This window comes from Emys orbicularis, chromosome 11 (genome assembly GCF_028017835.1).
Source record: "Emys orbicularis isolate rEmyOrb1 chromosome 11, rEmyOrb1.hap1, whole genome shotgun sequence".
Taxonomy (NCBI): Eukaryota; Metazoa; Chordata; order Testudines; family Emydidae; genus Emys; species Emys orbicularis.
In genome coordinates this window covers 8815646-9104003 of record NC_088693.1, presented here as the reverse complement: position 1 = coordinate 9104003, position 288358 = coordinate 8815646, and the positions used below count along the sequence as shown (strand labels likewise).

Below are 288358 nucleotides of genomic sequence, written 5' to 3'. Positions count from 1 at the left end.
ATACAACAGCAATACTTCAGTGGAGACACAATGGGTAAAATTGTCAAAAGCGCCTACGTGACTTAGGGTGTCTACAATCGTGGAGTGGGACAGCAGCTCAGGTAGACATACCTGAGCTCGCTTTAATCTAGCTAGCCCACAGGTTCACTCATGGAGATCTGATTGCAGGATCTGGGCCCTTGATAGTAGCTTCCCCTCACCATTTTGCAAGATTTCCATTTGATGAAGGGCCAGTTCTAGTCTCCAGCAAGGAGTAATATGGCCCTTCTGGGTGGCTGAAATGGAAGTCTTCTGCTGAGATAGCCCTAGAGTAGGGCTGATTAAAAAACTTCAATGACATTTTTGGTTTTCTGAAATGTTTTGTTACTAAATGGTGGGATTTCCCCTCCTCCCCTCTCCTCCCCACACACAGTTTGACTATTTTCCAACTTTAGCCAGCTGGAAAACAGAAACAGAGAATGACTGAAAAAGTTACAAAATCCAGGGGGATTTGAAAATCTGACTCGGTCCCTGTCTGCATTCATAGCCTAAAAAACTGGTCTTTCTGTGCCTCACTTTCTCACCTGTAAAATGGGGAGAAGAGCACTTCCCTACCTCGTAGGGAGGATTGGGGGGTGCCCGGATGTTAGGGTAATGAGGGCAATAGTAGTACTTTGGGTAGATGGGGAGATTTGTCCACAGGCCAGAGACCACAGACTCCTTTCACATGGACCAATGAACCAGCCTAGGTCAGATGCTAAAGGGTGAGACATGGTATCCAGTCGTCCAGCCTCCAATAACTGACAATTTTCTTTTTCTTTCTTTTCCACCAAAAGTTTCTGAGCTTTTGGAGTGACTTTTCTCTCCCCTGTTTATTATCAGCTGCCTTGTTGTGCATCAGAAGAGCCTCTCCTGTTACAGCTGCCTGCTTCTCATGCTGCATGCAGCCCTCGCCTGCTTACAAGCAGCCACTAGAGGTTGCTGTAGAGCAGTATAGGCAATATAGCAGTCTGTGTAAGGGTCCCAGCCTCTGCCAACTCAAGGATTTTGAGGCCTAAAATCTTTTCTAGTCCTAAAGCACCTGTCAACTGTGCCAAAGGCTAAGCCCCAGTCCTAATCCTGCAATAACTTGGAAAGTAAAAAAATCATCAAACAGTTTAGCAATTCCAGGCATGTGGGAGTTATCTTCCATGCAATCCAGCATTAAAATCACAATATGTGCCGTTTGCCACTTGTTTCATCTACTGAACCGCTAATACCAGACAAGAGGGGGGTTGGGAGGAAAAGGCCTGCAGTACTTACAGTTCCCTTGTTCTTGGCACTCTGACACGTTCCCCCGACTCATTTTGTGGCTGCATTCTGACTCATCCCACTGTTTCACTACTGTTCTGGTCATCAATAAATTGCCTAGGGAGGTTGTGGAATCTCCATCTCTGGAGATATTTAAGAGAGGGTTAGATAAATGTCTATCAGGGATGGTCTAGACAGTATTTTGGTCCTGCCATGCGGGCAAGGGACTGGACTCGATGACCTCTCGAGGTCCCTTCCAGTCCTAGAATCTATGAATCTATAATCCTGTAAATACCCCCTAGTGACTTGTACCCGATTAACTTTGGGTTAATCCCTACTGCTGTGTAAGCATCATTTTGGAAGGCCTGGAAGTAAGTTCACCTCTGTTGAAAGACCATGATGTCTGACTCTATTCTTATTCACACCTACTTTACCCTGCTGTAGCTCCATTGACCCCCCGTGGTGTCAGTACGGATTGACACTGGTGTAAGTGAGAGAACTAAGGCCCAAACCCTCACAGGTACTGAGGTGGTGCTCTGGTCAGCGTTGCCACATTAACCCCAAAGTGGCTTGCTGGCTCCTGGAAACCTCAGCCCTGAGCTGGGTGCTTAGGCTCCCCATAATGCCTGGAGAGAGTTAGGTGCCTAAGAAGGGGATCTTTAGAAGCCAGCAAGCTGAACAAGGAGCTGCCTAAGTCAGCCAGGAGTGAAATGCTGAGGAGAGGGGCAGGGTAGGGTAGGCTCCTAACCGGCTGTACATGTGCCTCTGGGTGATGGGCCAGAGCTAGGTGCCTCCCTCTTCTTGGGATCCTCAGTTGCGCCCCTTCTCCTGGAGTCAGGCTTAGGCCAGGTCACTGCTTAGGTAGCCTATGCCCTAGCAGCTGAAAACATGTCTCCTGCTCCCAACGGATACCTCTCTCATGCCCTGAGCTGTCCCTCTGCTTTGAGCTGCCGTGCTGTCCCCTTGCCACGTACCAGTGACCTGCACCCAGCCCTCCTGCTGCAGGGCCTGACAGGTATTGGGGCTTAGGCATACTCAGAGCAGGCCGACAGGATCAGGGCCCACTGGCAAGACAGGCATTGCCCTGCCTAGTTTGAGACTCCTGCGTTGCTGGGGCTTCAGCTTGAGCTGATGGTCCAAGCTGTTTGTTAGCTGTGGGTCGGCTTAGACGGCTTTGTGAATGCTGAAGGTGCGAGGGTATTTAGAGGCCTGTGAGTTAGGTGGCAGCCGAGTGGCAGTTTTGACTATGGCAGTGGTGCCCAAATGGTGCACTTAGGCACCTAAAGAGGTAGATAGGAGCCTAAACACTTTGGAAGTAGGTTTGCCACCATTCTAATTGCCGATAACTGGACCCCTGAGGCTCTGAGGGTTGCCAGGTGTCTGGTTTCCGACTGGAACACCTGCTCAAAAAGGGACCCTGGTGGCTCTGGTCAGCACTGCTGACCTGGCCGTTAAAAGTCCAGTTGGCAGCGCAGACAGGCTCCCTACCTGGCTCTGCATGGCTCCTGGGCAGGGCCGGCTCCAGCATTTCTGCCGCCCCAAGCAAAAAAAAAAAAAGAAGCCACGATCGGCAGCGGCAGTTCAGCCATGGAGAAGGGGCAGGGGCAGGGGCAGGACAAGGGTGTTGGGTTTTCTGCTATTAGAAAGTTGGCAACCCTAGGCCCCACCCCTGCTCTGCCTCTTCCCACTAAGGCCTGGCCCCCCTCACGCGCTCCTCTTCCCCCACCCTTCCCCTGTCACTTGCTGGATCGTCTCGAGTAGCCTGCCTGCAGGTAGGAGGTGGCCCTGGATGAGTAGGGTCTGGCCCGGGTTAATGACCCGGCGCCTTCCGCTGCCCTGTGATAATCAGACTTTTGGTTCGGGTGCCATTTAGGGTTGCCAGGTCTCCCAAAACCGGGCACCTGGCAACCCTAAATGGCACCCGGACACAGAAGCCAAAAACCAGACTGTCTGCGTAAAAACCAGAAGGGTGGCAACCCTATTTGGACGATCTGGGTCTAAGTCCCTAGAACTCCAACCAGGTTATTTCCCTGTTCAGGAAGGGATATATGGAATAGGTTTCCAAGGGAGGTTGGGGAATCCCATCATTGGAGGTTTTTAAGACTGGGTTGGACAAACAGCTATCAAGGATGGTCTAGGTTTAGTTGGTCCTGCCTCAGTGCAGGGGGGTGGACTTGATGACATCACGAAGTCCCTTCCAGCCCTCTATTTCTATGATTCTTTTTGACATGGAAGTAATCAAAATATTCTTTCCTATACAACAGTTCCATCTGGTAATACACCTTTTATAGTGATGAATGGTCTCCGATAGCAAACCTGATAACCCCAGAATGTTTCTTGCCCACTTCACTTCTCAGCTATTCTTCCATGTCTGTGTTAAATCTGAGAAATATATGTTCCTGCTCAGGCAGTGGAGCTAGCAAAAGCTAATTTAAAGGTCCAGGACCTCTCTGATGCATGTGAGCACCACTCAAAAGAGGAAATGTTTAGGTCAACCCAAGGGAGGAAGGCTGGTCTGTGGCTTAATTCTCAGCTCTGGCACAAGTCACGTAGGCCCAGATTTTTAAAGTATTTAGGTATTGCTGAGCTGAATGATGCAACACCTAATTGAATTAAGAGCCTAAATCTCATTTTCAAAAGGGATTTTGGAATGTAGAGATTTTATTTAGGGATAAGTTAGAGCAGTCCTGAGGCTACTGGAAGCCCTGTTGCTTAAATTATTTAAAAATGGATTATACAAATCTCAGGGTGGAGAATATACCGTATGTGCTTACAAGGAGATAAACTAGGAAAAATACTTGGCAGTTAAATAGCTTTTGTCAGCTGAGCATTTGAAAGTGCTTCACAAAAGTGAATCCCATTTTACAGATGGGGAAACTGAGTCTCACAGGGTAAGGGACTTGCCCAAGGTCACATGGGAAGCCAGTAGCAGAGTTCTGAATAGATATTAGGAATATAATCACCAGATAACACTGCCTCCAGGATGATTTTAGACACAAAGTGCAACACTGTACTTGCCATCAGAATGATGTTTATTTTAGATTAAAAGAAACAACAAAACAAGAAAGAACAAACGTAAAGTCTCCATGAGAGACTGAGAGAGAAATCATGTCTACATACATCTTGTTTGTAACACAATCTATCAACTGCCTCCCAGAATGGTAGTTGCCCAAGCAAACTTGCAGAAATTGAAAGGTACAGTATACAGAAAACAAAAATCATAACAGTTACGTAGCCACATACATTATGTTCCCTTTGTTCAGTACAAATATTTTTAATCAAATCCATGAAAGCTTTGGAACCATTATTGGCATAGTCAATGGGCAATGTATAACCAAATCCTACTACAGTTAGATTTGCTTCTGTCATTTAACTCATTACATCAGTGCTCTCTTCAGGAAAAAATAATCCTTATATAGAGATTTATCCTGCTTCTACTGACTGCATTGGGAGCTATGTGTGATCAGCTCCAAAGCTAGAATATGGCTCATAGTCCTTATTAAAACTGCTTTGTACTTGTAGATCAAAAGGCAACTACTGTGTAAGACAGAGGAATAGGAACACAATGATAGGGATGTATTATACAGGAACACAAGGACCGGGATATGCTGTATAGAACAGAGATGGGTCTAAGCTGAAAAGTTTGGTTCTGGGTTGGATCCAAACTCTGCCAGAGATAGAGGGTACTTGGATCCAGGGTTCTGGTTTAGGATCATCTTCAGTACAGAAAGCTGAAAGATGCAAACAAGAGCTTGTCAATCCATGTGTGTTCACAATCCACACATTTCACTATGAATTTGGCACAATTCTGATGTAACGTCAGCCCACGTTCAGCAGCCTCAGCGAGCCTTTCGGCAAACCAGGCACAACTTGGGAGCCTGAAGTGTAACCAGAAAGCAGGGAGGTTTCCATGGTTTCAGGTGTCTTTGAGAACATTTTGCACAGCTCTAGTGTCAACTAGAGGAGGCCTCACAATGGACACTGGGTCCAGAAACCTCTGAAATTAGGGGAATTCTGGAGTCAGATTCTAATTCTGAGCTAATCTTCATCAATCAGGCCTATCTCTGGCATCAGATAATGTGATCAAAAGCACGCTCAGTGTCCGTCATAACCACCGTATCCCAGTGGTCCCATCCTTGTAACACAGACAGTGAGTGTGATTGATTTTTGAAGATATCTGTTAAGTGCTTAAACGCTGCAAATCTAGATGAAAGCTTGCCTGTTTCAAATAAGTTGTGTATCTGTGAAAATGCTTTTGAAATGTCCCATGGAGCCTTTCAGCAAAGCCCAGGTTTGCTGGCCTCACACCTCCGGCAAGTCCTGAGTGCTTTGTGTCAAGAAATGACGTGATTAATGAAGTCAAACCTAGGCAGAAATCTGTTTGAATCCAGCTTTCCTGTTGGCAAATGTCTCCAAAGGCCACAGAAAGGAGCTGAATTTTAGTAGCTGGAAAAAGGAACATATGTCCTGACATGTGTGGAAGGGATGACATAATGGGTATGATTCTCTTCTCCCCTGTGTTTTTACAGCAGGGTAACACCATCAACTTCACCAGAACCACTCCTGATTGATGCCCTAGTGTAAGCAAGGGGAAAATCAGACCCAGTAGTGCAGATGACACAAATGGTGCAGGATAATTTTGTGTGACGACACAAGGCTAGATTTATCCAAGCTAGAGCAGGGAGGTATAAATTACACCACCCCAATAAAGGGTTCTTCCTGAGTGGTGAGGAGGCAGTCAGTACCGCTGCCACCTTCCCCCCTGCTGGGCTTTCTGCTGGATGAGAGTGAGGGGCGTTTTCCCATTCGCCTCACTCTAATCCCCTTACATGGGAGGGGCTGACCTTGGCCACTAGGATGCATAATAATGCTGTGGAATTGTTTATCAAAGGAAATGGTGGATGTGACATCCTTTGGGAATTTTAAAGCTAGCCTATCCAGAGCATCAGGAAATGTATTGTAGAGATAAATGCTGCCGTGGCAGGGAGGTGGGCTGGATGATCCACTCTATTTTTTCCATCTCTGGCTTCTGTCATTCTAAGATCATAAATTAAAAGACTGTTTTCCGGGCTTTCTGGGTCAGCATGGACCCTTGCATGCTAGCCTTGCCAGGAGACCCAGGGCTGCAGAATGCAGGTGTGTTGAGCACAGGCCAGCAGATCCGTGTTTTCTGTTCATGCAGCACATCTTTGGGATGCTCTACTTGTGAAACTAGGTCACCTGCTGCATTAACAAAACAGACACAAGGCACAAATGGGGGCTGTACCTGTGGGGGAGGGGAAAAAATCACCTTTTATTCATTTTTCATTCCATACTTCATCTCCTATGCTCCAACATACTCAGCATCCTGACTGCACATAGCAATCTATTAAGCACTTACCCCAAAGGCTGTTGATGTTGTTACACTCATTACATGGTGAACATTCTGCATTAAGGCATTATTATTTATTCTGTTTTATTGTAACAAGGCAGATGGCCATATTGACTTGATTTACTGTAAACAGAACTAGCAGTCATTAGAGAAAACAAACTCTCTTGGAAATAAGCTGCACATCAGCTATCATAATTACTCAGATGTAATTGATTTTTAATTTATAAGGGCCTGATCCAACGCCCATTAACTTTGGTGGACTTTGGCTCTGCTTCAAAATGCACTGGATTTTTCAGGTTTCTGGAGCACGTGATCTTGATTCTCGGCTCTGTTACACTAGTGTGACTTTACTGACTTTGATGGAGTTACCCTGGCAGAAAACAGCGGTAACGGAGCACAGAATGAGGCCCAGGGCTAGCTATTTCATAAAAAGATGCACTTTTGATTAGGTTCAGCATAAAGCAGAGAACACCTTTTCCTCAAATAAACTCACCAGCTCCTATTCCGCTTCTTAGCTGCAAATAGCAAAACATGGACTTTCGGTCTGGAGGGCTTTTATTTCCAATTGAAGGCAAATAACAAAGAAAGAAAAAATGTATATGTCACCATGCAAGACAGGCACAGATAGTACAGTGTGGTGTTCACGCTGTAGTAGCTATCGTGAATTGCTATTAATGGTTGTGCAAGTTAGGCTAGATTCCAGCACCTGATCTGTCCCATTCATGCCATCCAAATGGTGCAAAGGGGATGGAAAGCTTAAAGAGCCAATTGGGATTCCCCTTGCATAGGGGGATCTCTTATTGATGTAAAGCTGATGTAACAGCTATGGTATCTTCTCCTGACTCCCTTTCCCCCCAGTGCAGTAGGTGCACCAGGGACTGGAATGGGTGTGGCCAGAGCATGCTGAACTCCAGCAATCTTGGCTTGTCAAAATAGAAGGCTGTTCTAGCTGGGATAAGTTAGAGCAGTCCTGAGGCTGCTCTAACTTGCATGGGGGACCAAAGCAGCCCCTGGCTGCCATCAGATATGGAGAGGTGGAAAGCTACCTATGCCATGCTGCCCCCTCCACCCATGATTTGCTGAGCAGAACTCAGCCTCACCTGACGATCTGGTGTCTCCTAAGGAGCTCTTCTTTCGCAACCCACCCCTAGCCATTTTGTGTGACGTGAGGAATGTGCTGTCAGCTTTCTTGCAAGAAATGGCTTAGGAGAAGGCTCCTGTCTGTGGACCCCAAAGGTAGATAGGTAGCTCCCTCCAGCCCAGAATTAGGTGCCTAAGTCCCTGAGAAGGGCAGGGTTTAGGACAGAATCCTCTCCTCAGCATTTCCTATTGGCTAGCTTAGGCAGCTACCTGCTCATCATGCTGGCTTTTGTGAATCCCGTTCTTAGGTGCCTAACCCTCCCTATGTATTGTATAGGGAGCCTGAGAGCCTAACTCAGGGCAGTGAGCACCTCTAGACAGCAGGGAGCCTAAAAATTAGTCAATGCAATGCTCAGCTTTGCAATGCCTCAGTCTGCTTTGTGAATCTAGTCCATAAAAGTTACTTTACTATCTGTAGGATCCTCTTATACTCCCCTTTACATACTATAGGAAATTGCTTGACTATTGCAAATAATGAGGTGATCTAGCGGCAACTCTTTGCTTATTTATTTAAGGCAATTGGCAGTTTTAAAAGGGTTACCATGGCTTATGAGTGATGCTGGTCTGAATCGTTTAACAATGCATTCAACAGATTTCACACACATTTGAGAACTTTACTGATTTACTAAAGGACTCCATCTTGGACACAGGATCCAATTACGTTGTTATGCCATATACATGCCTTGCATAATTACCTTAGCCCCAACATAATTTTAATTATGTTAGAATTAGTGCAAAGAATTTTATCTGCGACTGGTCTAAATATTTAGAGTTCTCAATACTTTGATGTTCCTGGAAAGAAATTAAGGTTTGCTTTAATAATTAGGCTACTGCATGAGGCCAAAAATTCATTATAAACGCAGTTAATTAAGTTGTCAACAAAGCTGTGGTCTCTGGAGGGGTGTGTGTGAGAATAACATAGTTATATTGTTTGGCATGAGCGGGGATTGTAATTTTACTGCTATCAACCGCGGCTTAGGGGCACAAGTCATAAAGGCATTTTTCAGGAGAACACACATGGTTTTTGCACAGCATCATGCTTATGATGCCACCTGGAGAATTAGCACAAAGAAAGGAAATCTCAAACATCCATCTAACTTCTGGTGTTATAGTATTGGGCCAAATTTTGCTCTCATTTCCCCGTGCTACCCCACTGACCACAGAGAAGATGCACAGATTACTGTCATTAACTAGGAATATCATTATTATTGGTGTTATGGAAGCATACAGAGGCCCCAACCAAGATCAGGGCCCCACTGTGCTGCATAACACAGAGCAAGAGACTTCAAAGAAATTATCATTCAAAGAGACCTGTTTTATAGCAAGGAAGCTGAGACACAGAAAGATGAAGTGACTTGCCCAAGGTCATATCAGGAAGTTTGTGACAGAGCTGAGAACTGACCTTAGGTCTCCTGAGACACCTTCCAGTGTGTTAAGCACAAGTCCATCCTTCTTGCACAAGTACAACTGAGAGCACAATTAATCTATGATTGTGAAGTCAGTTGAACAAGAGATTGAGGAGAGAAGCAGTTATGGGAAATATCATTTTCTATGCACACTAGTCACCTCAACACTCCAAGAAAAATCACCTGATTTTGGGATTGACACACAGAAGCCTATGTGTGGTTCACTACTCCATGGAGCCAGTTCTTGTCAGGCCTGACGTACTCAGCCATTAGAAAGCGTATTTTTACTTTTGTTTGTTCATAACCCTTTCTAACTTTATTCCTTCTACGTGGTATCATTAACCAATGTTCTTTGTTAATAAAGTTGTTTTATTTTTACAATAAACCATCTCAGTGCTGCACTTGAAGGGAAGAGTGCATTTACCCCAGGTATGTTAATAAGCTACAATGTGCTTTTTGTCTCTTTAAAGGAGCAAAATAACCTTGATTACTTCTCTGAGTGTTCCAGGAGAGGGCTGGACACTTCCAGGCAGATGGGTTGGGGGAAATTCAGGACTGGGGTGTGTTGGGGTCACTTGGCTAGTAGTAACCAAGGATGGTGGAGACCAGAGTGTGGCTGTGGTGTAACACACAGGCTGCTGGAGTCAGTTGCTGAACCATAAGTGCTTAATACGCAGACACTCAGTGCGTGCTTATATGCTGGCTAGCAGCATCCGGACAGGGAGCTACAGTAGCAGAGCATTTTAAGGCACTTAGGGTTACAGGAGAAACGATGACGCCACCTCTCACTGGTCTGGATTGCAGCCCAAAAGGTGATGGGTGTGTTACAAAAGCCAAACCTCAGACACGGGTGGATTAGCGACTGGGCCACTGTGCCCACAGGCCCTGGCCAATTTGGGGGGCCCTGGAAAAATTGGCACTCCCGTGCCCCCCGGCTCTGCCCGCCCAGTGCTCCTGATGGAGAGTGGGGTTGGGATGTGGGGGCTTGCCCCACTCCCCCCACCCGCCTGGCACCCTTGATGGGGAGCGGGGGAAGCCCCTGCACCCCGCCCCTGCCCCCCACTGGAGCGCGGGGGGTGGCAGGGGGGACTGCAGGTGGAAGGGGTGTGGAGGGGACCCCACTTACTCTGGCCTAGGGCCCCACAAACCTGTAATCTGCCTTTGCTCAGACATTGCACATTGAGAGGTTTACAAACCCCTCCAGTGAATAATTTGGAGCCAAAATCACATGCAGTGTTTGACTCTGCATAATTTTAGTGAGGCCGATGTGCAACTTGGCCGTTGTAGTAGAGTTTTTGTTCTGAGTCAACTTGGACTCAAATGAAGAGCAGTGGGTCTGAGCCCACTCCAACTCTGAGAAAGGTTGAATTGGAACCCTGAACCCAATTTCTCAGTGTAGAGCCATCTGCTGAAGTGCCATGTTCTTTAGCTGGAGCATTTTCATCCTCTGTTTAGTACAACAGCCTTCAAAAAACCCTGAGCTCCCACACTGATACAGCAATAATTCTTAAACTTACCTCTGCCTGGGTATTTCTCATGTTCCAAAGGTACCTTGTTCTCTAGAGTTAAAGCTGACATGAATCATCTCTATGGCGTTTTCAAGGATTTTCCATCTGAAAAAATTAACTCACTTTTTAACCTTCAGATTTACAGAAACTTAATCATCTGCCACCACAACCCCTTTGTTTTGGCTGACAGATTGCTCTGATCCCTGACGTAGTGTAAAATAGCCTCTCTCCGATACCTTCACAAGGTCCTTTTCTAGCAGCCCAGGGATTGCAGTTTCTCTGCAAATTGTAACCATTTATGAAAGTCCATCACCCTCCAAGTCCAAGCCCTAGCCATCATGTAACAATTCGAGGTGGGCCTGAAACAAAACCCAGATCTGAACATGCCAGATCTTAAGGGCTCAGACTCCAGATCTGGACTTTGCAGTTGGCCCTCTCTAAATTACATGTAAACAACCTCCTCTGGTCCAAAGATCCCACGTGTTTGAAATCTGGCTGTGAAGATACGTTTTTTCTCTTTTAAAAATGCTCATATTAGGGAGACTACACTCCACAGCTACAAGAAAAGGCCAATCAATTATTAGCATTTATTACCTTTAGTATTGTGGCAGACAGAGGCCAAGACCCCACCATGCTAGGCACTGTACAAACACAGAACAAAAAGATGGCCCCTGCCCCAGGGAATCTGCAGCTGTAAGGAAAGGTTCTTTAATTTAGTGTAAAATAAGCAGCCGTAGTCACCTGTAAGGCCAATAACTTGTCCCGCCAGCCAACCAGCACCTACTGCGTTTTGGCTGCATGTGGTTTGGCTGTTATGAGCTGAAGAACAGTAAATCGGCAAGAACAAAACTTGCCTCACTTTGTTGAAGGTGAATTCATCAATATCCCAAATCCAGCAATGGAGACAACAATGAAGATTGCCCCGAACAGCGAACTAACCACACAGAGCCTCCATAGCTTCCCCAGACCTGGCTGTTACATCCTCCGGTAGGCATCTCCTACCAGCTTAGGACGAGAGAGCCTCTGAGAAACTTGTCTTCAATTTGTTAGGTGAATGTTAGTCTTCTTGAAAGAGACATGACTGGCAAGCAAAGAATTAGATCCAAACCTCTCTATTCATTCACAGGCCAGATAGTTTGTAGATGGTCATAGCTTAAAATCCCCCCTCCAATGACTGTAATTGAAAGACTAATGGCACTGGAGGTATTTAGTGTCTGATCTGGGTTGATCCTGGGGTCATCACAGAGAAGGATGGGCCAAACTCTTCTGTGCTTTAGGAAGTCAATATACATATATCAGGAAAGAAATTAAACCTATGAGTCAATCAGATGCTGTGTTAAAATGTACAATACAGAAGGATTTGGTGACATGCAGAGAATGTTAATGAGCTGAGACTGCTGGCATACGCACATCCTGATGGACAACTACATACCAAGGGAGACAGAGTGCGGTCCACTGGATTGGGATGCAGGAGCTGTACTACTGACCTGTTTGTCTTGGGAAAGTCATTGCCTCTGTGCCCCTCCCGCACCTTGTCAATAGAGACTGTAAAGCTCTTCAAAGCAGAGCCTCTCTCTTACTATGTATATGTACAGTGCCTAGCACAACAGGGCTCCAATCTCTAGGAGCTACAATCATGATGATAGAACTCAAGACCTTTTGCTCCAAAATCATGGGGCCTCTGCCACTGGAGCTAAAGGAGGAGGAGTGAGGCTTTTATATCCCCATTGCCAGACCCCCTACCGGAAGGCGACTTAATCAGGAACACTCAGACTGAACTGACAGTCAATAGAAGATGGCTCTGGCTCTTACCCACCCATCCTGTACACATGAAAGTTCGCACCATCACTCTGTATCTGCCTCCAGCGATAGGCTGTTCTTGAACAAGGGGGTGAGGGTCTTTATCCATTAAGATGCCAGGTTATGTATGAATATGCTCTAGTCCAGGCTTGTACGTTATGCGGTATCCAGGCATCTCAGTTGATGCCGTGTGTTTCCTTTAAAAACCCACCAGATTATTTCCCACCCCCCTCTCTATTTGACAGCCTCTCGCTATTTTACTTTTGGTTCAAAATAGATTACAGTCCCAGGGAGTGCTGGGATCTTGAATATCATTTAAGGACCAAACAAGAAGTACCTCCAGTGACTGGTTTACATTTCAAAGAGCCCGTTTGTTTTATCTGGCAATTAGTATACATCCTCTGCAGAAAATGAGTCCATTAGAAAGACTGCGCTCCAAGCCAATCTCCCCTTTTAAATATGTTTTAAGTGCATGATTAATACACTTTTTCAGCTCCTGTCTGCGACTGCAGAGGGAGGTCAGGGAGCAGGTAAATGAAAGAAAATGGCTTCACTTGGCATTGACTGGGCTATTAATCACTGCCCATTTTCTATAAATCATGGCAGATGGCAGGAACTCATGGGAAATGACACACTCTGTGCATGATGGGAATCACGGATAGCAGCAGACACCGGGAAGGGAAAAGGTCACTCTTCCATACACCATACCCAGTGGAGGAATGCCACTTCTACTGCACCTGTTTTTCAGCTCCACATGACAGTTATCTTCCCATAAAACAGGCCTGTAAAAGTTTGCAGGAGCCCTGGAAAATTCCCTGCATTCCATCTGTTACGGTGATCTGCCCATCCAGCGATGGCTCTGTTTCTCATCAGCTCACAAAGGCAAGGCCTAGTAATGCTTGCAGCATGTGCTCAGAGTGTCTTCCACCAGAGAGAGGGTGCATCAGGTAGCTCAGGCTGCAAAGTTATAGCCACACTTAACACGCTGGGTCAAAATTGTTAGCGATACATTTAATCAGATAGATAATTTGCATTTGCTGTATAATAAAAGACAGTGGTGACACCTCTCGACACCAATTGTTACATCACTTGAGCAGAAAGGCAAACACAGATGATGAATGGAATATAGAAACCTGCATAGCTAGAGGCAGAAAGCACTTACAGTGTTCTAACATTTTGACATTTCCTTCAAATGGGCCCTAAAGTGTGTTACAAGCTGTACTACCTCATCATTATTAATTATGTAGAGCATTCTTTTGCCCACCACTGAAATGCAGCCACCTTTGGGGTGGGGTTGGGGGGGGAGACAATATTTTAATAGCTCACTGCAACATTCCACAGCAGTTTAGGACTGGAAGTGACTGAAAAAAGCATACCATACCCAGTTTGAAACTACCGGGCAAATGTAAGGAGGCAGAATGCAATTTCTGGCTGTCGAATGTGGATCCAAGCAAAAGACAATGAAATGCCAAAGGTGGGACCAAAGACTTTCACAGAGAGTTTATTTACACTGCTTAGGCTCTACTTGTCTCCTGGAGGACACCAGTCAGTCCCAGTGAAATGAATGGGAGTGACTGGTGTTGTGTTGGTGCAGTGTTTGGTCTGGCTTTTCCCTGAAAACAAATGAATAAATTGCAAAAGTTTTCCCATTGGAAATAGCACGTCCTCACTTCCCTGTCTTTGCGCTGGAGGATGAGACAGCAAAGACAGCTTGTGTTAAGCAGATAAGGTTTATTATTCCTAAGTTCACCTAGCGGCCCACAAACCAGAGCTGCAGCTGACAGCCCTCTGCGCTGCACTGCTGGACAAAGGGTGTCCTTTTGAACTCTCCAGCACTCAGCACCATTACTAAACAGTTACAGCAGCTCCACATACTGGCAAAACAGTTGGAGCAACCAAATGGGCCTGTGACATGTGGCTATAACCTGAACTGTGGCTTTCCATTCCATGAGGAAGGGAGAAGAGGATGCTGGTTCTTAGACTGTCACAGGCCCTGCCATAGGAAAGGTAGTGTTGGTCAGAAAGACTTACACTGCAATCCCCCTCATTACACAGGCAAAGCTGGAGTAAAGGAGCTGCAAAGCAGCCATAAGGACCTCCAGAAAATAACCCCCACAACTGGAAGCCTCCCTTGAAGGTGTCACCTTGGCACACAGGGTGTGCTGAGGGCATGTTAGGGCAAGCCAGGGAAGGGAAGAGGTATGACTGGGAATTGCTACATAGTGGCTATTCTGCACTGGTGCAATGCCCTGTAGGGCCACTGAAGCCAGGGCATAGGTTAGGGTAGCCTTCAAGGCTGCTCTAGTCTGTGCCAGGTGATAAATCAACCCCCAGTTGCTCCAAGGGATGGTAAATGGAGGAATGAACTGGGGCCTATGGGCTGAGGTCTCCATTCCCCTGCCCACAGTCAGTGTAGAATGCATTTCCCACCCACTTCACCCAGGTGTCGGCTGTAACACCTGACTGACAAGCAGACCACTGCCAAGATAAACGCTTTATTATGAACAGAAGTATTTACAGAAATGAGGTAACAAAACTGCCCACAGCGCTCTGGCTGCAGCCTGTCACTGCTCCGTACAGGGCTTCTTTTGTTTCCAATCCCCAGCCATCTGCACAAGGGGCAGGGTGGGGGGAAAACCAAGCCCAACGAACAGAATACTCTTGGCCTTAGGAGGACTGGAGAAGAAAAGCCACGGTCCAGGCTACTGCCTTGGTGCGTGACATCCCTCTCCAGCTAAGCAAAATCAGGACCTGATCTGTCACTCATTAAAAAATGGGCAGATTGTCTGAAAGTGTCTGAGGCCATGGAACAGTGAAGGGTGCATGCAAACATTGGTCTGTGCTTCATAGCCCTTACAATGGCATGCAGCATAGCTAATTCAAAACACAAGCCATTCAGAGAGGCAGTGTGATAGTGGATGAGGATGCTAGTCTTTCGGTCAGGAGATCTGGCCTCTATTTCCTGGCTCTGCTATGTGACCTTGGGCAAATCTTGTCACTTTTCTGTGCCTGTTTCCCCTCCTACCCTTTGTTTATTCAGGTTTTACGTAATTTGAGCAGGTACTTTCTCTCCGCATGTGTTTGGAGAGTATCTAGCACAACAGGGGCCCCAATCTTGGTTGGCACCTCTGGGTGCTACCTTAAAACAAACATGATAATAATAATAGTAGTAGTATTCAGATGGGTATAATGATTTTGGAGAGAAAATTTCATAAACAAACTGAAGCCTCTGGAGGTTTAAGATTTTTATGAAACATTGTCCCCCTATTCATCTAAGTAGAAGTGGGTTGATAGTTCACTCCCTATCCAACTAACTACAGAGGCTGGATTGAGTGGTGCCATAAGCATCAGAGGATATATAAGGAGCATAATTATGAAGGGCCTGGCCAAGCTGATGATGGCAAGGTCTCCATGACAGGGAGCGTATCTGGGGCATAAGAGAATGAGAGGGATCCCTAGAACGGTGACCCTGTATAAGGGGGAGACACAGAGCGTGTGGGGAAGAGGAGCCAGGCATATAAGAGAGAGAAAGGAATTGGACCTGCTGAGGAAGGAAATGCCCAACGAGAGAAGAAAGAGGGACCGAGAGCAGTCCTGGAGGAAGGACTAACACATGACTGGAAAGCAGGCCTGACCGTAGAGCACAAAGTGGAGAGGGCCTCGTAGCTGAAGGAATGAGAGGGGGAGCTTGATGGAGGCCTTAAAATACAGTTGGCCAGCCCTGACCAAAGCTGCCAAGGTCTGCTTAGCCGAGGCTGGCTGGGGAACTGCAGCAGCAGCAAGTGTAACCACTTGAGCATGTTGATCCCTAGTGAGATCTGTGGACAAAACAAGGAGCAGTGTTGACAGTTTCCAGAGACAACTGCACACACCTTTCACCACAGGCCAAGGGCGCCATGAGGTAGGTTGGAGGGTGTAGGAGGAAAAGACAAATAGGGGGCGAGCTTCCTGGAGGACATGAGGAAAGGTTCCTGCTGGGGGGAGGAGTTGAAACGAGAGGAGTCGGTAGCAAGGTCTCCCCCCACCAGCTCAGCTCTCACACTGTTGAAGGCCGCTTCATGCAGGCCCTTCCTTCCAGTCAATATACATTTGTATTTAATCAAGATGGTTGCCACATAACTCCTGTTAAGGGCAATGGAGGCTGAGCAGCTACATCCTCCCAGCATGCTTTGAATCTGCCTCCTGTGTATGAGAGACTCCTCGGGTACTTTGCATTATTGTTGCTTTCATTGTAGCTGCTCTGGAAAATCTGACACGATTGTTCGGGGGAAGATTGGTTCCATGAGCCCTTCCTGACTCCTTCCTCGGGCCTCAGAAGGGCCTAATAGTTGTGTGTGTGTGTGTGTGTGTGTTTTAACACAGCATCTGGTCTTCATTACACACAGGCTTTTCACATCCATAATTATACCATGAGGGGAGTTCCTGTCAAAGCCATAAAGAAAATTCTATTCCCAGCTCCCCCCGCTCCCTCCCTCTCACCAGCCCTCCCCATAAAACTGGCAACAGTCACTTTACAGACATACCAAGTTTGCAAAGAGAACACCTTGCATTTGGGTCATTAACCCTTTGTGTGCTGAGCTGAAGCATTCGCTGGGCTGACAGTCTGGAAAAGACTTGCTTTCTAATGGCGAAGGTTGCTCTGTGTTGCTCAGTGTTGCCCAGACTTTGGTCAGATGTGTGAGATGCTGGAAGCTTACCTGGAAACTGAAGGGTGTACCCAAGCTGCATAATATGGAGCAGAGAAATAAATTAATATTCTATTTTATACCCGTCCCGTCCCCCCGCCCCTCTTGTGCACTGTATAAACTACACAGAGTATAATTTACTTCCACCCATCACTGAAATACAACCCCCTCTGGGGTAGTGCATGGCAGCTGTTTAACAACACACAGCAACACTACCTTACAGTTTAGGACAGGAAATTAAGGCGGCAATATCTGCAGGGGGAATTTAAGTAAGCAGAATATAATTACGTGAGTTGGAATTTGGCCATAACACTACTCCTCGGAACCATGCCATGGGAACGTTAACAACCACAAGTGGCTGCTACGCAGATGAAGAGGGAGTGTTACTCTCTGCAGGCTCCATCTTGAAGCTACAAGCCATGCTGCATAACTCTGGGGCTCACATGTGTTTTCCAGGCCAGGCCTGTAGGAGGCAGGAAGGCACTGGGGGATTTTATCCAGATGCACAGTGGCGGACTTGGCATTTTTGCTGCTGAATAGCAAGAATTATGGAATTCAGATTAACCTCTGCTTTGCTCTGCCATTTATCAAACCCAAAGCCAGGACAGGAAGCAAACAAACAAACAAAAAAGGAACCATTTAGAAGCAAATCACCACACCTCAAAACAGAGGGTGCAATTTTTTTCCTCCTTTGACCACCCTCCTCAATAAGCATATGTAATTCCTGTTAAGAGAATTTACAGGGTGGGGGTGGGGGTCAGGAATAGACACCTTGAACGGGGTACAGTTTGAGGGCTACGGAGGGAATGGGAGAATTAAGTCAATGTGGAGTAATACAATGAAATACCCTGTAGATAAAGCTCAGTGTTGATTTCCATGAACAGCGAATGTACTTCTTTTTTCAAGAGTAACACAAGCAGCAGGGGGTGATAAAGTTTAATGCAGATTTAGGAGAGGATAAGAAATTCTTTCCTTCCACTAGGTGGCATGTAGGAGCTTGTTTGAAGATCATTTCCCCCGTTAATAATACTTTACACAATTGAGAAAGGAAAAAATCATATACAGCCCTTCCTGCCTTAGCATTTGTTTTTGCAGAGATGTCAGCAGAACCAAATAAACTACACATGCTACTTCAAATCATTTAAGTGAATCAGGAAAATGCAGAGTGAAATAATCCTCCAGTCTCATTGCAGTGAGCAGGGTGGGAGCAAAGCTGTTGATGAGGGCAAAGGATGAAATGTGTAAGAGACAAGAGTGCTGAGCTGTCACTCTAGTGGTGGGCACCAGCTCCCAGCGCTGCCATTAAAGATGCTCATTTGTTTTGTCAGTTGCAAGTATTTTATGATCCTTTACTGATTGGTCTTCGGAAATACGGTATGAAACGGACGGTGCCTATTAAATTATAAAAGAAAAAAAACCCACCCATACACTGATTGCGAGATGGACTTGCATCTCCATAAGTTGTTTCCAAAGCGGTGAGCCCAGAACTACATAATGGCATTTCATCCAAATCGCCTGTTTAACATGCTTGAGTGCATTTATAATTCTCACGTAAATTAACTCCTCTTTCCTCGCTTTGCCCCCTCTCCACTGCTCAAACCAATTTGCATTGTTTATTATTTTCATCATTTGTTTATGGGAATGCAGACTTGAAAATGGAACCCTGTCACCCTGATGAGCTGACACTCACTGTCGAGGGACCACTCCCACTTTGCTCGTATGCCCCATACCAGCTACAGGGCACATTGGCTTCCTACCTGAAGGTGTGCTCTGGGGTCCTTTCTGCTCCTCGACTCTCACCAGGCCACTCAGCTTGATAAGGGAAGCAAAGGGACACAAGGAGAAATCTACGGCCAGCAGAGTTAAGGATAATAAGAAATTTTTAAAATATATTAGGAACAAAAAAAATACTGATAATGGCATTAGTCCATTGCTAGATGTAACTGGTATAATTATCAATAATAATGCATCAAAGGCAGAAGAAGTCAATAAATATTGCTGTTCTGAATTTGGGGGAAAACAGATGATATATGATGATAATACTTGGAAGGTGTTAAACCATAGGTACTAAAGTCAGACATTTTAAAATTAGCTAAATTGAAGCCAAGCGTTTTAAAAGAGCTGGCCGAGTAGCTTGCTGGACCATTAATATTGATTTTCAATACATTTTGGAACACTGGGAAAGTCCCAGAAGACTGGAAGAAAGCTAAACTTGTGCCAAAAAGGGCAAACGGGATGAAGCAAGGTGATCATAGGCCTGTCAGTCTGACCTCAGTCCTAGGCAAGATAATGCCGTAGCCCGATATGGGACTCAATTACTAAAAAATTAAAGGAGGGTAATGTAATTAAATGCAAATCAACATGGGTTTTTTGCAAATAGACCCTTACACCACCACAAAGTAAGTAAAAAATGCTACTAGTCTTAGTTAGAGGCTCTTTGCACTGACATAAATGAGTGCAGAAGGTGCAGCATAATGGGGATTTGCCTCTCCCCGACATCTGCAAGGTCTGTATTTACGCGGCATTGCATTTCCATTTTTACTGCTGGCGTAGGGATTTCATCAAAGGATTCAAATCCAGGCCTCATCAGGCTTACTTACAGCAAATGCAAAAATCATAGTGAAGTGACTTTGCGGCATATTCTCCATTTGTCCTGCTAGAAACCAAAGCAGCAGCAGTTCTGATGGGACATGTGTGTGCAGCATAACTGCAGTTACAGTTTTACACGCAGCCAGTGTGCTGACTTGGCTTTCCAGACGGTTACCAATGCACTGAGCTCTCCCTTTTGGAGTCTGATGCAGCAAAGCCATTTCTGAATACACGGAACTTCCCTATGAGTTGCCATGCAAAGTTGTTTGTGGGCCCTGCATGATTACTGGGGGTGGGTGAATCCCCAAAGGCTCCAAGTTTGGCTAAGCATTAGACCTCCAACAACATGGGGCTAGAAGTCTTGGAAGGAAAGGCCGTCTCATGAGATTCCTGATGCTTCCACTCCCAGACAGCAATACCACCAGAACAGCCTCTCTTGGGGCGATCCCAGCTGCAATCAGGAAATGCAAAGTTGGGTGAGAATGAGCGAAATCCATATGTAACTGTTATCTGGTTTCTCTCCAGGAAACTGTGTGCTTCTGTGTGGCGTGTAGCTGTCAGGAGACCAGCTCCCTTCTCTAGCACAGCTAACCTGTTTATTCCCCCTCTCCCCTCCCCCAGCAGAGACAGAGCCATTCTGCAGAGTTGCATGGGGGAGGTGTGGGTAGGGCAGAAAAAGAGTGGAAATTCTCTGCAAACTAGTTGTGAATCAGTTCTAATTATTGCTTTTTTAAAATAAAAAACCCTGACATTTAAGGGCCCAGTTCTGCTCATGCTGAGTTCAGTGAGAGTTTTGGCAAATGGTTAGACAATTCACAGGATCATAGAATATCAGGGTTGGAAGAGACCTCAGGAGGTCATCTAGTCCAACCCCTTGCTCAAAGCAGGACCAACCCCAACTAAATCATCCCAGCCAGGGCTTTGTCAAGCCGGGCCTTAAAAACCTCTAAGGATGGAGATTCCACCACCTCTGTAGGTAACCCATTCCAGTGCTTCACCTCCCTCCTAGTGAAATAGTTTTTCCTAATATCCAACCTAGACCTCCCCCCATTGCAACTTGAGACCATTGCTTCTTGTTCTGTCATCTGCCACCACTGAGAACAGCCAAGCTCCATCCTCTTTGGCACCCCCATTCAGGTAGTTGAAGGCTGCTATCAAATCCCCCCTCACTCTTCTCTTCTGCAGACTAAATAAGCCCAGTTCCCTCAGCCTCTCCTCATGTGCCCCAGCCCCTAATCATTTTCTTTGCCCTCTGCTGTGTAAGAAGCATCTGGTCTTCATTACACACAGGCTTTTCACATCCATAATTATACCATGAGGGGAGTTCCTGTCAAAGCCATAAAGAAAATTCTATTCCCAGCTCCCCCCGCTCCCTCCCTCTCACCAGCCCTCCCCATAAAACTGGCAACAGTCACTTTACAGACATACCAAGTTTGCAAAGAGAACACCTTGCATTTGGGTCATTAACCCTTTGTGTGCTGAGCTGAAGCATTCGCTGGGCTGACAGTCTGGAAAAGACTTGCTTTCTAATGGCGAAGGTTGCTCTGTGTTGCTCAGTGTTGCCCAGACTTTGGTCAGATGTGTGAGATGCTGGAAGCTTACCTGGAAACTGAAGGGTGTACCCAAGCTGCATAATATGGAGCAGAGAAATAAATTAATATTCTATTTTATACCCGTCCCGTCCCCCCGCCCCTCTTGTGCACTGTATAAACTACACAGAGTATAATTTACTTCCACCCATCACTGAAATACAACCCCCTCTGGGGTAGTGCATGGCAGCTGTTTAACAACACACAGCAACACTACCTTACAGTTTAGGACAGGAAATTAAGGCGGCAATATCTGCAGGGGGAATTTAAGTAAGCAGAATATAATTACGTGAGTTGGAATTTGGCCATAACACTACTCCTCGGAACCATGCCATGGGAACGTTAACAACCACAAGTGGCTGCTACGCAGATGAAGAGGGAGTGTTACTCTCTGCAGGCTCCATCTTGAAGCTACAAGCCATGCTGCATAACTCTGGGGCTCACATGTGTTTTCCAGGCCAGGCCTGTAGGAGGCAGGAAGGCACTGGGGGATTTTATCCAGATGCACAGTGGCGGACTTGGCATTTTTGCTGCTGAATAGCAAGAATTATGGAATTCAGATTAACCTCTGCTTTGCTCTGCCATTTATCAAACCCAAAGCCAGGACAGGAAGCAAACAAACAAACAAAAAAGGAACCATTTAGAAGCAAATCACCACACCTCAAAACAGAGGGTGCAATTTTTTTCCTCCTTTGACCACCCTCCTCAATAAGCATATGTAATTCCTGTTAAGAGAATTTACAGGGTGGGGGTGGGGGTCAGGAATAGACACCTTGAACGGGGTACAGTTTGAGGGCTACGGAGGGAATGGGAGAATTAAGTCAATGTGGAGTAATACAATGAAATACCCTGTAGATAAAGCTCAGTGTTGATTTCCATGAACAGCGAATGTACTTCTTTTTTCAAGAGTAACACAAGCAGCAGGGGGTGATAAAGTTTAATGCAGATTTAGGAGAGGATAAGAAATTCTTTCCTTCCACTAGGTGGCATGTAGGAGCTTGTTTGAAGATCATTTCCCCCGTTAATAATACTTTACACAATTGAGAAAGGAAAAAATCATATACAGCCCTTCCTGCCTTAGCATTTGTTTTTGCAGAGATGTCAGCAGAACCAAATAAACTACACATGCTACTTCAAATCATTTAAGTGAATCAGGAAAATGCAGAGTGAAATAATCCTCCAGTCTCATTGCAGTGAGCAGGGTGGGAGCAAAGCTGTTGATGAGGGCAAAGGATGAAATGTGTAAGAGACAAGAGTGCTGAGCTGTCACTCTAGTGGTGGGCACCAGCTCCCAGCGCTGCCATTAAAGATGCTCATTTGTTTTGTCAGTTGCAAGTATTTTATGATCCTTTACTGATTGGTCTTCGGAAATACGGTATGAAACGGACGGTGCCTATTAAATTATAAAAGAAAAAAAACCCACCCATACACTGATTGCGAGATGGACTTGCATCTCCATAAGTTGTTTCCAAAGCGGTGAGCCCAGAACTACATAATGGCATTTCATCCAAATCGCCTGTTTAACATGCTTGAGTGCATTTATAATTCTCACGTAAATTAACTCCTCTTTCCTCGCTTTGCCCCCTCTCCACTGCTCAAACCAATTTGCATTGTTTATTATTTTCATCATTTGTTTATGGGAATGCAGACTTGAAAATGGAACCCTGTCACCCTGATGAGCTGACACTCACTGTCGAGGGACCACTCCCACTTTGCTCGTATGCCCCATACCAGCTACAGGGCACATTGGCTTCCTACCTGAAGGTGTGCTCTGGGGTCCTTTCTGCTCCTCGACTCTCACCAGGCCACTCAGCTTGATAAGGGAAGCAAAGGGACACAAGGAGAAATCTACGGCCAGCAGAGTTAAGGATAATAAGAAATTTTTAAAATATATTAGGAACAAAAAAAATACTGATAATGGCATTAGTCCATTGCTAGATGTAACTGGTATAATTATCAATAATAATGCATCAAAGGCAGAAGAAGTCAATAAATATTGCTGTTCTGAATTTGGGGGAAAACAGATGATATATGATGATAATACTTGGAAGGTGTTAAACCATAGGTACTAAAGTCAGACATTTTAAAATTAGCTAAATTGAAGCCAAGCGTTTTAAAAGAGCTGGCCGAGTAGCTTGCTGGACCATTAATATTGATTTTCAATACATTTTGGAACACTGGGAAAGTCCCAGAAGACTGGAAGAAAGCTAAACTTGTGCCAAAAAGGGCAAACGGGATGAAGCAAGGTGATCATAGGCCTGTCAGTCTGACCTCAGTCCTAGGCAAGATAATGCCGTAGCCCGATATGGGACTCAATTACTAAAAAATTAAAGGAGGGTAATGTAATTAAATGCAAATCAACATGGGTTTTTTGCAAATAGACCCTTACACCACCACAAAGTAAGTAAAAAATGCTACTAGTCTTAGTTAGAGGCTCTTTGCACTGACATAAATGAGTGCAGAAGGTGCAGCATAATGGGGATTTGCCTCTCCCCGACATCTGCAAGGTCTGTATTTACGCGGCATTGCATTTCCATTTTTACTGCTGGCGTAGGGATTTCATCAAAGGATTCAAATCCAGGCCTCATCAGGCTTACTTACAGCAAATGCAAAAATCATAGTGAAGTGACTTTGCGGCATATTCTCCATTTGTCCTGCTAGAAACCAAAGCAGCAGCAGTTCTGATGGGACATGTGTGTGCAGCATAACTGCAGTTACAGTTTTACACGCAGCCAGTGTGCTGACTTGGCTTTCCAGACGGTTACCAATGCACTGAGCTCTCCCTTTTGGAGTCTGATGCAGCAAAGCCATTTCTGAATACACGGAACTTCCCTATGAGTTGCCATGCAAAGTTGTTTGTGGGCCCTGCATGATTACTGGGGGTGGGTGAATCCCCAAAGGCTCCAAGTTTGGCTAAGCATTAGACCTCCAACAACATGGGGCTAGAAGTCTTGGAAGGAAAGGCCGTCTCATGAGATTCCTGATGCTTCCACTCCCAGACAGCAATACCACCAGAACAGCCTCTCTTGGGGCGATCCCAGCTGCAATCAGGAAATGCAAAGTTGGGTGAGAATGAGCGAAATCCATATGTAACTGTTATCTGGTTTCTCTCCAGGAAACTGTGTGCTTCTGTGTGGCGTGTAGCTGTCAGGAGACCAGCTCCCTTCTCTAGCACAGCTAACCTGTTTATTCCCCCTCTCCCCTCCCCCAGCAGAGACAGAGCCATTCTGCAGAGTTGCATGGGGGAGGTGTGGGTAGGGCAGAAAAAGAGTGGAAATTCTCTGCAAACTAGTTGTGAATCAGTTCTAATTATTGCTTTTTTAAAATAAAAAACCCTGACATTTAAGGGCCCAGTTCTGCTCATGCTGAGTTCAGTGAGAGTTTTGGCAAATGGTTAGACAATTCACAGGATCATAGAATATCAGGGTTGGAAGAGACCTCAGGAGGTCATCTAGTCCAACCCCTTGCTCAAAGCAGGACCAACCCCAACTAAATCATCCCAGCCAGGGCTTTGTCAAGCCGGGCCTTAAAAACCTCTAAGGATGGAGATTCCACCACCTCTGTAGGTAACCCATTCCAGTGCTTCACCTCCCTCCTAGTGAAATAGTTTTTCCTAATATCCAACCTAGACCTCCCCCCATTGCAACTTGAGACCATTGCTTCTTGTTCTGTCATCTGCCACCACTGAGAACAGCCAAGCTCCATCCTCTTTGGCACCCCCATTCAGGTAGTTGAAGGCTGCTATCAAATCCCCCCTCACTCTTCTCTTCTGCAGACTAAATAAGCCCAGTTCCCTCAGCCTCTCCTCATGTGCCCCAGCCCCTAATCATTTTCTTTGCCCTCTGCTGGTCTCTCTCCAATTTGTCCACATCCTTTCTATAGCGAGGGGCCCAAAACTGGACGCAATACTCCAGATGTGGCCTCACCAGTGCCGAATAGAGGGGAATAATCACTTCCCTCGCTCTGCGGCAGTGCTCCTACTAATGTTGCCCAATATGCCGTTAGCCTTCTTGGCAACAAGGGCACACTGTTGACTCATATCCAGCTTCTCATCCACTGTAATCCCCAGGTTCTTTTCTGCAGAACTGCCGCTTAATCAGTCAGTCCCCAGCCTGTAGCAGTGCATGGGATTCTTCCGTCCTAAGTGCAGGACTCTGCACTTGTCCATGTTGAACCTCATCAGATTTATTTTGGCCCAATCCTCCAATTAGGAGGTCACTCTGGACCCTATCCCTACCCTCCAGCGTATTTACCTCTCCCCCCAGCTCAGTGTAATCTGCAAACATGCTGAAGGTGCAATCCATCCCATCATCCAGATCATTAATGAAGATGTTGAACAAAACCGGCCCCAGGACCGACCCTTGGGGCACTCCGCTTGATACCGGCTGCCAACTAGACATCGAGTCATTGATCACTACCTGTTGAGCCCAATGATCTAACTAGCTTTCTATCTATCGTGTAGTTCATTCATCCAATCCATACTTTTTTAACTTGCTGACAAGAATTCCCCATATCCACAGAGCCAGTTAGCTCATCATAGAAGGAATTAGGTTGGTCAGGCACGACTTGCCCTGGGTGAATCCATGTTGACTGTTCCTGATCACCTTCCTCTCCTCCAAGTGCTTCAAAATGGATTCCTTGAGGACCAGCTCTATGATTTTTCCAGGGACTGAGGTGAGGCTGACCAGTCTGTAGTTCCCCGGATTCTCCTTCTTCCCTTTTTTAAAGATGGGCACTACATTTGCCTTTTTCCGATCGTCCAGGGCCTCCCCCGATCGCCACAAGTTTTCAGAGATAATGGCCAATGGCTCTGCAATTACATCAGCCATTGCAGTTCAATGGCTGCAAGACTTGGCCCTGGATTTCTATCCTTCTGTTAAGTAAGCAACGTTACTTGAAGTCATTTGAAGACAGATGAGTGGTTAAATGTTTGTGTTTTGTGGCCCAAGTGATTTCTCCACCTTTCCTTAAAAGAAAATCCATACATTAACTTCATATTTCTCAAATGCAGGACAATTGCATTGCCTTTAAGGGTGGTGACCAAAGAATGGCCATATTGAGTCAGACCAATGGTCCATCTAGCCCAGTAGCCTGTCTTCTCCCGGTGGCCAGAGTCAGATGCTTCAGAGGGAATGAACAAAACAGGCAATAATCAAGTGATCCATCCCCTGTCATCCAGTTCCAGCTTCTGGCCATCAGAGATTTACAGACACCCAGCGCATGGAGTTGTGTCCCTGAGCATCTTGACTAATAGCCATAGGTGGACCTATCCTCCATGAACGTGGAGGCACCTCTATGGTGTCTTGCTATAAATCAGATATAACACTGGAAAATGTGCATTTTAGTTTAGTACGGTGGGGGGAAAAAATCAGTTTCTTTTGCCTTTGAAAAACCAACAGTCTCTCTGTGTCCCAACCACATGCAGGGTAAGAGATGAGTTTGCTGTATTACTGAAGCAGAATTGCGACTGTTGCAGAGTCTCCTAAAAAGGTAATGAAAACCTGCTGCGTAACCAGCCGAATGCATATGCATAGAGGCCCCACCGTTAGCAGGGACTGAACAGCTTCACCACCAAGCGTTCAGTTCTGAAAAGCAGTGGGCACCTTCAATTCCCCTGACCTTCAATGGAAGCGGAGGGTGCAGAGCACCTGGCAGGATCGAGCCAGAGAGGCACAAGGCCCCACCACTGGAGTGAAGGCCCAGTGGTGACCCTTGGAGTGCACTCTTTAAACTCTTGTGCTTGCTATCTTTATTCCAGGTGTCCGTGTGGAGCAGGTGTGGGGGGAAAACAGTGACTGCTGGGCAGTGGCTCTCCTTCCTGTACAGCTGGGCAGGAGGTGGGCTGGGGGCATACAGTGACTTTCAGTCATGTTTCAGGCTCTGCTCTGATTCTGAGGCAGCACAGCTGCATGCTGTTTCTTACTTGGTGGATTGTACGATTGCAAACTAACCTTTATCTGGGAGTAGCTGGCAGGTTGTTATAGTGAGGACAGATAAGGTCTTTCAAGAATATTACTGGAAATTGCCCTGTTGTATTAAGTTTATGTATTATTGTGGGCCGGCATTGTACATAACCTCTCTGTGGGGGATGTGACAGATGTGAGACCTGGGAGTTTAAATGTATTGAAAATGTGCCAGACAAATGTGGACTTTTGGGACAATAAGTGTTAAGTGGGTTTCCTGGGAAATCCCTAGGGAGAAGTTAGTGAAAATCCCCCCACTCTGGTTATGCAAAACCGCAGCCTTTTGAAGCTCTGCTCTGAGAAGAGAGTGATTGTCTGCTGGTTACCTGTTACAGAAAGCCAAGATCAAAGGCCCCAGCTGTGTAGAGAAATGGTTGATCTGCCCAGCTGGTACTGTACTGGTTCTGGATGAACTCATAAGGCCTGGGAAAACCCAGTTATGAATTTGGAAGGACCGACAGCTACCAGAGCCCTAGACTGGAGTGGGGGGTGACCTATGGTAAGCTTTTTAGCAGGCATGCAGGTTCTTTTATTGTCTTAATATGTTTTCTTTGTAATGCTTTTCCCTTAAGATTAAATGTGCTTGCTGAGAAGGAGCTGTTTGGTAACTTGTAACTGCTGGCAACTACATTGGTCGCAGCCTTCAGAGAGAAAGAAAAGTGCAAGGACTGGCCTATTTGGGCAATCTGGCTTGCTGGAGATGTCAGAGTGGAATCCAGGGAGCTGTTCACCCTTAAAACCCCACTGTCAGGAAGGAGTGAGACGAGGGTCTCTGCCCAAGAGAGGTGACCCTGGGAGCCAGAAATCTTTTAGTGGGTGTCCTCGAGGGACCCGGGAGGGGGAGAACAAGTGCAGTTACTTGTAAACTGTGACAATAGTCACTAGTCAGTGTCTTGCTCACACTCACGTACACACTAGGCATCTGTGATAATAAGAACAAAGAAACTAAACTGATTTTCCTGATTTTCTTTGCACAACCGAGTAAATTACATTTTATTGTAACTGCATCTAATGTAGCTCGGACCATTGGGCAATGTAAGAATGGTTTGCAAAGTTTTATTATGCATTTAATTTTGTTTTCCTCCAGAATTGCTGGCTGGAGTCAAAGCTCAGTCTCCCTGCAGCCTGTGCTGCAAGTTACTAAACTAGCTAGAAATCAGTTTAATACAGTCGTAGATTGTGATACTGTTTTAGATACTGTTTAAAAATTATCTGAAAAAAATCAAGCCCTGTATTCTTGTATTAAGTTTGCCAGATCACCTGCATGACTTGAGTTTAGAGGATCCTGGAGCACATGGTGAGCTGGGAAGTTGCAATCCCAGAAAGACTAACTCCAGTCAAATGTTATTCAGAACCATTATGAAACCAGAGAGCCACTAGCAGGACTGAAAGATGCCATGTGAGACTGCTCCAGATGGATATGCAGAACAGGGAGCTTTGTATTTACCTTTAAACCAAAGGAACTCTTCCATCTCACAATCATAGAATCATAGAATATCAGGGTTGGAAGGGACCTCAGGAGGTCATCTAGTCCAACCCCCTGCTCAAAGCAGGACCAATTCCCAACTAAATCATCCCAGCCAGGGCTTTGTCAAGCCGGGCCTTAAAAACCTCCAAAGAAGGAGACTCCACCACCTCCCTAGGTAACGCATTCCAGTGCTTCACCACCCTCCTAGTGAAAAAGTTTTTCCTAATATCCAACCTAGTCCTCCCCCACTGCAACTTGAGACCATTGCTCCTTGTTCTGTCATCTGCCACCACTGAGAACAGCCGAGCTCCATCCTCTTTGGAACCCCCCCTCAGGTAGTTGAAAGCAGCTATCAAATCCCCCCTCATTCTTCTCTTCTGGAGACTAAACAATCCCAGTTCCCTCAGCCTCTCCTCATAAGTCATGTGCTCCAGACCCCTAATCATTTTTGTTGCCCTCCGCTGGACTCTTTCCAATTTTTCCACATCCTTCTTGTAGTGTGGGGCCCAAAACTGGACACAGTATTCCAGATGAGGCCTCACCAATGTCGAATAAAGGGGAACGATCAAGTTCCTCGATCTGCTGGCAATGCCCCTACTTATACAGCCCAAAATGCCGTTAGCCTTCTTGGCAACAAGAGTACACTGTTGACTCATATCCAGCTTCTCGTCCACTGTGACCCCTAGGTCCTTTTCTGCAGAACTGCTACCCAGCCATTCGGTCCCTAGTCTGTAGCAGTGCATGGGATTCTTCCGTCCTAAGTGCAGGACTCTGCACTTGTCCTTGTTGAACCTCATCAGGGTTTTTTTGGCCCAATCCTCTAATTTGTCTAGGTCCCTCTGTATCCGATCCCTACCCTCTAGTGTATCTACCACGCCTCCCAGTTTAGTGTCATCTGCAAACTTGCTGAGAGTGCAGTCCACACCATCCTCCAGATCATTAATAAAGATATTAAACAAATCCGGCCCCAGGACCGACCCTTGAGGCACTCCGCTTGAAACCGGCTGCCAACTAGACATGGAGCCATTGATCACTACCCATTGAGCCCGACGATCTAGCCAGCTTTCTATCCACCTTACAGTCCATTCATCCAGCCCATACTTCTTTAACTTGGCGGCAAGAATACTGTGGGAGACAATGGCTTTGGGAAAGTTCTGTGCAGCGAGGGGTACAGGCTGCAGCAAAATTGCAGAGTGCTGTAACCTGTGATTGCATAGCACTGTGTGTTATGGGAAATAAATTGCTAGACAAGCTACATCTCATTTAAAGGGTAGAGGCCTGTGTACATTCGGTGGGGTTTTTTTGGCAGCGATGTAATTACACCAATGGAACTGCACCATTGCAAACGCCTAGAGTAGATGCCTCTGGACCAGAATACAAAGGGCCTTGGAGACAAGGTAGGCTTCAGTGGTGGAAAGGACATTTTACACTGGTACTGCGCATCTGTGCTAGGGAGTGTGCATCGGTGTAACTACCATGTGCAACACCCCCTCCCCCAGCACAGAACGGGCCATGGGGTTTGCAGCCCAGTAACATAGTTCCCTTTGTAGCCATGACCCCTGCCCTAAAAGTGATGCCAATTTACCTGCACTCCTCTGCAGAGGGCCTGCATGGAGCCGATGTCCTATTTAGGCCCTGGCCTTGCCCTTCTCCCAGACACTAACTTGCCTTATTTCCCACTCGTGGCAGGCCTATCCCTGCCTCGAAGCATCGCCGAGTGGGACAGAACCAGCACAGTGCCAAGCAGCAGCTGTACGCAGAGCGGCTGGGAAGCAAGCGGCTCCCTGCCCACAGAGGAAAGGGCAGACAAGGGTTCTGGGGGCGAGCAAGGGAGGCAGGATACACTTCTGGTTCAGGGCCAGCCGGAGAGGGGATGGAGCAGAAAGGAGAGGAGGCAGGGAGAGGAGATGGAAGATTTAACTGGGCTTCCATCCCTCACTTTAGAACCTGAAGAGTGGGAACATTGCGATTCTAAGGGCTAACCTTCCCTGAACCCTGATAACCCATCTAGGGACACCCAGCACTGGGTTCCACACCGAACAAGTACGGTCGGGCTCATGTTCGGCCGGCCCAAATGCCCAGGGAAGATCCACAGCAGGGGCCTGATCCAGAACCCATTCAACTCAATGGGAGTCTTTCCATTGACTAAAACAGGCTTTGGACCACGCCTAAGCTAGTAAAGTGAAATGTATCCCAGTACGAAGGCCCCTATTTTTATGCATCATTTGTATTCAGTAGCACCGCGTTCAGAACATGCTAGGTGCTGTCCAAAGCAAGATGGGGACCCAAGCCCTTCCCTGAAGAATTTATCATCTAAGAATTGAGGTGTCATCACCATAGAAAAGGAATTCAAAACAATGAGACAAAAGAGAAAGCGTGTGTATGTGTGTGCATGCCAAAAAAGGGTGGCTGCAGCAAGGTATGAAATGTTTTACATTGCCAGGTCTTTTTCAAAACTTTGCATTTACCTTTAAACTCACAATCATTAATTTCACACACACAAAAATTGCCATTCTTATGTTCAGGTGGGAGAGTAAATATCCATATGTTGTTTGGCAGCTCACATTTCTAATGAAAAATAATAGCAATAATAATTACAAACCCAAACCTGCTGGCCCTAACCTTTCTTCCCCCCTTCAGTGAATGTATCCAGCTGGCCCTGAACCAGAAGTGCTATTCCCCCAAAGAGTCTTTCCACCATTTATTCATAATGTACAGCACCGACAAGTGCCTCCAATTCTCCCGTTACTTACGCACTAACGAACATCTGCTAATGTTTCTTGCAAGTTCAAGGACTTTATGGGCAGACTGTAGACTAGGGATTTAATTTCTCTGTGTGCCTGAAAAATGAAAAGTGTGTGTGTGTGTGTGTGTGTGTATACTATATATATATATATATATATATATATATATATATAAATAAAACTGGACTCAATCAGCCATAGTGGCCCTGTTCTTACAGTGGTCCAAGAAACAATTGCATTCAGTTGGAGACCCCCTTACAAGAGAGGGATTCAAACGTCTAGAGCAATCAGCTGAAACGCCATAGGAACAGTGGTGAAGCATTTAGTGCTACTGTAAAGCAGTGGTCACCATTGAAATCAGTGGATTTACAAAGGAGCGGATGTTGGCTCAGCAGTTACAATGTTTCTCTGGGTATGTACATATATATATATAAGGGGGTCTCCAACTGAATCCAAATGTTTCTTGGACCACTGTAAGAACAGGGCCACTATGGCTGATGGAGTCCAGTTTTTAACATGCAGGTCAGGGTGTGCTCAGCAGAGAGCCCGTGGCTGTGGAGTTTGCTAGTACTGGAGATTTTGAAATCTTCAGATCACAGGGCAAGATCCTGCCTTCCTGGCAGGCATTCCCATCAACAGCTAAACTGCACCTCACAAATTTTTTTTAACACATTTATCCGCACAACACTCCTGGCAGTGTTGTTATCCCCATTTTACAGATGGGGAACTGAGGCGGAGAGAGGCTAAGTGACTTATCCAGGAAGTCTGTAGAAGAGCACAGAATTGAACCTTGGTCTCCTAAGGCTAGTGCATTAATTGCTGGACCATCCGTCCAAAAACAATAGTTAGTGAGAGGGAACTTCTGTTATCTCAGCTTTGCCCTGGTAGTCTTGTATTCCTGGAAATGCTTTGTAGATAGAGGGCCAAATTCAACCCTGACATAAGTCAATGGAATTGCACCAGGTGAAAATTAGGGAAGAATTTTGCCCAATCTCCAAACAAGCAATGAATACATTTTTGAAGGATTGTTTGTTTGTTTACATTGGCACCTTAATTATGCGATTGCACTCAACCTATAGCATTATCACTTGAGCTGTGTTTTCATCAGATCCAATAAACTGAGCAAGGCCTGGGGGCATGAAGGGATATAACAAATCCATGGCTGCATGTGTACAGACATCTTAAATGAACACACATAGCATTGGGGATAGAATCCATAACTGCAACAAAACCTTACAGTCATAGAAAAGATTTTTAAAATGTATACATGGGATCTCCTTTAAGAGGTTAGGATTAGTAAGGCTCTTTTTCTTTGATTCCCATCGGTCAGCTCAACAGTGATGATGGGGCTGAATGAAGTCTTTCCATCAATTTCTATCTTGTACCAGCTTCATGGCTTTGTTCATCTTTAAACTTTTTTGTTCTGTGTCATTCTCCGTGTCTGTCCAATACATTTTCAGTTTTCCTCTATTTCTAGTTCCTTGCGCTCCGGTATGCGTCGCCTTGTATGGTATCCTTTCCAGTTCCATTGTTGATACGTGTTCAAACCATCGCACTTGTCCTTGAATCTTCTGTAACAGCGTTATTTCTTGCCCTAGCCATTTTCTTCTCTCTTCATTTTTTATTTCCGGCAGTCTTGAAACTCTCAGTGTTCCCCTCCACTAGCTAATTTCTGCAGTCAAAATCATTTGTTCATTGCCTCTCCTCATATGCCAGCATTTCAACCCATACAGCAGTATCAGCATGACTATTGTCTCATACACACTGATTTTTGTTTTTATCGAACTGTCTTTAGTCTTCCAGATCTTGCAGTTTTCCAAGTCAGGACTCTGGTGAAGTCTCCTCTCTGTGAGCAGACTGTCTTCAGGGCAAGGAGCTCACACGGCTTCCACCTTCCTGGGTCTGACCTTTGGAGCATTCAGCATCCTCTGCCCCTCCGTGCGCTTCCCACAGCAAGTCCGCCCTGGCGGGATCCTGGGGAAGCCACAGGGTCCTGCACCCCCACTTCGCAGTCAGACGTGACTCTCAGCCAGCCAGTAAAACAGAGGTTATTAGATGACAGGAACATGGTCTAAAACAGAGCTTGTAGGTACAGAGAACAGGACCCCTCAGCCGGGTCCATCCTCGGGGGGCAGCGAGCCAGACACCCACGTCTGCACTTCACTCCTCGTCCCCAGCTAGCTCAAAACTAACTAACTCACCCTCCAGCCCCTCCTCCTCTGGGCTTCATTCCTTTTCTGGGCCAGGAGGTCACCTGATCTCTTTGTTCTCCAGCACCTTTAGCTATCTCCTTAGAGGGGGGAAGGGCCCCGGCCATTAGTTGCCAGGAGATAGAGTGTCCGCCATTTATGTGCACTGGCCCTTTGCTCTGCAACAATCTCACCCCCTAGAGACTTAAGAAATGCATAGGGAAAACGGAGGCACCCACACAGTATTCAAAGGAAACATTAAGAACAGTCCCACTTCGTCACAATAGCTTATGGATTTCCTCACCTGCTTGCAGCACTCTGGGGTTATGTTATCTCTTCCTGGTGCCTTTTTCTTCTTCAAACATTCTATTTAGATCTATTTTCTTCTTCTTCTTCGAACTCCAGCATCTGCCCTCCCTTGTTTGTGCTGGGAAACTTCTCCAGGACCATTTCATCTACTGTGTTCTGCATGTTCTACAGCTCCTCAGATATAATTTCTATCACTTATTCTTTGCTTGTTTACCCTCAATTATTTGTCCACACTTGTCTTTCATCACCAATATCTTCCACTCACATGTCCCACTTTCTTATCTTGCAGTATGACCTGTGCTGCATTTCTCTTCACATATTCTTCTGCTTCTTTCATGTTGTTCACTTATCCAGTTGTTTCCGTCTCTCTTCACTTTCTGTTTTATCTCTCTGGTCAACCTGCAGTACTCAGCTCTTCGGCTTACGGCCTCCTTTTTATTCTCTTGCAGCTTCTGACCTGGCCATTCAACTGTAGCACTTGATCCGTTATCCATCTTAGTTTTGGCCTTGTATCCTAACACTTGTTCAGCTGCTTGTAATCCCATATTTTGCACTGTTCCATGTCCCTTCAACATTCATTTCTTCTTTCACCAGAGACGTGACATTTTCCTTTGTATTCTTTCCTGATATCTGACTCTTTCAATTTGTCCACATCATAGATCTTAGTTCATGGCACTTTTTTGATTGCTCTCAGCCTCAACCTCATTGATGCCAGCACTAACTTATGATCTGATCCAATATCAACTGCAAATGATATCCACAACACCACACTGGATTTCCATCTGTGATTCACAAGTACAAAGTCGATCACGTTCTTCCTTTGCCCATCAGGTGATATCTATGTACACTTCATCTGCGGCTTTCTTTGTTATTACTGGGTTGTTGGCTTAGGCAGAAATTTTGTAGCCTTTACTATTGTAACTGCACTGGACTTTATTCTGAATCTTGCCTTCAATGTACAAGGAGATATTGGGTTAAATGTCATAAGCGCCTGGCTTGCCTTCAACTTTAACATCAATGCAACTCTGATCTGGTGCCCACCATCTTCTCTTCCCAATGTCAGTATCCTTTGTTCATCACAGTAGAATTCTCCTTTGCCTTCCCATCTTGTTTTGTGTAGACCGATGATTTCCCACTATATCTTTTTAACTTGTGCATCATTACTATAAGTTCTCCAGCCTGGTACAATGTTCTTATGTTCATGTACCAAAAAAAGTCTTATCTTTCCAGTTCCCCATGTAATTCCCAGTTCTCTGTGTTGTTATGTTTGGGTTTGTTCCAATCACATCCTTTTTCGCCCATCTTGGTTTCTGAGTGGTGAACACAGCCCTTGTTTGTCTGGGCGATGACCAACCTGGCATACTTTTTTTCTCTCTTTCCATTTGTCATTTGTTTTTTATAATCCAACATTTGCCAAGCATTTGGCCATGACTTCTTGGCTTTGTGGTTGACCAGTGTATCGTAATCCATCTGCAACACTGCTCTTTGCGAGCCACTAGCTTGCTCTATCGCTGTTTTTGCCAATGTTATACTTTGAAAGTTGTTTTGCCAGCTTTGTGATAGGAGACTGTGCATTTGGAGAGCCAGACATACCCTTCACTAGTGGTTATTGCTGCTAACTACCGTCACTAGATTTACCATGCCAGCCAAGGCAAGCTCCCAGGGTGTAGTGCTGTGGTGCACACCCAGCAACTTGGCGTGACTAGTGAGAGCTGAGTGAGTCACTAAGGCCAACTGCAAGCAAACCACCCCTTGTGGATATGGCTGTCTACTACGCTCAGCTACTTTTGAGCTCACCACATACCTCGCAGTGTAAGTAGGGCATTCCTTTCCTCTAGGGCACTTACCATTGGTACATCTATAGACTAGCCAGCACACTACAGGGATCCAGGTACTGCTGGGAAGTAGTGTTGGTAAAAACTGCTGTTTGGTGCAAATCATTTGTGATTAACAATAGATATTTGAAAAAAATTCTGCAGGAAACGGCGCGCACAAATCATGCACAAATGACCAATAAACGGCTTTGTGTCTATCCTAAACTATGATTTAGCTACCAAGAGACTCAGGCTATGTCAACAGTGCCGGCGCTATAGCAGCATATATGTAGTGTAGACACCTGCTACAGTGACGGAAGGGTTTTTTCGGTCACTGTAATAAATCCACCCTCTCAGGAGACAGTAGCTAGGTCGACGGAAGAATTCTTGCATCGACGTACCGGTGTCTATACCGGACTTAGGCTGGCTTAAATCCCCCCCCCCCCCCCCAAGTGATGTAGCTAGGTTGACCTAAGTTTTAGGTGTAGCCCTGGCCTTATTAAAGAAATATTATTAATGGTTATCCTGCTGTTTGAGGGATTTTTAATCATTGTGGGGCCACACTGGTTAATTGGCTGCATTTTGAAATTGTCAAATGACCCAATCCTTCCCTCCCCCAATAGCTGGAGTTCGGAACAGCGTGGACACCAGATCCTCAGCTGGTGCAAAAGTGGTATCACTCTATTGATTTAAACAGAGCTATGCTGATTTACACCAACTAAGGCTCTGCCCCAAGTTCTTTAGGTTCAGATCCTGCTCAGGCAACAGCCCACTGAAGTGTCACTCCAGGGATGGCTCAATGTGCGTGAATAGATGAACCTTCCAGGTGGTATTACTACCTGTACAACAGCACAGCTTAGAACTGGAAGTGACGTCTCCGGTTAAAGTATGGGCCCAAAGGAAATGTAGGGGAATCAGACTGTAACCTCCCACACTGGAACCTTTGTCTGGACTCAGCCATCACCTAAAATTATTTCTCTTGATTTGTTTCACAGTGTAATAATACAACAGAGACCACTATTCCCAGCAGGGGCAGCTCCACGTGCAAAGCAGGGAGGCAGCTAAAAGAGAAAGGAACACTATTTATTGCCCCAAGAGAAAAGGGTGTGATGGGGGTGCATTGGGCTGACAGCATAACCCTTTCTCCCTGGGGTTGCACCAGGGATGAATTTGACCCCTAGCATTTGGGGTCTGGTTCTTCTGGATTTAAGGGACCAGATACAAAAGATGTATCATTAGTTTCCCATGTAACTAGCTATTTTAGGTACCTCCACAGCCCCCATCTGAGCAAATCACAATTTTTAAAGTATTTAGCCTCACTCTCTGTGTGTGTGGGGCGGGGGGAGGAAAGGGGAGATGACCTCAGTTCAAGCAGAGGGTGCTTGCACCTTTCTTTGAACCTGGGAGTTTGGTTTAAACTAGAACGGCACAATTTGCAGGAAAAAATGTACCCCCGACCTCCTCCTCCTCCTCCTCCTCACTGCCTCCAAAACGCCAGGAAAGTTTAGCATGACTAGCAAGCAAATAGGAAAGTAAACGACCCTGCCCTTGCTCCCCTGGCTCACCCAGAGTAGCGCGGGGAAGCTGGCTGTCTGCTTTGGCACCCAAAACAAACAAGCCAGGCGTTTTCTGTGCAAATACCACACATTTTTCCTGTCACTTTAAGTGTGTTTTCATCCCGGAGAAATCCACTTGCCATCAAAGTGGGGCAAGGAAACAGAGTGGTGCTTATGAGCCGTCTGCTTTGATAGGGCTGGACCAGGCGGGATCGTTTCTACCACCGGAAAGTGCAAAGGGTATGCGGCTTGTAAAATAAAGGCTAGGCCAAGAGGCATGTGCAGGGGACCAGCCACCTCAAGTGCCTCTCTACTTTGGCAGGACAGGTGCAAGCCTTCCGGCACAGGAGCGAGAAATAGACACACACCGCTCCTGTCACCTCATTGCTTCTCCCTTTCTCCCCTGCTGGCTTCCCTGCCCCCTTGTTTCTGCCACTTGTTGCTCGTCAGCCTCCACTCACTTTTACACCTTCCCACAGAGGATCCGCTATCCCCAGTTGCTGCTGCCCTCCTCCCATCCTTATTCTCTGAGTGCTGTTGCCTGTCATCTCCCTTAGACCTTGCTGCTGCTCATTCCAGTGCATGGTTGCTCCTTCACGTACCAGAGGGCCTGTTACCCTGGGGTGAGGCGGAGGCAATTGTGGCTCTCAGAAGGTGCAGTATGTGGATGCAGGCAGAGCAGGATGTTCAAGAGAGATATCTCCTCTGTGCATTGCCAGCCCCCAAGCCTCAGCTCCAGCAAGGGAGTGCTCCTGGAATCAGGACACCACATCTTGGGCCCGGCAACTCACCTAGACCCACCTTGATGTCTTGGAATGTACCCAGTGACCACGACAGAACTGTAGGCAACTGGAAATAGGGACAAATAATACTTTGCTGAAAAGACAGTGGCCAGATATAAGCGGATGCCTTGACTGTAAGAGACTGTGTTGCAGCCCTCCCCCTCACTTGACTCTGTGCCGGCTACCCACATCACTGGCCCTGCGTGGAAGGAGGGAGGGCAGCAGGCATTGCTAGGATGCAACTCCCCCTCCCATGCAGGTGAGGCGTGGGCAGAGCCTTGACTCCACAGCTCCAGCACATTGGCTCTGCACCAGATCCCAAGGGAAGACCTGCACAAGCAAAGGGCGAATATATCTCACCTCCTTCCTGCACAAGTGAGAAGCAGGGCCCAGACTGTGAGGCTCAGAGTCATTTTTCCTGCCCTTCTCCTGGGGCAGCCCGGCAACCTTACAATCCAGCCCACAGAGACCAGCAGGCCGGACTCTGCTCTCAGTTACACCAATCAAAACTCCACCAAAATCCACAAAACCGAGATAAGAATCTGGCCCTCATGTCTCTCTAGTGCAGCACTGAAGGAGCATAATAAATATAATCTGTCTTCCATGAAAGCAGGGAAGGACTGTTTTATCTCCTATGGAAAATGGGGGCTATGGAGGCAAAAATCCATATTTAGCTCTTACACGGGTGTAAACCACAGGTAACTGCATGGAGGTCAATGGTGTTACGTACCTATGGTCTCAGTACAGAACATCTGGAACTGGACTCATTAGGGCTCCCATCAAATCCTTCTTTGCTTTGCTCTTCTACTGGGATTGTAGCTGTGCGGCAAAGTATAACACGTCTAAAAATAACCAGTAGAACCCACTGCACCTTCAGAGCTAATACAACTTTAATGAGAGCGGTAACAAACAAGCAAAAAGAGCCACAGTTTTGAGGGATGCATCAAAGAGTCTCGCAAATCCCACTAGGTACCTCAAGCCTCTCTGCACACTCGGAAGTACTGTGCCTTCGGCGCACAAAGGCCTGGGACTAGAAGGAAAGTCAAAGATCCTGGAGTGATACAGGTTACCTCTATATGGGACTTTGTTTGCCAGCTGTTGCTTTTTTCTTTATGATCTTTTTAGGATGCTGTTTCTTTTGTGACTGTTGCATAAGTGTAAGGCACAAATTGGAGGGGGGGGGTAGGGAAATGAGTCCATGAAATTAGGAGTAAATGTTCTCTGGGTGGTGGGTCTTGCTTACCTGTTCAGAATCAAACTGATCACCATATTTGGGGTTGGGAAGGAATTTCCCCTCGGTCAGATTGGCAGAGACCCTGGGGGAGCGGGATTCGCCTTCCTTTGCAGCATGGGGCATGGGTCACTTGCAGGTATAAACTAGTGCAAATAGTGGATTCTCTCTAATTTTCAGTCTTTAAATTGTGATTTTAGGACTTCAGGAACTCAGCCAGAAGTTATGGATCTATGACAGGAGTGGGTGGGTGAGGTTCTGTGGCCTGCAATGTGCAGGAGGTCAGACTAGATGATCATGATGGGCCCTTCTGACCTTAAAGTCTATGAGTCTATAATTCTCGCAATTTTATCACAAGACTCATGATATTTGATGTTTTTCATGAAGCCCCAGCTCCTGGAGTCATGTGGTTACAGGAAAATCTCAGCTTTCATTTTTTTAAAAAGTAAGTTTCTAGCCCTTGTAGTTGTAGAGAAAAGCTCAAAAACACCCCAATGCACCCTAAAAGGCTCAAACTGAGAATCTAAAAGTGCAGTATTAAAAAAAAAGTCATGATTTTAAAGCTAATCTTCTCAATTTTCAAAAAAAGAACAGGAGTACTTGTGGCACCTTAGAGACTAACAAATTTATTTGAGCATAAGCTTTCGTGGGCTACAGCCCACTTCATCAGATGCATAGAATGGAACATATAGTATGCATATATATATATCTCCTTACTATATATTCCATTCTATGCATCCGATTAAATGGGCTGTAGCCCACAAAAGCTTATGCTCAAATAAATTTGTTAGTCTCTAAGGTGCCACAAGTACTCCTGTTCTTTTTGCAGATACAGACTAACACAGCTGCTACTCTGAAACTTCTCAATTGTGGGAGCTGGTCTCATTATTCTGCAATGCTTGGGGCTGGCAATTTTGTCCCCTGCTGTTATGATATCTGGATCTCACTTACTTTGTCCAACAATGGGATCCTGCAGTTTTCTTTGCCGTGTGTGACAGGAGGAAGGCGACTAGATCTGATCTGTCTCGGTCTTCAGGCAGTTTGGTCAGCATAGCGCAGCATAATCTGCCCTGGATGATGAACAGATTATTCCACATCCTCTTTGACCACAGTCTAGGAAAATGTCCCTAGCTGGTAACAGGGCTAATTCTGCTCGTTCCTGGTGCAGCTTGGCAATAGGTACAGTAAAGGGGCCTGCAAAGGGGGTAAGTGGGAGTCTAGCTAACCCTCAGTGGAAAAGGGGTTACCAGCAACTCAGCTTCCTCATCCTCCATTGGCACAGGGAAGAGCTATAATTTGGCTGCTTGGTAGATAGAGGGGGGGAAGGCACCATTGGGAAGATCGGGTCCCACATCTGAGATGATGGGATTGGACTCAATCACAAGCTGGGGAACTTGTATTTCTGTTCATTCTTTTTGACTTGTGTTAATTTATTAGGATTTCTTGTTAGCAAGGAAAAGGCCTTACTGATTGCAACTGCATTAGCTTTTTCTGTCGAATCATTCCCTTCATTTTACAGTAGATTTAACTCTTCTTTTGGAAATATTTGGGGTAGAGTTCCATAGCCTAGCCAAGCCATTCACTCCGTTGCGCAGCTGCTCCCCAAGGTAATGGGAACATGCCAGCTGCCTGGCAGAATACATCCTATACAGTTCTAACAAGCAGGCCATTTTCTCATTACCCTAGTGCCAAATTGTCTCCCATTGGTCTTATCATGTGAGTAAGGCCATTGCAATTTGGCTGCAAGCCGCTAGACGGCAATACGTTACAGTAACAACAGGAACAGAGATATTGGGTGCAAATAAGAACCAATGAAATGAATTAATGTTACTCAAGGAGACTGTTGTTTATAAACCAGTACAATTCTAACAAAACTCCAAACAATAAATACATTCATGTGCCTTATGTTCCCTGTATGGAGATCATTAATCTCTCTACATCAGGATTCTGTGTAGCAGCATCACCATACTATCTAACCCTTAAGACATTGACCAGTCATGTGTCTTTGTTGTCAAAAATGTCATATCTGACTGTTATCCAAGTCCCCTCTGCTAAGCCCCGCTCCTTTGTTCCCAGCTTCCAAACCTCCAAAGACTTTGTGTTATGACACTGCCACAGCATATCATTGCACTGACAGCTTTGCTGACTGATGAACAGACTTCAGGACTGTCCTAAGGATGGAAACAGCCACATAGCATTTAGCAATTAACCCCATCTATTCCTTATTAAACTGAGATACCTACAGTGTGGATAGCAAGCAAGAGGGCCTGGGATGCTTTCTGGACTGCTGGCCATCAGTAGGTAAATAGATTTAATACATTTACTGTAGGTTAGTAACATGCTAAAAGCTCGATGTGAAGAAAAGACAAAATCATTAATAACTGCAGTATTTCAATATGTCATATTGTATGTGTGTATACACATATACAGAGAGCCATTTTAATCCACATGCTTGCATTATAGCATTTAATGGTGTAAATAAGGGAAGGAACAGTGGGCAGATTACACAGCTTGTTGGTTTTGTTTTGAGGTACTCCGTGTGCCCATAGTCTTGCCAGAGCGTGGCAGGGTGACTCTGCTGGATGAGCCAGAATCATCCAGAAATTGGGTGTGACAGGCACTGGGCATGCTCATTAGATGTTTGAAGCTACTTAGGCAATTTCCATTGTAGGCAAGTAAGCTGGCAAGACATATCCAGAGTCACTCTGTGAGAGTGGCACCACCGGGAACTCAGGGAAGGGGGAGGAGTTTATAAATAGAAGGAATGGGAGCCAGACTGAAAAACTCAAACATGGTGTGTGTAATATTGTCGGATTTTGTATCGTCTTGCAGCTTTAACAAGTTGTAAAGTTGCCTAATCGCATAATTTTATTGTCTATCCTGCATAATGTGCTGTATTTGGTAATGTACACAAGCTGTAAGACATTTACCTTTTTGTATTTTTGTTGTTTGTTTCTTTATGAACATTTATAGCAAATTCATCACAAAAATGTCGTTATTGACAATAGTCACAATTGTTTCAAGGGTTATAGGTATTCAGAGAGAGAGAAATTTTAGAGATTTTGTGTCACTCCCCTTCTATTAGGGACTTAACTCTCTCTCTCTCTCTCTCTCTCTCTAAATATATATGTAGCAACAGTCACTTATTGTGGGTCCTGAGATGAGCCCAAAGACCAATTTCAGGCCTGCAGCCCTGTCCACAGGTGTCACAGGTGAAGACAATTGTAGATAAACGTGTGCTGCTTTTAGCTTTATGCCTTGCATGTCTCTACTTGATTGCAGCAGTCCATGAGCTCTCAACATTTAATTCCCATTATTCGCTGTAGACACCAGAGGTGGAATTGGTCCAAGTGTTTTCTGTGGCACTGATAAGTAGCCCACAGTCACAGTAGAGGAGTCAGGTGATGACGATGGCGTGATAACCATCAAATTCTGTTTGTGATCTGACACCATGTTCCCTTCAGAGATTCAGAGATTATACCACAGTAGAAAGGAAAGATGAGGTTCAGGAAGGGGCAAGAAATATTATACCTGACATAAGCGTATTGCCTTTCCCAAACCTGTTACACATAGAGATAAGTAGAACTGTTGTAAAATTCTTCAACAAAACATTTTTCTATCAGAAAACGACAATTTGTTGAAATCGACATGTTCTACAGAAGGTGTTGATTTCAGTAAAATTTTGTTTAGAAAAAACTGAAACAAAGCATGTCAATAAAGTCCTTACTGGAACAGAACATTTCTATTTTTGATTTCAAAATCTTATATTGTAAACTATAATATAAAAAATACAAAAATATAATTTTTACAAGACAAAATAAAAATGAAATATTTTGACTGAACCATTTGGAATCAGAATAAAAAGGCATCATTTCGTTATTTGATAATTTCATAATAATGAAATGGTGGGGTTTTGTTCTGTTTCAAAACAATTTTTTTAAAAAAATGTTTGAATTTTCTGCAGAATGTCCATTCCAGTTCCTGATCAGTTCTACGTATACCAACCATACATATAAATATAAATACACGTGTATTTCTCACTCCTCCTGCTCTACTTTTCTGCACATTTGGTCAAGGCTTAATTTACATTAAAACACTCTGCCCCAAAGGGGGGGGGGCGCAATATGATGAGCCTTCGTTGCAATTTGTATCCTTATTGCCCCAAAGTAATAACAACAACTAGCCAGCCGTGAAACAGCAGGGGGTGGTCTCAACACATCAGACAAGAATGGGGGAGGGGGAGCTGCAGAGGAGCATGGCTTACCCAAGACAGGGAATAAAGGGGCGCTTTCCCTGTGCTTTTAGCAGAGAAACGGGGAGTGTTCTCACCAGCCTCCCTTATTTTAACCTCTGCCAATAACTAAGGCTCCAATCCTGTAAAGATTTATACATGTGCATAAATTTATGCACATGAGCTGCCCCATTTAAGTATATGCGAATGCTCCCATGCATAGAGTTATGCATATGCTTATCTCTTTGCAGGATCAGGTCCTAATAATTTAGCAGCTTTCATCCCAAAGCATGTCAGCATTGCATAACCTCCTGGGAGGGGAGACGTGCAACCTCTCATAGGCCCATGGTAGAACCATGCAGGAGGGAAGAGGAGACATAGGCCAAATACATCAGACAAATCCTGCTCTCACAAACAGTGCCATGGGATCCATGCAGATCAGACAGAACTTCTGAGTGGATCCAAATTTCTTTCCCTATAATTGTAGGGGATGCTAGGACCCGAGCGTGTCCCTATGAGCCCCTCAATACAAACTGAAAAGGGGGTTACAAGAATAGCCCGATCCTTGTATGTACATTCTGGTTCATCAAAGATCATCATCTGAGGTCTTAAATGAAAGCCAGGGTCCCACTGGTCATTACATTCATAGTGAAATGTATGTATGGTTACTATGTAAGGAGTTATGTATGTATACTGAAAATTTGTTCCTAAAGTCTGTATCAAGGCAGAATTGGCAAAGAGGTTTTTCTGCCAGACAAAAGACATTTAGTCACCTTTCTCTTGCTCAGCATGTAAATTAAGCATTGTAAACCAACACAACGGAAGCCCAATTTATGTACAAAGTCAACAGGGGCATGTGAAATCAACAAGGAGGCAGCTTACCGAAAAATAAGCTATGAAGAGTTATCCTGACTCGAGGGACAGACAATGAACTTTGGGGGTTCTAAGGAGAAGGCAAACAAGACACCTCTTTATCATGCAGCTAGGAAGTAACTGGACAGTGCAATTAGTCATTAAATAACTTTGGCTGAAATGCTGCAAAGGACATTTGGGTGAGATATAGTTCTTTAGATAGAAAGTTGGCCTATCAAGTTAAGTTTAGTCTCTAGAAATCGTGTTATGATTTTGTTTTATAGACAGCCCTTTTGTTTCCATTATCCTTACTCACTATCCATCTTTAATAATAAAATTTTCATTGTTTTCACTATAAATATCTCTTAGTGCTGTGGTATTATACAAGGATCTGACCTGGAGTGGAATCATACTAGCTGGGGTGTACACCGTTCCCGTGGAGACAGCAGACCTGGTGTTACTGTGAGTGTTCAGTGGATAAGGGGATGGACTAGAGGGGAAAATTTGAAAGGGGCTCGGGGACTGAGGTGCACCTATTGTTAACCTGCAAGGCAAAGCAAGGGCAGGCACAGCCCAGAGGAGATTGCTTGGGTCGCTCACAGGCGGGTGGTGAAAGGGACACCCAATTAAGCACAAGCAAGACTACCTCTTGCTGGAGGCAGGGGGTAACAAGGTGACTCATAGTCCTGGGTACCCAGAGAACTGTCACATCGCTTTCACTGTCTCTCATTATAGACATGGCCCACCTATGAAATCCAGATCAGGGAACAAACAGTGCCTACGCTCAGCAGTTCCAGCCCATCTATGGGTTTCAAGGTCTCTCAGTGTATGGAACTCAATTTATTTGCCTCCTTCAGATGGACCCCTGCCAGAAGCTGAGCCTATAATTCTAGAGCGTGAAGCTATTTCAAATGGGATGCTTAGAACTCTCCAATCACTAGCCAGAACTTTAGAGAGACAGGTTCTGAAGTAAAACAGTCTGTTTGATTTTGCAGCCTGAATAAGTATCTTTCCTAGAGGAAAATGATTCAGTTCTCGGATGCCCATATGTGCAAATTGAACCGAAAGAAAATACAACATAATCTGCATAGAAATGCAGTTATAAATGTCATGGGACCTCCTGTCTTGAAACTACGTTCACATGCAGTCCATACACTCACACACAATACGCTTGTCGTTAGATTACCCAACACTGCATGCACCAGAATTTGGATTTCATGCATAAAAGGTATGGCCAAGCTCAGGAGGTGTAATTGCAGCTTGTGGAGCCATACCGGAGCTAGCTTTGATCTAGCTACATTAAAGCTAGCTCAAGTAACAATAGCAGCATAGCGACAACAGGAGGGGCAGTGGCACGGGTTAGCCTCTGAAGTACAATCCCACCAAGGATCCTGGGTATATACTTGAACAACTAGCTCATGCTGCCATCCATGCTGCTAGGGCCACACTGCTGTTGTTACTTGAGCTAGCTTTCATCTAGCTAGATCAAAGTTAGCTCAGGTATGTCTACATATGCTGCAATCACAGCTCCCAGTTGCAGTGGAGACATACCCACCATGAGCCAGCATTGGAAACCAGGTCCTCTGCCTCTCCATCCCACGTCTAATCAATTCTCTGATACTCATTAAATGTCACACTGACTCTACATATGGATTATGGCCACCAAATGAGCCAAAGCAACCACTGACAATTCATTATTACCATTCCCCCATTAAACTCTTGCATATCAATTAAAGCTAAGACATAAAAATCAATCCTCACAGGCATCCTGCATATTATTAACAGTCTGCCAAAGTTTCAGTTGGATGCTAAAATTTCCTTTTATCCAAAACCAAACCGCTGCTATTGCAGCACAATAAATGGTGCCTACTTGAAATTGCATATAACATGTGTCAATAATATTGATGACAGCAGCTTGACTCTCACGCAGCTTTACCATCTGTAGACACACAGTGTAGTACAATGAGTGGAACTGGAGTAAGAGCATCAGGTTTCAGGAGGGACCTTGTTTGATGTGACACCAAGTGGTTCAGGAATCCAAGCTGCTGTCTCAGGCTCCAGTGCCTCAGCATGTAATACTGGCCATCAGAATACATAATATCGAGCTCTTTCCTACAACATTACTTATTACTAATGACACACACAACATGACTGCAATGCAGCCACTTCTGAGGCATCTAAGCAGCACACAACATGCTGCCCAGCACTTGAGGGGAATTTTGGCCAAGGATACCAGCGCAAAGCTCTACTACACTATTTAGCAATCCAACAAAGCAAACAGTACCTCACTTTTTAAGGTCTTCCCTACATAATAAACAACATGGGATCTCACTTTATCTGCCTCACCGGACTGAAGGGTTGAATCAACGGACTGAGCCTTGAACCTGGGACTCTTGGAATTCACTCTCTCTAGGTCTACAGCCAGCGCTTTGGAACAAGCACATCAAATAATTTCAGCACCGAAAGCACTGACCTATGAGCAATGCCTCATTAAAAAAAAAAAGTTCCACTTGCATTGTGAAATTTCCAGCCTTCAGGCTGCTCACTGCAGTCGCACAAGCGCCAGAAATTAGTGCTCACATCCCCTCAGATCTCCAACCAAGACTATGGAACAACTGAAGATGGCTGCTCTCCTCCCCCAGGCCTCTGGAGAATCCAGCCCATGAGCCCCAGAGCATGCTAGCATATTACTTTCAGAGTTTGCTCATGTAGGGGAAAATTCATCTTTTATTTTGAGAGCATAAATGAGATTGAAGTGCTGCATTGACTTTGTGCTGGCCTCTAACACATGCGTGACTTTTACCTGCATTGCAGCCATGATCAGTAAGTTTATCTCATTGATTTTCTTCAGTATCAGTAATGTGGGGCATAACAATCACATGAATGAGCCACCTGGCTTCTCCTCAGTTTAACTGTGTAACTTTCCTATACACCTCTGGAGGAAGGGGAAGTTTTACTGTCTACCTGAGATGGGGAAACATCGCTTTACTATAAATGAACACAAGGAGCAGTAGCCAAAAGCTGCATCCAGAAATGACCCCCTCCCCCTGCACCGCTGCATTCCCACAGGTCAAGGGCAGGGTGTCTATTTGAAGGTGGATGTTTCCTAATGCACAGTCATTGGAAACCTAAAGTAGCTTTAAGACAGAGCTAAGAACAGGCATTAATGCAATAGACTGGTAATTCAATCACTTTATAGAAGCTGATCTGTCCTTTTTATTACAATTATTGTCAGCCCGGGTGTTTCATTCCATCACTGAAAATAAACATCATTTATCATACTTGTAAAGATTAGCCCGTGACAGCTCTGGCTCTGCTTTGCATAAATGTGTATTAATGATGACTCTGTCTGAAGTGGCGAGAGAAGTCTATATTTCACAAGAATGATTAGACAGTGTCACCGCTGCTTTAAGTAATGTCTTATCATGACAGATAATCAAACTGTGAAACAACAACCAAAAAAAAAAGCAATTTATTGCAAATGCATTTTTTTTGTTTTATTAGGATGAGAAACAGTGACAGTATTGCTGCCACGGAGGGTGTTTTATACCCCAGATTTCTTAATGCCCAGTGCCTTTATTATTAATGTTGTGTGTATTGTAAATATAGCTGGTAGCGGCACCTCTAGTTAAGGTTGCCTGACACTTCCCTGTTTTCAGTTACCTATAACTTTGCCAAACTTTTTAGGCTAAAATTTTCCATGCTGTGTGTCTGCCTTTGGGTGAATTTTATTTGGAAGTTTTCAACTAAAATTGTTCGGCCGTTTCCCAGAATGAGATTAGGGAAAATTATTGTTACTCCCCCCCCTTTTGATCTAAACAGTTCCCAAATAATTTGGGATCGTGCAGGTTGTTCCAGATAGGAGGAGAAACTGATGATGGCATCAGGTTGGCAATCCTGTTGATTTACAAAGCAAATACAAAGTCCTGTTTCCCTGAACTCAAGAGGAACCAAACAACAAGAAATAGCTTCTTTGCTCACATCCCTCCAAGCCTCTTTTAGCCTGCACCAGACCCAAAAGCTCTCTTCTTCGCTTTTCCCATGGCCACACACCATGCTTGTCTTTTCTGTGTCTGGAGCTTCTTTCTGAGGCTATGTCTACACTACACAGCTTTTAACGACACAGCCATGTCGCTACAGCCATGTCGCTAAAAGTCGCGCAGCGTAGCCGCTGTTTGTCGTCTCTCCTGCCGACAAAAAAAACGTTCACCTCCCAACGAGTGGCATTTGCAAGTGCACACTGGCACTTCTTGTCGCCAAAACTTTTGTCTTTTGGGAGCGGGGGGATTTCAACACCTCTGAAAGACAAAAGTTTTGTTGTTCAATTGCCAGTGTAGACATAGCCAGTGTCTGTTTCTGTATGCATCTCTCCTTGTCCAGTCTCTCACTCTCTCACACGCACATCCTTCCCCAAAACAATACACAATGAAGCCCTCGACCCACATTGTTCTAATTCCTGGGTGGATTTGCATATTCCTTTGTTTTGGGTGAAGGCTGCTATAAAGAGGCTCAACGGTTTCTTACAGCGATATGAAATGAAGGGCATTGGTTAAACCCACTAGCGTCAATGAGATTTAACCCAAGCTATAACCCCCTCCCCATCTTAGCTTCACTTATTGTCCCTATGAGTATGTCTACACTGCAATTAAACATGCCTGGCTTGCCTGTGTCAGCTGACTCTGGCTTGCAGGGCTTGGGCTGCAGGGCTGAAAAATTGCAGTGTAGATTTTGGGCCTGGTCTGGAGCCCTGGATCTGGGACCCTTGAAAAGTGTTTGTTGTTTGCTGGCTGAGGTAGACCCTGCCCATTTTATTCTAATGGGTAATTCACCTCTGTGACCATTTTTCCTGTCTCAACTTCCACACCGACGGTGTCAGTTTCAGAGGTTAGTTATGCTGAAATCCTATCTCGCTAATACCATCTCAAATGGTCCTATGGGTAATACTGGGTTGAGTCCTGGGCCTCAACTGTATTCTTTACACCACCTCATTTATTTAGGTCAGGACAGTCCTTTCCACGGTCCTTCCAGCTTAGGTCCCCCACCCTTCTTCCTCGTAGGATTGTGGAACCAGACCAGATGGCCTCTATAAAAGTTTCCCCTATGATTCTTAAATTCAGGATGACTCATCGGATTCAGGGAATGACTCATTATTCCCACGGAATTATAGACCAGTCAGCTTACCTTCAATACCTGGAAAAATACTGGAACAAATTATTAAACAATACAGTTGTAACCACCTAGAGGATAATAGGGTAATAAGTAATAGTCAACATGGATTTGTTAAGAATAAATCATTACAAACCAACCTAATTTCCTTTTAGACAGCATTGCTGGCTTAGTGGAGAAGGGGAGGCTGTGATGTAGATGTGATATATTTTGATTTTAGTAAGGCTTTTGACATAGTCCCACATGATAAACAAACTAGAAAATGTGATCTAGATGTAACTCCTATAAATTGGGCGCACAACTGGTTGAAAAACTGCACTCAAAAAGTAGTAATCAATGGTTAACTGAAACTGGGAGGGCGTAGCTACTGAGGTGCTGCCGGGGTCAGTCCGGGGTCCGGTACAATTCAATATTTTCATTAATGACTTGGCTAATGAAGTGGAGAGTATGCTTATAAATATGCCGATGACACTAAGTGTTGGGGTTTCAAGCCCTTTGAAGGACAGGATTTGAATTCAAAATGACCTTGACAAATTGGAGAAGTGGGCTGAAATCAACGAGATAAGAGTCCATAAAGACACGTGCAAAGTATTACACTTAGGAAGGAAAAATCAAATGCAGAAAAATAAAAGGGAATAACTGGCAACACAGACCTATCCTTACAAGACCTATACTTTCTACACTATTACTGCAGAAAAGGAGCTGGAGTTTACAGTGGATCAGAAATTGAATATGAGCCAACAATATGATGCAGTTGCGAAAAAAAGGATAATATGTATTAACATTAGTGTTGTATGTCAGACATGTCCCACTCTACTCACTGGTGAGGCCTCAGCTGCCATACTACGTTCAGTTCTGGGCGGCACACTTTAAGAAAGATGTGGACAAATTGGAGGGTCCAGAGGAGAAAACAAAAATGGCAAATGGCTAGAAAACCTGACCTATGAAGAAAGGTTAAAAATGTGGCCATGTTTAGACTGGAGAAAAGAAGACTGAGGGGTGGGACCTGATAACAGTCTTCAAATATATTAAGGGCTGTTATAAAGAGGATGGTGGTCAATTTTTCTCCATGTCCACTGAAGGCAGGACAAGAAGTAATCAGCTTAATTTGCAGCAAGGGATTCCAAGGGAGGTTGTGGAATCCCCATCATTGAAGGTTTTTAAGACCAGGTTATAGAAACACTTGTCGGGGATTGTCAGGTATATGTGGTCCTGCCTCAACGCAGGGGACTGGACTAGATAATCTCTTGAGGTCTCTTCCAGCCCGACATTTCTATGATTTTATGATCCTGTAATATAGCATTTTCATCTTATTAGCGCGTATCCTCACATTTTCTCTAGCAAAAGTGTGAGATGTTTCAATTTTGGATTGTGGGGTTTCTACATAGTCCAAATGGTCCTAATTCCTTTGTTTCTCTTCAAAGATGCCATACAAGATGTTTTCTGGGGTCCTTGGTTAATGCCTAAATATGAAGCATGCTGGGGTATACTTTGTGCTTTCATTGACAGCTGTTCTATCAGCCATCCAGAGGAATGGGAAACGCTGATCCGAGTCCCTTTGGTGCTGTTCTACAAAGGTTACCAGCTGAATCCTTAGAGTCCTATAACACCTTTCCGCCATCCATCAGATTATGGGTATGCTAGGGCCATGCAAGTTGTGCGTCCCACCAAACTTGTTGAAATACTTTGGATTCAAAATTTCTCCCTTGATCTGTGTGTAACTCACTCGGGACACCAGAGCTAGTGACGAATTCCTTCACTAGGACCGCTGCTACTGCCACAGCCTCTGAAGTTCTTGTTGGATTAGCTTCGGGCCAGTTTGTCAAATAGTCCATAGCTACCAGCAAATATTGATTGCCAGCCTGACTCGGGCAAAGACTCAAGCACCTCAACAGCAATGCACTCCATTGCCCCATGAAATACTGCTGTATAGGGGCTCTCCCAGTCTTGGGGGGTGTATTTCTTTGCACTGTAAATATCACATTCTAGCACCTCTTTGCTACATCTTGCCTGCACTTTACCCAACAGAATGCTTTTCTTGCTTGGGCTAATATTTTTGCAACTTCAGAACATCTAGTAATTTTCAAATCATGACATATACTAAAAAAAGGAGGTTCTGATGTTATGAGCTACACCCAGCTGGTACTGATACCCACTACCCACAGATGTCTCCCATCTCCTCTACAATATTTCATCTTTAAACTCCAAGCTTCCACTGTGACCAGAAAGCTTATACTGTGGAATTGTCAGGGATTACAACATTCTAGAGTGGCTGCATTTGCCAGTTGATTTTCCAATCACATGCTCTTTTGAAATTAGGGTCCTTTTGTTGGGAAGTCCTGCAATCCCACCTCCACTGTTCCAGTGGATGAACCAGCAATATTTGTACTTTTATAAGTTATGGGAAGAGAAGAGACAGCTGTCTCTTCCTGAGCATACCTAGCTCCTTGAGCACTCAATTCTTTGCTCTTCGTCTTAGGGCAGTGTTTGCAATTAGGCCCACAACAAAGCCATATAGACAAGGCATCAGCAGTGTTATGCTTGTGCCCAGGCCTGTGTGTCATAATGAAATCACAGCACTGCGGTTTTTCCAACCACCTGCCAAGTTGCCACTCTGGATTCCTGAATCTAAAGAGCCATTGCCGGGATGCATGATCTGTCCTGACCACAAACTACCTCACAGCCAAATAGTGATGAAAATGTTCTATATAGATTGAACCACTGCTGTGAATTCCTTTCAGGTGGGGCAATGATTTTTCTCAGGAGAACTTAAATTTTTAGCGTAATAAGACATGACATTCTCAACTCCTTTGTGTTCTTGTGTCAATACTGCCCCCAAATTGTAAGCTCCAGCATCTGTGTCCAATATGAAAGGGATTTTGAAATATGTTTGAGTCAGTGTCCACGACTCCCATGCATTTCACATATTCACATTTCACATTATTATTATATTCACCTATTATTATATAGTCAGTAGACAAACTCCTATTGTTATTTGCCATGACCCTTGTAAGTATAGGTCTGTGTTGTAGAAGTATGATGGTAAAGGGGGTTCTAATCTTGTTCATGATTGAACAATAAGAAAAAGTGATAAATTCAGTTTGTAAAACAAGGGAAATTGGTGATAATGCACAAACTAAGGGAAGCTGTTCAGTTACTGCTGGTACGGTGAAAAAAAAGCCATAAAATGATGGACTGTTGTAAATATAAGGTGGGCTCTGGGCAGTTCAACAACAATAATGTACTTACGTGCTTTCCAGAGTGGTGGTGTTAGTCCTTCATATGGCAAAACTCAGCTAAACTTCAGAATTTGGCTCCAAAATCCGACTATAAAACAAAGACAAGTTATGGGCCAGAATTACAAGGGGGTTCATTGCAGTGAGGAGTTCCAACTCCAAAGTTGGTCAGAACAGAGGGCTAAAGGGTGAATATTTGTTGGAAAATTTCTCCACGTTTTTTCATTTTTGAAATTTGAAACATTTCAGTTGGCTCAAAGCTTGGGGAAACTTTTCCTAGACTGCTGTGCTGTACATTCTCTGGGATTTCTAGAATGTGACAAGGGTGGGGGGGAAATAAACACTACTATTAATCTAGTGGAATTAATGTGATTGTAGCCCATACCTCCTTAATCTACCCCACCATCTATTCTATTTCATTCTAAGGAACAGACTGAACTGGCCTGACATTCAGAGATGCTGGTTGTGATGGCTTTTTTGTGTGCTGGGGGGGAGGGATAGCTCAGTGGTTTGAGCATTGGCCTGCTAAACCCAGGGTTGTGAGTTTAATCCTTGAGGGGGCCATTTAGGGAACTAGGGTAAAAATCTGTCTGGGGATTGGTCCTGCTTTGAGCAGGGGGTTGGACTAGATGACCTCCTGAGGTCCCCTCCAACCCTGATATTCTATGATTCTGTGTCCCCATGCCACAGAGCAGGGTGATGGGTTTTCCTTTAACCTTTCCCATTTTTTCCTTATTTTTAAAAATTGATTGCTGTTTAATACATTTTATTTGCTTTTAACTGCATGTAATGATCAGTGGGTCAGGGAAGCATCCAGTGCAGAGAGTGCCCCCCGGAGTGGGGGCACCCTAGCCTCTGCCCTAAGTGACCATGACAAGGGTGGGGATCGAGCCCCCCAGGAATCCTGGGCCCAGCCTTGTTGGGGTTACGAGGACTCTGTCACAGAAGAGAGTGGAAGGGGAGCCCTCGAGGTCAGGCCAGCCTCAGGGTAAAGGAAGGAGGAGCGAGGACTCAGATGATAAGTCATGATAAGCAGGTGTTACTAGTTTCCAGTCAACTTCAAAAAGAGAGTATGATACAATTTCTTAATAAAGCAAACACTTAATGCACACAAAAAACCCTCATTAGAAATAGTATAAAACATTGTAAATCATATTTGGAATACTATGAATATGTTGTTTAAAAAGCCTGTTAGACAGTAAATCTACTGATGTTTCTTATACATACTTCCCCACTTTGTTGCTCACATATATTTCAATATACAGTTTCAACATAACGCACACACACACACATAAACACATCACCCTCTGATCTTCTTTCAGAGGGACTTTCTCAGTTTTTATAGCATGACCATTATATGTAGTCTGTGTCCGCCTGGACTCTTCCCAGCTTGAGAATGGCAGCATCTCATTCTTTTCCAAACACTTCAGAACTCTGTCAGCAAACAGAGACTCTGAGGGTCTCCACAGCTAGCAGCCAGAGCCCTTGGGTTAATAGCTGACCGGTCCTTAGTTGCTGGTGAAACAGAAAACTGCATCCTGCATCCAAAGAGGTACAGGTGTTGGAATCAGCGTATAAAATTCCATTCCCCTGACCTTTATAAGACTTTCACTCTATCAGGCACTATCTTCTCCCTGTTATATTTCTGAAGCCAGCAGAGGAGATAGACACACAGATGCAGAGGGATCTGATGGATAAGTAATTAAGGAAATCATCTGCAAGTAATTAAGGAAATCATCTGCAAACACTTGGAAGGTGGTAAGGTGATAGGGAACAGCCAGCATGGATTTGTAAAGAACAAATCATGTCAAACCAATCTGATAGCTTTCTTTGATAGGATAACGAGTCTTGTGGATAAGGGAGAAGCTGTGGATGTGGTATACCTAGACTTTAGTAAGGCATTTGATACGGTCTCGCATGATATTCTTATCGACAAACTAGGCAAATACAATTTAGATGGGGCTACTATAAGGTGGGTGCATAACTGGCTGGATAACCGTTCTCAGAGAGTTGTTATTAATGGTTCCCAATCCTGCTGGAAAGGCATAACGAGTGGGGTTCCGCAGGGGTCTGTTTTGGGACCGGCTCTGTTCAATATCTTCATTAACGACTTAGATATTGGCATAGAAAGTACGCTTATTAAGTTTGCGGATGATACCAAACTGGGAGGGATTGCAACTGCTTTGGAGGACAGGGTCATAATTCAAAATGATCTGGACAAATTGGAGAAATGGTCTGAGTTAAACAGGATGAAGTTTAACAAAGACAAATGCAAAGTGCTCCACTTAGGAAGAAAAAATCAGTTTCACACATACAGAATGGGAAGAGACTGTCTAGGAAGGAATACGGCAGAAAGGGATCTAGGGGTTATAGTGGACCACAAGCTAAATATGAGTCAACAGTGTGATGCTGTTGCAAAAAAAGCAAACATGATTCTGGGATGTATTAACAGGTGTGTTGTGAGCAAGACATGAGAAGTCATTCTTCCGCTCTACTCTGCTCTGGTTAGGCCTCAGCTGGAGTATTGTGTCCAGTTCTGGGCACCGCATTTCAAGAAAGATGTGGAGAAATTGGAAAGGGTCCAGAGAAGAGCAACAAGAATGATTAAAGGTCTTGAGAACATGACCTATGAAGGAAGGCTGAAAGAATTGGGTTTGTTTAGTTTGGAAAAGAGAAGACTGAGAGGGGACATGATAGCAGTTTTCAGGTATCTAAAAGGGTGTCATAAGGAGGAGGGAGAAAACTTGTTCACCTTAGCCTCTGAGGATAGAACAAGAAGCAATGGGCTTAAACTGCGGCAAGGGAGGTCTAGGTTGGACATTAGGAAAAAGTTCCTAACTGTCAGGGTGGTTAAACACTGGAATAAATTGCCTAGGGAGGTTGTGGAATCTCCATCTCTGGAGATATTTAAGAGTAGGTTAGATAAATGTCTATCAGGGATGGTCTAGACAGTATTTGGTCCTGCCATGCGGGCAGGGGACTGGACTCGATGACCTCTCAAGGTCCCTTCCAGTCCTAGAATCTATGAATCTATGAATACACAGCAGTGTCCTGTGCTTGCCTTGTTTTGGCTACAAAACTGAAACTAACAGGAAAGTGAGGCTTTGCACTAGGGGTTGGGGGGAGGGAAAGAGAGGAGCGGGGTGTAGAAGAAGAGCACGGAGCCCCCAGAACATTTAAAGGGACAGGACATTACATTCCTCCACCCTACTTTAAAAACATTTCCAAACACGTATACATTATTGCTTACATGGCTAACATGAAACATTATATAACCTAACTAAAAGTTGGGGGTGGATTACCGCAGACTCTTAAATTGCAAGGGATCATTCTGCCCTGGAATACCAACTAACAAGCTAAACAGTTTCTAAGTTCAGGTGCACAACTAGTTTTTGCACTCTCTTGGGATAAAAAGGTGATGGTGGTGCGGCAATATCTTGAACAACAGGAACCGTCAGTGATAAAGAATCAAATATATCTGGTTTCAAATCAAAATTTCTTCCACCAAGTTGTCAAAAATTAGGAATTGTAATGGAAGAAGGTTTGACTGGAAGAAGATAAAGTCCTACTGGAACATCTGTGGACTCTGGTACTAGTCGAGGCTGCAACTAGTCCATATGTCATTCCACAAAATACCATTGGATAGTTTCATCACAAATGAAACAGTTCCTATGCATTTTACAAGTTCTCCAGGCACCCATTTCATCCCAGAGCCATAGCTGCGAGTCCTCACTAAGTCTCTGATTTGAAAAGAATGATGATGAGTGTTACGTCATCATCGCTCAATTTGCATAGCTTGGGATTTGGCTACGTGTGAGGCAATATCAAGATGTAGCAGATTCCAACAGGTACATAAAGATGACTTCAAGAAAAGCGTTGCAGGTGACTCTTGGGTAGTAGCATGTGGTGTGTTCCTGTAGACATGCAATAAAGTATCCCTTTTGGGGCTCTCTTTTTTGTGGTATAAGTCTTCAAAACTGTAGAGGTTTCTTTCAGGGGAACGTGTGACATCATCTGGTGATAGGTAGATGCAGCAATCAGTGAGACGGCAGCTCCAGTATCAAGCTCCATTCTTGTAGGCATGGACAGCGCGTGAACCCCTGCTTTGGGGAGGCTAGCCCGTCGGCTCCGCCCCTTCCGCCCAAGGCCCTGGCCCCTGCACACTGGAGCCCCTCCCTTCTCCCCCCCGTCAAAGGAAAAGCCCTGAGGGCCTCCCCCCAACCAGAGGAGCCCCAGGCCGCCTGCCCCAGCCACATTGGGCTGAGCCGCTGCTGCCGGCCCCCCTACCGTCCCCCAGCACCGGGCCGGGCTGCCGGCCCTTCCGAGTGCTGGGCCGGCCCCAGCACCAGGCCGAGCCGCTGGCAGTCTCCCTGAGTGCCAGCTCCTCCTGCCCCTGAAGGCCCTGCCCCCACTGAGCTGTCGGCCCCAGCAGCGTCCGGCTGAGCCTCCTCAGTCCGCTGGCCGCTGGCTCTCCGCATCGCTCCTCACTCCCTCGTCCCGAGGAGGAGGGATGTGGCGAGCAGCAGGGACCATCGGGGGTGGGAGTGGAGTGGAGGAGGCGATGGGGGTCTTGGGCAAGGGGGGGACACTGTGGCCCAGTTGTCCGGCGGCAGGGCGGCGGCAGCGCCAGGGAAAGCAAAGCCTTCCTTGGCCAATTATACCCGCCGCCCATGCTTGCAGGACCTCCTTCGATCAAGAGTGTAACCCAGATACCAACTTGCCCAAAAAGAAAACTTCCTATACAACTTCAGAAACATGTCCAGTAACTACCACACCCTACTTCAGCATGTTTCTGGGGCCTTCTAGCTGAGTTGCCCCGCCCTCTGACCATGTGCAGAGACAGCACAGTCTAACTAAAATCCACATCTCCACTCACTGCTTCTCTCTCTTTCTTTGAGAGAAAGTGAAATGCTGCAGAATAAAGCATGTGGATTACTAAAGCAAAACAGCTTTCAGTTTTTATTCACTCAGTAGCAGAATATTAAGTGTAGTGATTAGTTAAACTCTGGCTTTTGAACTAGTTGAGAAAATTGAAACTACATCACTGACTCCAATTCAGCAAGGTACTAAAGTACAATCATTTCTGTTGCCAACTCTTGTGATTTAATTACAAGTCTTGTGATGTTTTATGAAAGTCCCATCCCTTGAGGTCATATGATTATGCTTCCATTTAAAAATAAATTCTAGCCCTCATTGTCGTAGGGAAAAGCTTGGAAATGAAAACCCTAAAGGCTCAAGAACCTGAAGACACACAGAGAGGAGAAAAAATATTATTTTTAAAAATCTCATGATTTCTAAGCCAATCTCATGATTTTTGATGGTTTGGGGTTGGCAACCCTGCTAACTGGTGACTTCTCGTGTCTTTAAAGTTAGGCCTGTGGTTAAGTACTTTGCTGAATCAGACCCTAAAAAAACACTGATAGATTAAAAAAAAAAACCCATGTATTAAAAAAAACCAAACTTCTTTGCCTCCGTCACTAAAGTATATTAAGCATTTCATAGAATCATAGACGATTAGGGTTGGAAGAGACCTCAGGAGGTCATCTAGTCCAACCCCCTGCTCAAAGCAGGACAGACACCAACTAAATCATCCCAGCCAGGGCTTTGTCAAGCCAGGCCTTAAAAACCTCTAAGGAAGGAGATTCCACCACCTCCCTAGGTAACCCATTCCAGTGCTTTACCACCCTCCTAGTTAAATAGCTTTTCCTAATATCCAACCTAGACCTCCCGCACTGCAACTTGAGACCATTGCTTCTTGTTCTGTCATCTGCCACCACTGAGAACGGCCGAGCTCCATCCTCTTTGGAACCCCCCTTCAGGTAGTTGAAGGCTGCTATCTAATCCTCCCTCACTCTTCTCTTCCGCAGAGTAAATACGCCCAGTTCCCTCAGCCTCTCCTCATAAGTCATGTGCCCCAGCCCCCTAATAATTTCCGTTGCTCTCCGCTGGTCTCTCTCCAATTTGTCCACATCATTTCTGTAGTGGGGGACCCAAAACTGGACGCAATACTCCAGATGTGGCCTCACCAGTGCCGAATAGAGGGGAATAATCACTTCCCTCGATCTGCTGGTAATGCTCCTACTAATGCAGCCCAATATGCCGTTAGCCTTCTTGGCAACAACAGCACAGTGTTGACTCATATCCAGCTTCTTGTCCACTGTAATCCCCAGGTCCTTTTCTGCAGAACTGCCGCTTAGCCAGTCGGTCTCCAGCCTGTAGCGGTGCATGGGATTCTTCTGTCCTAAGTGCAAGACTCTGCACTTGTCCTTGTCGAACCTCATCAGATTTCTTTTGGCCCAATCCTCTAATTTGTCTAGGTCAGTGGTTTTCAAACTTTTTTTTCTGGGGACCAAGTTGAAGAAAATTGTTGATGCCAATGACCCAACAGAGCTGGAGATGAGGGGTTTGGGGTGTGGGAGGGGCTCAGGGCTGGGGCAGAGGGTTGTGGTGCAGGGGTGAGGGCTGCGGGGTGGGGCTGGGAATGAGGGGTTCTGGGTTTGGGGGGGGCTCAGGGCTGGGTCAGGAGGTTGGGGTGCAGGAGGGTGTCAGGGCTCTGGGCTAAGGGTGCAGGCTCTGGGCTGGGGATGAGGGGTTTGGGGTGCAGGAAGGGGTTCCAGGTTTTGGGGGGGCTCAGGGCTGGGGCAGAGGGTTAGGGTGTGGACTTACCTCCGGAGGCTCCCGGTCAGTGGCACAGCCGGGGTGCAGAGGCAGGCTTCCCGCCTTGTTCTGGCACCGCGGACCATGCTGTGCCCCAGAAGTGGCCAGCAGCAGGTCTGGCCCCTAGGCGGAGGTGTGCAAGCAGCTCCATGTGTCTCTCACCTGCAGGCACATACACACACACCCATTCCCACTGGCTGGGAGCCAGCCAATGGGAGTGTAGAGCCAGTGCTCGGGGCAGGGGCAGCACACGGAGCCCCATGGCCCCCCTGCCTAGAACCCGGACCCGCTGCTGGCCGCTTCCGGGGCACAGTGCGGTGTCGGAACAGATAGGCACTAGCCTGCCTTAGCTGGGCAGCAGCAGTAGCAGATCCAAGATGGCAGCCAGCAGGAGGCTGATGAAGGAGCTTGAAGAAATCCGCAAATATGGAATGAAAAACTTCCGTAATATCCAGGTTGATGAAGCTAATTTATTGACTTGGCAAGGGCTTATTGTTCCTGACAATCCTCCATATGATAAGGGAGCCTTCAGAATCGAACTCAACTTTCCAGTAGAGTATCCATTCAAACCTCCTAAGATTACATTTAAAACAAAGATCTATCACCCTAACATCGATGAAAAGGGGCAGGTTTGTCTGCCAGTAATTAGTGCTGAAAACTGGAAGCCAGCAACCAAAACTGACCAAGTAATCCAGTCCCTCATAGCACTGGTGAATGACCCACAGCCCGAGCACCCCCTTCGGGCTGACCTAGCTGAAGAATACTCTAAGGACCGTAAAAAATTCTGTAAGAACGCTGAAGAGTTTACAAAGAAATATGGTGAAAAGCGACCAGTGGACTAAAATCTGACACGATTGATGTCAGCAACGTGTGTTAGAAGATCCGGAGCAGTGCATTTCAGACACACCACAAAGCAGGACTCTATGGAAAATTGACAAGTGCCACCTTTTGGTGTTTACTTGTGGCTGTTACTAACTTTCTACAGTTTTCTTAATCAAAAGTGGTCTAGGTAACCTGTAAAGAAAGGATTAAACATTGAAGATGTTCTTTAAAAAAAAAAAAAAAAAAGCACTGCTGATGGGACTTTTAACGTCCCGGTTGGCAGTGCTGACCAGAGTGCCTTACATGCTGCGACCCGAACTTTGAAAAAACACTGGTCTAGGTCACGCTGGACCCTATCCCTACCCTCTAGTGTATCTACCTCTCACCCCAGCTTAGTGTCATCTGCAAACTTGTTAAGGGGGCAATCCATCCCATCATCCAGATCATTAATGTTGAACAAACCTGGCACAGGACTGAACCCTGGGGCACTCCGCTTGATACCGGCTGCCAACTAGACATGGAGCCGTTGATCACTACCTGTTGAGCCCGATGATCTAGCCAGCTTGCTATCAACCTCATAGTCCATTAATCCAATCCATACTTTTTTAACTTGCTGGCAAGAGTACTGTAGGAGACCATATCAAAAGCTTTGCTAATGTCAAGCAATATCACATCCACCGCTATCCACAGAGCCAGTTAGCTCATCATAGAAGGCAATCAGGTTGGTTAGGCATGACTTGCCCTGGGTGAATCCATGTTGACTGTTCCTGATCACCTTCCTCTCCTCCAAGTGCTTCAAAATGGATTCCTTGAGGACCAGCTCTATGATTTTTCCAGGGACTGAGATGAGGCTGACCAATCTGTAGTTCCCCGGATTCTCCTTCTTCCCTTTTTTAAAGATGGGCACTACATTAGCCTTTTTCCAATTGTCCAGGACCTCCCCCGATCGCCACGAGTTTTCAAAGATAATGGCCAATGGCTCTGCAATCACATCAGCCAACTCCCTCAGCACCCTCGGATGCATTAGATCCGGCCCCATGGACTTGTGCATGTCCAGCTTTTCTAAATAGTCCTTAACCTGTTCTTTCACCACTGAGGGCTGCTCACCTCCTCCCCATATTGTGCTGCCCAGGACAGCAGTCTTCTGTGAAGACTGAGGCAAAAAAAGCATTGAGTACTTCAGCTTTTTCCACATCATCTGTCACTAGGTTGCCTCCCCCATTCATTAAGGGTCCCACACTTTCCCTGGCTGCCTTCTTGTTGCTAACATACCTGTTAGCAGGTATTTGATTTTCTTTGAATCATTTATGCAGTTGCTTTGCTTCTGGAACTGTACACAGTTTGGAAAGTGAAACCAGCCTGTTTAGAATGAATGTCATCAATGTCACTTTCTGGTTCTTGTGCTAACACTGGCTTGGGTTTGGGTTTCTGGCAACGCAGGGGATGTTGAAATCCAACTACCTCGTTTTCACTGACACTTCAAAATAAAGTGTACCATAGTACGCGTCGTTCCATTTGGACAGAACTCATTTTTAGCTAACTTTTTTTAACAGAATTTGTGCATAAGGCTCAAAATATTGGCTCTTGCCCTTTAAAGTAAGTGATCATTGGCTAATAGCGTAAAGGACCGCAGGAAAGGAAGGCATCGGTAATGCAGCAATTGAGGCAATATTGACTTTACTGCAAATGGGCACCTTCTGAAGTGCTAAAAGCCTTGGCTACAGATTACAACACACATATTTCAGCTTCTGTTAAATCCGGGGAGATTTCCTTTTAGAGCCTCCTCGGCCACGTTGTGCTGGCTAGGGGAAGTTACTGAATGCGGCATATGATTCATTTCTTTAATAAATCACTTAGCGCTGGAGCATTCAATACTTTGCAGAGCGGTAATCAAGGTTAGTCTCAATTAAGCTTTAAACTGTTCTAATTTATGTTTTGCTTCCCATGACCCCTTACAGACCCCAGGAAGCAGAGAATATTTGAAGTGCAGGGGACTTCAGCCATGGCCCCATGAACTCCTGACACCAGGAGCTGGGAGCAGAGCCAGCTTATGCCAGCTCTACGCTGGCCAGAGAGGCCCAGTGGTCGGAGGGTATTCTCAGGGGGCCATTGTCACCAATTTAAGGGCCCCTTTATGTTGACAGAGCAGATTAAATGGATCTTAGTGTCACTAAGCCTCAGCTCCAGTGTTAAGTTGCTGGTAGGTCTAGCTCATGACGTGCTTTGGGTTCCTTAGGCATGCAGGGTGCTACCATCTTACAGTGCTAGTTGTTCTTACAGGGTTGAGGCTGCCCAGAAACCAAGCAAGTCCTGAATCAGGTTGACTGATAAATGTATTTTAACATAGAACATTTCTTTTGAACTAAGTCATCAGATAAGAGCTAACTCAGGTCCTGTGACCCCTGCTCTTTGCTTCCCTGGCCCTTCTATTTGGTAATGGAAATGAAAATGCCTCCGTTTTTATTTTTATTTTTTGTTCCACTTTTAAATACAGCTTTGAAACAAGGCGCTTTATGATTGATCGACCTTAAACAATGAGACTGGGAGAGATTTTCCACAGCAGCGAACTTTCCAACTGGAGAGAGAGAGACAGTACAATCCAGATCCAGTCAAAGGGATCCTAGCTGCATGTGGTTCTCATACAGCCCAGTGCCAAATGTCAGCCTTAAGTGAGCAGTCAGGAGAAATTACAGAAACTTCCTAGAAGAGACTATCATGTGCCTGACCTTGACCTTTGACTCAATCAGCCACAGATGTGGATGATGTAATCTCTTCTGGCTACAGGAAGAAAAGTTATAGCAAGGAAACAATATCCCTTCCTAGTTAACTGTTTAGGAGCACAGAGGTCAGACTGTGATACTGTAATGAAATGTGTGAGTGTGTGTACGCACACACACTGTCTCTTGCTCCCCACTGCCCTCTACTGAACAGAATGGGAACTGCTTAACTATGGTCATAGACTCTATAATGTTTATAGATAATGGGGATCCACCTTTAGCTCCTGTGTCAGGGATCTACAATATTTGGGGAAACAGTTCTGCTCTTACTGGTGCAGTGACGTTTTGAGGGACCATCGTGTGCACCACAGCAACGCCTATCTGACAGTGTTACACTATGAATATGAGGTGTTACATTAATTGCATCTGATTCAAGAGCAGTGCTAGAACTACAAATGATTTCTTTGGCTTTAAAATACTTTGAGAGGCTGCATTTACTGGGCAATGGCAGCCTTCCACAAATAATTCAAAGGGTTTACAGCACCTGTGCAGTGTATTATCATGTTAATGCAGACACTTGAAAAAGACCCAAGCTAAGTAGACACAGCAGCTGAGATGATTAAACAATGATCCCGTGCACAGGAAAGTTTTCAGGTAGTGGTAAATTTAAGTCCCAAGAAACTTTTGAAGCTGACCATTGTTTTTCTCACTCCATTCCATGTTGTTCATGTCTCCTAATAAGCATCTTTCATTATCATTATCCCTAATAGTGGTTTATTGTATTAGTTACAGTTAATTTAAATGTTACTGAAGCATTGAAAACAGATTGCAGATGTTTTGAAACAGATGTTATTTTAATGTTAAAAACAAAATCATGAATATTTATAGGTCATTATTGCCTGGGTCGCATTAGGCTGTTTAAATAGTAATGTACGGATTTAACTTCTTTTGAAGGGAACATTGCAAAAAAGGTGAATGGAAAAATACTGTCCTGTAAGTGTGTGCAAAGCATTCTAATTTTGCTTCAGGTTAGTCAGTTTCTCTTGCAATTCTTTGGAACCCAGTACCATTATATTTTGTTATTCCTGAAACAGCTTACATTTTTCTTATTGCATTTCAGAAATTAATATAGTTAAGATAAAATTTGCAGCACAAAACATTGTCTTCTGAGCCCACTATTTCAGATAGACCAGCCAGCCCAGTTCACCACGGTCAGAGAGACACTTTGGGGGTGGAATCATCAGTACTAAAACAAAACGAGGTGAAGGTGAAAGGTACAGCTGTACGACTCACTCAATGTCAGTGTTTCTTGTAGAAACACAAAGAACATGTGTTAATTTCATGCACAGTCTGTCTCAGTAGGGGTCATATTTCCTTCTTTAAGGAGATGAAGTTAGACTTTAAGGCATCTATGTAAAATGGTCTTTCATTCATTACAAAGTTACTTAGTTATGGGTATGTAACTCTAAACAACAATTCTACATATTCCACTGTGTCAGTTGCTTTTAGCTGCTAGCTGACATAGAAAAAGCAATACGCTATGGCAAGGCAGTTGAGCATGTTTTCCCCACTTGCTCCCACATTGAGGAGTTGAAAATGTGACTCCAATGTTGCTGGGTTTGGATCCCCCTTGGGAGAAGCTGTGAAAAAGGTGCAAAGTGAAGGTAAGTCAATCTAATGACACAAGAGAGTGAATGTTGCTGTGTCTTTTCCCCATGCACAAAGAGACAAACAGGTATTTGGGGGGTTAGATGATTTATTTCAGAGTCAGTAAAACAATGAGGAAAGAGCAAATAAAGCACTAGACCCTCAGCTGGTGTAAGTCAGCATAATTCTATGCATTTCAAATGTCACTTTGTAACATTCGTTTGACGTGAGAGCAAACGGCTGCTGGCTCCCAGTTACCTCTCCTATAGCAGGGAGTGAGATTCTTATACATTGACCAGCGCCGCCCACAGCAGATAGAATGGTATCCTCTCCTTTCTGTGACATGCACCACAGACATGGAGCCAGGACAGAGGGAAAGGAAGTTTCTAATGGAAATACTCAGGGTTGCACATTTTTTAGGATTTCAAGATGCTCTTTTGACCAACAAAGCTGAAAACACACCTGCCAGCTGCTTCAAGTCTTTCCTTAAAGGGTGTTTCTCTGATAGAACTGCAACTATGATCAAATTTTTGTGCACCACCAAATCTCCAGGGGTAGCAAACACGGCAGAGGACAGACCCAAGCAGCAAAGTGAACTGGCGCGATTAAAGCACTGGGAGCCATAGACAATAAGTAGCATAAATACAAAGTCTTCCCTACTTCACATTAAAGATCATGAGGCACTCAGACACTGCAGAGATGGGAGCTATATAAGTACCTCAGAACACAGGTGGAGTAAGGTGGGGAGTGGAAAGGGACAAAGCTACAACTATCCAGTTGCATTGCTAAAGCCTATGCTCTTAATTGGGGATTGCTTGCACCAAAAAATAAGGTGTTTTGACATGCATTGCTTAAGCTACCCTTCTAAATCTACACTTAGTTGGCCTCCTAAACCTTCTTGAATCTGGCATACCGCTGTGTCCACGGGCACAAAACCCATAACAGATGTGCATCAATTTAGGCTAACTAGAGAGCCAGTATGCTGGACATTAGGGACTAGAATCCCAGCCAAGAGCATCAGAACAGCCACCTATGCGTCTGTCTTTGGCTAAAGGGAAAGATCATCACCTCTATAGCTTACAGGTGAATCTAAAATTGAAAAAAAAAACAATCATAGTTGCTGTGACTGCATAAGGCAAGATTTGGTTATGGCGAGCCATAAGTTTTTTCAGGGAAGGAGGGCAGTAATATACAATGCTTTGCCTCTTTGGCTTCTCTCCAAGGATCTATACACAACAATCTCTAGAAAGGTGCTTATAAGCTTCCCATTAGAATTTGCTGCTTGGCTGGTCAAGTGTGCAAGCCATGTCTGTTGGGTTCTGTGTAGTTTGGGTTGCCGAGAGATGGGCCAGTGTAGCTCCATTGAAGTCAAGTATGAATTCAATGGCGCTCCACTGGTTTACAGCTGAGGATCTAGCCCAGTAATTCTTGTATCGAGGTACGGTGTAGTCATGGCAACTGCATTATTACTGAATCTGGGGAAATTAACAAGAAAATGTATTTACATTTTAAAATAAACACTTGCTTTTAACCCCCGTGCTAAGAAACGGCCTATCCTTTTGACAGAGTGGATTTGCAGTCTCCTTGATTTCCTATCCCAAGCATCACAGAGTGCCTGGTACAGTATATTACATTCAATACGCTGCCAAAAAGCGAGTTCGTTTCCTTTGATGGCAGATTAATACTGATTCACAAATTAATTTTGTCTCTTTGTATATCAAGGGTGTGCAAGACTTATTTAATTTGTAATAAATATAATTATAGAAATGAATGAGCTATCAAGATTTTTAAAGTATGATCCATCAGTGTTGGCATGACTTGTAATCCTGATCATTATAAATAAAATGGGTCTTTTGCAATATGGAATGCAATTTTCCCTGTACTTTGTCTCATTACTTTCTGACATATGGGTTAATATTAAATTACAATGCCTTAATTTTCAAATCAGGGCTTAATTTGTAAATAAGAGGTTAATAAATAACCTCTACAGCTGGAGGCCGCATTGAGTCTCATTCAAATAAAATGTTAAATGTGATATTCTTCTCTTGGTTAAATCATCAATGTTAGAGCCACAGTCTCATTCTATGTATTGCAAACGAAAGGCCCAATCAAGGGGGCTGCCAGACATCCTGATCCTGAGCCATATGTGACCTTGAGGATCCTATGAAGACTACCAGTCTGTTGGAGACTTTGCTTTATTTACCATTGTGCTATAAGGAATGACTGGTACTTCAGCTTCCTCGTAGTCTTTGAGATGTCCCACTTAAGTGGGTTTTATACCCACGCGCGGCATTCTCTCTTTTTCCTGAGATCCCAAGCACACAGGGCCGGCTCCAGGCACCAGCGCAGCAAGCAGATGCTTGGGGCGGCCAACGGAAAGGGGCGGCACGTCCGGCTCTTCGGCAGCGGGTCCCTCAGTCCCTCTCGGAGGGAAGGACCTGCCGCCGAATTGTCGCCGAAGAATGAAGCCGATCGTGGCTTTTTTCCCCCCCCCCCCACCGCTTGGAGCGGCAAAAGCACTGGAGCAGGCCCTGCAAGCACAGATCTACTTTGTACTTTCCTGGCCTAGCGTCTGCTCCAGCTCATGCAGTGCCAAGGTTTCCACTCCATACACTGATTTGCCAATATTTCCAACGTACACACAGCCAGCACAGTACTAGCTCATTCTGACCCTAGGAGAAGAACTGTGGTATCTCAGATCACGTGGCTGAAAAATGGTGCCTTTTTCATTTAATTTATCTATTGATCTGAGGCATTTAGCTCCTGAGCCAAAGCCCATTGATGTCAATAGGTGTCTTTTCAGTGACTGCAATAGGGTTGGGATCAGGCCAGTTACCTGAAGGCACCGGGATATGATATCCTGACCCATGAACCAGGCCACTCGCAGGAAAGAAAGGGCTGGCTCAAAAACCTTTTCCTTCATTGAGGCTGTAGGCTGCTCTATGACCCTGTAGTTCAATTTAGGGAACTGAGCAGGGCAAACAGGTAACCAGATGCTGCTACCTTTCATTGACAGGCCTTAAAACCACACAGAGCACCTTCAAAATGGACCAGATCATTAGTTTTCATTTGATTACAATAGCCTTCCATTCTTCTTCAGTGGCCAGCAGTGAGTAGCCATATCTACCCTATCGGCAGGATTTTCTAAAGCACTCTGCATTGCCCTAACTCCACTCCCATTGAAATCGGAGAAGTTTTATCGACTTCATTGGGAGCAGGGTTAGGCCAAGGTAGTGGGCTTTTAAAAAAAAATCCAACCTATATTCTATGGGTGAGACGCTCCTGAAGCATCAGAACACAAAGGCATTAGATTAACCTGGAGGTGATTTGTCAACTAACAACGTTAGATCAGCAAGCTGGTTCTTCCTGCTACTTTTCTATTCTTATAGGAGAGCTGCCAGCAATGTGCAGTTTTACTATTTACCATGATTAGGCCTTATCAAGTGCAACGCTAACTCCCCCTTGCATCATGATTAGGTCTTTATGCTCCAACATCTCCTTCAGAAATCCCCCAAAGAACTTGGCAGGATTAGCTCCAATCACCTTCTTGAAGTCAGCTAGCAGTTTTTAGCCAGGGCATCAAGCTGCTGGGATAATTTTGCAGCTGAAGTCTGGCTGTTTGCGCTTATTTTATCCAGGCAAAGTCAGGCTAAAGGAAGCACCCAGTTCTCTAGGAACATTTGACGACATTCTTTTTTTAGGAAAGCCTTAAAACCAAGACACTCGTATTCCTGAGTAAACGTGTCCACACATGGAATTTATCGTGCATAGACAAGCCCTTAAACTGTGGAAGACCAAGTGATCTGTGTGTTCTATCCATTTTCAATCTGTCATTTTTCACTACTGAAATTAAGAATATCAGCACTCAACAGCTGCAAAAGCTCACTGAGGCAAAGCGGTCAAGCTTTTCTGGTAGCCTAACGATTCTGCTATTGGGTGAGGGGAGGTTACATTGTAAGTGCTGGACAAAGAGGTTCAGAAAAGAGTGCATGAACCAGTCCAAAACCCATCCTGCATCATTCAAAGCGATACACAAACATCCACAACTGAAATGCAGCCACTTCTAGGGTGGCCCCTCTTTAACCGTGCACACCACCACCACCGCACGACATTTCAGGAGCAGAAGTGACTGCCTTTTCCAGTTGAAACTACAGGAGAAATTTTAGGTAGGCAGAATGTACCATGTTAGCATTTAGCCAGCACTCTGGGCTTTACACCCTACTCTTATGAAGAGGGTCAAGGGATATTGAGTCGCCTGAACCCGGCCCCGAGACGCCCAGGTGTACTCAGCCAAGTAATGAGCCAGCCTATCTCTGCTTAGCCTGAGCGATTTGACAGGGTTACTTACAGCACAAAATAGCATGGTTGTGCCTATTTCCAAAAAGTCATCCTGGAGTCTCAAAGTCTGGCCATCTCTGCTAGGCTGTTCAGTGTGCATTCCTGGGCTCCTTCAGGAGGCCTGAGACATTTGGGTGTCCTTCTGCTCCAGAAAAAACAGGCTGCACAAAATGTGAAGCCAAGAAGCTAAGCCTGCTAAGCCCATGACGTGGACATGCCAGGATAGCTGCAACAAGGGGCGGGCTCGTCGGGTGTTAGAGGGGCAGCACTGGAAGGAGGAAGAGGAATTACTTTGAGACCATGTGCCTGGGAAGGTGAGTGGGCAGGGAAAGGGATTTCACTGGAGACAGTAAGACTGGGACTGCGGCGTAAACTATTTGCTTAGGTTGTGAGGAAAAGTTATGGAAAAGTTCACGTACATTTGAGTAAGCATCTTGGCATGTTGAAATAAAATAGATTTCTGAACAGTTTCTCACTCCTTGCTCATTATTGCTGTCTAGCTCACATGGCACGCTTGGAAACCTTCCCACTGGCACTTGGCTTTACGTTTTCTATTCCAGCAGTTATTTCTAGCTCTTCAACTACTACAGTGTGGAGCCCTAGGATGCCAAGTTTGTCACCAGGTTGCATGCTATGACTATTTACGTGATAACAGGAGTTATAACGCAGCTCCTGCTGCTCCAAAAGCCCACGTTCCTATCGCTTGTACTAAGGGAGAATCATATATAGCTTTTTACAGCCAGCTTTCTGTGGCACACAGTTGAGCAGTTCTGATTCCATCCAGCAGAGGGCAGTGACGCACATATGAATGACAAAAGTTCACAATTCAAGTCAGTCAACATTTTTCAAATTTTGATTTTTTTTTAAATGGAAATTCTTATTTTTTGACCCACTCTAGAACTGGTTGAAAGTTTTCAAAATTTGCCATTTCAAACAGGGGAAAAAACTATCAATTTTTTGTGGCACTTTTATCGTGTAAAACAATAGTCCCGTGTTAGAACCATCTCGCTTCATAAATGCTGTGAGTCTAACCTATGCTCGGGCAAAGCCCATTGCTGGAGGCTTTGACACCCAGTGTTACCTGAGCCGTTAACCTTCAGCGCAGAAATTAGAGCGGGAATAGACCTTTTAGTTCATCTAGTCCAGTCTCACCAGCATGCACTAAGCGCTGTATGTTTTGCATGTGCTTGGCCCAGTTTAGTATTAAATGATCCAAGCAATTTGGCTTCCCGCCTTTCCTTTGAGACGTCATTGGATTTATGTTAATGTGTTTACCTTTTGTCAAAGCTGCTCTGTTTCATCTACCAATAGAGTCAAATTTATACTATGCTGTCTTAGGCTTAAGTCACAGCACACAACACACTAGATATAAAAACGAAGTATAAATTGTAACTCAACACAACTCAGCCCAATTAAAAATAATTAAAGACACAAGACTAGCCCTTCCCTAAAATCAGTAACACCCTTCAAATCACCACCCCTAAAACAAAGCACACAAAAAATTAGGAGCACATGATTTCATTTAGGGTGACAGGAATCTCTTTTGCACATACTTTTGATCTTATTTTTGTGGCTGACCAGGGTGACAGCATGTAGAACGAAAATGTTCTTCACTACTCAGCTATTGGTAGCTGACTCTGACTGGGGAGATGTGACAGGAGAACAGAAGGCATCATGTGACCTTTTGAAACTTGACTTCTTGTTCTGATTAAGTTGCAGAGGTGGCTTAGGGGTGACGGGGGAGGCTTATGGGGGCTATCGCCAGTAGCCACCCCAAAAATTGCCTTAGCCACTCCACCACCCCATAGCCACCCCGTAGCAGCTGCTGCTCTCCAGCCACCCAGCTCTGAACATAGGGTGGAGAGAGTGGTGGCAGCTGGCCGGGCACCCAGCTCCAGCAGCAGCGGAGAAGTAAGCCCGGGCGGGAGGGCAGGAGTGCCCAAGAGCAGCCCCTGGCCTGTGTCGCTGCCCGCCGTGGCATGCTGCCAGGGCAGGTGGAGAGTCTTGGGCTCCCCACAGTGGCCTGGACTGACCCGCTTCAGCCTGGGCTCTTGGGCCCTGCCCCCGCCACCGTCTCTGCTCCCCGAGTGCCATGAAGGCTTTGCTGGCCCCAGAGCAGGGTCTCCCCACCTGGGCAGCTCTTACCACCTGTGAGCAGCCGGTTCTGTACACTGCCCGGCTCCAGTTTCCAGCCTATGATGGGCTCAGGGGGTGAGGAGGACCAGGGGGGAGGGCCATGGAGAGGGATGGGTCCTCATGGCGATGGGGGGGCTTAGGCCCACCTCGCCCCTCCCTCCCCACAGGGAAGAGGCTGGTAGCAACCTTGTTAAGTTGTTATAAAGTGTAGGGACCAGGGCCTGGGCAGTCATACCTAATGGTTAGAGACAGGTGCCCAGAAACAAAGCTGGGGACAGAGTCAGGTGTCAAGCCAAAGGTCAGAGCAGAGTCAGAGTCAATATTCAAGCTGGGGGCTGGTGGGGAGAGCCAGAGGCACAACAGGGGTAAGGTGTAGAAGCAGGGCCCTGGAGCAAGGCAGAAAAGCAGGAACTGGGAGCAGACGGGGACCTGGGGTGAGGAGGGGAGGAGCAGGCTGCAAGGCAAGAACCAGGCAAGTAGGCAGGGTTCATAGTAGCAGCCAGCCACAGCTTCATCTAGTTGCTCAGACAACGTCATATGCCTCTTTCTGGCTTAAGTAGTGTCCCCCAGCCACTCGGTGGGGCTGGACGTCTCCCCAGTCAGGCACTTCTCCACTGGTTTGGGTGCGCACTGCCGGGGCAGCCAGGGCCTGCATTAGGAGCCCACGATCTCTCACCTAAAGCTGCAGCAACTCTTTCACGTGAACACTTTGACAAGTGCCGAACGACAGGGAATCAAATCATAGAGGTGTAGGACTGGCAGGGACCTCGAGAACTCAGCTAGTCCAGTCCCCTGCACTCATGGCAGGAGTATGTAATAACTAGTCCATTCCTAACAAGTGTTTGTCTAACTTGGTCTTAAAAACATCCACAACCTCCCTAGGAAATTTGTTCCAGTCCTTAGCTACCTTGACAGTTAGGAAGTTTTTCCTAATGTCCAACCTAAACCTCCCTTGCTGCAATTTAAGCCCATTGCTTCTTGTCCTATCCTCAGAGGTTAACAAGAACAATGTTTCACCCTCCTCCTTGTAACGACCTTTTATATACCTGAAAACGCTCCTCTCAGTCTTCTCTTCTCCAGACTAAACAACCCCAATGTTTTTCAATCTTTCCTCATAGGTCATGTTTTCTAGACCTTTCATCATTGTTGATGCAAAAACGTACTGATACATTTTATCAGTAAATTCATTTCCAGGTAGCTAGTTTTGCTTCTTTGAGGCCTCCTGGGAGGTCACTGTTAAGCCTGAGGCTCTTCCTGGGCACTATCTAACGTGGAAACGCTTTAGACTAATATTTGTTAGTGCATCAGAGCACTGGTGTCTTTAGACAGATTTGTTTTTGTTTGCTTAGGGCCAGATTTTCAAGGGAATTTTAGCTCCTATTTAGGTACTTTAATAAGGTCCACACTTTCAAACGTGGTCTGCTGGCCAGAAGTTTGACTCCATTGCTGTAAGGCAGGGGTGGGCAAACTACGGCTCGCGGGCTGGACCCGGCCCCTCAGGTCTTTGGATCCGGCCCGCAGGCTTGCCACCCATGGCGCCGCGGGCAGGCAGGAGCGGGGGTGGGGACGGACAGAGGGCTCCATTCGTTGCCCTTGCCTCCAGGCACCTCCCCCCCCCAGCTTCCATTGGCTGGGAACAGGGAACTGTGGCCAATGGGAGCATCGGGGTAGGTACCGGGAGGCGTGGCAAGGGCAGCACAAGAGGAGCCCTCCGCCCCCTCTCCTCCAGGGGCCGCAGCGCTTCCTGGAGCGGCGCGGGGCTGGCACCGGGGCCGGGGCCAGGGCAGGCATGCAGGGAGCCTGCCCTGGCCCTGGTGCGCGCCGCTGCCACCCCGGAGCTCAAACCTCTCCTGCACCCCACCCCCCAACTCCCTGCTGTAAGCCCCCTGCCTGCACCCCGCACCCCTCCTGCACCCCAACTCCTTGCCCTAAGCCCCCTCCTGCACTCCGCACTCCTCCTACACCCCAACCACCTGCCCTGAGCCCCCTCCTACACCCGCACCCCTCCTGCACCCCAACTCCCTGCCCTGAGCCCCCTCCTGCACTCCCCACCCCTCCTACACCCCAATCCCCTGCCCTGAGCCCCCTTGTACACCCCGCACCTCTCCTCTGACCCAATCCCTTGCCCTGAGCCCCTTCCTGCACACCGCACCCCCTCCCACACCCCGCACCACAACCCCCTGCCCCAGCCCTGAATACAATTTCCCCACCCAGATGTGGCCCTCAGCCCAAAAAGTTTGCCCACCCCTGCTGTAAGGAATTCCCTTTCCACAGCAGCCTGGACTCTGGTTTCATCAGATCTCTCAATGTGGAAGCAGCGTAGGGCCTTTGAAACTTTTCCTTTGAAACATTTTATTGATGGAACTTTCCCCCCACTAATTGGAAGTGTTTACTCCAAAATTTCCTTTTTCATCAAAAATTTTCAGGATTTCATTGAAAACTCACCCCCCCGCCCCATGCAGACAAAAAAAATTGTTTCTCGACCAGCTGTAAAGCAGGGTGAGGCCTTCTCAACGTTTGGATGGGTGACCCCCGGCCTCAAGGAAATCCATGGATCTCTGGCACGTGGTTTTCATCATTATTAGGTGGCCCACTCCCAAATAAACTAAGCCTGGATTATCCCTAAGAATTAGATGGATTTAGCTACATTGCTTAGGGCTATGAAAAATTTTGCACGTTATGCAATGTTATTAGGTTGACCTAACCCGCACTGTATCTACAGCTGGATAGCCAAAAGAATTTTTCCGGCAACCTAGCTAACCACCACACTACTGCAGCATCATTGCTGACCCTTTGTCGTAACATACCCTTAGGACTGAAACAGGGTGAGGTGCTTGGCTTTTAGCGGGGCAGTCTTTTGGATCAAATGGAACACCAAGGCCCTTGCCAGTCATTAAGCTCTCATGATGATAATTACCGCTCTCCCTGCATATGTCTGTGCTGATGTTAAATTCTTTATGGGCATGGAGTTCTCTTTTGTTAGAAATCATTATGGAGGTGTGACACAAAGATTAAATGATTTGCATTGGAGGCATTTTGATTGAGTGTTTTAGGCATATGACGGCTCTATCAAGACACCTGGTTCCTGATTCCAATTAGCTGCATAACTGGGCAGATCAGATAACTGATCTGAGCCTCACGCAGCTGAGTAGAAATGCTACTGAGGATCGTCAAACTATTGCTACAGAGAGTAATATTAGCTATGAAGTTAGTCTGTTTTCAGTTAGCAAATCATAAGAACACAAGAATGGCCATACTGGGTCAGACCAAAGGTCCATCTAGCCCAGTATCCTGTATTCCAACAGTGGCCAATGCCAGGTGCCCCAGAGGGAATGAACAGAACAGAATGAATCCTCCAGTGATCCATCCCCTGTCACCCATACCCAGCTTCTGGCAAACAGAGGCTAGGGACACCGTCCCTGCCCCAAATCATTTGTGAGCCAATCCAATGTTGTATTTATTGTTCTTACTCATTCATCCAATAGTCTTGCCAAACAATTTAAGAACTGTTCACTTTGATTATTTGTTATTTTTCTCTCTGATTGGCCATCAAAGTCACACGTTATTGCTTCTGCTCCCTGATTTGATGACAGAAACCTTCCAAAGAGGCAGTATGACTTTTGTATTAAAACGCTCACAACTTTGGGGATTTATGGGTATTTGTCTGAATAGGGGATAGTCATCTGAGTAACCAATCATGTGACCCCATGAAACATAACCAATCAAAACTGGCACTTTTATTCACAAAAACATTTTAAAATCAGAATTTGTAGACTTTAGACCAGCTCCAAAGCTACCTTCTAAACAGTGTTTTCAAAGTGGACCCTGGTGGCTTTTGGTTTATCCTGCTCTCATAGGTTTCTCAAAATTCACAAGTTACTTTTCACAGTTTTGCCCGCTTCATGGGAGAGGATTTCTCAAAACCCCGGAAATTTCACAAGCAGTGATTCATTTCTTTATTTTCTTTGGGGGAGGCACCAAATCACGTGAAGCAAAGCCTTCACCAGGAATGTTTGCATTGATTTGCCGATGTCACCAAAAGGCAGCATTAAGCTTGATGCTCTGGCCGAATTCGGACTCGAATAATTCAATTCTGCCTACCTACAGTCCCTTCTGTGGTCTCACTGCGGAACGTTATTCTTCATTCCCCCAGAATGGGATGGAGGCGGGGGAAATGGTTGCTGCCAAAAATGGTTGCGGCCAAACTCTGGTTTCCAAGTATAGGCGAGAGGATTTCTATACCTGTAAAGTGCTTTGGACTCCTTCTTGATGAAGGCTATAGCAGGCATATAAGATATATAGTCTGCTATGTAGATTGTAAACTCTTTGGGGCAGGGTCTGTCTTTTTGTTCTGCGTTGTACAGCACCTAGCACAATGGGGTTCTCATCCACGATCATGACAATACAAATAATAACACTAGTAGTAGTGCAGGAAGGTGTTCAACAATGTAAAGACCAGACTGAGCCTGCAGAGTGCAAGATAGCGTCCTCTGAAAGAAACAAACCACCGATCAGCCCTTGGGGTAATAAGCAAAGTGTTTCCATAAACCAGCAATAAATAGGGTAAATTTCTAGCGCATCATGCGGTAATGTAGCTCAGCAACTCCCTTAATCATTAATAGGAGTCAGTCAGTCAGCCAAGCCTCTGCATACGCAGGTGAAAATCTAGCCCGTAGGTCACAGATACTGGTGCAACTGCAGGGGGCTACCGTAGCCACAAAACCTTCAGCATGTGTAAAAGCTTTACTTTGGGGGTTTATTTTTTTTATAGTGAACGTATTTAAAGTATCCATTTACAGTTTTACATGAAACATAAATCATGCGGGGGGGGGCGAGGGAGGGGAAATAAATGCATTGGTTGTAATGTAGGGATGTTTTGTAGCTTCTAAATTTCTTAAGTGTTAGGTCATTTTACTGACAAGTTAAATAGCTGTCTGCAAGAGGCCTTGGTTGGTCATAAATTGTCCTTCCAGTAATATAAAACACACCATTTATTTACAACACATATGCTCTTCCAAGTAGATCCAACTGCTCATAAAGAACAAGAGCTTCTATGTCATCTCTACTGAGACCATTGCAATAAAGAGGCCATTGGAATGACTCTGTACGCAGTAGGAGTGCAACAAAATCCAGCAACAGTAGCTTTTATGGTCTCTTTCCTCCCCCCCCCAAGGAAAACATTACATATTAGCTCCATTTTAAAGGATCGTGAAGGCCTTACTCCTCATACGGTTCCATTGATTTCAATATGAAGTAAGGTATCATTCAGTTAAGGGTGCTAGAATTTGGCCCAAAGAGATACTTTATTTTTGTTTGGAAGGAAACTGATTAAAAAGAGGAATATTTAAATATGAAATGAAGCGTTCACATTTATTTCAATATTGACTCTAAAGCTCCTGATTCCAGCTGTGCCCAAGGCCATGGTTAATTAATGGACTTTCGTTGTTGCAAAAGGATTATCACCATTTCTGTGTTTACAGTTCTGCACAAGAAGCCTTTTGAGAAACACAAACACCCTCTGTGCTGTACATTCCAGGATGTGCAAGCAATAAAAAAAGTGCAAGTGGTTACAATTCATCAGAGGGAGCCCTGGGAAGTGCTAGCCCCAGTGGAGAGAAATGTAGCATTTATAATATAAACAGAGATGGGTTCCCATCAAACTCTGCATCTGAACGCCCCTGAATTAAAGGCAACTTTACATCTGGATTGGGATCACATATTAGAATCTTGACTCCATTTCTAGATGTAAATAAGTAAGAACTTAGACCCTGACTCAAAAGCCACTGAAGTCAATAGAAAAAACTCTGAGTTCAGTGGACAATGGATGATGCCCTAATTCTGAGAAGGAGGAAAAATAAGTCTGAACAATTTATCTCCAAAAATAACAAAAGCCATTCCTTAGGGATTTTTGTAATTCTTGAGTCATACAGAATATTGTGATATCTACCCGATGGATTTTGAGGCTAGCAGGATAATAATGGGCTAGTCAACCTTTTTGCCTTAAGGTGATTGGTTCAAATCCCGCAAAATGTTTACAACAAAACATCAAAAGGCTTGACACTGTTGGTTTTTGTTTGCATTTCACCCCATCATGTTTACTAAGGGCCAGGGGTAAATGTAAAGACTTCTCTAGGCTTTGGAGCAGACCCTAGTCCACGGCCATTTTCATCTCTTAATACTGAGAATAACACAATGACTTGGCACAGGGACTGCACAGAGAGGGAGGCTTTACTGCTTTGTAGTTTCTTCCTCCCACCTCCGCTTTGGATCGAAAGGATATTGCAGTAGTCATGCTTGCTTAGGGTCAGACCCTGCTGCTGTTGAGATGAATGGGAGTTTTGCCATTGATTCCAAAGAGAGAAGGAGCAGGATTCTGTTTGGGTCTCCTTTAAGTTTCAGTTGTGCCAAAATGTATGGCAGATCTGATTTGTCTGGCTTATTGCCAGTGTTATATATTTTAAAGTCTTCATTGCAACTTAAGCTGACAGTTTATAAACAATTCTCATAAAGAGTGATACATTGCACCGGAACCCCTTCAAAACATTAGCTCATATTCACAATTCAAATATTTTGTTGGCCAATGACAGAGCCAAGGCAAAAGGCAATTTCTCAAGTGGTTGATCCAACTCTCATTGAAGTCAGTGGGAATCTCTCCGTTCACTTCAATGGGAGGCACACCAGGCTTAATTTTGATCCCGACCAGTAGATCTACTGCTTGGCATGTCACCAGCTACTACAAACAGACTGGCTTCCCCTTCACTGCACCAAACACAAAACAACTATTGAGCCATCAACCCCCATCTCTGCTCTGCCAACAATGCCAGCCTTAACTGCCCATTCGTCAAATTTCCAGGAAGCACCTTGGTGCTTTCTGCCATGTTGCCCCCTTATGTGTGGAAGGAGCTTCCTGTAAAATCCCCAAAAGCCACGACCTTGTTCTCCTTAAAACTCACCTCTGCCATGATGCCTACAAAAAAACTCACCAATTGTTATATGCAGTGTTGTTGTAACGTGTCGGTCCCAGGCTAATAGAGAGACAAGTTGGAGGAGGTAATATATTTTATTAGAGCAACTTCTGTAGGCGAGAGAGACAAGCTTTCGAGCTTACACAGAGCTCTTCTTGTCTCTCTCACCAACAGAAGGTGGTTCAATAAAAGATATTTTCTCACCCACCTTGGCTCTCAATAATGGTTAGGCAGCTGGTGTGCTGTGACTGCTGCTTATCACACTGCCCACATGTGTCTCTGTTACCTGGCACACTCCATCAATTTGTTGTATCCGTCTGTAGTCTCTTAGCCTGTACTTGGATTGTAAGCTCCTCAAGTTAGGAACCATCTTTTTGGTATCTTTGTACAACACCTCGCACAAGCAGGCCCTGAACCTGCATGGACCTCTGAGTACTACCACAATACAGTAACCATGAAACAAAATAAGTTATGAAAAAAAATTACTTTTTAATGTACAAAAGGCTTATATACAGGTTCAGCACGTTACCTCCATTTTTATGATGTAGAAAACAGCTAAAAATGTCCATAAGATATAAATTTGACAGAACAATTCACCTACAGTGCTTTTAGTAATGATGTCTTCTATACATACTATATACAGAGCTGGAATGGTTATAACAATACTATTTTAGTAAATGAAGGAAGACCACCTCTGAAAAACGATAGGAATCTTGACAAATTGGAGATATGGTTTCGCTTTGGGGTTTGATCTTTTCTTGTTACGTGCGTTGCCTGAAGTGGGGCTCACTAACATGCATTGTCATATGCATCCACTGAATAAATCAGCTCAACAGCCAATGGAGATGCAAGGGCCTGATCAGTTGCAGCACTTGGGAAGCCCAAAGTGTAACTCCATGTGTCCAGTATGGCTCAGAGTCCTAAATTGGGCCCTGCCCTCTTTCCTCAAATGCAAGGGTGAGGTAACTGCAGGTGAGTCTGTACCATGAACTCAACTTTCTAGGTTAGGCACAAGTGCAAACAGCTGCCCTGCCTGATCTTGCTTTCCTAGCACAGCCAGGAGTCCCAGTGACGTCAGGAGGGTTTTAGGATACGTGAGGAAGGCAGGATCAAGCCCATCATGCTTTGTTTACCCAAGCTTTTTATTTAAGAATTAGGGTGGGCCAGCTTCTGCTATGTTTACGCACCCCTTACTCTAGGGTGTCCAGATGTCCCGATTTTATAGGGACAGTCCCGATTTTGGGGTCTTTTTCTTATATAAGCTCCTATTACCCCCCACCCATTGTCCCGATTTTTCACACTTGCTGTATGGTCTCCACGCAGTCCCACTGGAGTTAAAAGGACGATATGTGGAGTAGGGTGCTGCCCAACACAAGGAAGGCTTTTGCACTCTAGTCCTATGGTAAATATATATTCGATTTACGTGTGACCTTCTGGGGTATTTGGCATCACAAACGTTTGGGCAGGACTAATGACTTGCATTCGTGCAACAGCCACAAGTCATGCTAATATTAGTGCAGTTTGTGCAGCACTGGTGAGTGCAAAAGGAGAGCAATGATTGTAGAAAGCCAACGTTAGCACCTTTAAAAAGCACCCAATGGGAGCTGCAGTTTGCAGGTGGAACTGAGCCATATTCAGTAAAGCGTTGGACATCAATTGAGCGGGAAAGCACGGAGCCCTGCTGATGAGACATCATGCACATCTGGTTTAGTTTTTTAAAGTTCAGCACACAGGATGTTTGGAATCAGGAGGGAATTTCACGTGTGTACCCTTCCTCTTGATATACTTAACACTATAATACTAGGAAGAAAAGAATTGTCTTTTTGAGATGTGGTAAATTTCATTGAGGTCTGTTTACCCTTTTGACTACCAACAGTAATAAATAATGCATTGAGGAGTCTTTCCACTGACTTCAGGATCAGGCCCTAAAATTGCAAAAACTGTTAGCCAGCTTATATTTTGTGGAGGATTTGCTTGTGGTTAGATTCCTCCTATGGGTAATTTTCAGAGAGGCTTTCACCCACAGCTCTGCTACCCCACTACAAATCCCAGACATTTGACTAAGGGCTCGTCTACATGAACATTTAGTTTGTGGCAAGTTGGGGTATGAATCAACCCTGCACTGGCTTGTGAGGAAGGCCCTACTGATATGCATTAACCGTTCATCGGGGCGCTTGGATCTAGTCCTGTTTCAAAGAGGACCAGACCAAAGTGCACTAAGAACTGTTAATGTGCATCAGCAAGGTCCACGTGGATAGTTAGTCCGAGGCAGGCTAGTGCGGGGTAGAGTCACACCTCACCTTGTCGTGACCTAATTGTTTGTGCAGACAAGTCCAAAGGTAGCTAAGTAATTATATGCCTCCCCTCCCCCCCAGTGAGGACAAATTAGAGCTGAGCTACTGTGAAGCCCCATTAGCAATTTTCATAGATTCACAGAGTTTAATACTAGAAGGGACCACTGTGATCATCTAGTCCAACTTCCTGTACAACACAGACCATAGGCTTCCCTGAATTAATTCCCGTATAACCCCCTGATTTACACAAGTTGTTTAAGGCCCCAGACGAAAGTCACTATTCTACTGAAGTCACTACTGACAGGGCATAAAGTTAAGCAAATGCATAAACCTTTGCAGGATCGGGGCTTTCCTGCCATTAGAGATGCTTTCAGATGAATGGTATTTTCAGGCCTCTGCTACATTCTACCCATGATATAAACCGTATTGTAAACATGTCTGACAAAAGGGGGCATTAATCTTTCATGTGTCCCATCAATGTATCTTTCTGATGTTTTTCCGAAACACTGCTATGCTTTATAAATGTACATTTCTTTTGATTTTATATACACTATATTTGCTTTTAATGGAAGAGACGCCTTGACTAAACACTAAAGCATAGTAAGGCACTTTTCTGAGAAGCTGTTTGGAACTGATGCTTTTCTACAAAGTCGCAAGGTACAAAGAACAGTTTATAATGATATTGCTGGAAGTGGACTTTTGGGGAGATGTAACTAAATGCTTATCTCACTGGAGCAGAATACGCAGTATGGCTTTTATTCAGATCAAAAAGACACCCCTCCATTTGTTTCTGACATGCGTTGAGAAATGGTCTTTTTGCAGACATAACTAAAAGAAAACAAAGGGAGGTGGCAAACATGGAGGAAAAGATTTCATTTTTAACCATTCTTATGCAATATTCTCATTTGGCGGTGGCGTTGCTCAGACCCCTGAAAAACCAAGCAAAAAAATAATACTAGAGGTTGCACTCTTGGTGCTAAACTGCTTTTAGATAGTTTACATAAGTCTGTACAGAGACATTTTTTACTTTGAATCCCTTTAATGTATTTAATACTTGTCAAAAATGCTACTCTATAGAAACTGATTATTTTTAAAAAGCACATTCATAAAACTGCTTTGTGTAAAGTCCCTGGGATAAACCGTGGGGCTTTATCATTAGGACATCATGTTAAGAAATTTACTCTCTTCTGCCAGGGTGGTTAGCATGGAGCTCATGTCGCCTATCGCCATGTTGCTTATTCCAGCTGGTATGGACGGCAGTGTCAGAGAGTTCCGTGGAGTTGTAAGGCGAGAGGAGTTCTGGGAGAGATTTTGCAGAATGCTAGGGCTGAGGGTTCCTGACATCAGGCTTGAATGGTCTCCATCATCCATGATGGCATCAAAATCTATCTGAGCAGGCTCCAGACCCTGTGAGTCCACTGTGCTTGACACCTGGTTAGCTCCGGGAGACGGCATGGCAGCTGGCTTGATATTCAAGGCACACTGCTGCTGTCCCACTCTACAGTCCACATGGTTATCAAAGTTTCCATTTTGTTCATACATGTGGATTTGACCATAATAGTACATCAAATTGTTTTCCCTCGTGCTGTTTGCACATTGCTGAGCCTGCATTGACACCATATTGTTGGTTCTTTTCGAAGCGGCCTTTGCTGTTTCCTGGCCAGGGCTCATGGCGTTAGTAGGGTGGGGAGTTCTCATGTAACCGAGTTGCTGCATGTTGCGTATCCCTCTATGCCTGTTTACTGGACTAGGGTCAGGTGGAGGATGAGGCTGTACCATTCCAGGAGTGTAGGTCTGGCCAGCTGAACCCATTATGCTCTGTTGGGGCTCAAAGTTTGGCTGATTTGAGGTCATTAAAGAAGGGGGCTGATAAAACACCTCCTGAGTCATGGAGAAATTCATGGGATTTGTCTGAGATGAATAGTTCTGCTGACTTTGTTCATGCATGACCTGAGTCAGTCTATTACTGTTGACCATTAAAGAGGGATCTGTTGCAACGTCCATTTGCTGAGGATGAACGTGGGATCCAGACTTCACTACCATGTTGCTACAAGAAGGGGAAAGCTGGTTTGGATCTCCACTGATTGCATTTGGGCTCAGCATTTGATGAGCCTGGTTATACCCTTGGTGCAGGCTCAAATCGGAGTTCATATTAGGGCCTGGATTTATCTGCTGCTGCCTCAGCTGCATACAGTTGAGCCTTTGTCCATCCATGCTCACATTTCTTTGCATAAAATTCTGCTGTGTTACATTCATGCCGCTTTGACTCATCTGCATTTGCTGCTGGTTAAAGTTCTGATACTGACCAAAGTTCTGCTTCTGCTGGACAACAGCTAAGTTTCCTTGAGAAAACTGTTGCTTCGATTGGTTAGACGTAACATCAACGGTACCTGAGCTAACCTCATTCCACTGGACGGGCATGTTGTTTTTGCTCATGTTCGAGGGAGCACCAAAGCTCATGTGGCACTCTGTCACCCCTGGACCCAAATGGTTCACGCTTGCATCAGTTCCAGCCATCCTGTGCTGGCTAGACAAGTTCTGATGTTGCAGTTTCCCATTGCCTTGGAAGTTTAGCATTTCATTACTGTACCCTATGGAAGTGTTTTCTACAGCTGTCCCATTGTTCTGAGATTTGATATATTGCACTACATCATCTGGCAGCATAATGTCATCTTCTCCAATGGGGCCCTCCATCTCACCTGACATTGCTTCCATGGTAATATTTTCACTAATGCTCAGAGGTCGAGGTGAATAGACGTGCCTGGGAAGGCTCCCATCAGAACGTGTGTAATTTGAAAGGCTGCAGTTCCTTCTGTCTGCAGGATGTGGTGGGTGGAGGGGATTCATGCTGTTGGTGCTATTGAAGCGATGGACTCTAGGGAGGGACAGTGGATCTGCGGCGGGTCTCCTCACAGGATCACTCGCGCGTCTTGTGTTGTTACCTGACACGTCATGGGGAAAAGCCGGGGCTGCTGCATACCCATAAGTGCTGCCATCGCTACAGCGTCTTGGCCCAGGAGGGAGGCGAAATGAAGGCAAAGCAGGATCTGGCCCATCGAGAAGAGAGATCTTGTTCTTCAGACTCATTCTTTCCAAGTTAGGTAGAGGTGTGGGAGGAGGGCCCCCCGTGGCAGCAGCATACTTGGCTTTCAGCCTGTAGTGCTGAGCTGGCGTGAGGTTGAGAAGGCCTGGTATGCCGCTACACTGGCTGGCTTCGCTCGATCTGCGTGACGCGTCCGTAGAAATCGGGTCGTAGGAGTCGGCAGAGCTCGTGTTGTTGGGACGATTCCCAAACTGCGAAGCTTCACTGGAACGGCGACTAGAGAAGTAAGGGGAAATCCCCGATGATCTGCGACTGACAGTGTAGGCCGAGCTGATGGTGCTTGTCGTACTGTCACGGCGTTCATTGAGCTGATTCAGCATCGTAATCTCATTTACAGACAGCTCCGTTATTCTAGGATTAGGCAGTGTAGCAGAGGAACCACCAATATTTTCTAGGATAGAGCCTGGAAGAGGGTTGGGGGGAAGAAAAAAGGTTTTGTTAGCTGAGAGGGCTATTTTGGGGTAAATAGCTACATTACATTCACTGTTGTGCTTGGGGTCTAAATACAGATCTGTGTGTGTTACCCAACAGCAAATGTGTGCTTAAGAAGAGTGATGTAAACGTGACTAACTGGTAATGGAGTCAGCACATTGTCTGCAGCTCTGCTCCTATGAGACAAGGGACAGTACAGGGCAGGGAAAGAGGACAGTGAGATGTACTCAGGAAATTAATTGAGTCGCTGCTACAGAGTCTTTTCCAGTGTTTGCTTCATTGCCACTGCAACCGATGAGGAGAGCATTCCTATGGGCTTCTTTTTATAAGGCAGAATGAAAGACACTACAGGCATAACATGTGGTTTCCAAGCCTGGTCATATGATCAGTCACTCAAACTGGTTTCAAAAATTCAGAGGCAGAGGTCTCATTGCTCAGTACTCGAAATTCATGCACCCTTCTGAGATTTTTCCCAGAGCAATTCAAGAAGCTCCTATACAGTAAACTCTAAGGACAGATCATCTGCCAAGGGACTTTTCCTTTGATAAGCTGGAGAGGCACAAAATGATCATTAATTTGTCCTAGTCAGGAATCTCCAGCTGGCATAGAAGTTAAAACTAGCATAGGTGGCTCTATGCCACCACCACTGAGCTCCCCACCTGATCTAGGGGCAGGACAAAGTCATGGCCAGGGATGGGGGCATGGCTAGATTGTTGTTCTGCTCTAGCAGTCCTCAGCAAAACAGCCCACAGGGGATTGTTACTGATAGCACAGGGCTGCTGTAATTTCCACCACTGGGGTAAGGTGGGGGCAGGTGCAAACTAGCCTTGGGCAACCCTGGGAATCCTACCCAAAATTATATGGCTGAGTTCACACCTGAGTGGTCCTTTTATGAGACAGCTCATCTTTATTCTGTGAGGAGTGATGCTGAAAGGCGGGGAAATGATTCTGCTCTAGGGCAGACCCTTCACTGTGAGACATGGGACATGGCCTGAGGGAGTCTAACAGCGGGAAGAACACAGGACCATCGCTTACCATTTCCTGGTATGGGAGGCAGCTTGGTGTTTCTGACTTGTGGAGCTGGGCTCACCCATGAGCAGGAATCCTTAACCGTCTTGAGTTTCTCCTTCTTGAGCTGTTCAAGTCGCTGCATCGTTGTCATGTGTTTCCTTAGCTGAAGGCTGACTGTTGAATTGCCCGATGAGACTGTCGAGTCCACAACAGGAGCGTTGTCATCCAGTGCGGTCAGGTCTCCCAGGCTTCCCCCACTGTGCATGTTCATTTCTACTCCACTGTCATTGTTGTTGGTGCTACCAAGTGGTGATGGTTCACTGCTGCATGATGACTGGCCACCAGGACTGGACTGACACATCTTGGAAAGGAGAAATAATAGAAGGTCTGAGTTCTGCAGTTGAAAACACAGCTTTGGAACACACACACACACGGACCTGGAGACTGAAGTCTCCTATTTATCAACACATTTGATACAGGGAACATGTGGTCACCTCCTTCCCCATACACACATGCTGCCCACTGCCACATCTCAGCTCTGTTCTGCAGCCATGGAGCACTTTCTAGGTGGGGGTGAATAGTTTAGTTTCCACATCCAGTCTTTGCTGCTGACAAGGCCAGTATGCTAATTAATGCCAACTGGCATTATTGTTTCATGCTGTGGGCACTAGGTTTATTTAAAAACAGCAGTACTTTAACAAATTTGGATGGACTTTTTTTTTTAATTCACAAGCATTTGCATAAAACCGCTATGGGTTAAAAATCTTTGGTGTGTTTCATTTTGCCCATTGAGACAAACCAAACATTGCTGCTGCAGTAGATAAAGGGTTGATACTTCATTAAGATAAGCTAGTGCATTAGCAGATTGTGCAAAGTACAACTGCAATGAGCACCAGTTTATCTAACATAGGATCAAGTCCTAAGTGTTTCAGGCACAACATATTTCTGTCTTTTAAATACCTTAACATGTAATTAGTTTAGCTGACAATCTTTCTAGACGGATAAAAACATGGTTTGCTGTTTGCAAGCTCCCACTTACAGATGGGGTAGATAAGTGCCATAAAGGTTTGTTTTACTTGCATTAGAAATGACATTTCACACTGAGCAACTTATTTTCAACAAACATTGAATGGTCTGAACTTGCTTGGTCACAGCACTCTTCATTGTTAGGGAAGATGCCAGGGTTCTCAATTCCTGGTCCTGAACTCTTGCTCCAGAGATTGTCACAACCTGGGAATGCTGTAGAGGCAACATATTTAGCCCCAGGACCAGGTGGGAGTGTCGGGAGAGGGAGTGCCTTATTTTGATCAAAACCAGCCCTAAATAGCAGGGCTGCCTGGCTTTAAAGGGTCCAGTTTCCTTTCATTGGAAGGACAGAGGTTACATTCCAGGAGTGCCATGTAATGCTGAGACGAATTAACTAAGGAGAATTCTTGGGACACTGACAAAGAGCTGCTGGACTCTCCCCCAATTGCCCCTTACTGGCTGCCCACCTACACCTCCTCACTCCCTTTGCATTTACACACTAGCTCGGTTTGGTTAGCTGTAAATGCACAGTACAGAATATATCACATTTTTATACAACGATTTCAATACAAAGAATTTCTTTGCTCACCTTAGTACCGACTGTCCTTAGGAAGGTACAGTAAGGAAAGGTAAGTGGGAACAAAGAACAGGTAGTTAGAATAAAGAGAACATTAACGAAAGGGAGAAGATTAGTGAAAGAGCGTAGAGGGGAGTGCATAATTCAGGGTAAATTAGCAGCATTCTTTTTCCCGACACCCACCCCACCCCAATTCAGAAGTCAGCACATTTAATTGAACACTTCTTAATGTACCTGGATCCAAATCCCAGTGAATTTTCACAGACTTTGGTGGATTTTAGATTAGATCGAATTTTGGGTCAGAAAGAGGGACCCCCAGACACCATTACAAGTGATTTCAATCAACCAGTCACTAGCTCCATCCCAGGGCTTCGGAGATTTGAATTGAAACAAGTAGTAAATACAGATAGATACATATGTTGTCGATAGGCACAGTGAGCTGGGTACTGCCCTCGTTACACCATGCAGCCCAAGTGAAGTCAAAGGGGTTCCGTGGGTGTAACAGAAAGGAAGGGTTGCCCACTGTGCCTAACACCAATGGAGTTGTACAGGGTGTAACTATGGAAAGAACTTGACCTACAGTCTGTTAGAAAAATCACTGTTAGGGAAAGCAGGGGAGAAATATTTTCCTAGAAAAACAGTGTGTGTGTATGTGTGTGTGTGAGACTTATTCTTACACTGAGTTTTTCAATGAACACAGGAGCATGTGAAGGTGAAATAAATAAAAGCCATTCTGGCTGTGAAAATAGTCAATTCCTTCCTGGACTAAACTCATATATCGTCACAGTATCAGCCAAGAGCATGGCATCTAGCCCTTTTATAGTGCAAAGCCATGTTGACTGGTAGAAATGGAAACATTTTAGCCTGGCTTAAAATCAAGAAACTGTATACTTTGAGTCTCAAAGGCTTGTGAAGTTCTCTCAACTCCAGTGAGAAACTCAGGGACTGAATGAACTCTAGCAGGTGAAAGTGACTTTAGTTCAGCCATTTATTGCCTCTTGTTTTACAGAAAAATTGTCTTTTTGGCTGCTAAGAGAAGGAGAAATGTTGAAATGTGAAAGAGTTATGGTGCAGCAAGACTCTTGACTTCCTCTAACTACTGTGTAATACACAGAAACACACAGATTTAATTAAATGACGTGCAGCTGACTTGGAAAGGAAATAAGACTACTGCCTGATTTAAAGTGTCTTGGGGGACAAAACATATTGTATTATGATGATATGTTATTGTCACATTTTCACCTTCGTGGCATGGCATTAAGGCCGCATGGGCTGACGCATTCATTCATCATCCTATCATGTCGTATCAGCAATGTTACAAATATCACACCTTGGGCTCTGTGTTGCTGTGTAACAAGACACAAAATACACTGGGGACTCTTAACTGTCCTGCAATCTTAAATTTAGGGTTGGGAACCTTGAAAACTGGGATCGTCCTGCAAATTTCTGAGTGCATGGCAAATGCATGAGGAGGAAAAAGGCTGCAACTTTACATTTTTCTCCTGTGTCTCTGAGAAATTACAAACCATACTCTTATCTTTTAAACAACAGCTTCTCTTACCACAGAATTCTCGGTCTTTATTGTTTTGACTTGTAAGCAGTCCTCCATGCCTCTGGTGGTGCTGTTAGCCTCGGTGTTCTCTTCTGACACCTTGCTACTCTGCTTGGCACTTGCTTCGTTGTCACCATTTTCCTTGAGGGGAGGCGGCCGTGGGTGAACGTCGTTGCGCTGCTTCTTTGTGACATGGGCATCGGGCCCATGCACAGTCTTGACGTGTTTCCTGAGGGAACTGGGATCCGTGTATCTCTTTGTGCAGCCCGGGATTTTACAGACATAGGGTTTCTGTCGATATGACAAATGTGAGGTTATTTTTAAATATTGTGGACATGCTTTGTGGACAAAGATAAGTCATGTCCTTACAGAACACAATGAACATGATGCTGCCAGCAAAAAAAGTGAAGAATCTGCCTCTTAGGATCTTGCAAATCATCTGCAGCAGATTTCTAAACTGTGATCCATGTTCTGCTGGTGGTCATGGAAAACTTGGTGGTGAGCCACAGAGACCTGGCTAGTCGCATGGTACTGGCTTTACTTCTTGTTTTGGGCTGCTAAATTCAAAGACAGCTAAAAATTCACAAAATACTTTCCTAATATTACTTTTCCATCTAAGCATTTGTTGCCACAGGAATGTTTCATGATTGTGGATGGGAGGGGAGGTGGTCTGAGTCATTGGAATTGCAGGGGATTGTCTACAAGACAATCTCTCCATTAAGATGGTGTCTACTCTGGGAAAATGTTTGAGACCTCTTGATCTATGGAAATCCAGAGAAACTAAGCCAGACTGGATTCTGTCTATCTAGTCTTTCGTATATCTCCAGCACCCATCACTCTGAAATCTGCAAAAATAACAGGAGTACTTGTGGCACCTTAGAGACTAACAAATTTATTAGAGCATAAGCTTTCGTGGGCTACAACCCACTTCTTCGGATGCATATAGAGTGAACCATATATTGAGGAGATATATATACACACACATACAGAGAGCATGAACAGGTGGGAGTTGTCTTACCAACTCTGAGAGGCCAATTAAGTAAGAGGAAAAAAACTTTTGAAGTGATAATCAAGATGGCTCAGTACAGACAGTTTGATAAGAAGCAAGTGTGAAAATACTTACAAGGGGAGATAGATTCAATGTTTGTAATGGCTCAGCCATTCCCAATCCCTATTTAGCCCTGAGTTGATTGTGTCTAGTTTGCATATCAATTCCAGCTCAGCAGTCTCTCGTTGGAGTCTGTTTTTGAAGTTTTTCTGTTTTAAGATAGCCACCCGCAGGTCTGTCAAAGAATGGCCAGACAGGTTAAAGTGTTCTCCCACTGGTTTTTGAGTATTATGATTCCTGATGTCAGATTTGTGTCCATTAATTCTTTTGCGTAGAGACTGTCCGGTTTGGCCAATGTACATGGCAGAGGGGCATTGCTGGCACATGATGGCATATATCACATTGGTAGATGTGCAGGTGAACGAGCCACAGATGGTATGGCTGATGTGATTAGGCCCTATGATGGTGTCACTTGAATAGATATGTGGACAGAGTTGGCATCGGGCTTTGTTACAAGGATAGGTTCCTGGGTCAGTGTTTTTGTTCAGTGATGTGTGGTTGCTGGTGAGTATTTGCTTTAGGTTGGGGGGTTGTCTGTAAGCGAGGACAGGTCTGTCTCCCAAGATCTGTGAGAGTAAAGGATCATCTTTCAGGATAGGTTGTAGATCTCTGATGATGCGCTGGAGAGGTTTTAGTTGGGGGCTGAAGGTGACAGCTAGTGGTGTTCTGTTATTTTCTTTGTTGGCCCTGTCTTGTAGGAGGTGACTTCTGGGTACTCGTCTGGCTCTGTCAATCTGTTTTTTCACTTCAGCAGGTGGGTATTGTAGTTTTAAGAATGCTTGATAGAGATCTTGTAGGTGCTTGTCTCTATCTGAGGGATTGGAGCAAATGCGGTTATATCTTAGAGCTTGGCTGTAGACAATGGATCGTGTGGTGTGTCCTGGATGGAAGCTGGAGGCATGTAGGTAAGTGTAGCGGTCAGTAGGTTTCCGGTACAGGGTGGTATTTATGTGACCATCGCTTATTAGCACAGTAGTGTCCAGGAAATGGACCGCTTGTGTGGATTGATCTAGGCTGAGGTTGATGGTGGGATGGAAATTATTGAAATCATGGTGGAATTCCTCAAGGGCTTCTTTTCCATGGGTCCAGATGATGAAGATGTCATCAATGTAGCGCAAGTAGAGTAGGGGCGTTAGGGGACGAGAGCTAAGGAAGCGTTGTTCTAAGTCAGCCATAAAAATGTTGGCATACTGTGGGGCCATGCGGGTACCCATAGCAGTGCCGCTGACTTGAAGGTATATATTGTCCCCAAATGTGAAATAGTTGTGGGTGAGGACAAAGTCACAGAGTTCAGCCACCAGGTTAGCTGTGACATTATCGGGGATACTGTTCCTGATAGCTTGTAGTCCATCTGTGTGTGGAATATTGGTGTAGAGGGCTTCTACGTCCATAGTGGCCAGGATGGTGTTTTCTGGAAGATCACCGATGGATTCTAGTTTCCTCAGGAAGTCGGTAGTATCTCGAAGATAGCTAGGAGTGCTGGTAGCGTAGGGTCTGAGGAGAGAGTCCACATAACCAGACAAGCCTGATGTTAGGGTGCCAATGCCTGAGATGATGGGGCGTCCAGGATTTCCAGGTTTATGGATCTTGGGTAGCAAATAGAATGTCCCTGGTCGGGGTTCTAGGCATGTGTCTGTACAGATTTGTTCCTGTGCTTTGTCAGGGAGTTTTTTTAGCAGATGGTGTAGTTTCTTTAGGTAATCCTCAGTGGGATCAGAGGATAATGGCCTGTAGAATGTGGTGTTAGAGAGCTGTCTAGCAGCCTCTTGGTCATATTCCAATTTATTCATGATGACGACAGCACCTCCTTTGTCAGCCTTTTTGATAATGATGTCAGGGTTGTTTCTGAGGCTGTAGATGGCGTTGTGTTCAGCATGGCTGAGGTTATGGGGCAAGTGATGTTGCTTATCCACAATTTCAGCCTTTGCACGTTGACGGAAGCAATCTATGTAGAAATCCAGTCTGTTGTTTCGACCGTCCGGAGGAGTCCACGCAGAATCCTTTTGTTTGTAGTGCTGGTAGGGGGGATTCTGTGGGTTAGTATGCTGTTCAGAGGTATGTTGGAAATATTCTTTGAGTCGGAGACGTCGAAAGTAGGATTCTAGGTCACCGCAGAACTGTATCATGTTCGTGGGTCTGGAGGGACAAAAGGAGAGGCCCCGAGATAGGACAGACTCTTCTGCTGGGCTAAGAGTATAGCTGGAAAGGTTAACAATATTGCTGGGTGGGTTAAGGGAACTACTGTTGTGGCTCCTTGTGGCTATTGAAATCATGGTGGAATTCCTCAAGGGCTTCTTTTCCATGGGTCCAGATGATGAAGATGTCATCAATGTAGCGCAAGTAGAGTAGGGGCGTTAGGGGACGAGAGCTAAGGAAGCGTTGTTCTAAGTCAGCCATAAAAATGTTGGCATACTGTGGGGCCATGCGGGTACCCATAGCAGTGCCGCTGACTTGAAGTCCACAAGGAGCCACAACAGTAGTTCCCTTAACCCACCCAGCAATATTGTTAACCTTTCCAGCTATACTCTTAGCCCAGCAGAAGAGTCTGTCCTATCTCGGGGCCTCTCCTTTTGTCCCTCCAGACCCACGAACATGATACAGTTCTGCGGTGACCTAGAATCCTACTTTCGACGTCTCCGACTCAAAGAATATTTCCAACATACCTCTGAACAGCATACTAACCCACAGAATCCCCCCTACCAGCACTACAAACAAAAGGATTCTGCGTGGACTCCTCCGGACGGTCGAAACAACAGACTGGATTTCTACATAGATTGCTTCCGTCAACGTGCAAAGGCTGAAATTGTGGATAAGCAACATCACTTGCCCCATAACCTCAGCCATGCTGAACACAACGCCATCTACAGCCTCAGAAACAACCCTGACATCATTATCAAAAAGGCTGACAAAGGAGGTGCTGTCGTCATCATGAATAAATTGGAATATGACCAAGAGGCTGCTAGACAGCTCTCTAACACCACATTCTACAGGCCATTATCCTCTGATCCCACTGAGGATTACCTAAAGAAACTACACCATCTGCTAAAAAAACTCCCTGACAAAGCACAGGAACAAATCTGTACAGACACATGCCTAGAACCCCGACCAGGGACATTCTATTTGCTACCCAAGATCCATAAACCTGGAAATCCTGGACGCCCCATCATCTCAGGCATTGGCACCCTAACATCAGGCTTGTCTGGTTATGTGGACTCTCTCCTCAGACCCTACGCTACCAGCACTCCTAGCTATCTTCGAGATACTACCGACTTCCTGAGGAAACTAGAATCCATCGGTGATCTTCCAGAAAACACCATCCTGGCCACTATGGACGTAGAAGCCCTCTACACCAATATTCCACACACAGATGGACTACAAGCTATCAGGAACAGTATCCCCGATAATGTCACAGCTAACCTGGTGGCTGAACTCTGTGACTTTGTCCTCACCCACAACTATTTCACATTTGGGGACAATATATACCTTCAAGTCAGCGGCACTGCTATGGGTACCCGCATGGCCCCACAGTATGCCAACATTTTTATGGCTGACTTAGAACAACGCTTCCTTAGCTCTCGTCCCCTAACGCCCCTACTCTACTTGCGCTACATTGATGACATCTTCATCATCTGGACCCATGGAAAAGAAGCCCTTGAGGAATTCCACCATGATTTCAATAATTTCCATCCCACCATCAACCTCAGCCTAGATCAATCCACACAAGCGGTCCATTTCCTGGACACTACTGTGCTAATAAGCGATGGTCACATAAATACCACCCTGTACCGGAAACCTACTGACCGCTACACTTACCTACATGCCTCCAGCTTCCATCCAGGACACACCACACGATCCATTGTCTACAGCCAAGCTCTAAGATATAACCGCATTTGCTCCAATCCCTCAGATAGAGACAAGCACCTACAAGATCTCTATCAAGCATTCTTAAAACTACAATACCCACCTGCTGAAGTGAAAAAACAGATTGACAGAGCCAGACGAGTACCCAGAAGTCACCTCCTACAAGACAGGGCCAACAAAGAAAATAACAGAACACCACTAGCTGTCACCTTCAGCCCCCAACTAAAACCTCTCCAGCGCATCATCAGAGATCTACAACCTATCCTGAAAGATGATCCTTTACTCTCACAGATCTTGGGAGACAGACCTGTCCTCGCTTACAGACAACCCCCCAACCTAAAGCAAATACTCACCAGCAACCACACATCACTGAACAAAAACACTGACCCAGGAACCTATCCTTGTAACAAAGCCCGATGCCAACTCTGTCCACATATCTATTCAAGTGACACCATCATAGGGCCTAATCACATCAGCCATACCATCTGTGGCTCGTTCACCTGCACATCTACCAATGTGATATATGCCATCATGTGCCAGCAATGCCCCTCTGCCATGTACATTGGCCAAACCGGACAGTCTCTACGCAAAAGAATTAATGGACACAAATCTGACATCAGGAATCATAATACTCAAAAACCAGTGGGAGAACACTTTAACCTGTCTGGCCATTCTTTGACAGACCTGCGGGTGGCTATCTTAAAACAGAAAAACTTCAAAAACAGACTCCAACGAGAGACTGCTGAGCTGGAATTGATATGCAAACTAGACACAATCAACTCAGGGCTAAATAGGGATTGGGAATGGCTGAGCCATTACAAACATTGAATCTATCTCCCCTTGTAAGTATTTTCACACTTGCTTCTTATCAAACTGTCTGTACTGAGCCATCTTGATTATCACTTCAAAAGTTTTTTTCCTCTTACTTAATTGGCCTCTCAGAGTTGGTAAGACAACTCCCACCTGTTCATGCTCTCTGTATGTGTGTGTATATATATCTCCTCAATATATGGTTCACTCTATATGCATCCGAAGAAGTGGGTTGTAGCCCACGAAAGCTTATGCTCTAATAAATTTGTTAGTCTCTAAGGTGCCACAAGTACTCCTGTTATTTTTGCGGATACAGACTAACACGGCTGCTACTCTGAACTCTGAAATCTGTTATTGTGCAAAACAAACCACAGGCACGCAATACTTTTTAAGACAATGGCATTGTATTCCTGGAATCATGAATCATTGATCACTGCAGCAAAGCAAGTCTGAGGCCAGACTTTTGGAAACCGAAGTTAGCAAGTAGCTATCCTTTCTTTTTTTTAAAAAAACTTTGATTTATCCACTTTCCAATTCCAATGTGCACGAGCACCAAAGCTGTGAAAGCTAGTGCTGCTTTTGAAGGGTTGAATTGATCACAAGCACCACTTCAGCCTCACAACTGCTCTACGCACTTTTCCACTGTGACATTGGAATGGATCCATCTAAAGGAACAATACATAAATGGTTTTCTAACGTTAACCAAAAATGGCCATTTGTATTAGTTAGGTATCTATTTTCCAATTTGACCGAAGAGCACACGTAAAATTGCTGGGGGGAGAATTATTTAGTCAGTTAGTTAGTTTTGGGTAAAATCAAACCCAACAAAACCAGCCAACAAACAAAACTAAACCAGCACAATCACATGAACAGCACTAGAGATCTATTCTTGCAACAGACTTCCTGGCTGATCTTGGGTAAGTCACTTTAACTCTCTGTGCTTCAGTTTCCCCATCTGTAAAATGGGGAGATAAGTATCTACCTCACAGGGTGCTGTGGTGATTTAATGAATTAATGTTTGTAATGCTCACTTAGATTCTTGGATGGGGCAATATAGAAGTATTATTACTATTATTATAATCTGCATTAGGGAAAAGGGAATAGGAGATGATGACTTACAAAGGTCCTTTAGCCCTAATGTCGGGGAGTAGATAATAGCTCTGTTTGATATTGAATATTGAAATTTGGGATGTCTGGGATGCCTACAAAATATCTTAAGCATTGTTCAAACAGAGGTATCTGGTGTTTGGAATGCTCTGCTTTTGCCGGTTCAAGCCCGGCAAACAGTTCCAATATCTCCTTCCAAATCCTTCTCAAATACTTGAAAAGTTACATCTCTTCGGCTGGTGGAATCATCACAAGCCTTCTCAGAAACTCAGGGGCACTGGATTTCTAGAGTTCAACTGCATTTCAGCTCGAGTTGGGGAAAAATGTCTCTTTGGGTATGTCTACACTGCAATAGGGAGATATGATTGGAGCATGTGTAGACACGCCTGAGAAAGTTTTGATCTAGCTAGGTAGCAGCTGCTCGAGTGTGTACCCAGGGTCCTGGGCAGGTGGGGTTAGCCTGTGTAAGCTGCCTGTGTTGCCGCAGCTTCACTGCTATTTTTAGCATGTTAGCTCGATCAGAGCTAGTGCGTGTACGTCTACCTGAGCTGGGAATCACACCTCCCAGCTAGGGTGACCAGATGTCCCGATTTTATAGGGACAGTCCCGATTTTTGGGTCTTTTTCTCACAAAGGCACCTATTACCCCCCACTTCCTGTCCCGATTTTTGACACTTCCTATCTGGTCAGCCTACTCCCAGCTGTACTGTAGATGTAGCCTAATAGCTGCGGACTTGCGTCACCTTGAACTTTTCAGTGAGCCAGCAGGTTTGCACCACAGTGGGGTGATGGAGTTAAAGAACAATTTTCTGGAACAACACTAGACATCTCTTCCCTGGAAAATCCACAGCTAGATCAAAACTTTCTCAGGCGTCTCACCTACCCTGTGTCCTAATATCCTGGGACTGACACAGCTCCAAATACACTGCATACAAGTAGTGCGAGGGCTATCAGAGACCTATTGCAGCTCTGTGGATTGCTTGGTAAGCTGGATCCATTCAAACAAAATGCATTTTCATGCAGTCAGATGCCAAGTTATACATCCAGGTCCAAGGAATTCAGGCTATACCTACAGAAATGCGGGACTGCATCCTGGAAACCCATGACTCTGAGAAAGATCTAGAGGTCAAAGTGGACGAGCCACAAAGCACGAGCTCCCAATGCAATGCTGTGGCAAAAAGGGCTAAAGCAATTCTTGGATGTATAAACAGGGGAGTAGTGAGTAGGAGTTGATTTCACTTCTGTCCCCGGCAGTGGGGAGACCAATGCTGGAATACTGTGTCCAGTTTTAGTGTCCATATTTCTAAAAGGAGGTTGAAAAATTGGAGATGGGTGAAAAAGAACCACAAAAATTATTCAAGGGCTGGAGAAAATGCCTTACAGTGAGAGACTTAAAAAGTTCAATCTGTTTAGTTTATCCAAAAGAAGAGTGAGAGTGACTTGATTACAGCGTCTCCATACCTTCATGGGACGTAAATATCAGAAACTAATGGGCTCTTTAATGTAGGGGAGAAATGCATAACACGGACCAATGGCTGGAAGCTGAAGCCAGCCAAATTCAAATGGATCACAAATTTTTAACAGTGAGGGTGACTAACTATAGGAACAAACTACCAAGGGAACTGGGGGATTCTCCATCTCTTGTTGTATTCAAATCAAAACTGGATGTCTTTCTGGAGGATATGCTTTAGCCAACCACAAGTTACTGGGCTCACTATAGGGGTAGTGGGTGCAACTGAATGGCCTGTGATACACAGGAGGGCAGACTAGATGATCTAATAGTCCCTTCTGGCCTTCGAGTCTATGAATTTATAAGTCTCGAGCTGCCCAACCCTGGTACAAATCAGATTTGCAAGGGAGCAGCTCTAACTTACCCACCAGCTTATCACTGAGAGAGGTCAGCCTAGATATTTGGATTCAGATCTGAATACCTGGAAAGACGTTTGGATCTGGGTTGTTCATCTGGGTCCTTCTCTAGTTAAAATAGCTCAGAGAAGCATCCAAAACTTTGGAGTGCTTATTCCCATCTGAACCAAATCCGTGAAACCTTTTGAAGTTTGCTTATCACTGGGTAATATAGTATTGCTTTAAAATTCTGTCATCCATTGAAATTACTTTATTCCATTCTCCAATGATTCATATTTAACTGCTACAAATTAGGCTACAGACTTGTTCCTTCATGGTTGCAAACATTACTAGAACTCTAGAACACTGTTTTTTCCCCCTTCCCGTCGTCTGCTAATTAGTAGTAATATAATTGTTAATCTTCAGCCTTAGCCGTTTGCAGCAGACCATCAAATGCGTTACAATAAAGGCAATTTCCTGCATTCCCCAACTTCTAATAGTGGGTCTTAATTAGCCAGGGTTAACAAAGCATTGCATCACACTTTATCATTGTACATCAAAAGATGCAGGTGCGACTATTTCCAAAGCGTCAGGACCCAGGGTAGAAATCACACCACTATGAGTCTATGCTGCAATCATGTTAAAAAGCAAGGTACAAAAATGTAGGACCCTGTTTGGGCTATTAAAAATTATGAATTTGGAAAGCACCAGCTTTAATTTCAAAAGCCAATCAGAAAATTTGCATACTTCAGCATCTATTTATAGTTTCTAACATGGCTTTCATAAATATAAAGCTAATGCGGTCTGGCTCTGCACCAAATAAATCCAAGTAAAAAAAATAAAAGTCTTTCATTATGGTAAATTCCTTTTTACATGAGTCCAGCATGTCAATTGTATATTGTCAGCAAAAATTTTGTTAAAAATCCACAGCACTTGTGGTGAGGATGGGTTTACCTCATTGGAATGCGTCCTGTTCTGGTGCTTTGCTCTGTCCGAAGCGTTGGAAAAGGCTTTATTGCAGCCCTCATGTTCACAGACGTACGGCTTTTCTCCAGTGTGAGATCTCAGGTGTGTCTTTAAGTTCTCCAGTCGGGAATAGGCTTTGGCGCAACCCTCAAACTAAAATAAAAACACAATGGGAGCGATTCATCAACCACAGTGGTGGTTTTTGCCTCCTCATTTGCTTTCCATTTCTTTTCCCTTTTAAGGAGCCTGTGTTTTACAAACTAACATCCACTTTGTTGAGAGAGCTTTTCCTTCCTGGGCAGAGCAAAATTGTCAAAAGAGGTTTGTGATTTAGGGCTCCTCAAATTTTGGGTGCCCAACTCGTGATAGATACCTGACAAGAATCTGATTTTCAGGCAGGGCTGAGCTCCTGTTCTCTGAATATTAGGCTCCCCTTTAAGCTGTTTCAGGTCATGCATCCAAAAATGGAGGCCCCCCACAAATCAGTAGCTGCTTTTGAAAATCTTGACCAAGGTGTCTCCATTTCACTAGCTCCAAAGCTTGTGAGACAAGCCAGTTTTCTAAAAGAAAAGAGTTAAAATAGCAAACTTTGAAGTTTCCCTAATTACAGTATGGTTCCACTTTCTTGAGGGCTCTGAGGTCAGCCTGCCTGACATTACCATCTTAAAAACCAAGATCCTCAATCTTAATGGATTCTTGGATGGCACCACAGGCCAGGGGCCTGGAAAGAAAGCAACTTCCCAGAGAAAGAGCCACTCCAGAGACATCACCAGATTTTCAATGATGTAAGTCCCACCACCATCCAGTGCTGGCTGACTCTCCTTGTTTGTACTATGGAAGGATCTGAATTTCAAAAATGTCCACAGCTCCCATTTCAATCTCTGGGGCCCACAGGGGGCTCATTTTAATCAGTTTGCCTAACTGGAATTAGGAGGATCACTTCAGGCTGCCATTTATGAAAGTCTTGGCAATCAAAGGAGGCCCTTGTTCTGGAAAACCAAAAGTTAATTCATTGAATAGTTCAGTACCGTTCAGGAGAAACAGGAACTTTTGTTGGAACCTTTTTGCCTCTCTCGCCAGTCTAGAACACTGATCAAAATGAGCATAAAGAGCCATGAATCGTGGTGTTAATCTCTTATAGAAAAGAACATAGTAATGGCTCCAGACACTGTTGTCCGCCACAGTGTTTGCAACCATTCCTATACTATAGGAATGCTATAGTCCAATTTAATGATGGATGCGATTGTCAAGGTTAAGATGTATAACTGTTTAGATAAAACGAAGGACCACATTTGCACAGGTAATTCTGTTCTAATTAGGGTCTCACATTGTGCCCATTACCATAGTCTCTGAGTGCCTACCCTTCCTCTAGTACATTTCTGAGTGGTAAGCTTCCTCTAGTACATTTGTTTCATTCAGCACGTCATAACCATGAGTTAACAGAATATAATTACTTTTGTTCTCTCACCCTATGCATGTGACATCATATGTCATTTACAGGTGTTGAAAAATATCACTCAACTTACTGGAAATCACTGGTAAGTGAGCATCACTGAGGTGTTCTAGCAATACTGGCTATTGTCACAGTAATGCAGCTAATTAAGAGTGTTCCCACTGTGGCCCAATTTTCAAATAATGGCATCTGAACAGGACAGCCAAATCCTTGGGTACTCAAACCAGATGTTCCCACAGGTAAGCGCTGGTCTGCGAATGTGGATATCTTATACAGAAATTGGCTTCAAGGGAGCTACGCCGATTCACTCCACCAAGGAACTGGCCCAGCCTAGTCTTAATTTATGGGTGTAAATCACCAGATTACTTAATCTTCAGTGGGGGGGGAAATAGATTCCTAGGTGGAAAGCTGAACATGCAATACCATACCCTGTGAGATAGGAAAGGATTATCCTTATTTAACAGATAGGGAACTGGAGCCTAGAGATGCTAAGGGTCACATTTTTAAAGGTATTTAAGTACCTAACTCCCACCGATTTCAAAGGGAGCTAGGTGCCTAAATACATTTAAAAATCTGTCCCTAAGTGATTTGCCCAAGGTCATACAGGAAGTCTGTAGCAGAGCAGGGAGTTGAATCCAGGTCTCCCCAAATTCTGGACTAGCACCATAACCACTGGACCAACCTTCCTCTCCATTAACTTTAACGTCCCCAGGGGACAGCCTGCAAGGACTTAAAGCCCATTAGTGCTGAAAAATTGGATCTGAACTTGCCCAGAATGGGGGGGAGGGTTCATTCATAGAGCTTTGGTGTGACTCTCTAGTCTGTGTCCAGATATACATTCATGTGGACACGAGTCCCCCATACTGGCTCACCGTGCACTTGTGTGGCTTTTCTCCAGTGTGTCTTCGCATGTGCACCACCAACATGTACTGAGCCTTGAATGGCTTCTGCTCCCGAGTGCAGTCTTGCCAGCGGCAGACAAACTCCTTCTTCTCCCCGTGGATGTGATCGTTATTGATGTGCTAGCGTAAGAGAAAGAAAACCAGATCATGATTAGAACAGCTAAAGCCATCGCCGCATGTGTCACTCTGAAGTGCACCAACAAAACAACAGTTCCTCTCAACAGCAGTTGTGGTCTGATGTTACCGTGACATAAATAATGCTATGGAGCCATATGGGGCTCTTGTGCTGTGTCTATATTGTGGTTGGATGACAGGGCACAGAATATGATCCATTATACACAAGGGTAGGATGGTAATGCTGGTGTGTGATGGCTGCTGGCATGCAGAGACATACTGACCAATGTCTCACTGTTTCCTTGTACTCCTGTCTGAGTCCATCTGTTGTCTCTTGTCTTATACTTAGCTTGTAAACTCTTTGGGGAAGGGGCCATCTTTTCGTTCAGTGTTTGTACAGCACCACGATAAAACAAATAAACAACAATACTACTACTTCCTCAAGCACATACCTAGCTTTTTACCCATTCAAAGTGCTACTACCGCAATGGACCAGGCCCTCAGCTTGTGTCAACTGGGGATATGACCTATGCTCTGCAAAAGCAATGTGTACCCCTATTCTGGCCAGCTGCAGAAACGAACTGCACACTGAGGGTGGGGGAGGACTGGGAGTGTAAATGTACAACAACATGTGGACCACGCTCCATGATCCCTGAGCTCCCACCCAGAATGCTTCTCAGTGGGGGGGCCCGAACGTGACCCATTGACAGAGGAAGCAAAACATTCCTCTAAATTTTCATCTCACCATCAACCTCAGCCTGGACCAGTCCACACAAGAGATCCACTTCCTGGACACTACAGTGCTAATAAGCGATGGTCACATAAACACCACCCTATATCGGAAACCTACTGACCACTATACTTACCTACATGCCTCCAGCTTTCATCCAGAGCACATCACACGATCCATTGTCTACAGCCAAACTCTAAGATACAACCGCATTTGCTCCAATCCCTCAGACAGAGACAAACACCTACAAGATCTCTATCAAGCGTTCTTAAAACTACAATCCTGCTGAAGTGAAGAAACAGATTGACAGAGCCAGAAGAGTACCCAGAAGTCACCTACTACAGGACAGGCCCAACAAAGAAAGTAACAGAACGCCACTAGCCGTCACCTTCAGCTCCCAACTAAAACCTCTCCAGCGCATCATCAAGGATCTACAACCTATCCTGAAGGACGATCCCTCACTCTCACAGATCTTGGGAGACAGGCCAATCCTCGCTTACAGACAGCCCCCCAGCCTGAAGCAAATACTCACCAGCAACCACACACCACACAACAAAAACACTAACCCAGGAACCTATCCTTGCAACAAAGCCCGTTGCCAACTCTGTCCACATATCTATTCAAGGGACACCATCATAGGACCTAATCACATCAGCCACACCATCAGGGGCTCGTTCACCTGCACATCTATCAATGTGATATATGCCATCATGTGCCAGCAATGCCCCTCTGCCATGTACATTGGCCAACCGGACAGTCTCTACGCAAAAGAATACATGGACACAAATCAGACGTCAAGAATTATAACATTCAAAAACCAGTCGGAGAACACTTCAACCTCCCTGGACACTCAATTACAGACCTAAAAGTTGCAATTCTTCAACAAAAAAACTTCAAAAACAGACTCCAACGAGAAACTGCAGAACTGGAATTAATTTGCAAACTGGACACCATTAAATTAGGCTTGAATAAAGACTGGGAATGGATGGATCATTACACAAACTAAAAACTATTTCCCCATGCTAATTTCCCCCCTACTGTTACTCACACCTTCTTGTCAACTGTTTAAAATGGGCCACCCTGATTATCACCACAAAAGTTTTTTTTTCTCCTGCTGATAATAGCCTATCTTCAGTGATTAGTCTTGTTAGAATTGGTATGGCAACCCCCATTTTTTCATGTTCTATCTATCTATCTATCTATCTATCTATCTTCCTACTGTATTTTCCACTGGATGCATCTGATGAAGTGGGTTTTAACCCACGAAAGCTTATGCCCAAATAAATTTGTTAGTCTCTAAGGTGCCACAAGTACTCCTCGTTCTTTTCTCTAATCAGATGTTACTCCAACAAAAGAGAAAGGATTCCTAAGCAATCCCCGTTGCATACATTCCTATTTCTACTCAACTTAGGCTAGGTCTACCAGCGGGGGGGTCGACCTAAGATATGCAACTTCAGCTACGTGAATAGCGTAGCTGAAGTGGCGTATTTTAGGTCGACTTACCTGGCTGTGAGGACGGCGGCAAGTCGACCGCTGCCGCGCCGCCGTCGACTCCACTACCGCCTCTTGCCGCGGTGGATTTCCGGAGTCGACGGCAGAGCCATCAGGGATCGATTTTATCGCGTCTTCACTAGACGCGATAAGTCGATCCCCGATAGACCGATTGCTACCCGCCAATCCGGCGGGTAGTGAAGACGTGCCCTTAGATATGAAAAATGTCAGGGCAGCTGCGCAGTAGGGATGGGTAGCACCATTATATACTTAGTTTGTAATGCCTTGAGTGCGGGGCCTGGACTAGATGATCTATTGAGGTACCTTCGAGTCCTACATTTCTGTGTTTCTAATAGCAGAGTCACTGGCCAGCACAGAGTAGGACAGTTCAGGACAGACTTGGAAGAAAGGGATATGAACTGCTAGGAACGCTTTACTCCTCCTTAGAAGATAACCAGCATGCAACTTATAGCAGATTTCAGCACGGGCGCCTATGGGCCTGGCCGTGGCTCCCAGCCAATAAGCACCCCACTAGGCCTGTGATGAATCAGTTAGTGTGGAGGATGAACCCTTTTTATTATTATTTATGTTACTGTAATAAGCAAAGAACTCAACCAGGAGGCCTCACTGTGCTAGGTGTTGTACAAACACAGAGGAAGACACAGGAACAGTTTGCTGAGAGCTAGGTAATAATCCTGACATGCTGTTCATTGGGGACTTGATGGAGGAGGGAGAGCAATGGCGCCTTATGCCATTTTACCCTTGTGGCACAAGGCCGGAATAAGTTCTTGCACTTTGATTTACATTTGTTGCCAGCATAGGCCAGTCAGATGCCTCATAGCCGCAATGGAAACAGCAACTAGCACACCTGTGATTGCTGCTGGCTGGCTTGCCGTGTACCTGATCTTACACTAAGCTCACCTGCCTATAATTCAACTAAATTAGAACTGATGAGACATATCAGATGGAAGGCACGTGAGCTGACACCACATGACCTATAGAGTCGAACACATGACAGTTGCTAAAATGGAAAAAAAAAAACCCCATGATGGCTTTGTTCCACTTCGCTGAACTGCGGGTAGTTTAGCAAATTATATTCTTTAATATACATGCTGTGATATATACAAAACCATGACATTATGTTACCCTTTAAGAAACGCTGCATGTGTACAGATTTGTCCATTTCCAGGCAACTGCTCCTTCCTCACCCTGTTCTCAACAGTAGGAATTTCATGCTTTTTAAAAGGGATTTTACTACCATCAGGGCAAAGCCATACACAGAGACCATGGCTTCTTCAGTTGGTGTAGGCCAGGGTAGTGCCACTGTAATCAGCTGAGGATCTGACCTCCCCCCCCCCATATCCTGAATCTCAGACTAACAGCAAACAAGAGACATTTAAAAAGAAATCCCAAATCGAATTAAAGTCTATGAAAGAGCAAAACATAAAAGCACTGCTTAGTGTTGGACCCGAGCACCCTCTGGTTTTTGGAAGCAGTTGGTTCTTGTCTCTGGAATGGTCCAAACCAACATTCCAGCTCCAAATCCCTCTCCAAATTATGCAGCTGTGACCCCTTTTTATAGTGCTGGTAAAGGGTAAAAAAAAATACAATTCAGTGCCAGAACGGATGCCGGCTCTAAAACATCCACCTGCTGTCAAAAGCTTAACTGCTGGCAGGATATGACAACATCTGTAAAGTATGTGCTAAGGAGAACTCCATAGCCCCAATTACTGCGAATTACTCAGTTCCATAAAAGCCTTCACCCCTGTGCTGAAAACTCGGCAGCAAAGTGGAGCCTTGCTCTTACCTGGTGCAAGTCTAGATTCATATTTTACAAGGATAGGGAAGATCAATCTCTGAAGACAATAAAACAAATCAGAGAACAGTTCTGCAGCTGTATTGTTACATGTATAGACTAAGAGCCTTATTTCTCTCTGAACGGAATCTAGCTGCCAAAACCATGGCCCCTCCCCTCTCCCCCACTCCTATGACTTCAATAAAATACATCAACAGGAAGTCCTAAAATAAAACACTTGGGGTTTTGTTTTTTAGATTCAGCGTTTTTTCAGCCATCCCCCACCCCTCCCAAGGTCAGGCATGCAGATCCTGCCTTCGCTTGCCACTGAGATCAGTGGATTTGATGGTCTGTGAGACGTAGCAGCATGGGGAAACAAATGCTCATTAAAACAGAGTAACTTGCCCGCTCAGTCACAGCAAGGTATGGCTGCCTGGGCAGAAAGAGAATTTAGCAACCTTGAGAATAAACTCAGGGTTTTGTTCATGCCAATCACAGAGCATGTTAAACTATGGACTAAAAGTGCAATAGGCTAAAACACTGCAGCTTGCTCACATTGAAAAACATGCATGCTGTACGTGGTATAATACAGAATAGAGGGTGACTAGCCCTCTGAAGATGTATAAGGGCCTTAACACCACCATTGTTCCAAAATCTCAGTCTTTGTGGCACTGAGACACCCGGAGATCGGTGTGGTAGAAATGGCAATGGACAGATCATGCTCAAGGGCATGTTGTATAGTGGGAGGAATGGGGTGACGATGAGCCAAAATAACAGGAGGCTGCAGCATTCAGAATTGGCTTAGGTTTCCTCTAGGGTTTGAAGCTGAAATTTAAGATTAATCAGGTCTAAGATTCTGATTTTGTGGCCCTAAACTCTTGCAAATTGTTTTCCTAGAACTTCAGCCCAGGTGGCAGAAGTATGGTGAGATCAGTTCTTCCGGTGAGATCTCTGGAGGCACTGGGCCACCTGCAGACCAGACCTGAATGATAGGCCACTAGGCCCCAGTTGTTCTGAAAATCTGACCTGGAATTAAAACTATGGAGGGGCAGGATTAGGGGATTTTACTCAGCTTGCCCTTCCTGCCCAATTTAGCTTTGAAGTGTTAGTTTCGGCTTCTCTCTGCTGATGAGTGAAACATTCAAAGCAGGGAGCAATGGAGTTGCCGCAAAATTGTGTGTACTCTGGCGCCACCCCACACAGATGCTGCTCACACAAGCACGTTGGCTCACTGTGTGCTAACTAGCCCTTACAGGCCCAGGTACTTCCATCTGTGCATGCAAACATGTATTTCCATGCACAGTGGGAAGCCATCCTTTGGGAAGTTGGCTCAATACATCTACATGTGAATTTCATTTGTGTGTGTATTTTGGGCAACAAATCCACAGCTCCTTGAACTGTTGGCAATAATTACATTAAAGTAGTGTCAGTTTCTAAAACCTTCTAAAATTAGGAAATTATTGTATATTTTTTCCAATATTTTCTTTTTGGTTTATTTAGAAATAAATGATGCTGAACTGCAGGGATCTGTCTTGCTCTGGGATGAGCTACAGGGCTTTCCCTACAACTAGGAGAAAAAAATACTGCTTGACAAATGTGGAAACACACTCCCATGCAGCCATGAGTTGGGAGGAATAGCTCAGTGGTTTGAGCATTGGCCTGCTAAACCCAGGGCTGTGAGTTCCATCCTTGAGGGGGTAAAAATCTGTCTGGGGATTGATCCTGCTTTAAGCAAGGGGTTGGACTAGATGACCTTCCTAAGGTCCCTGCTATTCTATGATTATGGATTACTGAACAGTGATGGGATGCAGGATTGTGAGATTTATTACAACAATAAAGGGACATACCTGTGCCCACTTCTCAAATGCATCTGACTCATTCTACACCCAAAATTATTTCCAACCCAAACATATTCAGCACTAACTACACTGAATGACTGACCTCAAGTGCCTGTTAAAGCCAGCTGGATTTTGTCTTTGATTTATGATTTGGCATTTGCTCTCCTTAGCTTAAATTGTAAGCTCTCTGGGGCTCGGATTGTATTTTCATGATGTGTGTGTAAGAGTGCCTAGTGCAATCTGGCCCACATCACTGAGTGGTGGCCTCCGAGCACTCTCCCTGAATAAACAGGATAAACTAAGAAACAATAAATTAATAAATAGTAGTAATGAGAGAGGTTGTGAAAATCTCTCTTTTCAAGAAACAGATCGGTTATCATTTCGAACGTCTTACCCCCTCTAGTCTTGTGCTGTGTGTCCTTCACCCCGAGTCATTCAATCACATTGTAAAAGCTAGTTGCATGTGGCTGGCCCTTGGGAGATTGACAGCCAGTCCAGAAAAAGGCCGATAGAACAGGAAAAGCAGAGCTGCATGAGGCTTTTGAATGAAATTTGCTCAGCCAGAACTCAGGCCAGTGATGATGAGGCTGGTGAATTTTCAGTGAACCTGAGCTGGCTTTAGAATGAGCCAGGTTCAAGTTACAGATTGAAATGGAGATTGTGGCTAAAGCGTCAGTGGGAGGGTTAATTGCAAAACTGGCTTGATTTTGCTGATAGTCACTTCTTGTTTTGGGGATTTGTCAGCGTCAGAGAGAAACTGAGGGGTGTGAATCAAAACACAAAATAGGTTCCCCGTAATGCAGAAATTAGTTATTTTTGTAGATCAGATAACTGACTCACTTTGCAGAGCCTTCAAAGAATGGCTCTGGGATTGGTAACACCACCATCATCCGTGGTTTTGGTTTTTGTTTTTAAATGAGACAACTCTACATTTTAGGCCACAAATCCGGTGGCTCCTTGCACAGAAGCTGACTTTCGGTTTGGGTGTTCCACCCCCGCTCTGCCCTGAGGCCCTGCTCCTGCTCTGGCCGCTTCCCCGAGACCCCCCACCCACCCGCCACTCGCTCCTCTCGGCCCCCTCCCCCTGAGCCCCCCCCTCCATCGGTCCCTCCTCTTTGCCCTCCCTCCTCTGAGCACCTCCTGCCAGTCACTTGCTGATTGGCGGTCAGCTCCAAGGGTGCTGAACAGCTGATTGGCAGCCAGCCCAGGGGCCAGAACCACAGTGGTTGGGCTATGCAGGTGCTTTGTGTCCAACTGCCCATTATGGGGAGGAGATTCATCCCCCCAGCAGCCATATAAGATCCCCTACACACAGCCCTTTTATTGGGCTTTGCAAGGGGAACCAGAATTACACCCTCAGCAGCTGAAACATAAGACTATCAAATGATCTAAGCTAAACTCTTCAAGGAATTGTGAACTGATCTTGCAGTGTTTGCACACTGTACCTCTAATTTGCACCGTTAGTGGCTCCCAGAGTGAGCTCCTGCTGTACAGCATCTTGTGATGAAAAGTGACGACAAATGCACAGAAATCCAAATTTATTGCCGGGGTTTCTTTCCAACATTACTCACATGGACGAGCTGCTCCTGAGTGTCATATTCCTTTATGCACCCTTCCCAGTGACAATTTGTCTCATAAATAACGTCAGGCTCCTGTTTACATTCATCCTTATCCAGATCTTCTTTCAGGTCTGTCAGATGCTCCTGTAACACACAGTATATTATATAAAGTGAGTTTGTTTCATCTGAATTCCTCAGTCCCTCATAGATTACAGGGCAGGTATTAATTGATCATAAAGGAAAGGACAACTCATTATAACAATGCAACATTCTTGATTATCATGAAATACTGAGTTAAAACGGGTCTTGCAGTTATGGATCTGCCTGAGGAAATCATCGCTAGTGACAGGCCAGTCTTAAAATGTTTGGGGGTCTGATTTAGATAAACACCCACATCTTTGGATTCCCACCAGCTAGATCAGATACAGCATGAGGAAAGACTCCAGAGTCCATCATATTTATACACCCACAATTACTCTAGGGTAACACTATTACCCATATTTTACAGAGAGGATACTGGGGCATAGAGAGACTAAGAGATTCACCACAGTAAATCTCAAGGAAGAGCAAGGAATTGAACTAAGACCATCTGAGTCCCAGGTGAGCACCCTAAGCACTAGACCATCCTTCCTCTCTTGTGAATAGTTTGTTTCTTTTGCTACCTGGCTATATCTGGATGGAATAAGAAAATGGAAGGGGAAAATAGCCACTGAATCTTTTTAAACTATTTAAACAGTTTGGTTGAGTCTTCTTTTATCCACACACATCTGTCCTTTCTCTACAATGATAGGTAATAATAATACTTAGCATTTATACAATGGTTTACATCCTCAGAGCACTTTACAGGCACGAACTAATTAATCCTCAAAACACTCCTGCGAGGTAGGCAAATATTCATATACCCATTTTATCAAAGGAGAAACTGAGGCAGAGAGTTTAAGTAACTTGACCAGACCATACATTGAGTCAATGTCAGAGTAGAACTCAGGAACTTCTGGCTTCTGCTCCATGCTTAGTCCACTAGCATGATACAGCCAACTGAGCCTCCGGTTGGAAACCTTCCAAGTTCTAATCCTGACTTCTTGTCAAGTTGCTTAAACTGTTCTGGGCCTCAGTTTCCCCATCTGAAAATGAGGGAAATAATATTTTCCTATCTTTCTGCAGTATTACATGGATTGAATAGTTAAAGTTTGCAAAGTGATTTGAACATCTACAGCACTATGTAAATGCAAATTATTATAATTAAGATGTAATGATGATTTAGCGCACAGGCCTTGTAGCAGCCATGTGTATCGCAGTCATTTCCAACATGACACAGAGTGGTGGTACACAGTCTGTTTTCATTGGAACGTGATAATCAGAAGCAACTATTTACCAGGGAACATAATGCTATGCAGAGGTTCTCAAACTAAATTGCACCACATCCCAATTCTGACAACAAAAAGGGCTATATGACCCCAGGAGGGGGGCCGAAGCTTCAGCCTGCCTGAGCTCTGCCGCCCCGGGTGGGGAGGCTGAGGCCGAAGCCCAAGCCCCAACGCGTAGGGCTGAAGCCCTTGGGCTTTAGCTTCGGCCCTGTGCGGTGGGTCTTGGACTTCGGCTTCGGCCTTGGGCTCCAACAAGTCTAAGCCAGCCCTGGCAACCCCATTAAAATGGGGTTGTGACCCACTTTGGGGTCTTGACCCACAGTTTGTGAACCACTGTGCTACAGGAAACTACAGTATCAGGAGTTACCTCTCATTGCCTTCGGTGGAGCAGGCTGTATGGGCATGGGGCATGTGTGTATATAGGCTAAGACAGGCAGGCCATGCTTTCACTTGGTCTTATCTTTGCAGCACTTAACATCAGCAAACCATGTTCACCGGGACAAAGAGTGCAACAGAAACTTGCCACAAAGATCCTCATCCTTTGGAATTTCATAAATTCACAGAATCCAAGGCCAGAAGGGACATCATGATCATCTAGTCTGACCTCCTGTATAACCCAGGCCACAGAATGTTCCCAAAATAATTCTTAGAGCATTCAACCAGAGCAAGTTAAGTGTGAGCCTCAAACCCCCCAAGCTACAGGTGCTTTTTATCCCAAAGGAGAGTTTTTGTATGTGGTTTAAATCAAGCATGGATCTGACCCAGGGATCGGCAACCTTTGGCACGCGGCTCGCCAGGGTAAGCCCCCTGGTGGGCCGGGCCGGTTTGTTTACCTGCCGCGTCCGCAGGTTCGGCCGATCGCGGCTCCCAGTGGCCGCGGTTCGCCGCTCCAGGCCAATGGGGGCGGCGGGAAGCGGCGCGGGCCGAGGGATGTGCTGGCCGCCGCTTCCCGCCGCCCCCATTGGCCTGGAGCGGCGAACCGCGGCCACTGGGAACCGCGATCGGCCGAACCTGCGGACGCGGCAGGTAAACAAACCGGCCTGGTCGCCAGGGTGCTTACCCTGGTGAGCCGCGTGCCAAAGGTTGCCGATCCCTGACCTGACCCAACCCCCTAAAACCGAACCCACCAGTCCTTAGGCTGCGTGGCTGAGGCCCATCTCTAGCTGAAATGAGCCTGCTGCACAGATCTCAGCCCTGCAGAAAGTTGTCACAGACAAGAAGAAACAGAAGGGTTGAATGTAACTGGTTCAGACTGAAACCAAAGCCAGCGGCTTCTAATTACTTCTGGTCAGGTAAAAAAAAAAGTCCTTTTCACACTTCTCTGCACTTTCTATCATAGAAAGAGTGAAGAGCCGCGAAACTAATTGGAGGGGACAAAGAAGCAAATCTACAGTCAGACCCTGTTTGAATAGGGAGGAACAAACATTCAACAATGTAAGAAGGGAAGGGAAAGCTGATGGGCATCAAAAAGCTTAATCCTGCAGCTCCCCACACATGCGCCGGCGTTCAGGGAGAGTCAAACCGGCAACAGAATGGCAGGACTGGGCCCTTTGCATTATAGAGTTAAATCAAAGGGAGAGGCCAAATGCTGAAGTCCTTACTGCAAAGAACGACAGGGCTTTGGCCTAACAATTTAGTAAGGATGTTGGGAATTTGCCCTAGATGTTTAGCAAAGGACAAGCTTCCCATCAGTATACATTGGAATTTAACAGCCTTATAATGTAGCGGGCTCTTTGGTACCAGAGTTTCATAACAGGGTAAAATTTAAAAGGCATGTCAAGTAGGGCATTGGCCTATGCACAGGGATGGATTTTACTCAATAATGAATTAGATTGCTATGATCCCACATCAATAGATTTACATGGGGAAGGAGATTACCATAGGGGGCAGTGTGCCTTTTTACTGCCCGGCCTTACATACTTACAAGTGATTAGTACTGAGATTTGGAAATAAACAAACAATCTATTTTACTATTTTCGTTCTAACGTTTAGTGTAAAGTGAAGCCTCTTAGTAAGGGCAACTGCTGGCTTTTGGGGTTTTGGGCATTATAATAAGTGTTTGCCGGATACAGATTCTAATATGTAGTTTAACTCAACACCAGTGCTAAAACCCAGCTAAAGCAGCATTCAAACCAGCAAATGTGGCAACAAAGAGATGTCTTCCGCAGACTGCTGCCATATGCAGACATGAACTGGGACGGGGGCATGGATCGGCGATCATGTCGTGCTCCCCATCAGTACTTGGCCTGGGCCAGGGAAGCTAACAATCCACCCAGCAGACCAAAGTCCTGGTCACGTGCCACCTGAGGCAGGTTGTGCAGATGCTAAGATGACGAATGGGGAGTTCCTAATGGTTAAAAGAAGGGTATTACTCAGATGAGGTCGGTAATTACAGACAGCTCTAGCTCCTACTGTTGCAAGATTAAATGGAGGGCAAATTGAATAGTTGTCCCATTTAGATCTTAAAGAACAGCCTGGGATATTCATGAAAGCTGGGATTTTTAACTGGACCTAAGGGAGTTAGGTGCCCATATCCCACTGAATTTCAGTGAGAGCTGGGTGCCTAATTCCCTCATGCTCATTTGGAAATCCCAGCCTGAAAGAAGATCAGTCCAATATGATGGAACAAGGCCTGGAAGATTGTTATAATTATTAGAATTACAGTAGCAACTAGGGGCACCAACTCAGATCAGGGCCCCTCTGTTAGACGCTGTACAAATATAGAAACTATCCTTGCCTTGGAGAGTTTACTATCTAAGTAGACAAGATAGACTAAGGACTTGTCTACATGGGGAAATTTACCAGCATAATTATACTACTACGGTTATTCCAGAATGAGTACTTATGTGTGGAGTTATAATGCTATAACTACAGTGGTAAAATTATAATTGTAACTTTCCCCATGTAGGCAAGCCCTAAAGGTGGGAGGGGAGCAGAGAGGTGAAGTGACTTGATCAAGGTCACCCAGCAGCTCAGTGGCAGAGTTGGGAACAGAACTCAGGTCTTCTGATTCCCACTCTAGTGCCCTATTCACTGAACAATACTAGGAAAAAGCATGATTTTACTGGAGACCAATGCATACTCATTTGAAAAGGGATGATATGCTGCAACCTTACACTGTTATATTAACATCAAGCTTCTTGTCCTCATTGTTAAAGCTCCTCATGTCTCTGCCACTTCTCACTTATTGACCAGTATCACATTACCTCCATCCCCTGTGCTCCACCACCAAGTCCATCTTTGAACCCTTCTTTATCCACTGTTCCCAAGCTGCTATAGCAGTTTCTTCCCCCTTATCCCTTCAGCATGGAACACCCTGCCTGAAGGGACCATCAGGCCACCACCCTCTCCTCTTTCAAACCTTTTCTCAAGATCCACTGGAGTGTTGTGATGATTAACTAGTTAATGCTTGTACAGAGCTTGGAAGGTGAGAAGTGTAACATAAAAGATCAAGTATTATTATTAAAGCAGCTGTCATGATATCACATGCCAGGTGTGACTTTTATGTACATTTTTTACAACTCATGCATGGAGAGATTTGTTCTAATTAGCCCTTGATTGTTCTTTGGAAAAGGCTGCTCTGATAACAGAAAATTGCTGCAAGTTACAGAACAATTTCTGAGAGGGAGGTAGAATCTTTATCAGAGGCCTGTACAAAATCAGAGATGGAAAAGTCTTAGGACTTTCAGAGGTGCTGAATACCTAAAGTTCCCATTAACTTCAGCTGGAGTTGTGGGTAGAGCTAGTCAGGAATTTTCTGTCTAAATGTCCCCTGTACCCCCCCTTCCCCCCAAGTCCCCGTCGGAAATGCAGTTTCTGACAAATGCAGTTTTTGCGGAAATTTTTTGATTTTCTATCAGGAAAACGGAAATGAAATATTTCGGTTCAGGTTGGGTCGACTCAAATCAAAATATTTCAGTTTGTCCAACTGAATCTAAACATTTCATTTTGGGTCAGTCAGACATTAATCTGTGACTGACTAACTGCCATGGCATCTCATGCCCCCATTCTCATCTATGAGCTGGGCTCCTTGACTGGACTACATCTCCCACACTGCACTGCTGCTTTCCCTGTGGTTGAACCACTTAGGACATTATGGGACTGCTATGATTGCCGTGCATGATGGGAGATATCCAGCTGGGGAGTCTGGCCCATGGTGGGGATGATGGGGCACGAGGCACCCATGCCACAACTCCAGTGAGGCACCAGAGTAGCTCAGGTAGATGCTGGCCAATGTTGAATTGAAACAAAATGCAACATTTCCAAATCAACATATAGTGATAGACTCTAGCTCAATCTATTTAGCTTAACAAAGAGAAGATTCATAGATTCATAGATTCTAGGACTGGAAGGGACCTCGAGAGGTCATCGAGTCCAGTCCCCTGCCCGCATGGCAGGATCAAATACTGTCTAGACCATCCCTGATAGACATTTATCTAACCTACTCTTAAATATCTCCAGAGATGGAGATTCCACAACCTCCCTAGGCAATTTATTCCAGTGTTTAACCACCCTGACAGTTAGGAACTTTTTCCTAATGTCCAACCTAGACCTCCCTTGCTGCAGTTTAAGCCCATTGCTTCTTGTTCTATCCTTAGAGGCTAAGGTGAACAAGTTTTCTCCCTCCTCCTTATGACACCCTTTTAGATACCTGAAAACTGCTATCATGTCCCCTCTCAGTCTTCTCTTTTCCAAACTAAACAAACCCAATTCTTTCAGCCTTCCTTCATAGGTCATGTTCTCAAGACCTTTAATCATTCTTGTTGCTCTTCTCTGGACCCTTTCCAATTTCTCCACATCTTTCTTGAAATGCGGTGCCCAAAACTGGACACAATACTCCAGCTGAGGCCTAACCAGAGCAGAGTAGAGCGGAAGAATGACTTCTCGTGTCTTGCTCACAACACACCTGTTAATACATCCCAGAATCATGTTTGCTTTTTTTGCAACAGCATCACACTGTTGATTCATATTTAGCTTGTGGTCCACTATAACCCCTAGATCCCTTTCTGCCGTACTCCTTCCTAGACAGTCTCTTCCCATTCTGTATGTGTGAAACTGATTTTTTCTTCCTAAGTGGAGCACTTTGCATTTGTCTTTGTTAAACTTCATCCTGTTTAACTCAGACCATTTCTCCAATTTGTCCAGATCATTTTGAATTATGACCCTGTCCTCCAAAGCAGTTGCAATCCCTCCCAGTTTGGTATCATCCGCAAACTTAATAAGCGTACTTTCTATGCCAATATCTAAGTCGTTAATGAAGATATTGAACAGAGCCGGTCCCAAAACAGACCCCTGCGGAACCCCACTCGTTATGCCTTTCCAGCAGGATTGGGAACCATTAATAACAACTCTCTGAGTACGGTTATCCAGCCAGTTATTCACCCACCTTATAGTAGCCCCATCTAAATTGTATTTGCCTAGTTTATCGATAAGAATATATTAAGGGGTGACTTGCTTATAGTCTGTGTGTATCTAGATGGGGAACAAATATTTAATAGAGGGCTCTTCAGTCTAGTGGAGAAAGGTAAAACATGATCCAATGGTTGGAAGTTGAAGATAGACAAATTCTCACTGGAAATAAGACATATTTTTAATGGTGAGAGTAATTAACAACTGAAACAACCATGGGTTGTGGTGGCGTCATTGAATTTTTAAATCAAGACTGGATGTTTTTCTGAAAGATCTGCTCTAGGAATTATTTGGAGGAAGTTCTATGGTCTGGGTTATAAAGCAGAACAGACTAGATGATCACAGTGATCCCTTCTGGCCTTGGAATCTATGAGCTTTTCATTCTGCCAAAAAAAAAATGCAATTTTTGATTTTGATTGGGTTAACAACAAATGTCAAAATATCAGCATTGCCTTCAGGATGGAAATTCCAGTCTTCGATGAGCTCTAGTAGTGAGTGCTCAGACCTGCTGAAAAACAGGTCCCTTTTCTACTGAGTCATCTAAGTCTATTCCTTCTGCCAAGGCAAGATTGCCCCCTACAGGGTATTTCCAATACTTTGTCCAATCAATTTTTTAAATGCTTCAAGCCATGGAGCCTACACTTCTTTTGAGAGCCTGAGCCACAGATCTCCTCATTAGGAACGGTTTCCAAATACCCAGCCTACATTTTTTTTGTTAATTTCATCTAATTACTGCTAATTAAATCTCCTTGTATCACTCTACATAATTCCTCGCTTTTTTGGGTACTTACTTCATTCACAAGACACTGTGAGTCAGATAATAAGAAAAATAAACATACACAATTGCATTGGTATTCCCCCTGATTCTGTAAATGTGATCACTGGTATTGGGCATGCACCTCTCAAAATCTGTATGTAATTAAAGAAGGATGGTGCCAGTAAATGTGCAGTAGTCTCTCCCAGGGCTCATCCGATACATATGCTTGGGAAGGCAGGAAATTTCTTTCAGATCTCTTCTTCGTTTACTACAAGAAATAAATATGCGGCCTTATTAGCCTGGGGGGCGGCCAGATTGGTTTTTTAGGTCGTGTGCTTTCTGCTGTTTTGTGTTGTTGCACTCCTAAACTCAAAGCTCAAGAGAGATGCCTCTTTGCCCTAATCGTGCTGACTACAGCATGTTTATCTTTCCCTGATATGCTATCTTCATCAATTTTACCAGCCCCCAGATGATTGCACAAGTTGCTGTCCCCATGCATCATGCTGAAACCTGCTTCTGAACCAGTGCAGAAAGAGGAATTTGTCATCAACTCTTCTGTTCGCTTGACAATAACACAGCGTAATATTTCATGAAAATGAAGTGCCCAGAGCACTCCTGATAGTTTACAGGTGTGATAAAGGACAGTCAGATGGATATTGTCAGCCATTAAACAGTTTGCAATAGCAGAGCTCTGAAAAGAAAACAAAGGTCTGTGGGCCCTTCTCAGTGTCAAATGTTGTGACAGTGATGTAAAGAATGATGCTATGAGCAATTCCATACTCAGGAGAGAAGAAGCCCTTTCTGAGAGCTTTCTACCTACATGCAAGACTTCCTCGTAATCTATGTTTGCTTTGAGGCATCAATATTGCTTGCTTTGCACTGTAGAAGTCAAGCATAATTTTTATAAGTTACCAGGACTGAAATAGTCCATCCTTCTCTCTTTCTTTCTGGGCAATTGCACCAGGAATCCAACTCCCACAAACCCATATAATGCTTCCCTCAATCAATCACAGAAACCCTGCTCCTGTACCTTGTTGGGTCTCTTTATTTGAGATCAGCTCAGTTGCCTTGCAAACTTTGATGCCTCATTACAAATTGCAGAGAAACATGAAGTGAATATTGTTCCCAAAGACAATGCAGACCCATCAGCTCACTGCATCAGGCTGACAAGACAATATGTGCCAAGAGGGTTACCTGTGTGGCTGGGGAAGCTGGTGGCACACCCTCAACTTCAGTCTTGACTTTGCTGCGCTTGTGAATTACTGGATTGACTGTGCTGCTCACGGCTGACTCACTGCTCTGCTTGTTCTAGGAAAGAAAAATTGGGGGTGATGTGGCATTAGGGTTTGAAGAAAAAATGATGCAATACAGCCTCATAACATCATGACCAGTTTATGGCAAACTGGTACGGAAAAAGAACTGGGCTGGTTATCAGGGCCACCTGCCCAGGACACAGATCTAGTGCTGGATGTCTACACTGGGTGAATTTTACCCATTTGGAGTGTGCACAGAGAGAGGGAGAAAATAAAGGAAAGAGGGAAGGCCTGAAAAAAGCAGTTGTGCATATTTACTGATGCCATTCCCCTCTCAGCCACTGCTTCAGTTTCAGAACTATCTAGACCCTGTCAAATTTAGCCAATTGTTGATTAACACCCACACTGCCACCCCTCCACCCCAAGAACAAGCCATGGTTTATTTCTCGAAACAAGATGAAATAACACGGTAAGAAACCAAATAGTTTCTATATTCTGCTTTCATGTGGTGTTTTCTTTATACTGTGTGTGTACATGAGAGGGTGTACACACTTGGCTGTGCGCCAGAAAAAAATAAGAGAGGCTACAAAAGAAAAAGCACAATGTGACACACACACAAACAACAGTCAATGAAATTAGAATACACCTCTACCCCGATATAACGCGGCCCGATATAACACGAATTCGGATATAACGCGGTAAAGCAGCGCTCCGGGGGTGCTGGGCTGCGCGCTCCGGTGGATCAAAGCAAGTTCGATATAACGCGGTTTCACCTATAACGCAGTAAGATTTTTTGGCTCCCGAGGACAGCGTTATATCGGGGTAGAGGTGTATTAAAACTGTAATGACATTGCTGTTAATTACTCAAGATCCGTACACTATTTATGTAAACGGACACTCCACTTACACCACCTACATTATTTTGGAACTCAATTGGTTAGGAATGAAATAAAGCAGAAGAAAACAAAACCAGTCAAATAACCCTTCAATAACAAACCAGAGTGTGCAGTCCAGCACCCATGACATACTCTAGAATAATAAACCAATCTGGACAGTCTACTCCAGAACAATAAAATACAATAACAAACTGAAATGGGTATGTAATGGAGTGAAATAATTCTTTTGGTAGTGATACAATGGTAGTTTAAACTTCCAAGTACTGAGAGTAAGAAGCAAACATTATTAAAAATATGCCATGTGTACTCACTAATATTCAGCTGGTGTGTGTACTCAAGGTATACATATGTTTGGTGCCTGTGCATACAATGTGTATGGCTGATTATGAAAATTGGGCCCACAAGTTTATAAAATGGACAATAAAATCAATACAATTTACACCCAGACCAAGAGCCCATTTCACAAATATCTTCCCAATGTCATTTGAAAAGTGTGTGGGGGGGTTGGTGGTGGTAAAAATTCCTCTAGACTGGATTTCTAAAATGAAAACCAGCCCCTTCTTTAGCACAAAAGGGAAACTGGGATCTGATGTGACCACCAGTCCTAAGATGCTTTGCTTTCTGTGTCTTAGCAAACATAGTGAGGGAAAGAATATGGTGGTTTTAAAAACATCTGCATGATTTACAACATTAGCAGAGGAGCAGGTAAAATAAAGGAAAAGCAGATTGGTGAAAAAACTACTTCAATTTGATTCACTGCTGTTAGACTCCAATATAGCAAAGCGCTTAAGCATGTGCTTATGTCCCTTTAACTTTAATGGAACCTAAGAACTTAAGTGTTTCGCTAATAGGAATAGACTTATACATATGGCAAAGTGCTTTGCTGAATAAAGGCCCTAGAGGGTCATAATATGTTATTTGCAAATATGCATATGGCTGCTTCACAGTCACAAAAATGCTTTGTAGTTACATCTGATGTTTGCTGTTTGCTATTTGTCACTCTCCTGTTGAAAAGTTTCATCATCCAGTCAGGGAGTAGAAAATATAACAGGGATCTCAAACTCAAATCACCACGAGGGCCACATGAGGACTAGAACATTGGCCCGAGGGCTGCATCACTGAAACCTTTTCATACAATGATACAAAAGTATAGTCAAAAATGAAAAAAAAATGAAGAGTAATATAGTGTGCTATTAAAAGTCAATGTATTAACTTTTTAAAAACTGTAATGCGAAGAGGGGTTTTAATAAAATATAAACACTCAGTAATGCATCTCACTCAAACAACAAAACACGCATTTACTTTTAGAATTACTTCAGTTAAAGCCCCCCCTACCCCCACCCCCACTCCACCCCTTCCATGAGGCCCCACCCCACCCCGCCTATTCCCACCCCTTCCTCACCCCCATTCCAACCCCTTCCCCAAAGTCCCCGCCCCAACTCCGCCCCTTCCCCGCCCCTATTCCAACCCCTTCCCCAAATCCCTACCCCGGCCCTGCCCCTTCTCCGCCTCCTCCTGTGAGCGCGCTGTGTCCCTGCTCCTCCTGCTCCCTCCTGGAAAGTCCTAAGTGCCGTCAAACAGCTGTTTGGCGGTGGGACGCGCTGAGCTGTAGGCGGAGGAGTGGGGACGCGGCATGCTCGGGGGGGAGGGAGGGAGGGAGCGTTTGGGGAGCTTGGCTGCCAGTGGAGTCAGCACCTATGGCAGGTCGCAGGAAATAACTCCGCAGGCCGCATGTTTGAGACCCCTGAAACATAACATGACCAATCACATGAATAACAGAGTCACCATGCACATTATGGGTGAAAGCCTGGCCCTACTGAAATCAATGGGAGTTTTGCCATCAATGGGGCCAAGTTTCCCCCTAAGTGGTCTACTTGTTGTAACCCATCCGTGAGTCTTTGCTCCCCCCTAGACCACATTTATAGAATGATGAGACTGCTTGATACCCTGGATGGGACACCTACCGCTTGCACTGATGAACACTGGATACATGAGCAGAATGGCCTGATAACTTAAACCAAGAAAAATTCTGAATGCATTTAATTTTTGCTCAGATTTTCAGATGTGCTGACCACCCACAACTCTAACTAAAGTCAATGAGAGCTGCAGATGCGCAGAACCTCTGAAAATTAGGCCTTATTTGATCAGCTCTAATGGATACGCTTTTTCAAAAGCAGCTAAATTTCACTGCTTGGCTGTATTAAACACATCACATTACCTGAGCTGGCTCCTACCTGGTTAGAGTCAGAGATGCAGCTGTTGTTATTACTGATCTGAGTGGGAGCTGGGTTGACAGAGATAACTGCCATGTGTTGTCGTGGAGGGAACGTGGGGGATGGCTGGATCAAAGGTGGCGTATGTCCAAATGCAGAGCTCAAGCCTCTCTGCTGACTCAGGATCTGCTGGTAAGTCACTGGGTTGATGGGATGGGGGAAGCTGAATGCTGGACTGCAATAAATATACAAATAGAGGAGGAAAAATTACAAGGAGAAGTTATTTTAAAAAATGAATTAAAACCTTGGCTAGTGATTGGAGTAAGGGTAGAACTTCCTGCTGATTATGGGAAAGAGGATAAAATAGGGAAACTAGATTTTCTTTAATCTTCCATGATATACACTATGGAATATTTTTTACACAGATATTATTGGTCTCATCTGTACTTTGGTATATTTATGGACCCCTTCTATTCACACACAATACTGCTAGAGATTTCTTTTTGTAAGTTGTTTGAAAAGAGTGGATTACAATGGGGGAAAACCCCACAAATCTTGCTTTGCAACAATGCAAGGTTTTTCCAGGTAGACCTCTTTTGCAACTTCCCAAGCTTGTGGCTACGCTACTCTTAATACAGAAGTGAAGTCACCTGGCTCTCAGGCACAAATTGAAGAGGGAACATTTAACAATCAATTTCACATATTTAAAAAATATGAAATGTATCCTGCATTCAACTGAGCTGGACGATGTCTCATGGGACTACTAAAATATGTAACCCTTCTTCTGCAGGTCACTAGTTCAACCCCAGTTTAGATCACTCATAGCCAGAAATCATTCCCATCTAATGGTTATTTGGTTACCAGTGTGGTTTCAGACCAGGATGTAGTAGACACGCCATAAAAATTACCATCAGAACTGCCAACTTTACTGGTAGTGTTCTTCTAATTCCGCTGCTGTCAATCTGGCACTTTAGGGGCTGATCCAATGAACATTTATATACATGTAACTTTACTCACAAGCAAAACTACCCACAGGCACAAGTGCTTGCAGGACTGGGCCTTAATTAGCAGTATGTTCATGTTTTTATTTTAAATAATAAACTTGACTAGGCAATTAAGGCTGCTTCTATTCTAAACCAGTTAATGACAACATGACCAAAAAGCAAAGGCCAAAGTCACTACCCTGTTAAAAAGCCCTTGTGGCAAAATAAATGTTAATGGTTAATGACATAATAAGAGCTGATGACAGGTTACTGTAGAGCAACTGTTCTATATAATGGAACCATCAGAAAACTCACTTTATAACATATGACCATCCCTCTGTGGTGAGATGCATTAATTTGCGTCACTGCTGCCACTGATGAAATTTTAAGTGGTTAAAAATAAAAAAAGTCAATCTGTACACAATTTATTAGCCGTTAAACTGTTTTCTATGTATGACACACACTTAAAATTCTTAAGATTTAACATATGCCTTGTAAAATACATATTAAATGGTTCTAAATTTATTATTATTATTGTGGTAATGCCTAGAGGCCACTAGTCAAGGATCAGGACCCCATTGTGCTAAACAACGTACACAGGCTCAAACAGTTTACAGTTTAAGTATAAGACAAGAGACTTGAAGTGGATACAATAGATGGGGAGAACTCACGGGAACAGTGGGATGATAAGTATGATGAATAGTTAAAATCTTGAGGTTTCCTAAAGCTAGTACTTCAAAAATTTTATCTGACAAAGCAACTTTTCAATTAATGTCTAACTTTTTACTAACAATAAGATCAATCATTTTTTAGGAATGCATAGCTTCTATGAACTCTTACATTTCTTTCTAGGTGTCTAGAATGACATTATTAATAGGAAAAAAACCCATACCTAGCTTCTCAGTGGTAAAAATAATAATACTATAGTGTGAAACCTGCCTTAAGCAACCACTTGAGGAGCTGACAACATTTGTTCCTTTAAGGGAAGTGTTTTCTAATTAAGGATGGTACAGAATTTTACTCAAGAGCCTAGATTTTTAAAAATCAGTGTTTAAAGTTAGGCTCCTAAATCCACACAGGAATTAATTTTTTAAAATCTTGGCCAATACATTCAGGGATACTTTGAGGTAGTCTTCTAAGATGTGAGATTTCCTAATAAGGCCAGTCAAACCATTCACAGCAAACATTTTAACAGATGAATTTAGCCTTTCTTCTGCTTGCAAAGAGGTATGAACATATTATCATCAATAAAAATCTGGCAACCAATATTCCCTCCCAGTAAAAATATATACACTCTACAGTACCATCACATCCACCATTGCAGAAGAAACAGGCTAAATGTAGATTACCCTTCCACATGCATGAAATCAAAGAGAGGTTTCATTTTAATATACAACGCAGACCCAATGTACATTTTTGGAACAAGATTCCATACAATCCTAGACGGCCAAAGCTTAAAAAGTTCCTTTTCTACAGCTTTAGTTCTGACAATGGACTAATTATATAGGCACAAGATCAAAGAAACAAAAGTCTAAATGGAGCTGCTCGAACTGCTTTACCTTATTGCCCCTGCAGATAAATGGCCGTAGGAGCCACTAGCAGCAGAACTACTTCTGGAGTTATTAATATAAGCCACCAGGGAGTTAGGGGAGGTCCTGATCATTGTCTGAAGATCAATGCTGGCATCAGACAGCGGGGATATGGAGAGGGCTCGCTTTCTGCTTAATCTTGGAGTAACCCTTGGGCTTGAAAATCTTGACACTGTAGGAAAGAAAAAAAAAGTGTGCCTAGTTAGACAAAAGCAGGCACTACTCGTTTCAGTTTTTATAGGAAGAATAAATGAAAGCAGTTAACAGCACAGTACCTTGCCATGTAACATTTATTTTAACATTGGGAGTGGGATTTGACATGGGAACACATGGAAGAGTTGCGTGTGCGTGCGTGCGCGCACACACACACACACACTCACTCACTCTGTGATTCACATACACTACAGAAAAATTCTTTTTGTTGCCATGACAGTGATTCTTGTGGAAGAGAAGAAGCAGGACTCAGGTGCAATAATTATAATGGGGATTCTTGATTGAGGCAGCTGAACTCAGATGCAGCCTTTGGTTTTGCCTGATTTTCTAGCTCTCAGGACGTCTGATTCCACCACACAGGCTCTTCTTGAGGCCCACATTCAGCAAGGAACATAAGCATGTGATTAACTTTAAGCATGTGAATAATCCCATTGAGGTTGATGGGGTAGCTTGCTGAATCAGGGCCAATAAGCCCTGAGCATGGATTATCACTTTCTCACTTGCACCACTTCTGCACTGACATAACTTCAGTGGCTTCACCAGTGCAAGGGAGAGAAGTGTCAGGCTACCACTTTCTTAAAAAAATAGGGCCCAATCATGCACATGCTCCGTGTAAGGGGCTTCTGGGGTCTGACTCAAAGTCCATTTAAATCAATGGGAGTCTTTCCATTGACTTGCATGGACTTTGGGTGAAGCCCTTGTTGCATTAGCAGGATCTGCTGTCTAATTTGGGGCAGGGACAGTCTTCTTGCTGTGTGTTTGTACAGTCCCTAGCCCAGTGGGGACCTGGTCCATAACAGGGTTCCGAGGTGCTATACAATACACAGTACAAAGAACTAACATATCAATAACAGTAATACTTGTATTCATTCAGATGAAATGCCGATTGCTAGAGTTTTCACTAAATGAAGAGTCTGCAGGGTGAGTGACAAGCTGTTTATTCACTAGAGGAGCCTGGATAAACACGAGATTCCAAAGGGCCCATTTTTAATTACTTGTACCTAAAAATAATTAACAGATGTATTTATTCCTTCATTCTTTACTCACAGATAGATGCTGTAAGGTTGCAGAAGAAACACGGCATTCTTCTTTCCAAACTGAGTGGTTTTCAATGCCTGCTTTAAGGTCCCTGCTGCACAAAGTGATAACTATGGAACTACTTATTATTGGCACCTCCAAAATTATACGCCCCAAATTTTACATTAGAAGGGACTGCTTGGCTCATAGGGATGATAATGGGACATGATGCCTTGTGCATCTCATCCCTAGTAGAGCTGGCTGGAATATGGGGGGAGGGGACAATCGTGGATTTCACCAGAAATTTCTGACCAGCTCTGATCACTAGTTCAGATCCAGATGAGGTGAGCATCAGTTAAAAAATGTTCCCATCTGACGATGGTTTGGGGCCCTATGTTAAATGGGCTGGAGGCCTGATTCTTAGCAGAGGGCCATCTTTCTTACCAAAAAACACCATCAAACTGGGCAATGGTTGGCACCCTTGTTGGCATTCTCAGAAGAGGGGCTCTACTGAATGAGAAAAGGGGGAGAGATGTAGAGAGCTTCTTGTGTTCATGTGAATACACTTGTAGATACCCGGGTGATGGGCAAGGTGTAAGAACCAAGAGTGATAGAAGTACAGCATGGGGATGGAGACTGCACTGATCCCTAGATCCTCTCCAAGCTTAGGGGTGAATGTAGGGAAGCTGCTGGCCTTGCTTTCAGTCCTTGGAGGACAAAAAAGAGCTTCAGTCTCTGGGACTGTCAATCAACACCTTGCACCACCACTAAATTAACTTAAAATTAGAAAGGAAAAAGCCCCTGAAGATTACTCTGAACACGGTGATTTTCAATGACTTAGCGGTAAGAGAAGTGGACTGGAATAGCACCACATCAGAGCAGAAGGAGAATCTTAGAAATTGTGTATGTGCATTTGTCTAGGGGAGGGAAGGAAATGAAATGAGCACTAGCACAATGCTGAGCATCCAGTTAATGAAAGAGGTGAGACTCCAGGAGCCTAGAAAGTAAATTAAGAGTTTTAAGAGAATCTATTTGACAGCTCAAGCACCAAGTGCAGGCTCTTACCCTCAGAGGGGACCTGCCAGGACCTGGACCCTATTAACAACTGTCAGTCAATCAGGCATGAAGTCATTTCCACCTTACCTGGTTTTGGTTGTGGGAGTGTGAAATAAGTGGAGAGCTTATACTGGATTAATTTGGACTCTCCCAGCACTTAGGTGCATTAGTGATTGGAACATGTGACTTCGAAGGGCAAATTCTCCCCTGACTTACACCGTAAATCAATGGGGTCGCACAAGTTGTAGTCAGGGCAGAATTTGGGGCTGAGCTTTGCAAAATATTAGAGGATCAGATCCAAATGTTTGACTGAGGCCTATCTACATCTGGAATTGTTGGTCACGTTGAAAGTGGTGGGAGCAGCATATATACTGTGGTAGGTCACCTATTTTTCTAGGCTTTTATATTTAGAAGATGCCACTGCCGTGTAATCCAAAATGACTACCTGCTAGGCTCCTGTTAGCCTGCTAATAGGTCCATGTGACAAACCCAATCAGCATTCAGCACCTGCATTTCAAGCCCCTTTCCTCAGTAGGTGAGAGTGCCGCGTTACCAATTCTTTCTTTTCCAGCAGCTGTCTCTGCTGAGCCCCTACCTTGCAGGGGGCTTATGAGGATAAATAAATTAAAGACTGTGAGGCACTCAGGAACTTATATGGCCCCCATTACCATAGCTGTAGTATCTAAGATAGATAGGCAGATGGTAAGGTCTCTTGTTTTTCCATACCTGCCTCTCCTTGGGGCTAGGGCATCAGTGGGGACCAATTACTATTTATGTAGTGCCAAATGTAAGTTAGGCACTTTACAGACAAATACGAGGACAAGATCCCAGCCTTGCAGACAACACATAGTGAGGGGTGGTGAGATGGGATGTAACAAAAAGTGAGGGACAGAGCAGCAATGTAGCCAAGGTGTCTTGCAGCTTCCTTGATGTGTTAGATCTTAACAGCTGGTCATTCATTAATCCTTCCTTGAGAGGCGTAGTAGGATTTCACTTCACTTAGTGACCCTAACTGTTTTGTATTGGTGCACTCATATACATCACACCTCAGGATAAATGAATTTTAGGCTTACAACAACCCTCTGTGAGAGGGAAGCTCTACGACAATCCTCATTTTACAGACAGGGAACTGAAGCACAGATAGATTAAGTGACTTTCCCAAGGTCACACAGGCAGTCTACAGTAGAGGTAGGAATGGAACCCAGGCCTCTTAAATCTCAAGCCAGAGTTCAATCCATTAAACCACCCTTACTACTAGCTTGCAGCTGTGTAAGAAGCATTTGGATTGATTCTGACAACTCCTTTCTGCAGTTCCATTTCACGGCATCTCCCCAATCACAAGGTGGAACTGCCACTTTATTGTGGCTAACGTTAATGCAACCAAGAGACTCAACAACCCAGTGTTGCCAGCTTCTGTGATATTACTGCAAGTTTCACAATCTTTGGAGTTTTTCTTAGAACTTCTGCTCCTGGAGATATGTGATTAGGTGAGAATCATGGCTTTCCTTTTCATTTTTACAAAAGTAAGTGTCTAGCCTGCATGGTTGTAAAGAAAAGATTAATGTGACCCAATGCAACCTAAAGTCTCAAAAGCCAGAAGTCAAATATAAAGAACGCAAAATGTTATTTCAAAAAAATCTCATGAGTGATAAGACTTTGGGGGAGCCTGACTCCTGATTTTTGAATGGTTGGGGTTGGCCACACTGAGGCTTATTCTTGCCAGACTTAGTTCCATCTAAGTGGCAAGCCTGGGATAGACAGGCAGATTTAAGGATGCAAATGCATTATGGATGCAAACATTTCCTGAAAAAGGCGAGTCTGCTAATAGCAATAAAAACACTGCAGGATTTGTGTTAACCCGTTTGAACAGTAAAGTCTACTATGGTGCTGCTATTCCTGATCTGATGAGAAGGTAAAAAATGAACTACACAAGCAGAGATTGGCTAGAACCAAAAAGTCAGAAGCAAAAATTGTCAAATTTGGATATGGAGCTCAAACATTGCAGATGGCCCTTAAAACTCGGGCCTGAACAGACATCCTGCATCCAAACAACCCCAAACTTTAGGAATGTTCCATTCTGGATTTAGATCAGAACCATGAGGCTGGGGCCTATCTCTAACACAGAAATTTTTTTAAAATAGCTTATGTTAACATTCTGGGTTTGGAGATAGGCCCCAGCCTCAAGGTTCGGATCTGGATCCAGACCAGAACATTCCTAAAGTTTGGGGTTGTTTAGATCCAAAGTTAGTTACTCCCATGTAGAAACTGGAGGCAGCATAATCAAACGGCTGGGGCATTGGACTGAGACTCTTACTCCCAGCTCTGCCACTGAGCTGCTGTGTGACCTCCAGCAAGTCATTCAATGCCTCTGTTTCCTCTCACATCATTTGCCTTGTTTGTTTAGACTGTAAGTATTTTGGGGTAAGGATTGTCTGTTATTATGTGTTTGTACAGCACCTAGCACAATCGGGCTCTACTCTGAGTTGGGGCCTCTAGGTGCTACTCTACCACAAATTATATCTAGCCAGATATAGATATTGTTTTCTGCATTTGCATTCCCACAGTCTTCTATTCCTGTAACAGAAGGAAGCAGGCCACATTTGACAGTCATATTTATCTCTGTTACTCCCACACCTCAAGGGAGATCTGTTTATTAATGTGCCACTTCCCTTGATAAATTACTAAATAGAAAGAAAAGCCTTGTACTCATTTCTCGCTGCTCCTTCCAGTGATTTATGTCCACAGAGCTGGTTCAGCCATCGGTCCCCATTAATCTGTAGAGGGAAGAAGTCCTGATGTCCAACAGAAGCTCTGGTATTATTGGTGCAACCATTCAGTGCACCCTCCACTGCACTCAGGTAAATTCTTTTTTTTTTCCCCGTGTAAAACTCTGCTGGAAGCTGTCAGATTCTGCAAGCTGGGCTGGGACTTTTCCAGCACAAATCAAGTAATATGCATTTTATTAGTGTCTGCTCTAATTTAGATCTTCCAGGCACTGTGGGATGTGTAAAGTGGTCTGATAGAGGATCTATGAGGCTGGGTGTATGTTTTACACTACGGTCTCTCTGATATTAGGGGTTTTCACACTTAGCTTTGACCTCAAATCATGTTACACACGAATGATTCCTCTTCCAGTGCGGATAGCAACACAAAGTACCCAAGAAGGAAGGTGATTAGGGAATATAAAGTTTGTTTTACTACATAGAAAATAAGCAGTAACACCCGGAGGAGAAAAATATATCTATGATAATTATCCAAAGCAGGTAATTATTAGCATCATGGACATTGTTAATAACTCTAACCTGCACCACTTTCCACTCCAAGTGCAAGGCACATTTCTTTGACCTTGCCTTTGCTTATAGAAACACATATCAACAGGCCTGTTTAACTACAAAAACAACAACAAAACAACACACACACGCTACCGAAACAAGCCACTTCACTCCACACGCTTCTCCTTCTGGGGAGAGGATTCGAGAACAAAAAACACATGACAGATATGTATTCACATTGCACTACGGGAAATCACTCAGGTACTACAGGGATGAGCATGGTATAAAAACCTATATAGTATAGAATAGAATAATACTATTGGCCTGACTTAATCCCTTACGGTGCCACACACTATTATTAGATGATAAACAGCAAGACAAATAAAACAATGAAGAGACACCGTGGTCAGGTTTGTCTGTGGAAGTTGAACTTGGGACTTCTAGATGTAAAGCACAAGCCTCGACTTCCCTGGGCTAAAGGTCCAACATGTCCTCAGGACACCTTTCTAAGGCAAATTTCTAGGAACTTTCCAGATACTAATTAAGCCTCATGATACCCTGTGAGGCAGGTAAATATTAGACCCATTTTTCAAACACCTAGGCTTGTGTCTAACCACAATGACCCTTAAAATAAACTCCAAAAATAAAGTCTCTCCCACCCCTGGCTCCCACTGCACACAGCCCCTCCTCCCTGAGGCTCTGTCTTTCTGCTCTCCCAGCATTCTCACTCCCACTTGCCAGGTTTCTCTGTAGGTTTCTTGCCAGGTTCCTCCCGGCAGCCTCTGTCTCCCTGAGAACTCTTTCCTTCTGCAGGGCTTGCAGCCTGGCATCTTTCTGCTACTCTTCATAGGGGCCAGATGATCCTTGCTCAGGTCTGTCTACTTAGTAACTAGTGTTGGCTGACCACGGGCCTCTAGCCCTTAAGGGGCAAGCCACCCTGTTACCGGCAGTTTCCCTATTCTGAAATTGTCGAAAAGTCCCTTTCAAACTCTCAAAAATTTTCACGGGAAGGGGGAAAAACATTTCCCACTCAGCTGTACTAAAAAGTGACATTCCGAAGGCCAGACTGCCAGCCAATGGCAAAGCAAGATTATCCCAAGAGATGTGACACCCAGTTGCCTGCTCTAGTCAGCAGGTAACACTCTCACTCAACTTAGTACATAGTATTCCTAGCAGGGGTGGTCTTGTTCCTTTAAGAAAACCCCCTGTCCCTCCTGTGTCAGTGGCAGCGGAACTAGATCGTCTTCTACCACTTCTATTTCAGCTCTCGCTAAAGCCCGTTAAAGTCAATGGGAGTCTTTCCACTGACCTTGATGGATTTTGGATCAGGGACTAAATATGGATTTAGCAGCCTATCGTTAGGCACACAGGTTGGAAAATTTTGGCCTTTATTTTTCATTTAATTTCCCTCCCCAAAACTCACAATGCACTAATTTTTTAAAACAAACAAAGAAACAAAAAACCCTCATGGCCTGATCCTGATTAGTGCTTAGAATTAAAGGTGCTCAACACCTCTCAAGATCAGGCCCGAAGTGCGTGAGAATGATGAACTCAGTTTTTGTTAAAGTTAGAAAGACTTTATTACATCTACCTTGGAACTCTAGAATGCTTCAACCTGGAATATATATATATTTTTGATAGTGAAGAACAGAAAATGTTAAGCCAAAAGAATTCCCCCCATCCTTCACCCCCAAATTCAGAAGATTCAAAATACGGGTTTAGAATGGAATGGGCGTGGGGTTTAAACTAGAAGTTGCACCCTTAACTATGGACCCTTGATGTGGGAATTGTGGAGGGCATCCCACATAAGATCAATACAAACTTTACTTCACTCCCTAAGAACATAAGAATGGCCACACTGGGTCAGACCAATGGTCCATTTAGCTTAGTATCTTGTCTTCTAACAGTGGCCAGTGCCAGATGCTTCAGAGGCAATGAACAGAACAGGCAATTATCAAATGATCCATCCCCTGTCGTCCAGTTCCAGCATCAGACAGTGAGAGGTTTAGGGACACCCAGAGTGTGGATGTGTCTGTGACCATGTTGGCTAATAGCCATCAATGGACCTTTCCTCCATGAACTAATCCAGTTCTTTTTTGAACCCAGTTATACTTTTGGCCTTCACAACATCCCCTTGCAATGAGTTCCACGGGTTCACTGTGCGTTGTGTGAAGTACTTCTTTTTCTTTGTTGTAAACCTGATGCCTATTAATTTAACAGGGTGACCCCTGGTTCTTGTGTTAAGTGAAGGTGTAAATAACATTTCCTTATTCACTTTCTCCACATCATTAATGATTGTATAGACCTCTATCATATCTTCCCTTATCTCTTTTCTAAACTGAACAATCCCAGTCTTTTTAATGTCTCCTCATAGGGAAGTTGTTCAATATCCCTAATAATTTTTGTTGTCCTTCTCTGTACTTTTCCCCCAATTCTAATATATCTTTTTTGAGATGGGGCAACCAGAACTGCATGCAATGTTCAAGGTATGGGTGTACCATGGTTTTATATACTAGTGTTATGGTATTTTCTTTCTTATTATTTATCCCTTTTCTAATAGTTCCTAACATTCTGTTAACTTTTTTGACTGCCACTGCACATTGAGTGGATGTTTTCAGAGATTTATCCACAATGACTCCAAGAGCTCTTTCTTCAGTGGTAACAGCTAATTTAGACCTCATTATTTTGTATGTATAGTTGGGATTATGTTTTCCATAATAAATGCATTATTTTGCATTTATCAACATTGAATTTCATCTACCATTTTTCTTGCCCAGTTACCCAGTTTTGCAAGATCCCTTTGTAACTCTTCTCAGTTTACCTTGGACTTAACTATTGTAATTTTGTATCACCTGCAAACTTTGCTACCTCCCTGTTTACTCCTTTTTCCAGATCATTTATGAATATGTTGAATAGCCTTGGTCCCAGTATAGACCCTTGGGGATGCCATCATTTATCTCTCTTCACTGTGAAGACTGTTTATTCCTACCCTTTGTTTCCTATCTTTTAACTAGTTACTGATCCATGGGAGGACCTTCCTTCTTCTCTCAGGATTACTTACTTTGCTTAAGTGCCTTTGGTGAGGGACTTTGTCAAAGGCTTTTTGAAAGTCCAAGTTCACTATATCCACTGGATCATCCTTGCTCACGTTTCTTGATACCTCAAAGAATTCTAATAGATTGGTGAGGCATGATTTCACTTTACGAAAGCCATGTTGACTCTTCCCCAACATATCATGTTCATCAATGAGTACTATAGTTTCAACCAAGTTTTCTGGTACTGAAGTTAGGCTTACTGGCCTGTAATTGCCAGAATGGCCTCTGGAAACTTTTTTAAAAATCAGCATCACATTAGCTATCCTCCAGTCATCTGGTACAGAGGCTGATTTAAGTGATAGTTTACATACCACAGTTAATAGTTCTGCAATTTCCTATTTGAGTTCCTTCAGAACTCAGGTGAATTCCACCTGGTCCTGGTAACATATTAATGTTTAACTTTTCAGTTTGTTCCAAAACTACTTCTTCTGACACCTCAATCTGAGGCAGTTCCTCAGATTTGTCACATAGAAAGAATAGCTCAGGTGTGAGAATCTCACTCACATCCTCTGCAGGGAAGACCAAATGCAAAAATTCTTGGCAATGGCTTTGTCTTCCTTGAGTGCTCCATTAGCACCTCAATCATCCAGTGACCCCACTGATAGTGTGGCAGGTTTCCTGCTTCTGATGTACTTAAGATATTTTTGCTGTTACTTTTTATGTCTTTTGCTAGCTATTCTTCAGATTCTTATTTGGCATGCCTAACTATACTTCTACATGTGACTTTCCAGAGTTTATGCTCTTTTCTATTTTCTTTGGTAGACAGCCCCCAGGCTGTACCACATGTTGTACAAAAATCTATTTTAAGAAAGTTTTAGAGTGTTTTAACAAGAACTCGTTGGGTCTACTTTTCCTATCCCCCCTGCACATATAGCCAGAAGGCCCAGTTATTATGAGCCCAACTCTAGAGATTAGAGAATAAATATAACTCACATATTTAAGCCTTTAAAAATTACCTGAAATAGCTTTTTGGTACATACAAACTGCCTTTAAAATGACATGAAAATCAGATGTCTCAGGATCTTCAAGGGCTAAAACCAAGTGCTTTGTATCCCACTTGAAAGCGGTGACTCTCCCCTTTCCAAAAGGTATACATATCCCATTTGTAGATTAGCAGCGTTCTAAGACTGGATCTTAAAGTTCTCACTGGTACAGGATTAAATACTGTCCCATCCTGGGCATTGGGCCAATCTAACTCTGGAAGGAAATTCAAGATTCGTGAGTAAAGAAGGAAATATTTCTTTGGCAGTTTATTACATGGTGCTGCAATTTATCACATACGTCAGTTTCCTCCTTTATCCACAAATCTGGAATTTCTTCCCAAATGTAGACTGTCCCAAGAAAGAAATGTCAGAGACAAGTTTTAGATTCAGTCTCAGTTTAAGCTTCAATCTCATAACTCTGACAATTTCTCTTTCACACACGCGCACACACACACACACACAGAGTGTTTGGGGATATTATACGGACAGGACAGGAAGGAATTTGCATAAAGAAGGATTTAAGTCCTCTTTGCAGTGTTGGAAATGGGAACAACACATCCCAGCTTAACGTAGACACATGGTGATCAGTTGTGAAGTCCTTTATGTATTAATGTGCCTGGGAATATCTAACTGTCTTCCTGAACTGACCCTAGAAATGAACTCCTCCAAGCACTGTGACTGACTGCATGTACCAGAACTTCAGACTGCATCTTTAAAGATAACTTTGTGCTGCAATCTAAGTGATGGACAAAGAACTTGAAGAATAAATTTATCCAGAGGCAGCCACATAATGTACATGATATACAGACATTTTACACTCCCTCCCTTCCAAATCACAGACGCAACTGGTGCTTCTTCTGTGTTTCTTCATCCAAAATCTAAAACAATATAGTCTTATTGAAGCCAGCACTCTAATGAGCTGACTGCAAAAAATAAAATAAAATAAAATAAAAATAAAAAAAGGGAAAGAAAATTCTATTCACAGGGCACAGAAGTATCCCCTCAGGTTATCAAATTAAATCCAGAGGCAGTAACAACATCATAAAAAGGTGTTTGTGCTTGACATAAGACAATCCCCTTATCAATAAGCAGCAGCCAGCCAAAAACAGTCTCATGATAACTGGTTCCTTATTCCCTTCTTTCCTTCTGTTACAGCATCACACATCTTCCTTTGACTGCAGCAGATGCTGGACATTTGTTCAGGTACCAGGTGCTACCCTGGGACCCTTACTTTTTCATTCCCTGGGGCCCTATACGGCTTAACAGTTCAAGGAATTCTAATGCTTCCCTACGATCCTTGTTGAAAGGCCACATTCTTCTATTTCCAGTGCACAAGGTAACTGTTTAGAAGGTCTAACCTCCATATATAAATTGGATTCATTAGAAACCACAATTCAGGAGGATTCCAGATAAAGCACATATGGGATGCCGTTGGGCTCGCTCTGTTTTGCACATTTTTTTCTGGGCAGGAGAAAAGGGTTGTCGGCTTTTCTTAGAGTCTCACAGTCAAATCGCATTTTTATGTAGGGTGCAATTAAAAGCAATGACATTAAAGAAAAGCTCTGCATCCAGCCATGACTATTACATTCTTTATTCAGCAGACCTGGGTTCTATTCCCAGCTCTGCCACTGGCCTTCTGGGTGACCAAAGGTTTGAAACTGGGGGAAGCTGCACCAGTGAAAGTGCAGGTTCACACAAGTGCAGGATGACTACACTCTTGCTGCACCTCAGTACAGCGACATTGGGGTGATGAAAAATGCCAGTGTAGACAAGCCCTTAGTTATCTAGAAATCACCCCCAAGATTTAACTAAAGCCCCAGACAAGAGTGCATGAAAGAACTACCACGGGCAGCTGTCTCACTTCCAAATGAGCCTGCAAATGTTCAGATTTCCTCTCACCAGCAGAGTACCTGCTCTGTGTGCTGCTGTATCCAGGGCAGGAGAGGTTTTCTGCTTCAAATGTACATTTCCAAACTCCCCCCGTTTAACACAGCAGCTTTGTGTTATTGTAGCCTATTGTGCCATGTGGTGTTTAACAGCTGTTATGCTCCACCCTAGAGTTGGCTGCACTTCAGGGGAGGGTGAAGTGATTCTTGTAAAGTTTTTAAGGCAATCTGGGGATCTTTTGGAAGGAAAGGCGCTCTGTGAATGTAACATTTTATTCCAATGACATGTCCGCATTTAATGTGTGCTATTGATATTCCCGCATCAGAAGAACATCCTGTTTTATTACTAAACTATCCGCCTAGGTACTTATATGGTCACTTATTTAAAATAAATGATTGGAATAATCTGTTAAACAAAAAATGGAGTGGTGGGTTCAGCTTCTCAAATCATGGTTTCAGAACAAGCCACTTCACTCCAGGTTTTAGTGACTAGCAGTTCCCTCATCATGTGTAACTCTGAAACCAAGCCTCTGTTATCAGACAGGCTACAGCCAGCAGAACACGAACTATGTAATATAGCCATTGCCAAACGCTTTTTATAGGGCGTAGGTCCCAATTTAGTAAAGCATTAAGCATGTGGTTAAGTCCATCCCTGTTTAGCAAAGGCTTAATTTTAAGCATGTTTTTAAGTCCCATTGACTTTGGGCAAGTTCTGAAGTCTCTTGTTGAATGAGGGCTGTAGTTTACAACCAGACCCGATCTCACTGCTAGTGGCTTTGCTGGGGAGGGAGGGAGGAAAGATAAATCAGACTGTCTGAACATGATCAGAGAATAAATCCCAGGCTAATGGATAAAATTACACATGTGGAGCACAGATTTTTGGGGGGCCTGCTGCTTTTGACATGCTCTTATTTAAAATGGCCTTGTGGAATTTCACTTCAAGTCTTCATTTATTTCCACTATTGCTTAATAGCTTTGTTTCCATTAATGGAATCCAAAAGTTTACAGATGGGCTTTCCAGTCACTGATCAAGAAAGCTTTTTTAAAGGATCAAAATAATGCTGATCACAGTCTTTAGAGCTTGGCAAAACTCAACCCTCCTGTGCGATACTGACATACACGTGGCTGCATTTAATTGGGGACCTTGTTAAATGATTTATTCCAGAGCTACCTCGGAAAAGCCAGGTAGGAAGAGACCCTTCTGAAGAACAGAAAATCCCAGATGACTTTCAGATAAAAGATGGACACTAAGTATCCTACAGGATGAGGACCATGGTGCACTGAGTGTCAGTAGTACGTGTTAGTATTACAAAAGCCATATTTGTTTATCTAGCCAGCTATTTATCTGGCACTTCAGTGAGCTGCTGCAAGTCACTGAAACAAAACACAATTCAAGAAATGCACTAATGACGAGGACGGGAGGGCCAGGGAATAAATGCAGACCTTGAAGCCTAAGAAGATCTGCAGAGGAAAACCGAGGGTATGACTACACTACCCGCCGAATCGGCGGGTAGTGATCGATCTATCGGGGATCGATTTATCACGTCTAGTTTAGACACGATAAATCGATCCCCCGATCGCTCTGCCGTCGACTCCTGTACTCCACCGCGGCGAGAGGCGGAAGTGGAGTTGTCGGGGGAGCGGCGGCAGTCGACCCTGTGCCGTGAGGACGCGAGGTATGTCGACCTAAGATACGTCGACTTCAGCTACACTATTCTCATAGCTGAAGTTGCATATCTTAGGTCAATCCACCCCCCCACCCCCAGTATAGACCAGGCCTCAGAGGTGCCCCCTTGCACCCACAGAGGTTAACCCTTAACAGGCAAGACCATGAGGAAATTATTACTGACCACCTGTTTTTCTTTTTAACAAAACACCCTGTCTTAAGTTTTGGGCCTGAGGGCTGTGGTTGTGGGGAAGGGCAGAACAGTACGAAGAGAAAAGATCAGGATTTTACATATAGGGTATAGCTACACTGTAATCACGGGCTGTGATTTCAGCTCGCATACTCATACCTGAGCTAGCTTTAATCTACTTGAGTAAGTACATTAGGCTTGGCTACTGGAGAGTGAAGCCGTGACATCATGGGCTTCAGCATAGGCTGTACAAGCCCACCCAGAACTATGGGTAAATACTTGGGTGGCTGGCCCATCTGATGCCTGTGATGCTGCAGCTTCACTGCTATTGGTCCCCAAGATACCCAAGCTAGCTTTAATCTGGCTATGTCACACCCGATGATTGCAATGTAGACATACCCTTAGAATCCTGGTCCTTGGTGAATCTAATTGTTGATGGCAGAAAACAGCTGCAAAGTTTTTATTTACAAATTGTTTTTATTTAGAAATTTAGATTAGCTTTTATCACTGCAGCCTCAGTGCAAAAAGAAGTCAGTTATAAAGCAATGAAACCTCAAAGTCTTTAAGTCTGAAAGGTCAAAAGTAGAATCTCTAAAGCAGTAATGGATCGAGACAGACCCTCAGTTTCAATGCCTGAACTAATCCATGAGCCAGTCAGAAGCATGGGATCAGAGAGTCATGCTGGGTTCTTTCCTTGTGCATCAGCACCTCTAACAAACATTCCACAGGCCACATCATGTCCTCAGTGCTGCCTGTGCAGCCCCCCCATTGTCTTTCATGGAGTGAGACACCATGAGGGGAAAAAAATCTTACATCTTTAAAAATCAGTGTAATCTAATCTGAAACTACAGCATGAACCATAATTGTGAGGTTATAACATGGACGGATTCGCTATAGGGCAGAGCCGTGGGTGCTCATGCTACATTTTCATACCTTAACATGATTTTATTTCTTTTCAGTGTAACCTTAACTCTGAATTTTCTGGGTTTAGAACGTCTGATTTGGGGACAGTTACAACACCCCTGTAACGATTTTTACCATGTACTTTCAACCTTAATTCCATTTTAACATAGTTTTTGTCTGAGACTTTACATTACCATAGGCCCTAAAGGCTCCAACCAAGATTAAAGTCCCCTTGCACTCGGCGCTGTGTAACACATAATGAAAGGCAGCCTGTGCCCCCAAAAGTTTACAGTCTAAACAAAAAAGACAGACAAGGTGGGAAAGGAAACAGAGGCACGAAGAGGTGAAGTGGCTTGTCTGACATCACACTGCAGGTCACTGGCAGAGCAGGGATAGAGCCCAGGGCAGTGCACTATACACCATGTTGACTCCCATGTATTTAGCAGCCAAGGTGCCTCTCCAAATGGTCATGATTGTTTTTTATATATGGATAAACTTTTTAAACTCAGCTTTTTAAATCAGTAATTATAGTGCAGCCTTGATGTTCTTTAACAACACAGAGAAACCACACACAATAACATCTGCTTTCATCCACATGGAGAACAATTCTCTAGGCTCGAGTAAACTTCCCCCAGAGGAACCCTCTGTGAGCTGCCCCCAAGCGAGGGGTAGGCACATTCCCTACTCACCATCTACAGGGCTGAGGTAATCATGAAGATGCGCCGTGCTAGCTGCTCCCCCACTCTGCATCAGGAGGTCCCCGTAAGGATTCGGATGGCTGGCCATGAGCGTCATCTGGTGATAGTAGTCGGCAGGGTTGGCTCCTGGAGGGGGAGGCGGCAAACCAAAGAGGCCTCTCTCTTTTAGATGCTCATGAGCCACTGTAGAGGCAGAGAGTGAGGAGACAAACATGGGGAAAATGTTCTCACAGTAAGTAAAACTCCAGAGCTGACATTACAGTCTGCCCCAGAACCCCCAAGCCCTCTTGTTACGACTCAGTTTGGTGCTTTAGTGACGTGCGTTTGGGTGTGTTTCTGTGGACAAAAGGGGCCTCTGCATTCTTCCATTTCCGCAAATTTATAAACAATCTCTCATTCCCCCTCCTAATAATCCTTCCACATGAAAACAGAATTCACTGCAGGGAGGGGTCTGGAAGGCCTGACCAGCCCACAGCAAAAACGCTGTCAGCATCAACTTTGGTGCCTATTAGCAAAGAAAAAGACAAGTAGAGTCCAGTTAACAACCACAGCACAAGGAAATTAAAGCCGAGATCTAATGCGGAGAGCTAGGTTTAGTGTCTGGCAGTGTAAAACCATTTTGGCTGCCAAAGCCAATTACACTCACTTTCTTCCCGCTGTAATTTTTCAAACCTGCCTCCCCACCAGCTCTCCATTAACTTATTTACCATGGCCTAAAAAACCCCCAACACAATGCCCCTTTTAAAATGCCAAATAATGAAACTCACTTTGCAAGGCGGTGGAAAAAAAAATACATGAGCAATAAAACCTCTCTGCTGTATGCTGAGAGCGGAGGTTTGGAATCTTAACACTTGCTCGGGTGAGCAAAACCTAATTAACAGGAACAGAAACGCCACATTTTAGGTATGCATGTGCCTGTATCTATCCAAGCTATTTACGTGGCCCTCAGTTACCGCAGCATCTAAACACTTCCCAGTCTTTTGATAGATATATCCTCACCACCCTGATGTGAGGTAGGAAAGTGCTATTCTTCTCATTTTACATACAGGGAACTCAAGCACTGAAAGACTAAGTGACTTCCCCAAGGTCACAGAAAGTCTGCATTGGAGCAGGAAACTGAACCCAGAAGTCCTGAGTCCCAGACTAGCACCCTAAACACTGGACCATCCTTCCTCTCTATGTAGATACGTACAAGGTCCAATTTTGACTTCACATACACACTTTTTATATTGATTTCTTATGGAGATACTCCTGATGTACTCCTATGCAACTCAAATGAGACACTGACTGAATGATATATAGATATAGTGGCCAAATTCTCTACTGCCATACATTGCTGCAGCTCCAGCGTTACATATTGGGCTCCATATCTATCTATGCTTTCAAAAGGGTATTTCAATGTTTTCTGAAATTCTTTACTGAAGCGCCTCCCATTTTTCATTTCCTCCCCTCTCCTACCTCAAATATACAGCGTTTAACATTATCAATCACTCCGTAAGCCTGTGTGATGCCTCAGCTCACTGAGATGGGGAAGGTAGGAACTGTACTGAATACAGCCTGCATCTAGACTCTATGCACCATGCACAGGTTTTCACATCCCCTTTACTTGGGCAAGGACTATTCTGCGGGGATTACTCATTGGGGGGGCGGAGGGAGGCAGAAATAATGAGGAAGGAGGGGTCAGGTGGCCTCTCCCCACTACACTAGGGCACCCATCACATGAGAAAGGCTAGCATCATGCAGAAACACTGTAGTATATAGGAACGGGGTAGTAGCCCTTTAAGTAGCTTTTTAGTCCCCTAGTGAGCCCTCCCTGCTGTCTTCTATTGCAGATGCCACAAGAACCCAACTGAGCAGCAGCGTATATCCGTAGTGAGGCCTTGTGTGTTTGTATATAGTTAGTAAATGTGGTTATTTGGAATCCAACTGTGTCCAAGACGTTTCCTCATATTCTTAGTGTTGTGTAAAAAGCAAAGACACAACAAACACTTTGCACAGCTGCGGCCCTGTCACAGGGCTGCCGGGGTCCCTGTGGGGACCCACTGCCAGCGAAGCTCAAAAGAGCAGAGACTGGAGTAAAAGGGTACATAATTTTAAGCAAAATATTTATAAGAGAATCCAACAGTAACAGCTCTTCTCACGCTCTGGTTTGTCAATGCAATGATGCAAAACAAATGTGTAGTTACAGACGAGGGAAAAAACAACAGCTCCCCACTTCAGAGAGCGGCTGTAGATCCTTTGCAGCTGTAGATCCTTGGGGTATAGTGAATGTAGTGCTGGTGAAAAGTGCCAGAGCTCCAAAATAGCTACAGCACAAGTAGCAGTAGGGCAAACTCCTCCAGCACCGTTGGCTACATGCTTCAACCTTGACCCCCAGAGACCACTTCTAGGCATAAGAGTTGCCATGCGCATTCATTTTCTGCCCTCTCTGTGGAGACTGCCAGCATGGGTGCCAGCTGGGAGAAGGCCTATTTCAACAACAGTCGATCTAAGAACTGCACAACTCATTTCATGTCAGCCACTTGATAGCCTGTAGTGCAGCTACAGTTTTAAACCCTCACACTCAGTGTCAGGACAGCAATGCGCTTACCATCAGCAGGGCTGAGGCCTCTGGCAGCAGAGATCATGGAGAGAGTGGGACTGCTGTGCACGGTGCGGAGGTAATGTTCCATATGGGGGTTCATGTACGGGTGAGGGGGGTTGAAAGGTGATTCACCAGGTCCTGCTGGGTGAGGAGAAAGGCGAATAAGGGAGATGTCGGAGATAACGGGGCTGCCACTGAGGGTAGGAGGCCTGTGAAGGAAACAGAAAAACATACCGTGAATTGGTCTTCAATTTCATTAGCACCTCTTTGTGCATTTTTTCTTTAAGCCAGAGCACATGGTTGGAGAACAGGACTCCTGGGTTCTATTCCCAGCTCTGACTCACTGTGTGAACCTAGGCAAGTCATTTCAATGTGTTTGCACCTCAGTTTGCCCTTCTATAAAATAGATATAAACTGTGCATATATGTACCACTGCCATCTGTTGGAGAGAATCAGAATTGCTCTATTCTATGTCTATGTCTGATGCTGCTAATAGTGGTTGAAGAATCTCCTCTGTCTCAACTGGTCTTGGAGCAAAAGGCTCAGAGATAAATTATTGTGAAATTCACTGTGTCCACGGTATGCAGCACAGTGACATATGTGATGCCCTAGTTGGCCACCAGTTTGCTACAGTACTGACCTCGCATGGATACATGCACTGAGATCTTTGGAGAACAGGTGCTATGCAAGTGCAAGGTGGTAGAATTATTCTTTACAAGTTCCGCTATGAACTTTAGAGAGAAAAGATAAAGTGTCCGTCGCCACTTCCCTGCAGGAAGGGGGAGGGGAAAGGAACCTTTGTTCTCTTCTAAACCTGCTCATAGTGAGACCATGGACTTGTCAAAACTAGAGAGAAAGAGACAAGAGACTTTGTCAGCTGGAGCTCAGGAGAGGTATATGCTTGCCAGCAAGTCAGGCAGAATTTCTGTGCTCAAAGCTTGGAACAAACTGCTACAGCCAATAGAAGTAGTGAATCTAAGTTTCAGGAAGAGGAGCTAGACAAGAAAGGGATGTAAAAGCTACAGACACTCGCCACATTTATGGTCATGAAGGTGAGCCACAGGATGAGCTGTATTTCTTGGTCTGTTGTGAGCAGGCCTTGAATCCCTATTTGCTCTTTTACAGTTCTTTGATCTGCCCATTTTACTAGGAGACTGCCTCAGATAGGAACCCGCACCTCCCAGGGGTTAGCAGCTGCTGCCTTTGCAATGTCTAGAAGTGAAGGAAGTTTGGGAGGGAGGATAGCCAAGTGATTAAAGCAAGGAAGGGAAAGCCAGAATTCCTGCATTCTATCCCACACCCTGCCACTGAATTGAGTGACCTGGGGCAAGTCCCTTAGCCGCCCTCTGACTAAATAACCTCACTTGCAGAAGTCAATCAAAACTTTTTCAAACCATACTGGAAGGTTTGTTTTAAGTTTTCGAGGGCAAATGTTAAGGTCAGATTTCATCATGTGTGTTCTGGTTCTAGCCTCCTTAGTGCTAAATCCCTCTGTCCCTGCTTAGGCAAAGTCTCCATTAAAGTGAGAATTTAACCTGAGAAAGGACTCACTAAATGCTGCAGGTTTAGGTATCTGGACATGTCTACACTAAGAAAAAAAAAATCAGACCTGTATTTCAACCCTGGAGCAGCTCCACCAGCAGTAGCAAAGGTGAAAGATATAGTGTAGTGAGGTCTCAGGTGTTTATTCCATCATATCTTCCAATCCTTATTAAATAACCCAGTGACAATAATGCATGCGCAATCTACCATACAGCCTTCATCCTTCCTATCGCTCGGGGAGAAACACAGGATCTGTATTATGCGAGTCTAGACTCAGCCCTAATGTTCAGCCCCTTCATAAACCTGCAAAGGGAGTTCTGCCAAAAAAAGCCTATAGCACCAGGAGAGGGAACTGGTGGCATGTGTTATTTATGGTGCCACAAGTACGAGTAGCACTGGATGCAGAGAAAACAAATGTAGTCCCTGTCCTGAGTAGTTTACAGTCTTAGCTACATACAGGAAACAGAGCGAAGTAACACTAGACAAAGAGGAAAGAGAGGGGTCTATATCATGTTAGATCCCTTTTAAATTAGATTTAGATCTAATGAGGGTTGCTGTGGAAAGGGGGGGGAGGGTGGAGCATGTCCGATGATGGGTTTTGAGGATGATTCTGAAGCAGGATTTTATGAGGTATGGGATCAGAGACTTGACAGCATGAGGGAAGCTGCTGGTGGGTAAAGGGTACAAAGGAGTAGTGGAGCAATGCAGAATTATCAGCATAAAGAATCTAAGAGGGTGAATGACAGGAGATGAGAGAGTGGCTGGAACAAAGGCTGAACTCAGTGGCATTGGTTTAAGCACTGGCAGTGGTAGCACGTTTTATGCAGGATGCTACATAAGAATATTTAACTATTCCCACGATTATGTGTGCGTGCGCATCGGTCTGTCTGCATGTGTGTGTAGCCACAAGAGTGAAGCTCTCCGAGTGGCTTAGAACATACCACCTGAACCTCAAGATACAGATTTCACCCTAGACTGTCAACAGTTCAGGTGCCTTTTTATTTATTTATAATACTTGGATATCCACAAAGCCACACAGAATAGTAACACAGGCTTTACAACCTTTTCCAGCAATTTATGAGGGTGTTTGTCATTGTCTTTCTGATAAATTAGTAAATCTTGCAAGTGTTTGAACACTTTTTGCTGATGTGTAATACATTAAAATGTCTTTTAATATATATATATATATATATATTGTTCTAAATACTCTCCTGTAGTGATAACGTCTGCCTCTCACCAGTGTAAAATACAAGGCAGCAAAAAACTGTCATTACAAGGGTATATCAGTATCCAAAACACACACACACACACACACACACACACACACACACACACACACACACACACACACACACACACACACGTTTTATTGGAATCACTCTTGATTCACAGTGCAATAATTGAAAGCAAAATCAAGCCCATTATATTTTATAGTACTGAAAGACAAACTTATGATCACACAGTGATTTCAACCTCATAACCTATTACTAGGTCATTTTGTTACCAAAATTATGTAGGTGACTTAGTCACTTTCCAAAACTGCCTTGTTCCAAACTGCATGGCCTGTGTACATAGCACAGTGTACTGTGGCTGGTTAACATCCTCTGTATTTCAGCCATGACATCATCTACAATAGCAGCACGCCTGCAAGGCTCAGCCAAGCTTGAGCTAAGATTTGTGTAGCAGTCGAGGTTGCTGCTAATAAGTCAACTGTGTATGAAATCTACCAATTTATTTCGGGGGACGAGAGGGGGGTGGGGAAGAGAAGTGAATCAAAGTCTCTGTTCCAGATTTAGTTTCACATCATTTCTAACAATCTCCACCGCCTCATCTGGAAAAAATGAAACGGGTTTAAAAAAAAGTGATGTCATTAAGAAAACATCTGACTAATTTTTCTTCTGATGAAGACTTAATATAAGCAAGGGGGAATGTAAATTAAAAGCAGCCCCAATCTACCCCAACCCATGGAGCCTGGCTTAATATATAAGCCATGAAAAGAGTTTTCTTACATATACAATAAGTTCCCTCTTTCATCAATACTCAGCGCTTCTCCCAACGGGGTTGTGAACTTCTTTGATGCAGACTTGAAACTATGTATTACTGGGTTTATGAGCCTTCTGAGGCTACTGTGATCAAACTGTGAGGCCAACACTGAAAATGCATTTAATAATATGCAGGGCTCGCTATTCATTTTCTCCATGTGCAGAAGATTTTGAGTCCCTCAGAAGAGGAAAACTCCAGCCTGGCCAAAAAGGTAAAGTTGGAGAAAAATGACCAAGATGTCAACCAAAATGCATGCAAATGGAAATGCAACTGGTAATAGAGCACAAGGTTAGCCTGGTGGTTAAAGAAATGGACTCAGACTCAGAGGTCCAATTGAACTGGGTTCAATTTTCAGTTCTTCTACAGACTTCCTCTGTGTCCTTGGGCAAGTTACTTAGCTTTTCTGTGCCTCATGTGTAAGGCTATGGTCTACACTGCATGATTCTTTCAGCGGCATGTAGCGTGTGTACTCGAATAGCCCCCCCTAGCATGGGTTTAAATAGCAGTGTAGACAGTGAGGCATTTAGGTGAGTAGAGTATAGACATGCTTAAAGGAAGTGGGTATGTACTCAGCTCTCTCTGCTCAAGCCGTGCTGTTCCCTCTATACTTCTGTTTTTAGCTGTGTTGTGACCGATTGCCTCCTAGCTGCTGGAGCCTTTCCCCGCCACAAGAAAAGACTCCAGCAGTGGAGAAAGGCTCTGCAGTGGGAAAAGGCTCAGTCAACCCCTTGCTGCTAGAGGCTTTCCCCTCTACAGGTAAGGACTCTGGCAGAGGGGAGACAATAGGAAAAGGCTCTGCCAGCTCCCCACTGCTACAGCCCTTCCCTGCTGCAGGTAAAGACTCCATCAGCAGGGAAAGGCTCCGGCAGTCTTGTAGCTACACGCTGTAGTGTGGACACAGCTTGCTTTTCACTGCAGCATGTAGCTACACATACCCTGCATGCCACCAAAAGCAGTGTATAGTGTAGACGTAGCCTAAAAGTAGAATAGTAATACTCCCGCTCTTTATCTGTCTCATCTATTGAGACTGTAAGTTCTTTGGGGCTGGGACTTTATCTTACTATGTATATGTGTAGTGTGCCTAGCACAATCAGGTTGCAATCTCTGTTAGGACCTCTAAGTATTACTGAAACACAAATAATTATAATAAGCAGCTCAGGAATACTGATCACTTACCATGACAAGTCTCAAAGTAGTATGGCTATCATCAACTACCAACTAATATTAATCCTTAAGAGTACTAGGGATAAGGTCCTCCATTCCTCAGGTCACTGGCTTCTCCTCACAAGTTGCTTTCCCATTTCACCAGTAGCCATTTGCTCCCCCTCTATTATCGTTAATTATCTGAATTCTAGTAAGCTCCTGAAGGCCTCAGTTTAGAAGAGTGCCCCACTGTGCTAGGTGCTGTACAAAGACATAATAAAGAGATAGTCCCAGCCTCAGAGAGCTTACATCTAAATAGACAAGATTGACAAAGGGTGGGGGGAAAAGTATTATTAGCTCCCTTTTACATCTGGTGAATTTAGGCATGGGGAGATTAAATAACTTGCCCACGGTCAGAGAGGGAATCTGGGGCAGAGGTGTGAACAGGATCCAGGTCACCTGGTTCCCAGCACGTTTCCTTAACTACAAGACCAAACCTGGTCACCTTCGGAGCTTTCCCCTGCTGCAGTATCCCCATCCCTGAAAGTGCTTCCACCCTGTTACTAGTCCTTTCCACACCTGCAGCCTGGCTGCCTCCCCATCTGTGTTCTAAAGGTTGAAGGGACACTGGCGATCGTGACCATCTATGCCAAAATTTGACCTACATATTTGACCGACAAGGTCAGGCCATGTCCTGTCTCCAGGGACTATATCCAGCTTTGGCATGGGCATGGATTGAAACAAACAGCTCTCCGCTTTCCACCTCTAAACAATATGATCCCAACTGTTTGGCTCTCCTCCTCATACCTCATTCCATGTTCAGGAAAGTTCTGGACCATCCCTAACAAAAATACATGCAGCATCCACCCCACACATCACATCCACAAATGCAACCCCCCCAGGCTGGATCACCTAACAGGGAGAAAAGGGCTGGTTGTAGGCAGAAGCTGTGGGTGCTTCAAACATTTCCTTAATGCTCTTTCCCACAGACTTATGACATTAGAACACATTTGTAAAATTATTTACTGTTCTCGCTGTTGGACCCTAGGACGGCATGAAGAAAACACCTGACCAGGCATACTGAGGGAGAATCCAGGATCCACTGAAGTCATCTGCAAAACTGCCACTCACCGCAACAGGGCCAAGATTTCACCCTATGTATATTTCCATCACAGCTGGGGCTGCACTTTGCAAATAGGCTTTGGAAATGGGAGTTTCAGAGTAGCAGCCGTGTTAGTCTGTATCCGCAAAAAGAACAGGAGTACTTGTGGCACCTTAGAGACTAACAAATTTATTAGAGCATAAGCTTTCGTGGGCTACAACCCACTTCTTCGGATGCATCACATCAGCCATACCACCAGGGGCTCGTTCACCTGCACATCTACCAATGTGATATATGCCATCATGTGCCAGCAATGCCCCTCTGCCATGTACATTGGCCAAACCGGACAGTCTCTACGCAAAAGAATTAATGGACACAAATCTGACATCAGGAATCATAATACTCAAAAACCAGTGGGAGAACACTTTAACCTGTCTGGCCATTCTATGACAGACCTGCGGGTGGCTATCTTAAAACAGAAAAACTTCAAAAACAGACTCCAACGAGAGACTGCTGAGCTGGAATTGATATGCAAACTAGACACAATCAACACAGGATTAAATAAAGACTGGGAATGGCTGAGCCATTACAAACATTGAATCTATCTCCCCTTGTAAGTATTTTCACACTTGCTTCTTATCAAACTGTCTGTACTGAGCCATCTTGATTATCACTTCAAAAGTTTTTTTTCTCTTACTTAATTGGCCTCTCAGAGTTGGTAAGACAACTCCCACCTGTTCATGCTCTCTGTATGTGTGTGTATATATATCTCCTCAATATATGTTTCACTCTATATGCATCCGAAGAAGTGGGTTGTAGCCCACGAAAGCTTATGCTCTAATAAATTTGTTAGTCTCTAAGGTGCCACAAGTACTCCTGTTCTTTTTGTGGAAATGGGAGTGTTTCCCTGAGGCTCCTTTCAAATTCCCAACGTATATCATTAGCAGTCAGTTGTTATGTAGTGTCTTACATCGTCCAAGAGGCACATAAGCGTTCATCAATTTACCCTCCCAATGCCCCTGGGAAGCAGAGGTTATTTGTTATCCCCTCCCCCGTCTTTTTAAAATTTTAAACAGACATGGGAACTGAGGCGGGGAAAGTCAGTTGATTTGTCTAATGCCAGACACTGAGCTGGTGGCAGAGCTGAGCTCTCAGGCCACTGACTCCCACTTCTCTTCAGATCAGTTATCAACAAATTATTGTTGACAGCTATGAGGGAACCGCCTTGAAAAATGCACAGGGCAGCGTTGGGGTTACTAGATATTTCCCCCTTGCTCCAACAATCTGCAGTCTATGGAAGGGAACCGTTAGGCATCTGCAGACATGGGTATGAAGCAGCAAACATTTCTTGCATTCATGGGCAGTGATTTTAGAGTCCCTTAGGAATATCTATGACCAGGATTGGGGAAAAAGGGGGGAGATCTCTTTAAACATTGATGGCATCAGGAAAAGTGCCTCTCAGAACATTATTTGCAGCCTTAGATTATTTCCACAGCTGTCAATAGTTCTCTCCACCGGTGCATTGTTCTCACCTACTTGTCAGCGCTGAAAGCCACCCTGCTGTTTCAGGGTCTGATGTACATTCCTCCACAGATGCAGGGAGGCGAGGCAGCTCAGCAGTTGGCGTGTGACAGGACTGTAGGAATAGCACCAGCAGCAAGAAGATCTATTAACAGTTGACACTTGACACATAGAATCAGTGGGAAACTAGGAATTTTTGGTGGTTTCCTAGGGGTCTAGTAACTCCCCAATTGTACTTGCATCAAAGGAAAAGAAAGCTGCTTAATCTTCTTACCACCTGTGCCACCCTAGTGCAGCAAAACAAAATCAGGGTAAATAAGTCTGTTGAAATCAGTGTCAATTCATCTGAAATATGCAGACAACCCAAAAGCAAAGGAATGCATTAAACACGTAGTCAGTAAGAGCCATATTTGGACAGTGGCCTCATGCTAAATGGCAATACTGGGTCTCTTCTTTGGCACTATGGTCAACTGACAGGCCTCTCAGCAGGACACAAAGCTTTTATCAAGTCTCCGTCAGGCACTTCAACCAAAATGGGGGGGGGGGGAATCCACCTATCCCTAAGAACCATTTACAGTCTCTACGCAAAAGAATAAAAGGACACAAATCTGACATCAGGAATCATAACATTCAAAAACCAGTAGGAAAACACTTCAGTCTCTCTGGTCACTCAATAACAGACCTAAAAGTGGCAATTCTTCAACAACAAAAAACTTCAAAAACAGACTCCAACATGAAGCTGCAGAACTGGAATTAATTTGCAAACTGGATACCATCAGATTAGGCCTGAATAAAGACTAGGAGTGGTTGAGTCATTACAAAACCTAAACCTAATTTCCCCAATACTAATTTCTCCCTACTGTTACTCACACCTTCTTCTCAACTGTCTGTAATGGGCCACTCTCATTACCTCTTCAAAAGTTATTTTTCCTCCCTTGGTATCCTGCTGTTAATTGATTTATCTCGTTAGACTGACTTCACACTTGGTAAGGCAACCCCCATCCTTTCATGTATTTATACCTGCTCCTGTATTTTCCACTCCAGGCATCTGATGAAGTGGGTTCTAGCCCACGAAAGCTTATGTCCAAATAAAGTTGTTAGTCTCTAAGGTGACACAAGGACTCCTCGTTGTTTTTGTTCATTGTGTAGCAGTGTCAGATAGAAAGGGCCTAAGAGGTTTGGAAAAATCTGCTCCCCCTGAATAGTAACACAATACTTTGCTATAGCACCTTTCATCTGAAGGTCTCCAACTGCTTAGTACCGAAGGAGAAGTCATGGGCCTGATCTTCACCTGGCATCTTCAAAATGGACTCTCTCCTTTTACTTAAGTGGAACTGCATTGATTTACACCCTTGGGGGCCAGAGGATCTGGCCTCCAAGTGTATGTCTTCACTGCAGCTGGTAACGAGACTCCCAGCCCAGGTAGACAGACTCATGCTAGCTCCGACTAAGCTAGCGTGCTAAAAATAGCAATGTGGATGTTGCAGCTCAGGCTCTGAAACCCACACTGGGTTTGAGCTCAGGTGGCTAGCCCCAGTCTCCACTGGAGGAGCAACCTTTACACTGCTATTTTTAGCATGTTAGCTCCAGCGAAGTTAGCATGAATCTATCTACCCAGTCTGGGAGACTTGCTCCGAGCTGCAGTGTAGTCATACCCCTGGATGCACAAACCCCTTTGTGAGGCATGTGAGGCGTACAACTCCCATTTTACAGCTAGGTAAATGGAGAATGTGGTAAATTTGCCAAAAGTAACACAGCAAATAAAAGGCAGACCCAATAATAGAACCCAGGTGTCCTGTCTCCCCAGTTCCATTCTCTAGCCAGTAGACAACACTCTCTCCAAAAGTGAGTGGAGGATTTTCAGTGGCTTAGTAGTTTATAGTCCTAGCCCATATGTGCCAAACATCTCAATTCAGCATGGTCAGGCCTGTCACAGATTGAAATGTCAGTAGAGGTGGTTTTGGAACAAATGGATAAATTAAACAATAATAAGTCACCAGGACCAGGTGGTTTTCACTCAAGAGTTATGAAGGAACTCAAATATGAAATTGAAGAACTATAACTGTAATATGTAACCTATCCCTTAAATCAGCCTCTGAACCACATGACTGGTGAAGAGCTAATGTAATGCTGATTTTTAAAAAAGAATCCAAAGGCCATCATGGCAATTACAGATTGGTAAACCTAACTTCAGTACTAGGCAAATTGGTTGAAACTTTAGTAAAAATCAGAATGATCAGACTCAGAGATGAACACAATGTGTTGGGGACGAGTCAACATGACTTTTGTAAAGGGAAATCATGCCTCACTAATCTATTAGAATTTTTTGAGGGTGGCAACAAGTATGTGGTCAAGAGTGATCCAGTATCTCTACTGGGACCTGAGCTGTTTGACATGTTCATAAATGATCTGGAAAAGGGGCAAACAGTGAGATGGCAAAGTTTGCAGATGATACAAAATTACTTAAGATAGTTAAGTTCAAAGCAGACTGCAAAGAGTTACAAAGGGGTCTCACAAAACAGGGTGATTGGGCAACAAAAAGGCAGAAGAAATTCAATGTTGATAAATGCAAAGTAATGCACATTGGAAAACATAATCCCAACTATACATACAAAAGGATGGGTTCTAAATGAGCTGTCACCTCTCAAGAAAGAGATCTTGGAGACATTGTGGATAGGTCTCTGAAACCATCTGCTCAATGTTCAGTAGCAGTCAAAAAAGTTAACTGAATGATAGGAACTATTAGAAAAGAGATACTTAATAAGACAAAAATATAATTCCAATTATAAAGTTATGATCCGCCCATACCTTGAACACTGCATGCAGTTCTGGTTTCCCCAACTCATTTGGAAAATGTAAAGAGCAGGGCAACTGAAAATATTAGGGGTATGGAACAGCTTCCATATAAAGACAGATTAAAAGGACTGGGACTGTTCATCTTAGTAAAGAGATGACTAAGGGAAGATATGATAGAGGTCTATAAAATCATAATGTTGTAGAGAGAGTGAATAAGGAAACCCCTTTCACATAACACAAGAACCAGGGATCACCCAATGAAATTAATGGGCAGCAGGTTTCAAAACAAACATAAGGAAGTACTTCTTCACACAACAAATGGTGAATCTGTGGAACTTGTTGCCAGGGGATGTTGTGAAGGCCAAAAGTATACCGGTTCAAAAAAGAATTAGGTAAGTTCATGGAGGATAGGCCCATCAATGGCTATTAGCCAAGACGGTAAGGGACACTACCCTTTCCTCTGGGTGTCCCTAAACCTCTGACTGCTGGGATTGGATGAAAGGGGATGGATCACTCGATAATAGCCCGGTTCTCTTCATTCCTTCTGAAGCATCTGGCACTAGCCACTGTCGAAAGACAGGATCATGGGCTAAATGGACCATTGGTCTGACCCAGTATGGCCAGTCTTATGTCATCAAAATATTTTAAAACTTTCCTTCAAAAAGCTCCCCCAGTCCGGTGTTTTTCAATGAAGTGGACACACATCCCTATTTATGTTTCTTAGAGGTTGGCAAGTAGATGTTCCTCTCACCACTACTCACAACGGTGTATGTGAGCTGCTATGCCCCTAGGCATTACTGCTAGACACAATGCTGTTAAAGGTGTTCTTTATGTCCCTGGTGCTGGAACAGCAGCCCCACTGATCAGCACCATAGTAGCATTACTTCTTGGAAGTGAATCCCCATTGGGATGAGGGTATGTGAGGCCACCAGAATTTGGAGGAGGTACTAGTGGTTCTTAGGCATTTTAATTTGTAAATAAGTGCAGCAAAAAAATAGTGCCACTTTCATTTTAATTTTTTTTTAATAAATTGGCAGAGCGGATGCTTGGGCAGCAGCCCAACTTCCACTGGAGTTGTTTATGCCATGAACTAGGAGTAGAGCCATTTCCCAATGCCCACCCTGTCCGTCTTGCATGAAATCAGCTCGGGTGTTCCTGGAAGCTGAACCTCTAACAAATCCAACACCAACATAGTCTCTCTGCAAGTGCCTCTCTGCCACCACTGCCCTTCATCGGCCCACACAGTCAGAGACAGTAGTGATAAGTTAAGGCTGGATTGAGAGCTGATCTAAAACATTTTCTGTGCTCCAACAGGGGTCGAAGAGTATGGAAATGGGGGAGGCATACCACTCTAAAGAAAACTTGGGACCTTCTTTCCCATTCCTGGCTTTAAAATCTAGGAATCCCTTATAATTTCTCTCTCATTGTGAGCATGTAATAACAACTCCCCCGCAAGATTAGATGTGGTGGAGTCTCCTCACAAACACTATCCCCTTGCCTGGCCCACCATCCCAGATGCATGCTAATAAGAGGTAATCTGGAGTAACACTGAATTAATAATGTGATAGTTAAAGAACCTGCATTTTTGTGAAATAATCTGACCAGGTTAAATAAAAGCCCTGACAGAAGGACAAATAACCAATGCAAAAGTCCCATGACTACTTTAAATTAATTCTTAAGTGCCAAATGCATTCATTCTGTGGAAGACAAAGTGGTGAATACTTCTCAGTTGCTTAATGGAATAAGGACACTTGCAAATGATTGTTTTGTTGGGTTATAAAACTTCACATTTTCTACTGAGAAATTGGATATAGACAAGCTGTTAAGAAACAGAAACTGTACATGGTAAGTATTGCATTTTTGTTAAAAGTTAAAAAAAACAAACTTGTTTCCTAAAATAAACAGTCACCTTTGGCCTGATTTTCAGAAGTGCTGACACCCACAACTCCACACAAAATCAATAGATAATGACGGTGCTCCATACCGTATCTCTTAACTTGCAAATGCCCACATATGAGAGACAGTCTTTGACAGAGACCCTAAACGAGGAATGCCAACAAATTATTCTGCAGGAAACAAACTGCTGAGAGACTCATTCCTTCAGCGAAACTAACTCTTAATAGAACCTGCATTTCATAATTGTTTATTTCTGAGGTGAAACCATTTTCAACAGCCAAAGTGAGCGGACACCACATTTATGAGGTAACTTTGGGACAGCAATGAGTGACATCCCTCAAAATAAGGTACGTTTGAGAGGTCAAATCAGGGACATATATAATTCACATCAAATTCATGTGTGATTTGAACATTTATGGAGAATTTTTTTCATTTTTAAACTTAAAAAGCAGCTGATGTGCAACTCAATATCTGCGGGGAATGAGTGAGGGATATTAGCTGTCTTGTGGCCTTGACCAACTCCCACTGATTTTAATGGGAGTTGGATGAGTCTGTCAATTGGGTTGACTGGCAATCCTTCAAATTTCACATGTAACTAGCTGGAAATTATCCTGTAGAATGACCTGATACTTGAATATATGGCTCCCAGCTTTACAACACCTAGCAAAATTGTAGGCTAGCAACTCAGAGACTGTCGGTGAGGCCCAATAGATAAGGCACTGGACTAGAGCTCAGAAGACATGGGTTCTAATTCCCAACTCACCTGCTATGTGACTCTGGGCAAGTCATTTTAATCTCTCTATGTCTCTATTTTCCCATCTGTAAAATGGGGATAAAGATGCCTCTTTTGTAAAGTGTTTTGAGATCTACAGATGAAGACCATTATATAAGGAGCAAGGTATTAATATTGAGTTGGCAACTAATTTTACCACTTTCAAAAGACAGTTACAGAGGTTATCAACAGAACTGGGTGAAAATGGTGAAAGCTTTGCTGCAAAATTTCACAAACAGATTTTCACCGTTTGGGTTTTTCTTCACTCTCCTCAAATTTTGTGTTTGTGCATTGAGAACATGCACACACAGAGAGAGAATTTTTAACAGTGAGAGTGATTTCCCACTGGAACAGCTTACCATGGGAAGTGGTAAATTCACCACTTGTCTTTAAATCAAAATTGGATCTCTTCCTAAAAGATATGATCTATTACAACCACAAGTCTTAAGTAGTAGGGGAAAATAATTCCTACCACTGTAGAAATTACTGGCTGGAATTTTATAGTCTGAGTTACAGATGTCAGACTAGATGATCAGAGTGTTTTTTTTTTTTTGGCCTTAACATTTATAGATCTCAGAATCTAAAAATTCTTAGACAAGATTTGTGGTTAAGGCATTAGATGAGGACTCTGGAGATCTGGGTTCAGTTCTCAGATACGCCCTGCATGACCTTGGGCAAGTCACTCAGGGACAGATTTTTCAAGGTATTTAGGTGCCTAAAGTTGCAGATAGGTGCCTAGCTCCCATCAATTTCAGTGGGAGTCAGACTCTCAGGCACTTTTAAAAAATCACACTAGGTGCCTGTCTGCATCTTTAGGCACCTAAATATCTTTAAAAATCTGGCCCTTAAAACGTAATCATGCACTGCTGGAGTCAATGGACATTTAGCCAGTGATGTCAATGGGAGCAGAAGCAGGTCCTTAGTGTCTCTGTGCTTCAGTTTCCCATTTATAAAATGGACATAGTAATACTTCCTTTCTCCCATGTCTGTCTTGCCAGTTTAGACCCCGATCCTACACAGTGATATGCATGTGCTTAAATTTCCACACTGTGAGTAATCCCACTGAAGTCAATGTCATCATTCATAATATGTAAAGTTAAGGACCTGTGTAATTCTGTGCAGGATTGGGGCCTTTGGACTGTAAACTCTTTGGAGCACAATCACTTATTTTCTGTTGTGCAGTAACTTGCACTCAGTGGAGATGATAAAAATAGAAACAATTAATAAAATTTCACATTTTATTGATCGCCAAACAAAGAAAAATTTAGGCTCTTAACAAGCAAGGTCGCTCTCCGTTACGCAACACACAAATAAGCAAGACATCAAAGACAAAAATTAGAGTTGATATGGGACCTTTAAACCCAAATCAAATTAGCATGTTAAAGAGAGATCTTTGATTCAAGCTTAATAATGGTGATTTTTTTTGTTTTGTTTTATACTTAATCAGCCTCACAGCCCACTGTGCAGTCAGATGCTATGAAAACATATCAAAGGGAGTAAACATTCTGTTTCAGCTCCATAGATCCTTTTTACCTAATTATCTTACTTAGATGATCTTTTAGTTTATATTCTGCACGTCCCACCTTTTCACACAAGTTTTCCCTCGGTAACAAGGGCTGAAGAACGACCAGCATCAGGTCTCATAAACAGAGAAGATTGAAAAACATCAAAAACATGAGTGAATCAAGGAATGGTAGAGAGATTTTTAACATCATGGTATCGAAGTTGGTTTCTTGGGAGACTAATGATGAAAGGGTTCCTGGAAGAAGCAAGTTCTAAAAAGGGGCTTGAAGGAACGTGGCTGAGATAGAAAGACAGAAAAGGCATGAAAGAAGATAAAGATAAAAGTGGGAAAAGAACCAATGAGAGCAATTCAGCAAGAGGCTTAAGAGGGAGAGTGGGGGAAACAGGAGAAAGGAGAGTATCGTTATGCAGATGCTTAAGAGTGACCAGGAGAAGTCTGAACTTCATTCCAACAGAGACAAGCAGTAAACCAAGGGGTTCAAAGAGAGTGACATGGTCACAGCACTGGAGGATGATGGTGGTTTTCCCAGCAGCATTTTGGATGGCTTGCAGGGGAATATCAGGAGAATCAAGGAAACAAAGCAGGTGATGAGGCAGGAGATGACTGAGGTATGGACAAGATTTTGATGGTACAGACTGAAAAGATGAATTTTGGAGATGTTGCAGAGGAAGACATGACAGGATTTTGAGCCAGCTCCGATGTTGGTGGGGGAGCAGGTAAAGTTAGAAAGAAATGTCAAGTATGACATACTGTGTCTGATCAGTTGAAGGCAGATTTCCCTTAGGAATACTAGCGCATTTAGGGGGATACTTTTACTAATGACTGTAAGAGAGAACATGGCGTTTGGGAAAACAGATTGGTCATGGGGAAAAATTCCATTCTTGATCAGTAACGTTTCAGCACAGTGTCTTCTTGACATACTCTTTTTGGGTGGCTTTTTCTTCTTGGATCTTGAAGAGGCTTGGATATTAATATGAAGGGATGGGACTTAACATTTAACGAGCTAGTACTCATATGGCACCCACTGCCATAGTACCTGAGCATCTAAGAACCAAAAAGAAGTTTCATTAACCTGTTTCTGGAAATTGTGAGTCATTGTGTGGGGGGAGCTGGAAGAGACAAGAAGACTGAAGAAAATTCTTATTCACTCATTAAATATTAAATTCATCTTGGCACAGCACCAATTTATATCCCAGAAACCAGAAAAGAACCATTCCTCTTCATCATGATTGTAATACAATCAGCTGACAGCAGCATTACTCCAGGCAATGTTAACTGAAGGAGTCTACATCTGACATCTGTAATTTCATGTTAACAAAATAGTTAAGCTGCTGCATCCCTGGTATCTTGTGCGTCCAAGAAGTCAGGGCTTTGACTTTTCTTTATAAGCAATGTGTTAGGGAAAGGGCAAGGAGAGGTTACTCACCTGTAACTGGAATTCTTCCAGATGTGTGTCCCTGTCAGTGCTCCACTTCAGGTGTGCATGCACCTCTGCACCTTTGATCAGAGATTTGTGGTAGCAGCGACTGGTCAGCCTATGTATGTGCCCTTCACACACTCATGCCCCTCACTAAGGATATAGAGGGCTGTGTGGGTGAACCGCTCTCAGTTCCTTCTCTGCCACAAAGCCCCACAAGGGATTTTCAGAAGCAGAGGGGAAGGAGAGCGGGGAGCGAAGCACCCATAGTAACACACATCAAAGAACTCGTTACCACACGGGATGAGTAACCTCTCCTTCTTTGTGTAGTGTCCCTATGGGTGGTCCACTTTGGGTCACTCCTGAGCAGTATGTACCTATGAAGGAGGGAGCTTCGGGGCAGAGTTCAGCATTGAAGAGAAAACTGCATTATACTGTAGCGTCTGGTCTGGCAGCGTGAATGAAAGCATAATGGTTGGAGAAAGTATGCACAGATGTCCAGATTTTGGCTCTGCTGATTTCAGCAACAGGTATGTCTTGATAAAGGCTACAGACAGACTGCAATCTTGTAGAATGAGCTGTCACTCTAAGGGGAGTGAGAACATCAGCTAACTCATACACCCAGAGATCCACCTTGAGAGTCTCTGCGTGGAGATTGTGGATTCCTGCAATCGCTTTGCAATCAACATAAAAAGCCTACGAGATTTTCTAAAGGGTCTGGTTCTATCCTGGTAAAAGGCCAAAGCTCCCCTGACACGTAGGACATGAAAAGCAGTCTCCTGTCTAGTTTAATGTGGCTCTGGGGAAAACACTGGAAGCTGAATAGTCTGACTAATATGAAATTCAGAAGAGACTACTGGTAAAAATTTTGGATGGGGTCAAGGTGACACCTTTTCTCTAGAAAACACTGTGAATGGAGGATCTGCCATTAGAGGCCCCAGCTTTCTGACCTTTTGGGAAGAGGTGACAACCACCAAGAAGGCTGTCTTCATAGATAAATGTAACAAGGAGAATGTAGCTAGTGACTCAAAGGTGTGTTTCACAAGGCAATTAAGGCTCAAATCCTAGATTGGAGTAGGATGCCTGATTGGCAGGAAGCGATTCACTAGACCTCTTAGCAATCTCACCGTGGTAGGACGGATGAAGACTGAAAAATCCTCTACTGGAGATTGTAATCGCGGCTAAGTGAACCTTAATGGAATTCCCAGAAAGTCCTGATCTTTTCAATTCCAACAGGTAAGCCAAGATTGTGGACAGAGAAGAACAAGCAGGTGAAAGCTGATGAAGATTACACCAAAAATTGTTTCCACTTCTGAAGGTAAGTATGTCTTATAGAGTCCTTTCTACTATTTAATAATACCTGTTGCACTTCTGATGAACAGGAAGTCTCTAACCCTGAGAACCATTGAGGAGCCATGCTTGGAGCCACAGAACCTCCAGTTTGGGATGAAGTGTCTGACCTCCATCCTGAGACAACAGAGGGGAGCTGATCGGAAGCTGCCATGGTGGGAGGCAAGTCGGATGAGGTAAAGATACCAAATCTGTCTTGGCAGAGTTGGAGCAATCAAAATGACTCTTGTCTTGGTTTTCCTTGATCTTGCTGAGAACCTTTAGAAGCAATGGGATTCATGGATACACATACAGAAGGCCTCCTGTCCAGGAAATGAGAAAGGCATCTGCTAGAGATTGGGGATCTAGACCTCCCTTGGCACGCAATTTGCTGCACTTCATATTGGCTGGCATGGCAAAAGAATCAACTCCTGGGAATCCCCACAGTAAGAATATTCTGTTGAGGACCTCGGGATCCATCTCCCATTTGTAATTTAAGGAGAAGTGTCTGCTGAGGTCATCTGCCATGGTGTTTTTAATACTGGGGAGGTAAGAAACTGAGATGACTATCTAGTTGGCTATACACCAGTTCCAGAATTTTGTTTTGTTGCAGAGAAAGAGGGAATGTGCACCTCCTTGACAATTGATACAATACATGCTAGCCAAACTGTCCTTATTTTGATGTGGCTCTGATTAGAGGAAGAAAGTAAAGGCAAGTATTTCTGACCGCTCTCAGCTCTAGAAGATTGATGTGGAGGCAATGATCATTTGCCCTGAATTGTATGAGGTCCCAGCTGTGCCTCCCATCTCAAAAGTGACGTGTGTGATGTTATCATGACAGTAGGTGGATTCTGGATAAATGGGACTCCTGCACAGGTATTGGCAGGCTCCTTCTGCTAGTGGAGTGACTGCAGAACCCACCGGGGAACAGACACAAGCTAGACCATGTGAAGCCATCCCTGGAGACACTGAAGATGTAACCTAATGTGCTGAATTACAAAAATGCAAGCTGCCATGTGCCCCAGCAGTTGAAGACTATTTTCTTACTTGTATGAGGGGATTGCACTGGATTTTTGAGATTTCCATCTAGTGTCCCATCTCCAGCCCTTGGGGATTTTTGCTACTTGCAGTTGTCGATGGGTCACATGCCATTGTAGGCAGTCCCATCATACCATCCCCTCCATAAACCCATCAAGCTCAGTCTTGAAGCCAGTTAAATTTTTGCCCCCACTGATCCCCTTGGAAGGCTGTTTCAGAACTTCTCTCCTCTGATGGTTAGAAACCTTCACCTAATTTCAAGTCTAAACTTGTTGATGACTAGTTTATATCCATTTGTTCCTGTGTCCACACATTGGCCCTTAACTTAAATAACTCCTCCCCTCCCTGGTATTTTTGCCTCTGATGTATTTACAGAGAGCAATCAGGTCTTCCCCCAGACTCCTTTTGGTTAGGCTAAACAAGCCAAGCTCTGAGTCTCCTCTCATAAGGTAGGTTTTCCATTCTTCAGATCATCCTAGTAGCCCTTCTCTGCAACTGTTCCAGTTGGAATTCATCTTTCTTAAATATGGGAGACCAGAATTGCACACAGTATTCCAGATGCGGTCTGTAATGGGATCCCCAGGGTGCAGCCTGGGACTGTGAGACCGCTGTGCCTCCTTAACTCTCCAGCCTGGGCTGTCTCTCACAATAACTTGCTAATGACAAGCAGCAAAGCCATCCAGGCTTTGTCACCAGTGCCTTGTATAGTGGTACTAATAGTTCCCTATCTCTACTGGAAATACCTCACCTCATGCATCCTAGGACTGCATTAGCCCTTTTTCATGGCTGCATCACACTGACAGCTTATAGTCATCCTGTGATCAACAAATACACCCAGGTCTCTCTCTTCCTCTGTGGCTTCCAATTAATAAGTGGCCAGTTTATAGCAAACATTCTTGTTGTTAGTCCCTAAATGCATGACCTTGCATTTTCACCTTTCAATTCTCATATTAATCCCCATCTTCTTCAATTTAATAAATAATAATAATAATAATTTCCCATGTGCCACTGTATTAAATACTCCCTGAAATGCAGGTACATTAGATCTACAAGGAGGTCTTTAGAGTATCTAAACTGCTGCAGTACTGGTGGTATATAGGTGGGAGTTTGCTGATTTTCTGTGGCAGTCAGCTTTTGTATTGATGGTAGAGAACTCAAACACCTGGTATGGGAAAGACCATAAGAACATACGGCCATATTGGGTCAGACCAAAGGTCCATCAAGCCCAGTATCCTGTCCTCTGACAGTGGCCAATGGCAGGTGCCCCAAAGGGAATGAACAGACAGGTTATCATCAAGTGATCCATGCCCTGTCACCCAATCCCAGCTTCTGGCAAACAGAGGCTAGGGACACCATTCCTGCCCATCCTGGCTAATAGCCATTGATGGACCTATCTTCCATGAATCTGTCTAGCTCCCTTTTGAACCCTGTTATAGTCCTGGCCTTCACAACACCCTCTGGCAAGGAGTTCCAGAGGTTGACAGTGCGTTGTGTGAAAAAACACTTTCTTGTGTTTGTTTTAAACCTGCTGCCTATTAATTTCATTTGGTGGCCCCTTGTTCTTGTATTATGAGAAGGGGTAAATAACACTTCCTTATTTACTTTCTCTATACCACTCATGATTTTATAGACCTCTATCATATCCCCCTTTAGTCGCCTCTTTTCCAAGCTGAAAAGTCTTATTAATCTCTCCTCATATGGAAGCCATTCTATACCCCTAATCATTTTTGTTGCCCTTTTCTGAACCTTTTCCAATTCCAATATATCTTTTTTGAGATGGGGCAACCACATCTGCACGCAGTATTCAAGGTGTGAGCGTACCATAGATTTATATAGAGGCAATATGGTATTTTCTGTCTTATTATCTATCCCTTTCTTGATAGAGTCAGGGGTCAAAGTCTGTCAGTACCGATGCAGCACCTGATGATGGCATAGGTACTGAAGGGATAACAGAGTCTGATGATGCAGACCTCTGGGGTAGAACCTCTACGAACCTGGGTTTGGCTGTCCAAAGTTGAAGAGGTCCTTGGTACCAAATCTGGTTTAGAGATACAACTCTTAGAAGATGCTTTAGAAGCCTTCACGGTACCAGAGCACTTGGAGCCTCCCAGGAACTCCCTTTGGGACCTGAGGTCTCCAGAGCCTTCTTTGGGACTGTGATTGAGATTTCATGGGAGAACTAGTGTACCTTCTATTTTTATCGGTCAGAGGCTCAGATGGTATTAGCAGGAGTGTTGTAAGCAAGACACCTGAAGTAATTCTTCTACTCTACTCTGTGCTGATTAGGCCTCAACTGGAGTATTGTTTCCAGTTCTGGGTGCCACATTTCAGAAAGAGAAGACTGAGGGGGGACATGATAACAGTTTTCAGGTACGTAAAAGGTTGTTACAAGGAGAAGGGAGAAAAATTATTGTTCTTAACCTCTGAGGATAGGACAAGAAGCAATGGGCTTACATTGCAGCGAGGAAGGCTTAGGTTGGACATTAGGAAAAACTTCCTAACTGTCAGGGTGGTTAAGCACTGGAACAAATTGCCTAGGGAGGTTGTGGAATCTCCATCACTGGAGATTTTTAAGAGCAGGTTAGACAAACACCTGTCAGGAATGGTCTAGATAATACTTAGTCCTGCCATGAGTGCAGGGGACTGGACTAGATGACCTCTCGAGGTCCCTTCCAATCCTATGAGTCTATGGCACAGCTTTCTGAGTTGTGGGTACTGTCGCAGAAGCTGTCTCTCTTGAAGCCTTTGGTGACCAATACCCACACACTGAAGATGATTCTTTTATGCTTGAACCTCTAGAGACTCTCAGTGACCATGGACTTGAGGTAGATGGAGCATTCATGGTAATGGAAACTCTGTATACAGGGTGTCCTCAGTACTGGGCCAGAAGCCAGTCGTAATGCTTGCTCCATCATTAAAAGTCTAGATTTGATCTCTCTGTTCTTTCAAGAGCTGGCCTTGAAAAATGAACAAATCTTGCACTTACTGGGCTATGGGTGTCTCATAAACAACAGGGGCACTGAGGATGCCCATCACTTACTGAAAAGAGAGCCCTCTCTTAAAACCCAGGGATCCCGGAGTACCTCAGACCAAGTCCAGAATAAGCCCTTTCATGGAGGAAAAATAAATAAAAAAACAAAACACTGGGGGGAAAACATTTTCAACTACTAACACTAACTGTACTACTAAACAACTACAGAACAACTAGGTTGAAGAGATCTACACTCTGTCTCAGGCCAAAGGAGGTTGAGAAGGAACTGAGGGTGGTTTCCCCATGCAGCCCTTTATATCTTTTGTTAGGGCACAAGGATGTGAAGGGTGCATACATGGGCTGAACAGACACTGCTAGCAAAAATCTCCAATCAAAGCCACAGGGACACATGCACACCTGAAGTGGAGCACCCGTAGGGACACTACTTGGGGAAGAAAATGTTACACCAGAGGGCCATAGCAAAATCACTGGTTGGAATATGCTATAAATCGAGGGATGAATGAAAAATGGATGCTTGTTCCAGGACAGTGACTGCTAATGCTCCCTCTGCTATTGAGATGGCCCATTTCCCATAATCTGAATCCCTAAATCCCTAAACTAACAGACACCAGAGGAGGGAAAGCCTGGATCTCATCTTGCCATGAGAAGCGTGATTAAGTCTTATTTGTCTCTAGAGTGCTAGGGCAAAACCCTTGGACTTGGGCTCATAAGAAGCTGTGATGCCTCTTCTAAGCAGTATCATACAGTTGCAAACAACACGAGGAAACCACTGAATCATGATTAATGAGGGGGGAGAAAAGGAACCAAAATGGGAATAATATAAAATCTTTCTGTATTTGCACACACAAAGCTACACAGTAGATCTGCATATAGAGATAAATAAACACACGCACTTCAGTAGTATGTGGGTTTCAATATTATAGATTTATATGTTATAGATTGTAAGCTCATTGAGCCAAGGACTGTCTTTTTGTGATGTGTGTGGAAAGTTTTGTAGCACAGTGGGGCCACAATTTATGACCAGCTACTGCAATACAGATAATAAATAATACAAATTGGTCATATTTATGCAATGACCCCTGGGTGGCTCATCAGCTGTGATTGAACCTGGGATTTTCAGCTCCAAAGCCACCATTAGAGCTAAAGGACTACGCTCATCTGCAGGGAACAGTAGCAAGCATCTAACCTTTGTGTATTAAGAGAAATGGACACAAAATGCACTTTGCCAGCGTGTTAGACATATAACACCTATTACTTACACACACAAAATGTGCAGCACTGAGAGATGTAACTATCTAAGCTAGCAAGGGGTTCTGATTGAAGCTCTCACAGTTTTCTGCAGAAATTAATTGTACCGTACCACTACTTGACATACTTTAAACAGCTACAGAACATATAGTAACCTCCAAAGGCTATAATATAGATATTGATTCTTAATAACTAGTCTCTCCTAAATTGTTTCACTGGCAGATTTAGTTGGACCAAAGACCCTCTTTGCATCCACGCCATGACAATTCCCATCCCTACATAAACACTTTGAAGTGCTGTAATGCGCAAGCAAAGGCTGGATAGACTACCAAACACGTCAATATTTCTTTTCCTCTAAACGGAAATGTTAATGGCCCTCGAAGGGCTAGGTAAGACGCAATGTAAGAATCTATTCAGCATGTTCGTTGATCTAACCGTCCCCCTCCTTCACTACAAATACACTGCCCCATTAACAATCATATAGTGAACAGTAAGAGCCAGGCACAAGTTTTCCCCAGTGAAAACATCTTTTGATGGAAAATGATAGTTTATTCTAAATACAAATTTTTGTTTCTATGGAAATACTTCTGGTTTTTTTGGCTGAAAAACCAGAAAAAAAAAATTCACTTTTCATTTTCCACTCCTATTTATTTCCCTCCACCACAACTCCATTTTCCCCTTTTCTATTTTGCCACTAGAAAAGAGGGGGCGGAGAATACAGAAAAATACAAGTTCAGCTTTAGGTTTTGGCTTGTCATTGAAAAAATTCATGGGAAATTAAAAAACAAACAAACAAAACAAAAAACAAACCACCACCCAAAACAAATAAAAATACTTTCCCCCTAAAATTAAATAATTAATGCAAACGGTTGGCATTTTTTAGCAGCTCTAGTACACGGTATAGAGAATGACAGTGGGTGAAATGGAATCAACTACATCTGAGAGACAAAAATCTAAGACCTAGGGTGAAATCCTGGTTTTATTGAAATCAATAGCAAAACTTCCACTGACTTCAATGGTGCCAGGGTTTCACCCATAACCTCGGTGTACAGAGCGCTTTGCATCTAATTACCTGTGTACCACACTGAAAATCTTCCTTCCTGACCAATCCGTATTATTCTGCATGTTCATATACACAGCGATCATACCTGTTCCATCCTCCCAACGACAAGAAAACATCGTGCATTTATTAAGTAAGAAATATGGATCTGATATTCCACAGAGGCATAGCACTCACAATTTACAGTGAAGATCCAATGCCCATTGAAGTCAGTAGAAGTTGACTAGATCCCGCTGCATTTGGATATCTTATTTGTACTGCTGCTAATGTATAAATAACCTACTGTTTTAATATCAGCAGTACTATACACATATTAATAAAAACCTCCATCACACCAACAGTTCACCGATGTCAAAAGGGAGATCTGCAAGCCTCATCTCCCATTCTCTTATCTCATGCAGCTATTTCTTATGCAGACACATTTCTGTATACAAATGCCATTATACTTGACCCCCGGTTCACCCTGTTTCCATTACAACGCTGTAGACTCAACCAGACTTGCTCCAGTGCCAACTCTGTGCTGTCATTCCCTGCGCAGAATGGTAATAAAGAAATCACTGTTTTAAGCTGACAAAGAGCAGATTTCTTACTAAGTAAACACTGATGTTTTGGTAGGGAAATTAACTTATAAAATTGTGTCTACAAAGGGAGACCATACAGATGGACTTTGTTAAGACACTGCAATACAGTCAACAGTGGTTAATTCAATTGAATGCTATTTATCAGATTTTTTTTAAAGGCTTATCCAGTTTTTGCAAATGCAAATGCAAAAAAATCAGAGTTTTCTTAGTTGCAGAGCGATTTGTTTTTGGATGGCAAAGACAGCCGATCAGCTTCTACAGTGAATGCGGAGTAGCTTTTCTGCTGAGTAGCACAGCTGAGCAGCGCCATTCACTCTAGAAGCTGATCAAACGTTGCCTCCTTGCCTTCCAAAGTGATCTTAGGCACATCAGCACCATGTCCTCCCTTCCTCTAGCAATGGCAATATTCTGATTTGTTTATACTGCTTCCCCATACGAGTACCAAGTGTCCCAAATCCATTCTTCAGTCCACTCAGTCTTTGGAAAACAGATTACTAAGCACAGCAGGTAAGGGATGGCAGATTCAATTTGTCCAACACTCACTCAGTCTTTTAAAACTATCATTTTCCCAACTTGGACTATTTTTGTCCTTAATATTTAAAGGGTTAGTTTTAATGCACTGAGAAAAATGGCAGGATGGCACCTTTACAGATTGAATTTTTCAGTTTCTCTCTAAAACACAGCACAGAGCTTCCCCTCCCCTTACCACTCAAACTCAACTTGGGGGCAGGGATAGCTCAATGGTTTGAGCATTGGCCTGCTAAACCCAGGGTTGTGAGTTCAATCCTTGAGGGGGCCACTTAGGAATCTGGGACAAAATCAGTACTTGGTCCTGCTAGTGAAGGCAGGGGGCTTGACTTGACTCAATGACCTTTCAGGGTCCCTTCCAGCTCTATGAGATAAGTATATTTCCATATATATTTATAACTGGAGGTAATTATTCTAAGGGAGGACTAAGGGTACTTCAGTCTCCAGGCCTGTTCAGCCCCTGGTCCCTCTGCAAACTGGTGGAGTTTTGTAATGTTAGTGCTTGTCAGAGGTGAAAGTAAGCCGGTGTGCCGTACCGGGGCAGATCGGCTTCCCCTGGCAGCAATTTAAAGGGCCTGGGGCTTGGCCACCGCTACAGCCCCAGGCCCTTTAACTTGCCGCCGCTACCCGAGAGCTCCGGGGGTGATTTAAAGGGCCCGGGGCTCCCAGCTGCTGCTACCACCGCCCCGGGCCCTTAAAATCCTGATTTTAAGCACCGGGTATTTAAAGGCCCCGCCTCTTCTGGTAGAGGCCACGCCTCTTCCGGTTGAGCCCCCCCTCCCCCCCCAGGACTCTGGAGTACCGGTGAGTCCTTTAAGTTACTTTCACCCCTGGTGCTTGTCCATCAGGAGCTGGAGCCAGCCCTTAACTTATTTCCCAAAGGATGATTCTTATGTTCTTATGTAATGATTTTGGGTGACTGCTGACACTCTGAACAGAGATCTAAAACTCATATCCTATTTCCAATTACCAGACCTAGCCAGTCACCCATCTGGGATCTTCTTCTCTATGCAGATGGAGATCTGTCACAGTTTGGGGGAAAGTTGAAGATATATTAATTTTATTAACATAAGGTAAAAAATGACTTTTGAGAGTGTGTGTGTGAGAGAGAGAGAGACAGACACACACATTGTCAAGTAGGTAAGCCATCATTTAAAATTAGGGAGTCGGGATATTAAACACACTTGAATTTTAATGAAGACATTTGTAATTGACTTAATTCAGTGCAAACAGTTTAATTTAAACATTACTGTGTAGTTTTGAAAAGGCAAAATACAGCAGCATTGTGTTAGTGCCCAAGAATCAAAAAGCAGAACTGATGAGATACAACGGATACTAGCTACCAGATACTTCAGTGATTACCATGGTATAGATGCCTAGAGATAGACAGAAACTGTGAAACTGGCAATGCTAGCTTTTGGATACAAATTTTAAAAATGCATAAGTAATTTAGGCACCTATGCACCATTTCCAAAGGTGACATAGGCACTTAGGCCGAGATTTTAAAAAGTCATTGCTGCACTCAGCGGTGCAATGCCTAACAGATTGAGGAGCCCACATTGCATTTTCAAAAGGGATGTAGGCACTTAGGAGCAAAAATCCCTGTCTTAATTTCTTTTGAAAATGAGATGCGGGCTCCTAAATCAGTTAGGTGTTGCATGCTGAGCCCAGCAACACCGACTTACCTTTAAAAATCTGGACCTTAGGGCCAGATTTAAAAAGTCCCATTGAAATGAATGGGTAGGTCCCTAACATGCGTAAGTGCTTTTGAAAATCCAACTAGGCGCCTTTCTGCATCTTTAGGCCCCTAAATAACTGTGAAAGTCAGGCCCTTAGGCGCCCAAGTTCCATTGACTTTCAGTGAAACTTGAGCTTCTACATGCCTAAGTCACTTGAAAAGAGGTGTTTGTGAAAATTTTACCCTTTGTCAAAGTTGCGTGAAGTGTTCAACGTAAACAAATAGCATAAATTGTACAAAATGAAGTTGATTTTTAACTTTTTTATGGTTTAAATAATCTAAAGTGTTATTAGTAGCACAGGAAATTAAACTTAGAACAGAACTTCTATATTAACAATGCCCCTTTATATGAATCACATTTCAGCCTAAACGTTAATGTAGTGTACAATATGAGGGCAAAATAATCAGTCTGGCTTAGTACTGTACAATATATTTGATACTCATGAATGATGTAAGGACCAACACTACTATACAAGCCTGCTGTAAAATTGCTTTTAGCCAATATCAAAAAGCATGCGAAGGTACAGGTACTGTACTAAGCTTGACCAATGATGGCATCTGGAGGAGAAGCTAAGCACAAGGAGAAGAGTTGAAAGGATTTATTAGTGGGAGACAAACTTTATTTACACAAGTCCTGCTTGAATGATCTCATTCTGGTGTTAGCAAGCTAAGCAGAATGATGGGATAACTGGCCAAGAATGAACAACAAATATAGAGTATCCTAGTGTAGGCACGGATTTTTTATTAGCACATTTTTAGGAAGTCCTTGTGAAACTTCAATAGAGACAAGTACCAGGGGGTAGTCGTGTTAGTCTGTATCTACAAAAACAACAAGGAGTCTGGTGGCACCTTAAAGACTAACAGATTTATTTGGGCATAAGCTTTTGTGGGTAAAAACCTCACACGAAAGCTTATGCCCAAATAAATCTGTTAATCTTTAAGGTGCCACCAGACTCCTTGTTGTTTCAATAGAGACAGATCTGCATTTCCATCTTCCTTTTCTTTTAACTACAGCTTTCAAAAAAATTAAGAGGTCTCCCATTTCATTTTAATCTATAGGCCCAGTATATCAAGAGGAGTTTTGCTGCTGGTCTCTGTAGGCTCGGTCAGGCACACAGCTGAACTCTAATGCAATCAGAGAGTGCAAAGACCTTGATGCATTTCAGGCAAGGAGATTATTTTTCAGTGTAGTTTTCACCCAGAGAAGGTGATAATAGGTGAAGGAAATTAAATTGAGACCCTACATTGTTAAGTAAGAAAGACTTTACACACACCCCTTAAAGACAGATACCTTCCTACGTGAACCACAACATTGCATTGTCTGGGAGAAATGCAACTGATAAACACAAACTTGGTTGAGTTGGGGTTGAGTTTATGAAAGGCAAAGCAGTGAAATCAATCATATAACCAGAATCTGAGTCAAAGCCAGTCTGGCAAAGTAGACTGACAACTACTGAAGGATAGAAAACTACTGAATCCAGTACAAGATTTCTGGAAGGGAGTATGGTCTGTTATTTAGAGCAACCAACCAGAAATCAGAACTCTTGAGTTTGTATACCAGGTCATGTACTCACGATGTCACTTTGGGCAAGTCTCTGTGCCTCAGTGCAAGGAATAAACCAGGTTTAAATAGATGTCGGAGAGTCCCCACACAAAGCTCCACTTGTTTAATTAAACTGGTGTAACATCACACCTTTAGTCGAATCAGTGCAACTTGTGTGTGTAGACAAGCCCTTCATGTAGTTCACCACGTAATTCAACACAAGTGCAGTCTTGCTCAAGAGAAAACAGGATTACTGGGACATTGAGGTTCATCAGCAGATCAGGCACTGGAGGGGAAGTAGCGAAAGCTCAGGTATCTTCTACCTGCATTAGGTGAGGATCAAGCCAGCTGTTTTCAGAAGGAGCAGGCTGGAGAATCTCTTATCCTTGTGACTGTATCCATCTCAATGCTGATTGGAATCAAACCAGACACTGAAGATAGGAAGTCTGGAGCTATACCAGTGTTAGATCTCACAAGCCAAGTGGGGTCAAGACTTAGTACGTGAACAGGAGACCTCCAAGGAAAACCCCAGGGTGTTGCAGGAAGCAGCGTTGGTGAATTAGTATTTAGTATTTTTCCCTCTGACTCAGCACTCAATACCCCAGAACATACTATCAAGGAGAACTTTGTTGCTTGAGATGCTGCCTTTCCAATCAGATATAAAGCAGAGGTACTGAGTACTTGTGCTCATTAAAGATCCCTTGGACCACTTGTGAAAGAGTAGGGTTGTTAAATCCACTACCCTGGCCAAATTCCATTTTAGGTTCTTACATGCTGATCATCTAATTTCCACCTATCATTTGTATTGGGTAAGGCACTCTTCACTTCCTCACCTAAACTGCAGCAGAATTTTGCTGTGTGAGGTTAAACAGCAACTGTACTCTACTCCGGAGATGGCTGGATTTTAGTGGTGGGTGACATGAGACCTCTCTTTTTGAAGTGTATGAAGTGCTTTGGGATCTGTTGGGCTGAGAGGTGCAAAATAAATATAAGTTTTTATTTCTTTGTTTTGAGAATGCTAGTGGGGTAACTTGGAAGCAAGTAAACTTCTATTTAAATGTTTAAACGCATTGTACTGAACTTTGCAGATTCTTTTCCTCTCATCCGCACACCACATTATTTCTCACACCCCCGGCCACTTTCCCTTATAGACAGAAATAGTTCAGCGGGAGGTGAGGAAGCAGCTAGGAAGAGGGGATATGGTAAGAGCTATGACCTTTTCCCTAGGAACTGCATTCAATGTTCTTCCTTACCAGCCCGTGGAAAATACGACGTTATTCACATTGACCTAGACCCTGGCATGTGGTAATTCACACATTTTATGGGAGCCAGGGTGCAGATGATTAATGATTAATGCAGATTAGAGAGGAAGGATAGACCTGTGGTTAGGATGTTGGCCAAAGACATGGGAGTCCAAGGTTCAATTTCTTGCTCCAACACAGGCTTCCTGTGTGACCTTGGGCAAGTCACTTAGTCTCTCTGTGCCTCAGTTCCCCTTCTGTAAAGTGGGATGATTGTACTTCGCAAGGATGTTATGAGGATAAATACATAAGAGAGGTGCTCAGATACTATGCGTAATAGGGATGGTAGAAGTATCTATATTAGGGATGCACTGCTTCTACTGTAATTGAAAACTAGTTCAACACCATTATCCAACTATCTATTTTCTAGATGAGTGGTGTGGCCACACGGGCTCCAAAGACCATTGAAGTCAACGGAAGGAAAGACTTTCATTATGTTTAGTGGGCCTTGTATCAGACACTAAGTTACAATTTAAACTGAATAAGTTTATTCTATCCTAGCCATGGAACTGGTACTATATTTAAGACCTCAGAATCTGGCAGTTGGTATTATAGTAGAATTGCTCACTACATCAAGGGTACAAACAGGGAAGAGATGCCACTGGAAGGTATTAGGCAGTCAGTAGTTCTAAATAAACAACTACCATTAACTCAGGATGCAGAAACCTTTGGTTATTTCAAACAGGACATTTAAATTGCTAAATCGATCCAAGAGAATCTCCTCTCCCTCTTAACTGCATATATGATCACAGTCAATATTCAGGACAAGAATCCCACTTACTTCATTGGGAATTTCCCCCCATTGAGCACTGCAGGACTGGGCTGAATGTCATTATGACACCATCTCTGTTAGTTTATATTTGAATCAAGAGAGCCATTCCTGAAGCCTGGAACATCAGCAAAAAACCTAACACCCTAACAAGTCTAAAGTCAGTTGGAAAGTCTAGATTGTCCTGTCAAATGAATGCAATATTAATGTTTTAACAGCTGAATTCTATAAGTGGGATTTAATGAAATCTATGTAGTGGGTGTTTTTAAGGCCTCAATTCAGGAGAGCATTTGAGCCTATGATTAAGTCCCATTGATGTCAATGGGATTTAAGCACATACTTCAAATTAAGCATGTGCTTAAGTGCTTTCCTGAATAGGGATAGATTTAAGCTTTGCTGCCTAGAAAACCTTTATATACCACTCTGCCTTATCACCTGTCCATCTCTTTTCAAATCTCTTCTTCAGACTTCTCTTTTTTCCTGTTGCCTACATCTCTTAATTTAAGCTCCCTTTCATTTATTGGTTTGATGATGGAACACTTTAATTCTTTCACTGCCCAATATCTTTACATGACTGCTTTCTGTCATTCATATCACATAAAGTCTTCTCTTGAAGTGTTTAATACTGTAGAGCATTTTGGGATGAAAGGTGATATATAAAATGAAGTTGTACTGAATCATGGCGTTCTGAGAATCGGGACACATTATCTGGATTAAAGTATTGCCCTAAAGTAGAAATGAACTTGAAACTTTCCCATTTTATTTATGTATGAACCACAGTCCTGTAGCCCTTCCTCTAGCAGCAGTAATTTTGGATATGTGGTTACTCTGTGGGATCTTATTAGAGGTTTTCAGATGAGGCATTCAATCAGCAGCTAACAAGTCCTTCATCTGGTTTGCAAATTGCAAGTAGCTAAAGTACCTCCAGGACCATAATGGAGAAGATTCTTAAGAACACTCAAGACGAAACAGAATAACTTGTCTTCATGATGTTATTACTGTGGCACTGTGCTATTTTCAAAAATTTTCAAAAGCCCCCGATTTAAGAGCCTAAGTCCCATTTTAAAAGTAGCGTAGGCATTTAGGAGCCTAAATTTCATTGAAAGACAATGGAATTAGGCATCTAGTCTGATTACACTGGACCCTCGCTAGAACACGAGTCTATATAGCGTGATTTCGCATATAACGCGGTCGCGGCCATGGATCCCAAATTTAATTACTTTAATTGCAATTCATTTTAATGCAGTCCCCGCTATAACGCGGTACCACACATGGATCCCAAATCCCGCGTTCTAGCGAGGGTCCGGTATTTTCATTCTCTAATTTCTGAATATCAAAGTTTAGCTCTGTTATTTGCCTATTTCAACTGGGAAACAGAAAAGAAAAGTTATAAAAAGCCTACAAAGCATAAAATTATATAGATGCTGGAACTAGGGGTGCTGGGGATGCTGCCGCACCCCCTGGCTTGAAGTGGCTTCCATCAGATACAGGATTTACAGTTTGGTTCAACAGCTCTCAGGACCCCCACTCTACAAATTATTCCAGCACTCCTCATTATATAAAAGTACAGTTTCTCAAAGAGCGCTGGCACACAGAAGAAAAGCATACATCTGTGGCTCAGAGTCAAATTAAGGGATCCAGAATGCCCATTTGAAAGAATGTACTCCAGCTGAAGCTTTCTGCAGATTTGCATCTTTTCAGAACAATAGCACCCTGGTCTGCCCTTTGAGTTTTGCAAATGCATGTGTAGAGTTAGCTCCAGGCAGGGTATCCAGATCCACAGCTCTGCCAAATAGGGGCTTTTTTTTTTTTTGCCCCAGCCATCTGGGTGGTCTTAGCATCAGGTTTGAAATACCTAGAATCCCTCGAACCACATGTTCTAATCCCAGTAGAGTTGACTCAATCCTTCATCTTTCCAGGGTAAATGGACTTTTATGCACTTTTTTTGTGGGAGTGGGGGTCTTTTGGATGAGATTTTAAATATCTGTGCTCTGCATGGACATCAAAGATCCTGCATTTTCATTCCCGTGTCATAAGCCAACATTCCTGCCATTCGGTTTTGTCTCTCAATACTGCCCACTGTTTGCTTGCCTGGGCCAGTGGTGAAGAGTGCTGTGGAGGCAGAATGTCCAGCCCTGGGAAAAGGGAGTACCTTATCCTCTGTATCGCTAATCAGTGCCACTGATGGGTCTTCTCCAGTCTTCTCTACAAGCTAGAAGGATTTCAGAGAAGCCCAATGAAAATGAGGGGGTTAAAATAATTGATTTCTGAGGAAATGTTATAGGCTACAGTGGGTCTAATTGGTTACTAAGAGCAGGAGGAATATGATAACATTCTACTAATGTCTGAAGTGCAAAATTTTATTAGGGTGGTGCATAGGGAGTTGCTAGTAGTAAGGGGGTGAAATTAAAGAAGAGAAGGTGTAGGGTGACTTATCAAAGTAAACTAATGGAGAGCTCCATTAGATTGTGTAACAGTCTGGTAAAGGAAGTAGTGGAACTCCATCCTTTGGGACATTTAAAACTGGATTGGACACAGCACTGGAGAACATTCTATAAGGAACAATGATGCATTGGCACTGGGATGCACCAGGTGCTGCAATAAGTCATCATAACATCTCATTTCCATGAGTCCACAAGAACTAGGTTGGTTGTGAAATATGGCCTTACAGGGAGGATTTAAAGTTAAGAAAAATGGAAGGCAAGGGGGATCCCTTCCCATTTAGACTGGAAAAGACTGTGAAAATTTTATGAAGTGAATGGCAAGAGGTAATAACTATTCAACTCCCATGACACATGAGGTCAGCATGTGAACAGTGGTAGAGAATGGACTATTGAGGGAATCCTAAAAAGTTTAGAGAATGGACCATACCGCTGAAAATAGCCTATAAAATTTTCCACAGATGGGAAATTTTGACAGTTGCCCATCCTTTATTTTATTGTCTGAAGTGATCCTGTGAATATTTACCCCTAGGAAAGCAGTGAGGGAATGGAGTTCAATTTTTTTTTCTAAAGCGTGAGTTTAGCACTGGATAAGGGTGGAGCATGAAGTCACTTTCAACCTATAATAAAGAGAGGTAAGCAAAGGAATGATCACTTAAGACTTTTGACGTGAAGCTTTGAGAATGACACTTACTCAAAAGCAGCCGTGGGTTATGGAGTGGTGTCATCAATGAACACACGCCAGAGATTTAAATAAAAGCCCTCAGAGATCAGATTCCTGTTTTCAATGCAGAATATCCTAATCAGTTTTACATATCCAACAGTGATTGGATCAAGTCAGAGTTGCAGTTCATGTTTCAGAAAAAATTCTTGCAATTTAACGAGCCAGACCCTCAGCTGGTGTTAACTGGCACAGCTCCCTTGAAGCCAATTGAAATCCACTAACTTCACTGGAGCTAAGCCAATTTACAACAGCTACAGATCTGGCCCAGTACATTTATTAATTCAGTCTACAAGGCTTGCACCTTACTTTATGGTTTAGCAACTCTGACACAAAATACTTTCAAATCTGTTTGGATTTAAAGTTTATGGTTGAGATGTTCAAAGCACTCTGAGGGGTTTAAACAGACATCTTCCATTAAAATTGTTGTGCAATGTGTCTAAATCCCCTAGACCACTTTGAAAGTCTCCACTGAGATGCTTAGCACACACAGAGTCAAAAGAAATTATCTCCTCAAATTAAGGAAATACATTGTATAACTCCATTTCCATGTAATCACTACTATGACACCATTGTGAATAGGCATCAGAAGAGAGGGGCTGATTTATGTTTTCATGCTGGAATTGGTTATACCATCAGAAAAGCTACACAAACTCTCTAGCTATCATGTGAGCAGCCACCGTCTCTTGCTCCTTTTTATTTATTTTTTCATTTCATATGACTTTAGTGCTGGTGAAAGGTGCCAGAGAGGCCAGCTCTGGTTTCCAATGGCTTAATATGTTCACAAGTTCTGAGCACACAATGTCGCTACTGAAGCTGATGGGAATTGTGGGTGCTCATTTTCTGTGGATCCACAGGACAGAAGGTAGCAATGTGCCACAACCCAGCTCTCACAGACCACTTCTAGAGATGAAAGGGTCATAGAGCAGTACTCAGCATCTCTCACATTTCATCCTCGCTCTCAAAGAGCATTAGAAAAGTCCTACCCCTCTTTTAGAGAGCGAGAAACGGTGGCACAGAGAGGTGAAGTCAATTCTCCAAATGCACAAAGCAAGACAGATGCAATTTAGTATCCTGACCATTTAATCTTTGGCCTCTTGAAATTGGACAAGGCATCTAAGTAGTGCTACCTATGTTGGTTTTACAGTGAGAGCTGTATTAACATTCCCCAAATCACTTCATAGGAGTCACCAAAGAACCATCAGAAGGTAATAACTTTTAGTAACTACAGATTTGGGATAGGTTTGAACCAGCATCCTAGAGTGAAACAGGCTCTATAATCCATTATTGATCTCTTTAGTCATCCAGTCTAGGAAAGGAAGTGCGTGTATGTATGTCTGTGAGAGGGAGGTTGGGAGAAAGAAGGGCACAGGGTAAACTCCATATAATCAGCCAAAACTGCTTTCCAAATGAGCAACGAACGTATCCATTTGGTCAAAGTAATGAAATTGCAAAATACACAAAAATGTGTCTCCGGGCAGCTGTTTGCTTTGACTCCGGAGGGAGCGCTCTCTATCTCCAAAGCAGCACAGTACCATCAATCAGAACGTGCCAAAGCTTTGCTACTCCTGTAGCAAAGTAAATATGAAAATGCACACATTTTATTGGCATGTACGTTATGAGGTAAATTGACTGGTGTGCTTATTTCTAAAAGAAGTGACCTTAACGAAGGAGTCTCCCTTTTTTATCTGCCTGCCGGGATTAGGACTGCCATCTCTTTCCAAGGCAGAAACACCTTCTGGGTATAGTGGATTGTGTGCTACTCCCCCACCCCCCACCCCAACACTCCTAACTCCTCATCCCAGTTTCCCCACCCCCCTCCTCATCCCTGTCCATCTGCTTGCCCAGACAGTTCCAGTTTCCTGCTCTGCCCAGACCTTGTTCTTGCAGGTGGCTAAACCATTGTAGCTGAAACTTAAAAAAACAGCCTGAGGCAGACACCCACCATGGAAAATTTCAGCCCTAATGGTTAACGTTCAGCAAAGTTAGAAGCAATTGAAAACAGGATCTTATAATGAGAAGCTTAATTATGGGCAACTTTGCCAGCTCTGCCCATAAATATATCGATATTTCTAGGAAATTTTGCACCTGATTTTGGAAAAATGTTGTAAGTATCCAGGAGGCAGAAGAACTGTTTACCATAGTAAAAAGGACACAGAGTAGAGTAAAACTAGGAGAACTGGGGTCAGATGTAGGAAAAATGTAAGTTGAACACCAGGGAAAACTTCAGCTCCCAGGAAACTTATGGAAGCCCCATCTATTGAGACATTTAAAATTAAGCCAGATAAAAGCACTCAGAAAGGGACAATTGGGAACACTTTTGCATTGGCAGGGAGATGGACTAGAAGAGTCTTTCCATCTCAAGATCTTTTGGGGGAAATTCAGCTCTGGTGCAGATCACTGAAACCAATGGTATTTCACACATTTATGCCAGTGGTGAGTTTGGTCTTGGGATTCTATGTTTTTTTTAAAGGGACAACAGAATTTGGGTGACGAAACAACAATTCTTAAAAAAATAAATAAATAATGTCAGAACCACATCCTGAAAAGCCACTAGAACGCCAGCACAGAAACAACGCTGCTTTTGTTTGTTACACTACAGAGCGTCTGACAGGGCTTTAACCTCTGTTTAGGAGCTACTGTTAAAAAGCCTCTTGCTGAGTCAAGCCTAAGCATGCTGCTTACAAGGGTTAGCCCTGAGGGCTCTTGCGTTGGCAGAGGCTTTCTAGCTGAGTTAGGGTTTTTTTGTTTTGTTTTTTGTTTTGAAAAAACAGAGTAGCTAAGAAAGCCTAGACATGGGGAGAGAAAAGGGCTACTAATAATCACCTGATTCTCTGGAAGGAATTTTACTATCCATTTAAGGACATGATCCTGCAAATTTGACACGAGTGGTCCCATTCATTCAAATGGGGTTACTACCAAGATTCAGCATTGCACAATCGGACCCGAGTGAAGTAAACTTTTATAAAGTCATATGAAGAATCTTGCTAAATACACAATAGCCCCTTTTTTACAATCCACTGTTCAAATGCATCAAGTGAAGTCATTTGTCTCAGTGGACTACTGGAGTCTGAAAGTTTGATTCAACCAATATTGGGTCTGTAGTCTTCTTACAGCAAACTGTGATGAAAAGTGAAGAGAGAAATTCCAATCAATAAATAAATATTGTAGGGAACATATATCATCATAATTCATCCTCAGGACACAGTCCATCTTGTGTGTTGAATGAGATAGAAGTGTTCTGGAAAAAACAGTATGACTGTATAATTAAAGAGTGTATCACAGCGAATATGCACAAGGGAGTAGAATTAAGATTGCACAAGCAACCTTAATTTGGCATTTCCTAACTTCTGAGTGCTTGACTTTGCAACCTTAAATATTATTCTGATGTTGGTTTTAGATGTAATACACTATATATAATGCATTTATTTTCACTAGTATAATTTCTTTCCACGCTCTGCTCCTCTTTTTACACTCCCTATCTGTTTTTCACTCTGTGCTCTATTTTCACCTTCTTCTCCACTTGATCATCCCTATTGCCTCTGCTTTTCATAGAAGTTTTCCCTTGCCTCTCTCTCCTTTCCTCATATAAACATAAACCCAATGACACTAGAATCCAAGTTGATATCTTGATACCACAATGTTCTTATTGGTGTGAAATGAGGCAAAAATGAGTTCTCCCATTGCAGCCGCAGAGATCTCAGTACAACAACAGAGTGAAGAAACTTAGTTAAGGATGTCAGACATTTGCCAATCTCAGAGCAGAAAGTGACCAAAAGTGAGATTTTTCTGGATTATCCAAGCATATGCTGTGACTGTGCCAAAAACCACATGGCTGCAGCTGGCACCATCTGCCTACAATGACTGTTTCCACAGATGACACAGCTGGTATATCATGTAACAAAGCAAAAATAAGGGGTGGGGGGGACAGAAAAGTTGAATGTCCTAAAGACCAACTAAATATTACTTTGGCCTGAAAGGTGTAACTTGGATCTCACAAAGTATTTCCTCAGGTGGTACTTGGGCTTGTCTTGTTATGCAACCAGGTCCATGTAATTGAAGTTCAGTAAATAGGAAGAAGCCAAAGAAAACCCCCAAACTATTTGTCATGTTTCTTAAAGTGGAAATGACTGAAATGCCAACACACCCAACAACAAATGTAAATCTGGCAAGTCTTCTGGGCATCTGAATAATGGGCATCCAGAGTGAATGCACAGCTCCTTTATTACTCATCAGTCTTTCTATACTTCAACTTTTTATTTTAGGTCTCAAACAAAGAGCCCTGCATATATGACTGTCCTGTATGTCCCATCCCGCTAGACAGAACCCTGCTGATTACTACCCGACAGCTATGATAAAATAACTGGTGTTCTCATTAGCTTATATGCAAACAATGATAAAGAGGAATGTATAGCAATGTCACTTTGAGCAATCGGAAAACAAACCTTTGACACAAACCAGAAGGCAATAATAAGACTCCATGGCTGACAACAAATGAGACTACATCTAATTTGCTGTGCAATGTTCATGTAATTAGATACATTTGGTACAGGCAAGAAAGTAGACAGCTAGAATATGGTCTTGATGAATTGGGGAACCTCTGTCAAGCTCCGATCACATTAATCATAAAGCCAAAGCTCAGTGACTCAATTTTTCTTCCTAGCATTTACGATATTTTTCTAGAGGGAAAATGTATATGCTATTTAAAAAAAAACAATGATATTGTCTTTCCCTAGCACCAAGCTAACTATAGATATCTACAGTCTAAACTATGCCAGCAGAGTCAAGCAAACCCATGTATAACAACTGTGCAGTTGTTCAGGATGCTGTGTGTAACAGCCCACCCCACAATACCCTAGGTGGTCCTGGCTTCAGACATTTCTTTTATTGTCATGTACTGAAGAGAATAAGTGATATGCAACATTCTCTGCAGAGGACAGAGGAGGAGAGAAGAGTCATAGAAGAGGATGTGTAAGAGAAGGGAAAGAAAAGGGAGAAAGATAGGAAAGCAGTAGAAAGGAGTCTTAAGACTAGAGGTAACAAGGAGATGAGGCTGAGATGCATGGAGGTAAGAGAGAAAGAGAGACGAGAAAAAGTAGAATAAATCGAAAAGCAAGCAGGAATTTCACCTGACACTGTGCAGCTCACCACGGCCACTTACAACTTCACAGTAACAGCCTGAATAGAACTCGCATTCTCTTGCCCCCACAACACAGGCCTTTATCACTCGAGCGAAAGGAAAATCTCTCTTAGTTGTTAGCAACGTAGGGTCTAGCACAGATGGGTGAGCAGTTCTGAGTCTATCCATTAGTAGGGGGCAGTATATAAGCACGCAAATAAAATAGAGTTCCATTTTATTTTCCAGTCTGGATTATATCCTAAAAAATGCGGTACCTGCCAGTGAACCTATGCACAAAAAACCTTCCATAGAGGTAGTGTGCTGTTCACCTTCGGTGCTTCATCAGCCACAGAGGCAGCCCTTTAAAGCAAGCTCCAAAAGAGGGATGAATACGGCTGGAATTTTCAAAGCAAGAGTGAATTTCCTCTTCTGAGACTTATGGACAAGCTCTAATACACTAAATATTATGCAAGATGTTACTCTGTGCTGGATACTATTAGGATGTTGATGAGCTGAAGCATCCTAAATGAAAAAGGGCTTTAGCTATTGAGCATCCAGTTCTGTTCACATGGTTCTTTACGCTAAATAATAACAGGTGACTACTGGTTCTCCACTTGGGGAATGTGGCCATTACTAGTATATCTGCATACTGGGATGGGTAAACTGAACATCTAACTTGCTGATCACCAGACGTTTTGGAGCTCCTCACCCAGCTGGAGATTATCTGACTCATAGAATACTGTCAATCTCTTATTCACACTAGTAGTCAACTTGTAAGACCAAGCTGGCAAGTTCTGAGCTTCTTTTCTAGCTTGGCCACCCCAATGAAGAAACTTGCCTGGATTTAAGAAGGCATGAACATAGCAGCTGTTCCCTAAAAAGGCAGGGGAAAGGGGAGCAAGACAACTGGATGCCCAATGAAAATCCTGAATGGGAAATGGACAAACTGGACACACCCTAAAAATGATGACAGAGGAGACTAGTATGTGACAACCAGATCAGTCCCTCACAAGAAGCTCTAGGTGAAGAGATGTGGTCTTGTGGTCTGTTGGAGAAAGGGGAGGCCTGTGGAACAAGGAAACTAATACTTGGAGTCAATAGCAACCCCAGTATTAGACACCCAGATATACAAATATAATCTAGGTCAAAACACATGCCTATTTGCCCATGCTTGAGTAATAAGAGTATAGCAGTAGGAATATACTACTGACCACCTGACCAGGATGGTGACAGTGAATGTGAAATACTCAGGGAGATTAGAGAAACACTACCAAAACAGAAAACCCAATAATAATGGGGGATTTCAACTATCCTGTATTGACTGGGTACACGTAACCTCAGGACAGGATTCAGAGATTAAATTTTTAGACACCATTAATGCTGCTTCTTGGAGCAGCTAATCCTAGAACCCACAAGGGGAGAGGCAATTGTTGACTTAGTCCCAAGAGGTGCACAAGATCTGGTCTAAGAGGTGAATATAGCTGAACTGCTTGGTAATAACAACCATAATGTAATTAAATTTAACATCCTTGTAGAGAGGAAAATGCCAAAGAAATCCACCACTTCTCAAAGGGGAACTACACAACAAAGAGGCTTTTAAATGGAAATTAAAAGGAACAGTCACAAGAGTGAAATGCCTGCAAGCTGCATGGAAACTTTTAAAAAACATCAGAATAGAGGCTCAAACTATATGTATACCCCAAACAAAAGAAAAAAAACACTAAGAGGATGAAAAAATTCCACCATGCCTAAACAACAGAGTTAAAGAGATGATTAGAGACAAAAAGACACCTTTAAAAAATAGGAAGTCAAATCCTAGTGAGGAAAATAGAAACGGACAAACTCTGGCAAGTCACGTGTAAAAGTATAATTAGGCAGGTAAAAAAAGAATGTGAAGAACAACTAGCAAACGACACAAAAGCTAACAGCAACATTTTTTTCTTAGTACATCAGAAGAAGGAAGCCTGCCACACAATCAGTGGGGCCATGGAAAATCAAGGTGCTAAAGAAGCACACAAGGAAGACAAGGCTGTTGCAGAGAAGCTAAATGCATTATTTGCATTCGGTCTTTACTGCAGTGGATAAGAGGGAGATTCCTAAACCTGAGCCATTCTTCTTAGGTGACAAATCTAAGGACCTGTCTCAGACTGAGGTGTCAATGGAGGAGGTTTTGGAACAAATTGATAAATTAAACAGTAATAAATCACCAGGACCAGATGATATTCACCCAAGGGTTCTGAAAGAACTCAAACATGAAATTGCAGAACTATAACTGTGGTATGTAACCTATTGCTTAAACCAGCCTCTGTGCTAGATGACTGGAGGATAGCAAATGTGGTGCCAATTTTTAAAAAAGGCTCCAGTGTCTTCCCCTAACCACTGAGCCACTTTTTCTCTTCAACACCTGATGTGATGTAAGGAACACGCCTCCCTACCCTGCTTTATGCCCCAGCTAGGCTGTCAACTTTCAAAGGAGAAACACAAAACTCAGGCCTTAGCAACTGATGCAGGAGATCAAACCTGAAACACAGTTAGCCTTATCTATGGCTCTTATCCGCCTCTCACAGCTACCTGAGAGTCTGCCCCTTTGGCAATACCTGTATAGCTGGTGATGCCAATAGCCTCATGAACTCAATATGGCAGGCAAATAACCTTTCAGTTCACTTTTAAAGTGATGGTAGGGAGGGAGTGGTACCATAAGGCCACGGAGATTGAGGAGCCAAAGTAGGGGTTTTAGCCAAAGTGTAGTCAGAAAAGTCTCAGGTATATTACAGAGTGAAAAACGCCCCCAAAAATGTATTGGGCCATTCCTGTTCCTATGACCTCAGCTGAATAATGATGTAATAGCACTTTGCTTTCCATCCCAGGATCTTAAAGCACTGTACACACTCTAATTAAACCTCACGCACCCCAGACAGCTGGCTAAATACTATCATCAGCTGGGGAAAGTGGACAGGGTGGTTAACTGACTTGATTAAAGCCACACAGCAATTCTGGAAATAGAAGCGGAGTTCCCTGTTATACAGCCCTGTGCTTGAACCATTGTGCTGTGCTTCACACTCAAGTCCTAGCATCAATACAAAAAACCCCAGAAGAGGTTAGACTGAAGTGTTTTAGTAACACATGGGAGCAGAGATGCAAGACTTACCCATGAATAGCATGGATGGAGTGAGGTTCATAATGGTACCTTCCTTCCTGGTGACGCATGTCAATTGGCAAGGGAGCATGGAACGCTGGAAAAACGTGCGGCGGAACTGTTGGGGGGAAAAAAAAAACGTCAAAAACTTTTCCTTCTCTTTTAAAACAATTTCAAAGGAACTAAATCTCCATGAATTTCAGAGCATGAGCAATGCAAAGACATGGGGTCTTCATGATATCAGCGCTATCATACACCAGAGAAGTGGAATGAATAAATAATCAAAGTCATTTGGAGAAATCCTACATCTTCAACATAAAAGATCTCCAACAGGGTTTTTGACAAAGACAAGCAGCTAAGCGCTCTTTGAACTCAGGGAGATTATAGGAAGCACCAAGGAAAACTAGCCTTGTTACAAAAATGAGACTCGACAGAGTTTGGCAGAATCCAAATCTGCACCATCCACAACACCGGGAACGGCAGCAGCACCTTTCCTGAATGACTGTAGACACAGAGTGGGGATTGGGTTGGAACTATTTACCTAAAGTATAACAGCAAGAGCTGCACAAGTGCAATCCGTGTATACAGTCAGAGGCGGCTAAAAATGTCTATGGCTCAGGTTCTGTGAAAGGAGCCTAAATTGCTCTCTCTTGTCATCATTTGCGGGCCTATTTTTTATTCATTTGAGAAGCGTGTTTCATCTTTGATGGAAAGAATAAGTGGCCTCGGAAGGCACAGAACACCTACACTGACTTATTAAATCCACAGACTTTAATATGTATTATTGACCCCAAGTTTACAGCACGAATATTTCAGAGAGTTGTAGGACAAATGGAAAATTCATCAAGTTATTTCTCCACACCGCCTTGGACTATTCAGACTTATGGCCATGTCCTTTTGTTCTAAAATTATGGAAGCCAAGAGAAATACAATCAGCAGGGTCTCAATAAATATACCACACAGTAGTCCTTTGCTAGGATATATTATCTGGTCTATAATGATGGTGCATTCCACATTTGTAGCTGGGATCAAATGTAAAAATAAAAGGCCAGACTGCATGTGTCTTTTACAATCAGACAAAATTTCTTGATTAAAGATTAACTAATGTTTTCACAGGTCTTCCTCACCCTCACTCTTCAGTTTTGACATAGCACTTTTCATCACATTTTCTGTGTATCTGGAGCTTTTAAAATATTAGATTATTGTTCCAAACACCATTTTAACTAAATACTCCATTGTAACTTGCTTCCACCACCTGCAGCATTTCTCTATTGTGCAGGAAAGCAGCATCCCAAAACAAACCTACAATTCTTCACGGCTTGGCCCAAATCCTCAGCTGGTGTAAATCAGTCCAGTTCCATTGACTCCACACTCTTTTGTAAGGTTGACTTAAGAGTCCCAGCTGCGATAACAACATAGCTTTGACTTCAATAGAGCTTTGTCAATTTGCACCAGCTAAGGATCTGGTCCTTTAGGTTCAGCTACAGAAAATCTGCATTAAAAATCCCTATATATTTATGCCCTGGCAAATCAGGAAGGCGATCTGACGATCTTATCTGCATTTCAATCTAGAATCCTTGAGCTCAGCAGAACATGCATATCTGGATACTACGTCAGCTGTGCTGCCAGGAAAGGCGAGAGACTACATAAAAACAACCTTCCTGCCAACTACACTGAAAGGAGTTAAGCTAAGGTACTCGAGGTGGAAAGTATTCAAGATTCCACAGCAGACTTACTTTCAGTGGTAGAGTGGAGAGCTGGCACTGTGCAGTGCCCAATACAGTGGGAGCATTTTTGCAGCCTGTCTAATGTGAGGACACAGTAGGGTAACTGTTAAACCCCCAAGAAAGTAAGTAGAATAAATGTGTATCCTTTAGGATTTTCTTTTGCAGGCAAAAGATTCACCCACCCTCTTTAACCGTGCTGGGTAATATAAGTCTTTTAAATAAAGTCACTCGAGAGAAATAATCATTTTTAAGATACATCATGATCTAATGTTTCTCTAAGTCAGAAATGCAGAACGATCCTGCTAATGCTGAAAAGCCACATCCAAAATGCAGCTAATGGCTTGTTACACATCAGCTATTCTCCTTTCCACGGCACGGCCACTGCAGTCAACTGTCAGGGGCTTGGGTTGATCATTCAGAGACTGTCCTGATCTCCCGGGAAACTACTGTTCCACCAGAACCTCTTCTTTGCCAAGCTTGGAAGCTGGCCTTGCTCTCCTTAGTACATGCACACATGGCATGAAACAATGCGCAGGAGTCTTTCAATGAACTTCAGTGGGCCCTCAGCATCCACTGAGATCATTGAGAGCTATGAAAGAAGAAAACAGATCCCAGAAGCATGCAAGAAGCTTTGCAGGGCATGGTTTCTGCCTGTGTGATAGAGCCATTGTTGTATCTATCTGGGATGTACAGAGCAAGGGTTTATGTTGTCATACACAATGATCACACAATCAAACTGTCGCTATATGTTTTGCTGCACTAGGCTGCTGCCTGGCATAGCCAGTCCTATGCTGGACAGGTTAAGTATTTGCATTGCCATGGGCTGCAGGGGGAAGATTGTCTACAGAGCTCAGTTCCCATAAGAACAATAATTGCTGTTGGATGCTGAGTTCTGTTGTATATCTGGGTGTACATGTCTTGCCTTATGACTGCCATTGACTAAAGGAGGAAGAACTCAGGGCAGCATTGATAATTTATCTGCAAGAGCATTCCTTCCCTGCCACTCGTGATTTGGGGAAGGCTTTGCCTCTTGTTCTTGGGCACGGTCAACATAAAACCAATGTCTGAAAAAAATTCCTTGCCCCTGTTTCTAATTAGGCCTCAGTTTATTCATGTTGAGAGGAATTTAAACATGTACCATTTTTTGGCATTTATACCTTTGCTTTTTTTTTAAAACCATCTCAATCAATTTAGACACTAGAGATACTAGTCAGTTTCACTTTCAAGTTCTTTACTAGCACCATCACCTAATCCTTGTTTGGTTTCACCAGAGGACAAAAAGGGTGGTGGGGCAGTTGTTTTCAGTGATTTTCCTTTCCAGCTCTTCACATCTGTTTTTTTTTTCTGCCCACACACATTTTCTGGAGCAGCCACCAGACCTAAAAGCTACAATAGCTGGTGCTTTCCCTTTAATTCACTTCTGGATGCTTGGTCTGAAATAATGAATGGTTTTATAGTCAATCAACTACTAATTCATAAATGTCAGGCCCCCTCCCCATTTCCGCCTCTCATTTCCACCCCTCTTGAAGGGAGCAGCGAGCTGGCAACAGAAGTAGCAGCAGCGCATGCCATTTACAAAGATGGATGTTTTCACACATATGATTTAAAAAGACAATTATACTCAATTACTTCAAGTGAGCTCACGGTGATGCATTTCTAAACAGCCATTGGAGGTGCAATATGATGACTGGCACAATGAATTTGCTAGCTTTTATCTAATAAAGGCAATCCCTTGTTTAGACTTATCTGCTCATCATTGCGGCCTTCAATAGAGCAGAAAATTTATAAATAACTAGCAGACTTTGTATATTTAACTTAGAACCCTACTGATAGGTGTCAGAACTGAGTGATCTGCAGTGGTGGGACAAAGCCCTTAACAGGGGGAGTCTGGGGAAGTCTCTGCCATGGGAAAATGGTTTGATAATACTTGCTTGTTTGGTACGATATGGTGCATTCCAGAAGGCAAAAAAAGGGGGATCTTTAAAAGTACTATATCGCTCTGAAGCAGGGATAAACCTCTGGCACTTGCTATTCAGAAATAGAGGCAAGAGAGTGATCTGTACCTGAGGCAATGGGGGGAAAAAATCAAAGTGGTATAAAATGAGGGAGTGACAATGAGCGTATGAGTCTTTTACACAAAAATGATGTTGCTCTTAGGTATGTTTATAGCATCTAGATACTAAGCAGATGAGTACGTTAGCAACGCACAGAGTGAAAGCCACCCCTACTCAACTGCTACTCATAAAGGAATGTGTCTGCGGTGTTGCCTGGTTTGATTAGGGAAAAGTCTCTGTTACCTGTCCTCACTTGCCTGAGCTGATCTGGTCAGTTGTTATTAACAAGACATGGGCTGCCCACTGCCTCCTTCCCAGTCAAAGGCCATCCAACCTTCCAGCATCAGACAAAGAAAGGATGAAGAAGTGATGCAAGTTTAAAGGGGACGTCCCTGAGCTGAAAATCCCAGGAAGGGAGCAAGTATCAGAGGCAGATAGTTTTTGAGACAGAGGCAGACACTGATTATCTCCAAGGACAAGAATGTGCTTCAAGGGAAATTTGTGCAGAATAAATTTTTTGCATAACGAGCAAAAAAGAGTTTTATAAATCACCCTCAACACCACCTCATTTCTCCTTCAGAAGAAAAGGCCAGTTGGAAAAAGGTGACATGAACAGCTTTCAATGGAATATATTTCTTTGAGATCTCACATTAGCAATGATGTGTACCATATGTATATAATCTATATTAATATGCTAATAAGCTGACCAGTATGTATGTCACCATTGCCCTCTACTGGATGGAATCAGAATTGTATAGCTGTGTTGCATGGACCCCATTCTGCTAGTTTTCCTTCAGCTCTGTTGGTACAAGTCTGGCAGTTTGGAGCAGGAGGATCAGAAGTCTAGCCCCAATAGTGCTATGAAGTTCCTCAAATAACCTTCTGAAGCTTACGTTTCGGATTCTGTTTTTCGCACACTAGCTGATGAATTAACAAACCCATAAAACAGCATTTTCCAGCATTCCCGGACCAATTGTCATAATGTTGTTAACTCCCTTAGGGTAAAAACAGAATCCCAAAGTCAGGACTTGAGAGATAGGTTCCTCTCACGTATTTTCCAAATACTGGGTCATATCCTCAGATGGTATAAATTAGCACAGATTCAGTGAAATCAATGGAGTGATGCCAGTTTACACCAGCTGAGGATCTGGCTCACTGTTCTAATGTTTCAATTTTTTAACCCTGCACACATGTTCTTTTGCTGATGAGATCCAGGTTGTTGTTTTTTTTTTTTTTTGCTTTGCAGTTCATGTTGACAAATTTAATTTTGAAATATTTGTTTTGAAGGGGTCAAGTCAAAAACTATCTGCCAATGGACAGTGCTCTCCAGAAACACAAACAAGGGGGGAAAACTCAACCCGTTCGTAATACACTGATCTGAAAATGGCAAACAAATCCCTTTAAAGGATGACTTACATTACTATTGTGTTTATTGCAGCTGGCCTTTATGCTGGGGTAGCAACTGAGTCTTGGATCCTAGAGAACTCAGTGATGTTACACACAACTAAAAGCTTTTAGAGCTTTGTGCATGCCTTCTGATATGCATGTGGGGATCCCACTAAAGTTTTTTGGAGTCCCATGCATTCCGCTCTGGCCAGAAGGTGGAGGAGAATAATGTGGTCTTCCATAAGGATGCTCCATCAAACAAACTTCCCTCCTAGAATAAGTAGCTCAAGGTGTGAGCTGTGGCCGTTCTGCAAATGTACCACACTCTTTTTATAATCAAAAGGAAAAAGCCTGTGTAAAACAAAGAGGCAGTTGTCAAGATAAAGAAAAAGAATCTCTTTTAACATTGTTCGTGTTTTATTAAATGAACTTTTTTCCAAATCTGAATTTATTTTAGGGAATCTAACACCATACGTCACCTGTTAACATTCAGAAACCACATAAAAGGTGGGACTGTTTAACATTTCAAGTGGATGGCTTATAAAAAAAAAGGGGGTAAACTAAGTAATGGACCTACACACAAATAAGTACCTGCTATTAAGGGATCTCAGAGCATTTTGCAAACATTAATGAATTAAGCCCCATAGCACCTCTGGGAAGTAAGCAAAACTGTCATATTTTTTTTTACTGATGGGGAACAGAGACACAGCAAGGGTAAGTGATTTGCCCAAGGTAACACAGTAAAATTAGTGGCAGACCCCTGACTAGAACCGAGAAGTCCAGGCTCTTAGTCCATTGCTGTGACAAATAAACCAGCACAACTAGTTATAAAACTTACATCCAATATAAACCACAGATCCCTGGAAAAATGTCATTGTTATCTGGGATGCAGCTGAGTGAAAGTTGAGGACCAAAGCAGGGCAAGGGGGGGTTTGCTTTCAAATCAATGGCACAATCTGACTCCCTGAAAGATAAGCAACTGCAGCTCCCAAGGCCTGCAAGGAAGGCCACAGCACCTCACAGGCATAGGCCCTAAATTGGGGTGTGGGCGATCTAGGACGTGGGTTCCACATTAGCCACTACTGCCTTCACCCACAGCAACAGGAGCTCCCATGTTTCCTCTAAGATGCTCCAAAGGGGTTCAAATCCTGAGAACTGTGTTGCATTGATGAGGGTTAAAGACAGAAATGTCTACAGACATAAGAACATAAGAACAGCCATACTGGGTCAGACCAAAGGTCCACCAAGCCCAGTATCCTGTCCTCTGACAGTGGCCAATGGCAAGTGCCCCAAAAGGAATGAACAGACAGGTTATCATCAAGTGATCCATGCCCTGTCACCCAATCCCAGCTTCTGGCAAACAGAGGCTAGGGACACCATTCCTGCCCATCCTGGCTAATAGCCATTGATGGACCTATCTTCCATGAATCTATCTAGCTCCCTTTTGAACCCCGTTATAGTCTTGGCCTTCACAACACCTTCTGGCAAGGAGTTCCAGAGGTTGACAGTGCGTTGTGTGAAAAAATACTTTCTTGTGTTTGTTTTAAACCTGCTACCTATTAAATTCATTTGGTGGCCCCTTGTTCTTGTATTATGAGGAGTAAATAACACTTCCTTATTTACTTTCTCTATACCACTCATGATTTTATAGACCTCTATCATATCCCCCCCTTAGTCGCCTCTTGTCCAAGCTGAAAAGTCCCAGTCTTATTAATCTCTCCTCATACGGCAGCCGTTCCATACCCCTAATCATTTTTGTTGCCCTTTTCTGAATCTTTTCCAATTCCAATATATCTTTTTTGAGATGGGGCAACCACATCTGCACACAGTATTCAAGGTGTGGGCATACCATGGATTTATATAGAGGCAATATGATATTTTCTGTCTTATTATCTATCCCTTTCTTGATGATTCCCAACATTCTGTTTGCTTTTTTGACTACCGCTGCACATTGAGTGGATGATTTCAGAGAACTATCCACAATGACTCCAAGATCTCTTTCTTGAGTGGTAACAGCTAATTTAGACCCCATCATTGTATATGTATAGTTAGGATTATGTTTTCCAATGTGCATTACTTTGCATTTATTAACATTACATTTCATCTGCCATTTTGTTGCCCAGTCACCCAGTTTTGAGAGATCCTTTTATAGCTCTTCGCAGTCTACCTGGGACTTAACTATCTTGAGTAGTTTTGTATCATCTGCACATTTTGCCACCTCCCTGTTTACCCCTTTTTCCAGATCGTTTATGAATATGTTAAATAGGACTGGGCCCAGTACAGATCCCTGAGGGACACCACTCTTTACCTCTCTCCATACTGAAAACTGACCATTTATTCCTACCCTTTGTTTCCTATCTTTTAACCAGTTACCAATCCATGAGAGAACCGTCCCTCTTATCCCATGACTGCTTATTTTGCTTAAGAGCCTTTGGTGAGGGACCTTGTCAAAGGCTTTCTGAAAATCTAATTACACAATATCCACTGGATCCCCTTTGTCCACATGCTTGTTGACCTCCCTCAAAGAATTCTAGTAGATTGTTGAGGCATAATTTCCCTTTACAAAAACCATGTTGACTATTTCCCAACAAATTATGTTCATCTATGTGTCTGACAATTTTGCTCTTTACGATAGTTTCAACCAATTTGCCCGGTACTCAAGTGAGGCTTACTGGCCTGTAGTTGCCAAGGTCACCTCTGGAGCCCTTTTTTAAAAATTGGCATCACATTATCTATCCTCCAGTCATTTGGTACAGAAGCTGATTTAAATGATAGGTTACAGACTACAGTTAGTAGTCCTGCAATTTCACATTTGAGTTCATTCAGAACTCTTGGGTGAATATCATCAGGTCCTGGAGACTTATTACTGTTTAGTTTATCAATTTGTTCCAAAACCTCCTCTAATAACACCTCAATTTGGGACAGTTCCTCAGATCTGTCACCCAAAAAGAATGGCTCAGGTTTGGGAATCTCCCTCACATCCTCAACAGTGAAGACCGATGCAAAGAATTCATTTAGTTTCTCCACAATAGCCTTATCGTCTTTGAGAGCTCCTTTAGCATCTCGATCGTCCAGTGGCCCCACTGGTTGTTTAGCGGGCTTTCTGCTTCTGATATATTTAAAAAAAAATTGCTATTACTTTTGGAGTTTTTGGCTAGCTGTTCTTCAAATTCTTTTTTGGTCTTTCTGATTATATTTTTACACTTCATTTGCCAGAGTTTATGCTCTTTTCTATTTTCCTCATTAGGATTTATCTTCCACTTTTTAAAGCATGCCTTTTTGCCTCTCACTGCTTTTAATTTGTTGTTTAACCACGGTGGCTCTTTTTTGGTTCTCTTACTATGTTTTTTAAATTGGGGTATACATCCACCTCTATTATGGTGTCTTTAAAAAGTTTCCATGAAGCTTGCAGGGATTTACTTTAGGTACTGTACCTTCTAATTTCTGTTTCACTAACCTCCTCATTTTTGTGTAGGTCCCCTTGCTGAAATTAAATGCTACAGTGTTGGGCTGCTGTGGAGTTTTCCCTGCCACAGGAATGTTAAATTTAATTATATTATGGTCACTATTACCAAGCAGTCCAGCTATATTCACCTCTTGGACCTGATCCTGTGCTCCACTTAGGACTAAATCAAGAATTGCCTCTCCTCTTGTGGTTTCCAGGACTAGTACTCCAAGAAGCAGTCATGTAAGATGTCAAGAAACTCTGCATCCCATCCTGAGGTGACATGTACCCAGTCAATATGGGGATAATTGAAATCCCCCATTATTATTGAGTTTTTTATTTTAATAGCCTCTCTAATGTCTCTGAGCATTTCAGAGTCACTAACACCATCCTGGTCAGGTGTCTGTAATATAGCCCTACTGCTATGTTCTTATTTTTCAAGCATGGAATTACTATCCATAGAGATTCTATAGTACAATTTAGTTCATTTAAGAATTGTACTTCATTTGATTCTAAGCTTTCTTTCACAAATAGTGCCACTCCCTCACCAGCATGACCTGTTCTGTCCTTCCGACAGAGCTCAGAGCCCAGCCATCATGGGGTCACAACTGCCTCTGACAAAGGAAAGAATGTGCAAGGGCTACCTCAGAAAAACTCAAAGCAGCTGCCACAAAACAATCCGGAGCAGCAAATGAACATGTGTTAATGATTACACTGTGCCTGTGCTGCTACCTTTGTATTTCTGGAGGCAACCCATTTTGGCAGTGGGGATGCCATTAAGCCTGTAGCTGAAGTTTGCAACACCATCTCCCTTTGTTCAGGTATGCTGATTTTGAAAAGAAAATAAGAGTCAAAGCTGACTTCAAACAACCCCATCAGCCATTTGTTGGGGTCTATAAAACTCTGAGGCATCAGCAGATGCACTTTCTAAGCAATCCCACCTCTAAAGCAAAAGTGCTTCTTACTGTCCACTAGATCCTTTTCCTCCAGTCTGTACAAATCTCAGTCTCTTTTCAAAGCAAGATTAGCGATACAATTAACATTAAGAGTCCTTCAGTCAATCATCTTCTCCAGGGAAACAGAGGAGCAAAACTACAATTAAATGGGAGAAAAGATTCACTTTGCTGTTACATTTTAAAAAATCCCATTTTAATTCAGTCCTCATCTACACAAAGCATTTGAAAGGAATGGATTCTGGTCGAGAATTACTGAGTTTGAAGTGACGGTAAATTTCATTTTGGGTTTTAAAAGACAAATAACGATAATTTTTTTACGTTAATCCCTTGGGATTAAAGATACTACTCATGCCAAGTAGTATCTTACTCTGTGAAAAGTCCCATTGAAATCAATGGGACTAATTGCAGAATAAATTACATTAAAGATCGTCAGATAATGTGATCCCCATTATTACAGAAGTACCTAAAACAGACAGACAGCTATTACTCAGCGTGTCTAAAGGGTGGCAGAATCTGGCCCTCAGTGTTTGTGTATGTGTGTGTGTGGCTACTTGACTTGCTTTGATATTTGTTTCCTTGGAGTTTAAATATTGTGGTTGGACTACCGACCCCACTGCAAAGCACCCACGGGTTGTAGGTATCTGAAGGGAGATGTTTTGGTGTTTATGTGACGTCCGCAGAATAATGATCTTGCTGTTTAAGTGAGTTGGGCAAATGAATGAGCACAAGAAAAACATCTTTGCTGAAAGCACAGCCAAAGTTAATGCACCATTAATAATGGTCCGAGTGAATTATTGAAGGAGATAATAGGGTTGGGGTCAGAGAAGGTCTGAGACAAAGAACAGGGAAAATTGGGTCACAGAAACATGACAGAGCAGATCACATTGGTACGGCTATGGGATTCTCCTTAGATGAAGTCATGTATTACCACACAGAATATTAACTGCCTTGCAGGGAAAGCCATTCCCCGGGCTACCAGCCAAATCAATACAGGATGAAGAGAGAAAAAATAGCAGAAACAAAAAACACACAGTAGCTGTCACTTAACAGTCCATCAACCCCCATTTGAGAGCTTAACATTAATATTGCATCTTTAGAGCAGTTTACAAAACACGCCACACACAGAAAGTGTGTGCTTACTTTAAAGGGGATAATTATGTGGTTGCTAATTACACCTGTCTGCACATCTTTAATCTAGAGATGAGCACGTGTCTTGCAGAATAATAGTCTTCCCTCCCCAAATTTTACTGCACCATTTTTAAGGCAAGGGTTTTGATGCATCAGTGGCAACAATACCCCTTTCTGTAATGAGCTAGCATGGTCTATATATAGGTTAAACAGGAGCCGTAATTTCCATTTCTAGCTCCCCCACTGATTCGCTGAATGACATTACGTTATTTACTCACCTCTGTGTGTGAGTTTCCCCCATCTGTAAAATGGACATAATACCTGCCTACCTCTGAGGATTGGTTAATGTTCCTACAGCACTTTAAGAAATAATGTGTTAATTAAATATTCAGTATGATGTCAATATTCATAATGACTCCCACATGCAGGTCCATCAACAGGGCTGCATCAGGCATGTTTTTCTTTTGTTTGCCTTGTTAGTATTTTGTTTGGTTTTCATATTGTATGATTTAATTATTATTTGTTAATTATTACTCTATTTTAATTAGCTGTCCAAGCACCTTGACTAGGTGACTCGAAGTAAGGAGGAACTTCGGGATTAAAATTATTAACAACTACCGGGCTAACTAGCACTTCACTCTGCTGTACTTTGGGGCCACTCAAAACTTCACAGCAACAACAGGGATACAACGAAGTGCGTCCCACTCCTAAAAGCTACTGGTTGCTCTAGGGGAGAATCTCCCATAGCTTTTAGTCATCTAGTGCACGTGACATATATAAGCAGATCTGTTTCCATCCAGTAGAAGGCAGTGGTCAGTTTCATTTTCTCTCTCACACATACACCAGTTATTACAAAGATGGTATAATCCTGGTTCCAAACACCATTTTATCTGGTGGGCAGAAAGCAGCACACTTGGTGCAACTAAAGGAAGGGCATAGGGAAATGACCTCTCCAACCAATTAAGAAATGACAGTAGAGGCTACTGAAAGGGAATCCAGACCAGTTTCCTCAGGCAAATGGAATGGTAGTAATATGTACAGACTTTTCAGGTGTAAAGTGGGAGGAGCTAATGCTCTGATTGGCATGGGACACCTGAGAAGTAAACCACCAGTAATAATGACAAATATTTTGCACTTCTTTAGCTCGCTGCACCAGATAATCTCAGAAGCATTTAACAAACTAGTCCCTACAACACCCCTACAAAATGAGGATTAGCATCCTCATTGTCCTCCTTTTACATGGGGGAAACTGAGGTACGGAGAGGTGAAATATCTGGAGCTATGTCACACAGTGATACACATGGTAGAGCTGGAAATGGAATCAAGAACATGACTCCTAGCCCTCCTTCTCTAATAGACAATATTCCCTTAATCCCAGACAAGAAAACCCAAACCTCCGTTTGATCACAGTGCAAATTAAACAGTACAGGCTTCTTTGCCTTTCTTCCAGAAAACAGTAATAACACCATATGCTGAGTTACTGAACCTGCAATTAAGTCCCTCTTCTCTCTGCTTCTGCAAGAGAAGTTACTGCAGTACGCAGACTTTGGATGCTACTCTTCGTGTAGTGCTTACTATGCATAGTATTTTATAAACCATCATTGCTCATGGTATTACTAGGACATCCTCATTGTAAAATACCCCACTGTATATTGCACACTCCACCACATAATAAAAACAATATTTGGTGCCTTGCCAGAGGTCTTTCTAGGCAAAACATAAGGTATTTCGTCAGATTCAGATCTTTGGTGAAAAATGAGATGCTTCACCTTTAAGGAATATTGGAGTAAAGTTTCCTTGGAACAGTAGCAGCACATGGCTGGCTATGTGCAGTAGTAAACTGAGCCAGCACTGAGGGGATTGGTTAAACAGGTTTATTCCATCACAGAAACAGTTCTATTGTTTCAGATCAGGTGGAAGAACAAAGGAAAGGCTCTCTGGAGAGTTTGAGGGCTGCTTTTATTTGATTTACCCAGACAAATCCCTGAAGGTATGTGGAACTAGAATGCTGCAGTCTTGTACATTCAGGCTGCTGGTACTTGCTTCTCTGTGAATTTACAATCATTCTGATACACGTGCACAACAAGAGCTGAACATGAATTTATTCCACAGAACACCTGGTAGGAAGGGGCACAAGGAGCACATGCCATTCACCAGGCTGCAGAGCACTGCCAGACATGTGCAATGTGCATTAGGCCATTCCAGGAAGAGAGAACATACCACGATGTCGTCATGAAGGGAACAGCTTCAGTAAGCTGGAGAGCACCAGTCTCAACGCAACAGGCATTTATACTCACTTGTGAGGAGGACATCCAAGTATACACATGACCATAGGCTCAACATGGTTTTATTGGCAAAGCTCCAGCAGCCAGCTTCATTTATCAACACTGCTGGCAGACTCAAGCAGTGGGGCAGACAGGTTTAGTGGTTAGAGCATAGGACTTGTAGCAGAAACACATGGCACTCCTAAATCAGCACAGACCAATGAGTTGCCTAGTCCGGTATCCTACCTTCATCTGTAGAGGAAGGTGAGGGGTGGCAGCTGCATCATGGGAGATATAGTTTAGTTGGGTATCCCAACCAACAGGAAAAAATGGGGACATGAAGAAACCTACAGCTCCCATGAAGCCCCATGGAAGGATCTCTCAACTGAAATATTTTGATTTTTAGCTGAAATATTTGGGTTTTTGAGCATTTGGTTTCTTGATGAAAAATCAAAATTTTCCTTGGAAAGCAGACACTTTGTGCAAAAAAATTAATTTGGTCAAAACCACAATGTCCTAAAATGGGAAATTGTCAATCAACCCTAATAATAATACTTTCCTACTCCACAGGAATTTTAGGAGGATTAATTTAGTCAGGTCTATTAAGCGCTATGAGATCTACGTGTGGAAGGCTCTGGATAAATGCAAAGTCGACTCCCCAGGCTACGGCTGTATGGTAACCTTAAAGGGACTCATTATTTTTGTTCATTCGGGGAGGATACATAACATGAAAGAGTAAATGTACACACAACCTGGTTCTGCCACACGGAGCCAAGTGAATCAGTGAGGCGGTGCTATAGAGGGTTGCCTGAGATTCACTGGAACCTGCACTCTGATAACTTTCTACAGCACAATTGGGAAAGTCTCTCTAGCAACTTCATTGGCAGTAACCATTCTCCTAACTGCTTTATAGCCAGCTGCAGATAAGTATACACAGCAGGCTAATCATTTGGGCTGCAAGACAAAGTGCCTGGGTTACACAGAGAGTTAGTGCTGTGGCCATCCACCTGTGGAAGAGCAGGGATCACAAGCTGATCTACCCAACCCCCCCGTTTGGGTACCTCATGAAGCAGAGGCATAATTCTGGCCCAGCTGACTCAAGAGAAGACTGGACTAGTCAGTGAAGGTCAGGGTGGAGTGCGGTATCACACCTGTGTGGGGGAAAACATCTGTTCGTCACATGTTTAGCATAAGCTATTGCCCTCAGCCTCTAGCTTTCATGAGCAAGCCAGTCACTCCGCAGAAGAAATGCATCTTTTTACTGCTCCTGCTATGCAAAAGCTCCTGTTATTTTTAATTGAGTTTCACTAACTAGAAATGTCTGAGGGATCTGTACAATGTTGGAAGACAGGCACCCGAGGAGGTCTCCCTTCTTGCTATATCATCATGAGGAAGTCAGTCAATGAAGTTATCCCTGGACTCAATTTGACCCACTGGCATTTTCATTTCAGATGAGTCACTATTTCTCAGCTTTGCCTTGTGGTCATTCTGGCCCTGTCCTATCAGCTCTACTGTTCCATTCTAACAGTCTTTGTGGCACACCTGCTGCATGGGTGCAAGTGCATGACAAGAAAATTAGAACCCTGATGCCTTATACATGTCCCGAGATGTATATTTAGGGACTGCATCAGTAGTGCTCTCCCTCCAAGGAGAAGAGCCAGGAAGCAGCCAACTTGATGACCATGGCAAAATTTTGTCCCAAAGTCAGCTAGCAGAAGGTGATTATTTCTGTATGTATTCTTTGTATTATGATAGTGTCTAGAGGCCCCAAATAAGACCAGGGCCCCATAATACCTTAAACACATAGTAGAAATGGTCTCTGCCCTGAAAAGTTTACAATCTAAGTAGAGAAAGGAAAAGATTGGGGCAAGGACCATCATTTTGTTGTGTGTGTGTAGAGTGCCTAGCATTGTTCCATGCTCCTGGTCCATGTCTGGGGCTCCAAGGTGCTACAGTAACACAAACAATAAAAGGGATGGAGGAGAAACAGACAGGTGAGGAAGTGGCACGGCAAGGATCACTGAACAGGTCAGGGGCAGAGCAGGGAGTATAACCCAGTCTAGTGACTAGACCAGACTGTCTCTCCCGCATCTAGTGCCCAATATCACTGCCCTCTGCTGTGTCACACCTGCCCATCAAACAGAAACCTGTTTGTTCCTGATCCTTCAACACACAATCACTTCTAGTTTATGAAACAGGAATTCCCCAGTGACGCTGGTGTTGTACTAAAAACCTGAGGAACTGTAAATACTGAATCACAGAAAACCAAACCAAACAGCCTAACCCACTTTATTAATTCTGCAGGTCACTTAATTGCCAGGTTGTCATGGCAAAATATATTTAAAGGCCCCTGTCAATATGACAGTTATTAAGATACAATAAGGCCACAAGCTCTGACTGCAAAGAGATCCTTGTTACTTTCTGCTCATGTGCCTCATCCCAACAGGAAGTACTTAATAAGAATAATAATATCCTGAAAGGCTAACCCACAGCAGTGTAATTAAAAAGCTTTTCTGTCTCACTTTGGGGGGGGGAAATGAGGGGGAAATGAAAATCAGACAGGAAATTCCACTAGAATAAGCTGGCTTATGTCCTAATAACACAAGTCTGTGCCAACTCCTCCAGAAGGCAAGGGATGGGAGGGGGAGTGAATAAAAAAAGAAAAGCCCTCAAGACTGACTCAGATCTGAGACCACGTGGCTCAGCTGCAACAGTGAATCTAAAAAGAGAGAGGGGACACAATCAAATAAAGGAAGTTTGCTTTTCTAGTAAGCCACTGTTACATAATGTAGCTGTTGTATTAAAGAGAGGTCACTGCAGCTTTGTCCAGAAAGCACACAGGCCGATAAGATTGAAGGGCCAGATGGATCTTGGGGCTTTTTTTCCCAACAGCTGCAGTGAGAAAATGGGGAGAAAAATGTTTCAACCAGCTAGCAAAAGTCCTGGAATGTAAGAGGCAGAGGGGACCAGATGGCTGTTAAACTTGTGCCTACATGGAGGTGGTTTTTCAGTGTTTTATAGTTAATGGTAGAAGGAGGAAAATCACCAAAAAAAAAAAGCCTTCAAGAAAACAATGTTTAAGGGGGAAAATGCATATTAGTTTATTTCACTTATAAGGAGAATCTTTCCTATGTTTTTCTGAAGGCCTGATTCTACTTCCATGGACATCAGTAGAGGCCTGATTGTAGAAGCCCTGACTGAGCACTCACAATCCCACCTGATGTGAAGTGTCACACCTCTGAAAAACCAGGCCAAGGAGATTTGCCATCAACATCAATGAGTCTATGCTCCTCCATGGCAAATTCTTACATCAGCATCTTCCCTTGCGGATTTCACATTGAAGTGCATTTCACAGTGGGAGATACATTGCTTGAAGCCATTTGTGAAAAGCACTGTGTGAACCAAGCTGACAGCTAAGTGCCCGGCCTCATCTATCTCTAGATATGTATTTTAGGTACTTATATGGCCCACATTCCCATAGCATCTGAGTGCCTCATAATCTTTACTATATTTATCCTCACAACCCCCTTGCGAGGTAGGGAAGTGCTATTATTCCCATTGTACAGATGAGAACCAAGGCACAGAGAGATTAAGGGACTTCTTCACAGTCACATGGGTGGGGGGTCCTATGGTAGGGCTGGGAACTGACCCTAGGTCTCCTGAGTATGTGACTAGTGCCCTAGCCAGCACCACTGGAGCATCTTTCCTTTTTGTTTAGCACTCACCCTGTAATGAGCCATGACACTGTACCACACTTCTTCTCTAGTGTCGCCACACTAAAATCAATTACCTGCTTATCGCGGGCTTAGCAAGGCTTATAGAATCATAAAAATGTAGGGCTGGAAAGGACCTCGAGAAGTCATCAAATCCAGTCCCCTGCACTGTGTCAGTACCAAGTAAACTGATCCCAGATCATCCCTTACAGGCATTTGTCTAATCTGTTTTTCAAAACCTCCAATGATGGGATTCTACAACCTCCCTTGGAAGCCTATTCCAGATCTTAACTACTGTTATAGTTGGAAATTTTTTCCTAATATCTAACGTAAATCTGCTTTGCTGCAGATTAAACTGATTACTTCTTGTCCTGCCTTCAGTGGACATGGAGAACAATTGATCACAATCCTCTTTAACAGCCCTTAACATATTTGAAGACAGTTATCAGGTCCCCCTCTTAATTTTCTTTTCTCAAGATTTAACATGCTCAGTTTTTTTAGCCTTTCCTCATAGGTCAGGGTTTCTAAACCTATCATCATTTTTGTTGCTCTCCTCTGGACTCTCTCCAGTTTGTCCACACCTTTCCTAAAGTGTGGTGCCCAGAACTGGACACATACTCCAGCTGAGGCCTTACTAGTGCCGAGCAGAGCAGGACAACTACCTCCCATGTCTTACAGATGGCACTCCTGTTAACACCCCCTGAATATAAGTTTTTTCCACAGCTGCATCACATTGTAGACTCATATTCAATTTGTAACCCCAGATCCTTTTTCAACCGTGCTGCCACCTAGCCAGTTAGTCCTTATTTTGTAGTCGTGCATTTGATTTCACATTTTCATGCTGCTTCCTAGAGCCATGCATAAATCCATAAATAGGAGAATGCAGAAATCCCACTCATTACTGGGACCAGCTCATCCATCCTGAGGGCTTGAGTTTTAATCTGAGGAAATCTTCCCTGGAACCTCAGTTTTCACAAGCAGAACGCTTGCAGGGAAATCATGCATCATTCCACATCTCTGTGCCTCCATTTACCTCTCTGTAGAATGAGGATGTATAATACCTAGCTGTGTCATAGGGAAGCTACTGAGGTATTACATTCATGAGCATTTGTAACCAAAGGAGTTTGCCTAGAGTATCAGAGAAGCCACTTGGACCCTGGGTTGCACAGTAGGTGGGCAGGCCACCAAAGTCTCTGCTGACATCTAAGATAAAGCTAGGAGGGCTCCTAGATCCAAAGGATAAGGAAAGCTCAGGGACCCCTGGATTGGAGACAACCAGGATGCTCACACTTTTGAAGACAATCTGTGAACAAAAAAGGAGGCTAAGCACATTATCTATTTACTCTGTATGACTGATTCCCTGTACAGATATTTCTACATATAGCAGCATGTTTACTAGGGTCCCAATTCTCCACCCATTACTCATTTGAGTAAGTTCTTACTCATACGTGTCACTGCACGTTGTATTCCATTGCACTTTCCAGGAGCAGGCCTACTGATGGTGGGTTGTTCCCTACCATCCATTAGTTATTACTCAAAGACTGGTACGGTGATAAGTAACAGCATGGATTTGTCAAGAACAAATCACATCAAACCAACTTAATAGCTTTCTTTGACAGGGTAACAAACTTTGTGAATGGGGGGAAGCAGTAGATATGGTATATCTTGACTTTAATAAGGCTTTTGATACTGACTCGCATGACCTTCTCATAAACAAACGAGGGAAATACAACCTAGATGGACCTACTATAACGTGGGTGAATAACTGATTGGTCAAATTAAAGTTAAATACATGTTTAAGTACTGATCTGAAAAGGAATGACTCAAGCATGTAAGTGCTTTCCTAAATCAGGGCCTATATGAACAGCTCCAATTGAAACAGTTAGGGTCTGTGGGTTCCCTCCACAGAGTTGTCTGCCACCATCACTGGCAAATCTATGCCTGCTATAGGTTGCAAATAGCTTCTCAATCTTCCATGACAAGGTTGTGCTTCAAATGTAGTACTGGCATTTCTACCCTCTCCAAACCAAACCACAGAGTCAAGTTTACTTTCTTTATACATGTAGTACAAGCTGGCAAGAGGCACTGAAACAAATTCAAATCAAAGTTGCGCTTAAAGGTAATGGCTTGAAAACTCCTCCCCATCTTGATGAAAGCTCTTTTTTATTTTATTTTTGATTGGAACAAATGAAGTTTGGAAAAAAACAACATGGAATCTGCTGCTCATTTTGATCAAATAACTTTTGGGGAATGGAAACAAGCATGCATGTTTTAAATTACTGGCAAGTTATAATTGGGATTTTTGACTTTTTGCTTTGTGTTCTTGCTCTGAAGTGCTGAGCATCTGAGTTGCCTTCAGAGAGAAGTTAAGTGAGCTCCTAGTACTTTGTGAGGTCAGGGCCAGAAAGAACTGTTAAGTCCATAAAGACTGAGGGCAGGTCTTCACTACGGGGGGGGGGGGGGTCGATTTAAGATACGCAAATTCAGCTACGCGAATAGCGAATAGCGTAGCTGAATTCGACGTATCGGAGCCGACTTACCCCGCTGTGAGGACGGCAGCAAAATCGACCTCCGCGGCTCCCAGTCGACGGCGCTTACTCCACTCGATTGTCGCGTCCTGACGAGATGCGATAATTCGATCCCCGAGAGATCGATTTCTACCCGCCGATTCAGGCGGGTAGTGTAGACCTAGCCTGAGAGGATACTGCATGTGGCAGTCTTTAAAGACGCTCAAGGCAGTCGGTATGGTCTGAGCAGAGAAGGGGAGGGAAGTTATCTGTTTTACCCAGCTGTGTTTTTGGTGCCTGCTAATAACCCCCATGCATCATCCTGCCTTGGTATGAAAATTTTCTGACTGGTGTTAAAAATGGGCCCAGTACAGTTTGCAGCACATTTTCTTTGCAGCTCATGCAAAGTGCTTGTTGTTAGCATGCTGCTTGTGTAATTAGGGTGCTTAAGACTGTAAGGGGTCTTTGGAAGGTCCTGAAGAGTGATTGCAGTTCAGAATAATCACCCACCTGGCTACACACTGATTTATGGCCTGCTCAGTTAATAGCTCTGCTTAACACAGGAGTTTGTCGAGATTAAGTAATTGCCTTAAACAAAAAGTTTATTATCTTTAAGGCTTTGCTGATGAATGACTGGGGGATGGAGAAATCATGGGACAGATCGGCTGGGATTCCCTCCCCATGTAAAAAAAAAAGATTTAAAAAGATAAGCGAGTCAGAATGAAGTTTGAAAGTTCAAACTTACATTGAAACATGGTCACAGACAAAATTACAAGGAGGAGGCTGTGTATTTAAATAGCAATACTACTCTCCACTTGTGTGGCACATTTCTCCCTAGGATTTCAAAGTGGTTTACAAACGTTAGTTAAGCCTCACATCCCATATAGAGGACCCCGTCGTACAATAATAAATATATGAATAAGTCAAGCTGTAATGGCTATTTCATTTTCATTTACAGTGAACTAGTATTTTCCATTCTAAGTCTAGAGAATACTGCAAATATATTAGTGAAGTTAAAGTTTGCTGTTTTTTTAAGTTGTATCCACTGTAATTATTGTTAATCACTCTTTTCAGAGGGCTCAGAAAGGTTAAGTGATTTGACTAAGGTCACACAGAGTCCAAGCAGAGATGACAATAGAACCAGGAGTCCTGATTCCCATCCCTGCTGTCACCATTAGAAAGTGCTCCCTCAGACCATCCCCACAGTACAAAAGGTCAGACATGCTACCCTTTTTCTGATTCAATACAACTGTTTCCTGTAATAAAATAGAGTCCATTTATTGCCATTTGTCTCTAGATTGACCTAGCACATGGTCATATTACCCCTTAATCCAAATACATATGGTTAGGAGAATGTGGTGAGTTTTGCACACAAGGATGTGTAATGGGAAAGAATGAGGAAAATGACAAGACACACACACCACTCCCAACGTATTAAAGGAGGGCCTGATCCAAACTCCATCCAAGTCAATAGAAAGACTCTCACCGACTTCGCTGGGCTTTGGATCGGGCCACAAATTCAGACTAAGCCATAACATGTCTAGATCTGCTTAACCTACTTTTTCCTTCACCGTTTTTCTGTAATAAAACATTATTGCCACTGGGGAAAACAGTATGAAAGAACCAATAAGGGTTCGAATGCTCTATGTATCTATCTATCCATCTATCTCCTAATCTGATTTCTATCAATTTGCCTCAAGCAGATACTGATTTGAGAGACTTTTTTAAAAGTCATTATTTATATAGTTTATATATCACTGTAGATATTAATTAAATATACGTATATATGCAATACAGCATCTGAAAGCAGAGAAAGTTACTCAGGTCTTGTTTACATGAGAAAGTTGCAGAGATTTATTATTATTATTTATATTACTGTAGTGGCTAGGAATCATGGACCAGGACTCCATTGTACGAGGCACCGAACAAACAGAATAAAAAGACAGACCCTGCCCCCAAAAGCTTTAAAAAAAAACAAAAAACCCCACTAATTTAAATTAAACCAGTGCAAAGCACTGTGTGAACATTCCTATTTCGGTTCAAGAGTAGCTTATCTTGGCTTAGGTTCAGTCAATTAGGAACAGGTTTAAGGTAAAACCAAATAAGCCTGTTTCAAACCCAAATAAAAGGATCTACACAGGATCTTGCATTCATTTAACTAAATCACTAAAACCCTACCTTTAAGTTAAACCACTACTTTCTTGCATAGACAAGGCCTTAGAAAGTCAGACATCACTTTTTTTGTTTGTTCGTTTGGTTGGTTATTTGAAAATGTCAGATCTTAAGGATACACATAAACAGATGTCTGAAAAACATAGGGCCTGAGTCAGACCATTGTAGTGAATGAGTTTTTCCATTGACTTAAATGGGCTTTGGATTAGGCCCATAGCCTCTTAGCATTTCACATAATTTGTTGGGTTTTATTAATTTGGGGCTATGATTTTTTATGTTATGGGGCCTGAGTTTAGTCCTCAAGAAAACTGTTTAACTATGGAAGACTTGGTTCAATTATATAATTGTCAGATTTGGCAGTGTATCCTTTAGTTGCTGCTTATTTTCAGTGCGGAGAATAAATAAGCAATTGCCTTTAAAAAAAAGTCTCTCAAAGCTGTATCTGCCTGAGGCAAATTGATAGAAACCAGATTAGGATTTTCTATAGCAGAAGCCTCCTATGGTACACAGTGCTTTAGAAAGCGACAAAGAGTCCTATGGCACCTTATAGACTAAGAGACGTATTGGAGCATAAGCTTTCGTGGGTGAATACTCACTTCATCAGATGCTTTAGAGACTGTCAAGGATTTTATTTATTCACTCACTATTCAACTATTTGTTGAAAGCAATGTTAGAACCTTTACAAGTGCACTTGGAGATCCATTCCACTGTAGAGATGGTGTGGGGCCTGGTTCCCCCCTCACACCAATTTTCAAATGATATTAACTTCCACTAACTTCAATGTAGTGACACCAGTGTAAACTGGGAATGAGAGGAAAACCAGTCAGACAAGCAGAGAGAGAATGGATGTGGGGATCCTTTGATTTGCCTTAAAAATGGGCAGATAATTATAGAATTGAGACACATTTCATTTCAGTGAGGAGTGGTTAAAAGAAGTTGTGTTTTTTGTTTCACAAAATCAAAATTGGGGTATTTCAGATCCTGGTAATTTTACATGAACCCTTAAAATGTGAAGATGGTGGACTTGGATATGTTAAGTGGTTTTGAAATTGAATAATGGCACCATCAAAGCATCTTTGCATCTTATGTTTTATTTATAATACTCTTCTAGTTTCAAATCATACATAGAAAACAGAACAGCACATGTATTTTTTATATATGCATTTGATGAGAAGGCTGCCTAGTAGTTAGAGCCGATAATTCCTGAGTTTTACTTCTCATTCTGCCACCTATTTGCTTTGCAACATGAGTATTTCAGTCACTTAACTTCTGAGCCTCATTGTCTCTAGCTATAAAATGAAGATATACCTGACAAGGGTAGTGTGGGGTTGAAGCACATTAAGACCCTCATCTGAAAGTTGCTACAGTAATAGCAACTTTATTGTGAATATTAAGTAAGTACAACATCACAAAAGAGAAATATACTAAAGGGATTTTAAAACCATCGGTTTTAAAAGCAGCTGACTTTAGCTCACAGGTTTTCCCATGCGAAAATTGCTGAAAAGTTCTTTGACTTCAAGTGACTCACTCCTATTATCATTCTGAGGTTATGTGCTCTTCTTGTGGTGTTATAACCCAGGCACTTAACTCACCTTCACATGGTAGGCATGTTGGCGCTTGCAAATGAGCTTCCTTTCCTGTCACCTGGATGTGATCAGCTAAACAAAATGTTGTGTGCTGAATTCTGTTTACAGAGTGATTTTGAGAAGCTGGCATTTTCTTTACCCAGCTTCAAGCTGTCACATTTTATAACTCAAATATTGTCTACATGGGAGCTAATCTTCTGAACCAATAATGCTACCATTTAGAACCATTTGATAATATATTTTCCCCACACAACCTCTTTATATTTATAAGTGATTTTTTAGTGCTGGTGGATGGAGCCAATCTGAGAGTCTTGGGAGATGGAACCCCTTAATCCTCACAGGGTACTCAGGTTCCTCACACCACCTGATTCATCTCTCAACTGGAAAGGTCTCCTTTCTAAAGTAGGATGATAGTTTGATTTCCATGACCCATTCAGTCATGATCTTTCCTGTTCAGTCTGCCAAAGGTGGAAATCAGTACCAACTGTGATAGTGATTTTTAGGATGTGGCCACCTGCTGACTAACAACTGGACTGAGACCATCTACTCCCTTCACATGGACTACTGAACACTCATCAGATGGTGGAAACTTTCTCTGACTACTGAACTAGAACATATGTGAATCAGTGATTGCCTATTACCAATCCCTGGAGTCATTCCGGACCCCTATTTTAGGATACCAGGATGTGCTTGATTTATAGTCACATACGCCTGCTTACATTTAAAAGAAAAAGGATCTAGATCTCAAAACACTAAGACAAAAAAGAGATTGTCTCACAGAAGCAAAATCGTTGGTCATGAAATGCAATGTGCTCACAGCTACTAAGGTCTTTAAAGATATTGAGAGTTAGATGTATTTGCACTTGTATTGTCTTATTTGCCAAAGCCATTGTTGACCAAAATGAAAACATTTTCAATCTATGATCACTCTGGGGATCCAAACGGCTCTGGCTTTGCTCTCCAAGAGCAGGTCAATATCATAGAAAATGAAATACTGTCCTGACAAGTGAATGGGAGGGTAAGCTAGGCTAGGTAAACAAGAGAAAGGTGAAGGGGGTCAGACATGCAAGATAACCCAGTATCTGACACCTCCTCCTTGTCTTTCTTATCTCTCTCTCTCTCACCAACAGAAGTTGGTCCAATAAAACGTATTACCTCCTCCTAGATTATTTGTGAAACCACAAGCGTGTTCAACGAGAAATGTCCATTACATTGTTCTGCCTTTTGTTTAGTTACTCACACACTTGCCAGTGACAGCTGCTTACTTATCAGTTTCCCAAGGGATGAGTCTGTGGGCACAATAGTTTGCTGGATTGGTGGGTTCTACCTAGTTGCTACGTACCATTCCAGTCTTCATCTTCTCTGCAGTGAGTTGTTTTTCACCTGGGCTCTACTAGGAGCATATCTATGCTAACTACAAGCATATTCAGAACATGTTTCCAAGCACAGCTCTGCCAGCACACATACGTGCTAGTTATTATCATTAAACTGTTTTAACACAGTTACCAACCTCAGTGTGGAGAGGAGGGATCTGTAGTTCACAGCAACCCTTAATAACAGGCTTCCTGCTATTCACCATTCATGACAGAGTGTGGCTGACACACAAATGGGAAATACAGGTAGCTCAGTTAATGCAATTTCCTCTGAGTCAGATGATTGTGTGTGATCATATAGAGGTGATCTGCTAATGCCTAAGTAAATAAAAAATATTAATTGCTAAGTTGCCAAGCAATGTTATACTGTCAAAACCAAAATTCATCATCTAGGATGTAGTGGGCTTTCCTATTTCTTAATCGGTAGCTTTACCCAAACAAACCTGAAAATATTAGCTATGGGTCCAATTCTATCACCCTTATTTATGCCGAGTAGTACTTTACAAATAGTTCAATTGAATTTAATAGGATTACTCGCTGAGTGAAGTATTACTCAAGATGAGTGAAGGTGGCAGAATTTAGCCTAGGTTTTCAAAAAATAGCTCTTTTTCAGGAAAATAATAAGTTTCTACATCTATAGTATAGAATCTCAAAAGTACAGCTGGGTGAAGAAAAGATTCTTTGGTTCGCTGGTGATTCCAAAAAATTGGAAAAAAATTCATTTGGGATTGAACAAAAAATGAATTTTTTCACAAACTGAGAAGTCAGAAAAATTTTATTTTGGGTTAAACAAAATGTTTCATTTTGATTGAGAGTTTTTCATGTTTTCAAATTTAAAAAATAAAATTAAAGAAAATTTTGAAACAAAGTCACTTAGAATTGAAAAATTGAAACATTTCACCTCAAAAATGTTAAAATTAAACTTTTTGCCTTTTTTGGATTTTTTTAAAATTAGTTGGTTTTTTTGTTTTGTTTTTTGACCAAAACAATTCACCAAAATAGACAAATCTGTGAAATGTTTCGGTATTGCCAAATGAAATTTTGGTCAAAATTTTTTACCCAACTCTACATCCAAGTGCTTTACGACCAGTAATGAATGAAGCCTCCCAAGGCCCATGTGTAAAGTCGGGAAGTGTAATCATTATTCTCATTTTACAGAATCTATGGCACTGAAAGCTTAAGTGACCTGGCTGAGTTCACACAGGAAGGCAGAGGCAAAGGCAAGAGTAGAAGCTAGGTCTCCTTGCACATGACTCATGTGACAAACCACAAGGCTGTCCCCCTACCCATGTTAATTAGCAACGCCCATTATAAATGGCACCTCTTCAATCTAAGGCTAGGTCTACACTACAAGGGGGTGTCGATTTAAGATACGCAAATTCAGCTACGCGAATAGCATAGCTGAATTCGACGTATCCTATTCGACTTACCCCGCTGTGAGGAAATCGACTGCCGCGGCTCCCCTGTCAATGGCGCTTACTCCTCCTGACGAGGTGGGAGTACGCATGTCGATTCGGGGATTGATTTACCCATCTAGATGAGACACGATAAATCGATCCCCGAGAGATCGATTTCTACCCGCCGATCCGGGCGGGTAGTGTAGACTAGCCCTCAGTCTAAACAGACACTGAAGGGCTGTGTCTAGGAATGCATCTGGTCTGCACAACTGCAAACAGAGTATTAAACAATTGCGATGATGTGCTTTGAAGATCACGGCGGTTTCTAAAGCATCAAAACTAAAAGTCCTGAGACTATCTTCCTTCCTACGGGGAACTAAAAACCATTTTTATAGCCTTCCATCATCCTGGGCCTAGAAGGGAGTGAAAGACTAACAAGCGACTGTTAATACCTCCAGCCACATTTACTGAAACCTTTTGACACTTGAGGATATTTTTATTAGCTAAGTGCACTAGTCCTGTATCAGAACGCAAGTTTCACTGCTCACAGTTCAGCCTTGCAAAAAGCCTTTTCCAATTCTTTCTTTGGCAGCAATAAGCCTTAATGACATAGAAAGAGCTTATAGAGCCTCCTAGCACAGCCTGGTACTAAAACTAGCCCATAGATATCAAACACTTTACAAAATTCCCTCATTACCTACTCCCCTGTGAAGGTTGAGTTCCTACTGTACCAGGATAATTTAAAAAAACAGCTGATTGTGATCTTAGCAAACTAACATGACTTGCAGTCTTGTAACGATAACAGCAAAACAGGAATGAAACATATATCAATGCTTTAGTATTGGCTTCCAAGAGAAAGGAATAAGTAGACTTTAAACATTCTGAATGGAAGATATGGTTGCCATCTATTAATATCTCTCCCACAGCCCAAAATATTCACACACAACAATAGGGCAGTACACTGATATGGCATTACATTGTGCCACACCATCATCAGATACTGATGCTACTTAACTAAGATGAGATGTTTTACTCAATTCAGGAAACTAAATCCAAGTACACTGTTCAAGGTGTTAATCTGAATGGGTACTTTATTTTCTGCCAATGTGGCAGCATGGTCTGGTGGATTGAACATGGGACTGGGAGCCAGGAACGCCTGAAGTCTTATCATTGTTCTCCCAATAAGTCATTTAACCACTCTGTGTTTCAGATTACCGATTGGCAAACTAGGGATGGCAATATTTCCCAGCCTCACAAGAATTTACAACACTAAATTCATTGATGCTTGCAAAATGCTCTGAGATACTTGGAGAGAAGGTTCTAATTAATAGTACTCTGAATATATAAAGCACTTCGTGGGTTTTTTTTTATCAGCTAGGATACACTGGCTGCTAATTGTTCTTAGAGTCAGGAAACAAAATCTGTATTGAATAATAATAATTTGCACTAATACAACAATTCAACAGTCTTAATCAGTTATACAAACCCTGTAAGGCATGAAGCAACGGGTATGCAAACTCCACTCTGACTGCTGATATATGTTCATTGGAGGAGCTTAGACAGGTACTTCAACCCTCCACCATTCTGTAATCTCTGTAAGGATTTCAAGGGTATACTATAAAAAACAATTGGTGGCTCCTTTAGAAACACCATTAGTCTGCCACCACTGGTCAGTTATATGAACTAAGTGAACCTACAATAACTTGGCTTTCACAAAGTGCATGACCCAACTAGGTATATTTTCCAGCTGCAGTAGTTGCTCGGATTTGGTGTCAACCGTCTGCTACATAATTGGCTCTCTATTGTGAGTTATCACTATTGGCTCCAGGCACTCCCCACAGACCTTGCCCTTGATCTGGGTTAAGATACCTTTGACCCATGATCTTTTATAATAAATGATATCCCCCAGTTAAGAATGTTCCCTTTAACAATACAGGCATCCATCCCTCCCCTCAGGAAATAGGAAAGGAATTTTCCTGTAAAGGCAGATTAAGGAATTTCCATGCAAATTTCATGCATTTCAAATAATCCACTGAACCATGACGAATTTGCTTCCCCTTTTGGGGAGCCTGCTCCAACAAACCATTGCTGTTTAAAGATGAATTTAGCCATAGGTTTTTTGGTGACAAAATGTGTTATTTTTCTTGGAGTCAGCATACAGAGCTGGAGCTTGGCTTTTGGCGCAGTACATCCCCCCAGCACATCAGCTAAACTCACGGAAAGTGCAGTCATCTGCTCTCTGGACACTTGGCATAGATATTTAAATTGTAATTCTTAAACAAACAACAATTGTTTGTTCAGCCTGTGTGGAACCTCTTCACATGGATCAAGGAGAGGATTTGCTACTGCAGTTACATCGGGTGTCCCTGCATGGCACTTAATGAAGGGGCAGGAATTTCTCTTGGTTTCTAATGGGCTTCCCTCCTTTTTTGGTTGCTGTTGTTGTTCTGGATCTGAAAGAAGATCCTGAGTTGTGATCACATCCATCTGCAGCCACAAGAACTTTTTCCAGTGAATAGTTTGTAAAGAGGATAGAGTCTTGCAGCCCTTACTCAGACAAGTAGTCCTTACTCTGGAGAGAAACCAATTTCATGTGCTCAATGCAGTCCTTTTCTAGTTCACCTCCTACTGCTCTAATTCCCTCAGCATCTATTTTGGTAGGTCCTCCCTTCTTCCATTTCCCGTGAGGGTCCCCCATCGGGCTCCATCCCTAGCTTCTTCTACCTCTACATCCTTTCTCTGTGTTATCTCAGATGGCTGCAGCTACCATCTTTACAATGATCCCTCACAAATCTACGTTCCTATTCCTGACCTCTCCTCTTTGAGTCCACCCTGCACCTTGGTCTCTCCTCATTCTGACATCTCTTGGATACCTCACCATCAATTTACATTTTACATGGCCATAACTGAAGTCTTTATTTTCCCTCACAAATTCTCCTTGCTGACCCCATTCTCTGTCACTGTTGACAGCACCACCATTCTTCCTGTCAATCAGACCAATAACCTTGGAATCATCTTTGACTCCTTCCTCTCCTTCATCTCACATACCTAGGCTGCCTCTTTCTCTACAATATTTCTAAGGTTCAACCTTTACATTCTGACCCTGCAGCTAAAACTTTCAGCCAGGACCTATCATCTCCCCTCTTGATGACTGCTTGGATGTCTGAGGGCCAAGTCAAACAGCAGAGAACGTAGGAATTTTTTTTGATTTCCTGGTGGAAACGTTCAGTTAAAAGGAACACTGTCAAGTAGACTGGGCAAAAACATTATACTTTAAAAAAAAATGTGTTTGGTGGAAAGGAAGTTATACAAGCTAATATAAATAAAGAACCAGATCTTCAGATGTTCAGTGGAGCTCTGCCAATTTACACCAGCTGAGAATCAGGCCCAGAATGTTGAACATGATCAAGGAAGAAACTTTTAATTTTGTTTTTTTTTTTACAAAAGGAAAGGCTTTCACATACAACACTCTTAACACAAACACAACCCCTTGGAATTATTGCATGGCAGCAGTGTTTTTCACTTATAATTTCAGCCTTCATGCATGCTCTAACAGAGGAAGCAAATAAAATATTTTGCCAGACTCCTGAAATGATATCATGTTAGGATAGAGTTATGCACAGCTTTTCTTGCTGGGGGGGGGGGGGGGGGAGAAGCACTAAGCAGACTGATACCATATGACATTATTGAAGATAAAGTAGGTGAAATCCAGCTTTTTTAATTTTTTCATAGTAATCAACGTAATATACGGCATATAGATAAAGCATTCGGAAAAGATGTCACTTTCTTGCTTTGGGTAAATTATTTAGGATTGATCTGATTGGGAATGAAAATAGGTATTGACAAAATGTCTTATGAGTAATGACAATTGGCAAAGTAACCAACAGCACATTAGAGATCTGGTCCAAGTCCATTCAAGTCAATGGAAGTCTCTCCACTGACTTCACTGCATTTGGGATCAAGTCTTAGAAGAGGAGAATAAATTATTCTGCACTATCCATTAATATGGAATGCTTTGTCTGGGTAATTAGCTGCCAGGAGAGAGTGGTACAGTTGTTTAATACACTAGTCATTTACCCATGGAAACCTATGTTCAAATCCTGGTCAAACCACAAATGAATGAGGAATTTGATAGTCCCTATATATTCCAGACAATTTAGTAGGACTTCAGACTCTGTTCAGAACAGGAATCTGCAGCTGTTGTGAGGAGAGAAGAGCTAAGGGGTCAGGACTGAGATGAGTTGGCTAACCTATGAGTGCATGCAGAGTGCCTGACAATAGTGTTCCTGGCTCCAGCCACTGTTATTAGTCCTTTATTTTCAGGAGTGCCATAACTCACCCAAAATACTGTATCAAGAAAAAACAGATGCCCAGCAGGCATTAATTCCATGCAAAGAAGCGCTGTGGGCTACTACGTACTTCACAAGTCCCAGGCATTACACTTGGCTTCAGTGATGTTAACAACAATGCAGAGTACAAATTAAAATACTTTACCTTTTGTTTTTTAATATAAAAAATGCAGCTGGTTAGGGGAGATGGGGGTGGAGAAATTAATGAAACAATGACTTAAAACCACTGTTAAAAAAATAAACCTATGCCAATAGAGAAACAAAATTACACACTAAACCCACCCTGCTCATCTGATCCACCTCAGTAACAGCCTGAGGGGAAAAAAGACAAAGCACTTGTGGAGAAAAGGAGACTTTAAACAAGCTAGAACCAAAGCCACACAGGTCAATATACAAATACATGCCTGCATGAGGTAGCTCAAGGGAACTGACTTGATCATTTTTTGCTTCCTCAAAGAAACACAACAGGCCACCCCATTAATGCCCTTCTTCTCAGAAATACTACCACTGGTAGGAGAAAGGGGATGAGGGGTACATATCCCTCACCCTCTAACTTTTTACTAGCCTATAAAATGTCCCTTTCTCAGGGTGGTCGCAGGTCGTGACTTTTCACTTGTCGAAGCGTAACCCACTGGTCAGTGTGCATGAGATAGCCCAATCCACAGAGGATATAGATCTGTTACAGTTCTCAGCTTGGCAGGCTGACTCTTTAGCTCAAGCTGTAGAGACTCAAACTTTTAGCTCTGGAGGTTCCTGGTTCAATCCTTGGTGCACTGGTCAAGATGGGAGCTGTCACCTAAGTGCTGGTGTAAGGGGCTCCCTGCAACTAGCACAACAATATGGGAGTGATTGTACAGCCAGCATTATAACTACCAGTACTCTTTACATCTCTGTCATCACTAGAACTCTAAAGCCTAGGAGTAGAATTCTGCCCTCCGACATGGGCACAGCTACCCTCAACAGTCACTAGGAGTTATACACGAGGGTAGAATTTGACTGTACGAATAGTTCAACCAGATTATTTAACTGGAAGCGTTTGATTGCACACAGTCCATGTCAATATGAAAATCTCCCTGACTGCAGTAGCCAGTGTGGTTCTAATAGGAAAGAAAAGTTGAGGCTGGTTTTAAGTAGTACTACGGAAGTGAACTCGTAGAGCCAAAAATGTGACCTCTCTTCCTGATGTAGCTCCTACATTACGGAGATCTGCAAAAGCTATTTGCCACTAAGAGGCTTTCTTGTAAAACACAAATGAATACCAGCTGCACAGACGCACTCACAATGCAGCCGGTCTCTTTAGACATCTCATGGATCTTTGGGAAAATCAGACTGCCTGGCAGGGAGTAAGAGGCTTGACTGTCTGGTGGAGACACTTGAAGAGTTGCAGAGTAAAAAGGCAGCAGTGTTCCCATGGAGGTGTCACTTTGGAAGCACACAAAGTGCATGCTGCTCTGAGAGAAAAAGGAGGAAAATGTAGCATTTTATCATCCCTGATTTTTAATATTTTTTTTAACTACATGTAAATTTGTTTTTGCCCAAGACGAATGGGTGAAGACTTACATTCACTTGGCTCAAATTCTGGTCTTCTGAGTGAAGCTGCCATTGAAGCAAACATACATTCAAGAGCAGAAATTTGGCCACAAATATCAGTGCAGACTGCACATGCATATCCAAGGGCTGTGTTTGGCTCACTAGGTCTGTTTCTTTTTAAAGTTTTCAATTTACTTTGGAAATAATATTTTCTGGCACCCAATTAATGACTTTTTTTTAAAAAAATGCTGAATGTTCAAACAGCAGCACACACTGCACATGCCAAGCGTCCCTAGTGAGGAGAGACAGTCCCTACTTTTTACTTAAATATTTATAGTTTTCTGACACTGTCTTTACATCCCTATTGTTATTTTACCTATATTTTCTGTCTAGATACTTATCTGGCTTTCATCACCATGTGACTGGTATCCATATGTTTTATTTTTCCTGCACTAAAGTTGTGGACCCAACAAAATATGTCCAATATATATTTTAATCTTCAAGTAAATGAATGTGGTTGGTTTTAGTAACTTTTTGGAATCATAATAGTTATAATAGCTAGTGTCCATGAGACTGAGAGTGGATGGTCCAGTGATTAGAATGCTAACTGAGGGCTCAGGAAACCCTGATTCAACTTCTTGCTCTGCCACACACTGTGTGACCTTAGACAAGTCACTTTTGTCTTTCTGTACCTGTTTCCCATCTGTAATGTAGGGATACCTTCCTACCTCACAAGGATGTTGTTGAGAATAAGTACATTAAAGATTGTAAGGTGCTCAGATACTATGTCGACATCGCTTCACTGTGGTCCCGCACTCGCAACACCACGCGTCGCCTGGGGAAGCGCATCGGCTGCCGCTGGCAGTGGTGCGAGGAGCGCCAGGAGCTGGGAGTCCGGGTGCCGCAGATCAGGTCGGACGACAACACCATCGTCACCCCGACGGCAAGGGGCTTGCTGGAGAGGACTCTGAAGGCCGCCATCCGCTCGCTGTACGTGGAAACCCTGAAGCATAAACCGGACCAGGGTAAAGCCTTTGAGTTGACCAGCAAGTGGGACGCCAGCAACCACTTCCTCGCCGGTGGCGGCTTCACCCGTTTCGCCGACTGGCAGTTCATCCACCGTGCCCGGCTCAACTGCGTCCCGCTCAACGGAGCCGTCCGCCACGGGAACCGAGACAAGCGTTGCAGGAAGTGCGGCTACCCCAATGAGACCCTGCCCCACGTCCTGTGCAGCTGCAAACCCCACTTGAGCCTGGCAGCTGCGCCACAACGCCATCCAGAACCGCCTGGTGAAAGCCATCGCGCCACGCCTAGGGGAGATCTCTGTGAACTGCACCATCCCCGGTACCGACAGCCAGCTACGACCTGACGTGGTCGTCACCGACGAGGCCCAGAAAAAGATCATTCTCGTCGACGTCACGGTCTCCTTTGAGAACAGGACCCTGGCATTTCGCAAAGCCCGAGCTCGTAAGCTGGAAAAGTACACCCCCCCTGGCTGACACCCTGAGAGCGAAGGGCTATGAGGTGCAGATGGACGCCCTGATTGTCGGAGCCCTGGACGCCTGGGACCCCTGCAACGAGCGTGTGCTGCGGACCTGCGGGATCAGTCGACGCTACGCACGTCTCATGCGGCGCCTCATGGTCTCAGACGCCATCCGATGGTCCAGGGACATCTACATCGAGCACATCACCGGCCACCGACAGTACCAGGAGGCGTGAGCCAGAGTGACATCGTTCTCCCACTACGAGAAAGGGACCAAGTGACCTTCTCCGTTGGATCATATGAACTGGAACCATAAACTCCCTGAACATTAAATCTCACCAAATGAGGGTCAATCCATCCTCATCATCATATCCACTCATTATTATCCACACCCGAACATAGCCACTTTATGAACTTCATACCCTCATATCTCAATGTCTGTATTTTGACCCATCAACCTTTTACCCCCAATCGGGGACATTGCAGATTATGTATTCCTCATGCCACTTTATCTTAAACCAAACTTTGCACCCTTGATAATCTGTATGTTATTCCCTGATAACCAGAAACTTCTATGCTCAAACTCTGTTCACTATTTTTTTTTAACATCATCTTAATAAAATTTTTAAATCTGGGGCTACCAAAGTATCTACAACAGGTAGGCAAGGGCTATATACACTTGCCCACACTCATGATGTCTGCCAAAGCACCTCAATCCCAACTTCCAAAATGTTGCATTCTGAAGAACCAAGTGTGATGAATGGTGCTAAAATTTTGGAGACTTGATGTGTACAAAGATTTTTTTTTTTTAAGAACAGCCTCTTTGTTCTGTTTGTACAGTGCCTAGCACAATGCGGTTCAGGTCCATGACTAGGGGTCCAAGGCACTATGGTACTACAAACAAACAATAAAATAATAACAACAACAACAACAACAACATTCTGCTTGCAATATTGCCCCCTGAAATCAACTGTGGGTGCAAGTAACAGAATGTAGACATCTAACTGCCTGATTGCGCCTGGCAACCATGTAGTCATCTAAATACTGAATGTGCCTGCAATTTTGCCTGTAGGCAGAGAATGAGGGCAGGTATAGGCCTCTTCATAATGTTGAACCAAATTGTCAACCAGAATCTATTAAAGCAAGCGTAGTGCTGGGCAAAGCTACCTCTTGACTTTGCCAATTCAGCTGAGCTGGGGAGTCTGTAGCAATATTTCCAGCGCTTAAGGCTCTGATCCTGACCAGAATGTGTAGAATAAAAAAGGGTTGGCTCTAGATAGGTGTGAACCTCACAGTTCTTATTTTCACCTATTGGCAGCAGAGACCTCAAAACTCATTTCACTTGAGCCCTAAAACCAATGTGAATTTGTGATCTCGAGAATGCTAATCACTGCTTGGAACCTGAACCTTTCCCCTAAATAAACTTTAATGACTCTAATTATTCCTTAAACCACTGACTTTGCAATCTTTTTAAACTCCCTTTTACCAAGTCTCAACCCCTGTGCTAGCAAGCTAGAAGGCTGAACCGTACATGAATATTAGGCCGCTAAGAAACAACAGTTGTATTATTATAGCCCAGCACAATAACAGCACTTTGGAGGAGTAGCAGGTGAAACAAAACACAGCAAGATTTGCCCATAATTGGTTTTCCCCTTTACAATTCCCTTCCACTTTGCTAAGCTATTTTAGTGAACATTTGGAAAATGCAGGGATCCTCATAGGACTGCACCAATAAATCTGAAAAAAAATAAAAATCCTGCATTGGAAGTGAAGTACTGGATTTAAACTGTAACCCCTGAAATGTATGTTGAAATCTATATAATAATAATGAAAGAGGATGCAAACCCCGCTACAAATGAGCTCAAGTAAATCTTCCTACTGGAAACTAGTATTTCACTGGGGTATACAGAAGAAGTAAAGAAACTTGAGTGTCCAAAAGCCAGCATGAAGCCAGCACAAAGCAGGCCGGGACGGGCAGTTCCTTTTCAAGACTTCGCCCTCGTGAACAATGGCTCTATTGCAGTCACCCTTTGCTTTTCTTCCAGTGATTAACATGCAGCCCATGCTTAAAAGAATGGGAATTTATTCTTCAGTTAAGACTCCAAAGGTGCTATTGGGTCAGGTGGCTAATCGTTAAATCAAACTGCTGTCATCCTTGTTCAATTCCTATCACCCGGGGCCAGGTTATTACTTGGGTTTATGCAAAATAAACAGCTTTGCTAAACATTCCCCTAAAAAGAGGGTCAAATAAAGACAAGAAAGTAAGAGACAAACTATCAGCATCAAGCGAATGCTGCATGGCTCCCTCCCCCCAACCCGGTCCTCTGAACTGGACTGATCAGACTAGGGGGGTTTCTTCAACATTTTTGGCTTTTGTTTTTGTCAGCAGGGCCAGTTTTTTCTTTTCTAATTCCACTCAAGACTCCTTAGTGAGTACTGTTAACTTATTCTTGTCTGGGTCTGGCTAATTCAGTTTCTTTCTTGATCTACATAGACTTACAATTCTGTGTTTTCTATAGGTGAACTCAGCCATAAGAAATCTCTTATAACCTCCCCCATAAAGGACAAGCTCTGAGAGGCTTCCTTCAAGACACATATAGAGACGCTTAATGCAAAGTGGTCAGAAAGAATGTTAATTGCCATAAGGCGCGCACACATTCTTGGATCAACGGGTTATTTGGAAATCCTGTACTAGCTGCGGTAACAGGTATCTGAAAGGAAAGTCTGCTTAGTGCTGTCATCTGCTAACAATTCAAGAGCTTTGTACTGTAGCGGACATGCCGACTCGCTGGTTATTTCAAAATGGAAAGCAACTGGGATTTTGCAAGGAGGAAAGAAACAACAGCCCACTTCCCACGCATCATCCTGCCTTTATTTCAGTTTCAGTATGTCAGTTTTCAAGGATATCCAATGGCACTAGTCCAAAGCTACTCAGTCTTAAGCTCATTCTGATCTCTTCTACCAGAGTTCTACAGTCAAGGACTCTCTACAGAGAATATCCCATGAGATGTGAACAGGGAGGCCATCCTCATGGCGGTTGAATGCTTCCAAAAAAAGTGGATACAAATGCTCAACTGGAATTTTTTAAGAGCAGAAAAATTGTACTAGGCAAAATGACATCCATGTACGGAGACTCTCTCTGCCTTTCCATTTCCTCCAAACAAACAGTATCACAAAACCTCACGATTAACATTCATTTGCTTTGAAAGAAACTTTTAAAATGTGTTTTTGTTCTTGTGGCTTGTCGATCCCAGGCAAAAAGTCAAAACCAGGATTTGCAGCAAAAGTCTGTAGCCAGGAGACTGTCATTCCTGGTTTCTCTTCCCTCAACGATTAAAAACTTACTTTTAATTAATGTTATTTCAAGAAGTCAAGATTGGCATATTTACATCAAGTGTCAGCTCTAAAGGCTAGTAAGTAATGCAAGGGCATTCAAATCGCTTACATAGCTCTGCTGCCTGTTGCAATCCAGCTTTTGGATGGTTCCATATGCTGCAGCCTATGAATCAAGTAGTGTATGGTACGGAGTTAAATGTCACTTTGGGCCTCTACTGCAGTATGTTGTGTAGGACTGTCCCATCAGCAATGGCTGCATGCCGAGAGTCAGACCCTCAGCTGGGGTACGTCGGCATAGCTCTGTTAAAGTCAGTGGAGCAGTCGGGGGTACCATTTCAGAAAAATGCTGTGTGTAGGTAGGCGGGTGGGAGTTGTGTCAGCATACACAACATTATATGTGATTATATGACACCTTGCAAAGTCTGGGGGAGAGGCGGCAAAAAGTGGAAGACATAATGGACCACAGAGACCTATGAAATGTCGGGGGAGGGGGGACGACAATCCGAGGAGGCGGCAAGAGGCAACTGCCCTCCCTTGTCCTATAGCAAATGACACCCTGGAAATTATGTCTGTTTACACCAGCTGAGGATCTGACCCTGAACAGCTTTAGAAGCAGAGACACTGAAACCAATCCAGTTGGGTAAATCCTAGCTTTGAAAAGCACTCATTTGGTTCTGAACCCTAATACACAGGTTGAGTTCTAGTGTATTATGAAAACACATCTTCACTCCCCAAGCTCCCTGTGGGAACATTATTGACCCCTTCCCACTGCTGAAAGTCTGCTTCATGTATGAAAAAATCCTTTCCCCAAATCCAAACGGCAAAGCACCTGGGTGTAGCTTGAGCTTTGCAGACTGATACTGGGGAATTTCTGAACTAAACACCAATCAGACACTAAATACACACAGAGTTGTATGAGTAACATATGTCGCTTCCTTCCTGCATGCTCTGGCAGCAAGTTCAAATGAAACGGGACTGTCTGAAAAATCTTGCCCTTAAAGGTCAGACGTAGAGAGTGTCTAGGTCCTTTTGGAGTTTTACAGAGAATCTGGTCTGAGGGAAAATTATGGCAAGTAAAAACTGAAGCAGAAATTTGACCACAGCCCTGACCTCTGATTGAAAATGCCTCATTGCTAGTTCAACCACAGGCAGACAGACATGATTTAATCCAACTTTTTCATTCCTTTCACCATTCAGAGGGAGGGAACTAGGTTTTTTTCCCTTATCCTGAGGGGTATAAAACATTATTTATCCACCCACTATAGCCAAGGTAATATTCCACAACCACCAACTCTGAATTCAGACAAAGTATGCTTAGAACTTGGCAGGGCTAATAAAACGTGAAACAGTTTAAGATGCCCTAGAACATTTTTATACCACTTGTCCAGAGAATCATATATCTGTTTGGGTGTTTGGAGGGGGAACAACCCAACCCATAAAGATGGGCTCTCTAACCAAAGATTCAAAGATATGGGGAAGACTGGGGTATTGGGCCTAGTGGCTGAATTGAAGCATTCTCGAATGAATAACAATACCTAACCCTTACATAGCATTGTTCATCTGTATATCAAAACATTCACTCCACCTCAAAGCACTTTACAAAGGATATATGTATCATTATCCAGATAGAGAAACTGAGGCACAGAAACATGATATGACTTGCTAAAGGTCATCCAGCAGGTCAGTCGAGAGCTGGAAATAGAACCTCAGGCCTTGTGAGTCCCTATCCAGTACCCCAGCCACTGGGCCAAACTGTTTCCCGTTGAACAAAGAATCCATTTAAGCTCCTCAGGGTCGGACTGTCTTTATTTATACCAGGTACATCACCAGCGTTCAATAAACAAAGACATTTTCCCTGGCTCTTTGTAACCCTCCAACACCATGTTTCCAGCCACTGTATCAGCAATGAGAACTGTTGGAACAGCAGATTCCCTCTCCCACCTCCGTCAGGAGGCTAAATGAATCAGTCTTGCAGTGTGCTGAGATGAATGAGAAAACAGAATAACATCCTATCAGAGATAGCATGGAAGAGACTTGACTTCTCTACTTGTAAAAGCTGTGAGGAGCTTTCACTTACCAGAAACTTTAATAGTATTAAAAAGTTATTCCTATTTTACCGGAATTGTAGCTCACAAGAGAATCAGCTTTATAAATCTGTCCATTTCCTGACATTTAGCAATGATTTTCTACAGAGGATGAGGCATGACATGAAACCATATGATTGCAAATTATTAAAGATGTACAAGCATCAAGTGAATCACAACAACTGCAAAAAAACAATCCCCGTATCGCTCTGAAACAGGCAGTACAAGAACTTACCTCTGTGCATAGTATGAAAATAATTTTACAACCACCTTTGGATTGCTTCACTTCACTGGACAGTATGACTGAAGACACATGACCATGTACGAGGTTACAAAAAAAATAAAAAAAGATCTTGTTCATCTATAGATTAGTTGAGGGCCAGAGTAATGGGGTCAGGAAACTACACTGAGCAGCTCTTCAAGGCTTTATTGCTTGTAAGTGAATCATTTAGTAGAAGAAAAAATATGTATAAATCTTCTGGAAGACACGTTTCGCTAGCAGCTACCTTCTGAATAACACACCAAGTAAGCCAATAGAGAGAGTTTGTAAATGCATGTCCAAAGCTTCTTAGCAAACTGTCATATTGATCTAGCACAGCCTAAGGAAGCCTAAGAAGACTCAAGGAGTTTGGGCAAATGCTTGTATTAGTGTTCCCTTCCTCTTAAGAGTTTGCTGAGACGGCACTTCAGTGTTTCCCAAGTAGTGCACCTCCGACCCTGGCAATCCATCAAGTGAATGCAAATTGTGGACCAGACAAAACCAGGCAAACAGCAATGCTGCTTAATAATAATGTACTCCCAAAGAGAAGGACTTCCTCGACAATGATTACTGTGTACACATTTAAACTAAACACCCAAACTTCTTATTAGCCTCATCATGATTTGTGTTTTTGTTCCCTTTGAAATGCTCCAAAGTAAATGGTACAAGTTTACTCAAGGCTAACCTCAAACAGTAGGCTTTCTGAACTATGCAAACGAATAAAAGTCAGGATATATATATAGCCCACATTTATTGTAAGTCCCTTTTGAAAACCAGCACCCAGCAAAGTGCAGTTAAGGAGCATGGTTTAAAAAAAATAATCTTGGCAATCACCACCCTCTTCGCATTAGGCTTGAATGGATCTAATTTGGTGGGGATCATTCTGCAAAGTACCATTGGGTAAATGCCCCTAAATGTCTGTCTCTAGCTATGTAATTTAGATACAGCGATTAAAAGAGGTTTCCCTGCAGATCTGCACAAGGGGTTTCTGCTGCCAAAAACATTTGGTCTCTTCTCAGATGTTATTTTCCTCACTTAAACTTGTATGTTCATTTCTTCATTGTATTTCAAATACTGGAAGAGATCCTCAGACCATATGATGAGCCCTTCTAGAGATTAGAGATTAAAAATCTAAATAAATGAAAATCTTGGTGTGTCAGGTTGCTTTACGAACACTCCCATTAAAATGAAGCACTTCTTAAGAGATGGGACCATATCAAGTTACTCCATCCCTTTTAATGGATCATGTGGGCATGAGATCTTTTTCGCTTGATTTGTACAAAACTTGGCACAATGGGGTCGTGGTCTATGATGGGGGTGCCTAGTTGCAAATAAATAACTATTACAAATAAATCCCTATTACAAATAAATCAAATAATATTTTAGTTGCCTGGGTTATTTTGAAATGGTTAATCCATCTATACTCCAATGAAATTGCTGCTCATTGCTTTTCACCTGAATGAGCAAAACCACTTCCAAACCCAGTGAATTTTCATATCTTTTATAACAGGACCATCACTGATGATGTATGCATTCAAGTTTGGTTTCTTTAAATAGGGACTATTGCAAATGACTCTTTTAGCCTGTTGGTCAAAAAAATCCCTGCCACATACAATTTATCTCAGTTCCAAGGGAATTCTATGTATAAAGCCAGATACACAGAGTATGAGCTGGTTAGTATGAATGTATAGCTTTGCCCTCTGCTGGATGGAATCAGATCTACTTTACTATGTGTCAAAGTCTATATTGGTAACACCTAAAAACTATGATGAATGCACTTATGAATGAATGGTTTTTATTTCCCATTTCCAAAAATTTTACAGATGATATATAGTATATAAAAATGGGCCAGGGCTGTAACACTAAATTCTTCCAGTAATAAATAAAAACTAAGCAAACAGGCACATAAGTACTAGCTGGATTAAACAGGGTCCTGTATTAGTAACAATGCCAGCAGTAGTCTTGGAGTTCTTCTTGAGCATTTCAGCAACTCAGTCAGAGGTAACTATGGATGACTTTTCAGCCTACAGCACTGAACAAAGTGACACCTCTTGGCACTTGTAGAACTTATCTTGTGAAATTACTTACCTTGTTATAGAGCAAACTTGAATATGTGCAGCCACACAGTCCTAACCCCAGGATGTTAAGGACAGGCACAGCCGCATATGGGTTCTGTGCTGATCAGGCCCTAATAATGTTTTTTTCCTTGAGCGGGGGCAGGAAGGAGAGAATAAAGGTGGCTGCTGTTTCACAAGTCTCCTCTGCACACGGTGAGGTTCTGGAGAACACATGCTGTCAGAGCCACATGGCCTGGAAGCTAGAGGTGCACTTGTATAGCACTATGACAGTGCCCCCAGGCACTACTGGTCTGTGTGGTGGAAATACTTTATGCTGTTTCCACCACTCCTAGCCTTCACTTTCATGCATTCCACTGATTCCTATGTCTGAGGACAAACTAGATATTGTTGGCCGCATTTTGTATGCACCGTGGTATAAACTGGGAGTAGAACATCACTGAAGTCAATGGAGTTACACTAGTATAAACTGGTTTAAATTCAGAAGCAGGCCCTCTTGTCTCACATTGTTACTGCTGCAGTATTGCCAGCTCCAGGGCAAGTGTAAAAACCTTGGCTTCTGCTCCTTTTGTTACAGAAGATTCCAAAATGACGGGGTGATTAAGACACTGTGAATTAAGACATAACAACATGGCTTTGTCCAATATAAAAAATTCCAAATATAGATTTCAAATTACTTCCAGTGTAATGGTTCAGGTTCATCTCTCCATGATAAATAGTGAGATCGATAATAACATTCTACCTTGTCAATAACATCTGGAAGCATTAAGCTGGAGATAAACATATAACCATAAAGGACATCAGCCTTCAAATATAAAACAGAACAGGAACAGGGAGAAAACAGCAGCAACTGACCTTCTTTCGGACCAGATTCCAGTCACTGTGTCAGCTAGGTTCCCTGTGGTGTGGTTGCCAGCATAAGCCTGTGTTGGTCTGCGTTTCTTCAGAAGCCACTCTAGCACTTGAGCTGAAACTCTCTTATTGGGCAAGCTACTATTTTCTCTATGGGATTGGCCCAACATTTTTTCCTGGCCTTGACCTGATGGGTGTAAACGTGTCTACATGCCTTATTTGCTGTTGCTAACGTGCCTCAATACCACAGTTCCCAAGCAGGAAGCCATTGATGATTGGGTGTGTGCAATACATAAAATAGGCTGTGGCACACCATACTCTATTACTAGGAGTGCATTGGCAAAGTTATCTGGCACACTGACGCACAACTTTGAGGTAAGCCACACTCCAAATTGGTACCCTCTTGAGAATAGGTTGAACAGAGAGTGTATTGGTACTCAAAACCTTCAAGCTGGCATTTCAAGAGCATCCACCAATTATGGGTGCCCACCTTGAGACACCTGGTACACAGACTGGTGCTGAGGGCAGATGTGAGGTGCTCATTAAAATTAACCCCTCATTCTTCATGTCACCTTTTAACCAAGGTGGGCCAAACCCATTAGGGCAACTAGAAGCTGGGTCTCTAATGATACAGGTACTTATTAAATGCAGGATTTTTTATCCTCAGATCAACTGGCATAGCAGGTTCATAGACTTTACTTGTGATTCCTTCAGCTTGCACAAGAGATCCTAGTACTGAAGCAGGTAGGTAGAGGTGTGTGTTTGTGTGTGCATATGCATGCATCCCTCAGAAGGCAGGGCTGGAGCTCAGTTTGGGCCATACCACATACACACACACACACACAATTACTCTTCCATGATGGCTCTTGTCATGGAGATGGGGGAGCGCAGGGCTGATAAGTGAGGAATGGGAACAGGGGCCTTTGATGGGACTTTCAATGGGACTTTGACACCTAACTCCCTTAAGCCCATATGAAATTCAGTTTAAACTGTTCAACATTCTGGACTTCAAGACTTTACACCTTAGGGAGATTTAAATGGTTTGACAAAGCTTCACATTAAGTTCAACTTCTTCCCGCATTTTAAAGTGTTTGCAAAAATCAAAACTAACTCCTGATTCCATTCAGAGTTACACAGATTAGACGCACAAGACAAATTACAGTGCATTCTTTAAGAGTCAGTCTCTTTCTTTTTCAATGCAGACAAACTAGCTGTCCTGTAACTAAGGAGACGATCTGTCTCTCTCTCTCTCTCTCGTTTTGTTTTAGGTCACCGCCCAGAATTAATGTCCCAGAGAAATATGAGAAGAACCACCGTAAGATCTTCCTATACATCAGAAAAACCAATGTTAGAAACGGAACTTGAAACAAGGAAACAAAGAGATGAACCATAGAGGGAAAATGAAACAAGAGTGTTTTTTTTTTCTTCTGTTTTTGTTTTGTTTTAATTAGGGCTTCAAAAGAGGGATTAGAAGGATAGGCTCTTGTTTGTGTGGGAGACTGAGCTTGATGAAAGATGCTTCTGGAATGAGAGTTAAGGCAGAGGGCTGATTTGAGCAAGGTAGAAGGGGCCCTTTAAAAGGTCCAAAAAGGCTCTGGAATTAGCCACACCCCTTACATCTCAGTGTAAAGTAATTAAGGTTTTGCCTACACTGCAAAAAAAAAAAAAAAAATCCTGCAGCAGTGAGTCTCAGAGCCTAGGTCCACAGACTTGGGCTTGTGCCATGGTGCTAAAAACAGCAGTGTAGAGATTCGGTCTTGGGCTCTGACACCCAGGGAACAGGTTGGGTTTCAGAGTCCAAGCTCCAGCCCTACTATCTATCTGGCTGTTTTCAGCGCTGGAGCCCGAGCCCGAGTCTGTAACGCCAGGCTCTGAGACTCGCTGCCATGGTTTTTTTTGTTTTGTTTTGTTTTTTTGCCATGAAGACTTACACTATGAGACCTTAGGTATGTCTTTACTTCAGAGTTAACTCATGTGATCAGCATCTGAGTGAACAACTGGCTCAGCCTAGCCCAGGTGCAAACAGCCACACTGCAAAGACATACCCAGGGTTACTGTGTCCTCACTGGTGTTGCACTCCTGTGTGTGTTGCTAGGACTTCTGGGGACATAACCCATGGCTCTTTGTGCTGCAGTAAGCTGAGCTGCTCTGTGATTCTTTCCTAGTGAATTGTGGGAGATCTTGTCTGTTCTACTGAACACACAGGGGCATTGTATGAAGGCACTGGTGGACTATCAACACTTGACTGATTTAGCCTGTGGTCCTCACTGCAAAGTGGGTGATTACCAGGCTGACTGAAGGCTTCACATGGGTTTTAGCCAGCCTACAGCACCGGATAATCCAGAAAGCCCAGGCTGAAAGCACCACCAAACTAAGGTACGAGATTTGTGCATGTGGATGGGAGGAGGTAATTGGCAATACCCAAGTAAGAGTGTTGGTTAACTCTTCAGTGAAGACATATCCATATTCTCCAGCAAGGGGCATGGAGGAAAGAGTTAGGGAATCTCATCTTGTTTGGTTAAAAGGCTTTAGCCACTATGGGTCTGATCCATAGTTCAATGAAGTCAATGGGAGTCTTTCCATCAATTTTGATGGGCTTTGAGGCCCTATATTCCTAATTCATAGCATCTCTAGAAAACAGAATCACAGAGCAAGAAACAGGATGGGCCAAATCCTGAAATCTCTACGATGCAAAACTCCCTCTGACTTTACGAATGTATGAACAACGACTGAGCATTAGGAATTATATTTGAGTAAGGACTTCTGAGTTTGGTGCAATACTACTAATCTCTATAAAAAACCCTTTAACTCCACTTATGCAAACTGCTGTTTATAACAATATTCCAGCTAAGTTTGTACCTTTAACACACACATCCTGCATATTTCTGCAGAAACCTGATCACATATTAAAGTTAATTCAGTTTGAAACTGAAGAGGTACCATCAGATAAATGCCCTGTTGCCTGCCCATGCATAGGCAGAGCACATAAATAGACTCAAATTTCTATAAGATGATCATTGAAATGACTTTTTTTTTGTTACAAAAACTACGTTTATTTTGAGCAGCTTCCGTGGAATTGTGAAGCATTTCAAAATAAATGATTATCCCCGTTGTTAAAAAAATTAAGTGAATATAGTAGCAAACTGATGATAGGGTAACATTCCTTGCAGCTTATTATAAGTATTTAATTTCAGTCAATAGTTAAATTTAAGAACACAGCGCAAAAGCTACTTCACAACTAAGCATTAAGTTGTTAATGAAAAGCAGTTGAAACAAGAGATTAGATTGGCCAAATTTGTGAACATAAAAGATGCCTTTATTCCTATTTTGTGCATTAAAAAAAGCATGACTTAAATAGATAATACTGTATCAATGGACTCCTAAAACTTTAAAGACAATCTAGCATTCAAATACATCTGGAAGAGTTTGTGATGGAATCTGCTCCTACATATTATATTGCCGGAGTTCCGATAAAGCAACCATCAAATGGAACAAAATCACTAACAGCAGCTTTTTGTCTAAGAACATACACACACAATTTTTTGAATCAGAAAGCCCTGCAATGTCACCTAACAGATTCAGCTGCATGTTTAGTCAAGCGACTGGCTCGATCTATTGGCTAAAAGTTATGTTTATGAGTGCAGTAATTCGAAGATCAGAACCTTTTGATTACAACAGGCAAATACAAACAAAGATTAACAGGCAGCATTGGCTTCTAAAAAGCCAGTAACATAAAATGAACTTTAGACCATAATTACTGAAGATTGACGTACAAAAATGTAGGCATTACCTCACCCTAGGAATCAGTCTTTGAATGTGCTTTGTTGGTTTTTGTTGTTAGTTTCTGCTGCCTTAAAATTATCCAGAGTAATTTTGATGTAGCATACTTCCAGATATAAGAGTTCACAAAGCAAACTTTCTCTCTCTTCCCCTCCTCTGACACCCATTTCAGTTTTCTGTATATGATGCAGTTAAATCTCTCCACTACATTTTGGCCCAAACCAAAACTCCATATGCCAACTTCGGGAAAGTTTAGCTCCAAATTGAAAAAAAAAAAAAAAATGTTGGGCCAGATTGTGAAACCTTTACTCCCACTGAATGATACATTGAAGTCAATGGCACCACTTTGTGGAGTAAGTCAATACAAATACTCCCACCAAGTATCACAATCTGGCCCTGTGAGACTTAACCTCATCTCTGCTATTCAAATTCAGATGAATTTCAAGATGCATATTTTATGTTTAGTCATTGCAGTAGGTGATTCCAGACTTGTACCAGTAATCTCACCACCATTACTCAGGAAAGCTCTCACAGGCAAGTAAAATTATTATTCCAAATGTTTTTGCCCACAAACTACGTTAATTACGGTTACACAGTAATAATAATACATTGCATTTATTTTATACCGTCCATCCTAGTCCCTTTACAGTTGTTTAAACCTCACAGTTCCACCATAGGGTTCTGTAAATATGCGCTATTGCTCTGTTTTACAAATGAGAAAATGGAGGTTAATCTTTTTTTAACCAAACTTGTCCTTAAAATCTTTCCAATTTTGCCTTAGATAACTAGACAACATGATCTAAGTATTCTCTGTACTCCATATACCTGGTACAAGGAACGTTGCAAACAGGGGCATCAATGACCATTGAAGTCAGTGGCAATCCTTCCATTGAAGTCAATGGGCATTGGATCAGGTCCTTACTGCAGTAACATTAATTAGTATTTTAAGGCAATAAAAAATGTATAAGATCAAACACTATAGTCTGGGGCAAAGCCAGGTACAGAATCCTAATTAGAATTGGGCATACAACCGATATTTTAATTCACTAGCAATTCCAAAAAATCATGAGGAAAAGTTGTTTTAGGTCTGACCAAAACCAGAAATTTTTCAAAATGTTCAGCAAATTGAAAAGTTGCATAAATGTCATATGGAGGCCAAATGGAATATTTCATTTTGATTTTTACCTTTCTAAAATGTTTTTGATTTTTTAAATTAAAATGTTTATTATTAAAATGTCAAAATGAAATCTTTAGCTCTCTCATAATTTTTTTTTTTTTTTTTAGGTTTCTTCAAACACAGTGAAATCTATACACATTTGCAAAAAGTTTCAGTGTTGCAGAATCTGCATTTTTTCCTGGAAAAAAAACATTTGAAAAAATTCACCCAGCTCTACTTCTGACGCCTAGTTGTCCTGCTTTGACCACCCATAACATCATCTCCCATAAGGCAAAGTAAATTATACGACAGTTTTGCAGACCCAGGAAGATGATAATTGTCACTCCAAGTAAACAGAGAATCTATACTACAGCAGATATCACTGCGACTTCAAGTGACCAAATGTAACATTTTATTATATGCAAAATATACAAGTGGCCATTGCTAGTCAAACACTGATCCTTGGTTCTGAAGAAAGGTGTCTTACAAATGAATAACTAACTCTGTGTTTCAGAAGTATCGTAAGTAAATAGGTACAGACCATTTGCATAGATCTCTGCCAGTACTGCAGAGTGAAGACTGTTAGAGCTGTATTCATACACATTCTCTCTCTCCCCCCTCTCCTGGTCTAAAGAACTTTTGTTATTTTTATCTGGTCTAGGTGAAGCAATGCACATGCTAGTGGCTCCAAATGCTGTCACCACCCGCTCCTTCATTTTTCTCAGCGCCTCTCTTTGAAGTTCCTCTTACTGAATATATCAATCTTGCCACTTCAACATCAGCCGCTTTATGTGGTGCTGCCGTATGCATCATCTTGTGTCAGTAGAAGTATATGACACAAACAACATTATTTCACAGAGCTGTTTTACCCTTTTCAGTCTGTTAGCCATGTGGACTTCAATTCCATTCCCAGCAAAGGGCTATGAACTGGGCTCTGTAGTTAAGGGAGCAGGGAGAGGAGTGAGCACAAACACTGACAATGTAATCAAAAATGGTTATGTGTGAACTGAAAAGTGACAGAGGTTACTGCTTCACTGCAGCTTATATTGTAGCTCTGATAGCTGCCCCCTACAATATAAAAGCAATGCTTACAAAAGTTTCCTGCTGCAGATTTTCAGTCTACCGATAACTAAGAATTTGTTTTTTTCTTGCCTCTGCCAAAATGCTAGCTGTTGACAAACTAGTTCAAGTGCTACCAAGGCATCTTTCATGAGCTGACTGCACACAACTGAACAGATAGATACCTCGTTAATGTGCTATATTTCAACCCAGAGAAAACAATGCATGTCAAGAGACTATAAACAACAAGAAGTACAAATGATACAGGTCATCTATGATGAATGTATGCAGTGTTACATGAAACATGACACACGGGCTTTCTTTAAAAAAGGGAGGGGGAGGAAGGAGAGATGCAGGAGGGCTGTGGCTTTTTATGCATTTGTCTTTTGTAAAAGCTGACAGAGCCAAGGAGACAGTGTGGCCTAAAGAATGGATGTTTCTTTGCTGTTTTACACAGAAAATTCCCCCCAGATTTTACCTTTCCATAGGGGTAGCAGAGGCAGCAGCTTTTGCATCCAGATTAGGCTGTGATTCATGATTTCGGATACAGGCTCCATCAGAGAGTAGGGCTTGATTCTGAATCAGCAGCACCAAAATTTGGCAAGCTGCTCTTGCAATATTTCACCCCCAAAAAAGGGAAAATCTTGCACAGTCTTGGAGCATCTTGTGGTGAAGTCATACAAGAAGAGCTCTTCTGGAAAGAATTTGGCCTCAGAGTCAGAAAACTGACCACTGTACCGGCAGGTTCTAAAGCCCCTCACTCTGCCCCTGATATCAAAGACCCTGATTCAACAAGGTTATTAAGCATGTGCTTAACTTTAAGCATGGAGGTAATCCCTCTGATTTAAAGTTAGGGGAGTGCTTATGTACCATGCTGAATCAGGGCTAAAGGTGGGATTTTGGTCTCTATACTTTTCTGAATAAAGGAACAATTAATAATTAAGACAAGTTCAAAGGTTACTATCATTAGCAGAAAAACAGTGTGAGGGAAAAGAAACAGCTGATAAATCACTACAGTATTATATTATGAATATACAACAACTGTTGTTCACGGTATATTCATTAGACGATGGATCCCAGACTATTTTGGAAAGCTAACTCTTCAAAGATTTTATAATGCACACCCTGGTGCTAATCAAAGCCTCTTTATAGCAATCACTTTGGTGACAGAACTTTTTTTTCCCCTTTCATTTGAAGTAAGAATTATGGAACAGTCACACTACGAAAATACCTACAAGTAGCAGCTGCTCAGAAAAGGGCCGAGATATAATATGACTGCTGATTTTTGAACTGCTATGCATGCTGTATATGCCTGGAAACATAATAAATGTGCACGGCATGGTTTGTAGCACCTAATTTGCAATAATATTGAAGTCCCACACAATAACTCATTTACTCTTATAATAAATATATAAAAAAAGACAAATTGCTACATTGAACATGCATTTTCTTCACTGCAAGTAGCTGCTACCCCAGGGAGAGAGCCCTGTGCTGCTAACTAATAGTAAATCCTTTGGAAAATCATGTGTCATAATGATGGACAACCAGGGAAAGAGTATTAAATAGATTTAGAGGTTAGATACTCTAACAAGAACAAAAGAGGCCTTTTGCTAGCTAGCACCAATCAGAGCTGCCTTGTTGGTATGATTAGCACCAAATCCAAAGAAAGTTTCCATTATGAGATAAGAGAAAAGGGAGAGTTTTGGGGAACCTTTCTAGGAAAATCATTTGGGGTAGGCCACATTTCCATAAAGTTCACACAATATTTTGGTTTCCAGGAGATTTTAACACTTTGGTACTAGCATCATGGTCTCCTTCAAACTCTCCAGGTTGGGATCATTTTCTTTCTCTTTTTGCCCATCTATCAACCAGCACTTCAATATCCCAAAGCACATCTGAGCTGCAGTATATCATCACCGAATAAGCCCAACACAAGACATACAGATGGTTTGAAAAGACACCCGACTGGAGAGAAAAAGGCACACTTCCTGGAGGTTGAGAAACCATAATAAAGACAACCTCACATTCCCTAAAGGCAGCTACTCGCATGCTTAAAGTTAAGCACGAGCATTGGTGTTTGCAGGATCAGACCCTAACAATACAATCTACTACAGAGGGGTACAAAGTGAAAAGGTCAGATCCAGATCCAAACAGGGTTTTGGCTTGGACTGATTTCCACTAGCAGATTCTAATTAGATTTGCCACTATGGAGGTGGAAACTTAATTCATCATAAACCTCTTGATTTGTTTCATTCAGAGGCACCGAATAGTCCAATCTTGATAGAAACAAAGTACCTTCTTACTCTGTTTTAGTGGATTCCTCAGTATCTATTTCAAATACCTTTGGAACTCCCAACTGCTCTCTTACTGGCTCCAAGTTTCTCCCCTCAAGAATGTTTTCTACTGTTTAAGATCCATCACCCTGCAATGATTTATCGCTATTTTGCAATTGCTATCACTTTACTATTTTAACCGATACACCATAAATCAAGAAGAAGAATGTTAGGTGAGACTTCAGAGTGTAGCTTTCATGCATTACCTGCAAAGATTATAGCCACTTCATAAAAACCAATATCAAGCGAAGAATCTTATTGGCAAGGGCCAGTGAAATTCATTTCATGCTTCAAAAGCTTGTGATTGGTCTGGCATGAAAAAAAACCTCTCCTGTTGGAAATAATTTTTGTTTAAAACCAGCAAACACCCAAGACTGAGCTATGTTAATTATGTGCAGCGCTTTCTACTCAACTACAATGGAGACTATTCCATACCTGTCCTTGTAAAACCAATAGTATGCTTACTATTCCTGAACAGATGGAGAGATATATAGTTGTGGTGCTAAAATCCAGGTCCTCAGCTTCCCAGCATTACAGGAGTTACCTCAAGGTTGTATGACTCTGAAACTATGGATAGGAAGAGTCAGGCTGAATATCAGGTGGAGATAACATTGAGATTGTGGAAGACTCTCCTAAGTGGAGTCATGAAAAGCTCATCATTTAAAAGTAGACTTAAAAGATGATATCCTGTAGTGAACAATCCTAGACTGAATGGAAATGGTCAAGATGGCCTAGAATGCACTTTCTATTTCTAGATGTATGTGATTCTACTTCATCTCCAGTTCCTCACTATTTGAGAGTTCTCAGCTCAAATCAGTAAACAATAAAGAACCTCTAGACATCTGAAAATCAAGAGAGACTATATAGCCTAACACGGCCTGTTTTCCTAGACCTTCAAGCCCACCTCCCTGCTCTCCCGTCAATTCCGGCCTGTTTCAAAGCACACTGATTTCACTGACTCAGATTCATTTGTGGTAGATAGTCAATAGGCTGCCATTGCAGGACATTGAACTATGTTTCATTCCCCTGTTGCCGATGAGTGAAATATTTTAAAATCTAAATTTAAGATGCCCTGGTTTACCCAGTTTTTAAGTTTCTTCTCCTTAGCTTTAGATTCTGTCACCAGAATAAATCTATCTATCTATCTATGGTACTTACCTGGTCCCCCCATCACCATGATACCCAGGCGCCTCACAATCTTTAATCTATCCTCATTACACGCCCATGTAAGGGTTGGGAAATGTTGTTAGCCACATTTTACAGATGAAAACTGAGACTCAGAGAGACTAAGTAACTTTTCCAAGGTGACACACAGTGTTTGAGGCACAATTGAACCCAGGAATTGAACCAAACTAGCACTCTAACCACTGGACCATCCCTCCTTCCCTAAACAATTTGGCTTGATCACAGAATCATTTGAGCTGGGAAGGGCCTCTAAGCGGATCATCTCTCGCAACACCTTTGTGCATGGTCTAGTGGTAAGAGCAAAGGAATGGGGAGTGAAGACTTCTGGGTTCTAACCCTAGCTCTGTACTGACTCTCAGCATGACACTGGGGCAAATCACAACGTCTCAAAGCTTTAGTTTGCCAGTCTGTAAAATGGGTCTTTCTTGCTCACATTCCTCATCAGGGTATTAGGAGGCCTCATTAGTGAAAGTTTGCAAAGTGCTGTTAGAACAGAAGTGCAAAAATTTTTAAGTTCACGTTCTATTTTCTCCCTTTCCAAAAAGAACAAACCCAGTTGTCAATTCTTTAGCATCTTCTTATGATTCAGACTGCCAAGAGCTTGTATCAAACTTGGGTTGCACAGAAAGTACAAACATACATTGCTAATTTACACTTTAAGGGGTAGTAGAGAAACCTTTTCCTTCAATTTACCATTTGTTACTCAAATGCCTTTCACCCTGTCACATAGTTACCGGGAGAAAACTGCTGAACTGGAGCTGTATAGCTCATCCCCAAGGCATCTTGATGTATCAGTATGGACTGAACATCAAGTGGACGACCGTGTACAAAGGTGTGGTTATGATGAATCATTTATGACCCCAGCTAAAGCTTTAGGAACAACATTCACTAATGTAAAGGATAACTTGACTCTGGGAATACTGCTGTCACACTGGCTGCATATTTTACAAGGGGAAAATATTCCTTTAGGTCTGTTTGTTGTGTTAACCCTTTCAAGCCCTTGCTTTTGTTGCAAGGACATTTTGATCTTTTTTCTTCACGAAGAGAATACCAAACAGCACCTACCATTTTCATTTAAGTTTCTACTTCACACATCCCTGCATTCGGAGAGACTTTTAGGCTGCAGAATGTTTGAAAAGGAAGCTCACTCATAGCAGGAGAAGAACATCTTTATTTTCAGCACAGCATTAAAAATGTGTATCTGATTCTACAGCAACCTTTATCTTTAAACCATACGGACAACATTGTACAATTATAGACTTGGCTATGGAAACTAGCCCATGTTCTAGCCTCTGCAGATCATAAGACTTTGACCTTGGTCAGAATTTAAAATGATGCCCTCAGTAGAGCATAAATGCAGTGGTTGAACCTTCTTCCTTTATTTAAAACAGAGATTTAAATAATATCACCACTAACTAACTGCTCACTAAGGAACTCCAGAACATTTTCTCAGTTGTTCTCACTTTGGTGGTTCCTTATAGTCTCATTTTTATTCTATGTCTCAAGCAGAGAACTATCCCAAAAAGCCAAAAGCCACAAAGGGCCAATCCGGTTAATCCTTTGTTCTTGTTTAAGCATATGCTTTGTTACATTAAATGACACAGAGGACAAATAAGTTGGAATCAAGGAGTATGCATACAGAAAGAAACCATCATCACTATAAAAAGCAACAGAGGGTCCTGTGGCACCTTTAAGACTAACAGAAGTATTGGGAGCATAAGCTTTCGTGGGTAAGAACCTCACTTCTTCAGATGCAAGAGCTTATGCTCCCAATACTTCTGTTAGTCTTAAAGGTGCCACAGGACCCTCTGTTGCTTTTTACAGATTCAGACTAACACGGCTACCCCTCTGATAATCATCACTATAGTTAATGCATCAGCATGCGGCACATAGGTAAATACCGTATATTCCCACAAGGCACCATTGCCAAATATGCAGAAGTTATGCTTTTCCATACACAGAGCACAATGAAATTATTTCAAACAAAGGTCATTCTGAATGAAATTAACAGGGCTGAACAAGAGGAAGGACTCCAGGAGACAGCACATGACTCTCTGACACTTTGCTTTGAGATTAACACAAAATGGCTGCCTATCTCTGCAAACAACCAAATCCTTAGAGATTTGAAGGTGCAATACACACAAAACAAAGGCATAGCAATTGTGTTGCTTAATACACCAGAGATGACATTTGTTCTGCTTCTGATAGCAATTGGTAAACCTGCAAAGGATTGGATGAATTGCACAGAAGTATCTAGATGTTTGGATACTTAGCTGAACTTCTTTGGCATACAAAAATAGTCTAAAAATGTCACTAGAAGAGCCTCACTCATGGTATTTCAGCACTTTGGGTTCCAGCCATGAGTGGAAACACAGAGGTGGCAATAATGAGATACATGTAAGTGAAGTTTTTCTGAACCTTAAGAAAGGGGTTGAGTTTGGGGACATAAGTTCAGGTCAGTCCTTACCTTATAAGAGCTGATTCAGCCATGCCTAACTTTCTAGTGCTGTATTTAACTCAACTGTGGTGGTTTAAACAAAATATTTCCTTCCCACCCTTTATGAGTTTTCATTGAGGGATTGAGGACCAAATTTGTGGTAAGGGGAAGGAAGTGCTGAATAGGGAGGCAGAAGGCATGTGCAGGGCAAGGATGTTTGTCTTATACTGAGCACTGAGACTCCTGAAAGCCACTGAGCTACTTTTGAGGGAGAGCAGCACAAGGTAAGCTACAGCCGTTTTATCTGTGTGTATCCCTGCCAAGTACAAGAGGGTGGTTACTGTGGCAGGAAAAGCAAGAGCTCCCCATGTCCCCACTGCGGGACTGTATATCATCAGAGTCCACTTCATACCTTGGTTTGGTTTTTTATTAAAATGGTAAGCTCACCTGCCTTACACCATCTCAGAGACCCAACAGACACAGTCAACAATAAGGATGGATCCTTTTGTTTGCACAGCCACATACGCACTATTCTAGCTGCCAGTGTATAAGTAAGGGTTTCTTCTACAGCAGAAATATGTGCATTCTCTCCTCCTGGGGTTGAGGAAGGTTATCTGCATCAGTGTCAATATACTCTCCCACAATATACTCACACACACCCATGCTCTTGTTCCTCCGCCACCATCCTTCCAGCCAAGCAGGATGAGACAGGACTCCCTTAGGAGTCCTCAAATCATCAGACAGAGATCTAATTGTTGAGTGATAAAAAGTATTCCTTCCTCCCATTTGCAGTGCTCACAGGCCGCACTGGCATAGACAGTGAGAGACTGGTGCAACCAGTCAAACCCAGCTGTCCCATTTGGCATTGAAGAGCAATACCATTAAGCTAATTAGTTTAGATTTAAGCAAGAATGGTGGAAAGAAGTCCCTTCATTGGCAGATGCAGACCCCCATGAGCGCATCTCAGAGATCCATAATGAATTACGCTCTAGCTCATTAATAAAAAATGAGAAACCATCATCTCATTGAAATCTTCTATGCTGGGACGGCCTGCAGATAAACCTCCCCAGCTCTCTCTCTCTTCAATTCCTCTGTGTTCAAGCATATAATGAGACTACTGGATGGACAGGACAAAGTAACCATGATTCAATAGCGCTTAACTTGCAGGAGGAGGAAATTACCTTTTCATTACAGTCATACAACTTTAATTTTAATGACTTTTTAATCTACATTAACAAAGAGCTTGGACTGCAGGCCTTGGTGGGGCTACCAACAGGGTCACCAAGTTATAATAATGTCACAGGATACAAAGGAGTTATGCTGTGTTATAGCAATGAGCTTTGTTGTTTCAAATCCCAAGGAGTCCTGAGAGCCAATATGATTCAGAATTGCAAAGTGTCTGAATATTAAAAAAAAACAACAACAGAAGTTCAAAACAAATCTTTTAGACACTGAACTCTCCTAAGAGAGTTTGCTGGTCACGCTGAGTCATAGACATTTGAGTCAGTCTGGCTAATCCCTTGTTTATCTTCCCAACCCTGACCCATAGCTACGATACTCACAACGTGACTAGTCAAGCATTCTGAGTTACCAAGTGAGATGGAGAAGTAATAAAGAGGGATTGACAAAAGGAACCTATAAAAACAAGTTGCAGTGTCTACGCGATATTTAATCACAGCACCAGGCAGCATCTCTTATTTATTTTAATAATCTTGAGTTATATGGCAAAGGAAATACAAATTACAGATCACAATTTCATATATACAACACAAACTTTATTTTGCATAGCATCTTTCATGCAAACTGAAGCCTAAAACGCTTTACACAATTAGATAAATAACAGCAAAGGGAGAGAGAGTTATAGACAAGAGGGGAAAGAAAATGCATTCAGCTGAGATTTGGAATGAGCTGGAGAGCTGATAAGGTTGAGAGGTAAGAAGCAAGGCTGATGCAGATGGTGAAAGATGCACTGAAGATGGCTCTTGCACCAGAAATGAACAGATTATACAGCGGATGAGGTCAGAAAAATCACTGACAGATAAGCAGAGGATGGAGGGGAGAGATGGGAGACACAAGGTAAGCTGGGGATGGGGGGGAGAAAATCTATGGTATGGTTACTATACATGTGACACACACATGCTTTATTACAAGAGTGGTAGTGACCCAGGAATGTAAGCTGCTTAATATTTTCCATTATAAACATTCTCCCAACAGTTTTCTTTGCTTTGCAGAAGGAACTTGACATTTTGGCAGGAGGACAGAACTGGGGTCAAGGGGGTGCCATTTGCTGGCCTCATGAAAACCCATTCAGATTCGGGCAACTTATGATCTACTGAAAAATCCCCATTTCCCATCTGTGGTTCGCTCAGTACAGCTTGTTCATGGCTTGCTGCCAACCCCCCAGATGTTCTATTGGTTGTATGCATGCACCATCCCAGGATCTTGCTTCAGCATGCCCCACAAGACTACTCCATTCAGGACACAGACCAAATTAATCCTTTTCCTGCTGTTGCTGCTTTTCCCCCCAGGGGAATGTACACTCGGCTGGGAACTAGGAGATCATAAATTCAAGTCTCACTTCTTTTAATGACTGGTGTTAATATTCGGTGCCCTCCGATAGTAGTCATTGGTATTACAGTTTTGGCCTAAAAGCCCCAGTTAACTCTCAGTGCCCCATTGTGCGAGCCACTGTACACATTCACAAATAACGAAGAGATGGCTTCTGCTTCAAAAAGCTTACAACCATGGTATGTGACAAGAGACAATAGTGGAGACAACACAGAGAGATGCGGGCACAAGGTAACAGTGAGATATTATGATTAGCATAAACAGCTGTGGTCAAATCACACCAGTTGTCTCATCATTTATAAAAGAGTGGATCTTACAATGTTGGTACTTGAGAACAGGACATAAATACAGATGATTCACCAGGGAGCCCAGGAGCTTTCAGCATCCCACACATCTTGGGCCAGCCCACCCCTACAATGGGATAATGAAGCCAGTTTTACAAATAAAAGTTGTCTATCTGCCAGCTGAGGCATATGCTGCATTGTTAGCCTGGACTCAGACTCAAGTTTAAGCCCAGACCACCCTACTATCCACACAAAAAATGTTATGACTCAGGTCAGTAAGCCTTCAGGACCTGGGCCCATGATAGACCTACCCAGGAGGTGAGCCCACGTCCCACTTTAACTCGGGTCCAAGCCCTGTCATTTTGCAGTGTGGACGCAGCTTAAGCCACAGATCTGAATCAGGAGGTCTGAGTAGTGCTGTCCGGACACATTAGCAAGGTTGTGAAACCTGAGTCCAGCAACTGTAAACCCAGATTTACAAATCAGTGCAGATGCTCAAGTGCAGGCTCGGATACACCAAGTCCACAAATATAGGCCCTGCAAACCCAGGTTTACAGTGCAGTGTAGACATACCCGGAGACTGCAGATTTAACATTCCAGCACCAGAACCAGACAACTGAGAAAAAGAACAGTGTGTTGTGCTGGAGTCAAGTATTTCTTTCTCCTCTCCCTTGCATATTGTACACTGAGGTTATGTTTGATTTTTGGAAAATATTTACTTTATTCATTTTGAGAAAAAAGCCTTTACATTTAAATACAAAACTCTGAAAGAAATATCATCTCCTCTGGGTTTTCTTTTTGACTGGGAAGACCAAGATTTTGAGCATGTAAAAAATGCTGAGTCCACCTTTTAAACTGCCTTTTACATTCCCCAGACTCCTCCGTATAACCAATCTAAGGATTTTGAGCTTTCACACAAAGCACAGAAATGTCTTCAATACCGAGAGACTGTGCACTTAAAATGCATCCTGAATAACAATTCAGATTTAATTGGACACTAAAAAAAGAGTGTTCCCAAATGATCTCTAAGCACATGCACGTGCATTTAAAGAACGGACATAAACTGGGGACAAAAACCCAGCTAGACATTCATGCCAGAATAAAGGTCATCACATTTCCCACAATTACCAGTTGCAGGCCCAAGTCATATAGATGTGTAAAGTGATACAGAGGAGTAAGTAGATGTGGCCTACACCATGCCTTGATGATCAACAAGCTCAATTGGACCAGTGGATGAAAGTGAATTCCTGACCCAAGGGCCTATGACTGAACACGTGCCTCCAGCCACTAGAGTCTAAGTCTAAGGACAGTTAGCAGAAATGAACCAATTGTATACGGGGAAAAGTGACCAGGATCCAAACCACATAGGTTGTATAGATTTATAGCAACAGACATAAAAAGCTTATAGATAAATTGCTATTGAACCAAGTCACTCGTCACCATAATATGAAACCCTCCTAAGCATGAATGAATTTAGGCTCTCGAGACCCCTGTGCGGCAGGGAAACCTTATCCCCCTTTTACAGATGAAGTAACAAGAATATCAAGGGTGAGATTTGTTAAAGCACTCAGTGCTGACCTAACTCTAATCCCACTGACTTCTCTGGGACTTTTACTGTTGATTTCAATGGCAGAAGAGTTTGGCCAATGCTGAGTGCTTTTAAAAATTTCAGCCTAACTGACTTGACCAAGACCACGCAATAAGTTCATAACAAAGTCACAACAGCAGCCATATTTCTAGGGAGTCCTAGTCCAGTGCCTTCACCACAAAACCATCTCTCTGCTCTGTATCAGCACCTTGTATTGTATCTGAAACTGAACAGTAGCCAGCACCGCATGCAAAGAGCTGATGTAATAAGATCTCTTTGGCCAACACCATTAAGTAAGCAGGCAGTCTTATTGTGCAGCAGCGTCAGCATCCAAATGGTTTTCAAGAGTAGCACCCTATACAGCACATGGCAATAGCTCAGTCTAGAGATCAAAAAGGCTGCAATCAGAGACAAATGAGCAAACATGGATGGAGAAAAGGTTATTTAGGCCACAGATGGTACCTGGAAATCTATGATGAGCTAGAGATCAGGAATTACTCCCAGACTGTAAACTCAACCTAATTATTGCTAAGTTCCATTATAGAGGTTATTGACCCCATGAGGACCACCTGAGAACTCTTAAACTTTGCAGGGACTGGAGCAGCTTCAAAGTTTCTGTGGAACTTGGAAAAGTCATTGTAGCCCCTCTAGTGTGGAGCAGCATTGTAGAGGCCTTCTACACGACTCAGTGCTGCTCCCTGTCTGGGCACATCAGGACTGGTGCTCAGACCTTTATCAGGGCAGACAGTGTCCATCAGGCTGTCCTGATTAAGGGTATGCCTACACTGCAGCTGGAAGCATACTTCTCAGCACAGGTAGACAGACTTGCACTAGCTCTCCATGGGCTAGAACACTAATGCCAGGTCTACACTACTAAGTTACGCAACTCCAGCTACGTGAATAACGTAGTTGGGGTCGACGTACCTTAGGTCGACTTATTGTGGTGTCTACACCACGCTGGTTCAACGGGAGAAACTCTCCTGTCGACTTAGCTTATGCTTCTCATTACAGTGGAGTACCGGAGTTGACGAGAGAGTGATCGGCAGTCGATTTAGCGGGTCTTCACTAGATTCCTGGTGAATCGATTACCGCATGTCGATCCCCCGGTAAGCGAAAACAAGCCCTAAAAATAGCCGGGTAGCCAGGGGGCGGGGGGTAGCATGGGTGACAGCTCAGGCTAACCACCAAGTATGGACGCAGGCGACTAGCCCAAGTTGCTTCCTATGCTACTCCCAGCTACGCTGCTCCAAGCTGCTGTGTAGACATATTCTAAGTGACTTCTAATCCATAGTATGTTTACCATGATAATTACAAACCACGATCTACATCGAAAAGGTTTCAAAAATTGCACAAAGATTTAAGATGCACTGAAGCATCTAGGCACTGTGCCCTTTACACAATCTAATCTTATTGTAATGGGAAGATGTATGTAGCAAGAAAGTTCCCAATGTGTTTGGTCCTGGCTACTCTTCTTCCCTTTTTTTTTTTTAGGGCTGTCGATCAATCACAGTTTACTCATGCGATTAACTCAAAAAAATTAATCGCGCTGTTAAACAATAATAGAATACCATTTATTTAAATATTTTTGGATGTTTTCTACATTTTCAAATATATTGATTTCAATTACAACACAGAATACAAAGTGTACAGTGTTCACTTTATATTTATTTTTTATTACAAATATTTGCACTGTAAAAATGATGCACAAAAGAAATAGTATTTTTCAATTCACCTAATACAAGTACTGTAGTGCAGTCTTGTAATCATGAAAGTTGAACTTACAAATGTAGAATTATGTACAAAACACCTGCATTCAAAAATAAAACAATGTAAAACTTTAGAGCCTACAAGTCCACTCAGTCCTACTTCAGCCACTCACTCAGACAAACAAGTTTGTTTACATTTGCAGGAGATAATGCTGCCCACTTCTTCTTTACAATGTCACTTGAAAGTGAGAACAGGCGTTCTCATGGCACCGTTGTAGCCAGCGTCGCAAGATATTTATGTGCCAGATGCGCTAAAGACTCATATGTCCATTCATGCTTCAACCACCATTCCAGAGGACGTGTCCATGTGATGACAGGTTCTGCTCGATAACGATCCAAAGCAGAGAGGACCAACGCATGTTCATTTTCATCATATGAGTCAGATGCCACCAGCAGAAGGCTGATTTTCTGTTTTGGTGGTTTGAGTTTTGTAGTTTCCGCATCTGAGTGTTGCTCTTTTAGGACTTCTACAAGCATGCTCTACACTTCATCCCACTCAGATTTTGGAAGGCACGTCATGTTCTTAAACCTTGGGTCAAATGCTATAGTTATTTTTAGAAATCTCACATTGGTGCAATTTTTTTAATCGTGTTTAATTTTTTTAATCACTTGACAGCCCTATTTTTTTTAATCCCACACTCCTAACATGGGAATAAAGAAGAGCTACATTATTGTGCAGAAGACTTCTTTGGTTTGTGCCTCTTGGACTCACTTATTTTGTGAAAGAAAGTACCTGAATCTTAACATTATAAGGGGGAAATTGAAAGCCCCTTCTTTTACCCACTAAGTGTGAGCTGAGGTTCAGCTCGACAACGCTGATAAATATGCTGCTCTACATTATTCATGCTCCCTCTTTCTCTTTCCTCCTGCTTCTGACTGGCACGTGGCGTCCACCACTGTTGCAAACTTGTAAGCAGAGCTCAGAGACCGGCCCCCTAGAAATATCGACGATAAATAAAAGATAAACAATGTACATCGCATGGTGACATCTGCTGCGTCTCTCCCTCCCAGCGCTCAGCTTTCAGTCCACCCAAAAAATAAAGGGGGAGGGGGATGGGCTTAGAAGGCTGTGCAGCTGTAAGCCACCATGCTGGGTCTTGGCTGCAACTATATTAAACTACTTGGATCAGGGTGGAACACACCCCAGCACTAAAAACATCTGAGCACTGAAATTCTGCTGATGAGCATCAGGAGATCAGTGGTTTACAACCCTAGCAGCATTCCTTCAGCTATTCATCATAATCATCATTATAAACGCTGGCAGCCAGCAAAACACATCCACTGTTTCTCTCTCTCATTCCCACCCCCTCTCCCCCCGGAAGATCTAAAGACTTAGTGATGAGGATATCTTTGTGCGGCTTAATCCTTAGCATTTTTTTCCAAGCTATAATAGGGACCACCTCTGAAGAAGACTCTCTGCTGCAATGTTACCATATGGGCAATAGCGTTCGTTGGCCAACTGGGGGAAACAAGCGACCATGATGAAAGTCAGAGTGGCCTGATTTAAAGCTATTCCCTGCTGTGCCCCAATTCTATTGACGGGACTGTGATTCAGAACTCCTGGGCTCTTTTCCTATGTGATCTTAAGCTTTCTGACCTTCAGTTTCCCCACTTGTTATAATGGGGATGATACTAACCTAACTTGCGGGGTGTCGTATGGCTTTGCTAATACTTGTAAAGTGCTTAGATCCCAAGGTGCCAAGCTCCATAGAAGCACTATTTCATTTTAAACATTAATTCAATGGGCAAATTCCTTGTTTCCCAAAGAACGCCATATGTGGGGCATAAACTGATTCACACACATATTGCCTCCACAGGGAACACACACTACTCAGCTAATCATTGATCCACGGAGATTTCAGACTCTTGGCAGAAGAGCAGGCCATAATTATTAGGGCTTGCTCCTTTTTATATATTTACCACATGGAACAAACTAATTGTATCATGGCTCTGAGTTACCTTATCACACCGTTTGACTCTGGAGGCTGCCAAGGCAAGATGATGTTGCCTCATGATGCCGCATTGCTATAAACCAACACAATGTCACATACACACTACAATGCCTGGAATATAGGAGGGACTTCTCTTCCTAGGCTAACTTGCAGGATGATTACGGGACAGGTCCACAAAATAGCAAGATTGTTCCATGAAAGTCAAGGTGAGTGGCAGCCCTCCATGTAATGTAAGGAATGATGAAAACCTTGAAAGAAGCTTTCTCTCCATTAAAGAAAGAGCATTAGAGTTTTAAGCTCCTCAAATTAAATATTTCTGACTCAACAACAGCTCAGAGAAGCCAAAAGTGAGCAAAGGAAGAGTCACCGTGCTTCAGACTGTAGATACAGTTGGTAGGTGGTAGCAAATGGTGTTTTCCATTGCTCAAAGCTCCCCTCCCTACGATATATGCTATGTTCTGGTTACTTTACTATTTGGCACAGCTAATAATTTGATCATTTTTAAAAATGAACTGGGTGTGCTCATTTCTCAGAGGAATGCTGATGTCTGAACTCTGGGAACAAACAGATTTGGGAGGCCTGGTGGCCAGGGGCAAAGAGCTCTTTTCTAAGTGCTTTGCTAAGTTAGGACTGTGGATGGTTTCCCCCACTTATGGCCTCCAGACCTTTATTATGCTTGGGCTGCAACATACACCCAGCTCAACCTCTGCCAGACCAAAGCTGCTACTTTCCCGATGAGTCATAAGAGGCAGAAATGTGTATGCAGCGTTCCATACCTCGCCTGGGTTAGAACCTTCTCCGGTTCAAAGGCTCCGGGCGTGAAAGAACTGGATACAAGAATTCTGAAGTATGGAAGGGAGGGCACATGGTGTGCTCCTTTGCATATTGATACCCAGAATGCTCTTTTGGCTGTGCTGTACCATAGCTGGTGTGCTTTCTTCATATTTATATTGTCGTGTAAACAGCAAGAGACAACTGGGAGCTGATCTCCCCCACATTCCACTGATATTTTCAGAGGAACAACATCGTGCTTATAACAGTCAACCTGAAATGGTAAAAAAATAAAATGGCCAGCTTTTAACTTATAAAAAGGGAGAATAGTTCCTATAATGGAACACTGGTTTCAACCTTAACTATGGATTGAGATCATCAGCCGTAATGCACCTCTTAACATCTCTCTCTTTGCTGTTTTGAAAGAAGATTCTTTTTCTCAGTGGACCCCACTGCCACAGGATTCATCGAGGCCAAGAGCTTAGCAGGATTCACAAAATAACTGTGCATTTTTTATGGATAATGAGAATCACCAGACTACCAACAGTAACAAACAATATACAATAAACTTGAAGATTAAACCGCTAATGTTTTGGAGCATAAATCAACCTCTAACTGATCACGAGTTAGGAAGAAGTTTTCCATGCATGTAGATTGCCCCATAATTGCATGTTGCAGGATTCCTTGCACCTTTCTCTGAAACAGTTGGTACTGGCTACGGGAGGAGCTTGACCATTGGTCTGATCCAGTATAACAAGTCCAATGTTCCTAAAAAGTTGGGAAAAGCTGCAGGATGTAATCCTCTCAAAGTGAGAGGCGTTCTAATGGAGGAGAAGCTTCAGAGACAATTACAGTTCAGAACAAACACAATAAAATACAAAGATCTCACGTTGGCAACTGTAAAAGCTCCTTCACAGCCATTCGCTTCCAATCATTCTCTTATAATCAATGAACAGAAGAGTAACTGTTATCAAAACAAATTTGCTATTCATCAAGATACATAAATGAATAGAATAACTGGCAAGTCACACATGTCTGCAGTTATAATGCAAATCTCCCAGTACAAATCCTCTGTGGAAAACCAACTGGAATTTTCCTTGTAAAAGTACTAACTATATGTATCTGAGGCCTGGTCCACACTACCCCCCCCACTTCGGACTAAGGTACGCAAATTCAGCTACGTTAATAACGTAGCTGAATTCGAAGTACCTTAGTCCGAACTTACCGCGGGTCCAGACACTGCAGGCAGGTTCCCCCGTCGATGCCGCGTACTCCTCTCGCCGAGCTGGAGTACCGGCGTCGACGGCGAGCACTTCCGGGATCGATCCGGGATCGATTTATCGCGTCTAGACAAGACGCGATAAATCGATCCCAGAACATCGATTGCCTGCCGTCGGACCCGGAGGTAAGTGTAGACGTACCCTGAATGTCAACCATCTGAGCGGACTCAGCATAGGAAGAGCCATGTACATAAACCGTGTGGATGCAAGACAATTTCTATGGAACCTTTAAATGCAATGGTTACCACACAATCTCCCATGGAAATCAAATGCCTATAACAAAATGCCTATAACAAAATGACTTCAGCATGTGCGTAGTATGGCACACAGCTGCGCCTTACAACATGAAGAGAGTTGTTACAGGACATGCTCAGCTATGGTAGTGTCATCTTTCTTAAGGCCTGTGGCTCATGAATAAGAATGCAGATGTAATTGAACGCCTACTTGTGCACATGCAATCACTGTGGTTGCACACATAAATTGGGAATTTTTGTTGCTACTTAAATACATGAAACTATCTATTTGCAGACATGCAATCATGCCCTCTACTTTTAAAATATTTGTCCGAAACCATTTCCACCTCCGCACACTGGCACAAATGGGGTTACTGGGTTTTTAATACGGAAGTAACAGTATGTTATGCTACCAACCCACTTGTAAAAGAGCATGTTTTAAAACTCTCCGCCACAAGCAATGAGAAAGAGCCACTACCACTCAAAGAATTTTTTAAAACTGCAAGCAAAGTTTCTAGAACCTGTGAGATGCAAAGAGCAGAATAAGCCATGATGTATAAACAGCACTATGGTCTTGTATACAGAGGGACATCCAGGAAAATGAACCAAATTAACTAAAGGTATAAATTTGTAGTGGATTAATTAAACCACATTAAACCTCCTGTGTGAACATCCTCATTCAGAATTAAAGTAGCCTTAATTTTGTTTACTTTAATTCACTCCAAAGTGAATTAAGCTAAAACATATTAAACCATTTTTATTCTCAACAACAGTGTCCACACAGGCATTTAATGCTACTTAACTAATGTACTTTAAAAGTGAATTTGGATTAATTTTTCTCAGTCTGTCGGTGTAGATAAGTCCAACATAATCTAATTTCTGTATATAGGCCCTGATTCAGAAAAAATGCTTATGCACATGCTTAGCTTTCCAGTCTCATAGAGTCAGGTCAGAAGAGATCATTGTGATCATCTTGTCTGACCTAATGCATATTGCAGACCACAGAACTTCACCCACCCACTCCTGTAATAGACCCCTAACCTCCAGTTGAGTTACTGAAGTCCTCAAATCATGGATTACAGACTTCAAGCTATGGAGAATTCACCATTTACACTAGTTTAAACCTGCAAGTGACCCATGCCCCATGCTGCAGAGGAAGGTGAAAATCTCCCAGGGTTCTCAGCCAAACTGACCCAGGAGAAAATTCCTTCCCGACCCCAAATATGACTGTCAGTTAGACCCTGACACGTGGGCAAGACCCACCAGCCAGACACCTGGGAAAGAATTCTCTGTAGTAACTCAGAGCCCTCCCCATCTAGTGTCCCATCTCCAGCCATTGGGGATTTTTGCTATTGGCAGTTGCCGATGTGCCACATGCCACTGTAGGCAGTCCCATCATACCATCCCCTCTATAAATTTATCAAACTCAGTCTTGAAGCCAGTTAGGCTTTTTGCCCCCACTGCTCCTCTTGGAAGGCTGTCCCAGAACGTCACTCCTCTGACGGTTAGAAACCTTCGCCTAATTCAATGAGACATAAGCACATACTTAAGTGCTTTGTGGAATGGGGGTCTTGGAGTTTAGCTACTGTGGGGGGATGGGTTCTTTGTAAATACAATAGTGAGATTCTACAACAGAAGGTGTTTTGAGTTCTGCAGATAGGATAAATTGTGAGACGGGACCTTAGGTTGCAAATAGAGAGAGAGAGACCCGCAGTCACCATAGACATCCTCTTTGAGCCTGATCTATGGCACGAAGGCTTTGCATTACAGGCCTGGGGGCAGAAGATGAAGGCACAGAGAGAAAAAGGGAGGAGGAAAATCAGATGATCCCCCAAACAGGAAAAAAAATAGCCTGCTGGAAAATGTTACTTTTGCCAATTAAAAACACACCCTAATGTGAATTCAGTTATAAGGAAAGATGCTGAATTGATGGCCTTGGAGACCAAACCCCAATGTTATATTGACAGAAGTACAGCATGTGCTGTTGCAACACAAGCCTCCCCCAAAGCTACCTCAAAAACATGCCCCTATCCTGAAATGGACAGGAGAGAGGGGAGTTTCACCTCAATGACCCATTTGGTCCTTGGCTTCTCTACTGAGAGTGCCACTATAGTTAGTGCCACAATAGATGCCAATTGCAGGGATGATTTTTATGTACTGTGGCCCCCTGGGAACTGGGCAGGAGCCACCTCCTTGGGACAGCCTGGGAATCAGAAAGGCACAGGTTTAAATTTGGGATGTTGAAGTGTCTTTTTACAATAACATGAATAAAACCTCACCCTCAGCACTTCTACTGAACATCCTGAGAATGCAAAAGTTGGGGTTGCTTTTGTTACACCAGTTAGTATGGGCAAAACTAAGGAAGCTTTATAATCAGCTTTCTCAGTCTGAAGCAGACATACAAATTTCTCAAAGCTCAGCAGTGACTTCTGGTCTTAGCAAGAAACAGTGCAGACAATGCCAAAATGTCTCTTTTGGCTGGGTGAGGCCCATCAATGGAAAGGAACATCACCTGCAGCTATGACTACTGAACACAGCAGAAATTGGTTGTCATTCCTATTACATGCACACACAAACAAAAAGCATATAGAGAGCTGTAAATATAGAAGATCAATTGAATCTCTCAGTAACAGACTCCAGTAAAACCAACTGAGTATATTCCCCTCACCCATTCTTGCATTAGGACAAAGTCAGAAAAGCTACACTTAAGTTATGGAAAAATTTGTGATTATCTAGCTTGCAATTAAAGGAGAACATAAGACTGGCCACACCGGGTAAGACCAATGGTCCATCTAGCCCAAGATTCTGTCTTCTAACAGTGGCTAGTGCCAGATGCTTCTGGGAGAATGAACATAACAGGAAAATTTTGAGTGATCCATCCCGGCACCAAGTCCCATCTGCTGTCAGTTGGAGATTTAGGGACACCAGGAGCATAGGGTTGTGGCCCTAACCATCTTGGCTAAAAGCCATTGATGGAACTATACTCCATGAACTTGCCTAATTCTTTTTTGAACCCAGTTATACTTTTGGCTTTCACATCCCATGGCAATGAGTTCCACAGGCTTACTGTGCCTTGTATGAAGCAGTACTTCCTTTTGTTTCTTTTAAACCTGCTGCCTATTACTTTCATCAGGCGAACCCTAGTTCTTCCATTATGTGAAGGACTAGATAACACTTCCTTATTTATTTTCTCCATACCATTCATGATTTTATAGGTCTCTATCATATTTATAAAATGAACAGTCCCTGTCTTTTTAGTCTCTCCCCAGGTGGAAGCTGTTTCATTCTCCTAATTATTTTTGTTGCCCTTGTCTTTACCTTTTCCGATTCTATTATATCTTTTTAAGATGGGTGACCAGAACTGTCTGAAATATTCAAGGTATGGGTGCACCAGGGATTTATATAGTGGCATTATATTTTCTGTTTTATTATCTATCCCTTTCCTAATGGTTCCAATCTTCTGTTAGCTTTTTCAGACAACTATCCATGATGACTCCAAGATCTCTTTATTGAGTTGCAACAGCTTTTTTGACTGCCAATGCACATTGAGTGGATGTTTTCAGACAACTTTCCATGATGACTCCAAGATCTCTTTATCGAGTGACATTATTTTGTCCCAACGTGCATTGCTTTGCAGTTAACACTGAGTTTCATCTGCCATCTTGTCACACAGTTACCCAGTTTTGTGAGATCCTTTTGTAACTCTTTGCAGTCAGCTTTCGACTTCAACTATCTTGAGTAATTTTGTATCATCTGCAAATTTTGCCACCTTACTGTTCACCCCCCTTTCCAGATCATTTATGAGTAAGTTGAACAGCACAGGTCCCATTACAGATACTTGGGGATCCTGCTATTTACTCATCTCCACTGTGAAAACTAAACATTTAATCCCACCCTTTGTCTCCTATCTTTTAACCAGTTACCGATCCATGAAAGGACCTTCACTCTTATCCTAAGACCGCTTACCAGACTTAAGAGCTTTTGGAGTGGGACCTTGTCAAAGGCTTTCTGAAAGTCCAGATATACTAGATCACCATTGTCCCTATGCCTGCTGACACCCTCAAAGAATTCTAATAGATTGGTAAGGTATTATTTCTCTTTACAAAAGCCGCGTTGACTCTTCCCCAACTTATCGTGTTTACCTAGGTGTTTGATAATACTGTTCTTTACTGTAGTGTCAACCAATTTGCCTGGTACTGAAGTTAGGCTACCAGCCTGTAATTGCCAGGATTGCCTCTGAAACCTTTTTAAAAAATTGGCATTAAGTTAGCTACCCTCCAGTCATCTGGTACAGAGGCTGATTTAAGCAATAAGTTACAAACCACTGTTAGCAATTCTGCAGTTTCCTATTTGAGTTCCTTCAGAATTCTTGGGTGAACACCATTTCATCCTGATGACTTACTACTGTTTACATTATTAATTTGTTCCAAAACCTCCTCTATTGACAACTCAATCTGGCACAGTTCCTCAGATCTGTCACCTAAAAAAATGGCGTGGATGTGGGGATCTCCCACACATCCCATGCAGTGAAGACTAACGCAAAGAATTCATTTAGCTTCTCCACAATGACCTTGTCTTCCTTGAGTGCTCCTTAGCACCTCAATTGTCCAGTGGCTCTGAGTGTTTGGCAGGCTTCCTGCTTCTGATATACTGAAAAGGTTTTCGCTATTTTTTTTGTGTGTCTTTAGCTAGTTGCTCTTAAAATTTGTTCTTGGCCTGCCTTATTATACTTTTACACTTGACTTGCCAGAGTTTATGCTCCTTTCTCTCTTCCTCATTAGGATTTGACTTCCAATTTTTAAAGAACTGTTTTTTGGCCCTAAAAGCATTTACTCTGCTCTTTAGCCATGGTGGCATTTTTTGGAAGAATTCATTCATATCGCCAGTTTAAGAAAACTATCATTGTCCTTTAAGTAATAGGATGGAGTAGAATGGAGTTAAACAAATCCAATGACTTAACCCTGCCATAGAATGCTAAATGGGCAAAAATTATCATGCGTAAGTGTTAAAATTGTGAGTTATTGAATCTTTTTATTTTAAAAACCTGAAATAATAAATTTGTGGTTCAGAATAACAGGTATAGGGGAGAAAAACGCTGTTAGGTGATTTTGAAAATCTATCCTTAAGGTATCATGGTCAGAGGCCCAATGATAATTCAAACTTCACAAATCTCCGGGTAATTTAACCCGTAAAATTAACTGGCACTCAAACGGGCAACCGGTTTTACCACCCATATGCAACAGTTACAAGAATAAGCAATTAATATGAGTAATAAAGATAGCACAACAAGGATTAAATGAATGTTTAGCTATTCTTTCCCCCCACTCCTTTAACAATTTTTAAACGAAATATACAAGCAGAGAAACCTCAAAATATTCTGAAGTTTCATTTGGAGAGGCATCCAAAAGGTCAAAGTGGCATTCTAACTTTTCTTTTTAAATCAGGCTAGAAATTTCATGAAAATAGACTTCCTTGAGGGAGCATATCCAATGTTGGAAAAAATAGACTAGGAGTCAGGAATTCTGGGTTCATATCAGCAGAGTCAAGAAGAGAACTTCAGTAAATTGCAACCTCTCTGGGCCTTCAATTAAGTTGCTATAAAATGAGAATAATAAGATTTCCCAATCTCACTTTGTAAATCACTGAAATTCCCTGCTAAAAGTTATTATATAATTAGTCCTCTAGACCAAGCACTGGACAGGCCATGGATTCTGAATTATCCTCTCACTTATGACAGTGATTCCTACAAATCAAGTTTAAGACACATTGACAGGAGAGTGCTGGAAGCTTGCAATGCTGTATCTGAGCTATTGTTACAGGACATTAGTCTCCAAGGAAGTGAATGTGGCTAACTTTCAGGAGCATTACATGAACTTTCATATTTTTATTTCTTTAAGAAAAGATAGATAAGAGGAGAAATATCCTGTTTTCACAGTCAGAATGATCAGATTACAAACTGGTCTGCAAATACAAAAATAATATTTTAACAATTGGGGGGGAGGGGGGAACATCTGTGTGGTTTACCTAGATCAGTTCCATCTGTTATTCCAGGGGCGAAGACTGAATTGAGAAGAATGTGTCATGCAGAGTCTGACAGGTTTGTGAACTCTATCGGGAGCTGCTTAACAGTTGGTCTTAATCGTTTTCCAAGGCACAAAGCAGATATCAAGATGAATCTGTTTCCCACTTTGTTTCCTCCCAACAGGGTTGGATTTCAGATTTGCCTGGATTAGAGTGAGCCACCGGAATTCCCCACCTGGACATTAAGCAGGCTGGAGGCCTTTATTTCAAAGGCAAGTGGCATGCAGTGATTCCTGCCTGGCCCCATGGGACTAAAACTCTCATTTTTAATCAGTGAACAGTCTTTGTTTCATTCATTTTTATTACATTTCCCCTTCACTTTATCATCTTCTTTTAGGACTGACATTTTTGACATAAATACTAATTGGGCTAAAATCAGAATCATTTCCCCAGACTTTGGGGGGAGGTTCAGAAATAACAATACCTCAGAACAAAATCACGACAAAGATTTTTAAACCTCAAACTACCCCACAGTTTATTTGCTCCTCCTCTCCATATATCCTGTCCTAAATAAATCACTCCAATGAGATGTATTTTAACCTAAATAAATTTTGTAAATACAGTAGGGCTTGGATGATCTAAACCCTCATTAACCTAAACTTGTATTTATCCAGTGGTCTGATATGTCCTCTGCAGTTTATTGCATACACCAGACAGCTTTCCTCTTCACCTGTTGACATACTGTCTTTCCCAAGGCCTGCTGGCCAAAGGAGAGCAAAGAGAGAAGTTATACTATGTGCATAAGAACTTCTCTGCAGAAATTTGCCTATGGCTTTCTCCCTCTCTACTCATCAGCCAGCCAGATCTCTACCATTCTCTCTGCTGGCTGGACCCCCACCACAATTTTCATACAGCTGCAGGTGCCTCAACTCCCTCCCAAGGTTTATTGACAATCAAGATGATTCTGTACATTTCCGTCTTCTTATGGGGAGGCATATCAATGACGGTGTTCTTACCCCTCCTCATCTCTGGGGCAGTCTTGTCTGAGAAAGTAGAGAGCTCAAAGGCTTTCCCCTGGTACAGCATAACAGACTTTTGTGAGCTAATGTTAATGAGGTGCTCATTCAAATTAGAGGGGGGGTTTCAGTGGGCCCCTTGCAAGGGAAGAGACATCAGAGAAACAGCACCAAAAATCTCTCCCCAAATCATTGCCCACAACCACCCACAGGGACCTGCAGGGCTCCAAGACTATCATGGGAAGAGTTCACATAAATGGACATGTTCTGGAACGGTCCAAGTGTTTGTTTTGGTAAGCTCTAGTGCAATTCAATATTTTATCCATTGCTTTCAAACTTTCACTAGCTCCCTGCGGGGATATACCCAGCCAAATGCTTTCCTGTTCCCCATTCCATAGGCAGGTTCAGCTCATTTTAATGGACTTTATAATGAAGTGGAAGCTTTGATTTTGACCCCTGCAAAGAAATACTCCTAATGAGAGAAACAGAAGCAAAACGCAACAGGGTTTTCGTCATCTGTGCAGAGAACAGAGGAGGATGTTGTGGGATAAACAAATATTAGTGACTGAGTCTGGAAAGCCCGAATGGCTATGCAGGTCTTTTCAAACGAGTACTGATAAAATCCTCACACACATCAGATCACCATGGGTTCTTTGTGTATCACTCACTTTGCAGAAACTTTTTATCCGCACTGTTTTTCATACCCCTCTTTCCTGAAACCAGGAGCCTTACTTACCATCAGTCCAATCATAGAGAGCAAAGAAAGGAAAAGTTAGAAAACCTCTAAAAATTACTTAAACTATCTTTTCCCATACACAGCAACACCACAACTGTAAGATCTCATTTCTGGGAACTCTCAGGACAATACACAGTTTCTGTATGTACTCCTAGAAAGCTGCAAGTCTCCCCTTCTCATCTGTGATATAAAGGTCCCATTTCTATCCAGCATACATCATGAGACACTGGACCTTAAACTAGATCCAGGAGTGACTATTGCTATATCAATATTGGAACAGTGTAATTTGGGGGAAATTCCACATTCGCAGAAAAGGAGGTAACATTTCTCTGGATTTTCTTGTTCTTTTTAAATGGCAGTTATTTGAAGGTACTGAGAGGTTTGAAATGTTAGACTAAATCCTGGTGGAGATGGTTAGTGGGGTGACTGTGCAGGTGAGGCAATGAAAGGAGCATGATAAATACAAATAATCACAAGTCATTGCAAACTGCCATGTGCATATCACCACCATATACCTAATGTGATATTTGATATTTTCAATATAGCATATAAATACACAGTGTAAAATGGGACAATAATCTTTCTAGTCTATCTCATGCTCCCCTCAAATCAAGCAATCCAGTGCAAATTTAATTTTATGCTAAATGGCTGAAGTGAGCTACAGCAGTGCTAAATGTCGATCTAAAAAAATCCAACTAATTTCAACAAAAGATATGTTTACGATATTCATGGGATGATGCATGAACACACTGAAAAGATTTGTATAATAAATGCAGTCCATCTGATAGATATCTTCAGTACAGGCACATTTGCTCTCTCATGTTGCTATTTTGGTGCTAATATTTGCAAGATTGCTGAAAGCAACACAACCTGTAAACTTCTAAAGACTGAGGTATTTTCTCAATGGCCAAATCCAACTGCCACTGAAATTAACCAGAGTATCCCCACTGACCTCAGAAAAAAATGGATTAGACTCTTCTTCAGTTTGTGTAAAGCAGCATCGCTCCACTGAAATCAATGCTGGTGTACACCAGCTGAGCACATGGTCTTCAAAGAGGAAACAGTTTTAATAAGACCAGAAGAAAAATATTAGATAGGCAATTACAGCACACAATACAGCCGTAAAAAACTTGGTTCTTGATTCTATAAACTCTTAGCCTGGGTCTACACTGGAGGGGGGTGGGATCGATCTAAGCTACGCAACTTCAGCTACGTGAATAACGTAGCTGAAGTCGACATACTTAGATCGACTTACTGTGGTGTCTTCACCGCGGTGAGTCGACTGCTGCTTCTCGCGGCACTGGAGTACAGGAGTCGATGGGAGAGCGATCAGGGATCGATTTATCGCGTCTAGACTAGACATGATAAATCGATCCCCGCTGGATCGATCTCTGCCCGCCGATCTGGCAGGTAGTGTAGACATACCCTTACACATGTTTAATATTCAATAACTGAGTAGTTGCACTGAAATCGATGGGATTACTCATGCTTAAAACTAAGCATATAGATGTGTTGGCAGGATTGAGTGGCTTATTTTCATTTTGACATTGGGGTATTTTTCTACATTTTAACAGTCTCATACATTCAAGGGGCATTGTTTTAACAGGTGCTAAAGTTATTAATATGACCTTAACTTAATTTGCTTTATTGGGCTGGAAGAAAAAAAGCCACTTCCTCACAGAACTATTATAAGGTGGTTTAGTTTGTGTAGCCCCCTTCCTTTTAGAAAACCTACACAGGCTACAAGGACACACGAGATGAAAAAAAGTATTTAATTGCTACTTCCAGAAATATCCTGGCCTAACCCATAATGAGCTCATGCTGGATCATAATCCTTCTGAAATACAAGAGACAAAGTGATTTCCTTTCAAACAACATCCTTTTTTGGGTGCAGCTCCAAAAGCTTTTCTGCGGTTCAATGGAAAAATAAAATCTCATCAGTTGCAAGGCGGGGAAATCCAGAAAAGCCAACGTACACTTAAGCACACTTTCATTCTGTGAGATGAATACCGTGGGCCCTACCTAAGAACAGACAAAGGAAAAATGTAATAAAGTCAGGAAGTGTGCTTTTGTACTTGGCTCTGATTTACAGGTGTCTAACTGAACCTCTATGAACTGATTATCTAATTGGCATTTCCCTTAAATCACATACATCTGTTTAGGGTAACTATGCCCATTTCCTATTTCCCCCCACATAGAAGAACTAAAACCTGCATAAGGAACAGACCCTTTAAATGATATGCTGAATCTACTGCAGCAGTGCTGGCTCTAAGCTTTCTGCTGCCCAAGGCATGCTAAAAAATGCACAGCCCTCCCATGCCACGGTCACTAAACATTTTGCTGCCTTAGACAACTGCTTGCTCTGCCTAGATTGCAGAGTTGGTCCTGGACGCACTCCGCAGCTCCACGAATGTAACATGATTTACCTCTAACTGCCTTAGTTTCACTGCAATTCAGCGCTCCACATATTGTGCCAAAGCCCAAGAGTGGAACATGAAGGCATAAACACAAGGTAGACAGTCCTAAGACAATTCTACCAATCCATGCAGGTCCTATCTTAGGCACTACTATCCAGGGCTCACCTAGAGCACAGATGGCCTGGTGACCTGGCAAGATGATTTTTATTTACAGTACCAGAAATCCCAAATTCATAATCCAGTGAAGCCCCAGTGGCAGGTATGAAGATTATGGGACCAGTGCCTTAACCACAGACCATCCTTCCTCCCTTAAAGCTTCTGGAACCTAACACAGGTCAGATTTTGGAGTCCCACTAAACACTGGATCACAGATGGGAGAGGTTGATCTCCAGAAGCCCTGGGTGTACCTCCTCTATGCTAACTCTGCATCTGTTTGCAGCAATTCAAACAGCATTTGAGTGTTACACGATAACAGAACATGCCTACTGGTAGCAGGACAGCATGCCAAATTGACGTGGGTTTCAGAAGAGTTGGATGAATAATTTTGAATACATCAAATAATTTTGCCTTTTTATTCTCACTTTGTGCTGTCATGTGGCAGGATCACCAAAAATAAACCAGATACCCGTGTTTCTCCCTCCAGTTAACAGAGGGACAGGTGTGCTCAGCACAGTACATCACCACAGCTGGCCATCTGATTAGCCGTCTTGGTAGAAGGGGCCAAGCATCAAAAAGTACAATGACTGGACTAATCCCTCTCCACAGAGACAATCCTTTAACCAGGCTTGAGGGATTTTGGTTGGAAAGTGTGTACTGCCATTGCCCATGTCATGCCTGTTTTATGGATAAGTAGATTCACAGATGAATAGATTTTAAGGACAGAAGGAACCATTAAATCATCTAATCTGACCTCTTGTATAATATAAACCAGAGACTTTCACGCAGTTACTCCTCTATCGATAACTTCTGTTTGGGTAAAGCATATCTTGCAGAAAGACATCCAATTTTGACTTGATGACATCAAGAGATGGAGAATCCACCACTTCTCTCGGCAGCTTGTTCCAATGATTAATCATCTCCACTGTTAAACTTTTGAACTTTATTTCTAATTTCAATTTGTTTAGCTTTAATTTCTAGTCATTGGTTCTAGTTTGCCTTTCTCGACTAGATTAGAGAGCCCTTTAATAACCTGTATTTTCTCCCCACGAAGGTACTTGCACATCTTAAGATTCGGTGTCCATTAATGTTCAGTCCAGTGAAAATAAATCCAGAATTGGACATTAGCTGCTGTATTCTCTTGCACACATGCCTGAGTATTACTTTACTACAGAAATTTCTGGGCCAAACTTGCTGATTTACTATACAGGATTTAGAAAGGAATGTCTCTCCATCATCCCTTCCATCTAGCTTTACTGTGGAGTTCTTGGAACATCAGCTATAGAAAGTGAGATAATTTAATGACTGAGGATTTTTCACCCTCCGTCTCTACCCCAATATGACTAAATTTATAGATTTCGGATTGCTGTGAATTATAATGTAATTACACTGCTGCACAAGTGGCTTCCTAGTCCAGAAATTAAAAAGCAATTCAGGTAAATGATCTTTAGCTACCATGGCACATCCCTGCAGAATTCATTAAGTCTGGAGCTTAGATGGCAAACCAAAAACCACACAGGCAAAACTACATCAAAAACAATCACGTCTGAAATATACAGAGCTTTTTCAGGAATATAGTGGGATCATAAATGCTATTTCTGGCAATCTTCTTGACTCTGCAACTTTTAAATCCTATCACCTTATATGTCTCACAGGATTTCTAAGGTAAACTCAGTGGACCTTTTTTAAAATACACGTCCTTCCCTTGGGATGAAGGTGGAGACCCATTTTAAGAGGTGGACAATGTCACACCTGGAGTCATCAGACCTGGTTCTGTAACCCCATCAGATCCCCGAAAGTAAGCCAGCTCAGCTCGGGTTAGAGTCAGTATTTAACATAATGCTTAGATGGGAGACTTCCAAGTCGCATTTACAATAGCTGACACAGGAATTCTGTCCAAGCCAATGCACAGTTCTTCTTCCCACTGGGCATTAGGCAGTTCTATCTGGTAGGAACTATAAAAAACAAAACATTGATTGGCAAAGGTACCATGAGATCTTAAATGACCACAGCTAAGGTAGGTGTTTTAACTCTTCTGTCTTAGGTGGATAAGTAAATTCTCTCTACCTAAGTTTCCCACTCTGTCTTCAGTTGCATCACATTTCATGCTAGAGGTGTCTGCATATTGGTGGTTGATGAAGGTGTGTGTGTGCAATTTGCATATCATTAAGTTTGTAAAGTGATTCCAGGACCAGAATGAATGCGCTGTGTAAAAGGAAGAGGCTATTAAATTTTCCGGTTTTGTTCCCTGCATTTTAGCCCACAGTGGTCTCTGCTGGATGGTGCCTCAATCTGCTACTGATTTGGGATTCTCATTCTTTCCTTCATACCAACAGATTTTTATCCCTTTCCCCCTTCTCTCCCAGCTGGTTACCCTTTCACACCGCATTGTGCATCTGGATGGCTCCTGTGCAAACCCTGCTGGGTCGCAGGATTCCCTCAGGCTTTGAGACTTACAGCAGGCTGTGCTAGTGCAACCTTTCAATTCACTTCCTGTCTGTTAGCTGCCAGGTTTGAAAGGACCAGACTTGTCCGCCCCCAATGATTTCCCTAATCCAACCCTTAATTAATAACAATGGGACGCAAAAGCAGCTACCATTTTTTGAATAGGACAATGCAGATCCCTTGATGCTAGCCAAATACCACAGAGATTTATAAACTTGTCAGCCTGGCTGGGATGCACAGAAAAGAAGCCAAAACCTTAAGTCGAAAATCTCCTACACTATCATAAATTTCAACTTTATCTGCAAGTTCCCCTCATTATGAAAGTTCACTTGTTATGTTATTTTACTTACACTAAGTATCATGTCCTAATTTGGACATATTTTCAGTGTTCAGCTGAATTCTGAAAATATGACATGGTATTCCGTCCTTCCATTAAAAACAATCTATTCTGTCTACATCTCATTTAAACTCAAATCATAACATCTGGGCTCTATTTATACCATAAAGTGCTCACAGTGTCCTTTACCTCCTCTTCAACAATGCACCCCAACAACTGCCAGGGTAGTTGGAGTAGCTATTACACAAGATAACATGTCAGGAAGGAAGAATTTCATTTCAATCTTGGTCTTTTTGGAACATGTACATACTTTTCAAATTTCCTTAAGGCGAGACCATTTGGTTTTGGCCAGGCATCTTAAACCACTTGCAGGCCACACAGAAGTTACCGAGTAAGCAAATGACATCCTCTTTTAAAATCCTTATGGTCACAAACAGATTTTGAAACCATGTACTTTAACCACCTCAGCAAATTGTTTCTATACCCGTCAGTGTTGAAAGCCCAAAGCCTTTCCTGACAGCCAGAGCGCCCCTTCCCTCTCCCGTCACAGCCCTCTCTCGTTCTTTATACGTTGCTTGCGGTCTTTAAACAATGAGGTCATTATTATTGGCTTGAACCTGCTCGAATTCTTTTATATAGATTTAGACCATGTAATTTGATCATGATCACAGACAGGTTTACTGTCCTTATTTATACAAAGGCTTGGAGGGCTTGGGGGATGTGTTGTTTTGTTTGGTGTGGTGCTTTTGGGTAAGAGGGTGTACGTTTCAGAGAAGTCTTTTCTCTGGACTAGATCTGAAAACAAGCTGTGTGAGCTCAAAGGATCTCCACTGCTGCTATAGGAGGGGGGGAAAGCCATTAGCTGAAGCGCTGCAGACACCCTGTCATGCCATGGCCTACAGAAAGAGAATATGCACACTATAGTACCCATTTAAAGCATTCCTGTACCACAAACTCTTCTCATTGCTCTATACGCATCACAGCATTGACGTTATCCCCTGGAACTGACGCTCTCCAGCTGGCTGAGCTGCTGAACCAAGTAAATCCCATTCCACTCAAGCCACCTTGGTCATCAAGCTGAAGCTGAAGATGCTGGCTTCAGTCGCCAAGTGCAGGTGTTTGCACCCAAATGGATTAGTAGGGGCTGTGTTGTTAATCCACAATAAATATGTTAATTGATTATAATAATGCCTCACAGAAATGGATCTCTCATCTACAGCTTTTGAAGTCCTGGTAATACTTCCTCCCCACCCTCCCCCCGTACCTTCCCCAGATGACAGAGGCAGGAATCAATATTTCCACTGACCTTAGCTAACAACATAATTAACCTTAGTGCAGCAGCCAAGTTCACAAAGGCAGCAGACAAACAGCAACCATGGTGGAAAAAATCCCACTCATACACAAACAGCAAGAAAAGTCAACATTGCCCGACACTTCTTCCTTTTCTTCCCACTAACCCTCCTCCAGCTAGGAGATGCTCCAGATCCCTCCAGTTCTGAGGAGGGCTCCCTGACAAAGCCACCAATTTTCCAGCCAATTAGGACCAGATGTGAGTCCCATCAGTGCTGCTCCTCAATCAGCCACAGGGGTCACTGTTGAGCAACATGAAGTACACATCAAACTACAAAAGACCAAGTATGCCATCACCATACCAGCTGCAGCCTTTGAATACTGTACTTTTAAAACAGAAAGCTGTTTCTGTAACATACAGCATAGATTAGCCTGCTTCCCAAGACAGCATGGTACATTTTCATGTTTGGCTGGGTGAATGTAAGCAAAAGCCATTCTTCCATCAAGTGCATTGAGGGGCAGGGTGATATAGATCTGAGCTGAGCCAAGGCACCAAATCTATAATTACTAACATAATTTACTGTATGTAACAAGGCAAACCTTGCCTGTTTTCAGCTTAATCTGGCCTTTCCCACAGGTAAGTGTCTAACTCCAAGACATTCTGAACCAACTAGAAATAGAGGCAGGTGAGTGACCTGTGTTATAAATGTCAGGCCACTTCACTTATCCTGGACATTCCTAGAGACACAAGGAAAGTAAGGTGATATCTCTTATTGGACCAACTTCTGCTGATGGAAGGTAAAAGCTTTCGAGCTTCACAGAGTTCTTCTTCAGGTCTAGGGAAGTAACCAAAGTGCCTAAGCTGAATACAAGTTGGGACAGACTGTTAAGCATAAGGAGTTAACACATGCTACAGTAGACCACTTAAAATGAAGTGGGCAATTAAGGCTTAGCAGGCCATAGGTTTTATTACAAATTGTTGTAATGAGCCATAAAACCACTGTCTCTGCTGAGTCCATGGTTTTTGGTGTCTAGCAGAGTAATAAATGTAATTTCCCAGGCTCGCCTTTGGAAAGTATTGTGCAAGTTTCCTCTGAGGATGAGGACTGAGAAGTCAGTTACTGTATGATCACTCTGAAAAGTGGTCACCCACGGGTTGTAGGGTGGTATTGTCTTTTATCATTTTTTTGTGAAAGTTCAATCAAGCGTGTCGTGATTGTTTTGTTTCACCCATAGAGTTGTTATTGGGGCATTTGATGCACTGGAGGAGGTACACCACATGTTGTGACAGGCATGTGTAGGACCCATGGATCTTGAAAGATGTGTTATGAGCAGTATTGATCCTGGTAGCAGTGGAGATATGTCTGCAGGTTTTGCATCTGTTGTTCTGGCAGGGTCTGGTGCCATTTTGACTTGGTGTGTCCTGTTTTATGGACAGCTTGATTCTAATGATGAGCTTGGCAAAGTTGCAGGGGAGGGGGGAGGCAAGGGGGTGGGAATGTTCTTTGAAGGCCAGAAGAAGGCTTTGGGAAATATTTCTTTCAGGATGTGGTCCCCATCAAATATGGGTTGTAACTGTTTGATGATACCCTGTATGGATTCCAGTGTGGAGTGGTTAAACATATGGTGTCCCTCCTCCAGTGCATCAAATGCACACTTAATTTTAAGTGGTCTCCTATGGCACATGTTAACTCTTTATTCTTAATAATCTGTCCCATCTTGTATTTAACTTAGACATTCTGGTTATCTTCCCCAGACCTGAAGAACTCTGTGAAGCTTGTACCTTCCACCCACAGAAGTTGGACCAATAAAAGATATTACCTCACGTACCTTGTGTCTCTCAAATCCTGGAACAAACACAGCTACAACAACACTGCAAACAGCACTGGACATTCCTGACATTTGCTTAAAGGAATATTGCCAAGATAAATATTGTGTTTTGGATTGACTGTGACAGGGTGTAGGGGCCTTACCCTGTTACTGGCAAACAAGTGGGAGAAAAATAATGAGGCAGAGCTAGGGACTTGCAGGAACCATCTCTACAATCTATTCTCGCCTCTTTATCCCTACCACAAAGCCCCTCCTCCTCACCTTGGTAATCCAGTTTTAACTACTACAACTGTCTTGTCTCTGGCCTCCCTGCATCTCATCTTCTCCTCCCTTCTGCAGTTCCTCTCATGCTTCTGTGACTACATCACTCTATTCAAATTCCTTCACTAGCTTCCTCTCACTTTTTCACATCAGGTTCAGGATTCTTAGCCTTACCTTTAAGGCCTTGAAAAATGCTACTTCTATTAAAGTCCCTGCTCTCAGCCTTGCTCCCAGGTCTCTAGCCCTTCTATATCCTTCTGGCACTCTCCCCTCCTTCCATGGAACTTTAAACATAGAACCCACTCCTGCCTCAGTGCCATGCCATCATTGTCTTCATGTAAAGCCCTCCTTAAAAGAGACATTGTTTAACAAAAATAACAGGAGTACTTGTGGCACCTTAGAGACTAACAAATTTATTAGAGCATAAGCTTTCGTGGGCTACAACCCACTTCTTCTTGGGTTGTAGCCCACGAAAGCTTATGCTCTAATAAATTTGTTAGTCTCTAAGGTGCCACAAGTACTCCTGTTATTTTTGCGGATACAGACTAACACGGCTGCTACTCTGAAACCTGCCATTGTTTAACAACATTTTGTTGACTATAATCTGCCAAAGCTATTGTAAAGTAAAGGATTTTAAAACCCTAGAAACCCCTCTGTGCTGCTTTGAGATTGGAGCTTCTGCTTGGGCTTTGTGTGTCTTAACCATGGTCTGGTGGTAATTTGCCTGCCTTTGGAGCAGGGACCATATCTTCCTCTGCTGCATGCTTATACAGTGCCATTCACACTTCTGGCACCACTGTTTATAAAATTCCCCCTACCTCAGATTATTAATATTATTTGGAAGAAGTTTTCCAAAGAGGCCTCCAGAACGTTCATCACAAAATCTGCAAGCAGATCAGTTGTATGTGGGAATCCTGAACATGCATGAATAAAAACGCACTTATGTAAGCAGTTACCACTTTCACACTGCATGGATTTGAAATGCTCCGCTTGCACTTTTGAACCCTTTAAACGTTTAGTCCAAGACTTTTATGTATTTTCACTGTTTGATGATATTGGTTCATTCCCCTCCTCCAATTTCATTCAACTAAACCGGTTGGATTAATGGCAAATTCACTTTTTGGTTCTCATGCATTATCATGATATCCTAGCATTTGGATTAGTGGTACCTGAAGGTATATGCACGTTACACATGGTGTGTACCATTAAGGCACGGGCAACCTAAGTACATGCCTAGGCCCAATTCGTGGGGGGAGGGGGAACCTCATGTCCAGCTGGTCTGGTTCAGATACTGGTGCAGGAGCAGGACCCATGGCAGCAGCTAGGAGAAACAGCACTGGCTGTTCCACTGCACTCACAGGTTTGGCCCCATGGACCCTTTGTCATGACAGGGAGTGGGGCAGGGCCATGACTGAATAAGTGGCAGTGACCTGGAGCACAGGGTGGCAGTGCTGCTCAGGCGTCGGGGACAGCAGGGTCAAACCTCACTGCTCAGTGCTCCTCCTCTCTGCCCTGCGGCCAGCTCCTGTCCCAGGGCTCCCCCAGGGGCCTACCTGGCCTCATCCTGCTTCCAGCAGCCCTTGTCCCCTCTGCTCTGCCCACAGGACTCACTCAGTGACAGCCTCAAGACCTGCTACAAGTGTGGGGAGCTGCAGTGAGTGTCCCACTGGGAGACCAAGTGAAACATTTCTGGGGGACCCTCCAGTTTGGATCACCATTGTTTCAGGGAGAATGTTTCAATCTGATCCACCAGCTGCCAAAAAAATACCTTTAGGAGAACATTTCTATACTCAAAAGTTTTACAAAACCTGCATCTGGGGAATGACAACTGGAAGACTTTGCAGACGAAAAAAAAAATAATAATAATTTACTTGAGTCAGAGTGAGGCAGAATATAGTGAAAAGCATCTTTACAAGAGACACTGTGTCTACTTGCATCGAGGCTACGCCCTTCTGGCAAATTTCTGATACTCAGGCAGAGCTCATTTCTATCCTAGCTCAAGTGCTACCCAGGTCAAAGACCTGCCACAACCTCCCATAAAAGACAAAAAACACATTGATAGGAAATGTGTTTCTCCGTGCCCCATCCCAATTTATTTTTATGAGTAAACATCTCTGAATTAAGATATACTGTCTTCAAAGATCCCTTTTATGTCCCAAAGGTAACAGTTTAAGTGATCTTATAACAGCCGTTACTTTTCTTTACAATGAGCCACGCACATGAACTCAATGTCTGGAACTTTCATTTTGCTATATATATTTTTAGTGACCAGATATAAATCTGGCTGGTTTCGCATGTCAGTGGCTCTATGGCCAATTGCTGGTCTTGGCTCTTAACTCAGATGCTGAGACACTGCTTTAGCTGGTACTAAAATCAAATGAAACATGCAGATTTGCATAAACTCTTTTTTACAGTTTGCTCTTACACAACTGATGTGGCGGCATGCCCCGATCTAAGGAACAGAGATGCAAATACATTTTACTCATTCAGCCAGTTCAAATCTATTTTAAAAGGCACTGCCCCAGCTGCCTTTTGAATATAGGACCTTACAATAAGGATGTTTTTAAGGGTAACTTGGTAATATACAGTGAAAGTTCCTCAGGAATCCTTTGAAGAAAAATGTCTCTCTTGCCCTATAGATTCAACAAGATCCGACAACAGTGGCTTTCACTCCCATCCAGTTGATTATAGTGTTGGTTTGTGGCATGCTGTGGGCTAAAAGGGAAGAAAGGATGGAGTAAAGTTCCCTCTCAACCTTTCATCCCCAGCCACTGATTTTCTTTCTCAGTCACCTTAGCCCTCAGACTTTCACCCCTCTCTCAGAGCAGTAGCCATAGTCCATGCCCTCACATTACGGCAGCAGTTTTAGTGCCTAAACTAGGAACTCAGGTGAAACCACAAAGTTTTGCCTGGTTTGGGGTTGAAGTCCTGGAGCTCTGTGTGGTTTTCACCAAAAACTATATGTTCATCCAGATTTGTCCAGAACCTCAGTAAACCATTTGATGAACCAGGCCCAAATATTAGGTATGTAATGAAGCTACCAAACTAGTCAAATTTGGTTCTTTTCAGGTTTCAAGATGAAAGGTTCTCACAACTATTAACACGACATCCCACATTCTCCAGCTGAGTTTCCTGGACATGATCTGCTAAGAAATCTACACTTTATGGAGCACTGTAAACACTCTGAATACAACAGATGTCTATACATCCTCCTAAGCATTCACTTTGCTTCAGATGTTAAAAATGCCAGTGTCATAAGAATTATAGATTATTAGCCTGAACCACACTAATCTGTTTTATAGGGCCCTTAACCATGGCATGTTGACAAGTCAAAAATATGAATGAGGTGACCCTCTTAATACATCCCTCTGAGGTAAGGAAATACTATTCTCATTATACAAACTAGGAACTGAAATAGAGAAATCAAATGCCCTGCCCAAAATCACAGAGGAAGTTTGGGTCAGAAAGAGAAACTGAAAGCAGATCCCTCAAGTCCCAGTCCAGCGTCTTAACAGAGATAATAAAATAAGACTAATCAAGGACAGTATGCTGCCTTCACAAAACCAGTTTCTCAAAAGCAGATGAATCTTCCTGGAATACATAATAATTCCTCTCATTAAAACCAGACACTTAAATAAATGTATAAAGTCATCACCTTTGTGTTTCTATATTGTTACATTCACCTGCTGCTGCTAACACCTCAGAAATTGCATCATCAACTCTAATTACAGTCTGACTCTGAAGAAATTTACTTCTGTGCCAATTTCAAATCTAAGAACAAGGTACCTTGATGCGTTCCTGCTTGCATGTGAAATGAAGGAAAGATTAATAGTGCCTGCCCTTCAGTGCCAGGCATGAACTGTTCACTGAATATACAGCACTGAAATCCAAACCAGCAAGAACACAGAAAATTATTCAATTGCTCAATTTCACTTGCTACTGTTGCCCTATTTCATAAAACAACAAGAAGCAGCAACAAAGCCAGGTCAACTGGTGAACCCTGAATGAAGCAACAGAGCAGCAAGCACTCCCACTCTCAGAAAGTGTCTCAGTTGGATAAAATCTAAACAGGCCTTGACACTTCAAATTCAGTCAGAATAGTCTTGGGTCTTTTAAACACTCTACTCTGGCAACAATTAATTAGCTGCAAAAGTATCTATAGTCTGGTTGAAACTTTAAATGAAATATTTGCTGGACTAATCCTTGGAGTAGCACATAGAGGGTAAAGGCTATGGGCTTATATAGCCTCTATTGGATGGTCTTCGGGAAAACGTAGACATTTGAACTTTTATATTGGTGCAATGAACATTATCAAAACATTGACTTTAACTGTTTACTTAGAAATGCATCTGCTGTGAGCTGCGATTCTTGGACCCTTTTCAGAATTAGGAGCAAATCCATATGGGAGACGAGAGCAAGGCTTTCTGGAAGAAGTGTCATGGACCCCAACACTCAACTCCTAGTTTTTATTATTTTATTTTATTTAAGTTTGGATGTTAGAGGCAGGAAATATAAATATCTTATTTGGAGAACCTCTGTTTGTATTTCCCCAGAGCTGACAGTATAATCAATGGGGTATAATCCATTAGGTTTCAGATTCTTGGAGGAGGAAAAAACTAAAAGAACAGAAAAGAAGGCAAAAGAAAAGAAAAAGGAAAAAAAACAGACATTTTGACTAGACCTGTGGGAAATGCAGAGATTCAGTTCAGGGTGGTTTGTGGCAAACCTTTTTGGTTTGAGTTCATGTGGGTTTAAACCCTGTAATTTTTTAATTTTACTTTTGGGTTCAGAGCTCAAACTAAAGCTCAATCTCATCCACCAAGTTTTGCCTGATTTCCACCCAAACCCATTATCACATTTGCTTGAAAGTTAACCCAGGACCCCTTGAAACAGTTCCCAAGCTTATGATTTTTATATACACCTCTACCCCGATATAACATGACCCGATATAACATGAATTCAGATATAACGCGGTAAAGCAGCGCTCCGGGGGGGCTGGGCTGCACGCTCCGGCGGATCAAAGCAAGTTCAATATAATGCGGCTTCACCTATAACGCGGTAAGATTTTTTGGCTCCTGACAGCGTTATATCGGGGTAGAGGTGTAATCCCAAACCCAGGTGAGCTTTCTAATTTAAATTTAGAGCCTGCATGCTTTTTTCCTCTACTCTAAGATGTTAACCAACAATCTTGCTTTGAGGCTTAGCCTCAGTCGTCATAGTTAAGGATGGAGAACTCATTCTGCCAAATTTAGAACCTACTCAAAATTGACGGGATCTTATCCTGTTTGATTTGTCCAAGGTCACACAGCTGCACAGTCTCAGGAATAGTGTCCTGACTTCCAGCCCACGGCCCTAGCCATTGGACAGACTGAGTTCTGCCCTGTTACATTTTTAATTTGGTCATCGTGGGAGTGGGACAAGAATTACTGTACTTTCAACAAAGAACTTTTGCTGTGTTTATAGAACATGATCTTCATTTCCTGTAGATCAAAGTGTATCTTTAAAAATTAAAAAAAAAAAAAAACATTTTTCCGAAAAAAAGAAATGTAGGGGAATTTCTTGCTGCAAAAGCCACACTTAAAAGTTCCATGCTATATCAGAACAGAAATCAGAAACAACTTTCCTCTCCCCAACACCCACCTTATTGGTTACTCTCATGCACATCTATGACTAGACTTGAAGCTCTTCAGAGCAGGTACATCTGTAGATTTGTTCAAAATGCTGAAACAACACTATAATAAATGTTAATTTACTGGGGCCATTACGGAGAGGGAGGAGCATTCGCTAATGGATTAAGCAAAGGATGGAGCAGGGAAACCTAGCTTTGCCACTAACTCAACATGGGGCCTTCGTCAGGCCACTTTGACTCAGTATTCTCAGCTGTAAAATGAGGATAATATCTACCTATGCCTCACAGGGGTGCCAAGATGATCAGTTACTGTTAGGGTGACTAGACAGCAAATGTGAAAAATCGGGACAGGGGTGGGGGGGGGGGGTAAGAATAAGACTCAAAAATCGGGACTGTCCCTATAAAATCGGGACATCTGATCACCCTAGTTACTGTTTGCAAAGCATATCTACAATGCTATGGAATTTACTGTAATACAAATAATAATAGCACCTACAGATCCTCAAGTGGGGCCAGGCCCCATTTTGCCAGGTGCTATAAAAAGAAATGCTAAAACTGTCCCTGCCTAGAAGAGCTTGCAGTCAAAATAGATTAAAGTGCTATTAATTTTGATTACTGTAAATATTATAATGCTCTAACACTGACAAAGGATAATATTTAGCATTTCTATAGAACTATACATTTTCAGAGTGCTGCAGATAAGTAAAGAGTTTATATTCAACACTGCTATGAGGCGGGGAAACATTTTCCCCATTTTAGAGACCCGTATAATGAGTGTTGTGATTTGACCAAGTCTACACAGCCCATCAGCGACTGAGGAGTAGGGAGTCTAGTGGCTAGGGTACTAGCCTAGGACTCAGGAGAGCTAGGTTCAGTTCCCTGCTCCAACACAGACTTCCTGTGTGACCTCAGGCAACTCACGTAGGGGGAAATTTTCAAAGGCACAAGTGGCAGTTAGGTGCCTAACTCCCATTGACTTTCAATAGGAGCTCGGCTCCTAACTGCCATTGAAAAAAAAATCTCATTTCTAGTCTTTCTGCACTTCAGTTCCCTGCCTGTAAAATAGAGACAATACCCCTCCCTACCTCGCAGGGGTGTTGAGGTGCAAGGATAAGTACATTAAAGAGTCGGAGGGGCTCAGATACTATTGTTATAGGGGCCAAATAAGTACCTAAGACAGGCAAACAGAGGTAGGAAAAGAGCTCACAGAACCCACTAAACCACATCACTTGGGGTCTTAAAATAAAATACCAGATCAGTGTCAAGCAATGGGGAGAAATACACCATCTTTGTTCTATTCACACAAGCCATCCACTTTCTTACTGCACTCACCGTCACACACAATTGTGAAAGCACAATCGGTCTCATTTCCGGGTCTGCAACTTAAGGAGGAGGCAATGACAAAGTCTTCCTTCCCTCCGAGGCGTATGGCTGTCTTTTCAAGGCACTGCAGCCATTCTTTAAGGAGTGCCAGGAATACGAGTCCCATTTCTTGGTGCTGGGATTGGATGCACGGCGTTTTAAAGAACATTTTTCTCTGCCACTTGCCTGACCCCAGGAGCAGTCCCACCGCTCTGCAAAGGCAGCTGTGGAATGCTCTACCAAACCCTATCAATTATTCAGTGTCAAAAGGAAGACTTAATCTGTGTGATAAAAGAATGGATTTTATCCAAGGCTTGTTCTCTTTAAAGTGATTTACACAACTAGCCTCTCCACTTGCTTGCATTAATGTAATTATTTACTTTTGCATTAATAGCCTTCCTGCACTTGGGCCATTTTAGGAGTCTTTTGTAGCCTTTAGAATTTACTAGTTTTTCACCCTCTATTTAGTGGTGGCTCTAAATTGCTTGGCTTTTTGAAATGATTGCTAAAATATTGAGCTCATAGTGGTGTAAATCTGGAGTAACTTCATGGCAGTAATTCCACTGATTCTATATTTATACCATAACACATAATTTGGTATTTTGACTTTAACATCTGGGGTGGGAGTTCAGATTTCTGTTCAAATCCAGCAAGTGGTGCTTTCATACTGTTTTGGTTGGCTATGACAAAGAGCATTACAGCATTCACCTTATGGCAATAAAATAAAAAAAGCTACTAGAACAATGGATTTCACAAAGAGTGCAATGTTTTAGCTGATGCAGTTTGTTGAAAGTCATGCTGCTGTTCTACTATTCCCAGTAACTTCATGCCAGGTTTAAAACAGGGAAGGCTGCATCAGCTATCAAACATGGACTTTAACCTCTTTGAGGACAGCGAGGCCTTACTTCATCACAGTACAAAAGGAGGAGAAGGATGGTGGTCTAGGAACCAGATCTTAGGATTCCAGGGCTCCATTCCTTGCTCTGCCACTCGGTGTGTGATCTTGGGCAAAACACTTAGGCCCAGATCATCAAAGGCGTTCAGACACCTAACTCCTATCAATTGATTTCAATGGGAATTAGACACCTGAATATCCTTTGAGGATCTGAACGTTAGTCTTTGTTCCTCAGTTTGCCAGCTGCAAAAGTGGGAATAATAGTCCGTCCCTACCTCACAAATGGGTTACAGGGATAAACACACTAATGGTTGTGAGGCAATATAAACCCCACAGGTGGAAAGGAATCCCCAGTAGTGCCATGCCTTATGATGCAGCAAAGAGCATGTGGCAGTTGCACAGAGGTAAGTACATTGTAGCATTTTGGGGGGGTAGGAGGTTGTCCTCGATCCTGTGATGCATCATGAAAACAAAAGGAAGCATTCATGTAGTGCTTTTCATCCGTAATGTGCTTTCAAAACATTAAATAATCCTCCCAGCAGCCTGTGAGACAGGCATCATGATGCCCATTTTATCAGTGGAGAAATTAAGTGTGAGACTGATGAGTCCAGGTGGATGGCAAGTCAGTTTAGAGGTGGGATTTGAACTCAGAAGCTCCTGGTTCCCAGTCTCACACTCCTACTATACCTCTCTCATTATAAAGAAGGCTAAACGAGTTCTTCATCACATCGAGGGGCTTTGTTTGCACCATGTGGCATGAAATATTTTTAAATGCTAAACAGAGAGATGTTCCATCTTTAGGGTAAGCAATGGTGAACCTCACTGAGGAAGGGGGATTGCACTATTGTTTGTGGCACAGGGTGGTCCCCTGAGAGTCTTTTCCAGCCTCAGTAACTGACGATCACAATCCCAGGTGTTCTTAACCACCACTGTGCTTTATTATATCCCTTCAGCAGGCCTCAGCCAGCCTAGAATGTTATTTACGTACTATCTACAATCAGTAGCCAGCTTCCCTCATTTGCTTCTGGGGAAGGGTACAGTATTAGTAGCAGCCAGTCCTGCCTATTCCTGTCTTCCTTCAGGCTCCCTACTCTCCTTCCTGTCTGTTTATATAGTCCCAGCTGACAGGTTCTAGTCCCAAGTTTGCCAACAGTGATTTTCTCTCTCCAGGCCTCAGTTTCTTCATCTATACAGTGAGGGTGACAATACTTAAGCCTCACAGTATCACTGTGAGTTAAATAATTCATTAATGTTTGTAAGAATCCTGGAACACTCAAACAGAGGGTGGTGTCGATTGCAAGGTATTAACAACTATAGGGATATGATTAGAGTGTAAAAAAGTCACTTTAGGAAAGCACTGGGGCATCCACATTACATTACCCGCTGCTGTGTTTTCATATTAGTGTACAAATGACCTAGAATTGGAGAACTTTGCCATTACTAACACAGCTCATACTAAGACAGCAGAATTGGCTGAAAGGAACAGAGTATAGGTCTGAATTGGGTCTATGAAAAATAAGTAGGGCTGTCAAGCGATTAAAAAAATTAATCATGATTAATTGCACTGTTAAATAATAATAGAATACCATTTATTTAAATATTTTCTACATTTTCAAATATATTGATTTTAATTACAACACAGAATACAAAGTGTACAGTGCTCACTTTATATTTATTTTTGATTACAAATATTTGTGCTGTAAAAAACAAAAATAGTATTTTTCAATTCACCTCATGTAAGTACTGTAGTGCAATCACTTTATCATGAAAGTTGAACTTACAAATGTAGATTTATGTACAAAAAAACTGCAGTCAACAATAAAACGATGTAAAACTTTAGAGCCTACAAATCCACTCAGTCCAACTTCTTGTTCAGCCAGTCACTTAGACAAACAAGTTTGTTTACATTTGCAGAAGATAATGCTGCCCGCTTCTTGTTTACAATGTCACCTGAAAGTGAGAACAGGCATTTGCATGGCACTTTTGTAGCCAGCGTTGCAAGATATTTACATGCCAGATGCTGTAAAGTTTCATATGTACCTTCATCTTCAACCACCATTCCAGAAGACATGCGTCCATGCTGATGACAGATTCTGCTCGATAACGATCCAAAGCAGAGCAGACCGATGCATGTTCACTTTCATCATCTGATTCAGATGCCACCAGCAGAAGGTTGATTTTCTTTTTTGGTGGTTCGGGTTCTATAGTTTCCACATCTGAGTGTTGCTCTTTTAAGACAGCTGAAAGCATGCTCCACACTTCGTCCCTCTCTGATTTTGGACGGCACTTCAGATTCTTAAACCTTGGGTCGAGTGCTTTAGAAATCTCACATTGGTACCTTCTTTGCGTTTTGTCAAATCTGGAGTGAAAGTGTTCTTAAAACGAACATGTGCCGGTCATCATTCAATGATGACACACTGCTATAATGTGAAATACATGGCAGAATGTGGGTAAAACAAAGCAGGAGACATACTAGTCTCCCCCAAGGAGTTCAGTCAACATTTAATAAACGCATTTTTTTTTAACGAGTGTCATCAGCATGGAGGCATGTCCTCTGCAATGGTAGCCGAAGCATGAGGGGCATACGAATGTTTAGCATATCTGGCAAGTAAATACCCTGCAATGCTGGCTAGAAAAGAGCCATGGGAAAGCCTGTTCTCACTTTCAGGTGACATTGTAAATAAGAAGCGGGCAGCATTATCTCCCATAAATGTAAACAAACTTGTTTCTCTTAGCGATTAGCTGAATAACAAGTAGGACTGAGTGGACTTGTGGGCTCTAAAGTTTTACATTGTTTTGTTTTTGAGTGCAGTTATGTAACAACAACAAAAAATCTACATTTGTAAGTTGCACTTTCATGATAAAGAGATTGCATTATGTGGGTGAATTGAAAAATACTATTTCTTTTGTTTATCATTTTTACAGTCCAAATATTTGTAATAAAAATAATATAAAGTGAGCACTGTACACTTTGTATTCTGTGTTGTAATTGAAATCAATATATTTGAAAATGTAGAAAATCATCCAAAAATAGTTGTTAAATTTCAATTGGTATTCTATTGTTTAACAGTGCGATTAAAACTGCGATTAATCGCAATTAAATTTTTTTTAGTTAATTGCATGAGTTAACTGCGATTAACCGACTGCCCTAAAAATAAGATTGTAGTGTTGCCTGATGGAGCCAGCCTTTGGAAGCCATGAAACAATATGTGCAGCACCCAAATGCAAACACCTCTTAGGTAGCACTTCGTTATTAACAGCACCAGCACCACTGTGCAACAATATCAAACATGTATGTGAAGAATGACTTTACAGTTAAACCCATCAAAGTGTTTTAAGTTGGCCTGAGATACTGAAAGGATTAAGGATTAAGAGTCTATCCCGATGTGCCTTGGCATCTTTAATTAACAGAATTGGTCAGAAATTTAGTTTTATGTTTCATCCTACAGTTAAATCTGCAAATTAAAGGGATATTCTTAAACATTTATATTATGGTAGTGGCCAAATCAGGGTTTCATGGTGCTATACAAACTTACTGTAAAGACAGTCCTTGCCCCAAAGAGCTTACAGTCTAAAAGACAAAACATAACCGGCAGATAGAAGCAAACAAGCAGGTGAGGGTGAGTGGCAGGGAAAAATGGGTCAGAAAAATACCTCGTGTCAATTCTTGATCAATTGGGAGCAGTGGTCACAACCTTGCCACCTGTACAGCAGCTATCCTTGGGCTGCCATTTCTCACTGCATTACGGAAAAATCAACTTTGGAGGAGGGATAATGTGGTGGCTTAGAGATTTTGATTGGGAGTTTTTTCCACTCATAAGGGGTGGAATAGGGGGAGAGTGCAAGAGTGCTTGTCAGAGAAGCAGAGAATTGGGCAAGTGAGCTGGACATGACTGGCACAGTGAAGGCACCTGAAAACCTCCATTAGTGCAAGATCATGCTTATAATAAAGAGAAAAATTCTGATTTTGTAGAATTGTGTTTTTCTACTATTGCAAATATACAGTCTCCTCACTTTGAGCAACTGCCATCCCCTGGGTTTGCTGGGACACCATTCTGTGTCCCACAGTAAGTTTTTCCTCCACTGACAGTATAACCTCCATCCCACAAAAGAGTTGGCAGGCCTGATGCTGATTCCCTGAAAGCCATGGTGTTGCATCATCTGAGGCAGGTCATCTGCCTGCTACCTGCCCCTCCCACCTGTAGTGTCTCACACAATGGAAACAAGTAAGCCAGTCTACCAGACAGGCTGCATCACAGCCTAGCTGCATGGAGAGATCTCACACTGTGTTTCAAAATGAAAGGCGTTTGAGGCCATTCTTTTCAGACACACTTCATAGGGAAATGCATCTAACTTTAATGCTGGCTAGTGAAGCCACCGGTGCTGCTTGGCCTACTACTTAAACCCTTAAATGCTGAGAACAACGGAAATGCTAAGAGAAGAGACGTTTAGCAAGGTCACAGGGATTCCTGCTTAGCATGCACAGCTGCATTGTGGGCAATGTGGCCGTAAGACGCTTCTCGTCTCCTTGACTTGTTTGTGTATCAGCGAAAGCACTTTGCCCCTGGGGAACGGCTTCACGAGTTGTAGGCATGGTTCGTGACTGCTTGCCAGCACACCATTCACAAACAGCTGATCAAACGGTAGCTGGCAAAAATAATATGGGATAGTGGGGGTTTTGACCTCATGTATCTTAACCATGGATGCTTCTAGTGCCTCGCAAACAGCGGGCTTCAGGTGAACAACATGGAGTGAAATATGCAGCTAATCACAAGCATGATATTTTAGGAACAAAGACTGCCTGGTCTAAGTATCTGAAACCCTTGGAGATCCCAAGAGGAAGTCTAGGGGGCACACATGAAACAAGGAGGCTGGCAGCTGGTGTCAGCAGCAATAGGGTGCAGGGGCCGTGGTGGTACTGGAGTCCACTGTAAGCCATCAAGTGACAACAAGACCTTTTTATTTAAAGGGCTTTACAGAACTGACATTTTAGGAGGCAAGTAAAACCATGGGTCATTCCGCCTGTTATTGGTATTACTGTGGTACCTAGAGGTCCCAAGCAAGGTATGGAATCCATTGTGGTAGGCAACCTCCATACACACAGCAGAAGACAGTCCCTGCCATGGAGAGCTTACAGTCTAAACAATGGGACTCTTCCATTCCTCCAGTTTCAGTAGCTGCCACTTTCTGCCCTGAACAGCAGAACCAGGAGGTTAGATTAATTGCATCATTTGCAAAGTTTTAAAGACATTCACAACACATCAATATGTAAGGGGACTGTTGCCCTTTACTAACATTCAGTGGGGGTGTTTTGGTTGGCTAGCTCCCAGCACTAAAAGGGGAGGGGTCGATGGGAAATCAGGACCCTGAGACTGACAGTCCCCAGGAACAATGGCGAGAGGCCATTGCTTCAGGTCAGCCTGATTGACAGGGCGGGCAGGCTAATCAGCATGACAGGAGGCCAGGGTGGGTCCCGTCCTCCTCCGTGTGAGTTGGAATTGCCTGGGTCAGACTGAGTGGGGCCGAGCTAAGGAGAAAGCAGGGGCCCAAGCTGAGCTGGAGAGCAGAACCGCAGCCCAGGGAGAGCAGATCCTGTGCTGGGAGCAGAGCTGCAGCCACAGAGCCAGAGACGCAGCCCAGGGAGAGCAGATCGTGTGCTGGGAGCAGAGCCGCAGCCACAGAGCCAGAGACGCAGCCCAGGGAGAGCAGATCCTGTGCTGGGAGCAGAGCCGCAGCCACAGAGCCAGGTGTGGTGAGCAAGTGGGGCCAGCCAAGGGGGGGCCTTGAGCAAAGGGCCCAGCACAGAAAGACACCCCTAGCCAAGGGCCCTTGCAGGCCAGACCGGGAGGGGGACCTTAACCTGACGGGGGGGCTGACGCTGGGAAGAAGGGTCCCACCACTCAAAGCCCGGAGGTGTGTGGCCACCACCATTGCAAGTGTCCAACCCGCAGCATACCTGCAGCACAGCCAGGGCCTGAGACGGAAATCTGGGACCTACAAGGAACAGACTGCGAAGTGCCCTGATGTCCAGAGACACTGTTTGTGATGTTCCCTGCCACAGAGCGGAGTGATGTGTTTTCCTTTAACCTCTCCCATTTTTCCTTATTCTTTTCTTTAGATTAATTGTTAATTAAACAACTTGTATTTGCTTTAAATTGTATGGAATAATCAGTGGGTCAGGGAGGTGCCCAGTGCAGAGAGGGTACCCCTGAGTGGGGACACCCTAGCCCGTCCTAGGTGACCACAGCAGGGTTGGGGGTTGAGCCCCCCAGGAATCCTGGGCCCAGCCTTGTTGGGGTTACGAAGACTCTGCCAGACAGGAGAGTGGAAGGGGAGCCCTCAAGGGCAGGGAGGCCTCTGGGTAAAGGGAGTGGGAGCGAGGACTCAGATCCTTTCGCTAGCCCACTTCACCGGGGTAGTGCAGAAGCCAGGAAAGTTCCCCACAATAGCGGGACCATTCCCCTGCTTACAAATAGACAGCACCATGACCAAGAACATGTCAGTGCCTCATATTCCTCTTCCTGGAAAAATTGGACAAAGGAACGAAGAATAGTCTTTAGAAGAGATCCCTGCCCTGGCAGGGTGGATAGAGTTGATGACCTAATAGGGCGTTTGTTTCTAATTTCTTACATTCTCAGGAACACACACACCATTTTTTATTTTGCTGAGGTCTTCTGGGACTTCTCCATTCCCTCCTCCACATGTACATAGACTTCCCATACTCCAATACTGAGTAGGATGAGCTGCACATGGACTCCTTGCCAGTGCCACTCTTGTGTTGCTTAGAAAAGATTTCTGCAGAGCACTGGGCAGGGCTTCTTGCCTCTCTCATCTGCCTACTGAAAGTGCTACTTCTCCAGTGGTCCGCATTCCTGCCAACCCACAAATTAAGTGACCAAATTTGGTCCCAAACTGATCCTTAGCAGAGCAGCCCACCATTCTACCCTTACAGTACATATGAGGGTGAGGGATTGAATTTCATCAGTTGAGGCACTAATATTAAAAGGAGTGTTACCTACTGGGAAAAGTGCATGCTGTTACCTACAGGTTCTCCAGTTTGGTTTTCCCATGTTTACGCCAAATGACTTGTTGGACTTCGTATGCAAAGAATTCCCATAGATCAAAGGCAGTCAGACCCGTGCAGCTAACATAAAATAAATTACCACCCTATGATAAATGGTTCTACTAGCAATCCAGATTGTTAAACTCAGATAGAACAGAACGGAGGGAGCACTGTCCCATTCATTCTCCCTCCAGCAGATACCGAGTTGTAAATAGGTTATTTTGTGTGTAAATAACGCATTAAAACTCAGCATTAGCCATGTCTTTTGATAGAGAGGAAATTGTTCCAAATAAATAATCCCAGACAGGAATGTAAAGTAAGCCAGATTTAATAGTGCATGCCTGCTGCAGCCGTGTTAAACATGACTAAAATGATAAACCCCAGAATATACTAATAGTAAACTTTGCTCTGACATCAAAGTAATGAGGCTGTATTTTTACCCAGCTTTGGAAATGTTAAAATTAGTCTTGACAGAGCCAGACATCAGAAAAGTGTTTCAGACATAAACACCATCAATTTAGGAACTTGGTGTTTGTGTCATGGGGTGGGGGGGGAGAAAAGGGGCAGAGAGAGAAAGTTATATCCTGAGACTCGTTAACAACAGGCAGTTAGCACTTTCTAGGACTTTTATTTTATTTTTGGTTTAGGGTCAGAAGCGAAACCCTCCCCCCAGTATCTCAACATTTTTTTTAAAATGACATTATTTATATTATAACAGCCTCTGTAGGCCCCACCGTGCTAGGTACTGGCCATACACATAGTAAAAGAGATAGTCCCTGTGCCCTTGAAGGCGAAGAGACAAATCTGCTCTTGAATACACGAGTGAAACTCCATAAGCCACGTGCAGAGTTTGCCCTTTGCCCCGAAATGCAATACAGACTACAATTTGCACAAGAGTTCTCTAAATGTGGGTGTTTTAAGTTGTGCTCCCCATATTTCAGGCACTGAAAAAAATCAGACCACGTTTGCAAAACTGGCTGCATATAACTCGTAAATATCACCATTAATAACCCCGGCTTCCCACCAAACACACACTTATTGAAATTGAAAAGGGGTGTTAACTCCTTTGCCAGAATGATTTATGGAAAAAACTGAACATTAGGAGAGTCTTCCCTGATGTCATTTCTGCAAGGTCAATTTCTGAGCAGCTGATCAATGAATTACTATAAAAAAAAGGCAAAGAAGATCTCTCTAGTGTCAGCTTTAGGAGACTAAAATATGAGATGCAGATTGTTAATCTGAAAGAACTCTTCTACTCTGACAGCATCAACAATGCCAATCTTTCTTTCTACAGCCATAACTTAATCTGTTTAAGGCCACAGACGACATTTGGGAGGGGACAAATATTCAGAATAAGTGAAGTAGAAATGGAGATCGGACAAGTTACAAAAATACAGTAAAGCAAGGAGGGTTCTTAAATCAGTTTGTTAATATATTTGATTTATTGCTTCACTTTATTGGGTCTTAATGAACAGTAAACCCTAGTGATTCTATGCAGATTCTACAAGGAAAAAAGCTATGATAGGAGAAACCTAGCTCAGTAGCCTTTGATCTAATACAACAGTGACTCAGTAGAATCTGAAAGAACAGGAAGTGTATTGTAGAATATGCTTGTCTGGTTCTGGAGAAGACATTTCTGAGTTGCAATGCTATCAGTACCTTGTTGCTACTTTATGACATGCTAATATGAAGAATATAACCCATATAGCACCTAGGAGCCTTCAAATAAGATAGTAATAATAATGTAATCATTACCATCAAAAGTTTATGCTGGATGAGACATGTAGACATGAGACATGTAGTGGCCTCAACACAGGTTTGGAAGCCAAAAACTCCCAAATTTTAAGCCTGGCTCTAACATTGACACACTCCCCCTCCTACACCCCCCTACTTCCTGCCAACATGGCCTTATGCAATTTATTTAACCTATTTGCCTCCATTTTCCCTTTTGTAAAATGGGAGTATAAAATAAACACCAACCTTACATTCCTCTGAGTAATGAGTTAATATCTGTTAAGAGCTTTGAGGATGAACATTACTATGCAAGTGCTAATATTATTATATAGACATAGGAAGTCAATATGTATCCTTTCAGTTATGAACTGCTAATCCATAGCTTACACTTAGCTACTTTTGCAACATATCTGAAGCATCCTGATTCATTTCACATATATGTGTGCGCGCACACACACACACACTTCCCCAGTCTTTTGGGGAGCTTTTCCATTTCAGAAGCGCTAATTTCATTCTAATCAGATTTCAAAGAAAGGTCTTCAAAAAAGAAAACAACAGTCATATTCTTCGTAAATTTCATTAGCTAGTATCAGATCTGGAGTACACTTTACTGCTAGCCATGTTAGATAATTTATTAGCTTTTCTTCTCACAGTATGATATAGATTTTGCTTTTTACATCTCATTACACAATGCTTTCATCACACTTCTCCTGACATCTTCAAACAATCTTCTTCTTCCTTTTCCACTTCATTTTATTAAGATGAGAAATGTTGAGCTTGTAAATCATTCATTCCAGAGTAGATAGCACAGTGCTAATATGAAACATGTCATATGCATAAAAAGAATCAAGGCTCCAGTATGAGACCAAAAGGGTCAAGAACATCAAGTCTTGGGGCCAGATTCTAGTCTCAGTACACTTGTGTAAATCTGGAGTTACTCCAGATTTAGGCCCCAATTTGGGACAGCATCCCTATTCAGAATAGCACCCAAGCATGTTTTGAACTTTAGCACATGCTTGAGCTTCATTCACATGAATGGGACTTTAGAGTGTGACAAAGTTAAGAATGTGTTTAGTTGCTGTTCTGAACAGGGATGGTCATAAGCAGATGCTTGAATCCTAAATCATGACCTTATGCTAGTTTAACAGAGGTCAGAAGTTACCTCTTGATAGCAGATTTCCAGGAATCATGTAATTTTTGTCCCTAATTTAATCAATTCTGCAAATTTTCCATTCTGCAAATGTAAAAAGTTAAAGTTAACAAGAAAACTAGATCCAAACTCACTCAAAAATTTGGATTTCGCTCCAGAACCTAATTTCACAGCTCAGGCTCATCTCCAAAGTAGTACCTTGGTAAAAGGTTTTCTGGGGTTTTTAACAGACACTTCTTTTATTGACAAGATTCATATAATAGGTGAACAGCTCCAATGTCTTGTGTTCCAAGAGAAGTTTCCTTTGTCTGTACTTGGGAAGCTTTCACAGAAAATACTAGTATGTTTCTTAGACCTAGCCACAGTTTGGGTAAAACACAGATACACACAACTTGTGCTGGAAAGGACTGGGGTCATGGTTCTGTGAACTGAAAACAAGACTAAGTTACCTAGTGGTGCAGGAATCAGAGAAACCCATCGAATAATTTTACTGCCATCTTGAGATGAGAAATTACTATGTATTTAAGGAAGGGGAGGAGAGGGAATCATTTTGAGGTAGAATCTGGCTAGCTATAAGGTATATTTTTAAGAGAAAAAAAGAAGCCTGAAAAGTTTATACAGCTGGGGATGCCACTTGTCACATTCCAAATGGGAGAGTCCCTTCTAAATTTGTCTCTCTGTGCCCTACTGAGAAAGGCCTTTCTGTCCCTGTCCTCAAAAAGAACAGTGGGATGTCCACCCAACCTACGTACCATCCCTAGCCTTCCTCTTCTGCAACAGCTACAAGAAAATATCAGCAAGCTCAAAGCTAGCTTCCCATACTAAAGTTCAGAGCTGGGATACATGAGGTCATTCAGAGATAGATGCAGTTCCACTGACTTGATGAAAAGGAGATACAGTACAACAGGGTTTGTTTTAAAGGAATTTGTTCCTAATAGGCACTGTATCATTTCTTTAATAGAGCTTAACTCTGAAGATCACTCCTAGAGTTGGTTCCCACATTTAATTTGGGGTCCAAATATTGACTGTGAAAACACAGAACTGGACATCATGAGGCCCTACCACAATATTGACGTACATCTCCAGGGGGACAAATTTGCCACATCCCATGGAGGTGTTTAGATGGTACTGCCCACCAAAACCCCAAGCCCCAGTCTTGTTACAGTAACAGAGCCCTCTTAAAATTGTCACCACACCAAAAGGTTATTCGCTTCTGTAAGTCCAAGTGCTGCCCTTTGCAGGCCTACTGGGACCTGGAGGCAGCTCGTCTCCAGGGTACAAGTGAGATTCTCCTTGAGCTGAAGACCCCACTCAAAGAGGTTCCACTCCTTTTACCTCCATCTTTAACAACTGACAGCTGACTGACAGTGGTTGCCTTCCCATGTGGTAGGGCTCCCCCCCCAACCTCTTTGATCTGGGAAGGAGTTGATTAACACTTTCTTCCCCGTGCTGGGGAGTAGGGCAGGAAAGGGAGCAAGGTATGTACATTCCATATCAATCTTAACTCGCTGCTTCCATGATCAACATTTGAAGGTCTGATCCTGCTTCCACTGGACTCTGTGAGAGTTTTGCCATTAACTTCAATGGCAAGAGGATCAAACCCTTAGCATTTTCACTAAGTGGAGGAAAGGAAATCAAATTCTGGATTATCCCTGATGTAACAGAAATATTGAGAAACTAGAAGAAGTTTCTTTACTTGTATGTCCTCTTACACAGAATTTAGAATGGAGTATCAGCAGTGACAACCAGAAATGAGATAGTCTTTTTAACTCATTAGAAAAAAAAAATCAAAGCAGATGCAAGAAATATAGATTTTCTACTACAATAACACAAAATGTACTCAGCTCTACCAAACCTAGTAAGTGACATTTTAATTTCCATGTGGCTAAGTGTTAGAAAAAATGCTGCATATATCATAGGAAACCAGGCATCAGTGGGATCAGTGACTGCTTGTCAGAATTTTCTAACGATGATGTTTAATTCAGATTTAGTTTAACAAGAATGGAGTCCTCCCGTCTTCTGACCCCCAAATCTGATTTGGTCACGTGTCATGGTGGGTCACCATGGTACAATAACCCGTTGAATGCTACACCATGACACAGAGCCTGCAAATTGTCAGCTTACAGTTCCTGTGAGACCTTCTAAGGCCAGGAACCCCAATGAATTCAGCACGTTCACATGAGAACAAATGCCACCGTTCTTATTAAATTCTAACAGTCTAATGAAAAACACTCCTGCTGCTTTCAAAGTGTGTAAAACGTAAAGTACCTCCTTGTGCTGCTGCTGCTAAGGGAGCAGGTTTCTTCCCTGTCTCAGGAAAGCCATTCCCCTCCAGAATTGCACCTTTCCCTTCTTTTTTCCCAGCAGCAGTTGAATTGGAAGTTTCCATCTTAGATGCGCATATTCCAGCCCAGGAACCCTAAGGAACACAAACCAAAAACACATTTCTGTTACTTCTTGAACAAAAGAAGCAAAATGAGCCCCAGGAGGGAGAGCCCAATACATCATCACAATCCAAAAGCAAATTTTAAAAAACAACAAAGATCTCCCAAGTTTCTTTCCCTGGCAGCCTGGCTGCTATAATTATAACCAGAAAGGGTTTGGCTCTGCAAAGTGCTGAGTGCTCTCAATTCCCATTGATGTCATGGGAGCTGAAGAGGCTCAGGACCTCAAAGGATCAGGCCCATTTTTTTAATTAAAAGTTTTGACTGGACTTTATTTTGTGGGTTAGTATACAGTCAATCCAAAGAGGTGAACCTTTGTGCTCAATTACTCCCCACCCTCACACTATTTTTCAACCCGCTCGAATGATAATAAACAATAGGTACTCGAGACCCTATGCAACACTCAGGCAAAACTTCCATTGATTCTTGTCTGTTCAATTCGGGTTCTTATTTCATGCCCAAAGTCATATCTGAGAATCAAATTTTTTCCTGAGTAAGGAGTGCGGAATTATGCAATTTAAGCCACAGCTTAAAGTACTGGATATCAAGCACAAGTGTATCTTTATTCATATCTGTAAGACCCCACTCCCATCCTTCCAAAACACTGGTTCTGTGTGAGAAAGAAAGGCTACTCCAATACAATCCTAAAGTGGGTTTCCCCTAGAGGCCCCAGCACATTTTCATTTCTGGTCCCCGTCCACATTAATATAGCTGAAGGCTTCCTAGCTTTATTTGAGACATGTCTATATAGTTCCTACTTTGGGAAAGGTGGAGGTGGGAGATACTGAAACCATTTGGTGCCTCCGTATTACTGGCCCTTCACTCAGGTCTTGAGAGAAATCACAGCAAGATCCCTCTTACATTTTTAATTGTAGTTTGTGTAAATTATCCAGCCTCAAAAATTTGCTGGAATACACAGGCTGCTTCAGTTACAGGAATTAACTGTATCAGCCAAAAAACTTCTGGGAAAGCGTGAGAGAACTTTTGGGTTGGAGTCAGTTTCACTGTAACAGCATCACTTCAAATTTTCTTCACTTTACATTGCGAGTAAAGATTTACAGAGTCCTGAACAGCTTTCATTAAAGAAAGAGTCCACATGCCTTGCAAACTTTTCTCCATATAAAGATTCCAGGAACTCCCATTTGTTTTGTCTGATACATTTTACCCTTTGCTTGGCTGTAACCCAGATGTGAGCTCTTTTTTTCCCTTGCTACCTTGATGATTTTATTTTTATTTTAATGTTTTTATACCTTTAAAAAAATTAAAGAAAAAAAAAATCTCTCTCTCCTCTTGGATTAGTTTACTGTATTATAATGATTCTTATTATTTGTATTATTGTAGCACCTTGGAGCTTCGGTCATGGACCTGGACCCCATTGGGCTTATTGCTAGTGCTTTTTTCACTGAGTTGCTTTCTGAGGCTTTGTCTATACTAGCATTTTTGTCGGTCGGGGTGTGAAAAAAACACCTCCCTGACCAACGTAAGTTTTACCAACCAAAGCGCCGGTGTGAACAGCGCTATGTCATCGGGAGATGCCAACATCGCTACTGCCACTTGTTGGGGGTGGTTTAATTATGCCGATGGGAGAGCTCTCTCCCATCTGTGACGGGTTGGATCACAGAAACCCCCTTGGGAGCTGCCACCCAATGTGCAAAGACTACCCCTGCTCCTGTTTTCCCTGCCAGCTCAGGATTCCAGCACCCTGTCTTGCTGAGCCAGACACTCCAGTCTGCTCTAACAAAGACTCAGGGTCTGAATCACTAGTCCCAAAGCTGCAAGTTTACCCGAAAACCAGCTCACAGGAGTGTGCTTGTCTTTAGCACTCAGATGCCCAACTCCCAATGGGGTCTAAACCCAGATAAATCCGTTTTACCCTGCATAAAGTTTATGCATCCGAAGAAGTGGGTTGTAGCCCACGAAAGCTTATGCTCTAATAAATTTGTTAGTCTCTAAGGTGCCACAAGTACTCCTGTTATTTTTGCGGATACAGACTAACACGGCTGCTACTCTGAAACCTCTCTCCCATTGGCATACAGCAGCTATACGGGACACCTTACAGCAGCACAGCTGCAGAGGTACAGCTGTGCCACTGTAGGTGTGTAGTGTAGACATAGCCTAAGGCCCCGATTCAGTGAAGCATCCCTAATTCAGAAAGGGCACTTAAGCACGTGGTTAACAATAATACTCACTTAAGTCCCATTGAAGTCACTGATTGGGACATAAGCACTTGTTGAAGGTTATCCTCATACTTAAGCATTGAAAAGGGCTGGAATGCTTTCTGAATCAGGATCTAAATAAAGGGCTTTGCAAAGACCCAGGGTATCCACACTACAATTGCTGCTGCAGGTATGCCAATGCAGTATAGACACATACTATAATGACAGAAGGGGTTTTTCTCTTGCTGCAGTAAATCCAACTCCCAGTAGCTAGGTAAGAATTCTTTCATCAACCTAGCCGTATTTAAGGCATGAAACTTTTCACAGCCCTGAGCAACAAGGCTAAGTTGACCTAAGTTTGAGGTGTAGACCAGGCCCCAGTCAGCAGCATGAATAAGCCATTTCTCCTCCCCCCCCCCCCCCGATATTGGTAATATTATGAGAAACCAAACAAACTGATTTAGTCTGACTGGTGTTTTTAAAGAGACAAGGGGGATGAGCTAATATCTTTTATTGGACCAGCTTCTGTTGGAGAGAGAGACAAGCTCTTCAACTCTGTGTAAACTCGAGAGCGCGTCTCTATCACCAACAAAAGTTGGTCCAATAAAAGATATCACCTCACCCACTTTGTCTCTCTAATATTCTGGGACCAACATGGCTACAACACCACTGCATACAGCAATGGTATTTTTTAAAGTCAGTGGTGTTCAGTGCAAAATACTAAGATGACCAGGCTTTGCAATCTTCATTGCTTAATTAGCAGAAAGCAAAAATAAACACACTCTTGAGTGATCTAGAGAACTGACTCCTCGGTATCAGTTTCTAAACAATCAGCAAGACTTCAGAGGGCAGGTTACATAGAGCACAGAAAAAAGCCGCAAGTCCTGTGCTGCCTCTATTAGAGCCACAGTGCAGAATCTCACCCATATCTTTAAAAATAAAACAATCTCTTCAGCTTTGCACATGGTCCTCTTCTCCCTCTACCGTTTCCCCCAAGCTCTCTAGCAGTAGCCTCCTCTCTGTCCCCCATGCTGGTGCAAGAGCCTTCTCCTCTGCAGTTCCTGACTTCTGGAAGAGCTAGCCTATATTTCTTTGCCTCCTCCACTCTTCATGTATTTTAAAGTGCCAAGGGAAAAAGCACTGTTCTCCCTTCCCTCTACATTTTTTTCATTTTCCTCTTGCTGTTTAAGTTCCCAGTTCTGCAAACACTTGTGCACGTGCTTGAGTTTAAGCACTTGAGTAGCCCCATTGAAGTCAATAAGACTAGTCTCACATTTACAGTTAAGCATGTGTGTCACAGGGCAACCGCACTGGTGGCACCCTCTTGCAGCTGGCCACAGCACAACATATGTGCCTGCCTCAGTTTCCCCTCAGTCCAGCCATAAAAACAGCCCAGTCTCGCTCACTGATACAGTCCTACATCTGGGCGTAGTTTATCATGTTCATGTGAAACACTCTTCAGAACACGCATGATACAAGCTATTCTCCTAATTCCCACAGTAAAATTTAGAAAAGTTCCATGATTTTCCATTCCTCTCTTCAGGGACATCATTTTCAGTCCACACACCTGAGTCCACCAGCACTTGGTTCTCTGGTCTTTTCTGCCCTCATTCCAGAGTCCCACTCTCCAGGCCAGCCACCTGAGAGTGACTAGTCTTCATGACTCTTCTACCCAAACACAGACTAACAACTCAGCCCTTTTCAGCATCCCAGCACTGGCTTTTAGCTAACTAGGCCCACCACTAGCCTTCCAGTCCTAGCCAATTCCTACCTCTTCCAGAGAGGGCCTGCAGAATTATCCACTCACTGCAGACTGTCTCCCACAGGCAGCTTTCACCTGCCCTTTTCCTCACGCCTCCAGTCTGTGATCTCAGGTGGCTTTGACTCAGCAGGTCTCTCTCTGCCCTCTAGGTCCCAGGTGCCCTCTGTTAAGCCCAAATTGGAGCGGTGGGGGGAATCAGCTGACTACCACAGGTGCACTGGCCTCTTCCCTCTTAAAGGGTCCATGTCACCCTGTGACAATGTGTTTGCAGTACCAGAGTGTAACTTTGTGGATGCACTGTTTTAACTCAAAAGTGTTTTCTGGGAGTTTTTCTGTAAGAGTGACACAATTTTGCTGGCAAAAAAATTGCACGTGCAGTTAAATTCAGTAGAACAGCTAAGTTGCAGATTTGTAGGCTCAAACTGTAGATGCAAAAATGGAAGCCAACATTTGAAATGATGTGATATACAATTATAAGCTTGACTGATCACATATGAACTGCGCAAGTACCTATGCAGCACTAACTAGGCCCCGTAAGTCCTGTCCACGCACTCACTGGGCTCAATGGCAAACATGGAATAGGTTCATTGGGGCCAAGATTTACAACAATTTAATCTAGAAATTACTTTGGGTTACAGATGATGTATGAAATAAATACACTCAATCGAAGGAGTGTTTGACCTAGGTCTGACATTCTGGGCTTCTGTTCACTAAGCAAATAAACATCAGAGGCTAAATTATTAGTCTGCCACCTGTTTCTTCTTACCCCCTCCTTTCAAGGTTTTCCACTTTTGTTTGAAATCTGACCCCTCCTCTCCCCTCAGGGCTTACTGTGTCCACGGAGCTGCAAAGTTGCTCTTTGTTTCGGATGTTACACAACACTATTATGCTTAGTAAAAAAAGAATTCTTCTTGCAAAGGAACTTATTTCCACGGTGGATGTGAAGATTATGGCCAACATTTTCTAACGTGGGTGCCTCAAGTCAGTAATCTAGATCCATATTTTAGGCATCTAAATAAGTGGCCTGCTTTTCCAAAGTATTGTACCCACAACTCAAATCAACAGAAGATGTGGGAGACTTGGGCAACTTTCACCTAGGTGCCTAAAGATTTAGAGGCCTAATTTTAGGCACTTGGGATTGAAAATTATGTCTAGAAGGGCCAATTTTCAAAAACAGCTAAGGGTTATAGAAGCACAAGTCCTGTTGGCTTTCAATGAGGCATCGATAAGGTAATTAGCCCCTAACAAGAATATTTCTGTGTCCTGGAAGTGCAGTAAAGTTAATAATCAAGAATATTAATGCTCTTAGGCTTCTCTGCTTCAGTGTGTCTTGAAAATTTAGACATTTCAGGCTACATTTTCAACAGTGATTAGTAATTTGGGGTGCCTCAGGAGTAGGGTGCCCAGCCTGAGATACTGTGAAGCAGCCTGCTTTTCAGAAAGTGCTAAGGGACAGAATTGTAAAGGTATTTAAGCATCTAACTCCCATTTAAATCAATGGGAGTTAGGGACCTACCTGTCTTACAAATCTGGCTTTAAGCGCTTACCCTCTGCAAATCAGGCCTCTTTAAAAGGTATCTAAATGTGGGCACCCCAAAAATGGAGACCTCCAAAATCACTGGTTGCTTTTGAAAATATGGCCCTCAGTTATTGCTCTGTGTATTTGAATCTCTGTTTTTATGTTAAATATGAATGAAAAAAATCACCAAGTGATTATAATAAATGGTTGCATTAGAACAGGTAAATCCTTCTCAACCACGAGATTAGAAAAAAGTAGAATGCAACGACTCTAATCTTATGGGATTTAAGGGATTTAGTGGAAATAAGTCTATAATTATTTTTGCTTTGTTAAGGGTACTGGGTGGCTGAGAGAATTGGAAATAGGATATGGGGCCTTTTACCTCTTGGTCACTGATTCTCCAGGGTGGTAATGACCATCTGATAGTCATTCAGGAGCCAATGTGAGTGGGTAGGTGGGTTTCAGATTTTTCCTACCAAATAGGTGTCCCCATCACATAAGCAGTAACTGGTACCCTTGCTGACAGTCTCAGCAGAGCAGCCAGGGAATAAATAGGCAGATCAACTGAATTACTCTCTGACCTTTAGATGGGGTTGAGTGGCCAGGCAGTGTGAGGAAAGCTTCCACTCCCACTACCATCCAATATGAATTCTGGAGGCAGCATGGCCTTGTGGTTAAGGCACAGACCTAGGACTCCAGATAGCTAGGTTCTCTTCTTGGCTCTGCCACAGATTTCCTGTGACTTCACCTCTCTATTCCTCAGTTTCCACATCTGTGAAAGGGAGACACCATACTTACCTACCTCACTGAAGTTCTATGAGACTTAATTTTGTCATGTTTGCAAAGTGCTATGAGATCCCCAGAAGGAAGAGGCTACAGAAAGTAGTATAATTTTGAGTATAAGGAAATATAAAGGCTATTTTCCAGGGCTGTCAATCCCACCCTATTCATGAGCACTACATTCATATTTTTTAAGCAATACA

General features: G+C 43.1%; 2 protein-coding genes across 2 annotated transcripts; one reads left to right on the top strand and one right to left on the bottom strand.

Annotated features, from left to right (window-relative positions):
* The first annotated feature begins 59923 nt into the window (after positions 1-59923).
* On the top strand, positions 59924-60584 carry LOC135885718 (ubiquitin-conjugating enzyme E2 L3-like). Its single transcript, XM_065413621.1, has one exon. The coding sequence runs from the start codon at positions 59933-59935 to the stop codon at positions 60395-60397; it is 465 nt and encodes a 154-aa protein (XP_065269693.1). The 5' UTR covers positions 59924-59932; the 3' UTR covers positions 60398-60584.
* Positions 60585-81629: 21045 nt separating this feature from the next.
* Positions 81630-281883, bottom strand: GLI2 (GLI family zinc finger 2). Its single transcript, XM_065413137.1, has 13 exons — positions 281763-281883; positions 181097-181202; positions 139790-139992; positions 137191-137382; positions 122191-122392; positions 119670-119883; positions 116481-116594; positions 107766-107897; positions 100197-100346; positions 97860-98024; positions 88185-88466; positions 85045-85381; positions 81630-83980 (listed from the first exon to the last, which is right to left on the bottom strand). Exons 1-13 carry the CDS (start codon positions 281881-281883, stop codon positions 81630-81632), a joined length of 4569 nt encoding a protein of 1522 aa, XP_065269209.1.
* Between the last annotated feature and the right edge of the window lie 6475 nt (positions 281884-288358).

Coding starts and splice junctions, on each gene's coding strand:
- LOC135885718 (XM_065413621.1), top strand. CDS start 59,933: ATGGCAGCCAGCAGGAGGCTGATGAAGGAGCTTGAAGAAATCCGCAAA.
- GLI2 (XM_065413137.1), bottom strand. CDS start 281,883: ATGGAAACTTCCAATTCAACTGCTGCTGGGAAAAAAGAAGGGAAAGGT. Junction 122,393..137,190: donor TTACCTCAGCCCTGTAGATG/GTGAGTAGGGAA, acceptor TCTTTCCTACAG/TGTCAAGATTTTCAAGCCCA. Junction 85,382..88,184: donor TAAAGACCGAGAATTCTGTG/GTAAGAGAAGCT, acceptor CTCCTTTCCAAG/ATGTGTCAGTCCAGTCCTGG.